This window comes from Cryptomeria japonica, chromosome 9 (genome assembly GCF_030272615.1).
Source record: "Cryptomeria japonica chromosome 9, Sugi_1.0, whole genome shotgun sequence".
In the NCBI taxonomy this organism is placed as follows: domain Eukaryota; kingdom Viridiplantae; phylum Streptophyta; class Pinopsida; order Cupressales; family Cupressaceae; genus Cryptomeria; species Cryptomeria japonica.
In genome coordinates this window covers 132747269-133035626 of record NC_081413.1, presented here as the reverse complement: position 1 = coordinate 133035626, position 288358 = coordinate 132747269, and the positions used below count along the sequence as shown (strand labels likewise).

The window sequence follows — 288358 nt, the reverse complement described above, 5'->3', positions numbered from 1 at the left end:
AGTTTTAAGGACTTCATTCATGAATTTTTGGAGGTATATTTGGATGATTGGTCTATCTATGGGCTTGCTAAGAATCATATTTAGGCACTCTAGACAATGTTGGAGAAGTGTAGAAGTATGCAAATATCCCTAAACCTAAAGAAGTGCATTGTTGCGGTCCCCTTTGGCACATTACTAGGACATATTATTTGCAAATAAGGTTTGATGTAGGACCCAATGAAGATTGCTTTATTCATGAATTTTCCTTCTCCAAAAACAGCTCTGAAAGTAAAGGCATTTCTCGAATACACTGGATATAATAGGAAGTTCATGAAAGGATATGCTCCCATAGTTTCACCCCTAGAAGAGTTACAAAAAAACTAAAAAACTAATAAATCCATCAACTGGATAGAGCAATGTCAGCACTCCTTTGATACCCTAAAGTAGAAAATAGCAGAAGTACTCATTCTCATCTTTCTAGATTTGTCGGTGCAGTTTCATGTTCATGTATATGCATCTAAAATAGCCATAAGTATTAGCCCGACCTAAAGGAAATAAGGACCACCTGTAGCATTCAATAGTAGAAAACTATCCCAAGAAAAAAGAAAATATATTGTGCTACTAAATGGGAAGCCTTAGCTATGGTCTATGCTTTACAAAAACTTTGATACTACCTCTTGTCCTCTCCCTTCACATTTTACACTGATCATGAGCACTTGAAGTTCCTCTTAAACAAACTGGTGATACGTATGTAAATGTAGAGATATCTTATTGTTACAAGAGTTTAATTTTACTGTAATGATCAAACCTACGAGAAATAATCAAGAACCAAACTACTAATCTAGGATTGATACAGGGGAGGAGCTCGAAGAAGCTACCTACCTTAAACATATATTTTCTGGATCATAGCAATATCTGAGGAATTACAAAATGTTGTTGAGCTACTTTCTTCCGTAACGTACCCTTCAAATATGAATGCCTATGACAAACACTTGTTGTGGAGAAAACCATTACCATTTACTTTGGTTGAAGGAGCTCTGTGGAAGAAAGGAAGGGATGTTGTACTTCACATAGTCATCTATGAGCATGAAAGGGAGAAAATTCAAAGAGAATAATAGGACATAATTGCATAAATGCCACAAGTGGCCTAGAACACACAAATACAGTGAGTAGTTTACCAAGAAATGTGATATTTATTAGAGAACCAGACTCTCTACAACCCGTGGTGAAATGTCATTACAACAAGTCCTAGAATAGATCCCCTTTGAAAAGTGGGTGATTGATTTCCTTGGCCCTATTGACCCTCCAACAAAGCTATCCAAACAAATATTCATTATTACCCATGTTGACTACTTAGCCAAATTGGTAGAAAATAAACCAGCCAAAGATTATATTGCATATACTGCTACTAAATTCTTGTACAATAATATCATTACCAAATTTGAGTGCTCCTTAAGTATTACAAGTCATGAGGGAAAGCATTTTGTCAATAAAATTATAAAGGAGTCACTCCCAAGAAGTTGGTAGAACTAAAAAGGTGAATTTCAATAATGTTTTCTTTGATTATATTTGGCATCTAAACTCATTGGTAAGTTCTTATGTAGCAATGTTTTGATTTGTTTTAGTTTGTCTATCCATTTGGAATGCACCAAAGCAGTTATAAAAAGATCTTTGAAAGATGTATAAAAGTATACAGTTTCATAGAGTTCACAATATTTATTATTCCATTATTTTTGAAACGTGATAATGAGCATGTGAATTACTTGAAATATATAATTATTGAATAAAGTTGAAACCCTAATTTCAAATTTAATGAAGCTATTGATACAAAAGGCATAAAATTATTTATTATGGTTATTTTTTTGATAGTTTATGAAAAATTTCATTTCAAAAACTAAAGTAAATATAGTAGTTAATGACATATGCCTAGAGGCCCCACTGTCCGCATACCAAGCATTCATAGGAATGTGCTAGTATAAAGACAATATACCATTGAGGAATCTTTATCAAACTTACAATTGGGGTGACTAGTGTCTGTACAATAATGATTTTTGTTTTATTTCCAAGTTAAATAACCCAACAATGGGTGGAAAATCTTGTGTACATATGTGCTTTAATACCTTATGCTTTGTATGGTTCCATGATGCAATCTACACGTGCAAAGTGTGTTGGAGAGACTAGTTTTTGTGTCTCAGTCTGATAAGACAATGAGATGATGAGTTTTGGGTGGTGTGAATGAAAGAATCGGGCTTTGGAAGAGTTAGTGGAAGTCTATAAGGGTGTGTGAAGACATCACAAATATGTCCCAAGGGTTGACAATGCCAAATACCCAAGCCAAAGAAGGAAGATGATGACTGGCCTAATGACAGTGCTTTAGATTGCAACAATGGAGCAATGGGTTGAAATAATCCAAATGGAAAGGGGTGTAAGCAAGGGGTTTGTGTGTGTTTGGTGTCAAGAAAGAGATTAGAGGGGGTTCACAATTTTTGTGATAAAAAATTGGAGTATTGGGAAGGGGGTTTGTCCCTTGAAAGTGTGACTGTCCCAAGCATACATGATTGTCTTAATAGGACAGTGTTGCAACAGTAAGATACTTTGTGACCTTTAGGGTGGTTGGGAGGGTAAAGCAGGGTGTTTGTCTATGAAAAAGAGTTCCCTTGAAGTTGTCATGTAGTACCTTGGAGTGGTATGCACCCATTTGGCATTGGGAGTTGTGTCTAAGAGCCATTAGAAGTCCTAATTAGAGTTGGACTTGTGTGAGTAAGGTTTGAGAGTTTTGGTGTGATTTAGGGGTTGTAAGGGCTTAAGTTGGCCTTAGGAAAATTTAATAATCCTATACTAATGTATTCTACTGGTTGGATGTAGATTGAGAAGCATGAGTCTTTTGTTGGGGTGTTCAAGCCATGTGAGCACTCAGTAACCTTGTGAGGCTCTTGTAGCTCTATGAAGAGTAATCACCTATTTGAGTAGGTGAGTTGGGAGAAATATCTCCACTAGTTGGTTGTGTGTGTGGATGCTCTGCATCATAATCATATTCTTGGGATCAAGGAAAGGATCTCATAAGGCAATGAACAATATAAATCTTAAAAATACCAAGGGTCATGATCCTATACACACCTACATTATTTAGAAGAATGAAAAAAACTAACAAGAATCCATGGTGTTTTCAAGAATCCATGGTGCATGGGAATGGATAGTTACTTTTCTTTTAGACTAACTTGGGTCTATGAATCTCAATGGTGTTCATCCCAAAAGTATATGTAATATCATTCACTTGCACCCAAGGTGTGACTAAGAATTTTGTCTTACTTGTCACTGATTTGGACAGTATTGAGAAGATCCTATAAGGATGACTATCACCATACTCTCGATGACTTCACAACATTGATAATGAATTCACATTAGAAACTCATGGATTACCCCAACTAGACATTAGTCAACTTAAGATATGATACAAGGATTGCATTCTAAAAAGCCATTAGCATATCACCTGCTCTAAATCACCAGAAAGCCATTAGATATGTTTTGAGATGAAAAAGAAGAGTTAAATGGTTCTGGTTCAATTTGCATAATTTCTATGTTCAAGTAATTTAATTTGGTATATTATACTGAAACGTGATTTAATAACTAACATTTCAACTTCTATATAACTAGTTCTCTAGCCCGATTTTTTTGCCTGTGAAGAAAGATCATGTCAGACAATATCAGCAAACAACAAAATAAGGAGACCATTGCTAGATTGTGGTCTAACTTGAAAAGAAAAGGTGATGGAAAATGTTATTGTCCCTGCAAAATTTGTAAGGGGTTAAAGACTAGAAGACTTCTAATCAAAACAACTAAGAAACAATGTAGGCTGCATGGTCACATTGAAGGGGGACACGATTATCATCCATTGGTAAGTTTTTCATTATATCGTTTTAACAATTTATATACATAATAAATCACTTGATGATGAGATCATGATCGTGGTTTATTTATGTTTATCAATTTTATATAGGTCGAGCACCCCGGAGCACATGATATGGATCAACACAACCTAGAGAATATGGTTTTCAAAGTGGAGGAACATGGACGTGTGAATATCAAAGCTGAAGATAATGATCCCATGGAAGATGACGATAATGAGCCACAAAACACAATTGAAGATGACGGCACAAATACATTGATCCATGACACATTTAGTACTGGTATAGCTAATCATGATGATGAAGTTGACCTTGATGTTGTTCATGATGTCCCTCTACTAGAGAAGGCATCTGAGGCCCTTTACGAAGGCTCCCAAACAACTCTTCTCTCTGCTATATTGTTGTTGGTGAGCTTGAAGGTTATCAATGGTTTATCCAACATAACAATCTCACATATCTTAAGGTATGTCATATATGTCATTATAATTAATAAATGGTGAATCATGTACCATTAATATTCTTTATATTAACCAAAAAAAAAAAAAAATTTGTAGATTGATAAGTGAGTTTTTGTTACCACCATCAAATATTCTACCTTGCTCATATCAAGAATTATCTACCATTGTGAAAGATATTGGAATGGAGTATCAAGCAATAGATGCTTGTCCCAATGATCATATTATATATCACAAACAACATGAATTTCAAACTGAATGCCCTAAATGCCATATCAGTAGATATCGAACAGATCAAATAACAAAAAGGGTGCCTCGAAAGGTTCTTTGTTATATTCCCATTATTCCATGTATGCAATAATTATTCAAGTGCACTAGCCTCGCACAATTTATGGATTACCATGCATGCAATAGAAGTCGAGATGACATTATTCGAATGCCTGCGGATGGTTCAACATTTATGGACATGGAGGAAAAGTGGCCATACTTTAAAGAAGAACCTCATAATCTTAGGATTTCATTGGCAGCGGATGGTGTCAATCCATTTGGAGAGCTGAGATCCGTTTACTCAGTGTGGCCTGTTTTTGTTATGAACAATAACATTCCTCCATGGATGTCAATAAAGAGGGAGCACATAATGTTGGCAATGATTGTTCCTGATATTTTATCAATTAATAGTTGTCTACATTTAATTATAAATGTTGGCAATATAGCATTATAATAGACAATGAAAGATTGTTGGCATTTCAATAAGGATATTGAGAAGGTTGTTGATGATTATGGATATAACTGATTAAAGATGTTTACAGTCTTGATATTATTATTTTGTCATTGATGTCAAGAAATTGATTTTCTAATTCAGTATGATGTTGCCATATCTTGAGAAGTATGATTTAAAGAGTATAAAGATGTCAGTAAAAGACACAGGAAAGAATATGATGAATAAGAGGATGAATAAGGTATTCAATGGGCAACTATTACTGAGTCAGACAATGATGAGATCATGATGTTTAGATTGTTTTAACATCATACATATGTTGTAAATTGTAAAGGTTAATACTATACTATGTTATCAAGCAAGGAACCTAGTCAGTAAACCCTAAGGTTATCGCTATCAGTTAATGAAGGCGGAATGTCTACCGAGTGAAGTTTAGTATTCACCGAGTTGTTACCGAGTTGTAACCGAGCTATAACAGAATGCATTAAATATTTACATGCGATATTTAATGAAGGAAGCTAATGAGCTGGAACTGATTAAATGATTGGTGAGTCATGCATGAAGTTTGTTAATGAATCTAAGGCAAAGGAAAGTCGGCATGAAGATCTACAGCTCAGATTGAACCGCAATACCCTGGCACAAGTTCCAAGAAATGTATGCAAGTTCCTAGGTGGGGTAAAACATTTTTAGATCAAAAGATATATTGAACCTAGACAAGATTGAAGATTTGATGGCTATGATTGATCATGGGAAATGTGATCAAGGAGATTAAGCGGTTATCTAATTGTTTATAAATAGGAAACTATTGATAAACAATGCATGCGGGCAAGTGTATGCACAGGGATGCTACATAGTGATTACCCAGCACAAAAGCTTGAAAACCTGTTTGAATAACAGAGTATAGAAGCCCAGCAGATGGACAAGATTAGTTCTATGTCTAGATTGTATTGAACAAATAGGAATTTTCTTTAGCATTTTAGATGTGAAGTTGCAGATAGATTTTTATTACTGTTATTTTATGAAAGTGACAGAAAATCTCTTAACCGAGTGGACTTAACAGTCTTATTTGTAAAACCCTCTAGCAAGGTGACATTCTGATTGAGTATTTGAAATCCTTTAACAAGGTCACTTCTAACAAGGTGAAGATCCTAACAGGTCTGAGGGAAATCCCTTAACCGGGTCACATCTAGCAATGTGTTTGTAATCTTTAATAGGATTTTCTTTTAACCGAGCATACTCTAGAAGAGTATATTTCTTAGTAGGTCTGAAATCCCACGGTGGTTTTTTCATATTTGGGTTTCCATGTTAAATCTGGTGTTATGAGGTTTATGATGTTTATATGCTTTTGAGTTTGCATGTTAACAGTTTTGGTTTTATTACTGAAGTATATGTTACCAAGGTTGAATCTGATGTTTTTATGGATGATTAAGTTTGTATGATTCACCCCCCCCCCCCCTCATCTTGTTGGCTATTGGATTTGTACTTACTTTACATATCAGAACTATCAATTGGTATCAGAGCTTTGGACTCCGAAAGAAAAGTTTAAAGGCACTTGAGTTAAAGATCCAAAGATGTATAAGAGGGATGCATCGAAGCTGAACAAGTCAAGTTTCTCTACATGGCAAAAAAGGATGAAGCTACATCTATTAGGAGTTGGAGAATATGATGTATACTATCTGGAGAATGATTTTGTTACACCGAGCACCTATCCATTGACTATGGAAGAGATAAAGGCAAAGCAAGAACATATTCAAGCAATGATTGAAATAACATCTACATTGACCGATTCAGAGTTTAATGATCTAGAAGGTTGTAATGATGCAAAGGCAATGTGGGATAAGCTCATATCAGTGTATGGAGGAGATGAACATGTTCAAAGAGAAAAAGTAGATAGTCTAAGAGGACAACTTGAATCTATGAGGATGAATAAAGGTGAGAACATAACTCAGTATAGTACAAGACTAAAGGAGATTGTCAATCAAATCAAAGGAGCAGGTGGAACTATTGAAGAAAAGGATATAACAAGTAAGTTGTTAAGAGCCCTACTACCAGCTTATGCAATCCGAGTCTCTGCAATCAATGAATTGAGGTCTATACCTAATATGTCAGTTTCTTTAGATGCTACTATTGGTAAGCTACATGCATTTGAGTTAAGTAATTTTGATAATAGTGGATCTTCGGTAAATAAAGTTGAATCTGCATTTAGTTCTTTTCATCTTGATAAATCTAATGATTACAATGAAAGAAAGTATAAGTACTCTTAAGGAGACCACAGTGGAGCAAGTGAAAGATTTCGTAAGAACATGGAAGAGCTACACAAACTGTATGAGGAAATCAGAAAGCAAGAAGAGTTTGAAGCACTATTAGCCAAAAGGTTACCGAGAGGCAAAGGTAAGTATAAAGGAAAACTACCTTTGAAATGTTTCAATTGTGATAAGATAGGACATATGGCCTCTAACTATCTTGACAAAGATTTTACTGAAATGAGAGATTACCAAGATGACAGATAGAAAGATAATCATTACAGAGGACACCGAGACTTCAGAACAAGAGATAGAAAGACATGCTTAATAAATGATGAAGAATCCAATGATGATAAATCAGATGATACTGATACAGAGGAAGTAGTTTATGTGGCTATCAAAGATGGATCAGATAAAGAAAGGTATGAAGAAAAAGCCCTAATATCTCACATAAACACTAATGATTCTTGGATCATAGATAGTGGATGCTCACATCATATGACAGGAGATAAACACAAGTTTGTTATATTAGAAGATTATGATGGAGGCTATGTTAGATTTGGTAATGATGCACCATGTCTGGTGAGAGGTAAAGGATCTATAACACCTCTTGATAATGCAAGATGCAATGATGTTTATTGGGTTGAAGGTTTGAAATATAATTTGTTGAGTGTAGCACAGCTAAACAACACAGGTTACCGAATAGAATTTCAGAAGGGAATTGTCAAAGTTCATGACAAGAATGGAAAGTTAGCTGCTACCGGGACACAAACAAAAGGTAATACATTTCACCTTGACTCAACTCATAATAAGTGTTTGTATGCAAAGCTAGATGATACCTGGTTATGGCATAAAAGGTTTTGTCATGTAAATTTTGATAATCTGATCAAAATAAGCAAGAAGCACCGAGTAAGAGGTCTACCAAGTCTTGAAAAACCTGAAATGCTATGTGTCGAGGATGCCAGATGGGTAAGATGACAAGATCAAGCTTTACAAGTAAGTCTTACACTTCTAAGGGAATTTTAGATCTAATGCACACTGATCTTTGTGGTCCTATGAAAGTTCAAAGTTATAATGGTGATAAATATTTCATATTATTTGTGGATGACTATTCAAGGATGATGTCAGTAATGTTTCTAAAAGAAAAATCAAAAGCTTTTCAAATGTTTAAATGGTACAAGGCAAGAGTTGAAAATGAAACAGGAAGACAACTGAAATGTCTTAGATTAGATAGAGGAGGAGAGTTCACATCTGATGAGTTCAACTTATTCTGCAATGATCATGGTATTAAAAGACAAGTCTCTGCATCGAGAACTCCACAGCAGAATGGAATAGCTGAGAGAAGAAATAGATCTATTGTGGATTGTGCTAGAACACTGATGATTGAAAAGAAGGTGCCACAAACATTTTGGAGAGAAGCAATAAGCACAGCAGTTTACACCTTGAACCGAGTTCAATTGAAGAAAGGTACTTTTAAGACACCATATGAAATCTGGTATGATAAGAAACCTAATGTAAGTTATTTTAAATTCTTTGGAAGTAGATGCTATGTTCACAAAGATGATAGAAATGGCAAGTTTGATCAGAAAAGTGAAGAAGGAACATTTCTAGGTTACTCTTCTAGAAGCAAAGCATTTAAATGTCTGATCAAATCATCTAACAAAATAGTAGAAAGTGCAAATGTGAAAATTGATGAATTTACAGAAAGAAATGATGAAGGAAATTCCAAGGAACCAGAAGACTATGATGAATTTGTCTATGTTCAACCGAGAAGTCTTGCCGAGAAGACTGTTGAAGAAAATGAAGAGAATATCCAATTACCGAGTGATGAAGAAGATCATACAGAGCCTACCGAGCCTATATTAGCCAAGTATGTCAGAAGACATCATGCACCAAGTCAGATTATAGGAGATAAGGATGATCCAGTAATGAAAAGGAACAAATTGAGACAGAACACATGTTTGATATCTGAATTTGAACCGAGAATAGTGAAAGAGGCATTTAACAGTGAAGATTGGATAAATACTATGACAGAAGAGATTGATCAAATCAAGAAGAATGACACATGGACACTAATCCCAAGACCAAAGGATAAGAATGTAATCGGTACAAAGTAGATTTTCAGAAACAAGCTAAATGAAAAAGGAGAGGTCATTTGAAACAAAGCAAGACTAGTTTGCAAAGGTTATGCTCAAGAAGAAGGAATTGACTATGGTTAAACTTTTGCACCTGTTGCTAGACTTGAAGGAGTAAGAACATTGTTGGCATATGCTGCTTTCAAAAACTTCAAGGTATATCAAATGGATGTCAAATCTGCATTTCTTAATGGAATATTAGAAGAAGAAGTTTTTATTGAACAACCTGAAGGATTTGTTGAAGACAATAATAAAGCTTAGGTATGTAAATTGAACAAAGATTTATATGGTTTGAAACAAGCACCTAGAGCATGGTATGAAAGATTGCACTCTTATTTGATTAAGATTGGTTTTATAAGGACAAGTGAGAACTACAACATGTATATGAAGAATGATGAAAATGGAATACTGATCTCAGCCATATTTGTTGATGATATCATATTTTGTGGCAATGACTCTCTATGCAAGAACTTTGGAAAGGAATTGAGCAAAGAATTTGAGATGTCTTTAATTGGTGAGATAAAGTATTTTATAGGTTTACAAATACTGCAAATGAAAAATGAGATTTTCATTACTCAATCCAAGTACATAAAGGAAATCTTGAAGAAATTTGGAATGGAGGATTCAAAACCAGTAAGTACTCCTATGACTACCAACTATAAATTATCAAAGAATGATGAATCTGCATCTGTTGATGAGACACTTTACCGATCCATGATTGGAAAGCTACAATATGTTGTTCATAGCAGACCAGACATAGCACATGCAGTAGGTATAGTTGCAAGATTCTCTACAGATCCTAAGGAAACACACATGACAGCAATCAAAAGAATTTTTAGATACATGAAAGGCACTGAGGATTATGGCTTAGTATATCAAAAAGGAAATGATTTTGATTTAAAAGTTTATACTGATGTTGATTGGGCAGGCAACATTGATGACAGAAAAAGCACAAGTGGAGGAGCTTTCTTTTTAGGAGAAAGACTTGTAAGTTGGCTTAGCAAGAAACAAGGATGTGTTTCACAGTCAACAGCAGAAGTTGAATACGTTGTTGCAGCACTAAATTGTACCAACATTGCATGGATCAAACAACTGTTGGAAGGTATAAATGAGAAAGTTACCGAGCCAATAACTATATTCTGTGACAATACTAGTGCCATTAATATTTCAAAAAATCCTGTTATGCACTCTAAGACAAAGCACATCTCTATCAAATATCATTATCTTAGAGAAGAAGCTCAAGAGAAGAAAGTGGTGTTGGAGTATGTTAGCACAAAGGAACAAATAGCAGACATCTTCACCAAGCCAATACCAAGGGAAACTTTTGAATATCTCAAAAGTAAGTTAGGGGTCCTACCCCTATCTTCTACTCACTGATCGAGTTTGGTGAAAGCATCAATCCGATGACTCTATCGAATATCTTTTAGGAGTTGATGCTGATTTATACACTTTAGGATGTTTTCTAAAGGTGTACAGGAATTATTACAGGAAATATTACAGAGAAAAGGAATTAAAGACAGAATGCTCTGACCGAAACTTAGTTGATACACAACAGTAGGAAATCACTTCATACAGAAAGTAATTATGTTTTAGTTCTTTACTTTTTGGCATTGTTGTCAAAGGGGGAGAAGACTAATATCAGGGGAGAAGACTAAAAGAAAACTGAGACATTGGAAAGAAGACTGAAGAAAATAGGAGAAGTCTAATGTATGGGGGAGAGCATTTCAGCATTTCAGAATCACAGCAATCCGAATCTTTTAAGGTCAAATCAATTGGTTTTGCCATCAATGCCAAAGGGGGAGATTGTTGGCAATATAGCATTATAACAGACAATGAAATATTGTTGGCATTTCAATAAGGATATTGAGAAGGTTGTTGATGATTATGAATATAACTGATTAAAGATGTTTACTGTCTTGATATTATTATTTTGTCATTGATGTCAAGAAATTGATTTTCTAATTCAGTATGATGTTGCCATATCTTGAGAAGTATGATTTAAAGAGTATAAAGATGTCGGTAAAAGACACAAGAAAGAATATGATGAATAAGAGGATGAATAAGGTATTCAATGGGCAACTATTACCGAGTCAGACAATGATGAGATCATGATGTTTAGATTGTTTTAACATCATACATATGTTGCAAATTGTAAAGGTTAATACTATACTATGTTATCAAGCAAGGAACCTAGTTGGTAAACCCTAAGGAACCTAGTCGGTAAACCCTAAGGTTATCGCTATCGGTTAATGAAGGCAGAATGTCTATCGAGTGAAGTTTAGTATTCACCGAGTTGTAACCGAGCTATAACAGAATGCATTAAATGTTTACATGCGATATTTAATGAAGGAAGCTGATGAGCTGGAACTGATTAAATGATTGGTGAGTCGTGCATGAAGTTTGTTAATGAATCTAAGGCAAAGGAAAGTCGGCATGAAGATCTACAGCTCAGATTGAACCGCAATACCCTAGCACAAGTTCCAAGAAATGTATGCAAGTTCCTAGGTGGGGTAAAACATTTTCAGATCGAAAGATACATTGAACCTGGACAAGATTGAAGATCTGACGGCTATGATTGATCATGGGAAATGTGATCAAGGAGATTAAGCTGTTAGCTAATTGTTTATAAATAGGAAACTGTTGATAAACAATGCATGCGGCAAGTGTATGCACAGGGATGCTACATAGTGATTACCGAGCACAAAAGCTTGAAGACCTGTTTGAATAACAGAGTATAAAAGCCAGCAGATGGACAAGATTAGTTCTATGTCTAGATTGTATTGAACAAATAGGAATCTGCTTTAGCATTTTAGATGTGAAGTTGCAGATAGATTTTTATTACTGTTATTTTATGAAAGTGACAGAAAATCTCTTAACTAAGTGGACTTAACAGTCTTATTTGTAAAACCCTCTAGCAAGGTGACATTCTGATTGAGTGTTTGAAATCCTTTAACAAGGTCACTTCTAACAAGGTGAAGATCCTAACAGATCTGAGGGAAATCCCTTAACTGAGTCACATCTAGCAATGTGTTTGTAATCTTTAATAGGATTTGTTTTTAACCGAGCATACTCTAGAAGAGTATATTTATTAGTGGGTCCGAAATCCCACAGTGGTTTTTCCCTATTTGGGTTTCCATGTTAAATCTGGTGTTATGAGGTTTATGATGTTTATATGCTTTTGAGTTTGCATGTTTAACAGTTTTGGTTTTATTACTGAAGTATATGTTACCGAGGTTGAATCTAATGTTTTTATGGATGATTAAGTTTGTATGATTCACCCCCCCCCCTCTCATCTTGTTGGCTATTGGATATGTACTTACATTAAGTATCAGAACTATCAATAAATATTGCAGTAAAATGGTCATAATAATTATGTAATGTTTTTGTTCATTCGATTAGGTAAGTACCAAGTTAAAGATATGAATGTATATATTGAGCCTCTTATCGACGAGTTGCTGGAGTTATGGTGGTGTCACTATGTATGATGTCTCTAGACCAATAGGACAAAGACAATTTCAATTCCATGCGATGTGATGCTTGTATGGACAATACACGATGCCCCAAGGCTAACACATTTTTGTGGTATGTTATAGTGTTAAAGTTGTGCATGATAATTATAATTAAAAAAAATTAAAATATTTAATCCAATTATACATTATCTTGTAGGTCTTCAAACAAAGGGAAAAATTGCATGTCCCATTTGTGGTCCAAAGATGAAATCTCGTCACTCAAAAAGTTTAGGAAAGCAAGTGTTTGATGAGTAGGCACTTTCTCCACAAAAATCATAAGTATCGAAATACTGAAAAACATCTTTTCAATGGGAAAGAAGAGACTACATCAAAGCCACGAAGAATAATACCTCACCTGTGGAAGTTGGAATATAATAGAATTAATTGTCAAGGTAATGTCATTCCATCTAATGGTTTATGTCATAAAAAATCTTTTCTATTGTGTTTTGTTTACTGATGATGTGATTGATGATCGTGAAGTACGTCAAGGCATTAATGACCACCTTCCCAAGGGACTAAAAAGTTATCCCCGACAATTTAGTAGGTTGCCCTACTACGAGAAGTTACAAATTGTGCATTTGTTTGATACTATACATATTGGAAAGAATATAACAGAGACATTATCGAAAATATTGGATGGAAGGTGTGACAAGAAAAATTTGTCAAAATTTGTAGTGACATTCAGGAATCCAATCATGCAATGAAAAATGGCATTCAATCAAATAGCCATGGAGACCAGATTAATATAAGTGACCTTCCTTGGTTATTAACGGACCAGCAAAGCAATGATATAAAAGAAGTCATAAGAAAAATTCAATTTCCCATAGGTTTTGCTATGAACATGAACAATCTCATATCAAAGAAAAGTGAATTTGGGCCAGGGATGAAAACGCATGATTGGCATAACTTCATTAAGGCAATTCATGTTCTTGTGTTTTTACTATATATTTGTATACTGTGCATGTACTTTCATTGTATTATGTTAGAAAAAAATGAAAACATAATTTTATAATTGTTGCAGTACGTTCTACCTCTATCTCTCCCAGATGACTTCAACAATAATGTCAAGCAAGTCATATATGATCTTGGAAAATACATGAGGTAAGTAGTGATATTTGTTCATTTCGTTGTATAGATATTATATTTGCGATTTGTTTACTTGTTATGTAATATATTTTTTTGCGTCTTGAATATCTTGTAGGTGGTTGTCATGTAAAGAAATCCATAAAGAAGATATAAAATATTGGAAGAGAAAAATTCCTCATCTAATGTGTGAAATGCAAAAGTGTCTACCTTCAGCTTTTTTCAATGCACAAGAACACTACCTCATACACCAAGTTGAGGAGATTGACTTGTGTGGACCTGTACACACTAGGTCAATGTGGATGGTTGAGAGGCACTTGAAATTTTTCAAGGCTTTCGTTCGACAAAGAGAACATCCTGAGGGTTCTATGGTGGAGGGATATATGGTATACCAGACTATGGTGTACATTTTTGCATATCTTCCTAAGTTTGCAGCAAAGATCCACGTGGATCGCATTTGGGATCTCAACCCCATTAACAAATTCAAAGGGGAGTACTTGACGAGGAAAGGTAGATTGAGGAAAGTGAGAGGTAATTATAAGATGTTATTGTAGTTAATTAACTCTTAATCTTCAAAATAAATCAGTTGTAAGACGTCTATTTATTTTTTGTATAGTTGGTCGAGAGGGATGCACTACATTTGTATATTGCAAACAATCTTGATTGGATGACGGTATGGATTGAACGTTGTGAACATTTTGGTCGCACATTAACATGGGAAGGTGTGGCTTCATTGGTTAAAGAAGCTCATCGTAATGGAGATTCCAATGTTACGCAAAGGGAAATTAATTTAGCATATGGTTTAATAGATAAACAAGTACGTATAAATTTATTAATCACACATATGTTTATCAACTCACAATGCAATAATTTTAATATGTTTGACATATCGAAGATTAAACACCACAATGCTATGTGCTGCAATGGTCATAAATTTCACATAAAAAAGTTGGATGACACGAAGAAAACTTGTGATTCTAGGATAACTGCAGTCTTTGAGGTGACAAATATTTCATCGAGAAATGACATACATCCTCAAGAGTCTCAAAATCGATACTATGGCATTTTGGATGATATACTTGAGTGTGACTTTAATTCCTTCAAATTAGTTTTGTTCGTTGTCAAATGGTACAGGCTGCGATTGAATAAAAATGATCCTGATAGAACTGTTATTGAACATGATAATGGTTTTACAATGGTTAATACAAGGTCGTTTGAACCAGTTGGGGATGAGCCCTATGTTCTTCCAAGCCAATGTGAGTAGGTATTTTACTCAAAGGTTCCACATAAATTGGGTTGGTCATTTGTTGTTAGCCATGATTCAAGAGGAAGGTCGATAAAGTATAATGTGATGGAAGAAGAATATATCAAAGAAGTAGAAGATGATGTAGATAATGATCACGATCGACAATTACTCGATGATGATGAAGAAAAAGAAGTTGGTGATGATGGTGATGGTGATGGTGATGGTGATGGTGATGGTGAAGACGATGACGAAGACGAAGATGATTATGGTGGTGGTGGTGGTGGTGGTGGTGGTGGTGGTGGTGATGATGATGATGATCATGATGGTCATGATGATGAATGAAATGTATGAGGTATGTGATTAGTATATTATCTATTTAATATTGATTTCTTGATAGAAATTTATTTGACTTATATGGTTAAACATAATTAATTCATTATGTTTTGAATTCTAATGCCATCACATAATTAATTCATGATGCACCTTTTAATGTTTTTAATTCATGTTCCACCTCTAGCAGGTCCTAATAGTAGAACTATGCCACCTCAAGGAGATGGAGATGGGGAGAGTGACTATTTATGTGACATTTTTTAAACTTTGTGTTTATTTATGGAGTTTGGATTTTTTATTAGCTATGTGATGGATGTTGATTTAAAATACATATGTGATGGATTACATGTTTATGATGATACATGTGACATTTTTTGAACTTTGTGTTTATTTATAGAATGTCGATTGTTTATTACCTATTTGTTGGATGGTGATTTATGATACACATGTGATGGATTACATGTTTATCATGACACATATGTGATGTTTATGATGCTTAATTACATATATGATGATACATATGTGATGCTTATGATGCTTATGATACATATGTATTTATTGTTTATCAACTTACAAATGTAATGCTTATGATGCTCAATTGATGGTGTTGATTTAATGTATATATTTTGTGTGATATTGTCACCCTTGGTGGGAATGGGTCATTGACTACAGATATCGTCAACCCTTTAGTTGAGGATCCTGCATAGTCTACATAAAGTAAAGGTAAGGAATTAAAAAATTTACAATTATTATGATGATAGCATCTTTTTTTTATTTAATACTCTTTTTGTCTACAAAGTTCATGTTGTTCATGTTGTGTACTATGTAATTTTTAGCTAACATAAGATAATTGAATTACATGTGTAGGAACCTGAACCCCTTTGACAAGGATCCTGCACAGTCTCATGGATCGACAGGTATAAGTCAATACACCCTATAGAAACAATTTATTTTTTTTAAATTACTTGGAAAACAAACTTCCTTAGTTTTTCAAACCTCGACATTAGCAACAAATCTAATACAATTATCAACACTTGAGGCCCCAGTTGGACTTATTCAAATTTTAATCTCAACATCAACTTTAGGGCCGACTTCTTCATCAACATTACCGTCATTTTCAAAATATATCTCATTACCAACTAACTCTCTCATTTGATGGAGTGTAGGTACCACCAATTAGGTATTTGTCAGATGTGTCTTCCTCGAGTGAGGGAAATGCAGGAATAGAAAATGAAAGTGAGACATGTAGTAGGTCTACAATAGGGAGATCAACTAGAGGTCAAAATATTAGAAGAAAATTCAATAAACGCACGAAATTTTTCCTTGCTCAAGGGGGGTCATGTTCTTATGATGATGAGACCAAAGGCGACATTGAGGTGCCCTCGAGGTACAAACATCTATAGAAAAAATGGGTACCCAAGGAACTTCCTCCAATAAATACCGATTTTTGTGTTAACGATAGGATATATCGCATAGCACCTTCATTGTTACATGGTTTGGACCTATTTTCCATGGATGGCATAAAGGTCTGTTACAACAAAGTTGTTGAATTGATGGATTTTGTCGGACCTTGTTACAATTACAATAATTGGATGCAGATTGTTTGATATAAAAAAAGTATGTGCAGGTATGCACTATCAGCAAATTATATACAACAGAAAGATAATGATCAAAGTAAATGAGTGGCTATATACATTGATGGAAGGCCAAAAGCAACAGGGAATATTGCAGGTTTTATAAATAGTACGTGACCTTGGTCAACTAATAAACAACCTAATTGCATATTTGAGGCGCGTGAGGGAAATCATGTATTCGTATGTGCGATAAAATCAATAAGTGTGGGGGAAGAGTTGTTAATCGATTACAATTTGAATCGTATAGATACAAACAAAGTTAGTATCATGGGGGTGGTACGTACTATTTACCATTTAAATTAACCAACCTCCAATTAATGACTCCAATATACCATTTTATGATGAAGTTTTTTTGCTAAGTCTATTGGTTTCATTTCGCTAACGTTTTTATATTTTTTCTTTGTCACAGAGCGACATGGATCCATCACATAGCACAAACACGGATGTAGGTTGCGACACTTCTACCGACCAAGTAAACCTCATTGTAATTGTACAAATTAGATAGAAGCAAACTATTACATTATTATGTTCTTTTTTTGAGTGTTTTAGAGTAATTTTGTAATGGTTAATGATATTCTTGTCATAGACAGATGTTCGGGGAAAGGGAAAGGGAGTTGTAGTACCTGAGCACCTCTCTAGGGATGTGGACTCAACAGGATTAAGTGATGATGACCCTACAAATTCTACAACCCTATGGAAATGATAAAAAAAATCTATTAGAAAAATTAGTAGAGAGATTGTTGCTTTGGCATCCGTGGAGCCTAAGACTAATGAGATACGAGATAGGGTGCAAAAATTGATTTGGACAACAGAAAACTTGCAAGTAGTAATGAAAGATTTAATTATAACAAAAATTCAATAATGGTTTATATTTTATACTCTTTTATGTCATTAACTAAAATATGTATGTGTTGTTTTTACAACAATTTATGCGTCCTCATCAACTTGGTGGCCATAATCAGGGTATTGCAGGTAGTTCAGAAAAATGACAATTTTCTTGGCTTATCACTTGCTTGGCTTATAACTTTGAGTACCCAAAATACATCATACTTGATACTCTCAATGTTCATAATAAAGGTTCATCCTTGTTTACAATTCTTGCACTTCTCATATATTTAATGTATTATTCTTCAAGTGATGTCAATGTTCCTGTGCAAATGTCATCGACACCTCATCAGAGGTTAGCCCCACCTGTATTGCCGACTGTAATGTTGGCAACACGCAGCATGCAAACATCCTCTACTGCACGTCATATTGGCCCATCCATTGTTGGTAGATCCTTCTTTTTCTCTATCTTATGTTATGTGTTTATTTCCCTTCAAGCGTTCTTTCTTGGGGGCATTTCATAGTGGATTCATTTTCTACAGCAGAAGATGTGAGAGTTGATAAATACAACATGACAGGAGCCCAAATAATCTCTGAAAGCTAAATAAACTTGTTACAAGGAGAATCAAGGAAGCAACAGAGAAAAACATAAACACAGGAAATGCTCAAGAATGTGAGAGCTCTGTATTCACAAAAAAGTGTAATAGAATAATGATACAAAAGAAAAGAATTCAACCTCTAATAGGTCAAAAAACCCTAAAAGGGAAAACCCTAGGCTTGCACATAATAATTAATAAAAGAATTAATTATTATGCACCTAATGTTAGCTTGAGTGTAAAAGAGATAAAGGGGAACTTAATTAATTAAACAAATGTCGTTTAATTAATCAAGTAAAGACCTGATTACTCTAACACCCCCCCTTAAGTTAGACTTAGGGAGAAGCTAAAACCTAGAACAGCTACTGAAAGTAGGAAAGATGGGTCCCGACAACAAGGCCTGATCAGGTACCCAAATACAAGGAAATCTCTATGAAACGGAGAAAAAGGAGAAAACCCAGTGGGAAAAAACTCCTCTCCAAAAAGAGATAAAAGAACATGTTGAACAAATATGAAAGAAGAAAGGCCTCATAAAGACCCCCTAAGGACAACTTCCTTCACCCCAAGCATAGAGCGCAATTGAAGATAGCGCGGCAATGCAAAATGTTTCTTGAAGATGTCTGCAACCAGCTCGGCAATGGGAATGTACTCCAAAATGAGAGAACCATCCTGAATCAACTGGCGGATGAAATGCATGTGAAGCTCAATGTGCTTCATCTGCTGATGCTCCACCGGGTTGCAAGAAATGAGAATAGCACTATGATTGTCACGCCAAAGAATAGTGGGACTATTAGGAGGAAAACCAAACTCAATCATCAACTGTTGAAGCCATAAGATCTCCTAACTTGTGAGCACAGCAGCTCGGTACTCAGCCTTTGTAGATGATAATGCATGAGCAGTCTGCTTCTTGCAAGACCATGTGATAGGACCGGAGCCAAGATAGAAAACAAAGCTAGAAGTAGACTTTCGATCATTGACATCACCAACCCAATTAGTGTCAGTGTAGCCAACAATGTGAGGTTCCCCTGATGTGTAGTGAATGCCATGAGAAATAGAGCCCTGAATGTACCGCAAAATACGTTTGGCAGCTTGCCAATGACTCTCATGAGGATCATGGGATAATCGAGAGACAAGGCCAACCGCAAAGGAAAGGTCAGGATGAGTGTGTGTCAGGTACAACAAACTGCCAACCAACTACCTGTAAAGTGTAGAATCTACTGAAGGAGTGGGGCAAGTAGTAATCAAAACAACCCCTGACTGAAAAGGAGTGGGAGCAGGATTGCAATCAAGCATGCCAAAGCGCTGAAGCATGTCAAGAGCATACTTTTGCTGGTAAATGGAGATCCCATCAGAAGACTGAATCACCTGAAGACCAAGAAAATAGTGCAGAAGACCGAGATCTGTCATCTCAAACTAGTCCATCAAAGCTCATTGAACATGCTAAATCATAGAGGATGAGCTACCTGTGATGAGGAGATCATCAACATATAGCACAAGAATCAAGATCTCACCCTCAAGAAGTTGAATGTACACTGTGTGATCAGAATGACAACGTGTGAAACCAGTGGAGAGCAAGAAAGAGTCCATCTTCTCATACCAAGCCTGAGGGACCTATTTGAGACCATACAATGAACGTCGAAGTCTGCAAACCAAAGAACTATCCTGCACAAATCCTTAAGGTTGCTCCATATAGATTTCCTCCTGTAGGTCTCCATGCAAGAAAGCACTCTTCACATCCATTTGAAAAATGGGCCATCCCCTGAAGTTGCAAGGGATAGTACAAAGTGATTAGAGTTCATCTTGGTGACAGGGGCAAATGTCTTGGAGTAATCAATACCCTCAACCTGCGAGAAACCCTTCGCAACAAGACGTGGTTTGTACTTATCAATCAAACCATCAACAACATACTTAGTGTGATACAACCAGCGGCACTAAACCATCTTTCTGCCCTTAGGAAGAGGACACAGATCCCAAGTATTATTCCTCATCAAATAAGAATACTCCTCATCCATAGCACAATCCCACTCAGGGTGTCCTGTTGCCTCTAAAAAATTTTGAGGATCATCTAAAATGGCATGACTCAAAAGACTAGAACCCATAGTATGAGAATGAGTGTGACGAGCATCTGAAGGATCATCGGCCATAGATCATGTCGCCTCAATAGTAAAGTGAGCCCACTTGGGCATCTGAGGTGGAGTAGGTGGAGGTGGGGATGGTGGATCAGTAGTAGCATCATCAGAATCATCCTCAAAATAATCCTAAAGAGATGCAGTGGGAGGAGTAGGTAGAGGGGTAGACATTGGAGATAGGGTATCCACTGTGGGAAGGCGCTCATCAAACTGAACATCCCGTCGAAACAGGACCTCTCTAGAATCAGGATCAAACAACCTGTATGCCTCAACATCCTCACAGTAGCCAACAAAAAGGAGGGGTCAACTCTTCTGCTCCAGTGCTTTCCTCTGAGCATCAGGAATAAATGCCCATTCCTCACTACCAAATACTCGAAAAACATAAACATCAGGCTTGTCATGAGACCAAGCCTCCTTGGGAGTCATATGTCGAATCGCCTTGTGAGGCATCCAATTCTGAATGTAGTTGGCACAATTGACTGCCTCAGCCCAAAAAGATGAATCCATGGACCTGGACTGAATCATACAATTCCCCATCTCCCGTAAAGTCTTGTTATTTCTCTCAGCGACACCATTTTGCTGAGGGGTGTAGGGAACAGTAAACTGATGTTGTAAACCATGCTAAGTGCAAAAATCTCTGAAAGCCTTATTCACATACTCCCCCCCATTATCTATACGTATTTGTCGAATAGAACAACTAGACTGCTTCTCTACAAATGTCTTGAAGATTTGAAAGTACACCCATGTGTGTCTGGAGAAGTCATCAATAAATGTGAGTACATACTTGGCCCCAGAAAAAGGAGTAGTGAATGACATGAGGTCACTGTGAATCAACTCCAAAGGTGCCAAAGCACGAAGGGCTCTTCCCTTCGGGAAGGGATCCATGTGATGCTTGCCAAGCACACAACCATGACAAACACCATCAGTGCAGGAAATATTTGGGAGCCCAAGAACAAGTGCCTGTGTACTCATCTGCTGAAGATATTTGTAATTGACATGGCCCAAGTGCTCATGCCAAAGCTTACTCACTGAATCTGCATGTGCTATAAGAGATGAACTTGTACCTGTAGAGGGCTCAAATCCATCAAATCTATAAAGATGAGATGCAATATCAACACTCATAGTAGCCACAACCAAATCAGAGTCATGGAGGTCCCGAATAACCACATCATGTGGTGAGAACTCAACTGACTTACCAGAGCCAGAATGGCAAATCTAATAAATGGACAGGAGGTTCATCGAGATGTTAGGTACAACCAGAACATCCCACAGAGTACCCCCATCCAAAGAGACAAAACCTGAACCCAAGACTGAAAGATGAACAGAGTCACCCACTGCAATCTGTGAAGTACCACAAGAGGCAAGAGAAGTAACCAACTGCTAAGTGTGAGTCATATGGTGAGAAGTACCAGAATCTAAAATCCAAGTGGACCCATAGGTCAAAACTTGAGCAGTGAGAGCATGACCTTTCCCTGTGGAAGGAGAAGATGCCTGAGGTGAGAAGATGTGATGCTACTGCATGGCTTCCTCTAAAGCCTCTAATCGTTTCCAACACTTGGAAACTAGATGTCCTTCCTTGCCACAAAAACTGCAAGTATCTCTTGATTTCTTCTTAGTCTTGGAGGAAGACTCACCAGACTGCGAATATTTCCCTTGTTTCAGATTAAATGGTGGTTTAGAGTCAAACTTAGGAGGTGGCTTGGAGGAATGCTCACTGCCTGTAGAATTCTTCTTTGGCTTCGGTTTTTTCTTTTGCTTCTCCTTAGATGACTGAGCAACCAATGCTTTGTTCTTGGACCCTGAGAGCATGTCCAGCTGAGAAAGGTGAGATTGCTCATGAGACAAACGCTCACAAAACACGTCAAAGGTAGGCATGGTAAAACGAGCACCCAAGCCATCCATGATGGAGTAGAAAGCAATGGCAAAAAATTGAAAAGGACCCCAAAGCTTCGAAAGGATCAAGTGAATGCACTCTGGGTCTGTCTTGGTCTTTCCACACACCTGGAGAACATATCTGGTAGTCTTGAATTTGTTCAAAAAATCCTCAATGGTGGGAAAGGAATCAGGTAACAAGGAAACCAACTCTACCTCAATTTGTAATGCCTGGATCTCATTAACTCTTCCAAAGAAAGTCTCAAACTTCAACCACATATCTCGATGAGTGAGAAAAGCATCAAGGTAAAACAGAATATTGTCGGAAACATGTAATGAGAGCAAACCCATGGCCTCATCCATCTTGTTTCTGTGTTGAAGAATCTCAAAAGGATGCTACAACAGAGGTTGAACCTCATCCAAACAAGACCAAAACCCTCGTGCCTTGAGAAGCCTCATGATGCGAGGCTTCCAAGTGTGATAGTTGTGTGATGTCAACAACTCAACTGAAGAGTCTTCCATGAAACTCTACACCTATACCTGCTTGTGTTTTTTATTATTATATGATCTTTCAGAATAGACATAAGATGCAGAAGGGTTTGTTTGTTTTAAGAGTTTTGGTGTTCTAGATTTCTGATATAAATGACAGAAAGCAAGAAAAAAAACACCCCCCTACAATATATAAACCCAAACCCTAGTACATACCGGTGAGAATGAAGCAGTGCATAAGCAAAAAAACTTCAAACTAAAATCTCATGTACCTGATGAAATATCTAAGAAACAAGATCACATATCTGAATAGAGAATGTTGAGAGCTTTCCAACTCCTATTCGTTTTCAAAAAACGGAGTGCGTTTGCACATTCTACAGCCGCGGAAGTGCAAAAAAGTGACCCCACTTTGACTGGAAAAAAGTATAGTCAAACAGAAAAATTGAAAAAAAATTCCAACACCATGAGGTCTAGCTCGGAACTAGCTTTCCGACGCCTATTTGTTTTCGAAAAAGAGACTATGTATGCTCAGATAGGAAGAAAAAACCAACCTCTTCTACAAAGGCAAAGAGAGGGGCAACAGAGGTTGTCGTGTGGTAGGGTCGGGCGAAGGTGGCCCATGGGCAGCGCTCCGGTGGCGGTCGGGAAGCGGTCGGTGGGCGGGTGGGAGGTCGGCGACAATCGGCGGGTGGGTGGAGGCCGACGACTAGCGGGGGCCCGACCTGTTAGGGCCGGCGGTGCAGGTACAGCCTGCTGTAGGACCAAGGGGCCCACTGTACCCTGCGTATAGTGGGTTGAACCCAAAAAAAAAAAAAAATTAACTTTTACCAAAAAAATTTAAAAGATGTTTTTAAAAAAAAAAAAAAATTAGGCCTGCATGTCGTAAAAAGGCAAATATTGATTTTTTTGAAAAAAAAAATAAAAAATTTCTTGAACTGCATGCCAAGGTCGTACGACCTAATACAGAACAAAAAAAAACCCAGAGGCTCAGGTGTTTAAAGTGATCAAGTTTTATATGACCATAAGGGTTTTTGGGCCTTCTGAGCACAATGGTGAGGTCTGTTTAGGCCCAAAGTGCTCTAGAAAAAAAGGTCTATCCCTAGGTGCACAAAAAAATTTCTGAAACCCCAGATCTGCTTCCAATGTAAAAAAAACTCAAAACAAGAACAAGTAGCTGCAGATCTGAAGCTCTGATAGCATGTGAGAGTTGATAAATACAACACCACAGGAGCCCAAATGATCTCTGCAAGCTGAATAAACCTGTTACAAGGAGAAGCAAGGAAGCAACAAAGAAAAACATAAACACAGGAAATGCTCAAGAATGTGAGAGCTCTATATTCACAAAAAAGTGTAATACAATAATGATACAAAAGAAAAGAATTCAACCTTTAATAGGTCAAAAAACCCTAAAAGGGAAAACCCTAGGCTTGCACATAATAATTAATAAAAGAATTAATTATTATGCACCTAATGTTAGCTTAAGTGTAAAAGAGATAAAGGTGAACTTAATTAATTAAACAAATGTCATTTAATTAATCAAGTAAAGACCCGATTACTCTAACGGGAGATGCACATGAGGATGCGCCAGAGGTGACTACTATTGATAACATACCATCATTTCCTGGATCTTCTCGTATTGCTAGTACAGGAACGTTGCAGGCCACATTGGTGGTGAGCGACGAAGAAATGATTCCCTTAAAGATACAGAAGGTTCCAGGTACTTTAAAATTATTATTATATATAATCTAATTGTAATTTACTTTCTGATCACTCGTTTTGGACTAATGATCCCATGAATTTTTTGCAGGAAATGGTATTTTTTATAAAAATCTTAATGACATTGCATTCCAGATATTTGGGCCCACCATACATAAAAGGTGGAACATCGTATGTGAACTAACCCTAATCCACTATTTTGATTTCATATCATTGCTAGAATAGTTTTCCTTTGATCCATTTCTTGAACTATAATAAATGTAGCTTCAGTTCATTTCTGAATCTAATAGGTTTGTTTTTGCTTTAAAAGGTGGAATGACCAAGAAAAAGGTTAAAAGATGAATTGACAAATTGTATGGTTGAGTGGTTTGGAAATGACACATTCGACAAAACCAAGCTCCTTGAAAAAGTTGGCACATATCTAAAGTATGTGAGGGACCAATACATGACCCATTTAGAGAAGAACGTAAAGTACGAGCGTCACCCCATGATTCTAGAGATGGAGTGGAAGGACCTGATTTTGGATGCCAAGGAGAGAATTGAAAGGAAAAAAGGAAATACACCACCAGACGCCAAAAGAAGGTATGTGATACTATTAAGAATGTAATTATTTACTAATTAATTACTCTTTATATTTATATAATCTAACATATTTCAAACTTTTCATAGACTGAGTGACACGTCAAAAGCAACCAAGGCAAGACAAGAAAAGCACGAGCAACACAAAATCAGCTCTGGTGGTTGTATGAAACTTGCCGCACGAATTGTAAGTATCTGTAAATGAAATATCGCATCAAAATATTTATAAATTGCAAAGGATTTTTTTTTATCAAACAATGCAAGCAAAATTCACGATACCAAGCAAAAATGCAGGGCTCTGAATTCAATAGAGCGCCCACAAAAGATGACAAGAGAATTGCCTACCAGCAAGGCTATATAGTCGTGGCTGATCAGCTATGAGAATTGAGTGGCCAAACACAAGATTCTGGTGCATCCGTCACACAGGTAAATAAGCTAAATGAAAATTGTTTCAAATTGAATACTTTACCTGCAATAATATAATTGATGTTCAGTTCCAACATAAAGTGACTATATTTGTTTTAAATAAGAAAGCAATGATAACAATGTGCATGACATTGGAATGTAGCCTGCTCATCGTGAAACACCACTTGCACATGAAGGTCCGGATGTGCATCCCAGTAGTGGAGGTATTCATTTACTATTCAAATTTATTTATGTAATTATTAGTACAATTAAACATCTTAATTTTTAATTAGAGTAGTAATTAATGTAACCTTTTTTGTTAATATTTTAGAGCATGTAGTCGGTGGTGACCAAGTGGAGCATGAACCGGGTACACAACATTAGGAACATGATGTTCCCCGATCAGGTAAAGAGGACCATTGTTATTCCTTTAAACAAATTTAATTGCAATTGGTGTTCAATATTAATGTAACCTTTAGTATTTCAACTCCAAAGGATCTAGAGGGTGTTCAACATGTTGAGGTTGAGGCTAGACAAAATGATGTGGCCCCACCAGGTAAAGAGCGCAATAGTTATGTTCTCTAAATTAATGAAATACTTGTAACAATAATAAAAAATGTTTTGAATTTAACCCATTTCTTTGTTATTGCAGAGGACCCCCCTTCGCTTTAGTGTCCTCGTCCTCAGTATAGGACTAGGCATACATCGAGATCACGAGCAAAGGGCAGAACAACTGAAGAGGGGGGAAATGATGAAGAAAACAATGTTCCACTTAGTCTTTTCATAGCTTCAAAGAAAAAACAAAAAAAATAAATGATTTTAATGTACCTTATTTGATAATGACTTATTTTTATGTGTTAATGAATGTAATTATGTGCTAATTAATGGTTATGAATGATATGTGTTAATTAATATGTTGTGTGTTAATTAATGTTAATCAATGTTATGTGTTAATGAACGTTATGTGATAGTAATGAATGAATGTTATATTTTATTAATGGTAGAAAGAATGAATGAATGTTAGATGTTAACGGGGAATTTAGAGTGATGTTAGGGGGGAGGGGCCAAATGAGCTTCCACCTTCACGTGGTTGGCCCTGTTAAGTAGAGAATATTAAACTATTCTCGAAACCAAGCAAAGCTCAATAAGATAACACACTTTTCAATATTTCATTATGTTGCACAGTTAATCTTATTGAATAATGTATATTGAATCTTAATTGCAGGGTCCAACAGAGCCAACACGAACAACAACACCACAAGTTGTTGGGTATAATGAACTCCCATATTGTCTTGTATGTACACTAACAATATGAGTTGTTTCTAGTGTTGATATCCATGGCGGGACTGCAAAAGTTATGAATATGCCTTGTCCTTGTAAGTTTTTTTATTACTTGACATTTTCTTTAGCATTTTTAAATTTTCCTTATCATTTTAAGTCTAACCACTTTTATATGGAATTTATTGTTCTAGTTTTTATTACTTGACTCCATGGTTGCTCTGTGTGAGGATTATTATGACTATATGCTGCTATTACTTGGTGATTCATATGGACTATTATTTAGGCATTCTCCTTATCACTGTTGTATGATCTGCATGGTTGTTATCTTATATGATAAAAAAATATTTAACTAATACTAACAAATTTAAACACAATTTTTGGTACGTAATACATATAAAATTAAATATAAATAAAAATAAAAATACATACTTGCATCATGATATCTTTGCCTTCTTTGTTCTCGATACCTTTGTTCCGTTTCGGGAAAATAATTCCTTGAAGTCTTATTTTGCCTTCTCTTCTTGTTCCCCATGCTTTTAAAAAAACCTTCAAATTATTGCCCTCAAACTAATTTTAAAATGTCTTCTTTCATCCAAAAATGCAAACTTTTTTAATCATTTGTTTGTTAAAAAATGAAAAAAATTATGTATATTTATACGACTCTACTAAAATGTTAAAAAAATAAAAAAATTGAGTCGGCCAGGGTTCGAATGAACGTCTATAGTTAGAAAAGGTTGGGTTTGTTCGAACCCGGCCATTACATAAATGTGTGTGTCATAATTTTTCCTGTGGGTTCGAGCGAAGGGGGATTCGATCGAACCCCCTTCGCTCAAACCAGTGTTCATTCAAACCCTCTTGTTAGAGGTCTCTCCCAAAAAAATTCAGAGTTCTGAGGAATTTTTGCCTTCGGACCTCTGGTTCAAGGCACAAATGAAATAATCTTGATAGCCCAAAAATATTAGATGGTAGTACTTGGAGCAAGCTTTCCAACGAATATAATTTTATTACATTGTAAATTTATTATGTTCTTGTTTTTATAATTTTATGGAATATTGGTTTTTCACCGAACATGAACTTCTCTGTTCAACGCATTGGGAAAAATAGGAAACTAATTCAAAAAAAATCTGAAAAAATATCTCTACCCCAGGTATTGATGTCTTCTTTCTAACAAAAAATAAAAAAGAATTTCGATATATATAGAACAAGTTATGTGTTCAAACTTAAACCTATGTCTGAATTATGACTAGTCGGACTTCAAAACTTAATAAAATGAAAAATATTCAATATATCACTATCAAACCAACTGCAAGCCCTGTATATTGATGTTACAAACCAAAATTCGAAAGAATTGAGTTTTTATCATTTATAGAAAAAAAGATATGCGTTTCGGGAGGCACATGACTCTTAAAAAATGTACTTTGTTGTAAAAAACTACTTTTCGAGGGAGTTGGAAAAATTAAAAAAAAAAATCCTTCAAAAAAATTTGAAAAAGATATATATAATCTACAGACAAAATGCTACAAATCATTAATTTACATCATATTCAAATTTTTAATAGTTTAAAAGTTGTAGTTCTCGGAAGTTGAAGATTATTTTAAAAATGTTCATCTCAGTGTCAAAAGTGGCAAAAAAGTGGAAACCATTATTGTGAGTTCACTCATATTTGTCAACCAATCTTAGATTTTCCCTCGATGATCATGTATTTTCTTGCTATTTGTACTCCCCATAATTTGAGTCTTTCTCATACTATTTTTTATACGCTTTCTCATCGCCTAGACTAATGCATAAAGTTCTATCATAAGCTAGATAGTCCCTCATTGTTGAAAAGAAAACCTTTGAATAGTAGCATACTATTTTACCATCTTATAACAAGATGGCTCCCATGACATCCTCAGTAGCATTTGTGTAAGCTTCAATGACCAACAAATAATTAGGTAAGGTCAACATTGGAGCATTGTGATGTAGAGCATGAAAATTATATTGTCAAACGTAATTGATAATATTCAGAGCATGATTTTGCTAGCCTGTTGGACGAACCTGCTTTAACAACTACTCAGTTAGAACTAATGATTCAGCCCTCTTCTTAAATAAATCAAAAATTGAATTGATCTGGCCAGCATTGCATTCTTATGAGTATGTCTTTAACTGCTAAGTGTCTAATATGTTTTGAGCATGCCTACTCCATGGGTGTTTTATATGTACACTTCCCTCATGTATACCTTGTGCTTGCACCATGTCTATCATGTGTCTAGCATATGTGTTTTATATCATATGTGTATTTGTGTTACTTCATGAATGAGATGTTTCCAGATGTCTATTCCATGAATACCTCTCTATTGTATGCTTCATGGTCGATGTGTCTTCAGCATGTCTACTCCATGAGAAGCTTTCTCATATATGCTTGTACCTTATGTGTATTTATGTATTACTTCATGGTTTACATGTATGATTCATGCCTTGCATGTATTCATATGTATGGTTTGTGCTTTACATAGCTCCTTCATGCCTTATGTGCATTACTTCATGCCTTGCATATATTCATGTATGTTGACTCTTTGCTTACATGTATCCATTAACTTATGCCTTATGTGTACACTTCACATCTTATGGTATTTATGTATACTTTATGCTACATGTATGCACATCTTATGGTATTTATGTATACTTCATGCTATGTGTATGTTGCATGCCTTAAGTGAATTCATGTGTACACTTCATGCTTTGCATATATTTGTGCCTTATGTGTACACTCTATGTTTTGCATGAATGCTTGTTGCCCCAAGTATATTCATGTGTATGCTCTATATGTAATCTTTATGTTTTATGTGCATACTTCATGCTTTAAGTGCATCCATGTGCCCAATGTATATTTCTCTTAAATGCATGTTTTATGTATATATACCTAATAAATTGTGGATATTAATGTGTCTGTTGTGTCTTCAACATGATTTCCTCATTGTATGATTTATATGTGTACTTTTTCATATATGCATTGTACCTTAGGGGGTATTTGTGTCTATTACTTCATGTCTTGCGTGGATGCTTCATGCTTCTGCCTTGTGTGTAACAATATGTATGTTTCATGACTTAAGAGAATTCATGCTCTACATATATTCAAGTGTATGCTTTATGATCTTCAGTGGATTCATCTGGATGCCTCATGCTTTATGTATGCTTCCTTCTTTATGTGTTAAGTATATTCACAAGTATGCTTCATGATTTAAGTATTCATTGTATGCTTCGTAATTCAAGTGTATTTGTTTGTATGCTTCACGCTTTAAGTGCTCATTGTATGCTTCATTCTTCAAGGTATTCATTTGTATGCCTTATGACTCATGTGTATTCATTTGTATTCCTCATGTTTTGAGTGTATTCTTCATGCTCCATGTACAACATGTGTGCTTAAGTGAATTCATGGACACTCTACGTGTTACAATGAACATCCCATGCTTTATAAGATACATATATTCACATGTATGATCCTTATTCAAATCATACCTTAAATATATTCATGTATTTATATGTACTTCTTTATTACTATGATCCAAGACATACATTTGATCAATATCTTATGTGCATTCATGTGTCTTGCGCACTATATGTGTCAAAGGTATATTTCATACTTTATGTAAATACTTCATACTTTACGGGGTTGACTCATGTCATTGTGCTTTCAGCATGATTACTTCATGGATGTATGGTCCTCCCTAATGCATACTCATGTTGTTGTGCAATTATTTGAGTTTGCATGGGTATTCTAGGTATCATGTCACCTTGATTTTTTCAAGATCAACTTGAATGGCAGAGTGGTTGATAATGTAACTAAATTTTCATGGTGCCAAAATTTTATTTGTTGAGGTTGGTTAGCAACTTGTGTTGGCATAGCTCTCCAACTTACTTAAAATATTGAATCCTTTAATTAGACAACAACATGTATAGTTGACTATCTGCACTTTTGGAAGCTAGAGGGTCTTATTCAACTTTGTAATGCAATAAATTCTAATATTGGAGCTTGTGTAAAGTAATGTCTTATTCAATTCTGTAATCCAATCAACTCTGATGTTCAACTTTTAGAGTAACATCCCATACAACTGCAACACTTCAGCATTAGATGAGCTGTCAATTACAATACTACTGGCTGGAGTACTGGAATGGCTTGCAGTGAAACTATATTTTTTGAGTTTGGTTTTCGTTGCCTTTCATTCTTAATTGGTTTGATTACTTGTTATATGACTGTAGAATGTTGTGCTAACAAATTTGATTGATAAAGAGGGAGAAGTCAGCCCAATGGAAAGTCAAAGAAATGAGTCTGAAATTGTTGGACTTGAGCAGCTCTTGAAAATTAAAACACTCTCGAGGTGGGCAATTATTTTTAATACAATGTTTACTGTTTTAAGTTTGTTTTATTCTAGTAGATCTTCATACGGTTCATTCTTTTCTATCATCCATTATCATGCTTATTTGTCATATTGTTTCTTTTCACTCATTGTTTTTTCTTCTTGCAACTTTTATCAATGTAGTTATAATGGAAAGCAGGCGAATCACTTTAATACAATCTCAGTGTCAATTTTATGTCTAAATAAGTTTAAATATAAAATGCAAAATAAACATTCTATCTATGATACACTTCTCTTGTCTATGTTAACTTCATAGTGATTCATAGTGTTGCATTTCCATGGAAAGTAACATTACACTGTACGATGGTTTTTGGATCCAACTACATAATAAATTTTTCCCAATGTTTTGAGCGTCACTAATACACTCATCATTAGGTAAGAACTAAGAATTTATTGGCATTCATGTTGCATGGGATTAGTTCTAAATTTCTAATCATTCTACAAATGTTGTATTTCTTACAAGTCTTACGAATGGTGTCTAAATGACTGGATATCAACCTTTTTGTTTGTTGATAATACCTTTAAGATTCTCGTGTGAGACTAAAACTGATTAAAATTTGGATGAAATCAACTTAGTCTCTTCAAAATCCACCTTCACCTTCTTCCAAGCTTTAATTCAACATTCTTTCATGGTATTGATAATGGTTTGGAGTCACTTTCTCAAGCAATATTTTTCCATTCCTCAATCACAATTTGGAGAACTTTGATCAAAACCAGCCGTCAATTAGATTATTGGTTAAGTTTCTAGGTCTACAAAGATTTAAGATTGTTTGCCCATTTGAGTCCTGAAACTCCTCTCCTCATCCAGCAAGCCAAGGATTAGTCTTCACTAATTTATCAAAAAAAAAATAATTAATGCCTTAAGAGGGAGGTTGTTGAACTACTTTAGGCTTATCGAGCGTAACAAATGTTGGCTCATCATTGGAGGAGGCATAATGCATATATTAACAACTAGGCTTTTTTTTGTTATGTTCCATGGATGTTTTTGAAAATGTTATTGACAAGGACTTGATTTTGTAATATTTAGGGAGAAGTTCAATCGCTTGATAGGTTTATTATAGTCACGAGTTGTAGATAATTCTCCCGGCATGGAAAACTATGATGTAAAAATGAGTAAAGACCTTAATGGTAGAAATGAACCAAATAGAGTGCAAGTTGCAGAGACTCAGAGATGGCAAGATGAGAGGAAGAAGGCAAGGGAAGAGAAAGATAACCTTTCTTGTGGCAATGGCTTGTTTTCTTATGCATTGTCTCCCTTTGTTACCGGAAATGTAAGTCGACACATTTTGCTTGTGCTATCTATTGTATAGCTTAATGTGTATTTCATTTTCTTCTGACCCCCATTCAAGAATGATAAATCATCCTATTGATAGTACTTCTTTATTCATTTTTTGGTATATTGGATATAATGGCACATGTTGCAAGTTTGTGATGATGCTCGTTCGACTCCAGTAGATATAGAAAAAGCTTCTATGGGTATGCGGTCTCATAGGGCACCAACATCCACTTCACATTTGTAGCATAGACCTTTTGGAGATTATTTAGAGATGCATACATGCCAGATAGACCCAATGCTTATCAACTTGTACCAAGAACAACAGAAGGTGAGTTGTTTGGGAATAGGCAGGTTGAAGACCCCATCCAATAGGCTTAATAGCCTCCAATACTCGAGGTGTCAAAACCAAGGTCAAGGCCTAAATCATACCCCACATGATAAAAGTGAACCAACAAGCACCATTGTAATTGGCATGTGTATTCTTCTTCTTTTTTAAATAAATCACCATCGGAATTCCGACATCAACCCAACTTTGCACCGACGGCCAAACCATCGGACCAACAATATCCTCATCGGTGCATAATTCCTGGCAGGCATCGGAATTTTGATGCCAATTGAAGAAACATTCGATGAGGATGTTGTATGTCTGACGACACTTTATTATCAGAGGCTCATCTTAGTTGTTGTCAATGCAAATTCTAGGTAAGCGTCGGAATTCCGACCTCCATCCGACGACATTCTTTGGCCGGATGAGCGATCATGGCTGCCGTCAGAAGAGTTCAGGATGTCATCAGAATTACGACGTTAGAAGGCATAGTCGGAATGCCTGACGATGAGTTTTCAATGGCTTCATTTGTCGGCAGTCCAATGAAAAGTAGTCGAAATTCCGACGATAGACCGTCGAAAATCAGCCCCAAATGTACTAGTGAATGCTGATAATATTGTGTTAGTCCCAATATAGAAAGCTAATGTACTGAGAGGGGAGGGGTGAATCAGTACTCCAAAACCTTTCTCTAATAATAACCTTACTGTTATGCATAGACATAATAGTGCAGTAACATAAAATAAAACTATAATCAACAGATAACAATCATACATGATTCACTCCATAACACATATATTTTGGTCACGCAGAAACTCTTGGTTACAGAGAAAAACTGTGGTGGGGATGGCACCCACAACTTCACTACTGCAATAATAAAGAATGCTCGGTTAGAGCTACATTTAGCTATTTCTGATAGCTTACCCTGTTAGGAGTATCAAGATCAGATAGATCTACCTTACTAAAGGATTTTTACAACACTATATAAGTGTAGCACCTGGTTAAAGGATTTACAATTTATAGACTTGGTTAGAGTCTTTTACCATGTTAAAGGTTTCTCTTACAACTTAAAAATATTACAATAAAATCATTACAAATATCTGCAACTTTACATCTGAAATGCTAAAGCAGATTCTATGTGCTCTGAATAAGATTACCTAGCTTGTAGCATACCTCGGTAACCCATAATGAAAGTCGGAAAACCCTTCTGTTTACTCTGTTCGTCGACTGTTCACTGATAACCTTCTCGGTGACCTCTCTGTGTCTTTGTAACAGTCTTCCTTCATGCATACACTCTGTTATTTCTTATTGCATGTCTTGTTGCATATCATATTTCTAACCCTAGAGTCATGTTGTATAAATAGATCTCTTACAGCGGTGATCTGATTCATTGCTTCGATCTTACAAAAGATTCTTCGAATGAATAACTAAACAAAATATTTCATTGGTTAGATTGACCTTGTAATCATACACAATCTCCTAGTGCAATTTCCAATGCAAAAACGGTTAGATGTGCCTCGATATTGTAACATGTTTCCATGTGCATGTCCAGGTTCAATGTATCTGGTAAAACGTTTCACTCGGTGAATATCAACTCGGTGAGTTAACTTTATCACTCGGTAGCCATGAAACTTTACTCGGTAAACAACTCGGTGAATACTGTGTTCTGTGACTGCTTTCTTCAGTAACCGACTAGACTATTCATACCGACTTCTTTGAGTGTACCAACTGCATGATTCAGTAATACTAACTGACTAGAATATAGTATGACTTTGGATACGAAACTAATGGCAATTTGATAAGTAGTAACATATTGTTGATAATATAGATATACTTGATGTTGATGTTCAAATGTTTGAACAACATGCGCAACAAGTGGAGAAGCAAATTGAAGAAAAGAGCTCTGATGAGCCACCGATGAACGGACAGCCTACTGATAGTCAAATTCCATCGGTAAGTGTAAATGTCGATGACAGACAAAAGGAAAAGATTGATGAAAAGACTAATGAGGAAGTATCAGTGAATGAACAAAATGTGGAGACACAACCAGTCAAGGACACCACTGAGGAAGAGAAGATAGAAGAAGATAAGACCGAGAAGGAGAAAACAGAGAAAGACAAGTTAGAGAAAAAGGAGTCGAAGGAGAAAAAAACAATTGATGATGATGATGATGATGACTCGGTGAGTATTAAAGGGCCTATTGATATGGATAATCTGAGTTCTTCTCAATTGATGGAGATTGCAACATCAATGCAATCTAGAGATCAAAAGAAAAGAATGAAGGAACAACAGAGAGAGCCAGAGACAATCAAGATAGCAGTTGATATTTTGTCTAGTCTCCTACCAGAGACTAATACTGAAAATTTTGTCATTCCCATTGACAAACTTGGACAATTGGTTACCGATGTCAGAGATCAACTCAAGACTTTTGAAGATGCAGCATATATATCAGTTGAAAAGAATTACAAGAAGAAAAGGACAAAAATCCTGATGTCTAAGATAGATAAAGGTAAGGTAGCACTCACAGTTAATGAAGACCTGTTGAAGAATGCACTAGAAACCGGAGGAAAGATTTTGGCTACTATTTCAAAGTTTTCAATGTTTTGTGCTGACTTGAAGGAGAAAAGGGAAGATGTCAAGAAAGAACTTGAAATCTTGAGTGAAACATTTAGGCCACTAAATGACTCAGCTATTCTTTTTGGAAGATCGGTTGTAGACATACATCACAAACTTGAGATGTATGAACATGAGCAAGTAAAATAGGTTAGATCATTGAAGGAGCTCCAGACTCAACTGATCCCTAAAGTTGAAATTTTATAGCGAGCATACAAGGAGTTAGAGGCTATTTTGGCTACACCTGAGATGAGCACAGTTGTTGTAATGTAGGAATTAGTTGGGCAGATAAAGACACATGTTGAGATTACCGGCACACTATTAGAGACATGGGATAATGACTTAAAACAATTGAAGTTTCATTTCAGTGATGCTTTTTATAAAATTGGTTTGTAAAAACTTTATGACTTATATTTATATATGCTTTGATGCAAATTTTGTTCTAAAATGTATATATCTTTCATGTATTTTACTTCTTTATTTGGCATTGTTGTCAAAGGGGGAGTAATAGTTAAGAGAGAGTCAAAATTTTGCATGTAATGTAAAGAGGGAGTAATAGGAGTAATTTCTAAGGGGGAGTACATGTTATATAGTCAATTTTTGTATTGCACACTTAGTTGTCAATTTATTTTTCTAAGTGTTGCCATCAATGCCAAAGGGGGAGATTGTTGGCATTTGATCATTTGATCTTAACTGGTAATTGTTTGCTTGCTTGATGCAACCGGTACATGTTTGATTAGATTGTTGTATGGTGACTATGTTGTATGTTGTCATTGATGGCAACTATATTTTTACAATCATCTAAGTCCTATAAGTCAACCAGCAAGGCTGAACCGGTAAGTAGAGACAATTTTATCAGAACCGGTAATTAGGTCTTTAACTGGTAAAAGACAGACAGTATTATATTCCGACAACCAGTACAGGAATTCTATGAGGAATGAGATGATGTGGTTTTGTAGCAGCAATGAAGATTGGTAGATGAAGTTATGGTCATGACCGTATGTGTAGATTCGATCGGATGAACGAGATCTTATTGACAGAGAAGGTATTCTAACTGAGACTTAACCGGTAATGATGAAAATCACTCAAATCGATAAAACGACACAAAATTGGATTTGTTATGTCGGTGGCCGACATAACAAAAGCGTGCAATGTAAGATTGTCTAGATGCATTGAACCTAGGGAATTGTAACAAGGTTCTAGCTGACCTAATGATGATTTTAAATGTGTGATTAGGTATAAAAGGATATATGTGTATGAGCTTGAAAGTGTGAAAGATCATTAGCAAATTTTATATTTCTGATAGTGTGGTGATCAGAGGAGTTGCAAGATGAAGTATATGTGATGTTGTAATGTTCTAAAGCGGATCTTATCAGACACTGAAGGTGTTATATTGAGATCATTTGTACTTGTTATCTCCCTAATAGTTGCAGCAAGATAATCCTCTTACAAGGTCACTCCTAACAGGGTGCAGTCGGATCCTAACAAGTCTGATCATTAAATCCTCTAACCAGGTGAAACAGTAATTTGTGTTTGCAAATCCCAGTAACTTGGGTAGCTTCTAATAGGGCTAGTCCTCATAGGCCTTTTGTAAAGCTCTTAACCAGGCTTAGACACTTCTAATAGGGTGTGCCCCTAACCGGGTGTTGTAGATCTTAATTGATCAGATCTCTATACTACAGATAGTGGATCTTTGTGGGTACCTACTCCCACCATGGTTTTTCCCATTTGGGTTTTCCACGTATAAACTCTTGTGTCATGTGGTTTATGTTTTATGTGGTGATTGCATACTTGGTGTTATTTCTTATATGCCTATTGAGTTTTAAGTTGGTGAAATTGATAATCAAATTTGTATTATTTTTACTTGCACTGATTCACCCCCCCCCCCCGCCCCCCCCTCCCCCTTTAGTGCCTTATAAGTTCATCAGTGTATGCTTTTAATTTCAGCCACAAGTGAAATATTATGGGTTGAGTGTTCTTTACAACTAGAGACCCAAACAATAATGAAATAGTCAGTTATGTGTGAGCATTTATGTGAATGATATATAGAGAATGGGTAAAATATTTTGAGGATAGAATGTTGATATTGTTGTAAAAGGAGAAATTGTAAAGGTTGAAAAGATTTAAAATATGATACATTGAGGAGGGAACTTACATAACAAACGGGAAATAGATAAAAAGTGAGAATGTGAAATCACGTTTTTGAGCTTTATGCAGATTTTTAGGGCTGCTCTTGAGTTACAAACGAAGGTTTATACCTTCTGAATGGTGCCCAAACCTTTTCTTATGTTTTGGGGGTAATTTTATTGCTGTAATGAATGACTTTGGAGTGCCTGCAAGCCCAAAAATGCACCAATATTTCAAAAAACGACCCAACAATGTTGATAAAACTTCTTCTCAGCTATAGATTGTTTAGGAGGGTTTGTATAAAGGGAAAATCAGAGTACATGTGTGCAACAAATAAGAAGAATTTTTTTAAGGGTAAAATGTTTCGAGGAAAAGGTATATTGAAGATTAAAGAGCCTTTCAATCTCAAATGCTCAATTGAAGGCAAATGAGTAAAGTGTTGAAGTTAATATCTTCACCCACGTCAAAATTATTTTCACATTATTGGTGAAACAGAAATGTTTAATAAAGTGTTGAAAACAAAATATTTCTCCCAAATGTGAAAATGTTTTTTATCGGAGGAACAAGTTAAATGTTTGATGTTTTTTCAAAGACAAGGAGTTTAATATGTGTGTAGATTTTTATTTGTAAAGGCATAATGTGCTCCAACAGAATAATTATTTTCATCTTGGTGAAAATTATTAATAGGAATGTATGAAGCTCATGATAGTATAATATAAAGTTGGTATATGCAGGTGAACCAAGGGAAAATCCACAAGAGGATTAATGGTTAGATTTAATCAAAATAAACATAAAAAACATAAAAAATAACATTATACCTTCATGAAGACAATCACTTGTTCCTCGGATTAGACATTCGGTGAAGTGAAGAATGTGCCCCTTCCTCACTTGATTGGATTGGTCCTATGGAAGGATTGTGGATTGCTCTCCACTACACAGCAAGATTGGATAATGCTTGATAGAGGGGTTTGATTGGATGATAATGGCTAAGTGTGGGATGATTTCAACATTATGATGGCATGATGGATGATTTTGGATCTCAAATGGACAGCATGAGATTAGATGAAAAGTGGATGTGAAAATGAGGGGAGGAGACCCCAATTTATAGATTGAAGGGGGCCAAAATGGAGGGCCAAGATTGATTTCAAAATGAAGGGTTGAGATTGACTTGAAATGGAGGAGAAGATTGAGAGGGCAAGGTGTGGGATTCAAGAGATATGCCATAAAGGCATTTCTTGTCTCCACACCTCTCAAGGTTCATGGGAAGAGCTCCCAAGGACATTGGGAAGAGAAAAAGGAATATAAAATTCCTTGGGGGAAGATAGGAGGAATTCAAAATTCTAAAATAAGAGATGTGTGGGAAGACTAAATGAGAAAAAGAATTAAAAATTCCTTGGGAAGAGGATGCATAGGGAGATTCAAATAATTTGAATTCTCTTTGAAAGGATCAAAGTTGAATCATCCCTAATCAAGGTGATTAGGGATGTGAAAATGATTAAGGGGATTGATTAGGTGGCTTAATGAGTGATTAGAGTGCAAGTCATAAAGTTAGGAGAATGTGACATGAGGAGAGAGAATGAGTGGAGGAATTTAAAAAATAAGGGAATAATGATAATCATGCTTCTAGAAAAATTAATTAAGTTAAGTGAGGATTAGAAGAAATAATTTGTAGGAATCACATTAGAATTAATTAACTAAAAGGAATTTAGAAGAATTAATGATTGAGATGACTTTTAGAAGAATGAGAAATAATGAATTTATTGGCAAATTAATTATCAAACTATAGTGATAAAATTAATTACATTTAATTTAATTAATTTTAAGATTAAAGGGACCAACACAATTAAATTTTTTTTTTTTTATCGGTGACATGGATTTTTATCCTGGTCCAATCGCTAGGTGAGGCCACAAATCAGGGACCTCAATCTCGCATTACATATGTGAGGTATTAACACCTCCAAGCATTAGTTCTATTATCAACAACCATCTCCTCCTTATCTCTCCAACAATGGCCATCTCCATATTGTTGCCCATGAGCCAAGACCCCTTATCACTCCTTCAATCGTGGTAACACCTTATCTCTGTACTGGCAAAGCTAGGGCCACCACCTTATCTCTCCAAGTCAGGCCTCCTTATCTCTCCAATTGTTGCCACCACCGTACTAGTCCAACCGTCTGACGGGAAGCCTTGTCCGCACACCTGAGAACGCAAACAATGGGGCATTAACACCCCCGCAAATTGCCAATCGCCTTGGTCAATGGGCTACATCCACAACATCTGTCAGAGTCTCCATGCCACAGTCAATACCTGGTGGGGTTCAAATAGCAAGCGAGTCTGAAGACTCGACCACAAGACCTTTGTATTAACATGGAGTGTGCAACACCGTTGCACCGCGGGGTCATCTTCAAACACAATTAAATTAATTAATTATATGGACATTCTTAAATTAATTAAGTATTAATTTAATTAATTTTAGGTGTCTATATTTTTCCCCTCTTTAATATAGCGTCATGAAGTGACGTTATATCAAAGAAGAATAAAACATAGTGGATGGAAAGGATAAGGACTAGTAGCATGATGCCCCAGTCATAACTGAGATGAGGAAGGATGACGAGGAGGTAGTGGTATGCCCCCTCGAGAGGACATGTGGGTTCTAAGAACATAGGTGTGCTCTCAAAATGGATAGGAGGACTAGATAATGAAAAGATGAAAATGATGATGGGGGAGTAAATGAATAAATTGGAGTCTCCAAGATAAATGGGTGAAATGGGATGAATGAATGAAATGGAGTGGATGATATTTCTTTTTGTGTAGATGTGGAGAGTAAACATAGTTTTGATATTGCCACAGATTGTCCACACCACTGATTATAGGAATCGAGATGTTGTGAATATCTGAGGAGTGGACTAGACTCCCAAACAATAGGTATCTCTATGCACACAGGTTCGCAAACATCAATGATGATGTAAATGTGATACGGTAGGATCGTACAAGAGAAACTATCAAACACGCCATACCACAAACACTATGCCCCATTATACACCAACCAAGACATATCGATATATAGGATGATCAAGGCAACCCTGAATAGGTATAGTCCTAGGACACAAGATGAAAATCAAAATGAAAATCTCAATCATGCAAGCAATATGCACATGACCAATTGATATCTCTTTCCAAGAGTAGGACATGGATCTGGATAGACTGTCGAACATGGGAAGGATACATCCCGATGGGCAGGTGATGGATTTCGATAAATTGTCAAACATGGGAATATTGCATCCCGATGGGTAGGGTGTGGATATATTGATTGATGAAAAAAGATGAGCTAGTTGTGCAGGGTCTACAGATGGGAGAATTGCCGCTAAGATTTGATTAGCGCAGTATGGATGGGTGTTTGGATTATGAACAAGTCAATATAAGCTTAGATAGATGGGAAGAGCTCAGTTTTGATGGGGGTCATAAATGGATTGGATAAAATGGGAGGGGGATAAATGATTGAATAGAATTGGATGGGATAGGGAATATGATATGATTGGATTGGATTGGTTTGTAGATATATGATAAATGGAGGGGTATAGGATAGTCAAGACCAAATATAGGAAAGGAAGATGGACTTAGATAGGATGTGGATATAGGATAATGGATATGGATAATGCAGATGGTAGGATAGCATGGAAGAAGCTTGCCCCCAAGTGTAGAGTGCAAGAAGTAGGGGATTGACTTGGTAAATGGGCTAGGATGGGAGACATGGATAGGTAGAAATTGGATAATTTTGAGGCATGTATGAGCTAGATGTGGATGGTTGATAGGGTGATCCATGAAATTCCATGAGCATTTTCTCATACCAAGATTTGAAGTTTGGATGTGGGTTCTGGGTGGCCATGTAACCTCAAAATGTTGAGAATGGGGGGATAGGTTGGGATTGGATAGACTTGATAAAAAAAAGTAATGAGATGAAGTTAGATGAAGACGAGGACTAGGAATTAGCAACTTTAGATTGGATTGACAAATTGATTTTATTTTATTTCATTTCATTTGCTTGGATCGGGTTGAATTTGATTAGATTGGATTGGTCCTTGGGTTAGGACAAGTTTGATTTGGATTAAAATGAAACCTTAGCCCTTGGATTAGTAATTAAGTGAGGCGTGAAATTGATGGTGCGGACCACAAAGCAAGGTGACAACCAAGATAGGTAAAATTCAGACTTTTGGATTAAGCCTTCTTCTACTTAGGGTGGACTTGCGTGCCTAAGCAAAATAGGGCAAAAGGATCCAAATGATTAAGTGTTCTTCTACTTAGGGTGGACTTACATGCCTAAGCAAAATAGGGCAAAAGGATCCAAATGATTAAGCCTTCTTCTACTTAGGGTGGACTTGCGCACCTAAGCAAAATAGGACAAAAGGATCCAAATGATTAAGCCTTCTTCTACTTAGGGCGGACTTGTGTTCCTAAGAAAAATAGGGCAAAAGGATCCAAATGATTAAGCCTTCTTCTACTTAGGGCGGACTTGTGTACCTAAGCAAAATAGGGCAAAGGATCCAAATGATTATGCCTTCTTCTACTTAGGGCAGACTTACGTGCCTAAGCAAAATAGGGCAAAAGGATTCAAATGATCAAGCCTTCTTCTACTTAGGGTGGACTTTCATGCCTAAGCAAAATAGGGAAAAAGGATCCAAATGATTAATAATTCTTCTACTTAGGGTGGACTTATGTGCCTAAGCAAAATAGGGAAAAATATTTAGCATTTTGATCAACCCAAATGATTAAGCAAAGGTACTTGGGGGAGATTCTTTCCCAAGCACAAAAAGCCATTTGATGATTGATTAAAGATAAAGGTTAAATAAAACTTTCAAAAAGTGTTGAATTTGGATTAGGATTGATGATTCATGATTGGATTAGAGGAATATTGATTGATTGATTGGGATTTTTGGAGATTCGAAGGTGGAAGGAAAATGATTATGGAAGAATGAATTGATGATAAGAAGAAGGGGAAGGTTACCCAAGATTGGATTGATGATTGGATAGATATATTAGTTGGGGATAGATGATTGTTTGGATGGATGAAAATTGGTTGGGGATTTGACTTAGGCGGAGACGTTGAAGCAGGACGAAGATGGCGGAATAGGGGTTTGATATTGACAACATGAAAATTGAAGGGTTTGGTCAAATATGGGAATGTTTTGGATGTTATCTACTCTTGGAAAAACAAATCAAACAATGACAAGCACATTGGCCAAGGTAACGCTTTATGACAAGTGTGAAAGTGAAGGGGGCCTAAATTAGCCCAAAAAAAATTTCACTGGTTTTGCACAAAATGAAGACACTCATTAGACATACAACTTAGGCTGGAATATGAAAACCATTCAATAGGTCTCTTGCACAAGCGATACCTCAAACAAGCAGACAAATAGAGATTTTGGTAGTACTGGCTCCACCTTAAAGTGCACTCACTTCTCGGGCATACCGAATTCTCTTACCCCAAAGATCCAAGGATCTAATGTATGGGGAATTCTTATCTCATCTTGAGTGGGTACATGAGAGGTAACTTCGGGGTATGATCCACATCCCCTGCACTATGAATGTGGGATTTTGGATACTACAACAAGGTTCTTAGTGTAATTCCAAGGGATCACCAATCCAATGATAGATTCTTGAAGCAAGCCACTTAAGGCTTTAACTAAGCTTATCGGTGCAGAGGGGGACTCCACATATGTCGAATTCACTTATCACTTCAGCCACCTGACCGACATATTTATATAACGGCTCAGAAAACCCGCTCAAGATCACGTCGGGAGAGTCAATATCCCCAACGTGTCCCAATTCGAGATACTCTTGTGGGTGATGAAATCCCCTATCAAGAAATACCCCTCAACTACTAAATAAAAAGAGTGTTGTTGATCACTTGTTCTCTTACACCCAAGATCTGCAAAGGCAAGGGGAGAGGATACTAGAGTGCAACGGTGGGTCCACTCAACATGAAGTGTGCAAGCACATGAGACACAAAAGATAGTTGTTCATTTTAGTCCCACATGAATAAGGTTTTCTATCTAGAAATGTAACAAAACAATCTACTTTAGTTGAAACAGATGTCTTGGACAAGCGTGCTATAGGAAACAGATTAGTAGGTTTTTAAAAATATGTCTTGGACACACGAAACTACCTACAACCACTCAAAATTTGATCAACAACTGAAAAATACCTAAGGATACAACGCAGACGTTGATCCACGGGCGTCGACACTGCAGCGTCTGCACGGACATTGATGTGTATGCGCAAATGTTGAGGTAACCGCGCACACCTAAAGAGCAGTAAAGCGGGAATTATAAATTTAAATTCAAATTTAAATATTTGGTTGAGATTTTACCTCTTGCGCAAGCGTTGATGCCTTGCACAGACGTCAAAACAAAGAGTTAAACGTCGACAGAGAGTTATTTGATTAATCAGGACTTGAATTTTGATATTCAAAAATTCAGGTGGGATGTCTGATCCATCGCAAGTGCCGAACCAGAGCACAAATGTTGATGCATCTACGTAGGCGTTGATTAGCCTAAAACCCGATAAACTAAACTAAAATGCCAAAAAGATAAGTAAAAACAAAAATAAATGCTAAGTATTTGTTTGTTTTTGTTATTTTAGACTCATTTTTAATTTTAATTTTAAATTATTATTTTTTAACTTTTAGAAGCAAAAACAAATGCTAAACTAGAGCTCTAGATAAAAGTGTTTAAAGACACTACGGAAAACATTGATTCACAATGCCTACGTTGATCAGTGAAACTTACAAAAAAAAGCGGGTCAAAATTTAAATTTTAAAATGCAAACGATACTCCATAGTGGAAACGTCGAAGCAGCCAGGCGGAGACGTTGAAGCACAAGTGGAGACGTTGAAACGTCAACTTGCATACTAAAAACACAAAAACTCACACAAATGATTAGTTTCAAGGGACGTGAGTCTTACCAGGCATGCCAAAATGAACCAAGGGAAAATCCACAAGAGGATTGATGATTAGATTTAATCAAAATAAACATAAAACACATAAAAAAGACCATTATACCTTAATGAAGACAATCTCTTGTTCCTCGGATTAGACCTTCAGTGAAGTGAAGAATGCACCCCTTCCTCACTTTATTGGGTCAGTCCTATGGAAGGATTGTGGATTTCTCTCCACTACACAAAAAGATTGGATAATACTTGATAGAGGGATTGGTGTAGAGCCAGGCAACAAACAAGGTGAAAACCTTCTCTCACCTACAACTGCTATGTCCAAAACAAGTTCTTTTGTTTTTTCAAGGTGTGAAAAACACACCTACCAAATACTCAACTCGCACAATAATTTGTGTGACCAGATCCATATCAGTTTAGTCTCTTCCGGTACCGGTATGATGAAAACACTCTACCCTTGTGTGAACCGGTTTAGTATCTTCTGGTACCGGTGGGATGGAAAACTATTGGATTTTGTCTATTGTTGGTCCAACCAACACAAAACACCCATAAAATCTAGCTATCAGATGTGTTAGGGAATACTTGTCTCACAACTGTCCTATTGTCTAATAGCCCTACCGGTAGCCTAGTAGCCCTACCAGTTGAGTTTTCCAAATACAACTTAACAAAATTCCAAAGGATAAGATAAAATAAAGGTAGACTCAGATACCCTTTATCTATTTACACAATTCACCAAAGGTTTAGACTCTAACCACAACTTGAAAGGTATGTACCCTTACTGTCCTTCTAGACCTAATTAAGCCAATTAGGCCTAATTTACAAAGCAAGTACCCCTTGTATTATTCCGCCAACTAAACCAACACTTGTGAAAGGTGGGGTAAGGTTTCAAAACACCAAATCCAAGGTTTCAATACTTGATCCCATCTTCTTTATCTTCTGCATGTGATTTCCACTTCTACAGTTCAGGCGGTCACATAGAGATGCTCGCCTAGGGTCAATTCAATCTCTTCGGAATTGGAGTCTCCATGCAAAACAACACAAAAATATTATGTTACAATGACCCTTCTAACATTTTCCCCACAGGTTGTTTGGTCCTTCGGTGAAAATGTCAAATTAAGGGCATCTTTACAGTGAAACCCTAGGTACCGACAAGGTTTGTGACCAGTCTGGTTAGATTTGGATGGATCCCTGCAACCCGATTGTTACAAAACCTCAAACTTGATTCAAATGATAGGTAAGAGACTTCCTTAACTCATCCAATTGGTTTTATACATCCATCAATCCGTTCTAATCCGAAATGAACAACAAAAACACAAAATTTTAGAAAACTCCAAGTATATTGTATTGCACCAAACTCCAAAATATCATCAAATTTCATCAACTTCAACAACCACACAAACAACAACCTGGAATAGATCCAAGTGGGCATAATATAGTCTCCCTGATGGTTTCCAACCACTTTTCAAATTTTGGAACCGTTAGAGGATTAGTTATCCCTTTTTACAACATTTTGCAATGACAACAAATGTTGTCAACTTGCACTTTTCAACTTTGGTGACTCCAAGGTGTATTCGACCTATTCTAAGGATTGGTCTGATGTTTCTAAGACCAATATTTATTTTCCTGACTCATTCCTAGACTTCTACTGACCCACATGGTCATTTATCCATGGTGGCTTATAAAATGCAACCATGGCAATGCCTTACATCAATTGGGTCTTATTGACTCACAAAACTATAAACCTATTGCAGATGATCATTTTCACCTCTTGGGTGATATTAGGCTCTTGTAGACTTCATTTGTGTCTTCATTTGTGCCTTTGGGTCCTCCTGCACCAGGGATGGATTGGATGATAATGGCTAAATGTGGGATGATTTTGGCATTATGATGGCATGATGGATGATTTTGGATCTTAAATGGAAAACATAAGATTAGATGAAAAGTGGATGTGGAAATGAGGGGAGGAGACCCAAATTTATAGATTGGAGGAGGCCAAAATGGAGGGCCAAGGTTGATTTCAAAATGAAGGGTTGAGATTGATTTGAAATGGAGGAGAGGATTGAGAGGGAAAGGTGTGGGATTCAAGAGATATGCCATAAAGGCATTTCTTGTCTCCACGCCTCTCAAGGTTCATGGGGAAGATCCACGCCTCTCAAGGTTCATGGGGAAGAGCTCCCAAGGACATTGGGAAGAGAAAAATGAATATAAAATTCCTTGGGGGAAGATAGGAGGAATTAAAATTTTCAAAATAAGAGATGTGTGGGAAGACTAAATGAGAAAAGGAATTAAAAATTCCTTCGGAAGAGGATGCATGGGGAGATTCAAAGATTTTAAATTTCCTTGAAAGGATCAAAGTTGACCCTTAGGGATGTGCAAATTATTAAGGGGATTGATTAGGTGGCTTAATGAGTGATTAGAGTGCAAGTGGGAAAGTTAGGATGATGTGACATGAGGAGAGAGAATGAGTGGAGGAGTTTAAAAATAAGGGAACAATGATAATCATGTTTCTAGAAGAATTAATTAAGTTAAGTGAAGATTAGAAGAAATGATTTGTAGGAATCACAAGATTAGCTTAATTAATTAGAATTAATTAACTAAAAGGAATTTAGAAGAATTAATGATTGAGATGACTTTTAAAAGAATGGGAAATAATTAATTTATTGGCAAAGTAATTATCAGACTATAGTGATAAAATTAATTAAATATGATTTAATTAATTTAAGAAGAAAGAGACCAACACAATTAAATTAATTAATTATGTGGACAAACTTAAATTAATTAAGTATTAATTTAATTAATTTTAGGTGTCTGCAACAGGCATCTTTTCTTGGGTCTTGAAAACAAGGCTTCTTGGCATATGGTTTGCATGGTTTCTTATTTGGTAAAACTTTTGAGTGCAGATTGGTGTTATTACAGATAGTGGAAAGAAGAAAAGTTTGTGTTGCTTAGTAAAATAATTTCCCTCTAGATAAAACGATTCACATAAAGTATGAATGGTAAAGACAAGACATTCAAAATGCATTTGTAATTGTATTTGGCAAAAAGGGAATATTATTGCAGCTACAAGGTAAAAATGCATCTATAAAATATTTACTTCCACCTTGGTGAAAATACTTCAGTAAATGGTGTGATGAAATTAAATGGGTAATGTTACCAAATATATGTAACATTGCAACTAAAATATTTGTCACCAACTGATAACAACTTCACAAATATTTTTATACATATACAGTTTTCTATTTTCACTTAGAGGAAAAGGGGGTGAAATTTTTTTACTAGGAAATACTATGTGAGCAGGCAAAGGTGAAAGGCTTGAGCACATATGAAAAAGGACAAGATTATTTGTTAGAGATAAAGAAAGATAATGTGCAGAAAATGATAGGTTAGCCACAATTTTAGAGAGGGAATTTCTAAATTTGGTCAAAAATAAAATCCAAGCCACAGGTAGAGATAAAGGGGATAACATGAAAGAGGAAAATTTATTTAGAAGGCAAAGAGCATGATTCAAAAACAAATAAATCTATTTGTCATAGCAAATGTGTGAGCTTAATAATACAATTTTTTTTGCATGCAAGCATGGGAGAGGAAAAGTAGGAAAGTGCTGGAGTTTTTTTGAGATCGCCAAGTGTCATAAGCAAGTTCAAGAATGTAGATGAAAGATGCAGATCAAGAGGAAAGAAAAAGACACATTTAAAATTTAGATTTGAAGATCAACAAGGAGGAGGAGGCCATGTGTCATTCATAGGTTTATTCTAGGGTTTCTTCCTTTGTCTATTTAGTCTTCTCTTCTCCTCATTTTGAGGGATTCTGATGTAAAATTTTTGAACAATCTTCTGGAAGCAAGGCTTCCATGTATAGTCCACAGAGAGTAGTTTAAGATGGTATTTCCAGCATGTAGTCATTTTACTATATTAAATAGTTCTTAGCTAGATTGCAAGCAAGTCTGTAGTGTTTTTTGTAGTTGTCTCCTTTATGTATTGTAGCTATTTTATAAAATGAATGATCAAGGATCCTTTATTTTGTCTCAAAAAGTTTTGGTGTTTGTCTTGTTTTTTTCTTCTCTTCAAGGAAGAGATTAAATTACTTTTAACATGACAAATAAATAGTGTTGTGTGCATGTAGGATTATAAATAATGGCTGCAATAAAACCAGAATGGAGGATATTATTGTCAGGCATTAATATTGTGAACTCATTGATTAAGTTTAATCTATTTGGGTAGAATTTCTACATGTAGTAGGTTCACTATGTTTCCCTAAGGAAGGCATTGGTCATGGAGTCGCATCTAGTTTTTATAATCACAAATATTCTCAGATGTCATTTTTTTTGTTGTTGTAGGAGTTAGTGGCAAGAGTTCGTGTTAGATTGGAACCATTCCCAAGTGTTGATTGAATGTTAGCATACCAAAATTATAACTAAATTGAGGGTGTGTAGACCTTCCTTGGTATATTTTCATTGGGAAATATTTGCTATAGTGTGCAGTGTCCATGTATGCAGTGAGATAGTTCATTTAGATATTGTTAAGGTATAACTGCCTTGGTGTTGCAGAGCCAGAAGTGCAGGAGATTTAAGTCTTGTGACTAAATCTCATTTGTTAGCCAAATCCTACCTTCAACCTACTAATAAGAAAGTGGCTAATCCTTTAGGGTTTGGGGATTTGTTGATTTGGGAACCAACACATTGAACTCTCCATACTGTATTGATATCACCAATTCCCAATACATAAAAATCATTCGTTGATATATAGTTACCCAATGTTATGTTCAAATGTGAGACTTTATTAGTGTAATTCATGGTGAATCCATCTACAACCATCACATTGAAACCCTTCGAGTCCTATATTTGAAGAACCCTCTTGACCAACAAGTTCTCATCTATTAAGTTGTGGGTCACCACACTATCAATAAGAAGTATAACCTCTTGTCCCTGTAAAATTGCTCTTACCCTAAATGAATTATACCTAGAGTACTAGAAAGGGTAGCAATGGCTCCTACCTTTTCTTCCTCTAATGGATGTGCCTCCATATCTGTTGGTTCCCCATCTAAGTCATCTTTTTAACTACTAATGGATCCTTCTATTTTCTCCTCTTCACCATTTGAAACTAACTTTATGCAATGGACCTTCCATTTACCAAATACCTATGACTAGGCTCCCAAGGTTCTTTGCAAGAGAAGCACAACTTTTTCCTACGTAGTTCATTTCTAACCCCATCATTCATGTTGTTCCTCTTTGGTCACTCCTTTAGGAAATGTTTCTAATATTTATTTAGTGGAAATAATCTGGGCTAGAATTTATTTTTAGGAGTTAAACTCTCCATGTTTCTAGCCCTCTTAATGACATCATTCAAGGCATTTAGATCAAACACTTTTACTCAGCCATGTAGTGGTTCTTATAACCCCTCAATAAATAGAATAATAAACCTTTTTCTTAAAAAATCTATGACCGCGACTAAGAGTTTTTGGAACTCAAATATGTGAGAGTCAACATAAACCAACTATCTCAACCATGCTAACTCTAAAAAATGTAGACCAGGGTCCTTTTTTATCAAATCTATCAATCAACCTTTATGTAAAATCACCATATAAAGTGATATTATCATACCCCAAGGTTACTAATTTGTGGTACCAACACTCATGAGCTTCTCCATCCAAATGAAGTATGATATATTTAATGGCCTCTATTTATATCATGGAGTTAATTTGGAGGTATGTATATAATTTATGTACCCGTGAATGTGTAGTGCACCTACTAGAACTATCAAATTTGGGAATGGTAAATTAACCCATTCTTTGTTGATATTTTCTATCTCCTTTGGGTCTATTTTTGTACTTTACTTGACATTTTTATTCTAAGGATGTGGCTAAATGGAATTCATCACCCATGTTAGTGTAGGTTTTTATTTTCCTAGTTGGGTTTATTATTTTCCCTTTTCCTAGGGTTTTCCTACACTTTAATTAAGCTTGCTTAGGTTAATAAAGCATGTTTACTTAAGACAAGTGGGTATTGAGGTGTCGACATGCTATGAGGAGGTGCATTTACTATGTTTAGACCATCATGGTGGTCTCTCCTCATTGGTCTGTATTGCCACCTCCACCCCTCTCTTGAGTCTATATAAACATGCTACCTTGTTTGTATTTTCATATAGTTGGAGATAGTAATCTGATGTTATTTTGCCTTGGATAACTTCACATCATTTTTCTATCGGTGTCACTGTTATTCTATTTATTTCATTTGTATTTACAGTTTATTTGATCTATCTCTTTCAATTCAATTTTGGGTTGTAATCTATTTCTCAGATTTTAACAACCCAAAGATTGATACTCCCTTAAATAATCTACCCAACCTTCACCACCTTCTTGTTGTCCTACTTGTTCTCTTGATGATGCATCTAAGAATTAAATCATTAAAGGTCTAAGATATGTTCTACTGGTTGCCCAAGAGTTATTGATCGAAATATTAGTATTTCTTCCCTCTCCAAGTTTGCAATTGTTTCCATTGTTCTCATGATCATCCCAATTTATATTATTTGTGTTTTTTAGATCATTGGAGTCATTAATTGAACCAAAAAATTAATTTCCTCTAGCCAAACCACTTAGAATATCTATAATTCCAAGGTTCTACTATTCATTTCTAACACCCATACCTCCTTCATAATTTGAACTTAAAGATGTTGTTTTATCTTGTACATTATATATTTTATATACTTTGGATTTATGAATTAATTTTAGTCATTAAATTTATCACTTAACCCTCTAGGCTACCAAGATCACTTGCTTTGTTACCTTTATAAAGCCCTGTGCCATTTGATATGCTAAATTTTGAACTTTTTCCAATGTTTAATAAATAGGGATTTTAACAAATAGTTTGTTTATACAAGTTTATGAAGATTTCTCAGCTTGTGATGATTTGGAACAAGCTTCCAATATATTATTCATTCATTATTTACATCTTAGAATAATCCATTAACCAATGAGTATCTATTACCATAAATATCACTAATCATGAAGAGGCTATATAGCATTGTTCGTATTAAAATATTACAGTGATACGAATTTGACTTGATTAACCAACCCATTATTTATTTAAAGTCACAATCCTTTTTCCGCATTCTAATGCCAAACTCAAACAAATAGTTGATACACCGAGCTATCACTCAATGTATTGTTCAATTGCTATGTGTCCACATCTTTATCTTGGTTGTATTTCCCACAACAAATAACTTCTAATTTTAGTCCCATGTCCAACCAAAACCCCAAACTAGACCTCATGCTAACCTGAAGGAATGAAGTCTACCAATAGTTTGGATGTCTAATTGCCTTGGATTAGTCACAACACCCATGCCCAACATCAGTTCTCCTCCAAACCACATTGTTGCCTCTCCCACGTAGTGACTAGTCTATCACAAAGAAGTTGTCCCAAATCTGTCCCAAAAAGGGGCACCTATCCTCACAAATCTTAAATAGCTAGTACCATTCATTAAATTTCCCCGCATACTATGACCATAATGCCCAACACTGGACAATATTGGTGATCATAATTGAAGACAAACCACATAATATGATACAAGAATGTGTGGTAGATAGCACAAATAATATCATTTGCCCAAAACACTACCTTTTGGAAATCACTCTGTAGCAATAATTTTTCTTTAATAATGACATCCAAACATTTTCTAATAATTTTTTTCGTACTTCCAATTATTTAGGTAATCCGTCTTACTTGCAAGACTTCACAAGTTAATTTTTCAATCATTGATCCCTATGTGAAACCCTTTTGATTCCACCCACAATCAAATAAGGTAGATATGTCACTATCGAAACCAACTCCCTTAGGGGTTTCATCATAGGATTAGCTCCAAACTCCACATTAGAAAATAATAAGCTAGCATGAGCAAATGAGCTCCCAAATCCTCTTTTTATATTCTTCCATGGAACTTTCCTAGAGGGACTTTTTGAGTTTTTACTTAAGATTTCATTAAAGCACTTTTATAAAGTGACTTTTGAGTCACTCTAATCACTTTCTGAAATTAATTGAAGTCATCTATAAATTTTTCTATGACATTGTTAAGCAATATAATTAGTTTAATCTTTCAAATTCTAATAAGATTTATTCATGGGAACCTTTTGTTCATGTAGGTTTCGAGATGGAATAATTTTTACTGAGAGATTATGTAAAACATATTTATCCATTTTCATCTACTTTTCATAGGTCTAAATATTTACAATTAAGTTGATTGTCTATTTTTGTTTGTAATAAATCTTCATAATAGCTCACACACAAGTCAATTTGGGGGTAAAATGTAATGACAAAAATTGTAGTCCTTATTTTTTGTATTTATTTTGGGCCCATTTTGACCAATTTATCTTTTTATATAGTTACTAGTGTCGCATGTATAAATTCATCTAATGTAAAGTAAACTAGGAATGCCAGGATAAATCATGAATCCCTATCCTAATCGGAATTCAAACAAACAACACCATGAAATAACACAGAAGCAAGAAACAAGAATATAATTAAAATCAATCTATCCCCCCTATTCCAAGACTGCATATAACTTTCATTTCTCTTCTCCTCTTTGTGGTATGGTGGCTCTCAGATATTGCGCTGGCAACCTGTAAATGACACAAAGATTCAAAGTTCATGATTCAGAGAAATTGTGAGGAATTGAATGCTCAATTTATAGATAATTGGATGATAATTGAATGAGAGGTGGAACAAATTGATCAAGAGGTGGAACTCATGTGAGCTCACATGATGATTGATAGTTGAACTGCTGAACTGGAGGTGAAACATAATAGATTGAATAGATTAATTGAGTCAACTGATTGAGAAAAAGCTAACTGAAGGATGAAAAAGAATGATTGAAGGAAATAAAGAGGAGGAGATAGTTAACTGATTGAAAGTTGATTGGGAGCTTTATTTAGAAAAAGATAACTAAAATATGGAAATATGAATTGAAGAGATAATTGAATTAATTAATTAATTAATTTAGCATGTGCTTGAACTTTAACTTAGATTTTCAATTTGATCTTTGCATGAGATTTAATTCAAATAATTGAATTTATTTTTTAATTCAACTTGTTATTTGAATATATTTAGAACTTGACTTTGATTTTCAATTTAATTTTTTAAATCATGCACATGTATTTGAAATAAGAAGAAATTAGAAGAATTAATTAGTTGATTAAATAAAATAAGAATTTGGGAATTAATTAGTTAATAAAATAATTTAAAGAAACTATTTAATTATTTAGAAATTGAATTTAATTAAATAATAAAGATTATTTAAATTAAAGGAATTAAATCACAATTAATTAAATAATAAATATTTAATTAATATTTAGAAAAGGGTTTCTTTATCCTCTCTTATCATCTTCCATCGATAAAGTCGCATCGGTGAAACCATGCGTATTAGAGGCATGCCCTTTAGCTTCCTCGAAACCTATTTCCTCATCGATATCTTTTATCGATGTAGCTTCCTTTTGTCTTATCGACATTATTCTTTCGATGAGATCATTCCTTTCGGTGAGTCCTTTTTATGTTGCACCGATGGTATTATCTCCTCGAAGACCTTTTCCCGTCAATGAAAACCATCTCCGCTTTCCTCGATATCTTTTGTCGATGGAATTACTGTCTTCGTTGAGTCTTTTCTGAAGTTCATCAGCACTTCCTTTCTTCGATGGCCCTTCTATATCGATGAGACATCGTTGGGTCTCATCGATATTATTTGAACCCGGATATCTTAATAGGATGCTATTACACCCGCTTGTTGACTTGTGGGCTACCATGGTATTAATGAAAATGATGATTTCTTTTAACAATAGGGGGCTTTTATAACTTAACTCCTTAGATAATCATTCAAATTTGATGCTCAACAGGTGGCATCACTTGTCTTCCTTTAAACTCCTAAATTTAGCTTTTTTAGTCTTGTCGCTCTGCTAGGACAAGCTTTAAGACTAGAAGGAGGCGATACCTTACATTAATGAGCATAGGTATATAAACGTGTTGGCATATCTCACTCCCAGATATATGTGATCATGGATATATAGGTATTATTATTTATGTGGATATTGCCTTCTTTTAGGACTAACACTTACCCAGCTATCCTCATCTCTATTTTACCTTTTCGGTCCCCTATATTCTTGATGTTTTGTCTCTTGTTTTGTTCTTAAGAAGCTTCCAAGCTTTAATGTCTCTAGGTTGCTTTAACTTAACTTCGTAATTTCGTTAAGCTATGTATATGTTGTGCGTCATCCTCTTCCCTGTGTATGATCGGCCCCAGCCACCTTCAGGCTTTCTAGGCCCCCCATGGTCGCAATATACGTGTGTGCGTGTGTGTGTGTGCGTGTGTGTGTGTGTGTGTGTGTGTGTGTGTGTGTGTGTGTGTGTGTGTGTGTGTGTGTGTGTGTGTGTGTGTGTGTCTATATATGTATATATATACATATATATACACACACATATATATATACACATACATATATATGTGTGTGTGTGCGTGTGTGTGTGTTTGTATATATATATATATATTCTCATATATATATATATTTATATTTGTATTTATATTTCTATATATATTTATCATCATTCACATTATATATTAGAATTTTGTTCAGACTGACATCTATATATTCATATTCATATATAGTTTCCTATTTTCTTGCCTGCTCTCTCAGTTTTAAGTTAAATCAGTCTCTAAAGCATATGTCAATTTTCCTCTTTCTTCCCAATAATCTCCAACATCATATTATTAGATTTAGGGTCGACCTAATAAAATTGTATCTCACTTAAAGCTTTCCCATGACACTCAATTAGGGCCTGGAAGGCTCTCGAACCATATTCTTTAAGATGGTAGCTCCCCTCGATCTCTTTGCAGGAATATTTATGGAATTTGCCTCGTTAATATTTATTGATTTTATGCTCTTCGATGGGTAACCACTCTCGCATTATGTTTCTGGAGATTTTTTTAGACTAATATTTTGAGCTGTGTATCCTAACAAGGTGACCATCCAGGCAGGTATGATATATTGTATAAGTTGACCTGTTCGGTTTTCCTTTTCCTAACATTCTGGTGAGAGATTTTCTCAAGATTTTGTGAAGCATAAGGAGAAGAGCAAGCTTAACCATGTGTTTCAGGAATAGCAAGAACTATTGCCCACAAATGGCAACATCACCCCAAGAGATGGGCAATCTGTTGCTCAACTTTACACAGAGGATTTCTACATACAATCTTCATTATTTTGGACATGTTTCCTTTCTGATCTTGTATCTCCATTTTGTATCGCATTCTTAAATTTTTTCTGATCCTTGAGGGATCTGGGCTAGACCGGAGGTTTTCTTCCCTCCATTCTTTCCTACCGGTACCCACACCGAATGGAGGTGTAAATGTAAATCTATCTATTTTTAAATTAATAATTCTTTGGCCTCAGCCTTTTATCGATAAAAAAAAAAATTGGAAAAGGAGTTTAAATGATTAAATGATTAGAGATAGAAATTAAAAAAGAATTTATTTAAATAATAAAGATTATTTAAATTGAGGATTAAAAATCACAATTAATTAAAAATATTTAATTAACATTGGAAAATGGTTTAAATAATTAAGTGAAGATAGAATTGAAATTGGAATAATTAGTAAGATGATGAAGAAATATGAAACTTAGAAGAATAAGATTAATTAACTTTATTAAATAATTAAAAAATTATTTAACCAATTAGAGGAATAATTAGTACATGATTAATGAGACATTTTTAGGTGTCTACATTTGCTCCTCTTTGAGACAATGTCGGAACGATATTGTTTCAAAGAAAATGAAAATTTTCTACCCCAGTGACACTTAGGGTGTACTGCCACCTCGAGAGATTGTTTGTTCTTTAAAGACATGAATGATCTCTCGAAAAAAGAAGAATGTGAGATGAAAGATAGAAGAATGGTTAGTTGATTAGAGATAGAGATAGGCGATGTGAAGATGATATTGAGATAGAATATGAGAAAATGAACCTTAGAATGAAATAGAATAATATTAGATGATAGAAAATTATTTAGAAAGAGATGATGAGCAAAGAATCAACAAACTAGCAATAAGCAAATGAGATGAAATGAGAATGATTGATTCACGAGCCCATGTCATTATTTATTGCACAATATATATTCATCACTGAGCCTTATTATGTAACAATGGAGCTTTGCACATCAAGGTAAGGAACCAAGATGTAAAGATATCTCATTGAAGAAACAAACACGTAGCAGACAAGGAGTGAAACCCTCTATTCTAGGAATAATGCCAGGGGTCGAGGTATGTGGGATAGTCACAAGCATAACTATCCTTGACTTTTGCATAGGATATTTGTCGAATTCATACCAACACAGACACCCATTGGAACTATTACCCCAGAACTTCATTGGTTCACACCACAAATAGCAAACAAAGAAAAAGATAATGCCCATCCTGACTCCTCTAGTCACTTGTGGACATCCTTGAGTAGCATAAGAACATAATCTGTTGCCAAATGATAAAAGATAAAGACTGGTCTGGACAAAATTCAACAGCTAAACTAATCTTATGCCTTCGTTTTCAGTTGCTTGATGTGATGGTTGATAATGTTTGATCTCGAAAAGTTGCGGACCATGTTTAAGACTGACCTATCTGATTTCGAGTGTATCCTCTTCAGTTTAAAACAAGATAAAGATCACTTGATATGGATATGATACGATTGATAAGACAGTTTGATCAGTTGATTGCAGATGTTTGACTGGATAGTTGTATCCTTTGTTAACTTCATGCGAAGTGTTTGCTGGATATCTGCTAGGGTATTTGATTCTTGCGAGACATTATATTGCAAGTTTTTTGATTGATTTTGATTGTTTTATTGTTTTGGGATTTTGTGGATTGATATTTGAATGTTTTTGGATTCTTTTGTGTTTTCTCAATGTTTTTGGTTGATTTTTATGTTTTGCTTTTCAATATTTTTGGATTTTTTTGTTATCTCAATGTTTTTGAACTTTTTCATGATCATATATGCTTTTTACGACTTTTTAGGATTTTTTTCAGGACTTTTCAAGATTTTTAGGAGTTTTTTTAGGAGTTTTTAATGATTTTTTCAAGAATTTTTACGATTTTTAGGATTTTTTCAGTTATATGTCATTGCTCTTTTGCCTTGAGATGGATATTTGGCATAACACTTTTTCTTTTATATTTTATTGCTTTGACTTGTAAGTAATGAAACCTACTTGGGTGTGATAATTACAACGACGCTGAAGTAGAATATTAGATTTTTCACTAGTCATATGATCAATTGGTGTCTAGAATGAATTAGAGATGTTGTTAATGTGTTTGAGATATAGAAATTGATAGATTTTGGGTTAACAAGTCTCAAATAGTGAATTCACTACCCAACCATAAGTAAAGCATCGTCAAAGGGTAATGTTAAAAATGAATGACCTTAGGACCTCAAAGACTTCATGTCTGAATATCTAAGAAAGGAGACGACCCTTGTTTCTCTTGAATGCAAATGAATGGTAAACTTGGACAGTTACCTTATTTTATTGATGCTGCTATATGCCAATGCAATTTTTTTGAATGCGATGCATTTGAAAAAGAAACTATATGCGATGCAGTGCTTTGAATAAAAATGATATACATTGTGGAAAGTAAAACCTAAACTAACCCAACCCTTAGATATAATATCGTTTAAGGTGCATGTTGTTTATAGGGTCAAGGAGTGGATCTCCCTCCATGGTAGCCAAATTGTATGCTCCATTTCCTATAACCCTTGTTATGATAAAAGGACCTAGCCAGTTAGGTTCAAACTTCCCTGGCTTTTCTCGTTCCGCTAGGTTCCTTTGGTTCTCCTTGAGAACTAGATCTCCCACTTCAAAAATTTCTTGGGCATACTCGTTTATTGTAACTCCTTCTCAATTTGTTCTGGTAACCTTGCAAATAATTGAAAGCAGTTTGTCTCTTTTCATCGAATGTTTCAAGCTCTTGTAATCTTGCAACCCGATAGTCTTCCTCTGATATGATGTTTTTTTAAGGAGACTCTTAAAGATGGTAGTTCTATTTCAATAGGTAGTATCGCTTCTGTACCATAGACCAAGGAATATGGTGCTGCTCCTATAGGGGTGCTTACTCTTGTTCTGTAAACCCAAAGAGCGAGATTTAACTAGAGATGCCAATCCCGTCCTGTGTCAGTGACAACTTTCTTTAGGATCTTCAATATTGTCTTGTTTATTGCCTCTGCTTGTCCATTGCTTTGCGGATAATATGGTGTTTCAAATCTCTATTGTATTTGAATTTTTTCACACAATTATCTCATTTATTGATTTTTGAATGGATGTCCATTGTCTATCACTATGCACATTGGAATCCTGTACTAGCAGATAATGTAATTAAGCATGAACTTTTCTATTTGCTTACCAATGGTGTATGTAAGGGGAATTGCCTCAACCCATTTAGTAAAATACTCAGTAGTTGTTAAAACGAATTTGTGCCCATTGGAAGAAGTAGGATTGACTTTACCAACTAGATCTAACCCCCATTGTGAAAATGGTTGTGGTGATGTAATAGGTTGAAGATCCTGTGTTGGTGCATGAATGAGGTCTCTATGCATTTGACATTGTTTACATTCTTGTACATATTTATTGGCATCCTTTTCCATAGTTGGCCAATAGTATCGTGTTCTTAACAATTTCTTTGATAGTGGTGGGCCACTTTGATGCACCCCACAAATTCCATCGTGTACCTCCTTTAGGGCAAGTTGTGCTTCTCTTTCATCAAGACATCGGAGAAGGGTTTCATTAAAGCCCTTTCTATACAATGTGTCAACAATAATAGTATGTATGCATGCTCGTTGAATAAGAGTTTTCTTTTGATTTCTAGACAAATTAGGAGACATACACTGAGTATGTAAGTATGTGTATATCTCACTATACCACGGAGATTCAGGACCCACAATTGCACATACATATTTTGATGAGGGAATCTCATATGTCGGTATCATTAATTGTTCTACAATAAACTCAAACTGAGTTTTATTATTAGGCATATTTAGCAGAGATCCTACTATAGCCATGGCATTGGCTGTTTTGTTCTGCATCCTTGGAATTTGTTCAAAAGTGATGTTACTAAAATGTTCTTTGTAATCTTCTACTATTTGTTTATAAGGTACCAGTTTATCATCTTTTGTGTTGTAGTCATCATTGACTTGATTTACAATCAGTTGTGAGTCACCATAGACTTGCAATTCTTTTATCCTCCACTGTACAATAGTACGAAGTCCTATGATGAGAGCTTCATATTCAGCTATATTGTTCGTACAAGGGAAATTTATTCTGAATGACCTAGGGATAGAATCACCTTGAGGGGTGATGAAAATAATACCAGCTCCAGCTCCGTGATTTGTATAGGACCCATAAAACTATAATTTCCACACAGTAGATGTTGTCAATGTAAACACAGATTCATCAGGAAAGTCTATTAGTAGCGGGTGATTGTCTTGCAAAGGAGCCTCTACTAATTGATCTGTTATAATCTGGCCTCTGATTGCCTTTTTGTCCATATATTCTATATCAAACTCACTTAAAATCATGACCCACTTAGCCAATCTTCCAGTCAATGTTGCTTTGCTTAACAAATATTTGAGTGGATCAAAGCGTGCAATGAGTTGTACTTTGTGACTCAACATATAATGTCTAAGTTTCTGAGATGTGAAAATCGCTGCTAGACATGCTCGTTCTATAGGAGTTTAATTGAGCTCATATCCAATTAAGGTTCTACTTATATAGTAGATTTCTCTTTCTATTCCTTTGTCATCATGTTGTGCCAACAAGGCTCCTAAAGATGAGTTTGTTGTTGATATATATAGTAATAGTGGTTTTCCTAGAGTAGGTGGAACTAACACTGGAGTATTCAGAAGATAATCTTTTAAAGCTTGAAAAGCTTCTTGGCACTATTTTGTCCATTTGAAGGTAACTCCTTTTTTGAGTAAATACTGGAATGGATGACATTTATCTACTAGCTATGCTATGAACCTCCTTATGGACTGTAGTCTTCCTTGTAACCTTCTTAACTGCTTAAGTGTTGATGGAGGTTGCATATCCATGATTGCTTTGACCTTTGCAGGATCTACTTCAATTCCTTTGCTAGACACAATAAACCCTAAAAGTTTGCCTGTTGTTACACCTATTTAAGGTGAAAATGGAAACAACAATATTGAAATACTAAATGAATTCAACCACAAAACCCTAGCCTAACAACAACAAAGATCCACCATAACATATGAAGATTACCTAAGACAATGCAAATCAAATAAAATCACAAAGATTATACCATCACATGTCCAATAGGGTTTGGATCTCCATTGATCTTGCTTGATATATTTGCTCTCGAATTTTATGTGTGCATAAGAGCTCAACAAAGAATGGAAATATGATTGCAAGTAGGCTTGATCGCATATGAAAGTTCGAATGCTAGAGTAGTCGGGGTTGAATATGAAGGAAGCATATCCTTATATAGAAGACACTATAAGAAATGGACGGATAAGATTGAGAGGTGTAAAAGATAAATGGTCGGCTATGATTGGAGGGTAGCTAGAGAAAATAAGAAAATAATAATAGGGTAGGTAGTGTAGGAATTAAGAGATGAATGACACGTGTCATGGGTAGAAAAGGCTAATGAATTAATTAAATAAATAAAGATTTAATTAATTAATAGAGGAAGTGGGATCAATTAAATAAATAAGAGTATTTATTTAATTTAGGAAAAGGATAATTTAAATAAATAAATGTATTTATTTAAATGAGAAATAAGGCTAGAAGAGGATAAATGAATTAATTAAATAAATTTAAAGATTTACTCAATTAATAGAAGAATTAGGCTAAAATAATTAAATAAATAAAGATATTTATTTAATTAGATAAGACAATTTTAGGTGTCTACATTTTGCCCCTCTTTGAGACAATGTAGCTTGTCGTGTTGTTTAAAAGAAGATAAGATGAACTGATACAAAGTTGCCCCAAGATGGGAATGATATGCCCCCTCGAGAGATTGGATGAAAATGTCTGAAAAGATCACAAACAATCTCTTGATAAGAAAATAAGGGTAGAAAGGACTGACAAGTTAGGATAGAGTGACAGAGCCACAGAATAAAGAAGACTGACTCGGGAGACTAGGGCTAGGGTATTCTATAAGATAGACTATGAGGGAAAACATCCTCATTGTCATCCACACATCTAAGAGATCAGAGTGCAGAGACAGCAAAGAGCAGTCAGCAGCGATGGCATTGGTGCATAGATTTGATTGCGCTCGCTGATTTCAGAGGCTGATAGATTCAGGAGAGTCGGTAAGTACCACAAAAACTTCTTGTACTTTCGTGCATTAATTATTGTCATAAATGCATGCTAGGTAGTGCAATAAATGGGCTTTAGTTATGTCAGGCGGGGGGAAAGATGCTAAGGTGCGTCTGTGTTGGCTAGGCACATTTGTATTTGTGTCAGGCGCATCCATGATTGCAGTAGCGTTTGTGTTCAATACGAGCCCGTCTGTGTATTTCAAGTGCGTTTATGCAGGACAAGCACGTTTGTGAAGTATGCAAGCATGTTTGCATCATGAATGCATGTTTATGTCTTCAAGGTCAAATTGGCAGTTCTGTGATAAACATACGCTATCAATTGGATAAGCTACTGAGAGGATACACTCAAGCAGGTCCTCTAGGGAAGACTAGGATAGCGGATAGGGCTAGGATTGACAATTCTATGATAGAACATACGTTGCCAATCAGGAAACTACTCAAGAGGATACACTCAAGCAGAGGTCCTAGAATAGGATAGATCGAGGCACTTTGTGATGAACAGGGAGTGCCAAAGAAATTGACAATTATGTGATAGAACATACGTTGCCAATTAGGTTAGGCTGAAATTGATAATTCCATGATAGAACATACGTTGCCAATTGGATAAGCTACTCAAGAGGATATACTCAAGCAAGTGCCCTAAATATAGGATCAAAGCAACACTTTGTGATGAACAGGGAATGCCACTAGGATAGAAAGCAACACTTTATGATGAACAGGGAATGCCACTATGATAGGAAGTAGTACTTTGTGATGAACTGGGAGTACCACTAGGATAGAGTGTCATATGATATATATATAAGCACTAGGGTAAACATAGTAGCACTTTGTGATGAACAGGGAATGCCACTAGGATTAACACAGTTGATTTGCTTGACTACAAGAGGACCTACCTATGCTGGAGTCACAGGAGAGATTCCATTTGACTCAGAGTTTACGAACAGAGCCGACATTCGAGGATAGAGCAGCAATTCAGGCTATGGGATTGCAATATATTCTGTATGTGCCTGAGTTTTGGGCAAACATGGGATTACTAACTGCATTAGCTAAGAGATGGCACTCAAAGACATGCACGTTTCATTTGTCGATGGGTGAGATGACAATCACCTTGGAGGATGTGTATAGGATACTGAGGATATCGATCGATGGGGAGTTGGTTCCTTACGATCGAGAGGGAGACAGGGATGCACTGAGATGAGTGTTTCAGGATCCAGGACTGGAGATGAGGGCGGGACATGTGGCTTGGGACACCATGATAGCGACAAGATTGGCACTATCGGCGGTGCTGGCAGGAGTGATCAATGGGTTCCTCTGTCCGAATAGGGCGACACGAGGGTTGGATGTGGGATTGGGGAGGAGGATGAGCTACTATCCTTGAGGGAGATTTGTCAGGGACAGGCAGATGAGATCTAGGATCTGGAGAGGGATGTAGCTAGACTCAGGAGATAGCTGAGGGATACTGAGCGGGAGAGGGATCAAGCTATTCAGCACTATACAGAGGCTGAGACAGTACTGAGGGCAGGGAGACAGGCAGCAGAGGACACAGGGGCCGGATACGCCTATGTTTTGCGGGCAGGGGAGGAGATAGCCTACTAGAGAGACCTATATTATGGAGTGGTGCCACCATATCAACGGGTTAGGAGCTTCCGGAGACCATCACGGACTGCGACGACCTTTGGAGGGAGAGACAGGAGACAGACGTCTAGTGGTGGGGTCATGGGTCCTCCACCACCACCAGATATAGGGGGACAAGAGAGATGATCCTGGGGTGGGTCCTTCCAGGGCCCAAATTTCGTCGAGGCCAGCTAGCTCCGAGGGAGGGAGTTCATCATAGCCTTACAGGGCTCCCTATGTATCAGTTTTTGTATGCATTTTGTACGATGATGTAGACACCTTCGGGTGATTTTGTAGCCATGTGTATTTTGACATCATTGTATCATGACACTTATGATTTTTAAGATATATATATATGAGATGATTCATCCTTGCGACAACTATATGCATGTGTAGCTATGTGATGTTTCTATGTGATGCATGTATCTATGTGATGCTTGTGATATGGATGCAAATATGTACATGATGGAATGCAATATTTTTGTTCTTTTATGTTTTTAATATGTTATGTCAATGTGAATGTATGAAATGCAGATGAATATGATAATGCAAATAACTATTTACATGATGAAAATGTAAAATGTGCTAACATGTGTTGTGTGCAGGATGTGATGCAATTGTAATATCTATATGTATGTATGAAATGCTAATATGTGGTAATGCAGGTGCAACTACATGAAATGCAGATATTTTTGGTGTGTCATTATACTTAGTCATGTGATAGCAGGCTACATGGACTAGGGAAGGGCGATGGAGGTCAACCAAGAAAGGGGGATGGAAGATAGAAGATATGAAAGTGAAAGAGCTTCTTGTGCGTTATCATCATTGAACTTTATTATGGCAAATAGGTTATGACAATCTAGGCATATGTTTGATCCAGAAAGTCATTGTACTTGTTTGCATGGAGATAAAATAGTCGCAAACAAGGAATGCCCTAGTTCATACTAGACTCACAGTGTCCTCATATCCTTGGACAAGTCATAGCACTACTAAGAGACAATCCACAGACAACAAAGAAAAATAGGTGACGATACCCCATCCTCGCCTTTCTAGTCAAAGACATCCTAGCAATAGAATCTCTAGTAAGAGACATCCTGGAAAAGCTAAAAGACATGTCACCAAAAGATAAAATCAAAAGAAAACCAAGACTCGACACCAACATCCATTGTAGTCCTCAAGTTTAGTGTCTCTTGTCACTTGTATAAGTCTATTTAATTGTGGTCACAATGTTTACTTTCACAAAAGGATAGATAGCACTGAACCATAATGTTGTATGAGTCTATTGAAAGATTTGATTTGTTGAAGCCCATTGTTGGTGTTGTGTCTCATCTGAAACCGACTGAACCCATGAAACTGATACTTTATTGTGGAGAAGATAGAACTTTATTGCGGATTGGCGATGCAAGTGTTGCTTTATTATGGATTGTGCGTGGATAGACTGAAGAAAATTGGAAGAAATTGTACTCCTCAAAACATGTGATGCTCTCAGTTCCACACCCATTACTAGACTTAGGATTTTCCTTAGCCACAGATAGGGGCTGATTTATTATGGATGGAAAGGTTGTGAGTGTGTGCAAAGTGACGCGATGAAATGGAATCCTGAAGGAGGGAGGAGCGATGTCTCTACGCATGGCGCTGGTGACCCAGTTTTCACCATGGTACTTGCCCAGGGCGCCATCGAAGTGGTTTTCACCTTTGGACGAAATGTTTTTCTTTACTTTTTTTATTTTTCAAATTTTTTGTGTCACAAGGCGCTTGTTTGCCAGGTTTTCACCAAGTAACGATTTTTTATTTTTATGATTTTTATTTTTTTTGTATTTTTGAATTTATTTATTTTTTTGAATTTTTTGATATTCTGACAAGCTATGTGTAAAACTTGCAAAGGTGCATGTTGTTGATAGGATCCTCCAAAGGTTCACCCTCTGTGTTTGAGAGCGGATATGCACCGGATCCATAGGTTGTTGTAATGATGTAAGGACCAAGCCAATTTGGTTTGAACTTTCCCTTCTTCTCTCTGTCTTGCTGATTTTTAGGATTTTCTCTGAGAACTAAGTCACCTACCTCAAATGTGTGAGGCTTTACCTTATGATTGTAGTTGTGTCATTCCTTGATTGAATGATGTGTAGCTCAAGTGACTGTCTTCCTTGATAAAGGAACTGAGATAGAATTACTAGTGTGTGGACTATGTTTTCCCATATGCGTGTCACCTGAAGAAGTTTGGGCACCCCTGATAACAAAGTCCTTCGAGGAAGCTCTATTAAAGGTCCATGATGTATCGCCAGAAGGGAAAGAATGTGTGGAACAAGTGGATGAGTTATATAGGCTTATGATTGTGAAAATAAGTGAGAGTAGGATAGCATGATGGAGAATTAGGATCAACAAGTATTCTTTTTTACTTAAAATTTTAGAACTTTTGACCCCCAGTTATTTTGATATTAGGGGAGATCAACTCTTGTTATTTTTCTTTCATAGGATTTTTATCCTTGACTTTGATTTTTGCAGAGTCCAATAGCTTTTGATTTTGATTTGGCCTAAAGGACTTTTCTTTAGTTTTGACTTTTAGTTTTTTCTTTTCAAGGCTTAATTTTTCATCCCCAATTAGTAAGGGCTTTTGTAATTCTTGTTGATCCAAGTCTAGGAGAGGACTGGGAATGGAATGAATGGATGATATGGTAAAGCTATGCGAGTTATCAAGAGGGTTGGCGATGCGCTCAATAGATTCTTTACTGGAAACACTCTTAGGACTATTTATATCAAGAGTTGCTTGCACCACTAGAGGAGATTTGCATTCAGACTTAGTAGCCACAACGCTAGGTGGTTCACACCCAATTCCTTGGCATTGCAAATTGTTTGTAGGATGTTCTTGTCGACAAAATGTGTTAGGAGATAGTGGAATTTGATCAACATGAAATATATACTCACCACATCCTAGGTCTTTAACCTTGAACTTTTCTTTGATCTCTATTTTCTTTGATGTAGAAGTTTTCAAGGATTTTGGATCCACATATGTTGATGAAGGAACAACTTCTCTGTTGACTGGGATTGTTATTTTTGATCTTGATCGTAGGTTGTTGCAATATATGAATGGATTTGGATCATCTTTTACGATTACTTCAACTCCATTATGAGGAAACTTGATACATCGATGATATGTTGAGGGAACAACTCTCATTTCATGAATCCATGGGCGTCCCAAGAGTATGATGTATGTGAGATCTAGATCAAGGACTTGACAAACCACGTCCTTCGTAACTGGCCCTAATCTGAGAGGTAAGGTGACTATGCCCTTGGACGAGCGTTCTTCATCATCATATGCCTTAATGGTGATTGCATGTGTAGAATTCACAACCCTTTCAGAATATCCCAATTACTTAAGAGTATTCAATGTACAAATGTTGAGACCTGCTCCTCCATCTATTAGGACTTGTTTTATTCCATGTTTGTGTAGGAAGGATTCAATGTGTAAAGGTGCATTATGTGGTTGGCTCACGAAGGCGTCGTCAGCTTTTGTGAATGTAAGGGAGTGTGGAACGGAAAGGTATCCCACCATGGCTTGAAACTAGTCCACGTTCAGATCAGTGGGGATGAAAGTGTCTCTCAAAGTTTTGTCAAGAATAGCTTTATGTGGAGGGGATATGCGTACAAGTTCAAGGATGGAGGTAAGTGTGGGTGTCTTCCCTAACTGTTCTACAAGGTCATACTCAGGTTTGGTTGACGAGGAAGCGGTGTTTTTAGCTGGAGCACCTTGCAAAGTGAATTTACCTCGACGAGTTGTAACATTACATTCAGAGGTAGGTTCGAAAGAAGATCCAATGCCTTTTAGGACAACCTTGGGTCTTTGGGTAGAATTTTTAGGTGTTTTGTCTTTGATGATAATGGTAGAGACATAATTGTCCATTGAAATGTGATTGACAATTGAATCATGGTTATAGGATGTTCTGGTATAGTTGGTCTGCCCATCTGTGGCTTTGGTTTTTCCCTTGTCATGTTTCGAGAATGGTTCTTTAAACATTTCATATTCTTGGTTGGATGAGTGTCCCTCGATCGCAATGTCGCCTCTATCAATAAGGTCTTGTATTATGTTCTTCAGGCGATGATAGTTTCCTATTTTATGACCCTTGCTCTTATGAAATTCACAATATTCATCGTCACTTTGCCAATTTGGTTTGACCTTTGGATCATATGGAGGCAAATCTGGAATTGTTATTATTTTGTTTGCCACTAGCTTCTTGAAAGATGACTCAAGTGGTTCTCCCAATGGGGTGTATTTCCTTCGTGGTTTTGAAGTTGTTTGAGTATTCACTTGATTGTTTGTAGAGCTTGATCCAGAAAAAATGATTTTGGGTCGTACTGTATTGGCATCAACACCACCATCATTGACTGTGTTCTTGTTTTTATTCCAAAATATTGGCTTGTCTTTTTCTTTAAAGTCCTCTTTTTTTTCTTTGAATATCTTAATTACTCCTTGTTCAATTAGGACCTTCTTTGTTGCTAAGCCTTTTTCAATGACGTCCTTGAAGGTGGACAAACAAGCTTTTCTTATATCATAACCAATTTCTCTATGGACATTCTGGGTGAACATCTCTACCATTTGTTTTTGTGGAATTTCACAAGAGCATCTGCTGGCTAGATTTCTCCATCTTTGTAAAAATGATGAAAAATATTCTCCATCCTTTTGTTTGGTATTGCACAAAGTAGTGGCTGATATGTCTGTCTCTATGTTGTATGAGAAATGTTGGATAAATGCCTCTGCTAAGTCACCCCATGACTTAATTCCAGGTTGGAGTTGGGAGAACCATTCTATGGCTTGATCACCTAAGCTCTATGGGAATAATCTCATCAAATATGTCTCTTCTGTTGCTACCTCAATGCAAGTTGTGAAAAATTGTCTTATATGTGCTTTAGGATCCCCTTTTCCTATGTACTTATCAAAATTAGGTGTCACGAAATGTGTAGGAAAAGGAGGCATTGGAATGCTTTTGTCAAACGGATAAGGACATATGTCTCTCATTGTGTAAGTTGGCTTCGGTGTATTTATGTCCTCCATTTTCTTTTGTAAGTCCTTAATTTGTTGTTCCAAATTGTTCTTAGGTTGAGACCGACTTCTTGGACCATATCCCATGCCTGAGGCACCGAGTGGAGGAGGAGCATGTTGCATATATGGATGATACTGATCATACACATGTTCACATGGAGGAGGTCTATAATGATGCTGCGTATATGGACCACTTGGCATAGAGTCATGATGAATAATGGAATATTTGTTTTGTCCATGTATACCATACTCTATAGGCATGTCATGAGTTTTTTCTAATGTGTTGCCCCCAAATTTGACGCGGGGTTTCCTTGTGTCCAAATTTTGAACATGCCTTTGGATATCCAATTGCTTCGGTGGTTAGTCCTTAGCATTGGCATGTGATTGAGTATATATTTCTGCATAAGACTTCCATAATGATCTGCGAAGGTGAGTATCATATGCTCGACCATGTGTATGTGGGACCTTAGGTTTTTGAAACAAAGATGACGGTGATTCAGGAACAATATGTGGTCCTTTATTGCCTCCACTATTAGGCCTCCTTTGATCCATGTTGAGGTGAGGTTGTTGCAAAGGTTGATTTCCCATTATTTGAGACATGTCAAAATCACGAGGGATCTTGGCTCCACTTTGTGCCATCACTTGTAGAAAATATTGTCTATCTCTCCTCATTATTTCCTCAACCAATCGATTAAAACAGGGATCCATAATGGAGTCTTCCACTTTTGCTGAATGTACGAAAAAGTTGTCCATATTGTCATTGTGTGTATCATTGTTGTTTGTGTTATCCATGTTCTCAACATTTTGATTGTTTCTATAAGCATCCATGTCAGGTAATGTGGTATGATCAGAATTGAAAAAGACATCATTATCATACTCATAGGCACTCATGTTTGCTGACTCTTGAGCCTCTTTAGCTTCTCTCCTAGATTTTTGGGAACGGGTTTCAACCATGAACTAGGTATTGACCAAGATGTGTTAGACTAGATGAAAATGGAAAGAGTATGGAAGACCAAGAATTGGATAGAATGTAAATGAATCTGAAGTTTACTTGCAATGTCCAAAGTGTAAGACCAAGTATGTATGTAGTAGAGTAGGTGTGACTTCCAAAGAGATGGTAGATTCTCTTGATGAGGTAAGTTGACCTTGACTCTAAGTAAGACCAAATGAGACCCAAAGGTGATAGACCTTGATGAGGGACCACTTAGAAAAATGTTGTTGTATGTAGTGTGTTGACAAAGCAAGATGAGGACAAGCAAGTGACCTTTTGACTCAAGTTTAGGCAAATGTGAATGTAATGCAAGGTGTAAAGCAATGACGAACTTTGTGAGACCCAAAGATAAGTTGAATGCTAGATGAAAATATAGAGAAATAACTTAGAAAGCTCAAGAATTCTGAAACTGATTGCTATTGTTTGCTGGATTGTAAGTTTTTTTCAATACTGAACACAGACGTATATGTATAATTCACAGACACGGTTTTAAAATATGAGTGCAATTTTTTCCATTTTGTGAAGTTGTTTGTTGTGACCAAATAATATTTTTTTTGACTATTTTTCGTGACAAGAGGACACAATGTTAATGAGTACTCAATGTTTGCAAATGTGTAGACTCAAAAATGACTCCAAAGAAAGTGTGTTGTTTGATGTGAAAATGTTTTGCATACACTTGAAGACACAAAAGACATAATGTTTTGATGTTTGATCTTGAATGTTCGAATGTTCAAAAGAAGACAAGCACAATTCTTATGGCTGGCCAGGATAATAGTTGTTGATCCCACATGGGGTTCCCCCGAGGCTACGCTATTCAGATCGGATACTTAGATGTTTGACCCCATTGGCTCCACCCTTGACACTCACTTCTTCGGGGCAACCAAGCATCAGTCCCCACGAAAACTCCCTGTGGCGAACTTTGTATCTCTACTAAGAACCGTATGTGTGTGGGCCGCTCCAGAGGTCCAACCTCCTACCCCAACAACTAGAAGGATTTTGGCTTTCTAAAACAAAAAGGTGCTAGTAAGGGCATCCGCTCGTGTGGTCATACATGCGACACTTTCAACTTTGTAAATATAGAAGGCTCCCAGCCGGTAGGGGTTACGCCCTACAACTGATCAAATAAATTTGATCAAACGGGTTTATGGGGAGACATAGTGTCAGTATGAACTAATCAACACACATTACCCATGGCTTTCACCATGGATACAGTTGTTTATAGTGGTTCAGAAGAGGTGGGTTTTCCTCGCTACCGCTTAGGTCGTTCTCTCCTCACTAGTAGTCCTAATGACTACACGGGGAGACATGCCCTCTAAAGATTAAACAAAAAGAGCCTATTGCTCAAGACACAAAAGACACTGGTTCAATTTTAGTGCACCAATTGAAGTGTTTGCTAGTCTATGAAAACAAGGCACACAAATGAAGATCAAAAAACCCTTGCCAAGGTCCTGCAACAAAGATTTTTTATTAGTTTGGGTTGTTTCAAATGATTACCCCTTCCTGCAAGCATGCAAGTTAGGCAAATTTTAGATCCAAAAAGACTTTGTGAAATAGGGGCCTTCGACAAGACGTTTTTTTGATAGATTCAAAGATCTGATTTTCCATGCATTATTTTGCATCATAAAAAATATACCACCAGTAAAATTTCAAGACATTTCCAGAAATGTAAGAAAATCCAAAATTTTTGCTAATTTGCTCCAAAAATTAATTTTTTATGAAAACTCATAAAAAAATCATATAAAATGCACAATTGATCCAAAAAATCTGAAATTTTTACTGGACACTCTTGATAGCCTTCCAAACTTGCATAAAAAAATTCCTGCAAACATTCAAAGCAGTTTGTGAGATATGAGCAAAATAATGTAAAACCCTAATTTTCAAAGATCCGATTTTCTTGGAATGATTTTGCATCAAATTTAAAATCACAAAGAATAGATCCTATGTATAATTCTGAGAGATTTCAAAAAATGTAATAAAATCCGAAAAAAATCACTCATTTGCTCTCAATTTTTTTTTTTTATGAAAATACATAAAAAAATTCATAGAAAATTCAAATATGCTCCAAAAACTTAGATTGTTTTACTGAGCATTTGGAATACTATTCTTGACCTGCAAAAAAATGATGTCAAAATTCAAAGTCGTTTGTAAGATATGATCAAAATAATGTAAAACCTTAATTTTTAAAGATCCAATTTTTTAGGAAATATTTTGCATCAAAATTAAAATCACAAAGAACTGATCCTGTGTATAAATCAGAGAGCTTTCCAAAAATGTAAGAAAATCCAAAAAATTCTCTCATTTGCTCTCAAAATTAATTTTTTTATGAAAATTCATAAAATATTCGTGGAAAATGCAAATGTACTCCAAAAATTCTGAATTTTGGATTAAGAGCTCTTAATATTGTCTTCAACCTGCCAACAAAATTTGGGGCAAACATTCCAAGCCATTTGTGAGATCAGGTCAAATCTCTCCAAGATCTTAATTTTGTGTCCAAAACCCTAGCTGCACAAGGTTATTCTCCAAATTGTTTTACAAAACAACAATATAGGGTTAGAAAAATCTGCAAAAAACATAGACGTAACAAAAATCCATGTCCCACCGGGCATGCCAAAATGTTTATGGTGAACGTGGAAACAACAATATTGAAAGACTAAATGAATTCGACCACAAAACCCTAGCCTAACAACAACAAAGATCCACCATAACATATAAAGATTACCTAAGGCAATGCAAATAAAATAAAATCACAAAGATTATACCATCACATGTTCAATAGGGTTTGGATATCCATTGATCTTGCTTGATATATTTGCTCTCAAATTTTATGTGTGCACAAGAGCTCAACAAAGAATAGAAATGTGGTTTCAAGTAGGCTTGATCGCATATGAAAGTTCGAATGCTAGAGTAGTCGGGGTTGAATATGAAAGAAGCATCTCCTTATATAGAAGACACTATAAGAAATGGAGGGATAAGATTGAGAGGTGTAAAAGATAAATGGTCGGCTATGATTAGAGGGTAGCCAGATAAAATAAGAAAATAATAATAGGGTAGGTAGTGTAGGAATTAAGAGATGAATGACACGTGTCATGGGTAGAAAAGGCTAATGAATTAATTAAATAAATAAAGATTTAATTAATTAATATAGGAAGTGGGATCAATTAAATAAATAAGAGTATTTATTTAATTTAGGAAAAGGATAATTTAAATAAATAAATGTATTTGTTTAAATGAGAAATAAGGCTAGAAGAGGATAAATGAATTAATTAAATAAATAAAGATTTACTCTTCTTAAACCTTCATCTGATTCATTGGGTAGAGCTTGAGTTGTTTCCATTGGTAGAAGTATTGACAACAACCAAGGATTAGGCTCATTTACTGGTGCTAAGGCTGTGTCCGTTACCATATTTGCTTGTGCGGATGTGGCAGATATTGTATTGTTGGGTGATTCTGTGCTAGGTTCTTGTAAATGTTGTCTCATATCTTCACCATTTGATTTTGTACTAGGCGATGTTGGTACTTTCTTGCTTGTCTAAGATGAAGAGGGAAACACTCGTGTTGACAACTGACTTTGAGATATGTGCTCTGACGGTAGCCTTGGTCTATTCAGTATATCTAGTGTACGTTGTCTTGCTTCCGTTATATTTGGTACGTGTTTATATCCTAACCCTTGATTCTTTTGATTGTTGTTTGGTACAATGGGTTCTAATCTTCCTTGCTTTTGTAATCCCAAGCCCGCAGTACCATCATACTCATGTTTTTGTAGCATCTTGAATCCATTGCCATACTGATCTAAAGGTAACCTTGGTATTGTCATGTGATATTTGTGCTAGAGTTTTCTTGAGTTGCTCAACAACATTATAATTCCCTACTATTGGTGGTGGGTTTGATGTTACTCCTTGTAAAGTTACTTTAGATTTGTGAGTAACTGCTGCACAGTCTCTATCTCTGGGAGTTATCGTGATTGTATCCACCATATCATCTCTTGTGAAGGAACTATCTGTAACATATGTTGTGTTATCAAGGTTTATGTCATATCCCTTCCTATAGTCATCATGTGCAAGTCTGGCATCCATGATATGTGCTATAAGTTCATCTTCAAACCATCCCAAATGAAATGGTTCTTCATGCCCCCACTCCATAAGACAAAGATTCTTGTCTTCATCATATTTCGGTGCTTCTTACAACATGTAAATTTGGTTATCATCATTATGAGTCTCTTGATATTGCTCATCATTATCAAGTGCTTCTTGTGAATCATCATTTACTACATCTCCTGAGCTAATGGCATGAATAGTGTAGTCGCATGAGACTTTTGTGTAGTTAGGTGTATTATCTTGTGTTCCTGATGTAGATGTCTTCCCTTTGTCATGTTTGACAAATGGATCCTTATAGATGGTGTGATTCATGTTTGCTGAGGTTTTGTTGGTGTCAATCATAATGTCACCTTGATCGATCATCTCTTGCATTAAGTTTTTCAATTTATAGCAACTTACAGTTTTGTGACCTTTAGTACGATGATAGTCACATAAATCACTATCATTCCACCATGTAGATTTGAAAGGACCTAGTTCATATACTCTTACTTCTGGCAAAGTGATCATGTTTGTCTGTATCAACTTTTTTAACGCTGATTCAATAGGTTCCCCTAGAGGTGTGTAATTCCTTCTTGGTGCATTTACCCTTGGAAATTTTGTGTTCATAGTTTGCGCAATGTTTACATTTTTCGAGACAATTTTATTCTCTGTGTGCGGACTAAATGATTGACTTGGACCTTGTAAATACAAAATCGGTTGAGTTTTGTTCACTTGTTGGGCGTCTACAACACCATCGCTGGTCACATTTTTGTTTTTCGACCAAAATTTGGATTTATCATTGCTGTTGTTATTACCATATTTTATGAGACCTTGTTCTACTAGTCCTTTCTCACACTTTAGGGCTTTTTCAATTATTTGTTTAAATATGGTCAAACATTGCATTTGTATCGGGTACTTGATCTTAGGGATTAAGTTTTCTGTGAACATGTCAACTTGCTCTGTTTCTGGAATAATTGTCTTGCATCTCCTTTAGAGAGCTCTCCATCGTTGTATGAAGGACGCGAATGTTTCATTCTCATATTGTTTTGCGACACATAAGTCCATCAAAGTGACAAGTGTTTCAATGTTATGTGAGAAGTTAGCAATGAAGTGTTCAACTAATTCACCCCATGATGTGATAGTTGGTGGTAAATGTGAAAATCACTCCAAGGTTGAGCCTCCCAGACTTTTAGGAAACAGTCTCATTAGATAAGTGTCTTTAGTTGCAACCTCTATACATGCCATAAAAAACTCTTTGATTTGATCTCTAGGATCACCTTTCCCTCGATATCTATCAAATTTTGGTGTTTCAAAATGTGGTGGGAAAGGCGCCATGTATAATGTGTGATCAGAAGGATAAGGACGTAAGTCCTGCATTGTGTAGCTCTTTTTATCGTTACCGGTTTGCATAGTTGTCATCTTTTGTTGTAGATTATATACTTGTTGAGACAGAATATCCGTTTGAGTCAAAGGTACACTTTGCGCATGTATATTTCCCACAAAAGGGTTCGTGGTAGTATAACTAGGAGGTTGTTGAAAGGTACCATAATTATAATTCTGTGTGTTATGAGTTCCACTAGGTACTATGAAGTAAGCGATGTGTGAATCCATGTTTAACTGAGTTGTACTCGTTGTATTAGCAGAACCTTGGTTTGCATTCTGATGACTATATGTAGATCCTATAGAATAGGAAACCAAAGGTTGGGTTGCACTTATTGTATGAGGAACTTGTGTTTGAATGGGTGCTGAGACACTTGACATCATCGGTATAGCCTGTGTTGGTGCGCCGACATTTATTGTTGAGGATGATGCACTTGATTGAGAATTCGTGTTTGAAATGTCATTTGTTTGTGTATATGATGCTGATGTATTTTGAGGAAAACTTGAGGTCGTTGCTTGCATTTGTGTCATATGTGGTATTTGACTGCTATTTTGACCTAGAGTATTTCCTAGTGGTAAGATTGTTGTGATATCAAAATCTTCAGGTAATTTGGCCCAATTTTGTAATAACAACGAGAGATACTTGTCCCTATCATTATGTATAAGAGCGTCTAAGATCATAAGGACATGTGGGTCTTGTTGAGTTGATTCAATCTCTTCGCGTGTTAAACTTTGTTGTAGTTCATGTATTGTGGGCATTGCCTAAGAATTTGACTGTTGACTAGTTCATATGTCTATGTTCCAAGTTGGATTTACTGACAAGTCGTTGTTTGGGTCCATTTTACTTTTTGCCTTTTGTGACCTTGTGACGGGCATTTAAGACTTCTATATGAGGATGGTTTAGAACCTAATGCAAGACCACACTAATGAAAGACTCTAGACCTGAATATGGAATATGCAACACTAGACCAAACTCTCTATTGAGGATTTTGACGTGAGACTTCTTGAGTATTTTGAGATTTTTTCAACGCAATTTTTTCAAGTTCTTCTCTCAGACGTTCTGTAGTAATTTCTCTATCAATTCTATGGGCAATTTTATACTCTATATTTAGTTCGTACTCGACTCCTATATAATGGGGTGCATTTCTCTTTAATTGCCAGGCCGAGTTACCTAAACCATCAATGATTTCTCATTGACCGTCATTTGGCACTAGATTAGGTTGCTCGAAGGGGAGCAAACCATCACCTAGGAGACCCATTAAGATGCATGCTATGACTTTTTAGGATGCTTATGCAAATGATGACAGACTAAGACAAATGTATATGAGGTCTAGGCAAGGACTTAAATCTAAGGACATATATGAGGACGTAAATATAAACTATGCAACTTCTAAGGACGATAATAAGGACGTAAATGAAGACTATGCAAGGACTAAGGATGATAATAAGGACGTAAATGAGGACTATGCAAGGACTAAGGACGATAATAAGGACGTAAATGAGGACTATGCAAGGACTACCTATGGTCACAAGTATAATTTTTTTGAGTTTGTAGGATTGTTTGACGTTTCGAAGTGGACTTTGTTTCCAGTAATTCTGTGTGTAGGAAAAGTTTGTTGTTTTCCAAATATGAGAACAATTATTTGAAGACAAGTATAGCTAACTGAACTATGTTCTGACCAATTTTGAAAATTCAGAGATACGTAAGATAGGGCATGAAATAGCCCAAAAAACTGACTCAATACTGGTCTGGTACAATGATACATAAAAAAACACAAAATACAATCTTAGGCTGGAAAGTGGACACCATTCAATGAGGCCCCCATAACAAAATACTAAAACAAGATGAACAGATAGAGAGTCTGGTAGCACTGGCTCCACTCCACGACACACACTTCTCGGGCATGCCAGTCTCTCTTACCTCAAAGATCTGAAGATCTTATCACCGAGGGATTTATATCTCATAATGCAAGGTACATGAGGGGTATGATCCGCACTCCCGGAATCACTGAATGTAGGATTTGGGTTAGTAAGTTGGTTCTTATTGTAAAATTTTGAGGGGTCCCAATCCAACAATAGATTCTCAGAGCAAACCACTTAAGACTTTAGTTGAGCTTATCGATGCAAGGAAGACCCCCACATACGTCGAATTCACTCGACACTCTAGCCGCCTGACTAGTATATTTATATAGAGGCTCGAAAAACCCGCTCAAGAGTACACTAGGAGAGATGATATCCCCAACGCATCCCAATTCAAAGTACCTTTGTGGGGTGATGAAATCCCCAGTCAAAGATACCCCTCACTACTAAAATAAAAAAAAATTGGGCATTGTTATCACCTTCTCCCTTTCTCCCAAGACCCCGAAGGCAGGTGGAAAGGTAGTTGATGCAACCGTAGGTCCACCCCAAACAAAATAAAAAGTTATTTCCCTTAATAAAATGAAATGTGAGTTAATCTATTGAGCATCCTAATTCACATTCGTTTTAAAACCCAAATTTAGGTGTGAGATACGCATGTGCACGTCAATTTTAAAACACCAAACTAAAATGTGAATGCATGCATGTCAATTTTAACCATTGTTTATTTTAAGCCCAAAGCTAAAGTGTGAGAGCATGAGTGTTTATGATTAAGTAAAAATATGATCCTCTTTGTAAATTCGCCACATGCTGCAAACAGATAATCAGTAGCCCAATAAAACCCACAGAAAACAGAGAAATAAACTATGACAAATACGAATGCGTGATGATACCTGAGCAATTGCGTGATCTTGTATGATTGATTATGTAATTCTGATAGAGCGATTGTGTAATTCTGATAGAGTGATTATGTGATCCTAACAGAGCGATTACGTGATACTAACGGAGCGATTGCGTGATCCACAGACAGACAAAACAAAAAATAAATAAAAATAAAGAAGAAAGCTAATTCTGATCTGGAACCTGCAAAATGAATTTTGATGCCCTAGCAAGATCTCTCATCATCCATTCTATGTTAAGCAAATCATATTTCACTCTATAAGAGAGAACTAGGTTATTGTATCTGTCGATGGTTGGTTGATCCTCTAGATCTTGTATCTTCTTTTCTGCCTTGAGGATTTGCTGATAGCGTCTGGCTTGTCTTCTTTGTTCCTTCGTCCTCCTAGCACCTGAAATTCTGAATTGTACCTTATGTGCCATAAAATGTCATAATTAAGCATGCAATAAAAGTAAACCATATTCAGATTTACCTAATTTCATACAAAATTTGACAGAACAAAGAGCAGAAAATAAAAAAACATAAAATAAACATAACAACAATATTCCTGACGAACGCGTGATCCTGACAAAGCGATTGCGTGATCTTGTAAGGGCTTTTGTGTGATGATGTAAGTGTGATTGCGTGATTCAGAATTTATTTTGCAAATCCGTACAAACCTGCAATTTTTTTTTATTTTAAATGTACGATCTGCAAAATCACAGAGAAGAAAAACAAGGTTAAATTGTTGTTAGTTCACGTTGGGTTCACCAAAATGTCGCATGTATAAATTCATCTAATGTAATGTAAACTAGGAATGCCAGGGAAAATCACGAATCCCTATCCTAATCGAAATTCAAACAAACAAAACAATGAAATAACACAGAAGCAAGAAACAAAAATATAATTAAAATCAATCCATCCCCCCTATTCCAAGATTGCGTATAACTTTCATTGCTCTTCTCCTCTTTGTGGTATGATGGCTCTCAGATATTGCGCTCGCAACCTGTAAATGACACAAAGATTCAAAGTTCGTGATTTAGAGAAATTGTGAGGAATTGAATGCTCAATTTATAGATAACTAGATGGGAATTGAATGAGAGGTGGAACAAATTGATCACGAGGTGGAACTCAGGTGAGCTCACATGCTGATTGATAGTTGAGTTGTTGAATTGGAGGTGAAACATGATAGATTGAATAGATTAATTGAGTCAACTAATTGAGAAAAAGTTGACTGAAGGATGAAAAAGAATGATTGGAGGAAATAAAGAGGAGGAGATAGTTAACTGATTGAAAGTTGATTGAGAGCTAAATATTTAGAAAAAGCTAACTAAAAGATGGAAATAGGAATTGAAGAGATAATTGAATTAATTAATTTAGCACGTGCTTGAACTTTAACTTATATTTTCAATTTGATCTTTGCATGAGATTTAATTCAAATAATTGAATTTATTTTTTAATTCAACTTGTTATTTGAATATATTTAGAACTTGACTTTGATTTTCAATTTGATTTTTTAAATCATGCACATGTATTTGAAATAAGAAGAAATTAGAAGAATTAATTAGTTAATTAAATGAAATTAGAATTTGGGAATTAATTAGTTAATTAAATAATTTAAAGAAACTATTTAATTATTTAAAAATTGAATTTAATTAAATAACGAAGATTATTTAAATTAAAGGAATTAAATCATAATGAATTAAATAATAGATATTTAATTAATATTTAGAAAAGGTGTTTAAATGATTAAATGATTAGAGATAGAAATTAAAAAGTAATTTATTTAAATAATAAAGATTATTTAAATTGAGGATTAAATATCACAATTAATTAAATAATAAATATATAATTAACATTAGAAATGGTTTAAATAATTAAATGAAGATAGAATTGAAATTGGAATAATTAGTAAGATGGTGAAGAAATATGAAACTTAGAAGAATAAGATTAATTAACTTAATTAAATAATTAAATAATTATTTAACCAATTAGAGGAATAATTAGTACATGATCAATGAGACATTTTTAGGTGTCTACAACTAGTATAAAAGTGGTATTTTTGTAAAAAAGTTGGCAAACTACTCGAAACTCACACATCCCTAGTGATTAGTTTTGTTCCTCATTTTACCCATTCCTATCTTCGGTTGATTTGGTGGGCACAAAAAATGAGCCTAATTTAATTCCACATGCATGAATGAAAATTATTCTAGAGCTTTTGAGTTCAAATTTATTCATGGGCTTGATTTGACCCCTCCCTAATTAACCATTATCTATCGACTTAAGTGCAACATATTTCAGATGCATTATAAGGCGATGCATAAAATGATATATCATGATTCACTTGTATTACCTAATCCATCCACTTGAGTATCACAACATTAGCATTGGAGTATAGAGATTTCATTACATCATCAACTTACATTGGCATATGCACTTACCAAATTGGGAGATATTATATAGCTGCTTAAGGTCTTTAATCATTATGTGAACATTATTAAATCAAATTTTAGAGGTTTGACCAAAGGAGAATATCTTTGCCTAGCAAACTCCTCAATAGTGTTTGTTAACATTACCTAGTTTACATATTTAGATTTGAGAAAGTGAGGCAAATAAATTTTAGGTGACTAGCATGAATCACTTTCATGGATGTGAAGACTATTTCTACATATACAAATTCAATGCTAAATAAAACATAGGTCAATTCATAGTTTGTTAGAGGGCCATTTAGTCATATGTAATATTAGAGCGTAGTTTGGACCACTAAGTGATAGGCTTTAGCCACACGTCATCAAGGTGTAAGGTGTTGGAATTAGGGCTTCACCACTCAGATTGACAAGGCCACTAACTTCACTTGGAATCAACCTTACATTAAAGAGGGAATTGAATTTGATTGATCCAATCCTAAAAGAATTCAATGTAAATCAAATTATTCCTCCTTGTTTGAGTTGAGACTAAATTTGAATTAGGGTTTAATTGTTTTGCTAGATCTAGAACAAACAATGCGAAATTGGCATAAAATAACGGTGACTGAATGTTCCAAATATCATGCAGAGTTGTAAACCTAGATTTGAGGATGGAAAATGGATTAGAACCTATGACAAAAAGCGTAGGCAAAATTGTTAAGACCAATGGGAGTAGGTCGTCCTCGTCCTTCGAATGTCGAGGGTAGATAGACTAGATGTTTTTCAAATCAGGATGACATGAAATCCATAGTTAGAAGATCATAAAAAATTCCTAGGACACAGGGGAGCCAATTCTCTTAGTCCTTTGCTTTTCACGCCTACAAATGTTGAGTTTGATTATTGTCGTCTACTGTCCTGGATTCCTTGCTCGTAGCTCTACAGAAAGAAGGAAATAGGGTCGTTGATGGGGGTTTGCTATAGGTCAAACCTTGGTTTAGGAATTAACCTTAAATTGAATTGAAGTAGGAAATGTAAATGCTAAAGTAGATGTTGAATGATATACCTCATATTTGTAATTGTTGATTGAAGTTGATGATGCAATGCTCTTTAGATGTGATCACAAGTATTGATGCAATAACATGACAACACACAAAAGATTCAAACGACATATGCTTGCATGAAAGTTGATGTGATTTGCTCCATGATGCTTGAAGAATATGGTGGGGTGAAATTCTGCCTTCAATGCTAGATAATGCTTGATGTGGATGTGTGAATGCTGTGATATTAAAGTGATAAATGCTTCTCTAGGTAAAAATGAACTAATATGATGTCTTTATATAAGGTTCCCTAGGTAAATTACTGAATAGGCTGACCTCCAATAGTCACATTGAGGCATGAGGAGCAAAACTCATTGGAGAGGGAAAGTATCCCACCCTATTTAAAATAGGACCAAGGTGCCCAAAGCATCTTGGTCTGGATAGGGGCGCCCCATGCACCCTTGTCCTCCCAAAATAGGGCAAACAAGTAGGCAACCAAGAAGGCACAGTCCCAGGATGGGGTCCACTGAGCCATGTAGTCAAGTGACATTAGATTTGGGGTAATAAGGACAAAAAACAGACCTAGGGGAGAAGTAGGATGGAACATGCTAAAGTAGGGGCACAAGAACGAGGTGTAAATTGTGCAGGGTTACAATTTACAATGCTAGACAAGGTATATACAAAGTCAAGTCCTAATAATTCATTTTTATACCAACTCTTTTAATCTAAGATTGATTGCTTACTTGTATTGAGTTTTTTACTTAATCTTAGATTTTTTTTTATTTGCTCCGGTATCCCTGCAACTCATCCCAACGTCTACTAGACACTACCTCAGACTTATTTATTGGCAAGTTAGGGAACCAATGGGGCGAGATGAGGCAAGAGTAGTACCCTAGGGATGGGCGCAATAGCCCGCAAGGCACATCCATTGGACAAATCCAACCAACAAGAGTTGAAACTTGGACCTATATGAGAAGAACCCAAAGCCTTAAGACAACCTTACCAACCATTCGAACTAGGAGCGAACCCCCTACTTTATCTTAATTTTATTTATATATATATATATTTATATTTATGTAACAAATTTAACGTAGACACACATTAAATCTATAAAGATATTATATCAAACACATACAAATACAAAATCAATTAATATAAATAGTCTCCAACCAAAATAAACTATAATTCATACCAACGAGTGAATATGGCTGTATTTAATTATTTTAACTATAAAATATAATTATAATTTTAGGAAGACCATATCACCCTAAAAAAATAAAGTCAAACTTTCAAAATTTCTATATAGTTGTATTCATATATGAATTCTTTATATTTTTTTCCCAAAATAAGGTAAGCACTTAAAGACAACAAATAGATATGAAAATATTTCTTGAGGCACCGCCGACCGTCAAATTTAGGGCCTATAATTACCAACCTACGAATCGTGGCGGGAAAGAATTAGAAGACCGAAATTGAAGGAGAAATGACTCGCTGATAAACACATGATTATACACATTTGCAGCAGCAGCTTCTCCTGGGACAAGGAAAGAAAAAATATTTCAGAGCTTAACATATATAGAATGCATTGACAGAGAAATGGCACCTAAGAGACAATCGAAAGATTCAAAGAAACATAAGGATCCTGGTCCCTCAAGAAGAGGAGCCGCCGCTTCCAAAAAACCCAATCAGAATACGAATTCTCAGCCTGCCAAATTCGGTATACAACATTTTTGGGGCCGCTTAACGCAAAATGGTTCTCAAAACACTGATTCTCAAACCACAGAACAATCTTCTAGGATCTCAGAAATCGCTATTCCTGACAAGCCTTCGGAAGCTCCATATGACCAGGTCCCAGACGAGCCTAAGCTCACGGAAGAGGTCCCATGTGATCAGCTGCTTAAGGATCCTCAGCGGACCCCGGTGCTTGACAAGTACTCAGTAGATGCAAACAATGGGCGATCTTGCGAGACTGAGATAATTGATGAGCAAGAGTGTACTCCAGAAGCTCATATTCGTGTGGGTTTCGGATCGAGATTGGGTACGGTATCTGGCAGCGGCTCTGCAGAGCAACGCAAATGCGTCAAGCGCTCACCTGCGTTGGTGGGTTTACTTTATCCATCTGGGATTCTGATTTTTGTAAAAGCAATCTATATAAGGATTTCACACACTATAGGTTTGTTTAAAAAGCTCCTCGAAATATCCGTTTAGAAATTTCCTTTTATCTAACATTTCAAATCACCATCATTAGGAAAGATAGTTTTGAAAGGTTCCTCTTATTATTACAGTTTTTGTGTTCCCACATCTCTTAATTCTGTAAAATATGTTCTGATCTAAAAGCTTTCTACACTTTTACCTTTTTAGTTTTGTATAGTGACGTCAGCATTTATAAAACAAGTTGTTTTCTATAAATCAGATAAAACTCAAGTTTACGACCTCACATTTAGCTCATGTTCTATCACTGAGCTACGCGTATCTTTACCATCAGAACTCTAGCTTATTCTTGTTAATTAAAAACGAGCATAAAAATGAAATAAATGGACAAGAACACACAAAGACAAGAATACAGAAATTTTATAGTGGTTAGTCAAATGACTACATCCACTTTAACTGCAGGGAATAACTTCATTAATCAATCTGCAATACATGGGCTGCACACAGCCATTATATAATCATATTCAGCTATGAAATGAACAGTTGGGAGAAGGCAAAAGGTCATGTGACTGTTGGGCTTCCCCAATAATCTCCCCTGTGAAGGCCAACCGGCACAGCCATGCATGGTAACATTCCCTGCATCTCCATTTTCTATCTTACATTCGAAACATGCCTTGAGAAGATTTTAATTTCGCTAAATTCTGCTCACGAAAACTTCGAATGAGCCTTCTCCAACTCAAACTAGAGTCAAAAATATCTTCTCCTACAACAAACGCATCTACAAACTCACCATCTTCAGAATGTTCTAGCTCCTGCAAAAGGAAGCCACCACATGATTCAACATCAACTTGACCACCATATTCAGGGCATTTGTCCCCCAGTAGTACCACCAATTCGACGAAATACTCTGCCACCTGAAATATTTGTAACTGCAGATGATCATTTGATCTCCAAAAAACCTTGTCATTAATTGCAAATGCTGTCAGAAATTTCAAACCTTCACATAGACCTCCCAAAAAATGTATGGCCACATCAACAATGGGTTCTGGCACCTGGACAGGCTGGAATCTCCTCTCAAGATTGCGCAATACCAAGTTTCTAACTTGTTCAGTTACTCTGGCATCCAAGAGCATGCTCACAAACGATGTTTCTATTGGCATCAACTCAAACTTATAATGTACCTCAATCAGCCATTCAATCAGTATTTCTCTCATCTTCTCATTAATTTCCAATTGAGAAGGCATGTAATATGGCACATAGCTCATTCCCTCAATTTTATGATAGAACTTGTAGATATCCTCCACATATTCAACCACCAGGCTCATGGAAAACTTCTCATCCTTGTCCTCGTCAAGGTACAACAACGCTGTTTTCAACACCCTCTCTATTTCCACCATTGATTTCCATTTCACATCTCTCGCTCCTAATCTGGGGTCCACCATGTTCTCTGTCCATCTTCTTTCTCTAACACTGTCAAAAGCCTCTTCCAAAATGGAATCCGCTCCCGCCTCTGCAGTCATACTGTTCCAGGAGACCACGTCAAGCTGCAGTGTTTTGCCAAACACATTGTGTTTGTTTTGTACACTCCCACATACTGCATACATGTCTATAATATGATTTCCCAAACCTGATTGAATTCTCGCAACTAGTCCTCCGTTTGCAGCATGTGTCTCGACTTGGTTTTTAGCAGCATCTCCGATAAAAACACTCTCTGTCTGTGAAGGCGACATAGGAGGGTGTCAACTTGTTGCCCTGATCGTTGGCAATTATCTCCACTCGATCATGCTGCCATACTGCAGAGCAATTGTATGCAGGCCTGGGGGCGATGCCCACGGCCTTTCCTCTGCCCTTTGCCATAGTCACTATTTCACGCAAATGGGTGTCTTCAGCAGTGGTCTTGACTTCATAAAAACCTTCTTCGATTGTCAAAAGAGAAGTATTTAGAACAGATTGACTCTTGCTCTGCCCTGCCCCAGCCAACATTTCTGCTGCGTGCTCACTGTAAGCAATAATCTTGAAAGGCATTCGACCAAGCCCTCTGTGTGGGAGTCTAAACAGATATATATATATATATATATATATATATATATATATATATATATATATTGGCCAAAGGATCAAACAGGTTACGAAGTTCTGCACTATCATCCAACTCCATGACACTACTTTGGCTACTGCTTTGTGTTGCCGGGGAAGAAGAATAGGCGAAATTAGTCTTAGTAAAGTTGAGATAAAAGCTAACTTGCACCATGGCTGCCACAAAACCTCCTCTGCCTCTGCCTGTTGTTCGTCTCTCCCCAATTGCTGCTCCTGTTTCTCTTTGCACCTGCCAGAGGGGGTCCTCTATTCCATTCTGAAAATAGTCCACCAACTTTACTTTATTAATGTCTTCCATTCTGTATTCCAAAGACGAGATCTAGAACTGTACGACACCAAATTTGGCATTTCCAATCCGAGTTAATTCACCTCGCAGAGCTCTATCTTGTGAACCAAAATTGTCGAGGGGGGATGAGCCAACGGGATTTGTAGAGGTTAGCTCTACAACCGCAATATCCTGCGCAATGAGCAAGATGCTCTCATCGCCCTCCTCAAGCTCTGTAACCCCTACTCTCCTGGGATCTCCTGTCACCAGGCACCCTGAATCCTCCTCAGTCAGCTCCGCAATTTGGTTGGTGATTGGAGCCTCAATACGTTGTCTTCGCCGTGGCCTGAAGTCAACATCATCATCTGTGTCTTGATCATGATCACGAAGCCTTCTGTTTACAGAAATAGCTCCCCCTGCATCAATCATAATTTGATTAAAACTTCTTCCATCCTGCACTTCGTCATCCAATTCCATAGGCTCATATTCTTCTATGAAATTGTCTGCGCAAAGGTCATCCCCCTCTTCAGCCACAACCTCTACTTGGGCATTCAATAATTTTTCCTCAACATCCTTTAGCTTGGCCTGAAGCTTCTCTCAAAGAAGCGTTTTGCAAATCTTCTTGAAGAGCAAATAACTTGGCTTGTGTATTGCTATGATGATTTTCTAGAGCTATTATGAGATTCTCTAGCTCAAGATGCCTATCAATCGGTATATCTTCAAGCTTGCTGGTACTATTTACTCTTGGTCCATTTAAGCTTTCCATCAATTCTTTTTCCCATATAATTCTCGAAGTCTCAACCTCCAAAATTCTTGCCAAGGAATCCTCCATAAAATACAATAAATCGCTGAGTAAGAAATTCTCCTCCTTTAGTTTCATAATTTTTTCCTCTTGATATTTTTCGACATCATATGTTTCATCTTCTTCAAGCTCCTCTTCACTCGCCTCAATGTCCTCTTCTTCAGCCAAATCCTCCTCATCTTTCCAGCCATCTCACCAATGTACACAACGTTTCATTTCAGCTTCCATTTGCATAACATTACTCTCTGCTCAAACCAACTTCAACTTTGATACCAATTGTTAATTAAAAACAAGCAGAAAAATGAAATAAATGGACAAGAACACATAAATTTTATAGTGGTTCGTCAAATGACTACATCCACTTTAACAACAGGGAATAACTTCATTAATCAATTTGCAATACATGGGCTGCACACAACCATTATATAATCATATTCAGCTATGAAATGAATAGTTGGGAGAAGGTGAAAGGTCATGTGACCGTTGGGCTTCATATTGTTAAAACTTGAACCAGAATATAGAAAATCTGAGAACAGAAAATAGAGAAAGAAACACAAATGAACTAGTCCTTTTATCTTGGGAAAACCCTCCACCCGAGGGTGAAAAACCCAGCCCACTCAAAACTAACTTTATTATATCTCGGAAAAGAATACAATTGATGATAGTCTCAGAATACTATCAATCATAATAATGTGAGTTCAATTCTCTATGAATCAATAAAAAATGAACTCAGTTGATACAACTTGAATACAAACCAAAACCTTCCTATATCTGAAATTCAGTATGCAGAAAGAAATACACACTATTCCTGATCTGACAAACACGGTCATAAGGAAGAAGAAGCCGATCAAGAAAGTTGTAGGAGAGGAAGACGTGACAAGGAAGAATGACAAATATAACATATCGGAATATCAATGAAGAGTCACACGAAGAGAGAGGTAGAGATATGGACAATTACTTCTGCACGGACAACCTCATCACCTCCACTGACAACCACATCACCTCCACCTATAGCCACATCACCTTCATCGACAACCGTTGCAACATGAAGAGTCACCGACAGTAAACAAGGCAAGGAAGGAACGAAAGCTAAGAAGCTGATGCTAGACAAGATAAATAAAGAGCCGATAATCTCTATCGAAGCTATATCTTCAACACTTCCTCTTAGCAAGAGAGAGATCTTCATTATATCAACATATAACAAGTACACATACCTGCAACTCAGAAAATGTCAACAAAAAACATCATAGTTTTTATTTCAATAAAGTTGTTATCTTAGTATAACAATATTCATCATAGCTAATCCTAGAGGATGAATAAAACCCAAAAAATAAAAATCATAAAATCATACACATGACTTCCACCATAGCTACTCCTAGAGGGTGGATCAAGGGATTTCACCTTGAACTTCTCTCACAGAGAAGAACTCATTAACGAAGGGATTTCACCTCAAACTTCTCTCACAGAGAAGAACTCATTAAACAAGGGATTTCACCTCGAACTTCTCTCACAAAGAAGAACTCATTAAACACATGCAAAGTATCATTGAAGTTGAGACTCTCTCTTAGCAAGTGCATCATTCTCCATCATACCAAGCTTTTCTCAGAAGTAACAAAACTTCACTCTCGGAAGTGGCTTGGTGAGAATGTCTGCAGTCTGCTCCTCTGTAGAAATGTATTTGAGTTCAACTGCTTTTCGCTGAACCATGTCTCTCAAGTAATGATATTTAATTTCCACATGTTTGCTTCTATTATGAAATACTGAATTAACGGAAAGTTTCACACAACTTTGATTATCACACATAATCACAGTAGGTTCCAAAGGCTGTCCAAACAAGCCTGCAAGTAATTTCCGAAGCCACACAGCTTGTCTTGCAGCCACACATGCTGCAACATATTCTGCTTCAGCTGTACTTTGTGCAACACAAGATTGTTTCCTGCTGCACCAGGAAATCATAGCTGAACCTAGACTAAAACAACAACCTGAAGTGCTTTTTCTATCATGTACACAACCTGCCCAGTTTGAATCAGAAAACCCTTGCAAGTTCAGCTCTACACATGAAGAAAATTTTAAGCCAAATTCAATTGTACCATGTACATATCTCAATATTTGTTTGGCTGCCACAAGGTGAATATGTCTTGGTTCACACACGAACTGACTCAAGGTATTAACTGCATAGCATATATCAGGTCTTGTGTTAACCAAGTACATTAAGGAGCCAATTAATTGTCTATACATAGTAGGCTCAACTAAATCTGAAGTAGCTGCATCCTCATGAAATTTCTTCAGATTTACTTCCATAGAAGTCACCATAGACTTACACTCTAACATGTCAAATCTTTTCAAAATATCAACTACATATTTACCTTGACTCTATATGATTTCATTTGGTTTTTGCCATACCTCAAGTCCAAGGAAATAATGTAACAAACCAAGATCCTTCATTTCAAATTTTGAAGCTAAATCCTTCTTACATTTGTCAATGAGATCATCATTACCAGTGAGGAATAAATCATCAACATATAGTACTAAAATCAGCATCTTATCATCATATACCTTGAAGTATAAGTTTGGATCAGCATCATTCTTTAGAAAACCCAATCTCAAAAGATAGTGGTCTATCCTTTCATACCAAGCACGAGGAGCTTGTTTAAGACCATATAAGGCCTTTTTCAGTCTGCATACATGAGAGTTTCTATTGTGAATAATAAATCCCTCTGTCTGCTCAATGTAAACCTCCTCTTCAATTGTACCATTCAAGAAGGCTGTTTTCACATCCATTTGATGAAGTTTCCAACCCTTAACAGCTGTAACAGCTATGATAGTCCTGATAGAAGTGTAACGTGCTACAAGTGCAAAGGTTTCTTCGAAATCTATACCTTCCTTTTGGGAAAAACCTCTGGCTACAAATCTGGCCTTGTACTTTTCTATACTCCCATCAGTTGCATGTTTGATTTTGAACAGCCACTTAGAAGAAACCACTGATTTGTTTTTAGGCCTTGAAACAATGTCCCATACATCATTTTTCATAATAGATTGATATTCCTCTATCATGGCATCCTTCCACACTTGCTGATTTAAAGCCTCCTCAACATCTGAAGGTTCGGATGCTAAGATATGACTCATCAAAGATACATAACCTGCATACTTGTGAGGTCTTTTGCTTTCTCTGAAAGTACCACGAGGAGCTGCATATTTTTCAGCATCTTCCATAGTATGTCTAGCCCACAAAGGTCTTTTCTTGTTAGCTGAACTAATATTGAGACTTGCTGATGTAACTATAGAGTCAACTGGATCAATTGGATCAGCCGAATCAACAGGATCTTCTAAATTTGTAAATTCCCTTTGAATGTCTGAAGATGGATTCGGATCAGTTGTATCTAACTCTTGAGGGTGCTCAAAATCTTCTTTATCAGCTTCTATGCTAGATTCTTTGAATTTCATGCAAGCTATATCTTCATCAAAAGAAACATCCTTGCTGATCTCAATCTGTTTTTGTCCATGAATGTAGATTCTATATGCTTTTGAAGAATCACTATAACCAACAAAGACGCCTTTCTTCCCTAAAGTTTCTAATTTAGATCTTTTCTCTTTAGGAACATGAACATAAACAGGGCATCCAAAAATTCTGAAATAACTTACATCTGGTTTGACACCTGTAAAGGCTTCTTCTGGAGTCAAGCTGTTTAGAATCTGATGAGGACTATGATTCTGAATGTGAAGTGCTGTCCTACAAGCCTTGGCCCAAAGAAATGTTTGAAGACTTTGGTCATGAATCATGGCCTTTGTTGCTTCAACAATTTTCCTATTCTTCCTTTCAGCCACACCGTTTTGTTGAGGATTATAAGGAACACAAAAGTCCCTCTTAATCCCAACTTCAATACAAAAGTTATGAAAAACACCAGAAACATATTCTCCTCCATTATCAGATCTAAGAATTTTTATTTTCTTGCTAGATAGATTTTCAACTAGAGCTTTGAACTCTTTAAATCTGGACAACACTTCATCAGACTCTTTAGACTTAAGAAAGTAAATCCAGAACTTACGAGAAAAATCATCAATAAAGGTGACATAATACCAAAAGCCACTAAGAGAAGCAATTGACATAGGTCCACATAAATCAGAATGAATTAATTCTAGAGCATTCTTTGCCCTACTATGAAAGGTGCTCTTAATGTTCTTACCTAGAACACACCCTTTGCAAACACCTTCATGGTTTTGATTCAGCTTAGGAAGACCAACGACAACCTTTTCCATTGAAGACAAAGTTTTGAAATTTAAATGACCAAATCTTTTGTGCCACAACTCACTTGAACTTGAAGAATCATGAGCTAAGACTTGAATAGGATGAGCTGAAAGCTTGTTAAGACTATCATGACGAACACCAATAACATGAGCTGATTGAATACTAGAGTTCTTCTTCCATGCAAGTACTTTACCATTAGCAAAAGCAACATGATAACCTTTGTCTTCTAATGCAGAAATAGAAATCAAATTCCTCTTAATACCAGGAACAAATAGGACATCACTTAAATGAAGAGGAATACCAGAGTCCAACTGAAAAGAAGTATAACCAACACCCTTTACAGAATAGCAAGCATCATCACCAATGATAACTCGAAGATGAGAGTCTTTTTCTTTCAAGTTTGAAAGGTGCTCACGAAAACCAGTGATATGACGAGATGCTCCACTATCTATCAACCATGTATCACAGTTAGTAGGAACATTACTAGAAAGTGCAGAAATAAATAAGAATCCTTCAGAATTTTCACTTGACTCTCTTTGAGGAGAAGGATTCTCAACATTTGCAGTAGTTGCTTGAGTCTTAGATTTTGAAACACAATCATGGGCAAAGTGACCAAATTTGTCACACCTAAAACACTGATTCTAGAAAGGTCCTTCCACTTTTTCTTGGCAACATGGGCTGACTCATCGTTCTTGTCTCTGAATCTTTTGAAGTTACCTTTCTTTCCTTTCCCCTTAGATGCATGGGCAGCAACCTCTTGCTTCTTGTCTGCATTCTTCCTGAATGCAATCTGCCCTCAACCTATCAAATTTAGGAAGATCATCTCTTCCACTAATGCCTTGAATGAAGGATTCCTAGGAGATGGGAAGTCCATTCATAGCTAACATAACCAAGTCTTTATCAGCAAAAGTATCTCCAATTGCACTGAGCTGATCTTTTAACTCAGAAATTTTCATGAAATAAGAAGTAACAGATTCTCCTCTAGACATTTTCACATGCAGCAGTTGACGCCTAAGGGCTAAAGCTCTGTTGGTATTGTTGAATTCATAAAGATCCTTTAGAGTTTGAAACATTTCCTTAGCTGAATCCAACTTAGAGATGATAGGCACCAGATGATCTTTAACAGAATCAATCAGAATTTTCTTAGCCATGGTCTTGTTCTTTCTCCATTGAATTTTCTCTGCATCAGCAGAAGGTTCTTCTACATCTTCCTAGACATAGTCAAGGAGATCATTCTCTTCTAGAGTGATCAGAATTCTAAATTTCCAAGAAGAGAAATTTGACGAACCATCTAGTCTATCTTCTACTTTCAATCTGTTCACCATAATGAATGACCTAGGCAAACAACTGAAAGAAATAAAGAACTTAAAATTCTGGTTCTGGATCGATCTTCTAGACCCGCTCTGATATCATGTTAAAACTTGAACCAGAATATAGAAAATCCGAGAACAGAAAATAGAGAAAGAAACACAAATGAACTAGTCCTCTTATCCTGGGAAAACCCTCTACCTGAGGGTGAAAAAACCGGCCCACTCAAAATTAACTTTATTATATCTCAGAAAAGAATACAATTGATGATAGTCTCAGAATACTATTGAGTTCGATTCTCTATGAATCAATCAAAAATGAACTCAGCTAATACAACTTGAATACAAACCAAAACCTTCCTATATCTGAAACTCAGTATACAGAAAGAAATACACACTATTTCTGATCTGACAGACACAATCATAAGGAAGAAGAAGCCGATCAAAAGCTGCAGGAGAGGAAGACGTGACAAGGAAGAATGACAAATATAACATATCGGAATATCAATGAAGAGTCACATGAAGGGAGAGGTAGAGGCATGGACAGTTACTTCTGCACGGACAGCCTCTTCACCTTCACCGACAGCCTCATCACCTCCACTGACAGCCGTTGCAACATGAAGAGTCATTGACAGTAAACAAGGCAAGGAAGGAATGGAAGCTAAGAAGCCAATGCTAGACAAGATAAATAAAGAGCCGATAATCTCTATTGAAGCTATATCTTCAACACATATTCCCAACAATTCTTTCAACAATATATAGTTGACGATTGGTTACAATCTGCATTGCTAACTAAACTGATTATTTGACAGGGAATCAATTGTTTTATCTTCTCAAGATATATTATCTAAAGTCTTAGAAAAATACCCAGCGCTACACATGGTTTGTAAGCAGAGTTGACAGGGATAATTAAAATGAATATGATGAATTAATCTCATGAGATGAAGCATAAGGTATTGAAAACTTTAGTTGTTCAGGGGCATTGTAAAAATTCACATTGGTTGAGTGTTTGTGTAGGGAACTCACTTTTTGAATGATCTTCATCAAGTAGATATTCCAGTGATTGCTATACTTTTTATAATGTTGAAGAACTAGGTTCAAATTGCCACAGCAAGCGAGACATAAATACGATCCTTGAATGCCATGGAGATCCCTTGATAAGTTGCTTTGGCTTGAGCAATATTGTCAAGGAATGTGCCAAAGCCCCATCTAATCTTGAATCTTGTTGATCCTATGGTTCCCAATAAGAAAATTTAAATTTAATTTTTGTACAATAAGAAGATCTTTTTGAAGTATTATATTGATTTATCTGATTATATTTTATTTATTTGTGAGAGTGTGAGTATGAGAAATGGTGATATTTTATATATTTTAGAACTAAATTTTAAGATACTTGTATTTCAAAGGCTATTTGTTCAATGTATCTTAGTACACTATATGAAAATAAAAATTCTTTATTCTAGAGGATTTATTATTTTATCAATGTTCTAATAAAGCAGACCCAAGATGATGGAGTGGATGACGTCAAATACAAAAAGACTCCAGTCATGGTTCGCCTCGAATCTATTACAAAAAGAAGATGCACAAGAAATCCGATTCAGCTAAATGCTCATCAGCTCAATTGCACTCCAATCCGTGCATGCATGGAGAAAAAGGATATGAGCACAATTTTGAATGATGCTTCAAAACTTAATTGCACTCCTGTTTCAGAGGATAAGGTATGAAACTCCTGTCATTATTTTTTCCTTTTTAATCTTGCTTGTAATTTTTTTTTTTGGTTTTAAGCAACTGCAACTCTATCGAAAAGCCCACATAATCTTTGACAAGAAAGTGAAGAGGGGTGAAGTCAGTATTCATATTGTATAATTTGATTTGCAAGTTATATAGTACCAACAACTTTAATAATGAACTTCTACAAGACATAACATTATTGACAGGTTTGTGGTAGTTAATAAGTTAAAATTTACCACAGATTTTTGTATCAACTCACGAGAGATATGAGGTTGAATTTGGATAACAACAAAGATATTCTGTCAAAGAGAAACATTGCTAGTAGATGTAATGAAACTTAAATGCATTAATTTTTAAATATGCTACAAGAAGATGATAAGGGAAAAAAAGAATTGCGCTTAACAAATTTTTACATTGTAGAATATGTTGAAACTGGTTGGATTGTGCAAACGAAGGTAATGTAAAGGAAGAATATTAAAAAAGTCAAATGTTACTAAGCATTATGCCTAGGAGTTAGGACATTATACCCTTTGACTCTTTACACAAAATATTACAGTAAATTGAATTCCTGCTGGCAATATTGTTAGGATATTGCTTGCAAAATATTATCAAACAGAAACATAACATGTGTAAAGAATACAATACAAATTAGTTGCAAATATGCTTATATTGGTTACAAGTATCACAATCTTTTTCATGGGGATAACCACCTTTAGAGCTTTCTCTATTACAAAATATGATTTCAAGATGATATTTGTTCTATTACAACAACAATATATAGGTTCTCACATAGATTGACACGAACTATAACCAATGTGGGATAAATCATAAATCCACACAATGTAATAGTAAGAAAACAATTATACTAAGACTTTTACAAAGGCCAAAATAGTATAGGGTTAGGATGTAAGGGTCCTATAAAATCATATGTACATAGTCTAATCAGTTGGTTGCAATATCTTAGTTTCAACATTTAACATTTAAATCCTCTTTGATATGTTGTTTTACATCAACTTACTTGTAATATTTAGCTGGGCTGTTTTCTAGGTTTTAATTACAAGTGTTGTCTGTTTAAGGTGATTTTGCAAGTGATTCCTGGCAACTCCTAACAAAATTCAGTGTTTTGCATTCAAGAAAATCAATTTTTAGAGAGTCAAGATCTTTTTATAAATATATATTTTCTTACAGTGAAATTTGGGGTTCGTAGAGTCAACTTGTATTTTTGAGTAAAAACACTCTGCATATTGCAGTAATCCCAAAACAATGGATAGTTGGGCACAGATAACAGCAAGATAAATTTGAGCAAAGGGCAGTGGTTCTCTGCAGGAGCTCTGTTTATCAGATAAAATACATTTGATTCTCTTTTATGTTTTTGCAAAATGTATGGATTAAAAGAAAGCAAGAGCAGCAATTCCAAAATAGTGAGGAATTGGGAGAGGAATCTTCAATGTAGATGTATCATGTAATCTTGCATGAGTCTTAATCCTGTTTGGTCTGTGATTAATAATCAGGATAACATATCTTTGGAAGCTTTGAATCTCAAATATAGGGCTTATATTGAGCATATGGGCGAAGGATATGAAGCTAGGGGATTGTCTTTTATCACCATTATTATTGAGTCTAAATGCTTATGGCAGGGATTTGAGACTTCGTTCTTTTTTCAGTCAATGCTAATGATGTGGAGTTGCCTGATGTGCTGTTGAAGTTTCTTGGTTGAAGTCTACTTTAGTCTTTTTCAACAGAGCTCTATCCCAACATGACCAGAGAAGTCATAACAACTCTGCTCACATATATGGCCAAATGGAGCTTGCCAGGAGTAACTGTGTTCAATAGCTTGTCTAACTTGAGGTGCTTGAGCAATGTGGATATGAGGTTGTTTCTAAACCTGGGGTTGTATGTTCATTTAATTCTCTTCTTGTTGCTACAAGATGATTGGTTTTTCTATATAGTTTGGAGTAATGTCTGGTGACTTGGGATGATTCTTAGAGTTGAACATTTGTAAAATGCTGTTCCTGATTAGCTTGAAGAGAGAAGTAATGAAATGGGTCTCAGTACCTTGGATCTTTGCATCTCTGGAAATAATGTTTAGTTATCAGTGACCATCTATTTGGTTAACAATGTTGGGAACCACCAAGACACCTCCAAAGATGATTTATAAACAGATTTGGACACCCCACATTTCAAAATAGTTGGAAGGTGGTAAGAACTGCAAATTTCTGGACATTCCTCCCTCATTACCACCCACAGATTTTCCAAACACAGAACCAAGTCTTGACTGGAAAGAGCCAAATCAGCGGTTTTCTTCAACAGGGTCTGCAAAAAAAATTCAGTTGCTCCACTTCTTGCTAGAGGTCAGCCATAACAATAAAACCAATAATGACTCTGTCCTTGAGGTTACCACCTAGAGATTTTCGAAACACAGAACCAAGTCTGGACTGAAAAGAGCCAAATCAGCATTTTTCTTTTATAGGGTCTGCAAAAGAACATGCAGTTTCTCCACTTCTTGCTAGCAGCAAGCCATTGGAAAAAAACAAATGCTGACATCATCCCCGAGGTTATCAATCACCATCATCTAAGAGATTCTATTGAGAACCCATTCTCTAGCCATCAAGTCATATACCCGAGCTTCCAATTTATGGACAAAATCCTCTGTGAGAGAAATCCTTGTTCGAATAGCCTCTCTTCATGACTGCACAAAATTATAGTTGAAACTGCTCCAAATCTGCATAGAGATCTGAGAAACCAAAGACACCAACACAGAGAAATCCAGTGAAAAGAACAAAATACAATATAATGATGAATAGTCGGAATGGAGGCAGGGATAGTAACAAAAAGGAATGTGAGTGAGTGAATGGTCATGTGTGTACGCCAGCTCCAAAACTCGGGGGGAAAGTCTTGATCAATTCAAGGCTTACATGCCATCCCTCACTCCATCATGAAACAAAAATATTTTGTTCATGGTAATATTTTGGGGGAGATTGGAAGCCAGGAGAATTGATTTCTTTCTCATGATTGGAATCATTTGCCAAAACCTGCATTAAACTTCATTAATTTGGATCAATAATAAACCTGGCCTTAAAGGGAGACTGGTCTATCCCAGAGTTAGCCAACTTATCAGTGACCGTTTTGCATTTCTGAAAGCAATGATTAAAAGCAACCAAATAAAAAATGTCCACACAAGAGTTGGGCGTCATCTAAGATGCTTTTCAATCTCCAGTCCTGTAATTGGTTCTTCAAAAAGCATTGATCCCTTCCAAAGCAGCCAAGACTTCTGCGTCATTGTTACATTGGAACCTAAAAAGGAAAGAAGTCCTTGTAATAAACAAACCTAAAGATGAGTGAAATGCTACACCTGCTCCTGCCAACTCTGGGTTACCTCAAGCTGTACCATCACAATTAATTTTAAAACAATCGCTTTTAGGGGCATCTGAGAGGATAATTTCCACTTATGAATTGTATCATTACTCCATTGATGGGGGAAGATCTTGTAACTGTCATTACTGCCAGTAGTTCTACCATGTTTTTTTATTTTTATGAAATTTTATTGAATATTTCAAAGAGGTTCATAATGTAGGTGATCATTCTATATATTGCATTATTTAAGAATGCACTATAAGTTTTTTCTTTACTCAAACATTAAATGCAATTGGAAAATGTTGTCAATATGTAAACGATTTTTTCTTTCCACATTTTAAATAAGGAAGTTGAACATTCAGTATATCTACTTTTTTCAGAGCAGAAACACCTTGCAAGAACATTGGATTATTAGAAGACTAATGTCTGCAAGTCACTTGCTTGGCCAAGCTAGTGAACAATATTCTTTTTGTTCTTGTAGTTAAAGTGAAGCACATACACATGCATTTGAGTATACAGTTTGTTATTGAGCTGTACATTTACACGAGGCTGATTAAGTTTCACTGGAATATACAGAGCTCTTCAAGTCTTGCTGGAAAAGTTCAGCAGTGGCTTTCCAGCCCTGGAGTGAGAGCATTTGAGACATCCAAATTACTGTCAAAAGAGTGCTCCTCAGATTTAAGTAATAAAAATAAAGAGAACATTTTGACACATATCAATGTAGATTTGCAGGTAATTGTCTAACTAAAATGACATAGCTTTTGAATTTGTTTCAAACTTTCACTTATTTCATGCTTTTTAATTGATTATAACTTTATGCTGTTTCAAACAGCTAAAACTTATATGATGCTTACAGAGTAGATGAAGCAAATGCCATTGACAAGAGCAAAAATATTCTACAGTTTGTTGTGTACTAGCTTATGGTTCTGGCTTTAATTCTTAGAGTTCCTTTTGCAGGCTTCTCAGACTCCAATTAAAAAAAATAAATACAAACAGAAAGTTGCAAGGCACAACAGAAAGGTCTGGTTAGGATTTTGTCTATTTTCTGTTTGTTGCTGGTACAAAAATTTAGATTTTGTCTACTTTCTGTTTGTTGCTGGTACAAAAATTCATCTTAAATTTTATATACTGGATCTAAATAAGAAATCAATGTTCAACCACAGTGCTGAGTGAAGCTATTAAATGAATGACAATCATGCTTAGGAGATTATTAACTCTTGTCAAAAAGGCTTTTTGCTTCTGTTGAAGAGGGTTTTTGTTCTAAAGATTTTAATTTTTCTTTGAAATATCACAGGCACTGATTGAACTAATTGATGAAGTTGAAAATGTTCTGAGTGATTCTTCATTAGTGACTAAGGATGAAAATATTGCTGAGAAACAGCCTATGGAAGAAGGTGCATCTGGTAGTTCAACTGTTATAGGTGTTTCAGGATTTTCAAGAGAGGAAATTAACCTAGACTTTGGATGCCAGAATATCTCTGTGGAGCCTTCCATATCTTCAACATTTATTGAGAAACCTTTCAGCACTAGTGAGAATGGGGTTTCTTTCCTTGAAGAACATGATAGTTCCATATTTCAAAATAGTCTTGTCAACTCTTCAGTATCCCAGGAGAGATTTGATGCCATGGACCAAGATATTTGTTTACTAAAACCATCAAGCAATACGAATGGTGTTCATCAAAATATGCATTTTCTTGTACTGGAAGTAGGTCTTTGTCTTTTGATCCTATTAAACATCCTGTAGCATTCTTTAATATATTTAGTAGTGGAGCAAGCTTACTTTTTCATTTGTTTCATTCTTCGAGTTTTGCTTTGAAATCTTTAAAAGTTTATCATTTTCTTTCATGCTTAGGTTGCAGATATGGAATCAAATGCAAATGAATCTGTTACAAGGTCTTCAGTTAAGGTATTCCTTATTTTTTTCCCAGTCAGATATTTTATTGCTTCCCTTCATTCAGTTGTAAAAAATGGTGTTTCTATATTTTGTTTAATTAACATTACCTTTGCTGTCAAATTTGTTTTCAATTCATTTATTTCCTGTATTCAGGTTTTACGCTTATTAAATGAACAAAGTGGGCTTGAGCGAATTTTACATCTGTGTGATGAATGGTAAGTTGCTAATCTGATTTGTATTCCCTACTTCATCAATTATCTTTGCAATTTATTTATTTTGTAATGAAATAACTTGCACAAAAGAGGATGATAATATGAAATATGCTGCAAATATTTTATAATAGCTGAGAATAACAAGCCACTTCGAGGGGACAAACCTCCAAATATATCAATTAGAAGACAATTCACAATCTGATCATCAAATAAGATTAGCTACCTCCTATATATACCCTACTGATGCGTAGGATATCATCCATGCCGACTTAGATAACCATATATAAGCCCTAGGCCGACCTAAATAACTACTTAACAATACAATAATGACTATATAACTTAATTAAGAGTAAAGGTAACCACAAGTCGACTACTCATAACCATATCTATACTCTAGGATTTAGGGCATAGCATATTTATGTCTGTAAATCACCTAACAATTATAATTTGATCAAGCTCTCTCTCTCTCTTGCCCTTTCCCTCTCTGTCCTTTTACTAGTTTATACATCATGATTTCAAGTCACCCTTCTAATGTGGCAAAATTACATAGTACATTCATGAGTACATGCAAGCAAAGAAACAAGGAGATTGGTCTCCTACCCTGAAGGCTGTGTCTGTGGTATGGTAGATGGATGTGGAGAAGTTTCTCATGCCTAGAGATGCTTCTAAACTCCATCTGGAGTATCAAGGAATCCCTAATCCTGTACCCTTTTTGTCAATTGTATCCCCAGTTTGAAAACAGAAAAACAAAAAACAGAAAAGACAAATTTTGTGGCCCTGACTAGTCACTAACCCCACTATTCAAAACAATAGTTAAATCCTTCAACCATAGTTGAAAAAAAACAGAGTACTTGGAAACTCATGAGTTAGTTTTGCAGATGTGGAAGTTGCCCATTTATTCATCTAGCTGAGTTTTACTGAGTAAGCGAATTAAAGCATTTTTTTTTTTAATTTATCGTTTTTGCTGAGTTTTTGCCTGGTTGCCGAGTTTGAGTCAAAATTGGGTCTGCTGAGTTTTTACAACTGGCAAGTTTTTAAACTATACCCTTAAACAATCTACCAAGAGCTATCAATAGAAACACACAATTTATTTGATGGTTTTGAGTTAGTTCATTCTATTCAGGAGAAAAGAAGCAGATTGATTTTATGTGTTTCCATTTATGGCTTAATGTAGTAAAATAGGAAAACAATGCCAAAATGTCCAAGGGATCAATGTTTAAACTTTTGAAGTTTTAAGTACCTAGGGTTTTTTATATTTATATTTATACTTAATACACTCTAATTAAATATGAACTGGTCTTTTCAGTTTGTTTATGTTACTTGTTTTAAAAAAAAAGGGGTGAACACTTTTTACCCTGAGCTACGAACCGGTGAGTTCACAAAAGGGGTTGACTTGTTTGTTAGTTTTTTTTTAGCTCCTTGTGTTTGCAAATGAAATGAGTTTATTTTTAAAGTCCTAGAGGTCATGTTTAGGCATTAGGTTTTACCTTTATTTTTTATTTTTTGTTTTATTTTTGCTTTTTACTTGCATCTATTGTGGCCAAGTCTTCCCATCAAAGTTCATTGGGTTTGGTGAGTCTCATACACTTAGTGATTTTGACTCAATTCGTTGGGTACTTGGCTCATGAGTCCTTGGGCCTCATTTTCATCTACTCACCTTGAGACTCTTCAAGTCTTAGTGAGCCCTTGTGAATCTTGTATCTATGGTTTTGAAAAATTGAGTTGCAAAATGTAGGTGTGATGCCCCAAGATAATGCTTAAGACATTAGTAGGAAAAGCTAGATGAACAAATTTTTCATGTTACAAAGGTGACACGTAATGTGCCACTTCATAGTCATATGCACATGTGGCTTATTATGTGTTGTAATACAAAATGATGACACATTTGACATGCACATTGATGCATTATGCAAGATGATCCTAGTGGAAGACAGTATATTAAGACTTACCAACCATGGGTGTGAATCATCGTGATTAATTCTAAAATGGGGTTTGGAGGAAGGTTGGGGTTCCCATGTCAAACTTCAAACTTTTGCACCTTACTCAATGAGCTACTCTTCATGTGCTTCAGATTAAGAGCCTAGATTCCAATTCAAACATTTTGGGATTGAAACCAAGAGAGCACAAGCTTGAATGTTGGAATCCAAGTGCAATTTTGTACTAGCTCAAGCTCTAAAGCCCTTTTCCAAGCAAACTTAGGAGCTAGAGCCCAATTTGTAGGACCATGAACTTCGAAGTTTGAGTCACATTGGCTTGGACTTTGAAGTTTGATTTACAAATTTCAAGAATGCAATTGGCCTCCACGTTGAACTCAAAATTTTGACTTTCTAAAAAAATTGCCTTTAGGGTTCTCTCTCACATGTGTGGCTTGCAATAGCTAGTGGTAAGGCCAAGCCCGATATGATTGGACCTTGGACTTCAAACTTCAAACTTCAACTATTAATTCACAATTCTTGAAATAATAAGTGATAGATCCGAACTTTGACAAACACCAAATTTGACCTTTGGAGGCAACTTTTGATATGCATTTTGGACTTTGCAATTTGAATTGCAATTGGCACAAGCAAAACTCAGGCACTAGTCCAAACTTCGTTAGGGTCGCAATTCAAATTTCAGAGTCATTTGCAATACACATTTAATCATAGTTACAAGACTCAGACTCGGCTTGGACTTGGCAAGCTAATTTTTGACTTGGACTTGGATTCGGACTTAGCAAAAACTTGGCCAAGACTCGACTAATTGAAGAACCCAAGAAATTCAAAGATTTTTAAGGATTTAAAACCTGTTTCATGCATCCTTTAATAAATAAACCTTAAAGACAGAATAATCTCATCAAATAGAAGCTACTTGGAACACATACACAAGTTTACATTGATCACATAAGTATAAACGCAAATTTTAGGCTTGAGTTGAAGGAAATAAGCTAAACTAAATAACACATTAGAAATAGAAATAGTGTCAAATGTCTACAAAATTCATGGAATATGAAATCCATGGCATCAAAAGTTCAAAACATATATCGACATAAAAGCTAGAGCCTAGAAGTCTAAGGTTCAGAGGAGCCAGTATCAATGATCACTCGACCTCTCAACCGTCCTACGTGTGCGCCTAAGATAGGTCTTGGAACATTCTGTAACCATGATATCTGCCTGTGTCTCAGGCTTAGGTTCAGCCTCAGTGACATCAACATCCTCATCCACATCATCCTCGGACTCATGGTCCTCCAATGGGTCTCCTCGTGCTCTAGCCTCCTCCTCTGCCATCGCTATTGTCTCTACCTCTCGATCCACCTGATCAACCCATTCCAAGTCTCATCGTTGAAGACAAGATCATCAACCTCAGTGTTCCACTCTGCTTGTGGTTCAACCTCCTCTAAATTGATAGTAGATGTGTCAGTGCTCAAGATCTCTTTGTGGGGGAGATGAAGGTTGTAATTAATATACACAAGATCATTCAACCTTTGCACCAACAACCTATTGCGCTTTTTGGAGTGACTATGCTCGAACATGCTCCAATTGCGCTCACATCCTGAAGCACCACATGGCTCGATCAAGATACGAACTGCAATCTTTTGTAGATTTGGCACCTTATTGCCAAACATCTCCCACCATGCATTTGAAAAGAAAAATAATAAAAATAATTTCTATTCTATAACTTTGAGTTTACGATAATGGTAATAGAATCATAGATAGAAAAGTTTAAGATTGAAATTTTAAACTGTGCCTTGAATAGATTTTTACTTGACATCATTTGTGTCCGGTTATGTTTGCATGTTTCCTGAGAAGTAGTCTCTTTGTGCATTCCTAAGCATCTCTATCTCACGGACTATGTGTGCTCCATCTGATGAGTTAGGTGACATTCGCTCTACAACTTTGTAGAGCCCACTCCACACCTCGTCATCGACCCTGAAATCTTGGCGAAATTGGAATGTCGGATTAAGGTAGTAGGCAGTTGCATGTATAGGACTATGAAGCAGATTGTGCCATCGTTGATCAATGACATCCCATATGGGACCATACTTAGTCTGATTCCTTGAATAAATGGCTCTAATGGCCTTCTTCACCTTGTCCATGCCCTCATAAATGTAGCCCATTGGGGGCTTCTCTCCATCAACAACTCATAGGAGAACAACAAGAGGCTCTATGAATTGTGATCACAAGTTGAAAGTTGAGACATTAAGCTTTGAGTTTTAAGTTTAACATAAACAAGTGTGAATAAAAATAAGGAAATGAAATGGAAATGAGAACAAAAATATAATAGATAATTACTCGCACAATCTCCTTAGTTGGTTGCCAAAAGCTATGCTCATCAAAAACCTAATCAACCGTCTCAATCCCTATAGTGGTTTTTGCATTTGATGATGCCGCCCACTCCTCACTTACAAACATGCGTTTCAATCCGGCCTTGGACTGAAGCAAGGATTGCAATCTGATAAAATTTGTTGCAAATCGAGTAATTCCTAGATGAGCCAACTCTTTCTTATTTGTGGAATCTCATAAGGTTGAGGACCCAAGCATGACTATATATGTATTTACAAATATTCCTTCCAATCTCTACACATGTTTTAATCCATGGAATTTTACCAAGATCCTCCAATATGAGGTCAATGCAATGAGCAGCACAAGGGGTCCAAAACAAGGTGGAGTGCCTCTTCATTAGAAGTTTACCTGCAACAACATAATTTGCTGCATTATCTGTCACTATTTGCACCACATTCTCCTCACCCATATCCTCCAACACTTCCTCCAACACCCCACAAAGATACTCAACATTTTTTATATTCCTTGAAGCATCAATTGATTTAAAGAACACCATGCTACCTAAGAAAGAAAAAAAAACAATTTAGTAAATAAAAATTAAAAAACTTAATCACTAAATCAATAATAAATATACTTTACAAAATACAAAGTACAATTACCTGATTAAGAGACAAGAAAATTCAATGGTGTTCTATTTCTTTTGTCGGTCCAACCATCAGTCATGATGGTGCAACCCTTCCTCCATATCTCACGCTGCTCGGCAATTTTGACTTTAACATCAGCCACCTTTTGACTCAAAATAGGGCCTTTTATATCCTCATCATTGGGGGCTTTGAACCCTTGACCACAAACAGTAATGGCATCTACCATAATTTGCCAATATGGAGACCTAAAACAAATTAAATAAACGAAATAAGTATTTACTATTTACTATTAAGTTTTACTCGTAACTTTAAAAATTAAAATAATGAATGTGGCATACTCTTAAATTCTCAATTTCTTAAAAGCAAAAAAATGAAGACATAGAAATCAAAACACCAATGAATACCTTGCGGCATGAAATGGAACGTTGTTGTAGAACCAAAAGTCTACAATTGCAATTTTCGCAGCATCATGCTTCTCCTTATTCCAACCCATTCTCTCAAGCAATGGTTGGGCACTCGGAGTCGTGCGTGGAACAAAAAGTGAATCTAATGTGGATTTATTTTTACAAATCCGAGGCCTAATGCTCACACTCGCACTACCACTACTTGTAGATGTAGGAAATGGAGGCTGAGGATTTGAAGAAGCCTCTCCACCAATGGCTGCCATTTCTTCCATTTGCTTTCTTTTTAATTCTTTTTTCTCTTCAAATTCCTCTATTTGAGCTTGCACTTCACGTATAGCCTCAAGGGGTGCTAGTTTGCATGGTTTGGCATCATGGCATTTTATTTGCGTAATGTGATATTTTAGTCGGTGAATACCTCTCCCGTTATAGTTTGTTTTGCAATGAATACATGTTACTTCTTCCTTTTTTAATCCGGGGATGCCATGTTTCCAAGCCTTATCCTTTCTAGCCAGGGCTACCTTTGGGGCACCACTTCTACTATCGGAAGGATGAGACATTATGCTGCAATATATTATAAATGAAAAAAATCAGTATAATGTCTCTTATTCTAATTAAGTTAAAACTTAAAAAAATAATAGAATGATAAATAAAACTAGGGTTTCAACTTTCATATTTTTTCCATCAATTTAAAATAAAACAAGAACAAAACAAATGTACAAAAAAATGAAAATATGAAAGTAAGAAAATAAAAAACAACAAAAAAATGTAACTTACCTCTTTAAATTTGCTCCAAAATTGAAGAAATTCACCTTCAAATTTGTAGAGACCTCTTCCAAATCCTTCTTGAATTCCTTTAAATGCTTGAATGCCAGTTACTAACTTGCACAAACAATCAACAATTGCAATCTCTTCTTCAATCTATCAGTTGGTCTTCTCTTCAGTGCCTCTAGTTTTTTGCTCAAATCTCTCTTTTTCTCTCCTCCTTGTGTTTGCAAACAACAAAAATGACTTTTTAGGTTAAGAGAAAAAACACATTCACCTTTCATTCCACTTAAAACAAAGACTTTTTAAATTTTTTTTTGCTTTTTAAATGTTGCTGGCGCAACAGAGTCCTGGGCTCGAAACTCAGCAAGTTTGCCGAGTTTGACAGACTCGGCTAGACTCGGTCGAGTCTAAGTCCAGGGTCCTCTGGACTCAAAAGAGGTGATCCGCTTGGGGACTCGCTGAGTTTGGGCCAGACTTTGCATTTAATACTTTGGGGTCCAAAATGCACTTGGCAATGTAAAAACTCTAAGCCAGTTTCAAATTTAAACAAGCTTGCAACTTGGACTTTGAGGTCCAGAGTGCAACTCGCAATTGTGCAGAAGAGAGACAAGTCAAAGATAACAAGCTTAACTTTTTGATCATGCGGCATAACATCCTTGTTATGTGTGTCATATGAAAATAGTTCGAGCGAAGCACTTGGGCACACGTGGGCCCTAGATTGGTCAAGCAAGGTTTGTTGAGGGCCTCAAAATCTTTATGAGTCCCAAGGTCACACTCTCACATCCGCAAGGATGTACTTAGGCAAGGAAGAAATGGTACATGCTAAAGGGAAGCATTTATAAACATTGTAGCATGGTACAGTTTTTGTGAGTATAAGTTCTTGACCAAGCTAAGACAAGATTGCCATCAATTGGTAAAGAAATCACACTTACTAATCATATTTTTCAAGTTAGACTATCATGAAAAACCATTATACAACAATACACATTTGTTTTCAAGGTTAGCTATATTACAATCAATGTTGAGTTTACACCACTTCCGGGAGTGGATTACAATACAAAAGCTACTATTGTTCATGATTAAATATACAAGTTACATCAAAGACATCAATGGTCCCAACATTATCCATTTGCCTACAAGGACACAAAGTGACAAATTATTAACATCACAAGGTGAAGGATCCCTTGCATGCTCTTCTAGTTGCACCAAGAGATCCATGTTCCCCAAAGGTTAATCAATGACACCCAACCATATGGAACCCTTAGGCCCAACCCAATACACTAGGAGGCAATAGATAGGATAGTCCAACACAAATACACCAACATAGTGATTGAACAATCGCATATTACCATGAAATATGCATAGAGATCCCAAGCAAGCATACACGAGAGCTATACATTCTCCAATCATTGCATACAAAAGTGAATGTGCATGAGGGTACAATTACCATCAATGGACACACTTGAAATGTCAACACATCAGACAAGATGCAATTATAACACAAGGTTGGGGAGATTCTCATCACACATGTATCACAAAATCATGTGCATTGATCAAATATCCAATCAACATACAAGAGGGAAGAGAGGTTGTCCTAGGAACTAGCAATGGAGTGTCATGACATGAATCTTCATGTGGAGGTCGAGGAGCATGCCCCCATCCCATGGAGGTCGTCAACAACAATTGTATTGGTATGCAAGTCTATCCGAAGATCCATGGTCTTGGAAATGTTAGAGATTCCTACTTTCTTTTGCTGTCCTTTCCACACATCCTCATGGACATATGAAAGTGTCTCACTATTATCTTTCATTAAGGTGTAAATGTGTAATCCCAATTCATTTTAATTATATCCTGTCTTAACCTCGCCTTTCCTCAACCTTGCTTAACATACAAACAAATGGGCATGAGAGTACACTCCATTCTAGCTTAGTGTCCTCACCTCCTATGGCTTCATATAAAAAGCACATAATTACATAACATGGAAAATAAGGTTTGAACAAGGCACACCCATGACCACTTGTTTTTCCAGTCCATTTGCATGATAATCCCTCTATTCCCACATGCAAGCCTTTTTCACAGACATCAAGATTTCAATGCCAAAATTCCAAACAGTAAAACTCAAAAATTCAAACATACCTCTTTGAAGCCAAGGGCATGGAGTACACTTTTATTCAATCAAATAGGAATTTTAGGGAAATATCACCATGGTCTTGGTGTAACGCTCAAAATCTTTCCAAATAAATAAATGGAAATTGTTGAATTGATTCCCAGCAATCCAAAAATTCACCCATACAATCTTTTCCTTCTAAAATGAAATGTCCAATACATCCACTTAACTTGGGCATGATAATGCACAAGAACATCCATACAAAAGGGTTGAAGGTAGAACCTAACACTTCAACCAAATACACCACAGAGGAGAGGAGGGAGTATGTTGTGGATGTGAACCACCCTCCAAACAACTTCTCCCACCACGTCCAAGCCACAAAAATAACCCAACAAAACCCTCATGTCGACAGAAAGGAGAGAGGATGAAATGAAGGTAAAGCACGATGAAGGGGAGACTGCAGTCATTCAAATCCTCACACCCCAACCGGCCAAACCAGAAAATACTATTCCAATGCTCAACAAGATGGAGAGACAAGAAAAAGAGGCAAAATATGCAGCCGAAACTCCCACACCCAAAAATGTAGTTCTCCAAAACTTCAATATCCAAATGGGCTCTTTTTCTTTCTTTTTCCCAAATTAAATAATGTAATTTAATTTTATTAAAAGAATAAACATTTACAATAAAAGGCTATTTCAATGAAGATAATGTTAAATTTAAGTTATCAGACTATAGCAGAAACAAAATTCACCACAATGAATAGTATGATCACCAAGATACCCTGGGAAAACCTTCATTATGAAGGTGAAAAACCCAGTCACAAAATTCTCAGTTATATTTAATCAGGTCTGAATATAATTTACAAAGAATAGCTTCACTACTTGAAGCTTTATGCACACAACAATATACCACACAAGGTGATATAATAATTGAAGTGTAGAATTCAGTTATGAACTCGATCTGCTGAATGTATGTTGGATCCAATTCTTCTTGCTGTAGAATGAATGCTCTTTAACCTGCTAGATTCAATGAACACGATCTACTTATATATTTGTACAATCTGTTGGAGGAATGAATCGGACTGCTGTAGAAGATAACTCGATCTGCTAGGGAATACACGAAGTGCTAAGTGTAATGTGGATGAATATTATCGATGCCTTTGAGAGACAAAAGCAACTCATACATATACCCGAACACAGGTTCCTCCAACCATCATGACTCCTCAAGAAAGTTGGCTTTTCCTTTTAGCAACATACCTTTTCATAAGTGGCGATTTATATATTAATCAACACGTCTTATGTTAGAGTGTTTAATATGCTTCCAGTTTTATTATCAAGGATGGTGGGATTAACACATAATAAATAAAGGCAAATCGATATAGCTAAATTGTCTAAGGCCGATAGGCCACTTAGACAATTTAGTTGACTATGTCGGCCATGAAGGAGACGGCCGACGCTATAACATTAACAGATAACACATAGAACATGCTTATTTTGATTTTTTACAAAATGACATTGAACATCCAACAAGGCACACAAAGTTGTAATTTAAATTTGAGGTCAATCACTAGTGTAAATTTCATTTTTTCAGAAAATCACAATTTATTGAAAAAATACTAAAATAAATTTAATCACGAGTCCAACAGTTTATGGAAAAAGCATTAAATAAAGTAATTTACAAGAGTTGAACATTAATGGCAAAAATGCAAATGTGTGTTAATGGGATTTTGCACTCGATTCAACTGATATGGATTTAGGCTGACAGGATCACAAAAGACACATTTTGTTCTTGAACTCAAGCAAGATGAGAATTAACACAACATTTTTACCCAATTGGAGAAACTTGTGCTTGCACAATCAAGGAAACATTAGGCATACTTGTCCAATACAAAATAGCTGAAGCATAATGCCTAAATATAGCCACCAACAAGATACTATCATATCTACATCTACTTGGAAATCATCTATTCTAGCATGATTACTCTTATATATATATATACACACACACACACACACACACACACAATGCTGCCTTCAATGAGCATAGTCAAAACCACATATCATTGTAAAGAGTAGCCGTTGAATTCGAACATAACAAGATCACACAAGCATGTAAATCTAGGCACATAATACATACTCCTCAATGGCAATTCACAAGAACATCATTGATAAGTATGATAACAGTACCAAAACACAACAGATCTCGAACATATATAAATCCATACAATACATATAAATTCAAAATACATGCTCCATACACCTTGATGGCAATGTCTCGAACATATACAAATCCATACAATACGTATAAACTCAAAATACATGATCCATACACTTCGATGGTAATATAGAAATAACATTATTGGCCAGTATAATATAGTATCAACAGCCAAATGTAAAATGGGCAATTGGGGAGGGTAGATAGGCTTGGGACATTATAGAAGGCCTCAGTGGCAAGCCTTCCAAGCACACAAAGAGGCAACTTACTAAGTGTGATTTGTGAAAAAACTGGTATGTTTTAACAATTTTGAAGGTCTAGAAGAGTGTGCTTTTGAAAATTGACTTTGATTACGAAGAATCAGTTGCCAATGGGTCGACATACAAATTGTCTTTGGGAAACTCAACGGTCTCAGAAATCTTTTACAATTTTAGTCATAGCATTCAACTCCAGACCTAAGCACTTAACGTGCGATAGATTTTTGAGATTATTTTCATAGGTTTTCATTTTCAAAACATGTATTGGAATGCGACTGTTTTAAATGTACCAATGTTTGGATCTAACATCTAAATCCCTCTCCACGGATAGATTGGATCTTGTGGTATAATGAAGGGGAAAGGAGGGTTGAGAATTGTACTCAGCCAGAAAGTCCAAGAAACAGATACAAGTGGAGGAGATCAATTTGTATTTGCCACAAGGATCTGTGTGCTGATGTTGATGGAAAGGCAACAGGAAACATACTCTGAGAGGTGCATTCTGATTCATCGAAGCACAAGTTCAACATACCTTGGTGATGCACATCTTCAATAGGGTTGTAACAAAACATTACTTGTGAATCTATTTATGAGTTTCACTTGAGGATAGAGGCATTGGTGATTGGTCTAAAGAATAAGGAAGCATTGTGAGTTCTTTGCAATTATGACCAGGATTTCTCTCTCTGGATTCTCTGGCATTATTATTGAGGAAACAAGAATGGATATGAAGTCAGAAGTATCATTGGATCTGTAAGGCCTGTGATTGCATTCAACTATAACATCTCAAGATCCAGCCGTGTAGCATTGATTTTTCTTCTTATACAATTGCAATTTACCTTTCACTTTCTATTTATATCTGAACAACTGATGAAGAACATATTTTGCTACAAGACCATAATGTTGAAGGTCCAAAAAGGATTAAAAAATTTGATGTCACCTTGGTAACCTAGAAACACTATAAGTAGATTTTCTCCTCAATTCATTTAAAGCTTTTAACATTTCCTTCATTGGTAATCCTTTTGCCTGAAACCTCAATTGTGATTTACTTGAAAATGATTTGATTTTCAGATACTTCCCCACTTGCTTGGTATTGATCTCCTCACAGTCTGCCATTTTTGGTAAAACAAAAACATACAAACTTAATTATTGCTGCTTTCCTGTATATATTTTATCAAGTTTATGTAATGCAATTTATCTGTTTCCATTCAATAAAGAGGAACATTTTTGCAGGTCATACAGTGTGATTAGACCAGGTGATACAGTGAATGTGATTGGCGAGTTTGATTCTCAAGGAAAATGTGTCATCGATCATGAAAATAATATTCTCATTGTCCATCCAGATTTATTGATATCAGGATCTAGGGTATGGATTACGCTCTCATTGGGTTATGTAAATATTTCTTGCCAAATGGAAAGCATACGGAGTAGGAATATAATTGTTATCAGAACTTTTCATTTAGGATGGAACACCATTTTTATTTGGTCTTTTCCTCAGTTTGAAGTGTCATTTTGGGTAACTATTTACAGGTAGGAACTAGTTTCAGTTGTCCAAGGCGAGCAGTTTTAGATGAAAGGATCAAGTCCTTTGATCTTTCAGCTGCCGCACTGATGGGAACCATGCTGCACCAGATTTTTCAGGTATGTATCTGTCTCATAGGCTTCTTAGCATCCACCCTCTTTCTGATTCTCAGATAGAACCAGGAAAAACACATGGAAGGAAACTGGAAATAGAAGCTAATCAAGAATTTGACAAATTATGCAGGTGGGATTAGTTCATGAAACTCCAAGCAAAAAATTATTAGAACAGCAAGCAAGAACTATACTACAAACATATATTGATAGCATATATGCTACGGGAGGTATGCATTGCATTCTGCTGATTAATGCATCAATGGTCATTAGTTTTGAAACTAGAAATAAAAGGGGCACATGTTCATATGTTAGCTTTCTGGCTTTCGATAGAGACTTTCTTTTATAACTGTTTGTTAGAGTGATGTAACATATGATGCATACTATGACAAAGAGAAGAAAAGAAATGGATACCTTATTATACATCACATTATCACATGTTATGTCACACGTGCTAAAGATGGATCTTTTTTTCTCATTAAAAAAATAATTAGAAATGAGGGTGCAAATTTAGAATTTTGCCAACATTTGGAGAGTTACAAAAACAGTTGTGTTTGAGTTTGTGCTTTATACTTTGTCGGCTGATTTTACAAAAATTCTAGAGATTGAACAGCTAACTATTACAAAACAGCTGTTGAGAAGCACTGAGACCACCATAGAGGTTAAACATTGACTATTTAGAACAAAAACTAAAAGATAGAAATGCCCTGTTGATAACATAAAAAGGCTGAATAAACCTTTTTCTTCCATGGAGGTGGCCAACCTTGTGCACTGCTTAACAAAAATTGATGGTTATGGATGGCTGGACTAGAGCTGCTTGGTAGGTATAATTCATGCTAGTGTTGTTAGAGCTCTCCTCTCAATAACTTTGGCTCTTAGGAAGAGCTGAGAGTTCAGCTTGTTCTTAGATGATTTCCATAATATGGCGTCAAGTATTTTTTGAGTGAGTGCAATAGGAAATTGATAGCGTCAAGATTATGTTCATAATTTTGTATAATTACATTGGATCTATAGTCCCTTGTTAAATAACATCGAGAAGATGAACCGAGTATGTGTCCATGATGGTGTTGAGTGTGTGCTTCCCTCATGTATTTGCTTTTCTTTTAAATTCAGTTCAATATCGCTTCGCAAAGTGTTCTTTGGCTTAAATGCCACAACCGAGGGATATATTTTCTATCAGATCACGTAGGACTTGTACCTAGCCTTGTCCCTTGAGATATGCCACAGCCAAATTTGTATTTGGCAGTTTGCCTAATTTAACATTCAAAATTTGTACATTTGAGCATGTCACATGTTTCTTGGATATTTGAACATTGATTGTTACTACGAAAGTCGCAATGGTTCTTCAACTTCTTTTACTTGAGCTCACTTCATTTGATGCCCCCTTTGTTTACTTTGGTGTTGAATGGCTTTAGTCATGGTTGCAAAGAACTGCAATTACTCACAATTGGCGGGCAGGTGAAAGGTCAATTTCAAGATGAATTTTTAATGTTTTAAGTGTTTATTTGAACATGTTTTTGGTCAACAACGTGCAGTAGATTCTCAATGAAATTTCATGGGTATTTTTTTGGTTGACGCATTGAATGCTGGCTTTGGGCGACAGTTAGCTTTGTTTAACATTAATTTAATCATCATTTGCAGGTCTTTTTTTGATTGCCATTTGTGGGCCTGTTTTTGCTTGCGTTCTATAGATATGTGGGTCTAGAGTATCATGAGTTTAACAGTTAAACTTTGCTTGCATCACTTCTTTGGGCTCAGATTTAGTTTAATTTGATTCACGTTACATTTCCCAAAGATTCTTGTATTGTAATAATATAACCATTATTGTAAATTTTTTATCTAATCTATAAAGGAACGGAAGCCATATTGAAACTCAATTTTTTCACAGCATTACATCTAATTCGTCCAATTTGAACTCATTTTTTTGTCAGTTACGTTTACCGAATTCTAATTTTGATCTATATATGAAGGAAATCAATAAGATGTTCTGTAAATTCAATAATATATATGTTTTTGAAGAATATTTTTAAAAATTTACGTACTTTTTAATGTTTGATAAATTTGTGAAGTTATTGTTGATATTTTTCTAGTTTTTGTGTAGTCTTGAGTTTTTAATTTTTTTGGATCAGCCAAGTTAGTGTTGAGTTCAAATTTTTCAACTATGGCTTCAGTGATTTCATTTAGGGTTGAGAAGAAATTTGGGTTGGCCTTGTTTGTATTTTTTGCTTTGGAAAATTCAGATTTTTGAGAGCAAGCATACTTGGGTGGGGTGAGTACTAGAGAAAATGCATGGGATGGATACCAAGGAGTAAAACTAGAATTTGGAGAGGGAACAACTTTAGTTAAGGCACTATATAGACTAAATTAATCGTAGACCATAGAGGGAAGTCTTGAGTGTGGTTGTAACAATGGAAGTAATAAGGGCAAAAATTGTAATGGAGAATGAGGAATGGTGTCGAAATCAGATTGTGCCTTAGCTTCCTTTTAAAGATCCTTTTTCACAAAGGCTGATTTACTAACTAACACTATAGAGAACTGTGGATGGAGCTTTTACTTTTCAGCAGGGATTTGTTCTTTCTCCACCAATATAGGTTGTGTTCCCTCTTATAGAGGACTTTTAATTTCTTATGACTCTTCTCTTGTAACCCTAAAGCTTTGAGGGCTTGTATGGCTTCCCTTTGAGTCTGGTTCTATTTTGAGATCGATTTATAAGCTGGTCAATTTTCTGGTGCCCCTTTATTTTATGGCAATAGTGAATTTGAAATTTACTTATTAAGTAGGTTTTGGAATGAGTGATAGATTCTTAGTAACCTCACACAGATGTTAGAAACAAGGAATCTGGAGTAATAAGAAACAGATTTGTTTATGGATCTAGTTCATAAGCAAAGGGTTTAAGTTTAGTGACTGTTTGGAGTGGATGGGCATGTTTTAGGCCTCATAGATACTATTTTTGGCAGGACCAAAAAAGTACTTAGGTGTCAGCCAAGGTTGAATATTTTCACATATATTGTTTTCCCTCAATAACTTATGCACTTTGGAAAAACTGGCATCTGCTTTCAAGTTTGTCTACAAAAGTAATGGATTTCAGAAATAGGTGACAAAAATAACATTGAAGTTGCAGTTTTTGTTTTTGGCATATGGGTGGTTTTAAGACTGCTGATTCCTTAAGGGGGGGTAATCACACAATTGCTTGACTACTAAAGGGTAGGTTTTGTCCTGACGGTAGAAAGAAGAATACAAAGCACACAATTTGATGTTTAGTCCTGAAATTCTCTTTTTGGAGTATTCCTATGCACAGGACAACCATACAACATGTATTCAAGGACAATGGGAGATTGCATTGCAGTGTCAAAGGTATGCATATTTGATAGATGCATAAAAGAGTGAGAGACTGGTTTAGAGAAGGATGAAGTTACAGGCAGATTACACAGCTCATGTGGCTGAAGTTATTCAACAGTAGAGAGCATGAGGAAGAAAGGAATCACATGGAGCAAATCTCAAACTTGTAATCATTCCAATATTCCAAGGAAGCTTAGAATACATGCATTTGTGTCTCTTTGGTCTCATTTATTTCTGATATGTTGGTTGAAATTTTTGTATACCTGGGAAGCCACAGTGTGTGAGTTAATAACTCTCCTAATTTTGAGGGAAGGCTCCCCCTTTTTGTTCTATTACAAACTAACTATAACATATTGAAATATCCCCCTAGGGATATTAATACCAGAAACTTGAACAATGAACTTCATAAATTCAACATTCTATTTGCATGTAATTGATTTCGATCTATTCACCAAATTACACTAAAATCATTAATTTCCAGATTGAAATAGAATTTCTGAAAATTAGATATGAATATAGCCTCAAATCTTAATAGATAAACAACAGAAAAATCCAATGGTAGCCACAAAACTTACAGTCAGATTGGGTAACCGGTAAATAAAACTGAAGCACAAAGTGAGCCACCTGAACGATAACTCCAACTGACAATGGGTTTCCATCCACTGGCTCCAACCTCGACGGTTTGCGTCCTCAAACCTGCTGTCAACAAGAGCTTCCCAGAAACTCCCTAAAGAAACAATCTCCAAATATAAAACCAAGCATGCCCAAAATGAGCCTCCTCAAGATAATAAATAGCTCAACTTTATGACTCTTCATTTGTCCATTGCCTGTCTCTTGGAATTCCCTTTTATGAATAAAGTGACTTTATCTTATAATTTGATGTTGATGACAACTTTAACTTAATTATTTAATGGGTTTTCCTAATGTCCCCAAAAGGGAACATTACAGTCCTCCCTCCTTAAAGATTGTTTGTCCTCGAGCAATCATGAATATACATACCAATACCAGGATCCCAAACCATCCTCAGGAACACTGTTCTACAAATCTGCTGTGCCACCTTGATTGAACTCTCTGTATACCTATGGTGAATTAGCATATCCAGGTCCACAAGAATCAATGCACCGAATATGTCACTGCCTAGATCCCATATCAATCTGTAGAATCTGCTATAAGTAATGAAGGAGTTTGTCAACCAATCACCCTGAAGTAACCGTCCATGCTGGTAGAACAACCCAACCAGATGAAGATGAACTCCCTCATGCCAATATACCAATAGGAAAGAATACCACATCTCATTGCTATAATTCTGATCGGCAACAAAAGTGTTTTCAAACATGTCATCAAACTCATGCCAATTAATGAAAAACCTCTCATACTCCATCTCTATCCAAAAGAAACACCCCTCAACACTCCTGGACCACTGAATCACTGATGTATTTAATGTAAATTCAGGAAGTGCTCTATGATTCCAATTAGGACAGCCACCATGCCATAATAAATCAAAGTGTATGAAGTTACCGAACAATAAATATACCGCTGCCCTTTCAAGAGGAAAAGATGACAGTCTCAAGATTGAGGTGTGTATGCCTTCACTGCCCAACACTGGTAACTCTTGAAGGTCTGATTCACTGCAAGTGTTATTAATAAAATCAACTTCTTCACCCCTGGTTTGATTACCATTAAGTGAATTTTCAGAGCTGGTAAAGTCCTGTTTATCATCATCCCGAAGCATGACTTCTTCCAAATTTGAAAGCTCATAAGTAACCGCTGTCCCATGAATGAAACTACCCTGAAATCTGCTTGTATACCCTGTTATCACAGCCTTTTCATTGCTGCAAATTGTTTTTTCATCATCAAAATTAACGAGTTTGTCCCCCTGCTGATCCTTTTGCTCCCTATTGTTATCTTTTGACTGATAAAGGGTAGGTACATTGTGCATTGTTTCATCCCTACCAATAGTATTGATCCCTTCAATGATTTGCGTCATCTCCATGCTCATAGAATTGGCTTCTTCTTCCTCGGGAGTCGCTGTAGTAGTAGTCTGATTTGCTGATTTGGATAGTTTATAATGCATCATACTCAGCTGTAAACAAAGCTCATCCAACTCCTTCTCCTTATCTTCTTCAAACTTAATAGCAAGATCCTTGTCCATTAATAGCTGCAAGTAATCTGATTTCATCCTTTCAAAAGCTTCTTTGATTGTGCCCAACTGAGTACTAGTGACTCCACTTGTAACTCCCTTGTGACTCTCCTCAATTTGAGTTTTCCACATAAGATCTTCAATATATTTGTGAGAATCATCTGCCCTTGTTAATACTTGCATAACTTTCTCCTCTGTAACTAAAAATCTGTCCTTCACATCTTGCAATGATAAAGGCTTAAGTTCAAAATCATCTAAGGGACATGGGCTGTCACACAGTAAATTTTCTGATTTGTTCTCAATTGTAGAAGCATTATCACTATCATACTTAATAGATTCTCTAGATGATACCATGCACCCTTCATGAAGTAGTAATGGAACAACATTGTGTTTATGTATGTATTCACCAAAGGAGTTCTTCTCTTCACTAGTTTTATCAATAGGGATCTTCAAATCACCAATAAAGAGTTCGGAATACTCCTCACCTATAGCAATTGATTCTTCCTCCATATCATGAACCTTAGCTGATTGGAAACTATTATCCTTTTTACTTTCACCATCCACATTAACTAGTGCATTCAAGGCTGTAGTTTCAGTTTGCTCAACATGAGTCATGGCGTCTCTTCCCTCTACATCCTTTTCCTCATCACCACTTGGCTGCAAAAAAGTTTTCCCTTCAGTAATTTCACAAATATGATCAGGTGACCAAGCCTTCTGACATCTGAAACAAATCTGCTCTCTTCTCATTTGGTTCCTACTCTTTTTTGGAAATCCTGAAACCTGTAAACCCATGGAGATTAGTTCGCTTTCAGTCATCTGTTCTCTGAACCTTTCAATTTTCTGCTCAATCAACCCTTTGGAGAACTTATAAGCACAAGGTGAGACTACCAACTCCTCTCTCCAAATAGCTAACAAATTTGATTGCAATTGCCTACAGACATCATCATCCTCATCTAAGATCAAGGACAATATGACGAACATATTTGTCTTCACCTTATCTGAATGGCGTTTCCTGATTTCAGCAATGAAACAATTGAACATTTGAAGAATCAACTCTTCACATTGGAGATCCAACATAATGACAAATGATCTTGTCCTTGCAATAATCTCTAAAATTTTAGCCCTCTTACCAAAAGTAGGGTCTTTGATATTATACAACCCATGTAGACTCTCCACGACCAGTTGTAAAACCTCTTTCATTGTATCATCATTGTAAGGTTCTTGGGGTGTTATAATCCTCATGATCTCATCATTTGGATGCCTTAACCACCTGTGTTGTTTCAAAGTAGTCATTACAGGAAACATAGCTAATTGCAACATATCACAAGGTGACTGCTCAACAAGGATCAAACAGTCTTCCACCCTTTTTAGCATGTTCATGACATCATCCTTAGATCGTAATTGATCACTGAGCTGAGTACTTGCTTCATAGAGTGATCTTGACAAATGTTTAATATCTTCAGTTGCCATGGTTCAAACTGAAAATCAGAACTTTGATTCTACCTCCAAAAGGCCAACAAATTTTGTCCCAGATTAGCACTGAAATAAGAAGCACTCTAATGTCCAACTCTGTTTGCTCTTAAATTCTACACCACTCTGTCTTACTTCAATTCACAGACATTCGATAAATAGTTGGCATAAAGGTGAATATGAAAGTTTTCTGCAATTGTTTTGAATGTTGTGTAATAGGCTGCCCTATTCGCTGTAATTTTTCTTGACACCCTGCTGTAGGTTGTTTTTCAAACAGTTTGCTATCATTCAATTTGAGTGATGGTTTTTGGATGTCACTGATGTTTGGTTGAACCTGGTGCGTTTGGTTTTAGCATTGCTTGCCATTCATGTACAAATAATAATGATACCAATTATTGAAAAACAACTTCAGATATTACACAGTCTCAACCCAATGACGATTTGCCTTATAATTTGAAGACAACAACAAGAACTTACAAATTAAACCAAATAAAGACTGCCAACTATTTAATGTTCAAACATTACATCAAAATTCAGAATATCATTCGAGTAAAACAATAACTTTAGCAAACGTCACACTTTCATCACCCACAACAATTGCTAATGACCTAGTACAAGTGTGCAGCAATGGAACCTGGTTTGTTTAAGCTGTTGTAGTTTCTATCCAACTCGTTGAACACACGAGTTTGGTAATGCAGACATGGCTTCCTAACTCTCCACGTCTAACAACAATGCTGGCCACTTATTCTATAGTCGGCATATCCCTTGTTCTGTCGGCATTCACATTTCGGTTTTGTACCTCCTGTCCCATTCCATGTTAAATCGAACTGTTGTTTGATGACTAGCGGGCTGAGTTGCTAAAATGCGGTAGAAGATATAGGGCCGACTGGGCGTTAACAACAATGGCAACTTCACTGTTATTTCCACCAATCGTCCCTGCCACTAGTTTAACCTTCTTAGGCATTGTTCACTGTGTCCTCAACTCATGCCAAGGATAAATCAAGTTGTTCCTGTGGCTTGCAGACTGTATCGTTGGACAGCAAGAAGAGAAGTTGGCGGGTTTTACTAACAATTACCCAAACCAGAAAACACTTCCAGGTGTTGCCCAATATATCTGCCCAGCACAAAATCGACCCCTGTTGCAGCTGGCTCATAGACCCTTAGAAAAAGGCAATACCAGCTTCAACGATCAACAAAGTCTCCAGCAAGCAAATCGTGGATATGGTTGGGGAACGATTTGAAACACCCCTATACAGTACGTGCAACCTGCCCAGAATACAACGCTGAATGAGGAAACTTCATTCTTGAACTCCATTTGCAGGTAGGCTACGATTTCTCCCTGACAATCTTCACACTCGATCTGAAACAATTGCATTCCTTCCAACTTATTCATTGCCAATTTGTTTTTAAATCCAAAATACTCGGTTTGTGATTACCTAGCTGAGAGAAGGAATTCGACTAGCTAAAAAATGAAACTCGAACCTTCTTCCTACTGTTAATGATCACGATATTTCCAGTAACTGCTCCCGATTCTCCAATATTGAATTGTCCACCCACAAAGGAGAGTCCTCGTTCTCATAACTGACGTTCTTTCAAACACCACGTCTGAGCGGCTCTTGCTGTGGACAAAATAGAAACAGATACCTCACGTAGCACTATGATTGGTTTAGAGTCCAAACTGCCCACCAATTAAATCCCATGCAGTGGAGAAGTTGAATCGGCTTCCACCAAATGCTCATGCCATGGATGCGAGAATTATCCCGATATGCTTTTATCCAGACGTTACAGACTTCAAAGTGCAAGGTGTCAAAGAATACACCCACAGAAAATGCCACGCCATCAACCAGTTATAATTTGTGAACGCATATAACACCTGTTGCTAGAAGGTGAAGGACCACATAGAATAATTACGCCAAGAATTAAAGATACGTCCTTATTGCAACAACTGTGATATGAAAAGGATGCCATACAGACCATTCATCTTGAATTATCGAGGCCAGAACAATTTTCTTTCCCGGAAACAGCTGAGTAGATACAACAATAGATATGGTTTGTCGTTGAAATTTGCCAAACTCAGACTGTCCACGCCATAGGTACATTGACTCCAGCTGTATCGCGATATGGAAATATCTCTACCACGAACTACTCTTGACAAATTAATAAGAAGAATGTAAAATTCCCACGACATAAGAAGAATTGATCAGAGAGCTCTCAAACTGCTTATAGCCAATGTCGGGTCAGAAATAATGTGAATTGAGTCTCCACATCCTTTTTAGAATGCATACACAAGTAGTATATATTAGCTACGATTTCACAGAGTAGCCTATGAAAAATGAATCCCTGGTTGCAAGTCTGCCACAATGAATTGCAATCCGTTCTCCTTCCTACCCCACAATAGTAACAGATTTGCCTTGGAAGATGCTTGGCACTGTAAGAATGAACTCCAACATGACATGAGATTCTAGATTTTAATGTCTTCGCTTGCGCATCCGACACAACTTGCAATGTTCACAATTTTTATCAAAGCTCTTCAAAAAATTAAATCACCAACATAAGGATTAGGCAGAAATAATCCATGCTACTAAAAATTTATATTGGTGCATTTGACAGAATAGAAATGTAATATGGATCGGCCTCCTTTAGGAAATATAACTCCCATCGAACATTCACCACAACTTTAATAATAATAAATGCCTGACTTGAGGAAAGAATAAGCCTGATAGATATCTCTTATTTTTGTGGCTTAATATGAATTCGCCGAGGTCGTATAACAAAGATGATCCTTGCTACTACCAATTAAAAGGCACCCATATTAATATTTGGCTCTTAATGCTTTTGCTCTTTTAATTAATCCGCAGACAATAAGATTTTCTCCACAATGCTTACACCAAAGGTATATATCAGATATACACACTGAATAGTATATTAGTTTTCCAATCAGATATAAATTACCTCTGATCTGCCAATTTTCTCAATACTGTAAATTTGTCTTCAAAAAGCATTAAACATTTATGCACTTCTCTGTCACTCAAAAACTTCACAGGCTGGCAAGAAAACCTGCTTTGATACCACTGAAATATCCCTCTAGGGATATTAATACCAGAAATTTGAACAATGAACCATAGAAATTCAACATTCCATTTGCATGTAATTGAGTTTGATTTATTCACCAAATTACACTAAAATTATTAATTTCCAGATTGAAACGGAATTTCTGAAAAGTAGATATGAATATAGCCTCAAATCTTAATAGATAAAAAATAAAAAAATCCAATCGTAGCCACAAAACTTATAGTCAGATTGGATAACCAGTAAATAAAACTGAAGCACAAAGTGAACCACCTGAATGATAACTCCAACTGACAATGGGTTTCCGTCCATTGCCTCCAAGTTTGAGGGTTTGCGTCCTCAAACCTGCTGTCAACAAGAGCCTCCCAGAAACTCCCTAAAGAAACAATCTCCAAATATAAAACCAAGCATGCCCAAAATGAGCCTCCTCAAGATAATAAATAGCTCAACTTTATGACTCTTCATTTGCCCACTACCTGTCTCTTGGAATTCCCTTTTATGAATAAAGTGACTTTATCTTATAATTTGATGTTGATGTTAAAGTCACTTAAATCTGCTTTAATAAATAATTAAATTAAGTTGTCTTTTAAATTATTATGTTTGGACAACTTTAACTTAATCATTTAATGGGTTTTCCTAATGTCCCAAAAAGGGAACATTACACATATATAGAAGCAAAGCTCAAAGTCTTCATTTGTTTATTGTCCTATCTACCTTCCAGAATGATTAGTATGATAACAATGTACAACTTATAACAGCTCAAAGTTTGTTCATATGGTGCACCTCTAGATTGCTATAAATAGGAGCAATTACAAGCACAAAGTCTTATAATCTCTCTCAATGATGAACACTTAGTTACGATTATTTAATCCTCAATATTTGTAGCACAAAGTCTACAAGAAATTAGATTAAAGTTCTTTTCAACAACTTCACTTAAGTTTCAAATATATGCAAAAAAATATATCACTGTGACATAAGAACACAATGAATATATGAATAAAGCCTCAACACAAAGTTTGAAACTCAAATCTCCACTTTATATTTTTTAAGAATCCAATTTACAAGTATAAAACACAAAGTCTTTATCAAAGAGCACCCTCCAATATATATAGGAGAGAGGTTGAGAGCAAAAAGTGGGAGAAGTCCAACTAACTAAGACTTTTTCCACAACCAATTATAACTATGGCTTATTCCAAATTACAGTCCTATTGTCTTATAACTTGTAATTTGTTTACATGAAATTACAATTAATGAGACTACCTGTAATTACAAGTTTGATACTACATGTAATTTGTCAAAAGGAAAATACATAAAACAAAAACATGATTTAAGTGTCAGGAGACACTTCTTGATCTTCTCTATTCTTGGCCATGAAAGCTTGAAACTTGTTAATTGATTCCTGCAATTCATCAGGATTTGGAGCTGCTGTATTCTTTGCAACAACAGTTTTGATGATGACATCGAAGTATCTCATTGTTGCTACTCTATGCTCTTCAAGAACAATCTGCATCTTATCAAGGAAAACTTGGCAATTCACAAGTCTATTGATTGAAGTCATTGTGAATTGCTTGGATTCAAGTTCCTGATGAAGCTTTGATACCAACTCAGAAAGTATCACATTCATCTTATCAAGGAAAACTTGGCAATTTACAAGTCTATTGATCGAAGTCACTGTAAATTGTTCGGATTCAAGCTCTTGATGAAGCTTTGATACCAACTCAGAAAGTATCACATTCTCAAGAAGCAACTCTTCATTTTGACTTACCATCTTGCAAGACATTTTCTCAAAATTGGAGATAATATCCTACTCCACTTCAGAACTCATTTCAAGAGCAGTTTCAATATCTTTAATCAAGTCCTTGATAACTAATGACCTATCGATCATAAGTTCCTCAAACTCAATATACCTTTCTCTGTTTGGTATCATAGTGGTGTTGCACAGGTTTTCCAACTTCCCTTGATCCATTTCATGCCAAATTTTCAAATCTCTTTCTATAGATTCTAGACTTTGCTTAAAAGCTTCTAAAGTCTGGTTCAGTTTTATATTTGCTACCCTTACATTGCCCAATACCAACAAGGCTTTCTTCACCACTTGAGTACTTCGATCTGCTAGTTGATCTACCCAAAAATCAACAGCTTTGGCCTTTGAGCAGCTCTTTCAACTTGTTTGATGGACTCTTCGGAAGTGGAGGAAGTCAAGGGATCAACCTTCTCTGAAGAATTAGTGATCTTTTGGATCATTGAGATGAGTTTTGAGTTTCCCTCCTCGAGCTTATCTTTCTTCACTAGGAGCTCATCATAACTCTGAAGCAATGAGGCCACCAAGTCCCAAGCATCATGCATTATCCTAGCATGTGTTTGCTTTCCTAGTTCCACCCTCGTGAACCTGTAATCAAAAGCTTCATTTCCCCTTGTGGGTTATCAGTAAGAGGTTCTGCCACTTTTGCATACTTCATCTTATTACTGTCCACAACCATTCGTGAAACTGTTTTGGCTTTCTTGGCAGTCTTAAGCTCTGATTTTCTAAGTTGCTGAAAGTCTAACACATCAAGAGAAATCTCTTGCTTTTTCCTTTGAGGAGTGATCGAGCTCAACCATGGGGGTAAATCTAATGAGCTTACCTCAATAACAAAAACTGCAGTTTGTGTAGAAACAGGCTCTGCCTGTACTACGGTTGTCATTCTAGGGGAAGCTTCGGTCTGGAGAGCGACAAGTGTTTGCTCAGATGGAAAATCATGGCCAGCTTCAGTCATTAACCTATCAAAGCTTACAGTAGAGGCAAAAACACCCACCAACAAATAGACACAAACAAATACGAGTTTTTAACCTCATAAAACATGCCTTAGAAATGAAAACTACGAATTTTGATAAAAAATTTGTAGGGGTTGTCTTAATTTTTGAAAAATCAAATATTAAGACAACATGATCATACTTGTTAAATCATCCTTCACTTTGAAAGCACACTTTAACACTAATTCAAAAGGAATTCCACTATTATGTGGATGGAAATTCAAGTAGCATAACATGGGTAAATATTAATTTTGATTTTTTATTTACACAAGCATCAGGTTGTAGAAAATATGGATTAGAAACCATCATAATTTGCGTAAGGTTTTTACTTGTTTTAAAATTTAATGCTTTACAAATGGATAGAAAGGGGTGTAAATTGCCTTTTCTTCTCATAATAGAAGCAAATATCTTTCTCGGAATATCTTGGCAAACCAGAAGAGAGATATTTTCAAGTTCTCAGGGTAATATCATGAAAATGTTGGAAATCCCAAAAATGCAGAAAAAAATACAAAAAGGAGAAATACTAGACATTTTTCATATTTTAAGGCATTCTAATTGTATAGTGAGTGAGAGAAAATAAATGAGAGTTAAAGTGTGGATTTTTCTCATTTTTGAAATTGCCATTTATACTTTATAGTGCACACTCCATAGTGTGTGTTGCCATGGTTTTTCACCCTACTTTCAAAACCTTATATTGTTCATTTAAGTTGGCCAAAATAATACCTAGAATTTTTAATTGTCTCAAGTAATGTATCTTTGTCTTAAAAGTCCTCGTAAAATCTCAACACTTAGCCATTTTTATGTTTTGTTGGACTTTGCTTGTGGTTTCAAAACCACCATTAGATTCCAACGGGGTTATCATAATCCGTCCGGAGCCTGATAAAGCCTTCTTGCCTTAGTCTTATTTGTTTGAAGTTTTCAAGTCTTCATTGGTCTTGCTCCTTGGTTTTGAAATCACTGTTGGAACTCGATAGGGTTCTCATAACTCGTCTTGGGTGTGACAAACCTTTTATTTCCTCAAAAGAAAATTATCCAAAGGCAATCTAGTTCTTGACTTTTTTAAGGTGGCAGAGGCAAGACAAGTTTTGAGAAATTTAACAGAGGCCATTGAGGTTTTCACAACCCGGGTTTCTCCAAAGGCTTTTTCTATTATAAAGTTTGTAGAGCAGAATGAAAAAGTCTCTTTAAAGGCGACAAAGATTGAGAGTTTTAAAATTGATGTTGAGAGTCAACAAGATTTCCATAATCTTGTCGGATTCTAACAAGAGACTCAAAACTAAGGATGAAGGAAAAGATGCAAAGGAGAAATAAATAACAAGGAAAAAGAGAGTAAGGTGAATCTTCAACGCGAGAAAATCAGAGGTTGTCATAACCTCATTGGCCATCTACGAAGTTTTTATAACCTAACTGACAACCAACTCATAATAAAAAAGAGGCAGAAAAAGAGAATATCAAAGCGGAAATAGAAGGTGGTTTTGGAACCTTTGTTGGTCATCGAGAGGGTTTCCAAAACCCAATTTGAAGTCTAATATCTGTTTTGGAAGTCAAAAATTCAAAAATGGCACCTAAAATGCTAGCATAAATTATGTCATAGCTGAGTTGGTGAAATTAGTGCTTAGACATAAAAGAGGTTATATGCCCTAAATCCCTTATCCCAAAGGTAATTGTTGGCGGTTAAGAAAGATTGTAGAGCTCTCGTAACGAGATTGTTGTAGAGAATAATACGCAACTCAAAAGGTGGAATTCTTGCATTCTTAGTGGCAATTGAAGTAAGTATCCTCTCCCAACTGCCAAAAACTAGTCTTGCATTGGTATTAAGGTCTCTTTCTCAAATTTCTCAATACAAAAACCGGCCTAGACAAGGGGAGGTTTTGCTAGTTTTTTTCGAGAATTTGTAACCGCTGCTATAAAGCCAAAATTTGAGAACATGAGGTATAAATATCTAGGTTATGAACATCTGTCGGGTCTAGATAGTACATTGTCTGAAATTGGAGACACATGTCTAGGGCATATCAATTCGCAAGAATTTTGGGAAAGAATGGGTTTTGGAGAGAGGCTTGCTTGAAGTTGCTGCATTGCTAGTTGTCGTGCAGTGTATTGACCTGGTGCTTGAGTGTATAAATAGATACAATCTTGAAACTAGGGAAATAAAGATGATGATGATAGAATTTTAATTACCCTAGACTGAGCTACAATTCGTAGTTGTTTCAGGCTCCTAGAAAGGGCAATGTATATAGGTTGGGACTTTGCAATCTTGCAATCACATTTTAGTGAAAAGCAAGGATATTACAAGAATATTATAGCGAGGGAATGGTTCACAATGCCCATTAAAGGACACGCCCAATTACTTAGGACTATCCTCAAGTCTCCACTTAAAGGGGAAATTGCTGACATTGTAATTCTATTGCATAGATTGTGTGGTAATATGAATGCACATGATTTCAAATATTGGATGTTCTTCATGCAAATTATATGTTCTAGAGAGTAACACTTGGATTGGGCCAACTTAATAAGCGACAAGCTTTATTCAATGATCATAGGTTTTGCTCTCAACAAATTATTTTACATGTCATCCTATTTGTTTTATGCCTTAACATGTATAAGGCCATGGCCTGGGCTAAGACATGTAGAGCAATTTGATGACAAGATTCAAATTTATAGCTATTACATTGACCTACAATTGAAGAAGAGCTATTCCAAATTCAAAAGGTTGAATAATGTGTTTGCAATGAGATTAGTCAAGGAATTGCAAGGTGATTTGGGGCAAAGAATTTTAATTGAAGCCATCTAGTTGGTCAACCAATATGGGAGCCATTTCTTGCAGTTTCAATGCTTCACCTAAATAAGAATAGGGGGCTTTGATGGATTCCCACATAAATTGCCCGAGTATTCAGAGGATAATTTTTTCCTAATAGAGATTTGTAGGCAAGATTGTGAAGTAAATAAAAGATGTGCAAAAAGGAAGAAAGCTGAAATCCAGTTTCCTATTGGGCTTGGCCACTATATTTGTAAGACCCAGTTTGGTGCTTTTAATATTGAAAGTGATTTAGTCAATATACTATCTCTACATATGATCATTATAGATTTCCTTTTGATAGCAAGAATTTTGTCAAAAAGTATCTATAGTTAGGCAGTACGTTTCACCATGTGTTGGATATGGAAGATTACTAGGTAGATTTTTCAGATGTTTCCGGAGTCATGAAGAAGAGTTGGATGAGGATGAGTTTGAAAGAAATTGTTGAGTATCATTTGGGATGGAATGTAGATGGAGTAGAAGACAAGGAATCTGACTTAGTCGATCCCATATATACTTCTAACATCCAAATGCAACCCTTAATTCTTATTGATTGGAGCTTACAGGAGTCCAAAGACCTCTGGATTAGGGCTGTTGTAGTCCTTAGAAGAACTCAGATCTGGTTTGCCGAAAAGAAAGCATAAACATCAAAGGTCAATTCTAAAGGAGGATAGATGGAAGGAGAGCAAACTAATCCTAGCTTAGCAGGTACTTCCTCAACAACACCTACCCCTTCCAAGCAAATGGTTACTCCAGGTGGGAGTGGGCTTGGGGAGAAACCTCCTGACAAGAAGAAACTTTGAGAGAAAACATGTGGAGATGGCCCTCTAGCAGACACCGTAGCAGGTGAAAAGGCAAAAGAAGACACAAACAAAGGAAAAGAGAAAGAAGATGATGCAGAGAAAGGGGACGAGAACACAAGAGAGCAAGAGCAAGAAGTGGAGATAATAGAAATAGATCAAGAAAAGACTCTCTAGAAAGATAACGTTATTACCTCTTTCCTTTTTGGCTTGCAAAATGTTGCAAAGATCCCTCCACTTAAGAGGGCTCTCCAATTCACCCTTGATTCTTTGAAGAGTTCTTTAGGTTCTCTTTCTTCTCTATCATGGTTGGAGAACACATTGTCAAAGAAGAGAAAAGTGGAGCCTGCAAAAATGCCAATCGATAACATTGTTGGATAATTGTCACGAGCATCTTCAAAGGCCACTTCCAGGTTGATAGAAGATGAAAGTTCAGAACATCTATTTGTAGAGATCGCCCATTCTTTAGTGCAGAAAGAGCCCAACCAAGCCATTGTTGCCAATTTCAATATATCTAGGATAGATTTGGGACCCCCGAGTAGGGATGGTGATGTGCACAATTTTCAAGTAACTGCTACCAAATTGATGAAGAGAACATAAAAGGATAAGTATGACAAAGAAGAATTGAAGACGACAATAAAAGTTTTTATTGATTGCTCAAAGTCATTGATGGACTCATCCAATCAGCCGGCTAGCACATCCAAAGCTCCTTTTGATCCGTTTTGATGCAGGAAAAGAAATGATGAGCAAGGTACATAATGACAGTTTCTTTGGTAGGACTACACATGAGTAGATTAAAAAGGTAGAGACCAACAAAATTTCTTTCATTGAGAACCTGAGAAAGTATATGGTGACCTAGTTGTAACACAGAATAGCATTAACATTGAAATTGAAAACACCAAACAAGACGAAGTTGTGTCGTTATAGATAGGGGAAGAACTTATGGAAATTGTTTCGATGGGAATGGATAAAGTTGCGGTGGAGAACATTGTTCCAGATGCCTAGGATACTCAATGTATAATTTGGAAGGAGCGTCAAATGGAAGGATGGCTTCTTCAAACAGATAATCAAAGATCAAAGTAAAGTGCTCAAGGATTGTAATTGTATGATAAATGACAGCTCAGGAATTCACGGATGTTGGGTTCCATATTAAAAGGAAAGACAATTCAGGAGATGCAATTGTAAATGAGTTGAAGAACGAGTTTCAAAATACAATCAATACTCTTTGAAACCTGGAGGCATTTAGTGAAGAAAACTTGGGCAAACTAGCAAGGATCAATTCTTCATTGTCTTGGTATGTAAACCACACAAACACCTTATCACCCAGAAATAAGACTGTTCAGAACAATAGGGCCTTGTGGAAACTCAGGTTCAAAACGTCCTCATCCCTAACCAAGAAGGGAACCTAACAATAGTGCAATTGTTGAAGGATTAGTATTACAAAGCTCGAGTGGCGGCTAAACATAAAAATCAGCAAGATGGTGCCAAAATGGACCAACAACAAGCGCAGCCTCAGCCTTAGCGCTTTTCTCTTCAAGTTATAAAGTTTATGTTTTTATTATTGCAAATGTATTCAAAAGACATTTATTTAAAATGATTTTTTAAAAGAATTAGTTTGAAGAGCTTTGGGCAGTTATAAAGTTGGACATTATAAATATATGGTTAATATACTATTGAAGGGTCCAAAGCTTTGATTCCTATTGTATTGTAGTGCAAGAGTGAGAAACAATCAAATTGGAAGATCAATAAAATTTTGTTGTGCTTCTCAAAGTTCCCTTGTCTTTGTGCATAGAAATCAAAAGTATGCTCCTATTTTTGTTTTGAGTTTGTGAACTTAAGCATTTGAATCCTTTGAGAATATTGATATTCACATGAGTAGCTTTTATTATCTTGGAACCTCGACAAAGTTTTAATTTAAAGATTTTCTATTCTTGTATTGGCATTCCAATCTATGCGTTGATGTCAATGGTGATTCATTTTTCAGAAAGTTGAATGGTCTGTGAGCCTTGAAGTTGATATTTTGAATTTGTTACTTTACTTCAATCTTATTTATTGCATTTGTTGCATGGTGATGTGCAAAGGTTAGATACCTTCTACTTTTTGGTTAAAAGTATACCCTGTTTAAATGTTCACCGAAAAATTAAAATATTTGATTTTACAAAGGAAGCTGTACCTTTATTCAAATTTCAGAGGGAAACTAGTGTAGTTTATTAAACTGTTTGTTAGCAAGTTGTCTTCACTTCTGGGTAATAAAGGGTCAATTTATTTGTTATTTTCAAAAGACAAATTTGTTAACCAATAGTGTGTTACTACATAGTTCCGCTTCAAAGTTTGACCCCTCAAAAATCAATCTCAAACTTAAAAAGTGCAAATGTCAAGCTACAAAGTGACAAGCTACACGAAAACACAAGGCGGGTATAGTCAGTACCGCTAGCTACTATGAAGAATAGTCCACTAGGTGGTTGTAGTTTTTGACAATAAAGCTTCAACATTATGCACCCTCCTAGGTTGATTGAATCACTCTCCATCAAATACATTGGCCTCTCTCAATATCCCAAGTCTTTCTCATCAAGTGGCTCTCCTTAATCTAAGTAGGATCGATCTCATAAAGGTCGATTGGTTGATCATTCTTGACACTCATGTAATCAATTTGAATGCATTAGTTTGCAAACTTATACAAAATAAGAATAATAATTGCTAACTAAAGTAAATAATAATTACAATTTTTAACTAGATATGCAAATATACTTATGAAATTTTTTCATACAAATGTTATGGTGCACAAGAAACAAATCATTCATTCGCTTTTGAGTTGAATGATTGCATTTCTTTGAGTGTATTTTTGTCACAAGTAGACAAACTACATGGTTGATGTTGTCAGAAAAGTTTGCACCCTTGCTGAGCTATCACCTCAACAACCTTGTAAAACATGGAAACAACCCCGAAGTGTGGGACCTTGTGCAAGGGGGTTGAATCTCCAGAGAAGGCTGGCTGCATTTTGAATCCAAGTGCAGGTTTTGAACCAACTCAACACTCCAAATTCTACTTCTAAACCTATCCTAACAACTTGCAGAGGAAAAGGGAAGAAAAAAATGCTAAAATGAAAGGAGGTGATGTACCAAGATAGAGATATTTCTCTCCCCACCCAAATTTTTACACAAAGAACCTATTGAAATACCCAGGAGATGCACAACTTCAGTTACATAAATGACCCCAAACGTATGTATGGAGGTTAGAATTTGCTGGATGTCAAAGGGGAGAAGTTTTCCCACAAGTCACACTCAGAAACAAGTTAAGACAGTATTTACATGAGAGAAAGCCACAAAACATACACTTACAATGAAGGTAAGACACATACACAACATGGCCTAGTTGAAGGAAGGCAAGGATGATAATTTCAATTAATTCTAAGGCCAATGACCAAACTTACAGTTGCAAAAATGCAAGAAATATTCAAGTCTTCAAGATAACTGAAAGAGCATTAGGACCTGAGATTCCGGGTTTTTGGGTTCATGAAGGGAAGAACTGGGAATCCTGGGATTTCGGGTTCATGAAGGGAAGAATTGGGAAACCTGGGATTCTGGGGTCATGAAAACTTGCCTCCTGACAAGACAACACTTTAACACTTCATGATCATTGGCCTCATCCCTGATCAACTGGGGCAGTGTTGGTCCATGGAACATCTCTCTGATCAGTTCTCATTGATGGACCGAGGATGTCATAAAAATGACAACATTTTGGCGACTTCTGCGTGATGCTTGCCTGCTAAGCATGAAATCGAAAAGCCTTAAGCATCCATTGGGCATTGAGTCATTGGAAGGGCCTAAAACATGTGCATGCCAACACTTGGAGGGAAACTAGAAAATAGAGCATTCATTCTCTTAAGGAGAATGCAGGAGCTGCAAAAGCACTTATAAAAGTAAAACAACCTCTAATCTAATATTTACATTTTCATCAAGACCCTCTTTAGAAGCAAGGCTTGAGATGAATCCCAATCATTGGGGTTGGGAGAACTTCACCATCCAGCCTAGAGAGATGAAAGGCTTTGGCCTCCTTGCAACTGGTAATGACATACGAACCACTCCAGATAACATCAAATTTGGAGTGTCGCTCGACTTTGGCTTTGTCTGCATCCCACTTGAGGACTAGATCTCCCTCTTTGAAAACCTTATTAGTAGCCTTTTTGGCAAAACTTCTTTTGACTTGTTCTTGATGAGCCTCAAGCGTATGCATAGCTTGGCCTTTAACCTTTTCTAGCTCTATTAGCTCAGCTAGCCTTATTGTTATGACATCATTCTCTGTCAATTCTAGCTGATTTGCTAGTTCAAGAGAGGGTAGCTCTAGGGAAGATGGGAGTCTTGCTTCTTTCCCATACACCAGCATGAAAGGGGAGTTATTGATCGCCTTCTTGGGTGTGATCGTGTCGGCCCATAAGGCTGTCCTCAACTTAGTATGCCAAGACCTCCGGTTGTCTTCAATCGTCCTTTTGATTATTTTGATGAGGTTCTTGTTGGAAGATTCAACTAAGTCATTACACCGAGGGTAATAATTGGATGACATCTTTAAGTATATACCATGCTTAACTGCCCAAGAACTGATTTGGGTTCCAACAAATGCCTTGGCATTATCTGATATGATGGTGGAGGGGACACCAAATCTTGTCACAATTCCATCAAAGAATTCCAATACTTAGGCCTTAGTGGTATCCCTCAATGCAACTACCTCTATCCACCTAGTGAAGTAGTCTGTTGCGGCCAAGATCCACTTGTGGCCAGCACTAGAAGGTGGGTTTATCATGCCAATGAAGACTAAACCCATTGTGCGAATGGCTGATTTGCTTGAATACGGTGGAGAGGTAGGGCAGCTAGCCTTTGCTTTCCAGAGAAGAAAGCATATTTCTTGCAATTCTTCACCCATCTATGTTGAGGAGGCTATGAATAGCAAAAAGATGATTATAAAAGAAGGAAAGAAGCTTGAGGAAACCTCTTTCTTATAGGTAGAGTACTTGGTATTCATCTTTGGGCTAGAGGATGAAAAACCTCTTGGTATTGAAACTGGAGGACAACTTTGTTACAATTGAACTCCTATCATGGAAGCATTGGTCATAAGAAGCTACGTTCTTCTCTTTAACAATATTTGGTATGATGTTATCTTTCCTTCCCCTTAATAAATTTTTATGTAAAATCTCTCCAATAAAATCTCAGTGTGATCTTCCAAGCCAATGGTGAGCATCCTTAAAGTCTTGCATGCCCCTCGGACCCTTTCTTTTGCATCATCTGCCAGGTATATTTTATTTTGTAGGAATTATGATGGACCAATTGCCTTCTCTGTCAGGTCTGCAAACCAACATGCTAGCCTCAAAAGCTTTCTTTTCAAGAGACTTAACTCTGTTAACAAGATTCTTCTTCTCTAGCTGGATCTAAAGTTTTTTCCCTTTCCCCTTAACCTGCTATCCCCATTCTTCTCTTCTCCTTCTTACTACATAACCATTCTTTTTCCTTCTATCCCCATTGATCTCTCCCCCTTTGTAAGACCATTTAGACCTATATGTAGGTGGTGTTTGGCTTATTTTCACATGTGGTTCAAATCACCAAAGGAAGAGCTGTGAAACTTCAAGTTCTTAAGTTCCCTAACAAATGCCAAATGATCATTCTTTACTTTAGTCTCCCCCTTATGCACATTTTTCCTCCCTGTGTAACTGCAATCCCCACAACCCAAGGCTTTTCCTTTACCAACCAATAAGGTCAACATCCTCGATGGGAAGAAAGCCATTTATTTGTGTCTTTGAAAATGCCTTAATTCCTATAGCTTCCATGTCATCCCACCCTATTCCCATGTGTCCTTAATAAACTGTTGTAGATGCATTTCTGTTTCTGCTGCTCAAGACCTTACTGCTTCCCTCTTATCACAACTATACTTTGTCATCTTGTGCTTTTCGTCGGAGAAAGCATCTCACCACCTTAGCTCTTTAATGCACAACAATAACATATAACTTTGTTTGAGTAGCAAAATGATAAATTAGGGCCAAACATAAAAATTATCCTCAACACACATAAACACAGGACTTATCCAAAGCTGCACCCTTCTGCGTTGAAGATACCTTGTCAACATCAAATACCCTCTCTGGCAATGGACTTTCCCTCTTGAATGCCAAATTATAACAATGGCAATCTTGGTTTTCGACTTTCCTTTATCAAGGTCAAAACTATTACAACAGAGGAGGAAGGAATACTTAATCAGTACACAGCTAATGCATAAAACACTGCAAGTGACTTGTAACCAGGCAACTGTGGTGAATAAAGATTTAAATGATAAAATCTGGGCTACAAATGAGACACAGTCAGCAATGTTGCAATTTTCCCTATTCTGATGACTGCTGTGTATTTATGCTGAGGTGAGCAGGATTTCTTACAAGTTCTTTATAAGTTTTTAAGATCAAAAGGAATCTAAACCGTAACTCCAAATGAAAGGATATAGTTCCTACAATCCATAGGCATCACCCATAAATCAAACCACCATTAGGACAAGATTGAAGCATAATTCACTCTCAGCCAGCATCTTACCAATGATTTAAAACAAGATATGTAACTACTAAAAATTGCCATTCCGTTAAACATGGCCACTAATACTTTGCAGTAGTATAAATCTACAATAGACAGAGATAACACACAAAATAGGTACTTGACAATCAAAATCTGAACCAGGAAAGAATTTGACCAAGAACCAAAAAACCAATAGTCCTGTCACAACTCCTTCCAAATGCAAAGTAAAACCTGTGTTTATTTTTCAGTTATACAATCCCTTACTTTATAGGGAGCTGGAAGCTCTTTGTCCCACTCTAGTAGCTGTATGGGAGGTGTTAGAATTTAAGATTCCTAGTTTTTAATGTTAAATACCTGATAATTAACCCATCACCTCCCTCAGTTCCTTTCTTTATTCCAAGCAACCAAAATACTAGGTCATTTATGCATTCAACACAAACCACTTGGTTCTTGTTTTTTGCATTATTAGATCCTAAACACTTGTGGCCAAAGAGAAAAATAGATAAATCTAATTGATTCAATGTGTGGGTCTCTGATAAGTACCGCCCTTCCACCAGTTGTGGTCATATCCAAAATCTTATGCAAGCCCTAGTTTATTTACCTGCTCAAATTTCCATGGATCCATACCAATTGAAATTCCAATCATTCCTTTAGATAATCTTTTAGCATATCATTCAAATCAATAAAAATAAACATGTTTTTTTTTTCTCCATCCTAATGCAATCACTTATATATTTAGATTTTGTATATAATCATATCTGTACATGATGGATATTTTAAGAAGTTATTTGGATTATTAAAGCCAAATATTGTTGCTAGGTTCTGTTCCCATGGGATATTTCACAAAAAACCTTTTTGTTACTCATTATACTTTGTGGAAAAATGTCTTATATATAGTGGCGCTCTTTGCAGGCAATGAGGTGGAAATATACACAAAGTTAATTGGTGCTATTCCCACAATCTTAAATTGGATTGACACATTCAAGTGTAAATCAGTAAGTACCAAGAAATTATTTAATGCATCTAACAATTATGCTTACATATTTTGTTGTGTTTGCTCAATTGTTAGATATATAAAACTGGAAATTAATTTTGACTCAATTGGAGTGGCCCAGCACATTAGATCACAAACTACACCTCAATTAGCCATAATTTAAGAACACTCTTTTCTTTTATTTGTCTTTAAAAAATGAGATGTATATTGTATTGCCATGTGGCCATTGATTGCATCCACAAATCACTAAGCATATCAAGATCATGAAGTAACAATCACAACAACACAATGATGAACATCATTTCCATTGTGATGTCCACAATAATTGCATTCAAAATTCATATATAAACCAAATCAATTCTTTATAGGGCGTGAGTTTTTGCTTATTAACCCCTAATAACATTTTCAGTTTTTATGAGTATTTTCCTATGTTCTAATTTATTGTGTTTTTCTCATGTTAAACTTGTGTAATCAAACTCCTTTTACACTTTTGGTTTGTCAGGCCATTGTCATGCAAGTATAATGTGACTATCCACCTATGTTGATCTAGTTACTCATACCCTTGACCTTTGTGGACTAGGATAAGGATTTGTCATGTCCCAGTTTTGAGTTATCAAATTTATTTAATATTTTAATACTTAGTTGCCCAAATAACTTTATTTTTATTAGTAAAGTGCAACTAATATTTAATTATTAAATTAAATCATTGTTCAAGATGATATTTTATTTTTTAAATTGACAACTAAAGTGCAAAAAGAAATGAAAAGGGGCCAATTTTAGGGTTTGTGTGGAAATAAAAGAAAAAACAAAATAAATTAAATATTTTCCCTCAAAAAAATGTTTATAAAAGGAGCTTGAAAGGAAACATTCATTATTTGGATATTTGATATTTTCTAAAAAAAACCTTTAGTTGTGGAGATTGAGTAGGTTTGTTTAACAACATCCCTAGGATGAAAACCCTGCGGCGAAGGTTGGTTTCGGGAGTGAAAGATCTTCCCTAACTGATACAATGTGTTTCACTCAAGATCATAGTTTGTGTTGAATATTTGTAGAGCAAGAGGATTGATTGTGTCAAATTTGTTACAATACTAGGATCACAAGAAGATGACCATGCACAGTGATCATAGGGTGTGCTCGATTAACCACGGGCAATGATTCTCATCCTTGTTGCCCTCCCAACCATAAACGATATACTGTTATCGTCTCCCTCGAGCACGGAAATCATATCTCTGATATATGTATATCAAATCTGGATATGACTTTATAGTATTGCTTCACTTCTTGAAGCTATATGAACAAGTTAATTTGCCATACAAAAATACGATCTGTACGTAATAAGTTTGCTCTTCTAATGAATTCGCTGTGGCTGAAGAATGAAGTCAATCTGCTATGTAAGACGATCAGCAGTAGACCAAACACGATCTGTAGATGATAATGCACAGGCTGAAGGTGAAGGCGGATCTGCTTGCTCTTCTAATCGATCTGCTTGTATGTCTTGTATAATTCAAACTGCCTTCAGTATGTTCAATCTGCTGTACACAGTGATCTGCCTTTATAATTATTATCAAGTTGATCTGATCTTATAATATCGATCTGCCTTTCTTATCGATAATCATCCTCCTCAATAGGATCGTTCCTTTCAAATATATATATGCGTGGCACCCTTTCATCAAGAGTCGGCCCTTAAACATTATGTCTCTTTATAAGTCGGCCCTTTCAAAACTTAACAAATATTTAATCAAGGCCCAATCGGTTATACACATGCCGATTTAAATAATATTAGTTTGCTTAGTAATCATGCATATAAGAATTAACCGAATAGTGTATAAAGCATGGTGACAGTAAATAATCGGTTTACCAAATATGTAAGGCCGATAGGTCATTCACATATTTGGTCTCAGTTAGTCGGCCTGTAGGATTACTACTGACGCTATATATATTATCAACAGATTGAATATTTCTTGCAATTCTTCACCCATCTTTATTGAGGAGGCTATAAATAGCAAAAAGATGATTATAGACTCAAAATCACATGAACAACAGAGCACTGGGCCTACACAAGCCTTTGGAACTGACCGGAAACAAAACATAATCAAATAACTCAGTCAAAACCTAAAAATAGTGATTCTGCGCATCCATTCAATCTTGTTGCGCATATGTTACATCCTGTTGCGCATTTACAACATATCGTTGCACATTTACAACTTCTTATTGCTCATTTACTCTCTGTTCCTGCGCATACATAGCAGAGACTGTTCTTTGGAACAAGAAGACTTGACAATCAAAAATGAAAAACAAAAAGACCAAAGAAATAATCTAATCAAAACCCATTTAAGAAGGGTCTGATAACTTTCCAAAAAACACAAAGATTCATATAGGGATTTCAATCAAACATAAAGCAAAACTGATCAACATAAACACTCAATCCCCATACCCGATTTAAGCAAAATGCAATTTTTACAAACACGAATTAAGAACCAATTTCAAATAGTAGATACAATCACATCAACATTCCCAAATCCCCCTAATAATCCATTGTAATCAAAATTGCAAAATTAACTGAAATCAAAATTGGGAAATAGGAACCTACTTGGAAACCTGTGAAGAAAGATAGAGAAAGAGAGAGAATTTGCAGACGAATTCTAAAACACGAATCCTCTTCCAATCAGCAACAAAAATTCTAGCAAGCTCAAGAAATTGAATCCATGCTTCAAGCAAACTCAAAAAACAATCTTCAACCAATGCTAAAAAAATGCAAACACTACTCCAATTTCACCATCCAAATTCTCCATCAAAATTCTCCACAAAAATTACAACAATAATTCTTCTCTCCAAAACACTTATGAAAAGAATCGTAAAATAAACTCAAATAAAGAATAATAATAAATCAATTAAAACTAAATAATGTTCACAAAAACATGCACAAAAACCCTAATTTGAAAATCATAAAAATAACATTAAATTAATAATATTCAATTAATTTCTAAACAAAAAATTCCCATAAAACAATTAAACAATAATAACTAAATATTAAATCACCAATTAAAAATCGGCTTAAAATAGTTAACTCCCACTTGAAAACCAAGCAAAGAATAAATAATTAATTCCAATTAAAAGTATAATTATCCATAAAAATAGGACAATTAGTTCCACCAAAATAAAATAAACATATAACAATTAGTTCCATAATAAAATATAGTTTCCACAATAAAATAATTCCCACAAAAAATATTAACATGCACAATAATAAATCACTTAATAAATAATATCCAATAATAAAAATATATTTATTATTTTGAAAATACAATTAAAACAACAATAAACAGTAATTATTTATTAATTAATAAATAACACTCAAGTTATAATTAATATCAATAATCAAAATAACATAAAATCTCACACACCCAAGTATGGAGTCGATGTCTAGTACTTGTATCCTGCATAACACAAATTGCATACAAACATATATATATATATATATATATATATATATATATATATATATATATATATATATATATATATATATATATATATATATATATATATATATATATATATATATATATATATATATGTATGTATGTTCCCATTCTAGTGAAAGGAAATCGTGACGTTGTATGGAGCTCACGAATGAGTAATATGAAATCATTCCTTTCACCCTACTCCCCAAGCAAACAATATGGTATAGATCTATTCTACACATAAAATAGCATTTACAGTCAACGTTCAAATGTTGCTAAAAATAAAAAGTTCATCCAAACACAAAATTAGGCCAATTGAAGATACAATGAAATTTGCTAAAAATAGACTTACTCAAAATAGATACTGCTAAAAATAGATATTGCTAAAAATAGTAAGTTAATGAAAAATGCCCAAATTTCACTGGTAGGCTCTTTGAAAGATTTCTTTTTCTACGCTTGATCATAGATTAACATCTTGTAAAACATCATCATAAACCACCAATATATAATCCAAATCATAAGTATACCATCACTAACATCAATATGTTTATCACAGTAACCATTAGATCTACAACATATATCTTTATCTACGTTGATTATCATTTCAATACTTTATTTGTATCTAAGTGTAGGTTCAATATCATAATACCTCCTTCGCTATGCTATGGTTAGAGAGGTGTTACACTATGCAAGAGAGGGATTTGTATTGGTTGTAGGAAGAGAGGATAGAAGGTGAGAAAAGAGATAAGATTGCATAGGGTTGTATAGAGGAAGCTGCGTAGAGTGGAAAGAGAATTTGTTAAAATTTTGATTAGAATTAATTATTTATTCTTTGCTTGGCTGAAAAAGTAAAAATTTGTTATATTGATTCACTCGCCCCCTCTTAGTATAACCATGTTCTCAACACTAGCCACTGCAAAATGTGATCCTTTATTATGTTAAAACCAATAATTTAGGCATCTAAAGCCAATGATGGTTGTTGGATGACTTATTTTAAGAAGTCGATGGGTATTTGACTTCCACGTGCCAGTCACTACACTATCTAGAATGACTAGAATATTGTAAAACATTAAATGCTTGCAATAATGCCATTACTATTTGTTTCGTTCTCCTACTATCCTATTATTATAATAATACCTATATTACCCCATTGAATAAAAAAATTCACTTAATTTGAACTCTGTATAATTAGGAAAATCAAACACGTTAGTTTACTTTATAAAATTGCCCATAATATTAATACTTCTTACTACTATTAAATTTGCTACTTAATGCATAATATAAATAACACTCTAACCCTATAAAGGAATGATGGTAAATGGACTAAATAATCAATGCAATTATAATAATTAAGATGTTATTAAGAGGAGGTTACACTAATGTGCATGGTTCAAAGGAGATGCTTTGAATTAAAAAAGTTAAGAAATGGTAGGATGAAGGGGAACCTTTGCTTAGATCCCCAGTTTGTAATGTTCCAAATCTTATGTATGAGAGTGTCAAAGTCATTTTTCAGCTCTAAGCAAGGTTCCAAGTTTCCTTGTGTTTTCATACCTTCCTTTCAACCCCTATTTCTCCGTTTCTTTGATCCTCTACTTCTTGCAAGTTTCTAATGCTTCCTCTCCCATGGTACCATTTCCTCTAGTACTTTGTTACTCGAACTCTTGCCTTGTTGACTTAGTGGGAATTTTGGACTTTCTAATGTCGACATCCCTTGTCCATTTCCTTCAAGTGCTTCCAGCCTTTACTAGTATTCTTTTCTTTCATTCCCTATGCCCTCATGACCTTTCTTTCTTATATTTTGTAGGCTTTCAAAGTTTTGTTTCCTGCTTTGTGGATGGGCTTGAAGAAATAAGGAAAATGGCTCAATGTTCTAAGGAATGGTAGAAGACATCTTCACTACAACTTACAAATTCATTGAGGACTTGTCTCATTTCTACTAGAGGATCTTGGCTATCCTAGGCAGGTTGGAAAGCGTGGACAATTCATGGGAGGATGCACACTTTTATCAAGACTTTTCAATTCCATGCTTCGAAGCATTAACGAAAACTTCCAGGCAGGCACGCCTTAAAGCATTAATGGAAACTTCCAGGCAGGCATTGATAGATGGAAAGGTCATCAGGGTAAATGAGGCATATGATTTCCTTCGATGGTTCTATGTAGTAAGCACTAGAAAGATATTCTTTGAAAGATCCAATAGGGAGTCAAAATTATTCAGGACATTAGTCAAAAAAGTTTAGGAGGAAATCCTTAATGCTATTGAGGCTTTGTTTGCAAGAAGATTATCTGATGAATTCTTCTTTGTGGAATCCTTATTGAAGGAACATTTGGAAAATGTTTCCTTGTTGTCAAGCACAATGCGCAAGACTTAGGAGGTTGTGCCAAGATGGGAGAAGTTTTTCTCCAAGCATAAAAAGGATACTGCCATGCTGGAATTCAAATTAGAGACTGTGCCAAGTGTCTCTGTAGGAGAGCTTGAGGGCGTTGTGATAAGATTCATTGCATTTGCCATCAACGAAAAGGATAATGGCCGTCTTATTTTGGACGAGAATTTGTTAAATGCATGACGGCATGATGGGTCATTTATTGCATGGTGGACACCTTGACCAAGTGATGGTTTTTTCGTTGCATGGTGGACGCCATATTTAGGAGTTAGTGGGCATTTAATGCTAAGTGGGAGAGATTTTTCATTTATCAACATGCCCACTACTTTGCACTATATTTGGTCTTTTTTGGTCAAACCCTAATTAGGGTTTTGCATGAGCAAATCTTAGCCGTTTAGTGTAGTTTGGGCAGTCCATTTTCATTTTGGGGCCTATAAAAAGGGTTCACCCCTTCATTTGTAAAAAGGGGGGAGAATTTGTAAGAAATTGTTGCTTACGCTGTCAAGATAATGAGAGTGATTCATTGATTTTGGTGATTACTTGAGTTGTTTTGAAGTTGCATGGTTTCTCTTCCTTACTTAGAAATTGTCTTATGGTGAAATCATACGCTCATACCTTTTTTAAGTAGATGATTTCTACTTGTAGTGCAAGGTTGGATTGAGCCTTTTGAATGTGTATGTTCAACTTCAATCATCGAATGAATATTGTTCATCTTGATGGTATTCATTGGCAATATGAAAATCTTATGCACAACCTTTGAAGATTGCACCTCTCTTTGTGTAGTTGTCTAATGTTGGTGAAACAAAGTGTGGTCGATTTCACTTGAACCTTTGTTATCTCTTGAGTTCCTTAGATTAGATTAGAACCTCTCTAAAACCCTTCCCATTTACTTTCCGCATATCTTATTGAGAAAAGTTCCAAAAAAGAGCTATTTATGGCGAAATCATTCGCCAAATTCCCTTGAAATACAAATTTGTTCAAGTCCTTTTTACCGCACACAAGTCCCCCATGGATTACTAGCAAAACATCAAGCCAAACAAGCTCATATCCACATAAATTCGTAAGTATGCAATCGGAACCTTGGAGTTGCCTGTATGATCTTCGCAATCTGAGCATAGAGTGACAGTTGAAAGCTTTATTCTGTGTTGGTGTGGTCATAAAACACCCGTCAACAGTTCTCTTTGAAAAAATGATTGTTTTGTTGGAATCCTCCATTCCATGATCCTATGAAGTTTGGAAAAGAACAAGGGATGACAAGATACACTGAATAAGATGAGTCTTGAAGGCTTTACACTTGAGACAACTTGAAATTTGACACAATACAAATTTTTGTATGGATAGAGCAAAGAAACCATTGCCAATTGAAAGTCACACCTAAGAATCTATAGACCTAATTTGATCAAGATGGATGAACCATGACTAATAAATTGACATGATTGTAAACATGAGAAATTAAGCAATTAGGCAATCATAGTCACCAAAGAGACTTGAAAAACGGAAGCACAAGAAGAATAAAAAATTAAAAGAAAATAGAAAGGGGATTCTTGATTTTAGTAAAGAGGAATCAAGGTTTGAATGCTACAAACAAAACACTCAACATGAAAGTCAAAACTGTTAACACAGCAAACTGAAAAATGGGAATCCATCTACTCTACCAAAACTGCCTCACAATCGGTATACCAAATCTTTGAATAATAAGTTACCTGTACATGTGGCATCTTTGAAGGTATTCCACGAAATATTGCTTGCAATATTTTTTTTGTTTTGTAATCATTTTCTCTTTATGATCAAGATTCATACTTTGATATTGAGCTCATTAATTTACTTCCTAAGTTTTACTTAGCATACTTATTCTGTGTGGTAATTTATATTGGTTTTGATTTCAGATATCAACAATGCCCACAATTGATTTTGGTCGCAAGGGTGGGGAAAAACAATTGTCAGTTTCTGAGGTATTTTAACTTTGTTCTTTTTTTCGGTGCAGTCTAATTCCAAGCATAAAAAACTGGAAGAGAAACTGTATCTCATTTATATCTGTACACTGGTAGAATATGTTATTGTTGATTTTTGTAAGTGTTTTGTAAATGAATGCTCTTTAGGGCCAACAAAAATCATTTTACTCATTAAAAATTTAGCTTGTAGGTTGTTGATATTGAGGAGATGGTTTGGTCCCCTAAGTATGGATTGAAAGGCATGATTGATGCTTCATTACGAGTAAAGTTTGATTCCCATGGTTCTTTACCAGAGCAAGTTATAATGCCATTGGAGTTCAAGACAGGCAGGGGAACAACTGGACAAGTAAGATGAGATTTCAATTGTTCTTGGTACTTTTTTGATATGCATAGTTGGTTGTAGATTAAAGCTTTGACAAAGTTCTTGGTAAACTATATAGATCATTTATGCATATAATTCTTGTTTTTATAATGTAAGAACTAAGAAGATATCCTTATTTTACCTGTATGAATGTTAGTTGTCTTATTCTTTTATAATTATACAAGCAACAATTGTCCTCTATCATAAGAGAACTATTGCCAACTCGATACCCTCATTTCAATCACAATGGAAATTTTGAACTATTATTGCTGAAGCTTTAAATCATTCCTTGGCGCATTGTTGCATTTTTTTCCCCAATCAGTGATCTAATGTGGTTATGATCTCAATATATGTAGCTTAAATTAAAGGAATTACAGGACAAATTATGTCCCAACAATCATAACCACCCTTCTATGCTGCTTATACTGAGTCATATTGATGCTTATGATCAGAGAATGAGGGCATTTGTGGGATCAAAACCTGGATATTTTGTTTTGGCTATCTTATTAATTTACCAAAATTCACAAACTTATTAATTTAATCTTCACCTGTTTAGCTAGATCCACAATATGCTCATCCATCCTTAAGAACACAATATAGTTGATGAACATAGGGAGGAGCTTGCCCAAGTTGAACCAATGGAGGTTGAAGGAGAGGGGTCAGGCTCCTTACCTCCTACCACCAGTATGGATGAGCATATTGTGGATCTAGCTAAACAGGTGAAGAGAAAATCTTCCTTCTGCAATATATTGATCATCTTTAGCAATGACACTTGATATTTTACTGTCAAAATCAATGGATTGAGGGTTGTAAGCATCTATATGCTCCTTTGGCTAACCAATACCTTCATCTCCATAACACTACTGAACACATTTATTTGTACTCAAGGTTGTACCAAGGGCAAGGTCCAGGCAGTGTACCCCAAATTTTGGACATAGGGGAATATCATGGTATGAAGATGTGTTTTGGGTGCATATGGGTAGACCCCTAAGATCGTGGGACATTGGAGTATGTGCCATAGGGATCCTTACCATGAATAGATAGAAATATAGGGGATTTACTGATTCAGTAAGTTAAAAAGAATCAAGTCAAAATGAGTTGGTAGTTGTATATCTTGTTACTTGATCAAGCACGATATAATAATTATTGATCATTTAAACATTAAGATTCACTGGTCTTCTGGGCTGTCAATGCATCCTAGCTATTGTTTGTTGCTGCTCCAAACAACATTTTTTCTTGTTTCAATACCAAGTTTGGGTTTGGTCTGTTCTTAAATGTATCAATGCATCACGGGTCCCAGTAGAACCATCTTGAATTTTGTTGTAGGTTTTATATGGCTTCAGGATCTATTCTGTGAAGTGATTCAGTAAGATTTTTTAATAGATCATGTGCTTGGAAGCATCAGTAGTGGTGTTAGAAATGCATATTTGAAACATTTCAAATCACATCAACAGCTATTTTGATCTATTAACCACTTTTAACACTATCTAGAGCTTCCATTTCAATTTTCAATCAATAGAGATACGAAGATAGTACCTATTGCTATTTCAGTCTTCTATACGCCAAGCTGAAATATGACAGGGTTATTACATCACAAAAAATTGAAGGTTGAAAGGATTTTTAATCTTTAAATCCTGCCAGTTGTAATTTAATTCTGAAGATGTGTCTTTTTCCAATGTAATTGAGCCAACTAATGAATATCTATTGCCAAAGGCAATTGAAACTATTTCTTTAAATTTACTTCCTTGTTCAGTGGCATTTTCTTTTAATTGCTGGCCACTAAATACGGTTTTTCTATTTTGAACAAAACCTTTGGATGCCTGATGTGTTCTTTTGATTTCTTGGCCATTAAAATCAATTAGCAGTCTGTGTGGGAAAACAACTGGTTTTTGACAGGGTTAAGAAAAGGGTTTTGGCTGTTGTTGATTGCATGGTACATTCCTAGAGGATAAGTGACAAGGAGAGAGAGTATGTGAAGAGTTGTACGCTGAAAAATGAGACAATAATTTACAAGAAGATAGAAAGAGAGAATAGAGAGAGTAGTGAACAGATGAATAGAAGGTAGCAAATAAAAAGAATGAATGGATGTAGGATTGACTGAGAAGGGATATGACAGATAAGTTGAAGAAGGATATATGGTAAAAATAAAATCATTGTTTGTGACTGTTGGTTGCATGAATTTCTCATGAAGGAGAATTAAGACATTTAAGAAGGAAGTTTGTAGATTATATTGATAAATCAATAAAAAATTAGGAAAGTTGTATATTTGTCTATACTGAATTTTACTCTTTTTGAATGCATTGTAAAAGTGAATTTGTGACCACTACGGTAAATTTTATTCCTCAAGATATTTTTGTTGAATGTGTGAAGCTACAAAAAATTTGAATAAAAGTTATCAATTCAGTTTTTGTCTCTAAATTGGTTCAAGTGTTGATTTGCATTTTACAGCTGATAGATTTGGTTGTTTGAAATAAGATCCCTAGTCTAGACCTATATCACTAGGTAACAATGTGTTTTGGTTGAGCATTACTATTGTAAGGGCCAATATATCAATATTGTTTTTATTTTGTAGGTTAGAGATTATTATAGGATTGGAGTTGTGGTTTGGAAATGAATTTAGCTATAGTTTTCTCATATTGATCATTTGGTTATGTAGACGAAGGACAACCTTTCAAACCATTTGGACTAACATCAAGCTCACAAATTTAATAAGATTGCTAAAAGCACTAGGCCTTCCAAACGACCCTATTAGTCATTTTATTATGTTTTCTTACTTTAATAGTGAAGTTAGCCTCTCAAATGTACTAGTTAGATGCTTTCCAATCCATTTTCTTGCCTAAGACGTCCATAGATTAATGGCTTGTTCAATCGACAACAATGCTATGTTGAAGGATTTCACTAAGTGTTATATCAAATCCTAACTTGATAGGTAACCTTTGATAACCATTCTTATCTCCATTTTTATATTCATCTTCATCCCTTAGCCAAATTTTAAAGGAGTCTTACCTTTGCATAGCATAGACAGAAATAATGCCACAACAAGACAACTAACACACGGGTATCCAGGTGGCCTTTTATCAATGCTAGTGTTCCATCTCATCAAAATCCAAAATGTAGTTCAAACTTGGCCACCTATCCCTTTTGTCGGTAACAATGATACCCTCTAGTAGGTCGACATCACAATTTGCTAGGAAATCTATAGCTTTGTTAGATTTGCAAAAGATACAGTGGATTGAAAAGTTATACAAACTACAAAGAAGGGTTTTGATCCTCTCTATCCACTTTTTAAATTTCCAATTATGTGCATTGTGGGTTATGATTTCATTGATTCATATTTTGAAATCTTTAACCCCTCCATCAGAGCACCAAACTCAACATCATTGTTCTTGTCAAGTAGGAGCTTCTTTGCCAATGCCCAAACATTACCTTTTTGGTCTTAGAGGATACATCCCACTCCATATTCCCCCATGTTCTCTTTGGAGGCCCCATCAAAGTTCAATTTGACTTCTCCTCTAGGAGGGGCCATCCATTTTTGGCCTTTTCCCCTTTTTCTAGGGTGCATGACAAAGAGGTTTTGTGGAAATGATTGGAGGCAAATTTTAATAAGTTCCATGATTTCATAATTTAATTATCTCATTGGTTGAATTCCCTGGGCCTTGATTTCGTAATTTTTGGCATTGGGAGACACAAATTTTGACTTCAAAATTTTTATCAACATAAAAAACAATGTAATGCATATCGCTGAAAATAATTTGTTTCCCTTTCCTTCCAAATTTGGCAGATGATCGTTGATGAGCTTATTGACCATCTCCTTGCCCATTTTGAAGTCTTTCCATGGTCATTTTGCTGCATTCTCTCCTTTTTGGATGACATAGGTTGCACCTTTATCTCCTCATTGATCTTCCAGATTTTCCTTGCATGCAATTAGCTTAGGTAATTTTGTTAACAACATAAACCCATTGCATAGAGAGAACTATAAATTAGCTGACTTGTCCTTGTGAATCACTCATGATAATTGGTCCATTATTATGTATCTATGATTCATCATAAATTTCCAAATGTGTGTCTCATTTGGTGGATTGGCTATAGTGAGATATTTCTTTTGCAATAACAGAGCCAAAGGAGAATTGAACGTTCTCCACACAAAGGACACTAATTGCAAAATTGTGTTTTGAAGAAAAGTCATTGCTAGTCCTTCCATTATATTTGCTTTTCCTCACGACATACTAGCAAACTAAAGGAATCTTCTTAGCATCATTGGATCCTTCCCATAAGATTCTTTTCAAAATTCCATCGACATCTTTAGTAACTTTCTTAGTAAGTTATACACAAGATATCATATATATTAATATAGGAATAGCTACAATGATTGCTTTGATCATCATGATTCACCTAGCATCGATAACCATCTCTCTTTCCACACCTCAGACTTGATGGTATCATTCCACATGCTATTTCTAACATCCTTTGAACATCAGAGCCCTTTAGTATTTACTTAGAATGGGGTCTATGTTGAACTTGAGAATATTTGCCATTCTTTTTTTGTGATGCTTTTTTGGTGTTGAAGATTTTTTTTTTTTGATTCTACTTTGTTAATGATTTGACCGAACCAAGAAACATAGTACTATCCAAAACTGGTATAATAGTGTCTGCCTTCTCCATATGAGCAACCCCATATAAGATGGTGTCATCTGCGAAATGTTCGTGCGTGATGGGATCTATATGATTGGCTATTTGAATTCCTTTCCAGAAGCCTATTTAAGCCTTAGAATTGTCCTTCCAAGAGCATTTGGCATCAACACAATAAGGAATGGGGTTTAAGAATCTCCTTGCCTAAGGCCTCTCATGGCTTCAAAGAATTTGCAAGGATGTTTAGTAGAATGGAAAATCTTGGAGTGGAGATACAATTGAAGATCTCCTCAAGTTATTTTTGGTGAATTCCAATTTTTTTAGATCCTTCATTAAGGAAAGCTAGTTGACTTTGTGATATGCCTAGCTAAGATTTACTTTGACCACCATACACTTCTAATTGGTGCTTACTATTGAATGGTTAGCCTCATTAGCTACAATCATCCTCTCAACAATGTTCTTGCTAGGAATGAAATCACTGTATTCAGGGAGAAATTGAGGAAGGATCTCTTTATGCCTATTGGTTGCCACCTTGGATATGATCTTGTAAATTGTGTTGCACAGTGAAATAAGGTGAAAGGTTGCAAAGGTGGTGCATTCCATCTTCTTGGGAATGAGATTGATATATGTATTGTTTATATCCTTTAGAATCTTCTTGGATCTTTTTGAATCTTACACCAACTCCCATACGTCCTTGCCAATAATATCCCAACCTTCTTGGTAGAAACATGCAAGAAAACCATCCAAAAAAGGGTCTCACCTTCACCTCAATTTTAGTGAGTTTTTTGTTGTCTTTATCCTTGATCAAACAAGGACTGTTGTCCATCAAATAGTCAACATTCCATGGATCTGAAGCTCGTTCACTAGCTAGCAGATTTTGGAAGAAAACAATAGCCTCCCTTTGGAAGAACTTAAAGTTTAGAATCTAGATCACCCTTGGCCAGCCAAGTCCCTAGATTTAGACTTCTAGTAGATTTAATCCTTTGCTAACATCTTTAAGAGCTGCCACATCAACTCTTTGATAAAGTTTGCTTGAATTATACCATTACAAATGATCTTCAGATTTAGATCTTTCAACTCTTTCTCAATTCTAGTTATTTCTTCAAAAATATTCTTGAAAGAGATTTTGTTCCATTTCTTGAGTTTTGCTTGGGGTAGATCAGTTTTTGTAGGACATGAACATCTTAGAGATAGTCTTGGTTGCTGCCTTAATCCACCATGGATGGATGAGCTGTGTGAAGTCTTCTCTTTTGAAGCACATTGATCAAATTTGAATTGGCACTCAAGAGGTGGCCTATCTTCTATGATCAAGGGTAGGACTGTAGAGTCATCAAAACTTGAAGAAGGGTGAATGGATGATTTTGATAGATATGGAGACATTAGCCAATTAATAGAGTACACTTATCTAGAAGTTCTGCAATACTTGCGATGCTTGCATTCCTATTGGTCTAGGGAGCCACATCTAGCAATTCCTCACCAACAATGTGTTTGATACTAGGTAGGGCAAGAATAAGGGGGGCAGATCTGTTTCCAAACTCTTGGTTTTTCCACATTTTTGTGGGATGATAAACATTTAACAAATATAAAGAGAGATTAGATAGCAAATTACTAACCTTAACATGCATCTAGTTGGAGGAGGAGAGTAAAACCATAGACACCCACTGGAGGCACCATAAACATGCATCTAGTTGGAGGAGGAGAGTAAAACCATAGACACCCACTGGAGGCACCATAAAACACCAAGTACACTTGCTGTTCCTTGCCCTTCCATCCATACTTCATTCCAACCCTTATAATGATTGAAAAAGTAATTATAATTTGTGGAATTTCACTTCTTTTCTTGCAACATAATGATATCAACCATTGTTGTGCCCTCATCCAAATTCAAATCTAGATTGCAGCATGTGAGCCACTAAGAAGTCAATGAAAAACGGCACTGATATCATTGATGAGATAATACTAATAAAAGTGGCGCTAGTTTCATATTAGTGATTTAAGATAAACATAGTCAAATTGAAATTAAACTATAATTTACCAAAGGGCAGCCGTTGTGTGAAAGGTCGTGATTCTTTAAAAAATAAGATATATATGGGAGACCATTTCATGAGAAGAAGAGATAAATCAATTGGAAGAAAATATTATGCGACTCCAAATAAATATTACAGCCAAAGAGGATCCAAACCCTCCATGGAAAAACTAAGAGATTAAGGATGAAAACCCTTAATTTCTCTTGTCAAGTTATTGGATGAAAAGCCATAACTTGTCTAGATATCAAGGACAAACATTTAAAGAAAAATAGCTGCAAATCGAAAGAAGAAACATAGCAGAAAATCAAGATAAGATTATTTTCATAATTATGTCATAGTGAAAAATCTGAATGTTATAATAAAATTCATGATTGTGATTTAAATTATATTTATAAATGTTAATGCAATTATCTTTTTAGAATTAGAATTTTTTTTTAAGTCAAAAACAAGAAATGTTTAAAAAGGGACATTACAAATGGTATTAGAGCTTTGATCTTGCTAGCTTGCGGGGTAAAGCTAAAATGTGGGATACATTCCAGTCAAATACTTGAAGGTCTACAAAAGGAAGAAAATGAGGATCTTTTGCAAGAATTATTGTACAAACTTGAGGCCCCTAAAATTATTAACTGATACCAAAGTTTGTCAGATCATACAAGAGCTTGTGTTCCCTTTGATGAGGACTTGGATGCACTTGGGTATCAGTTTCCCAACAAAAGAGGTCAATATGAATACAGAAGAAAAATTGCTAAGGAGGAGATCAAGGAGCAAGATAATTACAATAGAAGAGAAGTTAGAATCAAAATCACAAGAAGTCGTTAAAACCAAATAAGAAGAAGAGCCAATATTGTGTGTCAAAGAAGTGTCAATAATTGCAAATGGTGTCCAAGAAATATCCATCCAATTTTTAGTTATGTAAATTGATCCATGTAAAAATAATTTGCAAGGTATGGAAATAGTTGGACCACGTAATGATGTGCAAAATATTACTTATGCTATTGTGAGGAATTGCCCGTATGTGGAGGAATTGCATGTTTATCAAGAAAACTCCATGTTTATGCATACCGACTACTTGGAAGTTAATAAGGGGATATTTGAACTCCCTAGTTCCAGGACCGATGGGCTTGCTAATGGGTTAGTTTGTAGTCATGAGAAGGAGACTTTTGGTTTACCTCTTGGCAAGACCAACATGGACATTGAAAATCAATGGATGCATTCATCATGATTGACTTGTGCACCTTAAGTCTGTGGTGTCCAATTTGTCCTCTTGTTCATTTCCCAAATAAGGCCAATCATGTGGATCTCCCTCAGCCACATATGAGATTTCTTCCTTTGTCATATTTTAGTAAGGGAAGATTGCTAAGTTTACAAATCAACATGTTTCAATTTGTAGGTTCTAGATTCACCAAGGTATTTGTGGATAAGTTCCTAACAATCTGTTATTGTTGAACTCCACGATTCAATAGGCTTTAGGGATTCATCTTTGCCCTTTCAAGCTTTTTGGACAATTTGTATCTGTTATGTAACTTTTTCCCCAAACTGAAAATAAATATATTAAAGCATCAAAAAGGAGATAAGAAATAAAGGATAATGTGATGCTTTGGTTACAGCGGAGATCAATGAAAAACATTTATGAAGAAATCTTTTGAAAGGGTGGAATAAATGTACGTACTAAATAATCATTAAAGACAACCATTGTGAAAGGGTTTGATGTCTTGAAAACCATCCCTTGAGGCTTATATAAAGCATTTATGTGAGACTTGGAAAGACGCATGTAGAACTCTCAAGGAGGAAGAAAGTGGTTTGGTGGGGCTATGGGCATTGGAGAGGGGCACATAGAGTGTGTCCAATTCGAGGTACAAGGTACATCGGGAATTCTCTTGGCTAGGGCTTTGTGGGAGTAGGCAGAGTGTGAGTTGGCACATCTTTTTGTGCTAGTAGGCATATACTGTGTTTCTACACTAGCCTCCAAGTGTGCCATAGCAAGAGCCAATGCCACTACCATCTTCCTAGGGTCAGAGTGACCTTTCCAAGTTTCTGCTTTAGATAAGTACTAAACTTATTTAAAGATATTTATAATTATAAATGAGATGGAGTTGTTTTAATCAAATTCTTTAAAGATGTTATTTATTCCCTTTGATCATATTAATATTGTTGGATGCCAATTTATATATTAGTGATGTTGTTCTAACATGCTTAAGTCTTAAGCTAGTTAACATTGATTAATAAGCATTTTTGTGTTTTTGTATATAAATTGTAAACATACTTCATAATATTTAAACTTCAATAATAACACCAATAAATCTGCTGACATATAAAATTAATTATGATATAGTAACCTATCCAATTTTATAATTGGAGAAAACTAGCCTTACAACCTCCATTCGGATCTGGCTTTTGTGTTGTAAAAAATAAATATTTTTCTCAATTGACATTGTTTGAGACCATTCACTAGCAAGTGAGGACAATGTTATTGGTTTTGGGATCTCAATGTCTCATGAATGGAGACAATCCATGGTCTTGCATAGATGTAAGAATTTCCTTCCAAAATCTTCCAATCAATTGTCTGTGACTCCTATGCAATTTCTGATCTTCATGAATCTTTCAATTATTCAATACTCAAGCTGTAAATTGTATAGCTTGATCTAGATAGGTTTTTCACTTGGCGAGCAAGCGATTAGGTTGGAATCAGGGCACCCTTTTGGTAGGTAGATGTAATATCCCCTGTCCTATAATGACTGAGAACAAGGAATATTGGCTGCTCAAAACTGCGTGTTATGCGGTCTAAGAGGTTTGCGTGTTATGCTGTTAGCTGTCTCAGAAACTTTCAGATTGGTATAGAAGTAAACCATCACATATTTCTCATAAATGGACATCTACAAATGACTGCAAATGAGAGTATGATAGCCAAGAATGCATAGACAACAGATTTATAGTGTTCTTCACCCAACTAGACACATAGTCATGCACTTACAGGCAGCTGACATTATAACAAACAGTTGGCAAGTAACCTCAGATAATTCATGTAATATAAAAACAAACTTGTTCTCTTCCTTTCATTCAAAAGATAGTAATCCAATAGGTTCATACAATTAATGACCAAGGCTCTTGACATTCAGTACTCAGAATTTCTGAGAACAAAGGATAGCCATGGACATTCAACTGTCTGAAAGGTCATAAAATGATGAACAAATGAACCTGGTTTGGAGTCGCCCAGCTGGATAGGTGAAGAAGCAAGCAATATCTTGAATTATGAAGCCTCCAACTGCCAAATCGGACTTTACTCAGATTTGCCCCTGCTGCAATATGGATGGTCTGATAACTGATAATAATCAGCTGCTAACCATCAACCTCTTCTCCTCAAATGATCGCCTCCTTTCCCTCAATCATCTTGCCTTTGCTAAATGCCATAACCGATGCATGAATGAATGTTTATAAGCAAAATCGTGGGGACTTAACAGTCTGATTCAACTTATCTTCAGATCTGATATAGATACTGAATTCTTTTTATTACTCCCTTAAAACATTCTCAATAGGATCGCCTTGAAGTATGAATGTGGAAGCAAACAATTCCAAGTGTCTTGATACCTTCTTAATGCTAAAATGATTTATTTGTCCAAATCGCCCCTGTTGCTGGTCTACAGAATTGCCAATGAAGTTGAATCCTTTCATCCACCAAACATCATTGCTGGCCCTTCCCAAGAATAGCGCTTCAATCATATATTGATTTGGGTGCCGTAACAAGAAGATTTGAGCAAATCATGGGTATACCTAAGGCGTCCCTATGCAGGAAGGGTTCAGTCTGAAATGAATAATTGTTGTGCGAATCGCACACCCATCCTCGTCTTGGACAGGGACCCCCTGGTTTGTGCCTTTCTGTCTTTGTGGAAGAGGAAGGGGATATGAAGGGTCAAGTTGGTGAGTGATGGAGTCTAGAATGTCATCTTGATCTTCAAATGCCCTGAAATTTGGCTAAGTCTGGGATGTCCTGATCCTGAAATTTGGCTAAGTCTGAAATGTCCTGACCCTGAAATTTGGCTAAGTCTGGAATGTCCTGATCGTGAAATTTGACTAAGTCTGAAAACTGAGGAATCCTCCAAAACTAGAATTTGCAATATAACTCTTGGAGGTCCAAAACCACTCTCAAACATCCTGAAAGTATATATGGAATATAACTTATACTTAAATGTTATATTCCATAGCATGATCCTTTGGCGAGATCTTGACAAACTCGCCCAAGTGCCCAAGCTCGCACTTCTTGAGGAAAAAGCTTAAAATGCCCAATTTCGGACCTTGGGGCGAAAACTGAAAAACGTGAAAAGTTGCAAAAAGACCCCAGAGGTCCGAAATTCACTTTAGACCTCCAAATTCGGACCTTGGGGCCGAAATTTCAAGATATGACAAATTTGCAAAAGGTGTTAAGAGGTCCGAAATTTTTTTAAAAACTTGCAAAGAGTGGCTTTAGGTCCGAAGTTTTTAAGTTCGCAATTCATTTAAAACCTCAATTTCGGATCCTGGAGCCGAAATCGAAAAAGCGATAAAGTTGCAAGAAAGTTCAAACACTCCGAAATTTGCCATAGTGCCCAGAATCGCGACGCACAGGCCCAAATGTAGGGAATTCGAAATTGATAAACCCCCCCCCCCCCCCATTCTCCGAAATTCACCATAAAAGGCATGAGTGTTAGGATTTTAAAGTTTGCAGAAGCTCTTCAAACCTCCAGAATCGCGCTATAAGAAGTTTTCAAAACACCTAAGACTCCAAAGGTAAAATCACGTAGAAGTAAATCCCCCAAACACTATCAAGACCAAGGATCAGATTTCACATTCGAAGAGAAAGGAGAAGCATTTTCAAGATACATCTCACAAAGAGCTTCTCAAGCTAGACGTTGTAATTAAATTTAATGTTTGTTAAATTAAATTATTTAATTTTTCAAATTGATTTAATGAAATGAAATTGGTTGATTGATCGCAGGACGTCATTGAAGAATCAGGAGAAAGACCTGAAACGCAAATCGAAGAAGGATCGCAATCAAGGCCAGGCGCTGAAAATTGGAAAAGAAAAGATGCAAGAGTGCGAGAGCAACCAAACATTGGGAAGCGTGCCACCAGACCACAAAGCTGAAGTCCACCACTGGGACCAAAGACCAAAGAACACTCTGAATGCTGCAAGTTTATGCCTTCTCGAGAAAAAGCACACAACTGGATTTAATTCCAGGAATTCAATTCCTAAAAAGCTGAAACTGCTTTATTGTAAACTGCCTATGGGTCTTGTGCAAGATATTTTTGTGGATAACTATTCCCAACCACCAAGAAGATTGGATAGACCTAAATTAAAGCCAAAAGTGGCTTGTAGTTGAGATATTTGTTGGTTGGATAACTGAGAATTAATTTGGCATGGGTTAAAGCTGCCAGCTTCTGGAAGGCAGATCAGGACCCTTGGATGCAGTCCATCCTAGCCTTCGATTCAAAATTGTAATATCTATAAAAGGCAGAGGCCTTTCTTTTGTAAAGAGTTAGATGGTTAGATAGTTAAATGGTTAGATAGTTAGAGATGGTTAGATAGTTAGATGGTTAGATAGTTAGAGATGGTTAGATAGTTAGAGATTGTTAGAGAGTTAGATTTTAAGCAGTAGCATAGAGATGTTGCAGAAATTGTTGTAATAGGCAGTTGAAATCAATATATAGACATTGATTTGGTGTTTATTGTCTTGTTTTCATCTTGTTTGCATGGTTTCTCTCAGCACTTTAGATAGATCTTTCTATTTTGGGTGTGCAGGTATTTGATAGATTCAGGCTCATACCATTGAGGATATACTGATTGTGTATCCTTTTGTGTGGTTAACCTGAGCCTTTAATTGTGCTTAGTTCAATTGCAAGTGTCCGTTTGAGCTGCGCCAGAATTGGGTGCTTAGCCGTGCGTCTCCAGTCTGAAAATCTTCCAAGTCCCTTTGAAGATTGCACTGTTCCTACAAGGTTGTGAGCTATTCTGGCCAAGCAGGAATTGGTTATGTTGAATCTGTCTACCCGCATACCCGTGTTGTTAGTTTTAGATCTCCTAACCCTTTCCTTTTGCTCTTTATTGCGTAATTTGAGAATCACAGCAGACTAGTTTGTTGCAAATCGTAAGTCCCCCTTGTGTTTCCAGCAAAAACACATCAAACCATTGAGTAGTCCCACAATCAAGACCTGACAAAAGAAACCTTGAGGTTGTCCCCTTTGATCAAATATAAAAAATAGCATTAGGGACTTCCTTATCTCAAGAGAGGATAGGATACTCAGCTGGTTATTCTATTCTGCGTTGGCCGTATGGAGTTTGCAGCAATGTGATTTCAGACACGTCAACAATAATGAGCAGCCTTAACGGACTCCCTTGTGCACTGATATTGGTCGATTCCCTTTCCAAACGAGAGCGCTCCAATCAGTAAATAAAATTGCTGTCCAAAGATGCACAAACCAATGAATTCAAGGGCCCTCCCAGTCAAGTTCGTGGGTTTGCAAAGGTCTGAAAACTCAGAAATAAGAGAATGCTGTCTACTTCAATCAGCCAATGAAGAGCAGATTTGATGCTTAAAATGTCTTCAATTAAACCCCAACTTGAGCTGTAGTAAGAATTCGGCCTTTGGCCACAAATAAAGCTCAAGTGAAAGGACTGATTTGTCCTTCCCAACCACCATAAACTCGTTATGCACAATGTGGAAAACTGAGTATCTTCCACTCCTAAGAAGAAGAAACTAGGGTTTCGTCCAACCCTTCTATCAATCTGCTGAAGGTTTGCGTCCTCAAAGATTCAACTAATGCAACGCACCAGTCAGTTCATCAAATCCAAATACATTCTCCAATGATCACACAATGAGGCTCAACCTCTATTTATCTTTTTTCTCCATACGTCTCATAAACTTCTAGAGGATTCTAGAAATAATATTATTTCATTTTAGTGACTTTATAATTAATTATTTTATTTTAAGTCACTAATTAATTAATTAATTAAATATAAAGTCACCCTTTTTAATTTTTAATTTATTTATCATGGCTTAATAAGAAATTAATTAATTAATTTCTCCTTATTTCTCCACTTAGCCAAAAGGCTAAAACTTCATAAGAGGCTAGAAAAATGGGGACATTACAGTAGAGGGTTGCGTCATTAGTCCACCACTAGTCATTTTGAAGTACAAAATCTCGTTCTGTTGAGTCTAAACAAGCCGAAAGAATCTCTTCTTGATTTAATGCTTTCCCTACTGTTGCTTCAAAAACCTTGTACCTACTTTTTTCAATTGTGAGCTATTTTCAGTCAGGTGTGGCAAGCCTCCACAAGGATTTGTCATTTTGAGTTTGAGTTAGGCTTAGCATGTTTGCAACCTTGAATTGTAGACTTTGACAAGTCTAACAATGTCGAGCTTGCAACCTTGAATTCTAGACTTGGTGAATTTGACATCCAATATTTATGAGTTTCAATTGACTGGAAAGTCCTTGTAATGTCTCTGTTGACGTGTCTAAAATCGCAATGCTACGATTCCATTCGGCCAATGCAAAATAGAATGATCTCGCCGAGTATCCTATCCTCTCTTGAGATAAGGAAATCCCTAATGCTGTGTTAATTTGATCAATGGGGATGACCTCAATGTTTCGGTTGTTAGGTCTTGACTACGAGATTACTCAGTGATTGATGTGATTTGCTGGGAGCACAAGGTGTCTTACGATTTTGCAACTAGTTGGTCTGCTACGATTCTCAGACTGCGAAATAAAATCAAAAGGGAAGGGATAGGAGATCTAAAACTAACAAGACTGGTATGCAGGTAGACGGATTCAACATAACCAATCCCTGCTTGACCAGAATAGCTCACAACCTTGTAGGAGCGGTGCAATCTTCAAGGGGACTTGGAAGATTTTAAGACTGCAAACGCACGACTAAGCACCCAATTCTGGCGCAGCTCAGAGGGACACCTGCAATTGAACTAAGCACAATTCAAAAGCTCAGGTTAACCATACGAAAGGATACACAATTAGTATATCCTCAATGGTATGAGCCCGAATCTATCAAATACCTGCACACCCAAAACATAAAGATCTATCTAAAATGCTATAAGAAACCATGCAAACAGGATGAAAACAAGATGATAAACACCAAATCAATGTCTATATATTGATTTTAGTTGCCTATTACAACAATTTCTGCAACATCTCTATGCTATTGCTAAGATCTAACCTATTCTAACTTCTAAAATCTAACTCTCTAACAATCTAACCTTCTAACTGTCTAACCACCAAAAATTCTAACCCTTTACAAAAGAAAGGCCTCTGCCTTTTATAGAATTTACAATATGAATCAGAGGCTAGGATGGATTGCGTCCAAGGGTCCTGATCTGCCTTCCAGAAGCTAGCAACCTTAACCCATGCCAATTCAATTCTCAGTTATCCAACCAACCATAATTCCAACTACTTACAACTGTTTGGCATTAATTTGAGTCTATCCGGTAGTTGGATATAATTGTCCACAACTGACTTATTTCCCCTTTCTTTCAAAACATCTGAGTGGGGCCCACAGGCAGTTTTACAATAAAACAGTTTCGGTTTTCAAAAATTGAACTTCTGGAATTAAATCCAGCTATGTATTTTTCGAGAATGCATAGACTTGCCGCATTCAGAGTGTTCTTCGGTCTTTGGTCCCGGTGGTGGACTTCAGCTTTGTTCAGCGACACGCTTCCCAATGCTCGATTGCTCTCGCGTTCTTGCATCTTCTTCTTAAGCTCTTAGTGCTTGGCTTTGTCGTTTCAGGCTTTCTCCTGGTTCCTTCTGATGACGTCCTGCGAACAATCAATTGATTTCACTTTAATAAATCAATTTGAAAAATTAAATAATTAGTTTTAACAAATATTAAATTTTATTTACGACGCCCGGCTCGAGAAGCTCTTTGTGAGATGTATCTTTTGAATGTTTTTGCTTTCTCCTCTGGGAATTCAGGACCTTTAGGCAAGTTGAGAGATTTCGTTTCGAGTTAAGGCCACCTCTTTTACTTGGCAAAGTTCGGCCCTCTAAACCAAAATGAGAGTTTTTGGCTTTCATTTTAACGCCATCCTTGTGAAATTTCGTGTGATTTTACCTTTAATCACCTAAGTCTTGGAATTTTGGGAATACTGGAGGTTTTGCAAGATTTACCTTTTAAGTTTTAACCTCCCTTCTGGCAATTTCGGATTCAACAGGTGAAATTCAAGTTTTATTTAAAATCACGATGTTTGCCCACTTAATTTTCGTGCCGTAGGGGCCTTTTGCAAGATTTTGAATTCTCATTTTGGCCTTATAGGCCGATTTTGACTTGGAATGACTCTTCCTCTATTGTTTTCGGGTTATTTGACTATTCTGCAAGTTTGGAAACCTTAAGTTTTCGTGTAAATGAATGTTATCGGCCAATTTTACTTGCTTGGTTATTTGTTTTGATTTCATGAATCCTCGGCTTCCTTAAACGTTTTTGCGCGAACTTGGTGATTTGGTCATTTTTGGCCTGAAAAGCCTTTTGGCGAGTTGTGGGATTGTTATGATTTCCGGGCTCGTAGTATTTCGCGAGTTTTGAAACTTATTTAGAGTTTCTTCATTTTCGAGCTATGAGGCCATGATTTGAACTTCGCGAATTTAGCCTAGTGATTTTCGGCTTGAGGAGGGTTTTTGAAAAGTTTGAAGTTTTAAACGCTCTTTTCTTATTCTCCATTTTCGGGCTAAAAACCCCTTCTGCAAACTTTATAATGCCTTTCCTTACTTCGTGATTTTCAGGCCAAGAGGGGCATTTTTTTAGTTTCGGCTTTACCTTTTCCTCTGAAAGTTTCCCGATTTTCTATTTTCTATTTTCGGCTCTTTGAGCCATTTTGAAAGTCGTGGTTTTTCGGTATGAAAGGCCACTTCGTAAGATTTTGAAGCCTTTTCGGCTCCTTGAGTCGTTTTGTAAATTTCGGCTAGGAGGGCCATTTTGCCAATTTCCTCATTTCGGGCAATAAAAGGAAATGGCGCGATTTTGAATCATTTTCCTTTCATCGACCGCTTCGCATTATGGCCATGTAAGCCGATTTCGGTGTTTGGGCAACTCGGGGTAGATGAGGCTTCTGTATGATTTAGCTTGAACGCCTCCCTCTTACAAGAATGCTGAGTTCTAATTTTGGGCTTACTCTCACACCTCTCTTGGGATTCATCAAATGCGAAAGAAGGCAACTCTGCAGACCTCTCTCTTACGAACAGACCACAAAAAAAGCGGGGGTCCCCTGAAGCAGGGGGTGTGTGTGCTATACGCACAATAGTCTCCTTTTGGGGATAAACCTAATTTTGCCCAAAATAACAATTCCCACAATACAATCTATTTACAAATAGTATTCTATTACATAATTGCAATTCAATTTAGGAAAATTGTAATAAATTAATTCCTATTGAAAAACATAGTATCCTAAATGCATTGAATCCAATTCTTACATATTTCCAACAGCCAATCATAGTAGGAACTTAATGGGAAGGCCTGGTAGGATGCTCGAAGACTGTCCTCACAATTAAGACAGAGAGCTTGGAACGACCAACTAAGTCAATTTGACCCAAAGAAACAGGACTCGGACTCGGCAAGGCCGACTCGGACTCGGACTCAGGACTCGGCTCCAGACTCGGCTGGACTCGAGAAAGTGAAAAACTCAAGAAATTTAGAGATTTTTAAAGATTTAAAACTTGTTTCAGACACCCTTTATTGAATACACCTTAAAGACACAAAAACATAATCAAACTCGACTCATTTGATTACATACACAAGTATACATCAATCACATAAGCATAAACGCAAATTGTAGCTGAAGAAAATAACAAACATAGATATATAAATATTGTCAAATGTATACAATATTACAAAACTCATGGAATAAAAAATCCATGTCATCATATGATCATCATCAAATGTTTCATACAAATACCAAAGGTAAATAGTAAATACTAAATACAACTACAAGTTTACAAGTCTATGGCTCAGAGGGCCGTGCACCATCTCGCCCTGGCCCCCTGCGAAGGCGTTTAAAGTAGGTCCTGGATGATTCAACAGCCATAGTCGCTCCCCGTGACACCATGCCATGGTCACCAACATTAGGAACAATTGTGTCATGCTCACCAACATCAGGAACAACTGTGTCACTCTGAGTCTCAGTATTTCCTGTCTCTGCTCGTGCTCTCTGCTCCTCCTCTGCCATGGCTACAGCCTCAGCCTCTATATCTACCTGGTCAATCCAATCAATGTCATCATCACTAAATACAGTTGTAGGAGTCCCAGGAGCTGTCTGATTCTCATTGGCCCACTCTGCTTCAAGATCAACCTCATCTAGAATGATAGGAGACATGTCAACTACTGCATTCTTTCTCATTCTCAAGCGGAGGTTGTAGTGAACAAAGACGAGATCATTCATCTTCTCCACAGATAATCTATTGCTCCTCTTGGAGTGTATGTGCTCAAACACACTCCAATTGCGCTCACAACTTGATGCGCTGCATGGTTGGCTCAAGATGCGAATGGCCAACTTCTGAATATTTGGTGTCTCTGGGCCAAAAAAGTTCCACCAATGATCTGAGTTTGAAATGAGAAAAAAAAATAAAATCAGTCTCACTCATGAACTCATTTAACAAGTTACAATATAGTATTGAATAAAACTAAAATTAAGCCTTACAATTTATTTTTACCTGGCATCATAGTTGTCCTACCGTCTTTGGCGACAGGACAAGAGAAGGTCTCCCCTTGTGCATCTGAGAACATCTGTAGCTCTCGAAAAAGGTCTATCTGAGAAGTACCAGCAGGTCCCATCTTCTCCATGATTGCATATAGCCCTTGGGACTCGCCAGGCCTGACTCGGACTCGGACTCGCCGAGTCTGGGCGAGTCTGGGCGAGTCCCATTTCTTTGATTTGACCCTTTGGCCCACAAGCTAATCAACTTGGGGTGGGCTACTTAATTAAAGGATGCCCAGATACTAGTTCCTCACAATGAAGCCCAAGAGCGTGGAATGACCAACCAAGTCAATTCAACATCTTGGCCCACAAGCTAACCAGCTTGGGGTGGGCTACTTAATTGGATAAAAACCAGTACTGCTGCACCTCCCTACCACATTTCCTCGCTAATCCAGGTCTGATTGCAATCACTTTGCTAAATACAAATGGCTGCCTTTTTTGAATTCGGTTTAGATCTCAGAATTCTGATATTGATCCATTGCTCACTTATCTGTTTTATCATTTTATCTTGATCCCCCTTGGATGGATTCTCCAAATGAATGGATCTTCCTTTTATATCCTCAAGGTGTGGGGTCGCAACCTTTATTAGCATCACGCCTCCTTACAAGGAACGCCTCCTCTTAACTCAAGCACTTGCTTTATTAATGCTAATTGCTGCCAATTAATCATCCCTGTTTCGTTATTAATTCATGTTTTGGGAAATTGCTGCTTATTATCCTTTAGTTAATATTAACCAAACATATTAATGGATTGTTGCCTGGGAAGAATATTTAATCGATAATCTCTTTGCTTCAGGTCGACCCCTTCACTAGATTTAATTAGCCTTAGTTGGCCCCTTTTATAGTCACAGCAAATTTTATTTATTGTTATTCTGAGTCGGCCCTCCTTTCATTTATTTAATCGCTCATGCTTCATTATTCAATGCTGCTATTTGTGCTTATAAAGCCCTAATCTCAGGCGGGAGTATGACAGTCTTGACTGCTAGACTTGTCCAAGTCTGAAAAATCAGAAAATGAACTTGAAATTCTCACAAAACAATTAAAACAGTTTCCCATATATTACACATTATAATTTTTGTTTTTTGTTCAAAATTTTCCACCAAGTCTTGTTGAATTGAGGTATACAAATTCTGTGTATGTTATTTCTATCATCAATTACCTTAGAGAGGAATATTTATTCTTCCTTTATACCTATCGGTGGTGCCCCTTCATCAAGGGTCACCACTCTTCCAAGTTGGCACCCCAATTATATTATTAATAATAATATAATAATAATTATTATATTATCATATAATATAATAATTATACAATATAATTACAATATAATTATATTATCACATAATAATATAATTATATTATCTCATAATAATAATATAATAATTATATAATATAATTGTAATATAATTATATTATCACATAATAATATAATTATATTATCTCTCATTAATAATATTATCACAATAAATATAATATAATTATATTATCACAATATAATATAATATAATTATATTATCAATTTAATTACTATATTATCAATAATTATCAATATAATTATTATATCACAATAATTATATTAACAATACCTTTATGTTGTCCATGTCAGCTTGAAGGAATCCGACCATAGCATCAACACTCCCTCTTAGTCGATTAGGCTGATTAGGCCACTTACATATTTGTCTTCCTCAGGCTGGAAGTGATGACCGATGCTGCCAATCTTCAACACTCCCTCTCAGCTAGGGAGTATACTTCCAGTTGCACAAGACATATCACCTCATCAAGATGTCAACCATAATGGCTACTCTCATAGGGTGGATCCAACATGGACAAGAGAGGCATATATTAAATATGCAAAGTCGAAAGACTGCTTGCATATCTATGAGCTGGCCTTTTGAAGGATCCGACCTTAGATTAACAATGGCTTGCTTATCAATACCGATTCTAACATTGATTGGTAATATCATTAATTTGCTTAATAGATATGTATAACAAAAAATCGGCTAAGATAAGAAGTATGGTTAAATTTGAATGATCGAATTACCAAATATGTAAGGCCGATAGGCCATTCACATATTTGGTCTCAATTGGTCAGAAGGATTACTATTGATGCTACATCATTAACACTCCCTCTAGGGAGGAATCCTTCTTAACCTTTACAAGCTACATCACCTCATTGTGATGATTTGACCACAATGACTACATCCATATGTGGAAAGGAAAGATATCACCTCACCTGATATCAACCATTATGGCATATCCATAGATATCACCTCATGTGACATCCACCATTATGGTTTATTCATAGATATCACCTCACGTGATATTAACCATTTTGGCATATGCATAGATATCACCTCACGTGACATCCACCATTATGGCATATCCATAGATATCACCTCACGTGATATCAACCATAATGGCATATCCATATATATCACCTCACGTGACATCCACCATTATGGTTTATTCATAGATATCATCTCACGTGATATCAACCATTATTGTGAGATCATAACCTCACAATAATGGTGAGATGTACAAGTGTTCATCATTGTGAGATCGTCACCTCACAATGATATTGACCATGGCTCATCCAGAGGGTAAACACACAAGTACAAGGAAATCATCACAAACTCTTACGTGATGTTGTCATCGAATCACACACATGACATCCACCATGAACCATATCAGGGGGTGGAGATAAGGGCTTTCACCTTAAGTCTCTCTCAAAGAGAAATGCATTAACAAGAGTTTACACTTTAACCATCTTTTAAAAGTAAGAATACATATATAAAAAATATAAACAAATCAATGATGCCGAGACTCAATCTCAGCTAGGGCTTCATTCTCCACCGTATCAAGCTTACCTCGAAAGTACACAAACTTTATTCTGAAGAGAAGCTTGGTGAGAATGTTTGCCGTCCGCTCATCAGTACTAATGTATCTCAACTGAATAGCCTTTCTTTCCACCATGTCTCTAACATAGTGATACTTGATCTCCACATGTTTTGATTTATCATAAAATGCAAGATTGGAGTCTGCATCACTCCAAGCTCACAAAGTATCATGACACTCCATTCCATGAATATCATGTCTTAGATGTCAACATAAAGGCCTTTCAGCCTACATGCATGGAACTCCATCCCATGAATCATAGTCCTCTGACTGTTGATCATTAGAGAAACCATCTTGGCATGGTCCACTCCCTTTGAACCAATGTGACCAAGATCCTTGGAAATCAAATAAGACAGATCCTCTGGCTGCTCCCTCTGAAGCTCCAAGTACTAACATCAACCTCCTGTCCTTCTTGTCCAAGGTTGTCTCAGTTGGTTTGTCAGACTCCCTTTGAATGTTGATTCTTCCTCTTTGATGAAACTGATCGGCTTCTTCCTCAGGATTCATCTCCAATATCTCAACGATATTACCCAATTTTCTATCATCTCTGATTTCAAATCTGCCATGGTTCGCAGGGAATGAATGTAGTCAAAGTCTGAGACCATGATTTGAACCGGATGATGTCAAGCAGCAGAATTTGCGCAACAAGGATGAGAGCATTTCACAACATACGAATCAGGCTGTAAGATATTCCCCCTGGCAGCCTCTGGTAAATACGATGTTCCTCTTCCACTCTTGCATTCCCAAGTGCAAGCTATAACAGCTGAGAGGGTGGTAACGATTTATCCCTGCTATGGTATACACATATATATACTTATATTGTTTATGCCACATATGCACACAGCAGTCTTTTCTTTCTTATTATGATTATATCTTCAGCATTATTTTCTCACACACCACCAAAAACTGCATTATATATATATATATTTGAATCATGTCTTATATTCAGAAAAGACGTGATCATTTAATTCTCTTCCTACGTGACTAATAATTTAGTCAAATTGATTGCCATGTAATCCATCTCTATTAGAAATACAATCTTTTTATTTGCCTTTTGTCGATTGTAATTAATTGACCCCTTTTATATGTTCAGCACCACTGTAATAAGTAGGCGATTTGTTTTAATTCAGATTCTCATATCTGATGCCAACAGTTATACCGAACTGGCGTTGTGTATTACCTTCCTTAGGTACACCGATTTGATAATTACAATCTTTCTTCCTTCAAATCGATGCCTTCATAAAAATATTGCCTGTTGCATATCGTGTTACATGTATATTGAACATTATTGAAAATCACATTTTCAATTGTGTTTGACTGCCACCATTTATTTATTATTAATTCGGCTCATAATATCTGGGTATGAAGTCATTGATAAATTTATCTTCATTCACCATCACTTTGTATGCTGTTTCCTGATTGTTTACGAGCTGTGGATTTGCTGAGTGTTTACCGTCTCCTGTATGATCGTTATCATGTGTATGGGCCTCATAATATAATCACTACTGCAAATACAGACGCTGCCATATATTCCCTAATTCAATCTGCACCTTTAATTTCAACTTTCACAGCTGTGCTTGTCAAGGTCATATTATTCATTATCTTGTAATCTGAAACCTTCAATTACTGTTAGGAACTGGATATTTCTAGTAAACATTAATTTATTTACTGTAACAGTTGATAGCTGTTTGACATATTACTGCCGCATTGTCTCTGTTTTCAGATATACATCAGATTTGTATTGTTTGACTGCATCATTCGAATTACTCAATGTGAATCAATGAAGTCACTTTCCAGTATATGAATCATTATTCATATATATAATCATGATGGCACGGGATCATCTTTCTGTTATTAATTTCGGCCAGAATGATTCTCCCTTGAACAGTGATTTGCAAGTCAAACATGAAAAAATCTACAGGGCCTTTCCTGGTTTTTGGACCTGCTTTGATACCATGTTGAATTGAGGTATACAAATTCTGTGTATGTTATTTCTATCATCAATTGCCTTAGAGAGGAAGATTTATTCTTCCTTTACACCTATCGGTGGTGCCCCTTCACCAAGGGTCACCACTCTTCCAAGTTGGCCCCCAATTATATTATTAATAATAATATAATAATAATTATTATATTATCACATAATAATATAATTATATTATCTAATAATATAATTATATAATAATTATTATTATATTATCATATAATATAATAACTATACAATATAATTATAATATAATTATATTATCTCATAATAATAATATAATAATTATATAATATAATTGTAATATAATTATATTATCACATAATAATATAATTATATTATCTCTTAATAATAATATTATCACAATAAATATAATATAATTATATTATTACAAAATAATATAATATAATTATATTATCAATTTAATTACTATATTATCAATAATTATCAATATAATTATTATATCACAATAATTATATTAACAATACCTTTATGTTGTCTATGTTGGCCTGAAGGAATCCGACCATAGCATCAACACTCCCTCTTAGTCGATTAGGCCGATTAGGCCATTTACATATTTGTCTTCCTCAGGCTGGAAGTGATGACCGATGCTGCCAATCTTCAACGAGTCCAAGTTTGAAATTTTTTTTAGCTTGCCAAGTTCAAGTCTCAACACAATGTTTTCCATACCTAGAAATCTTATGGAATAACAATACTGCTATTTTCTATACAGACTAATGTTTATTTTGGCAAATCTTATTGGATGTATTAGTTGCTACTCATATATTTTGAATGAATGTCATGAAATGTATTCTTTGATATGTTTCTCATGTTAACAATCTTTTTGAGATTTTGTTTAGCATATAATACAATTTGATTTGCACTGATTGATTGCATCTTGCCTACTTTAATAAATATTGACTGCATTTTGTATATATGAGTATGTTAAACAATGTCATGTTGAGTCTCAGTTTTTAGTGGAATATCAAAATATCCTTGAACCATAGTTTTGAAAAATTCATATTTCGAGGACTTTGTGCATGTGCTATTCATTAATTGCATGTGTAATGAAGTATGCTCTTGCTAGTGCTCCTAAGGTGTGTGTGAAGTCAAGAAAAATAAAAAAACAAGAAAAATGAAAAAGGATAATAACATAAAGATTCAAAGGAAAATGAAACCTTTTACCTTGTTTGCTCCTTTCTTTTCAAATTGAACTAGAAGAAGAGTTGCACTCAATACTCTCTTGATTTGCTCCTTTGATGTATGGAATGTGGTTGCTTATGAAACTAGCAGCATGATAGTAGGATTGAAATGACGAGAGATTAAATGGATAGCATAAAGATAGGATGAAAATGGATAAAATAGAAAATACAGCAGCATAACCATAGGATTAGAGAAGATTCCTTAAATGGGATGAGAGGGGTGATGGAGGAAATGGATTTAAATTAGTTAATTTGGAAAATAGTATAATGTGTCACAAGTTGACATAAGGTGGTGTTAGGAGGATGAATGATTACGTGATGTGTCGAAAGGTGATGTCTAGGTGTTTTTAGAAGCATTGTAAGGGCATTGTCAATTTTAGGTGTCTGCAGTCTACAAAGGTTATTTTAAATTAAGTATAAGAATATAATTACATCATACTGGCCTGTCAAATGCTCCTTTATCCATCTTTTCCTTTTGAAAATTGAAAGCTTCATTCAGGCTATTTTATAACTAATGCAAATGGTATTTCACTCTGAAATTAATCAGGCTGCTATGGAACATCGTGCACAAGTGATCTTGTACACTCTTCTCATGTCTGACAGGTACAAGTGTTATTTCTTCAGTAAAGCTTACTAGTGAACACATGATATGAAAAAACTTAAGAAAGAGAAACATACGAAGTAGCGGAGTTATTTTCTATGTCATATATGACAAATTTGAAATGTGCTCTAGTCCTTTTGCAGGTATATGCAAGATATTGGTTCTGGCCTCCTTTACTATCTGCATACAAATCAAACACAGGTGGGCTTTGGTGCTTTGACATTTGAGGTGGTTATTGTCAATTCTATTGTGTTTCTAATAGAACAACAAAGTGGTTTTTGTCATGACAATCTAGAACTGTGATGCTATAATGCCAAATTTCAAACATTCTCTTCTCCTCACAACTCTTCCATTATCCTGGTGGTATCACTTACTATATGATGGGATCCTTTCATGTATATACAATAGGTGTGATATCTTTGTACAAGTTTAGAGACAACATCTCTTCATTGCATATTTGCACTTGAGTCCAATGTTGGAAAAGTGAGGCTGACTTGAGAGGGCTCCTTATTGTGATTGTTCTGGTGTTTCACATTAAAGGTTTTTCCTTAATAGTACTAGTATTCATATCATTTTCTTGTTTTGGCATGTCAGACTCTCATTATAATGATACTATTATGTTTTCCTGTAGGGAGTGGCCGTTCAGCATGCAGATCTCATTGGTCTTATGATGCGGAGGAATGACCATGCATCCAATCTATTAGCAGCATCATCAACACAGTTGTTGCCTCCAATGCTAAAGGTTCAACATTTTGGGCATTATGAATTATAAATGAGCAATTCTGAAAATGCCTTTTTTGAGGGCTTATTATGTAGTTGTGCTGATAGTATGGCAACTCTGGCTGTGCAGAGCTATAGCATGTGTCAAGGTTGTCGGCATCTTGATGCATGTACTGTTTATCATAAGGTAAACAAATTAATTAGTTGTGTTTTTGTCATTTTTATCGCTGAAATAGGACTGACAAGTGTACACACTGCAAAATACTTATGTATCTTTGTGCAACTTATTTAAATTATGTAAGTTCCTTGTCTTATTCAAAATATAGAGTTTTCACAAAGATGTATTGCCCCTAGCTGAAATTTTTATAATATATGCAATTTTTTAAAATTTGTGCAAGCAGAAATACATATAGAATACAAGACGTAGATGTCAAAATCCAATGGTTAAATGCTGATCAGCAATATTAATAGCAGCAATAAATTTAAGAAACCTTAATTTACCAAAATATCATGAATATTGCAGCATATCTGACAGTAAATAATATTGATATAAATATGGAAACCTTCATATTCGAAACATAATCAATGATTACAGCAGTTCTGAACTATAATGCCTTATATAATCATGACAAAAGTTGTAAATAGCAAACAAACTTGTGTAACAGTAGCAAATGATGCAACTTTTATATTTTCAAATCCTGTAATTGAATTAACAGCAATCTGGCACTTACAAATACTGACGTGAATAGCAAATACACCTTGTGACAGCAGCAACAAACCCTTACAAATATTATTCAGTGATACACAGATTATTATTGATCATAAATACTGAAATAAATACTTATCACAATAAATTGTAAACTTTTAGCACAAAATTGATCCTTGGATGGAATTCACTTGGATAAGAGGGTTTTCGTCCTCCAATCCCAAATGAAAACTAAGAGGGTTTTGTCCTCCAAATTCTCCTACACTAAGGCTTTTCATCCTTGGATAAGAAGACGAACACAAGGTTTTACAAAGACATGGATGATTACAAAGGCATGGATGATCCCGTTGATTGATTCACTTTCCCTTCATAAATTCCCTTTGGGTCTCATTAAATTTGGATTTCTTTTACCCTCCTAAAATTACCTCCAAAAGTGTTTAAAAATATATTTAAATTAAATATTACATGAAGCCTTATTATGCCTCATTTAGACAACCACTTTATTAAGAGGACAATATTTAAGTTGTCCTTATAAAATAAAGTTATAGGGTGGAACATAAATTATTATAATTAAATAATTCCCTTAATTACATTGCTTTGAAAAGGGGACATGACATGCCAGCTGAATTTTATTGTTAGGTAACCGTAATATAAATTGGAAATTGACGGGCCTAGTTTTTATGTTGTCTTTATACAAAAATATATCTTCAATGATTGCATATAACTAAGATTTTAGAGGTGAAAATAATGCACTTTAGCATTTGAGATATGCTTCTATTGAATATTTTTAGATCTTAATTATCAAATGTCCTAATATGCGTAGGACAAGAACACTCTAAAGACTTGGTTTTGATTTGGTGAATTAGTAATGAACAGTCTAGGGTACATGGATTTAATCCATGTCAATGGGTAATTTATCCAATATAGGATATACATTGGTTGTCAGAGGCTAATTGATTTGTTGTCTTAATTTTTGAATTTTCAAAAATTGACAACCCCTATAAATTTTTGCCCAAATTTAGTAGTTTTCGTCTCTAAGGTGCGTTTTACGAGGTTCAAAAGCTCATATTTGTTTGTGTCTAGTTGTTAGCAAGTGTTTTTGCCGTCTTAGTCTAGGTTTTGGTTGGTTTTTGTCTTCTTTTTTCCTCCTTTTTGTGCAAATTCGGGTTTCAAGATTGTCACTGCAAGTAGGAACTTTTGAATGTCTTTACAAGTAAATGCACTTTACTTGTAATCGGGTCTCTAGGACCCGATTACAAGCTAGTTCATTGTTTTAGAAAAAATACATACTTGCTATCGAATGTTTAAGACCCGATTACAAGTATATGCTTGCTAAAGAAAAATAAAGTGCATTTTCCCTCACTTGTAGTTGGTTTTTTGTAATCCGATTACAAGTTCATTTTATAAAAGCAAAGTGAAATGTTATTTTTGTTCACTTGCATCGAACCTTATGAAACCTGATTTGCTCTCCGTTTTTGCTCTTTCATTTTAGCGTCTTCCAAGGGAGCCTCATTAAGGCGTTTTTGATTTGCAATACGAGTCTTCTTCGTTGCTTGTTTATTAAGCCCGTCTGTGAAGATTTACAATTGTTTCATCTTCCTCTTTGGCATTGTGTAAGGTTTTAGGTGAGTTTTTCTTCATCTCTTTGGGGTCTCGTTTGAGGTAAGTCTTTTGGTTTCCTTGTTTTCTTCTTTTCTTTGTTTTTCCTTTTCATGATGTTGTAGAGATGCGTGTCTTTCTCTTGTGCTCTCCCATTTGTCTCCCGCTTTATTTTCGCTTGCATTTGAGCTCGCATTTTCCAGTTGCCAAGTGCATTTTGTCTGAGCTTTTCCCTTGGCGGTCTTATTGCAAATATCTTTTCCTTTCCAGGTTCGTTCTTTGCACTATTCGAATGCAAGCTGCCATTTTAAGTGAGCATTTCATTATGTGCACACTTGCAATCGGGTCTCAAAAGCTCGATTGCAAGTTTGTGCTTTTCTTGCAATTTTTGTCAGCTTGCAATCAGGCCTTTGAGAGTCGATTGCAAGTATATCATTCACTTTCTTTATTGCAAGTTTATCCTTGTTACTCTTTTGCACTTGTAATCAAGGATGACGGTGGTAAAACTCGATTATACCCAAACGACTTTGCATTTGCTTTTACTTGTGTTGTCCTCATTTTTGTTTCCAAAAATGAAGGACCACTACGGTGAAATTTTTATGAAAAAATGAAAAAATTTACTCTATGGCACGCTTCCCGAGGCATAATTTCGACTAATCCTTGGACTGGCTTAATCCTCAGTTCATTCTCGAACTACGTTTCGAATTTCGTCCAATTTTGGGTTCGTTTGCTATGCCTTTCCTTCAATTTCGGGTTTTAAAACTCAGACTACAGGTGGAGAATTTTCTTCAAACTGCAAGTTTTAATGACATTCATTGTTTTGGTCTTTGTAGGGGAATTTTTGACCAATTACATGTGCACTTTTATTTCAAATATGTTACTTGTAATTTGTTTTAAATTTCCCCTTTGTTGTTTTTATATTTTTTATTGTTTTTTGGTCATTTTTAGTTAAAATAGGGATTTTTTGGCTCAACTGCAATAAACTTGCAGTTTGTTCAAAAAACCCCTACTTTAATGGTTTTCACATGTAATAGGGATTTTAAATCCCCATTACATATGTGCAAGTGTTTCTAACTTGTTGTAGGGATTTTATTTCCCTTTTACAAGTATTTTAAACTTGCAGTTTGCTTCAAAAAACCCGATTTTGGCATGTAAATGAAAAAAGTAAAAAAAATAAAACTTGTCATTTGGTTCAAAAAACCCGAATTTGCCTTGTAAGTGAAAAAGTGAAAAATAAAACTTGTCATTTGGTTCAAAAAACCCGATTTTGGCCTAGTGAGTGAAAAAGTGCATTTTAGAACTTGTTATTTGTTCTAAAAAACCCGATTTTCATTCCCTTATGCATTTCGAACTTGTCTTTTGCTCCAAAAAACCCGAAATGCAAGGAAAAAACGATTTTTGACCATTTCAAGGCAAATTTTGTGGAGAAATTGTTGGAGGAAGGAGGCGTTTTGGTTTGCATCCTATTTTCATGCATTCTTGGACATCTTTCACGCCATTTGGAGGATACATTTGCTGGTTTTTTGTCCTAAATCAGCAACCACGTTTTTCTTTAATGCCACATTTTGAGGGATTAAATCTTCAACAAACTGCAAACTCCTAAATCGTTTTGCCCTTTCTCACCTAGGCGTGGAGTTTGGGAGGAGTTTTAAGCCATTTAATGATGCCCTCCAATATGCAACAAGTGCCACGTTTTTTTCCTCCACGTGAATCATTATGGCTGCATTTTAGAAGTGTTGAATGGCACGCATCTTCAAGGACATGGATCGTTTTAGCTTGAAGTACCAAGGCGTTGAGGTTTAAGAAGCATTCAAGCATTTTCCATGACATTTTGCTCTTGCTTGGTGCCACGTTTTTCCATATAAGACATTTTTGCAAAAAAAACGTGATAAGGGTTTGACATTCCGGATTGCTCCTTTTCACCGGTTTTGCTTCTTCATTTCAAGAATTGTTGCATTATTGGAGAAGCATTTTGCATTTTTAAGAAAGGTATGTTCTCCTTCCTTTCTTCTCTTCATTTTATTATTTTCTTGTTTTCTTTATTTTTCGTTATTAGTTACATTTTTGGCATGTGATGTTCTTCCCCCAAAAAAATTTGGTTTTTGTGAAAGAAATCTTCCCCTTGATATGCAATTGTTGAATTGCATTGTTCTTCTCAAAATTCCCTCTTAACTTGTATTCGGGATTTTTTAATCTCGATTACAAGTTTGCTGGAAATTCTTGTTCTTCCCCTACGGTTAAGGAACTTAATCATTTTTGGTTAAAATTCCAAGCTTGAAAAGTGTGAAATACCCCTCCCTTTCAAATTCGGGTTTTAAAAACCGGATTACATGTTGAAAAGTTCTTCCCATTTTCATGAAAATGGCTTTCCCGAATATTCCCATTTCTATCCATTCATGTTCCCCATATCCGTACTTTCCATTTCCATCATTTCCCGCAAGTCAAAATCTCATTTTTCGTCCATTTCTCCATTTTCGAATTTACAAGTGTACTTGTATTCGGGTTTTAAAACCCCGATTGCATATATGTCCTTTCCAACTTGTATACTTGCGAAAATTTTCCCAAGATCCGAAATTGGTCAAAAGTCAAGATTTTCCCATTTCTCCATATCTCCCCTCTTCCTCTCACAAAACCGTAAAATTCAGAGATCAAAGTTTTACCCATTTAAAGAAGGAAGAATGATATTTGCAGCTGATTATGATGTTGCCTTAACTCTTTTAAGTCTTCATCACAGCATTCCAGGTTCACAATCAATGTCAGATTTGCCGGCATCGCCAACTCCAAAGAAAATGAAATACAAATATGACAAATACCAGAATGAGGTTGCACCTTCCCAGGTTTCTTCTCCTTTGGATCGCATCAGGGACATAGAAATAGGGCACGTTGATATGGCAGAATTCATCAATAGGGTAGAAGATCCACAGGATAACAACTTGCAGCAGCTGTTGGACAGCCATAGCCATCATGCATCTTCTTTCCCAGTGGCTGCCCTAGAACTTGAGTTTGTTCTTGCATGCGCCCATCATTTTGACAAAGAGTCAAGAGTCATCAAAAATGATGATGGTGAAGCTATAATTCGTCTTGATGCGGATACAGTCGAGAAGGTCTTCAAAATACCTCCTGCACCTGTTTATATGGAAATCACCAAAGAAAGTGCAGCAGAGTATTATGTGAAAAGGGAAAAAGATTGCAAGCGACACATCAATAGGTGGATCCAAGAGCCACGTCCTTCCTTCTCAAGATGGGCAAAGTTGTACCGTTGTGATTTCAAGTGGGAGATAGGAGACACCATCACTCTTCTCAGCAGAATGTTGGGCCTTGAGCACTCCAATGTCTTTGAGCCATGGATGTATCAATTCATTATGTTCACACGGCAGTCGCATCACATTTCATGGGGTGAAATCATCAGCGATGCTTTGTGCGAACAACTTGCAGCAGTTCCTTCCACTATGACCTTCTTCATGAATTCTTATCTGGTATATTTAGCAGCGTCACTTAGACACTTTCCGGGTCTTTCTACCAAGGGTGATCGCTCGCTTATACCAGTTTGGGAATATTATGACCAGTTGCCATTGAAACCTAGCAGACTGCATTTCAGAAGAGTCCAAGATGCATTCTTTGGATATTTCATGTGTCAGTTTGACGTGGATCTCAGAAACAAAAGAGTATCAGATGAGGCATGGGTCAAGGTGTCTGAGTATGGGTGTTTATTCCTACAATTTCCCACCTTCACTTATATGAGGATTGGATGCTATGATGGACAGCCATACATGCTTCCAAGATACCCAACCGATAAGATAATTCTTATGGAGTTGGGAAGACAGATCATGGCTGTTTATACTTTTCAGTCTGCTAGACACAAGGTTGGAATGGGGATCTCTACCACAAACCCATTGAAAATTGGTCGATACTCCCTTGTCACATCTGTGAAGGCTAAGGCCATGGAGGCTGAATTGCAGGAAATCAAGCTTAAGAGGTTCAAACCTAGAGCTGATTTTGATTATAGAGGTATGAAGGAGAAGATCAAGAAATCCTTTGTGCATGTTCATCGCATTGAAGACATCTGGGTAGATCTCCGCACGGAAGCCGAAGTTCTGAAGATGGATTACTGCAGGCTCACTGTTGAGCAAATTGTTGACTTGAACTTGGCGGATATCCCACAAGGGATGATCGATGACGGGCATATACTTGATCCTGAATACATTTCATGAAGGGTTGAGGAAGCTCCACTTCCTTTGATCCAATGGTCACACAGGGAGTGCGTCTCCATCCTTGACAGATTTCAGCCTATCTTGGCCAACACTAACGCATGGCTGAAAAGTAATGCTGTTAGACTTATCAAAATCAAGGTTGGTAAAGAAGATGATTCTACAGGGCCTCTTGGACGGAAGTCTGAGATTCAGATTGATAACAAAGAGGGTGCTTCATCTTCAGGCACAAGGATCAAGTTACGAGTTAGTCGTGCAGTAGTGCTTCCTCCTGAGGAGATGACTACTCGTGGGAAGGAGAAATCACGGTTCCATGTTCGGGTGATCGATCTGGATAATCCAGAAGAGGGGCAGCAATCTGACGATGCACCTAAGTCTCCAGTTTCAGACTCGCCTCACGAAGTCATTCCTCCAATTTCCATTGAGACGCCTCTTTCTCCTCCTGATTTGCTCATAGATGAGTCTCCTCAGAATGCAGTTCCCATTTCAGCATATGAGCCTTCTCCTGATCGACAACGAGAAAGTGTGTTGAAAGTTCCTGAAGATAATCCCACTTGCATTCAGTTATCAGAAATTGATACTTCCACTTCTGGTTTTGAAGAATTCATGAGGCAATCTTCATGTCCATTGGTAACTGAGTGAACCGTGGTCGCTATTCAAACAGATATTCCTCCCAGGGTGACCACGGTAATTCAAACAGAAACTGCTTCTCCTTTGCCTACGGCTACTACTGGAAGTGAGTTGATGACTTTGCCTCCATGGCTTAGTTCTTTCACCCCGAAAAGAAAGAAGCAAGAGATCTCACCTGATGCCTTTGACTACCAGCAACTCAAACAGTCCAGATCCAAAGTTGCTAAGAAGGCAAAGACTATCTCTAGGGTAACTGTTGATAGCTGAAATTGTGGAACCTATTGCAGATAAACCACTTGATGAAATGTCAGCTGCTGATTATAAGGTTACAAGGGTAGAATTGGGCAAGCAAACACATGAGGTCATTAAACATGATGCTTAGTTTTCTGTTGCTTCACTAGTGCAAAGGTGTGACGATCTTCTTGCAAAGAAAGACAAGCTAGAAGAAGAAAACCGACAGCTCATGGCAGCCATTCATAAAATCACAAAACCTGTTGTTGAAGGGAGTAACTCCATAGGTTCTTCTGGTTCCCAAGAATCGATTCGTGGAGTGGAAAGGGCTGCTCAGAAAGTACAAGCATTGGATTCCTGGGTTGATCAGCTTCATGATCAATGTATACAAGTGGTAAAAGACATTTTTCAAATAATGTCTAAGTTGGAAACCATTAAGGAGAAACTGGATCAGACTTCTAACACTTTCAAAAAGAATTTGGAAAGTGTTGAGAAAAGTCTGGCAATCTGGCGTACCATGCCCCAACAACAGCTGAGTATTTTGCAGGAGCACGCCATCATCTCTTCCAGGGTTATGTACTTGGAATTTGAGGAACTCATGGAAAACAAGACCCTTGTTCTTAAATCCCTCATTGAGGAGATCAGTGATGCAAGGAGATTCCAGGATGAAGTCTATCAAGGTATTGCCTCACATTGTGAAAGGGCCTCTTGCAATATAGTAAGTCAGGATGGAGAGCTGATTCCAGAAGAAGAGGTTCTTGCTGATTTACAGATGAGGATTCATAATAAATGGAGGAGCGAACAATTCTCGGCAGCTTCAATTCAAGCATTGATGAAACACCAAGCCTTTTTGCACGAGATCCAGTCTATCCTGGATAAAGACAATTCTGCGCTCCTCCGCTGTCACGACACTATTGTGAAGACTATGGTTGTTGCTAAGAACACCCATGAACCGAATCCCGAGGAACTACAAGCAAGCATCCGGAAATTTCAAAGATTCGTGTCTTCACAAAATGCAACTTAAGTGTTTTTCAACACTTAGTTGAATTTTCCCTCTTTTGTAATCTTTAGTTGGAATTTTGTTTTGACAAGTTACATGTAAAAGTAATTTTTGTAAAATGCAAGTTACACATTACTTGCACTTTTGTAATTACATGTAAGGCAACTACAAGTTGTGTCCGATTAGGACTGTAGTTGGAATAAGTCTTAGTTAGTTAGAGTAACTCTTAGTTAATTAATGAAGTCTCAGTTATTTATTAAATGAGTCTTGGTGGTTGAGAGAATCTCTCAAGTTAGTTAGGATCCTCCCACCTTTTTCTCAAGGCTCCTCTTCTATAAATACTTGAGAGGTCCATTGTAATTATATCTTTTGGAAAGCAAGCAAAAACTCTGCCAAATTTACAGCAAGAAATCTTTGAGCTTATGTATGTGGATTGAAAGTTTTTTGAAGAATAAGAAAGAAGGATTACTCAAGTTTTGAGTCTTTGACCTACATGTTTGAGTTTGAATCTTTTTATATCTTCTATGCAAAGTGTTTCTAAAGGAGCTTAGTCCAATCTGATTTGAAGTCTTTGAGCTGCAAGTAGAGAAGATTAATTAAAATAGGAAAATCTCTAGAAGGAGCAGCAAGTCTTTGAGCTTGCGTCTATTCTTGAGGAAAATTACTATTTGATAAGAAATAGCAGCAAGTCTTTGAGCTTGCATTAGTTCTTGTCTTTGTGTTAAAAGAATAAATTATTCCAGTCTTTGAGCTGTTGTCTTTTATTCGTTGTAAAATTTAGTATAGCAAAGGGTAGATAGGACTTCCAATAGTCAAGTCTTTGAGCTTAATATTGCTGTCCCGTCCCGAAGGAAGTGACGGAAGTCTTTGCGCTTTCAGGAAACTTCATTTCCTTTCTCTCATTTCACTTGAAAGTAGTTACTGTTGTTCATATTCAATCGCTATCCTTTTTTGTGAAGAGAAAAGGATATTGTCTTTCTTGAAGAAAGAAGAAAGATTGCTGTCCCATCCCATTTTATTTTCCAAGTTGTAGTTAGATAGGGGGAGCCTTCCCTTAATTAGGAGAGTTTTTACTCGTGTGCTGTGGTTGAAACCACAATTTTGTATATTTCCCCAAGTGTACAAAATTTTCAACCAACAACTTGCAATCGGGCCGTGAAGACTCAACTGCAAGTTTGCATCTATCATTCAAAACACACTTGCATTCGGGTCTCCAACACCCGATTGCAAGTGTAAATATCGGGTTTTTTCCTTTTATGCCCCACCGTTTTCTTATTGCAAGCTCATCCTTGCTACTCATTTGCTATCACTTTCACTTGCATTCAGGTCTCCAAGACCTGATTGCAAGCTTACGCCTATCATGAAAGACTTGCTTACTTGCTAAACAAAGAGAGCAGAGTAAACAGACATGCTGACTCAGATTATATCTTGTGGAAAATCGTTTCGGGTAAAAAACCACGGTATAAAAAAATTTCATTAATAACTATGGGCAACAACCCATTTACAAAACAAGAGCTCCAACTCCATTTAGCAGAGGCACCAACCTCAACCAGCAAAGGCACCAACCTGGAATAACAGAGGCACCAACCTCCAAACTTTAGAGTTTGAAAACCAAAGAGACTTGGAGAATACAAAACTTAATCTACTCTTCATCAGTTTCTCTTATCAGATTACTTTGGATTGAGAAATAACTTTATGACAACATCATAAAACTGCATGTGATGAAGATCGCCAATTTGTTTCACATTGAATTCGTATGGTCACTCTGAAATTACATTCTCCAAGAGACATTCAAGACTCATTCAGTGTATATATATATATAACTGAAAAAGAATAATCTTCTATATCCACAGTGACATAAATAGCCTGATTAGCTGCATACCTCATTTCAATGACATATACACACTAAAGTTATGCAGCCTTTGTACACCTCATATTCACCGGAATCAAAATGCTACATACACCATATCAACCCTCACATTTTTAATTAATTCACACCAATCTTAGTAGAGCATAGTTATCTTCACAACCAGTATCCCCAAAATAAAAAACGGCTCAGATTTTTTTTTAATCCGATGCACAGAAGACTGCCGTATATATTTTTTTTAAATTACGCACACTTCTCTTTTTCTGAGCACAACCACCTTAGAAAAAAAAAACTTTACACCCATAAAATATACGTTTTATGAAAACTGCGATAATCTGTATTGAGTCCTCTTCTAATGATAACAGATGTCAATCTTTTGTTTGGCAACCTGGAGGAATAACAATTGATGGTTTTAGTAAAGAACAAAAAAAGGCTCAGAAACATTACAAAACCACCCGAAAATCTGAAGCCGTCAGGATATTTTAAATCTGTATCTTCAAAGCTAAAAAAAAAGGACAGCACCAGTTTTAAAGCGAACTCTTAGAACCAACTCATAAAAACTTTGAACCGATACCAACTTCAAAATCCCTTATCGAATACGCAACACATACAGGTTTATTTTTTACTACACAAACAACACTTCATGATTTCGCACTCTCCAATTAAATCACATCTTTTTTATAAAAAAACGATATCCTCTCTTATTGATGCATCAAACTATCCAAAAAACAATACGACATGGGATAGACATTGCCAGACTACCAAAAAAAACGTATCATCTTCACACCTTCAAAAAATATATTCGACCAGATATCCTCTCTTATTGATGCATCAAACAATCCACAAAACAATACGACATTGGATAGACATTGCCAGACTACCAAAAAAAACGTATCATCTTCACACCTTCAAAAAATATATTCGACCAGAGAACTGCTACAACTACAGGCAAACAGGCTTTGATTTGAGCTGACAAGCTTGGCCTTCCAACTAAAAAATCAGAACGTTGATAACCTGAAGCAAAATGAAAACTCTAGCAGCCATGTTTTTAATACTGTCGAAATCACCCTGAACATATATAAAAAACGGCTCCTCATCACAAAACAACTTTATCGAATATCCTTCAGACAAATACAAAAACAACTCCAAAAAAATGTTAGTATGCTTTAGACGTGATTCAATTGCATAGCTCAGAAAAAAAACAAAAGATATAATCACTAGGCAGAGAATTAAGTCTTCAGAAAAGACACTTTCAGCAATAAAAACACAGAACATTCCTCTCAATCCGAGAAAATTAAAAACACCTGGCAAATTAGTAACACCTTAAATCCATTAAAGGAGACCAACGTTGACATCAATGACAAAAACAATTAACAGTTGTCCAATCTCGCATTCATCATTTCCTTTTTTTTTTAAGTTAGCTACTATCCACTTGCATTCCATCCCTTGAGATCCGAAATTCTCTCCTTGTCACTATCAATGTATTGTCCATAATGCACATAGTTCAAGTTTGTCCACTCGTTTTCCCTTTGTCCATGATAAATATCATGATAAGGTCAGATATTAGGCATTATTTTCCAAGTTCTTTCTTTCAAGAAGGTGTCATGGATTCTCCAATAGCCTATGATGATGTCTTAACTCTTTGGTGTTTTCATCCTAGTCTTACAGATTCTTGCTCGATGATAGAAGAACCAATATTTGCTTCCAACAAGAAGATGAAGTACAAATACAATAAGTACCAGAATGAGATTTCTCCTTCTCAAGTGAGCTCTCTTGTTGATGAAATCAAAGACACGGAGATTGGGCATGTTGATATGTCCAAGTTCCTTGGGAGCGCAGAAGGGTCACCAAGTCATAGCATGCAATTGCTCTTGAATAGTCATATTCACTTGGTTTCCACTTTCCCAGTGGCTGCCTTGGAACCAGAATTTGTCCTCGCTTGTGCTGCTGATTTTGACAAGAGATCTAGAACGATCAAAGATGATGATGGCAATATTATTATCAGATTGGATGTGTAAACCATAATTAAAATCTTCAAGGTTCCTGCTGCCCCAGTATATGCAGACATTACCATGAAGGGTGCTCTTGATCACTACAACCAGAAAAGATCAGATTGCTTAAGGCATATCAATTCCAAGTTGCTTAAGACTCCTAGGACCTGTTTCTCTCGATGGCCCAAATTGTACCGTTCTGATTTCATTGAAGAAATCAGTGACATGATCACACTTCTGAGCAGGATAATGGGGTTGAAACAATCTAATGAATTTGAGATTTGGATGTATATATACATTGTGGTCATGAGAAAAGCCCAGTCTCATATCTTTAGTGGTGAAGTGATCAGTGACAACCTATGTGAACAGCTCTAACAAGTTCCAACCACTCTCACTTTCTACATGAATTTCTACTTGGTGTACATAGCAGCATCACTAAGACAATTTCCAGGTCTTTCTACCAAAGGTGACAGGTTGTTGGTACCAGTATGGAAATACTATGATCAACTCACTTTGAGACCTAGTAGGATTCACTACAGGAGAGTGCAGGATGCCTTCTTTGGCCATTTCATGTGTTTGTTCGATAAGACACTTAAGAACAAAAGAGTGTCGGAGGCAGCCTGCAAGAAAGTGAATGAGTATGGATGCCTGTTCCTTCAGTGCCCAACTTTCACTTACATGAGAGAGTTGGATGCTTTGAAGGTCATCCATATATGCTTCCTAGATATCCTATTGATAGGATCATCCTCATGGAGTTGGGTAGGCAGTTGATGACACTTCATGCAGTCCAGTTAGCTCAACATAAGTTAGGGATTAATATATCCTTGTATAATCCATTGCTTATTGGCCAATATTCTTTGACAACTTTAGCAAGAGCCAAGGCAATGGAGACAAAACTTCAGGAAGTCAAAGTGAAGAAGTTCAACGCGAGAAAAGATTTTGAGTATCGAGGAATGAAAGATAAAATCAAGAGAGCCTTCACGCATGTTTATCGCCTTGAGGATATCTAGGTTGATCTTCGTATAGAGGAAGACATAAGGTTGATGGATTACAATAGGTTTACCTTGGAGAAAATTGTAGCTCTGGATCTAACTAAGATTCCAGAAGGTATGGTAGATGTTGGGTAAACACTTGACCAGAGTATATTGAACAAAGGGTCACTGAGCCTCCTCTTCCATTTGTCCAATGGTCATAGAAGAAATATACCTCAATCTTTGATAGATTTCAGCCCATCCTTTCCAACACCAATGCTTGGCTGGAAAGCAATAATGTTAAAACCATAAAGATTAAGGTTGGGGTAGAAAATGATTCAACATGACCAGTTGGGTGTAAGTCTGAGGTGAGAGTCAAGTCCAAAGAGGGTGCTTCCTCCTTCGATACTAGAATCAAGCTAAGAGTTAGTAGGGCTCTGCTTATTCCTCTAGAAGAGGTATCGCTGAAAGGAAAAGAGAAGCCTCAAGTTCAAATTCAGGTCATAGACCCTGAGGATGAACCACAAGGGGAGAATGCTCCAGAATCTCCTACTACTTTAATTGAAGATTCTCCTCATATGGCCATTCCTCAATTGTCTTTGGATGTCCCTATGTCTCCAATAGACACAAATGTGGATTCTTTTTCTACGATTCACATTGATCTTGTTGTGCCAAGTGTATCTACATGTACCATTGTGTCATCATCAACAGTATATATATCTGCAAATGCTCCACATGATAACTTGGAGAATGTTTTTGATGCAAATCCTTCATATCCTGTTCTATCCAGCATGTCACTTCCTAAGATTGATACCTCTGCTGTAAGCTTTGATAGGTTCATGACTCAAGCTGGCTATAATTTGCTATCTGGGCAAACACTTGTCGCTGTCTAGACCGAGGCTTCCCCTAGAATAACAATTGTGGCACAGGCAAAGCCTGTTTCTACACAAAATGCAGTCGCTGTTACTGAGGTAAGCTCATCAGATTTACCCCCATGGTTGAGCTCAATCACTCCTAAGAGGAAGAAGCATGGGATTTCTCCTGATGTGTTTTCAACAGCTTAGAAAATCCAAGCCAAAGGCTGCTAACAAAGCCAAAACAGTTTCACGAGCGGTTGTGGACAGTAATAAGATGAAGTATGTAGAAGTGGCAGAACCTCTTTTTGATGAGCCATAAGGGGAAATGCAACTTTCTGATTACAGGTTCACGAGAGTGGAACTTGGAAAGCAGATACATGATGGAATAATGCATGATGCTCATGACTCAGTAGCATCATTAGTTCAAAGTTATGATGAGCTCCTAGCAAAGAAGGATAAGCTCAAGGAGGACCACACACAACTCATTTCAGTGATCTAAAAGATCACTAAATCTTTAGAAAAGGTTGATCCCTTGAGTTCTCTACTTCCGAGGAATCAATCAAAGAAGTTGGAAAAGCTTCTCAAAAGGCCAAACTTATTGATTCTTAGGTAAATCAATTGGTGGTTTGGAGTATTCAAGTGGTGAAGAAAGCCTTGCTGGTGTTGGGCAATGTAAGGGCAGCGAAGATAAAAATAAACCAGACTATAGAAGCTTTTAAGCAAAGTTTGGAATCTACAGAATGAAATTTGAAAATTTGGCATAAAATGGATCAAGTGAAGTTGGAAATCCTGTGCAACAACACTGTGATACCAAACATAGAAAGGTATATTGAGTTTGAAGAGCTTATGATCAATAGGTCATTAGTTGTCAAGTACTTAATTAAAGATATTGAAGTTGCTGTTGAAATGAGTACTGAAGTAGAGCAGGATATTATCTCCAATTTTGAGAAAATGTCTTACAAGATGGTAAGTCAAGATGAAGAGTTGCTTCCTGAGAATGTGATACTTTCTGAGTTGGTATCAAATCTTCATCAGGAGCTTGAATTTGAGCAATTTACTGTGACTTCAATCAATAGACTTGTGAATTGCCAAGTTTTCCTTAATAAGATGCAGATTGTTCTTGAAGAGCATAGAGTAGTAACAGTGAGATACTTCGATGTCATCGTCAAAATTGTTGCTGTTGCAAGGAATACAATAGGTCCAAATCCCGATGAATTGCAAGAATCAATTAGCAAGTTTCAACTTTCATGCTTTCATTGCCAGGAATAGAGAAGATCAGGAAGTGTCTCCTGACACTTAAATCTTGTTTTTGTTTTATGCATTTTGCTTTTGACAAATTACATGTAGTATCAAAACTTGTAATTATAGGTAGTCTCATTATTTGTAATCTTGTAACTTGTAATTACATGGAAACAAATTACAAGCTGTAAGACAATAAGACTGTAAGTTGGAATAAGTCATAGTTAGTTATAGTTGGTTGTGGAAAAAGTCTTAGTTAGTTGGACTTCTCCCACTTTTTGGTCTAAGCCCCTCTCCTATATATATTGGAGGGTGCTCTTTATAATTTTTTTTTTTGACAAGCAAGAAAACTTTGTAGAAATTTACAGCGATAAATTTTATGTGTTTTACACTTGTAAATTGAATTCTCAAGCAATACAAAGAAGGCATTTGAGTTTCAGACTTTGTGTTGAGGTCTTGTTAATATATCTATTGTTTTCTTATGTCGTAGTGATATACTTGTTTTCATGTATTTGAGATTTTGGTGAAGTTTTTGAAATTAACTTTAATCTAATTTCTTGTAGACTTTGTGCTGCAAATATTGAATATTAAATTATCATAGCTAAGTGTTCATAATAGAGAGAGATTATAAGACTTTGTGCTTGTAGTTGCTCCTAGTTATAGCATTCTAGAGGTGCATCATATCAACAGACTTTGAGCTGTTGTAAGTTGTACATTGTTATCATATTAATCATTCTGGAAGGTAGATAGGACAATAGACAATTGAAGACTTTGAGCTTTACTTCTATATTCCCGTCCCGGGGAAGTGAGGAAAGACTTTGCGCTTTCATGGGTACTTTACTTCCTTTCATATAAAGCATCTTTTTTGTTCTAAAGTTCTTAAATTTCTGCATTTGTTACTTTAGTTGCAATTTCTTTTCTGAAAATAGAAAATAATATCATCTTTTCTGAAAAAAGAGAAAAGAATGTTGTCCCACTCAAGTTAGATTAGTGTTTATATGTTATAATTAGTTTGTAATAGTAGGAAAGGGGGAGCCTTCCCTTAAAATTAGGAGAGTTTTTTAATTCACACGCTGTGGTTGAAACCATAATTTTGCATGCCTTCCCAGGTGTACAAAATTTTCACCCTACATGATTCTCATGGAATATGGGTTACTCCTAAAATATGTTACACAAAGTTCTAATAAGGGGGTATGGTAGTGTTGTGACGTAATCACACATCGCCCCATTTGGTTTTGATTTTGTGAAGTTAGTAATGAACAATATTAGGGTACATGGATTTAATCCATCTTAATGGGTAATTTATCCAATACAGGATATATATTGGTTGTCGGAGGTTAATTGATTCTCATGGAATGTGGGTTACACTTAAAATATGTCACACAGAGTTCTAATAAGGGGTATGGTAGTGTTGTGACGTAATCACACATTGCCTTATTGCAAATGGGGACCCCCTCTTTGTTACAAGCTAGGGTTGCCGTTGCACCAAAAGATCGACCTATCAATGCTATTAAACCATGTCACGAATCCCCACAAGGGACGCTGGCCCACTGCCAACAATCCCCCTCCCAACGTCACTCGCCGCGGTCTGCGTGATTCGAACCTGTGACCAAGCTCTGATACCACTTGTTACAAGCTAGGGTTGCCGTTGCACCAAAAGATCGACCTGTCAATGCCCGATACAACCACTAGACTTATAAAATCAACAGGAGGCTGTTAAACCATGTCACGAATCCCCGTGAGGGACGCTGGCCCACTGCCAACACTTTTTTTGCTTTTTAGGTTAAGGTTTTTCGTCTTAGCATGTTGAATCCGGTCTCTAGCCTCAGAATTGAGTCAAGTTTCTTGAAATTTGGAGGAGTCACCAGAATCAGTGAAGTGAAGGAATGGTCGAAAGAATGTCTTGATGTTTTTGGCATTTTGGGGCCAATTTGGGAACCTGCTTTTTCAGTTTCGTTTTTTCTAAAAATAGAAAGTTTGCTTTTTTTTGCTTTTTTTGGGATCAAGGATGGTTTCAAGGTCAGGGAGAGCGTCTAATCAGAAAGATTATCAAGGACAAACCAAGTATGAAATAGCTTTCGAATCTAGAGGAAATTTTTTAAAAAGCTATGTTGAAGACCACGAGGAAATGGCTAAGTCTGGAGTCGACATTGTTCAAATCACCAAGATCGCTTCTTCATGGTGAAAATTTCTAATCAAGTGTGAAGTTGCCTTGGGGAAGCATCAGAATTTACAAGGGCATGTGAAGTCCGCCCTCTAGATGAGAAAAATTCCTTGGCAACAAGCAAACTCCGCCCAAGCATGATGAAATGTTCCTTGGCAACAAGCAAACCCTGCCCAAGCATGATGAAATGTTCCTTGGCATTAAGCAAAGTCTGCCCTACCATGTGGAATCAATTTCTAATCAAGTGTGAAGTCCGCTTAAGGAATGGGTTGGAAAATTGGTTAGGTGTTGGTACTTCGAAGGAGGAAAAATCTGAAATTTCTGATTCTCGAACCTGTGCATGGATTTTCCTTAACAAATATTTCGAATTTCATCAGAAAACCATATTTCTTTTTGTGCTTTTCAATGTTGAAGTCAGAAATTTCATAAATCAGACTTGATCTTGTAATTTCAAGAATTTTATCAAGTCTGATTTCAATTTTCAGAATGTTTCCGAGCCTGATTTCAATTTTCAGAATGTTTCCGAGCCTGATTTCAATTTTCAGAATGTTTCCGAGTCTGATTTCCACTTTTAAGTTCATAAGCAGACATTAATTTCATAATTTTCAACTCTGAGTTTCATTTTTCAGACTTAGTCTAATTTTGGGTCTAATTTCAAGAATTTAATCAGAAAATCTGAGTTATTTTTCGAAATTTGTCATGTAGACATCAAGTTTATTTTCTAACTTAATGAATTTTCCATATTTTCTGATAGTTGATGTCAACTGAAGGAGGAATTTCTCGGAGAGTGCAAATGAAGTTCAACAACAAGGGATCAAATCTCAAATCCAAGATTCAAACAAATTGGAAGAAAGTCAGCGACACTAACCTTGGCCATGTTGACCTCGAAGATTTCAAAAAGAGAATATACGGGTCAGATGATTGCCCACCTTCACCATTTGCACGCAAGATGATGCGAAACAGAATTGTCCAAGCACCTGGATTTCCTCCAGCAATGTAGTGTTATGAGCTGATGGTAGAATGTGCGAAACATACAACATTTAGGAAAGACAAATTGAGGCACTTGATGGAAGAATGCTGGCCTACTTGGGAGAGGATGCCATCAAAGAAGCATTTGTCATTCCCAACTACCACTCTACCATGTACAAAACCAAGGAGGAAGCCTTAGCCGTCTTTGAAGCTGACCCTATCACCTACACTAAGAAATTTAACAAGCAATGGCTGCTTAAACCAAGACCCCATTACACCAAAGTTCCTAAGAGGCTTTTCCGGACTGATTTCATTCAAGAATATGGTGACCTCGTTCTTTTGCTCAACAGGGTCATCGGAAGCCCTCGAGCTTCTTCATACGAGCCTTGGATGTATCACTTCATCAATGAAATCACTATTGGTGTCAAAATGATAAATGGGAAAGAATAATCAGTAACAATATTCATGAGCAACTAAGGAACTTAGAACAAACAATTTCTTTTTACATGAGCTCCTATGTCATCTATGTACTTGCATGGTGTTACAGATATAAGAGATTGATTTGCAAGGGCATTGTGGGAAACAAAGATGGACAATTCAGGGCATATGACTGTTATCCGCAATTGCATATACAAGAGAAATCTCACTTCAAAAGAGTTAAGGATGCATTCCTTATGTGTATCACCAGGAGACTTCAAGGAGGCACCCACCAGAGATTGACAGGAGAAGCAAAAGATTTGATAAGTAGACTTGAGTTTTGGTACATTCAATTCCCAAGATTCACATACCTGGATGCCCATATAAGCTTCCAAAATTGGTGTAGGGGCATCCTAGGTCCTATTGTGACCTATTTAACACATTGACCCATCGCAGATGGGGACCCCCCCATTGTCGCTTTTTAGAGTTTTGTCTTGAGCTCTGCATTTTCATAAATCTTCATTTTGAGAGAGTTTTAGAGTTTTGAGGTCATCCTGAGTCAAATTAAGAAATCTTGCTCCGAATTGCATTTGAGTGTTGCCAAAGTGCTTAGAAGGTCTAAAGGATGAGGATCGCAATTGCTTTGGGTCATTTCTGACAACAAGTTTTTTTTAGAAATTTCTGCTTTTTTTTTGCTTTTTTCAAAGTGGCATATGGGTTTTATTCCTCAAGTGATTTTATTACTACCCATTTTGTCTAAATTTGAAAATCTTGTCTCTAAGTATAAAAAGCAAGGCTTTGAAATTTTTGCTTTTTTTTGAGCTTAGGGTTTTGTTCTTTAGGTCATTTTAGTCTTGCCCATGTCTTCGGAATTTGAAAGTTTTGCTTCTAAGTATAAAAAGAAAGGGTTTGAAATTTTTGCCTTTTTTTTGAGATTAGGGTTTTGATCCCCATGACAAATTATTACTACCCATGTTCTCAGATTTCAAAAATGAGGTCTCCAAGTGCAAAAAGCAAAATGGAAATCCAAATTAGGGTTTTGTTCCAGATGAACGAGCAAGATATGAACATGGCATGAATATTGTTGATCAAGTATAAAGGAAGGGATTGGAAATGGCACACTGAAAATTTCGCCTAAGTTGAAGAAGTAAAAATGGCAGATGCTTAGACAAGTTCGACAAGGCTCAAGGTTAGGCAATTGGAATGGCAGATGATCAGTCAAATTCGTCCAAGGATGTCAAGCATGGAGGACGTTTAAGCAGGATAAGTGTCTACCAAGGCATAATAGAGTTATCCAAGTAAAATTGTCCGACAAATGTTAAATTCCTATCAAGGGTCAACTAACTCATGGTGAAAGTCAAGCAAACTCCTACATGTGGTCAAGCTCAAGCTAGAAAGACATGCCTCTCACTCTACGAAGTCCGTCTGAAAGTGTGCATATGTCAAAGAACGTCCAAGTCTGCCTTGATAAAGCATGGCACAAGGAATATAAAGTTCGCCTAGAAGACATGTCAAGGAATTTAAAGTTCGCCTTCATCAAGTTGGCATCAAGCATTCTTTAAAGTATGCCTAGTCCTAAGGTTGACAAAGTCCGCCAAGAGGGAATGACTAAGGCGATGTAGGGCCCACTTAGGCAAAATTGAAGATGGCATAAAATAAAGATGATATGAATTGCCAAGTTGGCAATAAAATGGCGACATGGCACTCCAAAGAGAGAAAGATGGCAAGCATGATGACTTGGCATTTGAAAACAATGAAGTCAATAAAACATGTGACATGTCAAGAACCTTCCTCAAGTTCGCATTCTAGAAGGAGAATAAAGCAAATGAAACTTTCTAAAACATGATGGAAGCTTCCAAGGATGAAGTTCAAACTTCTTAGAGATAGAATAAAACAAGAGAACTTTATAACTTTGCAAATATGAAAGAGAATCTTCTAAACTCCCTTCTAGAAGAAAGCAAAGGAGTTCGAACTGCTTAAAGGAGGAATAAAGCAATAAAACTTTCCTAAAATTACTTTCTTATGTGCCAAGCAAGAGGTTTGAACTTCTAGAAGATAGAATAAAGTTTCTAGAAGCCGTCTAAGAATCTATAAAAGAATGTTTTATCTCATTGACACTTCTTTCTTCCAAGCAAAGTTCGAATTCTTCCTAAAATTCGCCAAAGAAGCAGCTCCAAAGTCTGATCAGATTATCAAACTTTCAGAAAAATTCGCCATAGAGATAAGAGATAAAGCGAGTCCAAGGGTTTGAAAGAAGTAATCAAGAAGTTCAACATATTCTCCAAGTTCGCCATTGACATCAGATTGAAGGTTTGCTGATAAAACAATGGAGTATCTTTTTCATATTCTGAATTCACCATTGATCATCTTTAAATGTGCCTTGGGAGAGAGATTATTCAAATCTGCACATAGTCTCCTTAGTGATCTTTCAAATCTGCACTTCACCCTGTCCGAAAGGCTATCAAGTCCGCCCTTGATGAGAAGGCAAGATAAATTTGGACGAAGATACGTGTCCAAGACTCAGTCCAGGTTGAAGAAGGAGAATTAAAGCCAAGATTTCCAAGGAAAATACAAAGCATACAGCCTTCAATCATCCACAAACTCAGTTAGGAAGTGTAGAAGACATCACTTGTGGATCCCAAAAAATTAAAGGAAGCCCCAATAAATTCAACATGTCCAAGATTCATCCAAGATCATCATAGACAACGAATTAAGATATATCAGATTGGAAGATTGATAAGCATAAAGTAACATGTCATAAACATATTCCAATTTTGCCTTCTAAGTTCGCCTTGAAAAGAAGATACTATTTAAGTTTGTCATAAGAAATAAAGTTCCAACTGAAACTTGTCCGAGAAGGTGAAAACTCCACCTTGCCAAGAAGAAGGTATTCAAGCATGAAACCTCTCCCATAAAACATGACACAACCTCAGCTAAGTTCGCCTAAGGATGGACAATAAAACGCGACATAAGAAGAAATTTGCCAAATAAGCAAGATCAAATGGTCTGATCATATTCCTAAACCTGCTTAAGACAAGAAGACATATGACTGTCCAAGACATGAGGAATGATGTCCAAACCCTACTAAACTCCGATCTGCAGTTAATTAAGATGACACGAGGATGACATATTGAAAATTTACCTATAAAATATGAAGATCCACCAAAGATGATTGTCAAAGAATGTTCCAAGCCTAAGGAAAGCATGACATTTGCCAAGATGACACGACAAAGAACAAACATAAATCGATATGAAGCATGCCAAGGTATTAAGACTGAAACAAATTTGTTCTAAAATTCAAATCCTAAGGCATGAAGAAATTGTCCAAACCCTTGCAAGATTGATCAAACCCTCGACACAAATTGATTGTTTAGGGCATAAATGGAATATGTGAAGATGCCTAATCAGCCACCTAAATGTGATCCATTAAGCGGGAAAACAATCAAGCTGGCACGCCATAAGGAAAGACAATTTATTCACATGAAATCGAGCACACAAGTTGGAAAATAAATTTGTCACATGAAAAATTAAAATTATTTTCCAAAATAAAAAGTTATTTTCATGAAATTATTTTCAAGAAATCCAAGATTTCTAGAAAGTTCCAGAAGATTCTTTGATGAGAAAGAAATTTTGAGAGAAATAAAGTTTCCATTTTGGAAAGACTTAAAACAAAAAAACATACAAAAAAAAAACAAAAAAACAAAAAACAAAAATAAAAACTTCTAAAATTAAGAGCCCTGGACTCTATATATTTTCAACTAATTCACTACCACAATTCATTAATTAGGTTGAGAATTTTGGAGAGCATTGAAGAGAAGTTTTCTCTCAAGTCCTGTGAATTTTGGATTTTGAAGAAGAATTGCCCAGAAGAAGATTCTTTTAAGTGTTAAAGGTCTAGAAACTAAGCACTTTTCTCTGATTTTAAGATAGATTTTCAGAATCAGAGGTAAATTTTCAGTTATAAAGAGGATTCAAAAATTCAATTTGACTGAATTTCCTCACCTTTCTGTCTTAATTATATTAATTTTTATCAATTTCTTGACCAAACCCTTCACTTCAGTCTGCTTTTTCACAAAATTTTAATCTTTTGACAGATTGAAAGTGACATTTTCAGAAAAGAGAATTAAAATCAGAATTAAATTCTGAAAATAACGCTAAGTTTTCATGTGTTTTTGCAGATAGCAATGAAGTTCGCTAGCAAGGGAGCACAACTAAAGTCCAAAATCAAATCCAAATGGAAGAACATCACTGACACAAACATCGGGCATGCTGATTTAGAGGAATTCAAGAAAAGAATGTATGGACATGGTGGACACATTCCCACACCAATTGCTCGCAAGATGATGCAAAATGGAATTGTCCATGTGGTTGGATTTCCACCAGCCAAGGAGTGTACTGAGCTAATAGTCGAATGTGCTTTGCATTATAAAGCACAGTTGAGAGAAATTATTGCGCTAGATGGAAGAGTCCCGGCTAATCTTTCAGAATTGTCCATCCAGGAGACATTTGGTATACCAAAGCACAGTAAAACCACCTATAAGATTAAGGAGCAAGCCTAGAGAGTCTATGCCAATCAATCGGAACTTTGTGCTGCAAATGTAAACAAGTCTTCGCTAGAGAAGAGAAGACCTCAAGGAAAAGTGCCGAAGTATTTGCTGTGTCCATACTTCAAGGAAGAGTATGGTGATATCATCCTATTGCTGAATCGAATAATGGGCAGGCCTAAGGGTGCGCTATTCGAGACAATGGATGTATTATTTCATAGATGAGATCACCTCAGGAACCAAGTTGTTCAACTGGTTCTGCATAATCAACAACAACCTTCATGAGCAGCTGATGAACTTGGAGAGGACGAAGACATTCCACATGAGTTCTTACATAATCTATCTACTGGCTGCAACCTACAGATATTTAGGACTGATTTGTAAGGGCATGGTAGGAGGTGGTGAGAATGAGTTCCAGTCATATGATTGTTATCCTCAACTGCAACTTAAGGAGAAGAGTTACCGAGCCCATGATGCATTCTTGATGTACGTCACAAAAACATTGCAAAGAGGTACCCACAACAGACTTTCTCATGAATCGAAAAGTCTAATCAGCAAGTACGGATCTTGGTTTATCTAGTTTCCAAAGTTTACTTATATCAGAATCCAAGGTTTCACTGGTCGTCCTTACCGATTGCCAATCTACCCAACCAATAGGATGGCCTTGTTGGAAGTTCTCAGACTGTTGGAAACATATCAGAGCTTCAAAAGAACAAGGCAGAAGGTAGTTGTATCATTTCCATTCTTTATTGGAAATATGGAGGAATCTTGTTCAACGACACAGACAATTGAAAGTGCTAGGCTAGAATTGCAGTGGTACCCTTTCATGTTCTACCAATCTAGAACCAATTATGATCCTCACAACAACATCAGATCAACAAAGGAGGAAAGATTCAGGCATAGAGTGGATATAGAAGACTATTGGGCAAATGCTACTGATAGCTTTGACATCAGGAAAAGATTGTATTCCCGTCTGCTAGTAAGTTTCATTAGGATGATTGAATCTTTCCTCGTACCTGATCAACTGGAAGACAATGCTGAGTATACCCAGCCTGGCTTTGATGAGCACGCACCTCTTCCTCCTATCAAATGATCAGATCCAGAGCATGCAGACTTGACCGCTTTGATGCAGCTAGTCATGACATATACCAGGTGGTGGGTTGAACAATAGTACCTTAGACTAAAATGGAGAAATACAAACTTCACCTATGGTCTGATGGGAGAAGCAGAAGGATATTCCTCAAATGAAGAAGCAACACAAAATGTCAGACCAAGTGAAAGTGCTAAAAGAAAGGGAAAAGCAGTTGTGAATGAGGAACCTTCTCAGAAGAAGCAAAGGTTAGAACCATCTCGCTCTGCCACATCAAGGATTGAAAAATATATATTAACTGTTGATGAGTCATTGGCTGAAATAAAACTTCCTTCTCCAGTTCATGAGGAGAATGCAGAATCAGTCCACCAAGAATATGAACAACCACCATCTCCTACTAGTACAAAAATCCTAGAATCCGAGAATGATACGGATATTGAAGAAGAAGGAGAGTTTCAAGAAGGAATGATTTCCGCTCTTCGGGGAATTGCACTTGACCATGAAACAAAAGGTGACCAAGAGGAGGAAGGCATTGAGCAGCCCACTGTTCCTGATTGGCTGATGGAGAGTTTGAAAATGAAGACACAAGTAGTAGAAGAGTTAGAGGAGGACGACATGGCTGATTTCTTAGTCAAATTAGAACACACTGCTGTGAAGAAGTCGACCAAAAGATTTTCTACCATCCAGAGAGATGATGTAGGCAATCGTACAGTACGGATAGTCGTGCCAAAGGTAAACAAGGCAAAGGGAGACATTGCTCCTCATGAGTATGAGATTACTACCTTTGACTTGGGACCAAGCACAAAGACCCAAGTAAAGGAGGACTTAGACAATTCAGTTGTATCCATGAAGGCAAAGCTGGATGAAGAAACACAAAAGAAGATTGAACATAAGATAGAAGTTGAGCGCTTGAAGTAATATATTCGGTAGTTGACTACTAAGCCACTTGCCAAAACCAATCTAGAGGTTCTCCCACTTTTGGACTCACAACAGGTAGTCAAAAGTTTTGAGGAAGATGCAGTAACAACCAAAGAAACTAGAGATTGGATAGAAAGTATAAGAGAAGAAGCAACCAAGTTTATAGAAGGAATCTAATCAGCATATGATCAAACTTCTTCTTTGCTTTCCAGGATTGAGAACATGGTTGAAATGTGGGTTGACTTCCAGGATGTCCAGGATAGAATCATTCCATGCCTTAGAGAGCTGAAAGGAATCTCACCCCAAGATTTGGTTGATCAAAAGATAATTGAAGCAGGAGCTGCCTATGATTTCAACAGTTGGCATTGGATGCTAGTTACACAAAATGAAGTCTTTGAAAAAGTGAAAGTTGATGCCGATAGAATAGAAGGATAGATAAGGGCAATTCGGGACAAGATTTTCCTTGTATTAGAGAGATGCTTGGGAAGGAGACTATCCGGGAAAGTGATATGCAGTTGGAGAATTCGAAGGTCAGAGTTCAGGATATCTTCTTTGCCATCACAGGACTAGTTTTGAAGAATAATTTGGCTAAGGCGTCAAACCTCATATCCATCAGAGATGCCTTTCAGAAGCAGGAATTAGACTGGGAGATCACCTTTGCTTTGTGTGCAGATGACTTGGAAGGGTTAGAGTTTAGGATCAACATGCTGCCACATGTCACAATGGAGGAGGTTGACCGGATTGTGTCCAAGTTCATCGAATATCAGAAGAAGGGAGTGCAATCCTAAAAAATAGCATCTTGTAAGACTTGGCTCATTTGTAGTTGATCTTGTATCTTGTTTTAGGAAACTTTATCTAGGGTTAGGTTGTCTTAATCTTGACTGTTGATCTTAGATCAATCTCGACCTTTCATTCTGTTTTCAAAAATCTATATAAACCCTCTCTCTCATTTCACTATGTGTGGAGAGATTTATGAAATTGTTGCGTAGAGCTATTTGAGTAATAAAAAGTTCATTATTAGTATTGTTTTGAAGTCTTTTTTAATGCTAAATGGCTGCATGGCTGCATATTCCCTTCAACACTTAGATTAAATTTGCTTTCAGTAATTTGCTTTGAAGTTGTTAGATGAATGAAGGATTGATAGTTTAGATTGGTGAAATTTCGCTCATACTTTTGTTGGATGGATAATTTTCATTCAATGTGTAAAGTTAGCCTGATCTTTTAAATGTGGATGCTTAACTTTTGCTTTGAGTAATATTGTTCAATTGTTGGTATTATTCATGAGTGTGAAAATCTTAAGCAAAACCCTAGAAGATTGCACCCGCTTTGTGTAGTTGTCCGAGTGTGGCGAAACAAAGCGTTGTTACCAGTTTCACCCAGTCCTTACCGTCTCTCGCGTTCATAGGAATAGCTTAGAAGTAGTATAGAATTCCTAAACCCTCATCCTTTTTATCTTTTTTTTTGAAGTCCTAAACTAGAAAATCCAAAAACATAGAGCATAAATTGTTAAATCTGCCTAAGTTCAACTTGAATGATATCAGTTGATAAGCGTAAGTCCCCCTTGAGATTTTCAGCATACACTACTGTTGTGACGTTTTCACACATCGCCCCATTGCAAATGGGGACCCCTGCTTTTTGCTTTCCAGGGTTTTGTTTTCTAGGTCTTTTAGGGTTTTGTCAGTTAGCCTTTGCATTTTGAGTGTCGCCAAGGGGATCACTTGGATAGCAGGTCCTGCTGGAGTGATGGCCTTATCCTGAAATTTGGCTAAGTCTGGAATGTCCTGATCCTGAAATTTGACTAAGTCTGGAAAACTGAAAATCCTCCAAAAACTAGATTTTGCAATATCACTTATACTTAAATGTTATATTCCATAAAATTATCCTGACAGATAGTTCAAAAGGTCAAATTTCGCTCCTGACCCTCAGAGAGGGCCCACATCGAAAAATCGCTCCTGACCCTCAGAGAGGTTCCACAGCGAGATTTTGATTTCCTTCGTTTTGCAATGAAAAGAGACCAAGTTTTGATCATGAAGGGGAAATGAAGGACTTTCTCCACCTGCCTGAAGAAGTTTTGACTTGAAATGATGAAGGACCTTGTTGAAAACAGAAAAATTGCTCCTGACCCTCAGAGAGGGCCCACAGCGAGAAATCTCATAGGGGTCATTGCTAGCCTTATTTGGTCGATTTGAGATGTCAAAAGCATGGTGAAGGATAGAATGAGCATAATGAGGTATCTAGACTTGATCAAAGATGATAAATTGAAGGAGTTTTGCCCAGAAAAAGAAAAATCGCTCCTGACCCTCAGAGAGGGCCCACAGTGATTTTCTTTGTGTGCACATTTTTGGACCTTTCTTGGACATGAATTTTTATTCATAGCAAAGAACAAGATGATATCTTCCTTGGCAAAGTGATTTTTAGATGAAAAGTGAAACATTTTGGTCCAGGTAGCAAAAGTCGCTCCTGACCCTCAGAGAGGGTCCACAGCGAGATTTTCAAATATGCATTATTCTTGCAAGATCAAAGTGATTTTATGATTGGAAGGGATGAAGGAAAGCATGTTCTATCCGTTGAATATAATTTGGAGGATCAACACAAGAAGAAATCAACCCAAAATGAAAAAATCGCTCCTGACCCTCATTGAAGGCCCACAACGAAAAATCGCTCCGGACCCTCAGAGAGGGGCCACAGCAAGAAACCTAAAATGGGAACTTTTCATCCAAGTTTGAGGAAAGCTAAGGTTAGGCATGGGTTTGAAATGATGTTTGAAAAGCCTTGAAGTGAAAAGAAATCGTTGAGAATCAAAATTATGAAGGCAATTACGAAAATCGCTCCGGACCCTCAGAGAGGGCCCATAGCGATTTTCCAGTTTTCTCTCCTTTGTTTGAAGAATTGAGACAAAATCTTGCTTGGACAGGAGGAGAACGTGATGTGTTATGCCTTGGAGGTGATTTGAAGATTAAAAGATAAAGGAATTTGCCTAAAACCAAAAAGTCGCTCTTGATCGTCACTGAAGGTCCACAGCGAGATTTTCAAAAAATGCATGTTTTCTTCAAAATGGTGCTAAGGCAAGGCTAGGATAAGGAGAAGAGACCTCCAACAACATGATGAATATTGTTTTGCCTTTGAAACTTGAGGATTTTGGTCAAAAAATGAAAAATCGCTCCTGACCCTCAGAGAGGGCCCATAGCGATATTGTTGAAAATCCTCATTCTACCTTGCAACAACAAAGCGAATTTGGTTGGAGTGGATTAAGAAAAGACATTGCCAAATGATGAATGAAGTTTTAATGAAAAATGATGAAGAATCAAGCCTAAAATAAAAAAGTCGCTCCTGACCCTCAGAGAGCGCCCATAGCGATTTTTTAGGATCCTCTCCTTTGTTTGAGGAATTGAGACCAGATCTTGTGTGGATAGGAAGAAGAGATGATATTTTATGTCTTGGAAGCAATTTGGAATCCAAAAGATGAAGGATTAAGAGCAAGATTGAAAAATCGCTCCTAACCTTCACTGAAGGTCCAGGGCGAAATTGGTGATATCCTTCATTTTTACATTATTGAGCGTTGATATTCCTTAAAATTCACCAAGTTGCTAACTTTGAGGCCTTTGGAAGGGCTAAATCAAATTCGCATTAAATTAAAGGCATTTTAATTTAATAAATTAATTTTAGGCCTTGAAATAATCAAAAATCCACTTTGGAGGCATTAAAATTAATTTTCAAATTTTAAATGAAGGTGAGCGCTCAAATACATTTATTTGCTTTTACAAGCAAGTCAGCCTTCTTTTGAGGGGGATTTTATTTCATTTTCATTTCCCTTTGGGCAAGTCGGCGTTGGAGGGAATCAAGGTGAGCGCTCTATATACGGGTGATGCTTTATTCAAGTTTAATCATTCATTCATCCTTTCCTAAGTGCGAAATTGGAGAGCTATTTGAGGGGCGAAATCCAGAGGTTGAAGTGCAATTTGGAGGAGCGAAATCTAGCTAGAGTGGAGCGAATTTCTACTAAGTGTTGAAGATCAAAGAGGGTGGAGTCTATTCTTTTTGAAGCTAGAGGAGGCGCAATTCATCCAAGGGAGAATTTTGATTTAAATTTTGCCTAGCAAAATCCATTTTTTGCATCATTTCTTAGAGTTTAATACTCAAGAGGAGGTATGGCAAAATCATCTTAACACCCTTGTTCAAGGTTTGATTTTTAGACATGTTTTAGAAAAGTCTAAGTATTGCATGGTTAATTAGGAAATGATAACTCTAGATTTATCATGAAGTTTCCTAATTAAAATCTTAAATCTTCCTTTTAAGTCTAATTTCTACACTTCAAGATATATTACTAATTTTGAAATGTTGTGTAGGTGTCAAGATGGCGACTCCAAAGTCCAGAGGATCTACAAGTCGGCAGGTTCTCATCAAAGAAAATCAAGCAAGGATAAGGGCGACCTCCTCCAGTCTAGCATCGACAAGGACGGCCTTCTTCGGTCAAGCATCATCAGGAATGACTTCTTCCAATCCAACATTCTAAGGCGAGGTACATTATCATCCTGCACATCAAAGACAAAAGAAGTTAGAGCAAGGGTTCGTTGAAGAAGCAGATAGTTTTAGAAGAGTTAATTAAAACCAGCTTCTCAACAACATCAAATTGGCATCAACCAAGTGTCGGACGAGGTGGCATCCCAGTCATCACTTCTCCAGTCGGTGTGGTCCAGCTCAACATGTCCAGATTCAATGTACCTAACTCATGGGAGGTGGCACAAACTTCTATGTACCTACCCCAACTATCCATTGGTCGAATTTCCAGAGAAGACATGTGTCCTTAAAATGTAATTTTATCATTGGTCAAGCATTAAATGTTATGTAATGGTTGTAACAAACCCTAATTAAGGTTTTCATTGTTGAATCCTGGCCATTGATCTCAAATTGATCTTAGCCATCGAATTGTATTGTGGGCACTATATAAGCCCTGACTCTTCATTTTGTAAGGAAGTTAGAAAGGAGTTAGTGAATAGAGAGTAGTTAGAAGGTGATTAGTCAGTTGATAGAATAGCAATTAGAGTAGAATAGGAGGACAAGGCAAGAAATTGTTGCCATTGATTGTAAATAAACTCCATTTTCATTGAAGTAATGGTGAAGTGTGTCGTTTCTTGCAATATGCATGGTTTCTTGTTGAATCTTCAATTCTAGATGGTAGATGATTAGATCGAATGAAGGAAATTGTTGAATGCACCTGTGTGGAATCCGCCTAATCCAAACCACTAGCCTCTTGTTGATGGTAAGTGCGCCTTGCGTGGTCAACTGGAATGAAATGAGCTTAATCATAAGTCGTTACACGTCTATTGTTTCATGCATTTTCTTGAATGGTGATCATTGTCAGATGGTGTACGATTTAAACATATTGGAAGCATCCCTTAGAAGATCGCACTGAGTTGGTGTTGAATTGTTCAGCTTGATGGTGAGACCCAGCCCAGTAGGACTCCACCTAGTCATTCATCCATCTTCTCGCATTCTAGGTAGTAGAGTAGACTTCCTGAACCTTGCATCTTTTGCCATTTGTTTGTCTTCCAGGTAGCTAGTAAAATCCTGTGATTCCAGCAAATCAGACGTTTAGGTCATTGAGTGTAAGTCCCCTTGTGATTCCAGCAAATCACATCATACCATAGAGAGCTTATCCACATGTAGAGATCCTACAGAAAAGAACCTTGAAGTCATCCCGATTGATCCTTTTCACAACATCTTCAGCATTCGGAGACTTTACTCAAGAGAGGATAAGGTACCTTAGGTATTTTATTCTGTGTTCGCATGTGCGTAAAAAACACATCAACAACTACCCAAGAAGCAATCCCACTAAAGTCGCTTGTTCGCACATATAGACCTTGGAGTCGCCTTGTGGTCTTTCTCGCAATCTTGGCACAAGTAGTGATTTTGTTCAGGAGAGGATAGAGTATCCTTGTGGTATTTTATTCTAATGTTCAGTAGATGATAAAATGTACACCAACATAAATTGGCGCTAGAAGGAGGGTATGATCGCGATGAATGTCTAAACAATTGGACTTGAGATCATATCAATTTGTACATGCGAGGAATTGCCTAGAGCTTTTTAACCCTCCTCCCACGCACCAACATAAATTGGCGCTAGAAGGAGGGCTTGATTATTGTTTCCACACGCAACACAAATTGGTGTGAAGATTCCACAAGTAACTGTTATTCACAAGTTGAAATAGTAGGCATGAAGCAGTATGGTGTTGCCGCATGAGTTTCCTTTCACATACCTTTTGAGCAACTAGAACCAGGACTGCACCAGACAAACATTACCGATCAGTTGCATTCGTTGGCTTGGAAGTCAGCAACAAACCACGCTCAATTCAGACAAGCAAGTCGTGTTATTCCTGAAGAAGAGAAAAGTCAAAAAATTGAAGCAAAAATAAAAAAGGATTTGAAGAAACAAAGATTCTTAGCCTTACAACAACAAATTCATAGAGATATACGACGACTTTCTCTGAAATCAGTCACTCAATCTGAGAAATGATGAAAAATGGGATTACCAATCACTCCTCTTGAACTGGGTAGAGATCCTGAGCAAGTAGTACAACCACATTTGAGTCTCAACGACGAACAAGAAAACGCGATCATTGAGTTATACACTCTAGCGTGGAAGTAAAAAGAGGCTACGCCAATTGGCAACGAATGTGCGTTGTTCTTGAGGAAGAAGAAGAAATCACTGATCGTATTGACATTGAAATATGAAGAGATCAGAGTTTAGTATCGCCACAAATCGTTGAACAAGCTCCTCAACCCGCTCCCGCACCACCTCGACAAGATTAAGCAAAGTCATGCTGGATCGCACAAATTCCCCTTCGTCGGGCAAGTTCCAAAGAGTCCTAAGGTCAGCTTCGAGTTCATCCAAAAAGTTTGTAGTTAGAATCTTCTACTAGAATCAAGCAAAGGAAAAGAACAGTTGCGACAAGTGAAGAAGGTGGTTCATCAAGAGAAGAGATACCTGGCGAAGAAGATATTTCAAGCTTGTTCCATATTTTAGGTTTATTCCAAACACCCGCCTTGAGGGTTTCAATTCCTACAGATACCCAAGAAATCCCATTGCTGGAAATTCCGGTCCAAGAAGATCACACAACACCAGTTCAAGTCACACCAATTCAAGTAGTATCGCCACCAACATCCCCGCTACTAGTTGCTCAACAAATTCAAGCAGGAGTACATCAGGCAAACGTTCCAATGGCGTGCGTCCAACAAATGCATCACCTATGGTCTTTATTGTTTACCATAACATGCCCAAAAACCCGAAACAATTTTGTTCCAAGTTTCATAGTGGTGACCCGAGCCGCACTGCGGACGAGCATATTAAATTTTTTGAAGATCTCCTCCAAAACAGAGATATCCAAGAAGATCTTGCTTGTAGATTGTTCCCGTATACTTTTGATGAAGAAGCCTCGTATTGGTATATCCATCTGCCAGTCGATTCTATCCACAATTAGTAAGAAATGAAGGATGCTTTCTTAGAAAAATTCAGGGCAACAATTTCCCCAACAAATTTGTATAGAAAATTTGTGGAAGTGAAGAGACAGCCGCACAAACCGATTATCACGTTCAACAATAGCTTCCACAAGGCCTGCACAAGATTGCGAGATCCCTACAACTTGGATAAGGCTGCAACACTGAAAGTATATTATGCAGGCTTAGACCGCCTTACTGTTATGTTTGTAAAGTCAAAAAATCCAGTCCCAACAAATTTAAAAGAAGCATACGTTGCAGCGATTACAATTAGTAATGAGTTGGGAGTAGGTACTACTTCAGGGCCGCTCGATTATTTGGGAATTCTTGCTGCCCAAAACCAAATTCAAGTTATCAATCGAGCGTTGGCTGAACATACTCTTGTGATGAACCCGGTTCCTACTCCAAACAATCAATTAGTTCTTCATCCGGGAGGGCCTATTTCTCAAGCACCACCCTCACAACCAGTATATCTTCAAAGTACAATGACCTCAGTCCAAACTCAAGAAGAGAAGGATGAAATGAAATAATTGATTGACCAAGTTAGGAATTTATCAACTGAGGTCACATATTTGAGAAATCAAAACAATCAAATACAAAGTATGCAGAGGAATTATCAATCAACTCAAGTGAATTATCAGGGTCAAAGTTCTTCCAAATACCAAAGAGATAATCAAAATTACCAGAGAGAAAATCAAAATTATCAAGGGAATAATCAATGATTTTGGAATAGCAATCAAGGATTCCAAAAGAAAACATGGAATACTGGACCCAACAACGGTATTGTACCGTTTCCTTTAGATAATCAATCAGCCACAGACAATCATCCTACAAACAAATTATTCCTGGCCAAAGCAGCATTATCAGGATGGTGTAGACTACACAACACCGATCAACATTCTGAACTGAATTGTCACGAGTTCCAAATAGTAGCGGATATTTTTAAGAATGAGAAAAGAAATACAGAAGATCCTCCTGTGACAGGATATGAGTTGGTCCCCGCACCAATATATGACCAAGCCCTTGTTCTTGAGAATGTTTGAGAATATGTGCTTTATCAGCCTAATCAAAGATTCCCACTTGCATCTGCAAATGGCCCAGTGGAGACACCATAGTATCAAGCTAGGTTAGAAACCCAAGTTCCACCAGACCAACGAGCTATAATTAATGGCTATAGTTTTCCCCCATTGAATAATAGTGTATTGGTGGAAGGTACTAGAGAAGTCCAAGCATTTCAGCAGACGTCTGGAAACCCGCTCAAGGTGTACCAGAGGAATGTCTGCCAAAATGAACCTTTAACCACATCTATCCCTCCAAATAATTTTCAGGCTCCACCAAATCCAAATGCTACTAATGTGCCATCTCTTCCAAGAGATTTGCTTGAATATCGTCAGCAAAATGTCCAAGCAAATGGGACAAGACAAGCTACTACACCACCAGTTGAACAAAGGCAACAAACAATCCCTCATGTTGGACAGTCACAAGCTTAGTTACGAGATCGTCCTAGAGAAGAGTTGAAGAGACTAATTACATACGTACTAGAAGAATTTAAGAAGATGAAGGTCAACTTGCCCTTGCTCGAGCTAATGAAAATTCCAGAGATTCAAGAGACACTCCTAAACAGTCTGATCGAAGGTGTAGCCCTAAGGAATACTTCACAAAACATACCAAGCAAAAATGTATCCAATGCTCCGACAAACACAAGTGTTATTCAAGACATACAAGAAATGTCGATTGATGCTTCACAACAACAACCTCCTAATTTTGTAGGAATGGTCCAAATATCGTCAGGAAGCTCAAAACAAGAAGATACCATGGCAAAAGAAGTTCTCGAGGACACAAAGAAGAGGAAATTTTGACAAATGAGCTACTGATGGTTTCACAAAAGAAAGAAAAGAATCAAGATGTTAGCAACCAAGTAAAACATTCGGTAGTCCTTTACTAGGGAAAAGACGAACCTCCTCCGTTCTTATTGTCAGTCAGAATATTCAGAAAGCTTGTACATAATTGTATAGTAGACTTCGGTGCTTCTAGTAACGTGATGCCTCTTGTTATGTGCGAGAAACTAGGAGTGATACCTACATGAACCAATAAAAAGGTTACTCAGTTGGACAAAACCGAAGTTCCTGTGGTTGGAGAATTAAACAAAATCCATATGCAGCTAGCAACCGATCCAAGAGTGCAGAGTTCTATCGATATTTCAGTTGTCAATATTCTTGATGGCTATGGCATGCTTTTAAGCAGAGATTGGTCACGAAAGTTGAACGGATACATTTCCATCAACTTTTCTCATATGTGGCTGCCATGAAAAGGAGTCCCGAACCAAATAAAGATTGATAGTACGCCAAAGCTCAAATTAATGATCACTGAATATGGGGAAAACAATGAAATATTGTTTCTCGAGACAAACTTAGGTTCTTATAAACCTAAGGTGGAAGAAATCTTAACGTTACACGCATCCTCCAGGAAGAAGAAAGCCAAAAAGGGATCAAAACCTGCACTAGTAATCGCACTTGCTGATCAAAATAAAGACGAAAGACTATTTGAAAGCTTTAAGGACTTCATTTGGACAAGTGTAAGCCAAAAAGTAGGATTGAAGAGCAGAATTCACGAGTTGCTGATGACCAACTGGTGTCGCATCCATGACGCGTCACATTCAAAATTCACTTGCAAAATGTGCCAAAAGGCTATAAAAGAAGTTTGATAGAAGCTTCAACAGTTTGAAGATCTTGAAGAAAGTGAAGAAGAAAATAAAATTGAAAATAAAGAAAAGGACCAAAAACATGATCCTCAAAAACAAGATCCGGGGATACAAGAATCCAAGGAATGAGAAGTTGAAACTTGAAAGTACTGAAATAGATCAACTGCAAGATCGCCGTGATCACGCTACTGAAATACAAGCTTCAACATCCTATCAAATAATAGATCAGGAAGTTGAATATGTTGAAGTAAACCAATTACAAAGTGGATATGAATACGACACTATTAATGCATTAGCTCAATAACCTCCTCAGTCAGCAGAACAAATTTGGACCCTAAAGTTTGATGGGTCCAGATCGAAGAAAGGAGCTGGAGCTGGTTTTGAATTAATTAGTCCCCAAGGAGAAATATACCTCGAGGCTCACAGGCTGGAGTTTCATGGATTACTGTTATCCCTAAAGAAAGGAGCCAAGATTTTACGAGCTTTTGGAGATTCAGAAGTAGCTGTAAAGCAAGTAAGAAAACTATGTTTGCTATGATAAGAGATTAACCCGTTACCGTAACAGAGTGTGGTACCCCATCGAGAGCTTTGATGCTTTTAATATTCAATTTATGAACTGGTCAAACAATCAGATGCCAAATTCTTTAGCACAGGCAACCAGTTCTTTGGAGCCACTTGCCATGAACGGTATAAGCCAGTTATTAGTAGAGTTATCATTGATACCATCAATTCCTGACAATATTATGAATTTCCAAGTGTTCAATGATGATGACCAAATCCGCGAGTTCTTGACAAGCTCAGATGTCTTCGCGACATTGATCATTGACGGATATGAAGGAACATAAGAGGCTGAATTTGATGACGATGGTGTTTTGAATTTAAAGACAAACATCATTCCTAGAGGAATGATACAATTGGAAAGAATATTTGATCAAGATTAGATCAATGGAGTGACAAAAGATTGAAGGAGACCAATACGAAAAGATAAATTTTGGAACTGAAGATGAAGTCAAGAATGTATGCATAGGTAAAACTTTTACATCAGAAGAAAGAGATGGTATAATCCAGACCACGAGACAGTTCGCCGGTGTCATAGCCTGAAGTTATGAAGATTTGAAGACTTATGATACTTCCATTATTACGAATACAATTCCTCTCAAGCCAGGAAGTAAACCATTCAGACAACGCCAGAGGCCAGTGAATCAGATATTGGAACCTCTTATCCAACAAGAAGTAAAGAAATTATTTTCAGTAGGAATCATATTCCCAGTGCGCTACTCAATGTGGGTCGCCAACCTCGTCCCTGTCAGAAAGAAAAATGGAGAAATTAGATTATCTGAAATTTGAACCGAGCCTCAGATAAGGATAACTATCCTTTACCATCACTTGACGAGGTCTTACAAATCGTCAATGGATCCCAGATGATGTCCTTTTTGGATGGATATTCCGGATAAAACCAAGTGTTGGTTGAATATGAGGATAGAATAAAAACAACATTTACAACAAAATGGGGAACCTTTTCCTATAAAAGAATGCCCTTTGGGCTAATAAATGTAGGGGCCACATTTTAGAGAGCCATGGACATCGCCTTCAGGGAATTAATTGGAAAATGCATAATTATTTACATGGATGATCTAACAGTATTTTCAAAGAAGAGAGAAGACCATATAGAAGACTTGAGAAAGGTATTTCAGAGATGACTTTTAGAAGCAGGAATTAGACTGGGAGATCACCTTTGCTTTGTGTGCAGATGACCTGGAAGGGTTAGAGTTTAGGATCAACATGCTGCCACATGTCACAATGGAGGAGGTTGACCAGATTGTGTCCAGGTTCATCGAATATTAGAAGAAGGGGGTGCAATCCTAAAAAATAGCATCTTGTAACACTTAGCTCATTTGCAATTGATCTTGTATCTTGTTTTAGGAAACTTTATCTAGGGTTAGGTTGTCTCAATCTTGACCGTTGATCTTAGATCGATCTCGGCCTTTCATTCTATTTTCAAAACTCTATATAAACCCTCTCTCTCATTTCACTATGTGTGGAGAGATTTATGAAATTGTTGCATAGAGCTATTTGAGCAATAAAAAGTTCATTATCAGTATTGTTTTGAAGTCTTTTTTATTGCTAAATGGTTGCATGGTTGAATATTCCCTTCAACACTTAGATTAAATTTGCTTTCAATAATTTGCTTTGAAATTGTTAGATGAATGAAGGATTGATAGTTTAGATTGGTGAAATTTCGCTCATACTTTTGTTAGATGGATGAATTTCATTCAATTTGTAAAGTTAGCTTGAGCTTTTAAATGTGGATGCTTAACTTCTGCTTTGAGTAATATTGTTCAATTGTTGGTATTATTCATGAGTGTGAAAATCTTAAGCACAACCCTTCGATTGTACCCGCTTTGCGTAGTTGTCTGAGTGTGGCGAAACAAAGCGTCGTTACCAGTTTCACCCAGTCTTTATCGTCTCTCGAGTTCATAGGAATAGCTTAGAAGTAGTATAGAATTCCTAACCCTCATCCTTTTTTTTTTGTTTTGAAGTCCTAAACAAGAAAATCCAAAAACATAGAGCGTAAATTGTTAAATCTGCCTCAGTTCAACTTGAATGATATCAATTGATAAGCATAAGTCCTCCTTGAGATTTTCAGCATACATTACCCAAGAAGCTATCCCACTAAAGTCGCTTGTTCACACATATAGACCTTGAAGTCGCCTTGTGGTCTTTATCGCAATCTTGGCACAAGTAGTGGTTTTGTTCAGGAGAGGATAGAGTATCCTTGTGGTATTTTATTCTAATGTTAGGTAGATGATAAAACATACACCAACAGGTCCAATAGGCTAAAGTTGGTATTTTGTTTTGCCTTAATGTTCTCACATGTAATAAGGTCTTATTAGATCATGTTATGTTTGTTGATGTCTGGTTTGAGTCTTGGTGGTGTCAAAGTGCACATATTGTAAAAGTTGCATAATGTTGTATAGAGCAACTTTGTATTTTGTGTGTTAAAAGGTGGACAAACGGTTGATTTGTCAATCCTTAATTCAAATTCCAGTTGGTAACTGTTGGGGAAGGTTCAAGAACCTTCAAAAGGTCTCGTGACATCGACCCAAGGGGTTGCTTGATGAATTTTTGAAAGAGAGCAATACAAACATCTCAAATTTCTGCATTTTCTAACACTTTACTGCTGCTCTCTTGGTTTGTATGGGCTTGTACAGGTTTGTGTTTACCTGAGATTGATTGGAGATGATAAAACAGGTTTGTGTTTACTTTCTTTTGTTTCAAGTTTGATTCATTTTCATTAAGAATTAAGATCCATTTGTTTCTTTGTAAACTGCCTAAAACCCTAGTTAGGGTGAGCAGTGAGAAAGAAGAATGCTTTACTCCCCATTCCATCAGTGAAATACTTTGAAACTTGGTGGAATGGCTTGTAAGAATGTACTCTTTGATATAACAAGCTTGCAGAGGTTGGGGTGTACAACTGCACGTGTGGAAGAACACTGAAGGTCTGATATCTCAATGTATGAGACCTAGAACCCTAGTGTCGTGGAGCAATTGGCTTTAGGTTGTTGGAAGGGGATCCTTGGTGGCAAGAATGGTTGTAGGAGACCATATAGAATATTTCTGTAGTGTTGGAACATGAGTTGATCCCTTTGAAGTCATGTACCCTACTTGGAGCATGTCTATAAGCCTAATTAGGCCTAATTCCAACTGTAGTAGTCAAAATTTGAGCTTGTCCGTACAAAGTAACCCTGTCTCGTTTTGAAGTATGTTTGTAAGTGCCAAATGGGTATCCAAATCTTTGTTTACAATTTGGTTATCATGTCTGTGCAAAAGTTATGAATGATCAGTCCTATTAGGAGGGCTACAAGGCCTAGTGAAGGTTTGTGAAGAAAGTGCCTAGTGTGATGCCCCAAATGCCTTTCCAAGTTGTTGATTGAGACTTTGATATCATTCCTGCCTCTGCTCTGCATCAAAAATTTCCAACAAACAAAATGGCCCTGTTGGAAGTCATCATGCAACTAGATACATTTGGGAAAATCCAGAGAGCCAAGCAAAAGGCAGGAGTTTCCTTTCCCCTTGTCACTAGAAAGATGTTGGTGTCATGTCCATCAGCACAGGCAACTGACGAGGCAGATGTGGAGATGCAGTGGTATCCTTTCTTCTTCTTCTACCGATCAAGGTCTAACTTTGATCCACATTGCCATATTAGAAAGATAAATGAAAGGAAATACAAGCACAAGGTTGATCTTGAAGATTTTTGGGCTAATGTTGATGATGAATATGAAGTAAGGAAGAGAATGTTGTCGAGACTATCAGTCAACATGATTAGAACACTTGAACTTTTCCCCATATCAGATCAATTAGAAGACGATGGAATTTTCACCCAGCCACCCCATGAGGAAGAGAATAATAAACCTCTTCCTGCAATAGTTTGGTTCGGACTTGAGCTTTCAGATTTGGATACATTGATGAGACCAGTCATGAAATTCACAAGGTGGTGGGTAGATCAGCAAGTTCACAAGCTAAAGGAAAAGAACACCCCTTTCACTTATGATTTGATGAGAAACTTGGATTCCTGTTCTTCTAAGGAGGATGAGGTAACACATAATACTGAGAAGTTAACAAGTGGATGTTCCAGGAGAAAGAAAGATGCAACAGGAAGTTCAAGAAAGAAGTAGAAAACAAATAAGGCATCTTCCTCTACCAACACTTCCTTGGTTGAAGAAGTTGGTTCTTCCACGAACAAGGGCAAAGCTCTAGTTGCAGATAGTCAGCAAGTCGAAGTAGAAATGCTTCCTCCAGTTCGTGAAGAGTCGAATGTAGAGCTTGTTCAACAACAAACTATTTCTGATGATCCAGTACCAACAATCGACGTGGACTTGGAAAATATCGAAGTTGACATTTTGGAAGAAGGTTTCAAGAAGGAATGATTTCCGCACTCAAGGGGATTGAGGGAAGTGAAGAAAATGATGAAAATAAAGAAGAGGATAATGACATTGAACAACCAATGGTGCTGTTGGTGCCCAAAATCATTGGTTTACCGAGCTCTAAGGGTGAGCCATATCCTACGATCAAGTTTGGTAATGGACCTTGGCCAACTGATAAGATTTATTAAGATTCCCCTACACTTTAGGCTTTGCTTGGCCTAGGCGGATGTACTTGGAAACTAATCAAGGCAAATTATGGTTTGATAAACTCAGTGTGGGACATATTAATATACAACTGTGGGCTCTTCTAATCTTAATCTAGGGCTTGAAAGAAAAGGAAAAAAATGTTTTATATATGTGTTTAATAGACCAGTGCCTTCCTTCTATTTGGGCATTCAAGTCAAATTGGTTCCTTATGACAATCCTTATGTTTCCCTATTTGACAATTTTTAACCTCACACTTGATATGAGTCTGTCAACTGTTTAGTTTCTTATTCTTAGTGATTTATCTTTATTACAATGACCATTCCGCATGTATTTAATCTCTCCTTGAGAGGACTAGGTATAATAATCATTCAAAGACAAAGAATTCTTTGATCAATCTAAAACATCCTTGATATTATAGACTGAAATAATAAGATAATCACAATGTAGAGAAAATATTTGAGCAATCCTTGGTTACTGTAACCAAAATAATAAGTGAAATTGAATATCAAGGGAACTCAATAACATTTGTTTGCACAATATAAAGAGAAGATAAGATTATTTTTTAGATCACTTGTATTCTAAGAGCAACCCCGTTCGTGATTTTGCCTAAAATGTGAGCAACTCCAATTTGGCTCTGCAGCATTCAGAACGGCCCTGGAAAATTGATCAAATCTTGTCATACAATCCTACAAATTGGACCATCATGTAGATATTTGACCCAAGAATGTACAACAAAAAACGGTTTGGATAAATTCATCTCGAGGTGCAAAATATTCTCTGTCAAAGTTGGCCACCGAAGCTGTTTTGACATAACACTGTTTTGTAAACAGCTCAAAGCATTAAAAGATGGAGCTTTGAAAAAGTTTCAAATGGAGTCCGATGACCATGAAAATTTGCAGGTCTATACATGGAAGTGACATAAGTATGTGTGCAAAGTGGTTTGGCATGATGATCAATAGGTGTGGAGAAATTAATTTTCAAAGTTGGTCTTTTGCAGACTTAGGAACACTGTGTTCTGTAAAACTGAATAAATAATGTACTATTTTAATTTTGAAAAGCTATCAAATGAATTGTTAGGACTCCAAAACCTTGCATAGTTGTTCATTGAGATATAGACAACAACATGGACCAATTGGTTTGGCTTGAAAGTCATTTGGATGTAAAATATTCATCTCCACAGAAGGCTGCTTTACTAGGTATTATGAACATCAATTGCAAAATATTGAAAATTGCATTTGGTTTGGGTGTTGAAAAATTATGAAACGAGGTTTTGGGATTATGAAAATGGGCAGAGGTGTACCTTATGATAAAAACAATGGCATGGAACAGTTGTGTTATGTCCCTGTTGTCGACAGGGTCCTCCTTTCGGTGTTTTTTCGTCTTGTCCTCGCTTAGGTCTTGAGTAGGGAGTTTCGGTACTTTGCAGAGAAGATGCAGCAATTAGGAATTTGAAGTATTAAGGAGATGCAGGAAATTCGCCTTGGAGGTTGATCACAATTTCGTTTGCAAAGGGGAAGATAAATGAAGAGCCTAGTATTGTCAAATCGACGTTGCTCGTCAGTAAGCTTAAAGTCTAAAGCAAGAATGTCTGAGGCAAAACCAAAATGTACCTCTTGACAGAATTGCAAAGTGAGAATAGGGTGAGCAAGCATAACGTTTTTCAAATTCGGCTTGAAAGACTAAAACGTAAGACAAAATTGGTAAAATCAGCACGACGGCCGAAAATCACCTAAAATTTGAAAATCGGCCTATAAGGCTAGAACGTGAGAAAGTTCGTGAAACTCCCTTTGAAGCCGAAATAACAAAGGACTTGCAAAGTTGGTTTGGAAGCTGAAAAGGTAAAAAGGCTCACAAATTGCCTCCTAACCCAAAAATTGAATCGCGCAAAATGGCTTTTAGGCCGAAAAGTGAAAGGAGGTAAATCGCTTAAGTTTGCAAAATGGCCTTTTAGCCCGAAAACCTCACAAAGTGACCATTTACGCCGAAAACTTTGAAAATGTGAAGGAGTCTTTTTTTTTGCAAATTCGGCTTGCAAGTCGAAAAAGGAGAAACTACTTAAAATTCACAATATCATTACTTAGGCCGAAAACGAAGACTAAATCTCGCAAATGGTCTGTCTCTCCCGAAAATGACAAGTTCGCAGTGTTAAGAGAAATCGCGAATTCCCTCTTATAACCCGAAAGTCGTTGAGCTTCCAAAAATCGTCTTTTCAAGCCGAAAATCACAAAGCCGACTTCCAACTAGAAATTCGCTATTGGAGTTCAAATTCGCGCAAGGCGACTGAGGAGCCCGCAAGCCAGAAATAGGGCGAGAGGAGGTTTTTGTGAAATTGGCTTTTAGACCGAAGTTGCTAAGAGACGAAGGTTTGCACAGAGCATACTTCTAAGCCGAAAATCTGCGGGTTTGCATAGTCGCGTCAAAGAAAAATCGCGAGAAATTATTCAAGGAAAGAATCATATGAGAAGCCGAAAAGGGAGGTAAATTCTAAATCACCATTTAACCTTCATTCTGCTGTATTTTCAAGCACATTCATCATGCTCTAAGTTTTAAATCGCTCAAACCCTTTTCAAAGCCGAAAGTGATAAGTTTGCATTTTGGAGTAATATATTCAAGGTTTGCATTCTTGCTTTCAAGGCCGAAAATCGTAAAGGAGTTAAGTTCATTTGAGAGGAATCATGCAAAAGAAATAGGGCGTGGGTTAAAGAGTCAAGCCCGAGAGGTTCTCCCTTCATCACCGAATTTCAATTGTTTTTGGTCAACAACCTATCATATTGCTGCTAGGTAAGATAAATTCGTCCTTCACATGGTTGAAACGATCATATTTCTTTTACTTAAGATGGACTTGCAGAATAAATTGTGAAAATTTAAACTTAAACCTTTGGAATCAATCAATCATTCACCAAAACACTCTTTTCCAAATGCATTTTTGAAACAATCGGCTTTCAATTATCAAAACATTTAAACGCTGAGTCGCAAGCCAGAACGTTTGTAACTTTCCGCCATTAACAGTTAGGAGTAACATTTCGAAATCCGCTCCAAGAACAGTAGTTAACCAAACCAACTTGACTTTCAGCTTCAAATTGCATTTAGCTTCCAGACGATCAGATTTAAATTGTTTAAATGTCGTGTTTTAGCAATATTTTCAAATTTCGATTACCTCGTTGATCATCAATCTTAACGCTAATGCCATTTTTTGGTTTTGCTAACCCGTTTTTGTTACCTTAATCTCGTTTCGTAATCCGTGTCCGGCTGTGCAGGATAGATGCCTAAATCGGCGACTGAGTCCTCAAAGGCACCTTGCACAACTGGAACATCCCGGATTTTCAAAGCTGACATTCCTTGCAAGGTTGAAAAAATGAAGTACCAGTACCAAGGAGGAGGAGTTAGGGAGTCGAAGGTCCGGAGTGTGTGGGAAAACATAGAAGACACGGACCTATGCCATATTGATATTCAGGATTTCAGAAATAGAGTGTACTCTCCGAATGCCTACGGCAAGCATAGAAAGTGACTTGAGCTGCTAGATTTGTTTTGTTTTTGTTTGTAATGTCGATGTATAATTATAAACTGGGCGAAAGCTTTATACATAATGTATTTGTACAAAAACACATAACTTTGAATTTCCAGCTTTTGTGCATTAAGAGATTAAAAAACTCTCAAGATAATTTGTATCTTTTAATTGCCATTCCCTGCTGTACCCCAAAAAAGGCCTCTCATCCCTTGCCATCCCTAAAATGTATTCCCACATTTACTGCTGTCACAACCTCGAAACACTGTGGAACATAGGAAAATTCCTTTGATATGTGTCCCCTAAATGCTTATTATGCATTTTCAATTTCTTCAATAAATGCTTTCTTGCTGGTTTTTTGAATAGAAAGCTTTTTTTGTTTGCATGTGCTTTATTTGTTTTTCTTCTCTTTTTTCTTAAGGGTTTTAGTTTAGGGTCAAGGTGACTGAAAAGAGGTGGTGGGGCCTTGGTGTTGCACCTTTCCCTGTCCCCATCCCTGACCATCCTCCACTTACCTTTTTTATAAAGAAGCATATAGTATGCCATATGGGATGGTAGGATATCCACAAAACTATTGAGGGATGGCTTGCTGTCCCCAATGGCATCTCGTCCCTTAAAAAATTGGGAGTGGCTAGGGGTTTCCAAAACTCCTTTGAAATTTTGGTGATGTTTTAGAAATGTCCCCACTGCTTATTAGCTGTACTCAAAAGTTCAAAACTGTTTCTGGTCAAAACATTTCAGTCAGGGATGTTGAGGAAATGTTTCCTAGCCATTTCTGAGTAGTACAAATGGGGAAATAGAGGACAAAAGGTTTTTGAGTGGTAAACACAGTTCTAGGGAACATAACACCTAATCATAGGAGAAATCATCCCAAATTTTTAAACTATAAAAATTCAACAGTCTAACCCATAGTAGTCTTATTTGTTACAACAAATACAAGAGGTTAAATAAAAATTAGAAAAAACATTCAAACTAACAAATTCAGGAAAAATGATAAATATTACTTATAGATTGTTTTTTAAAGGAAATATAACAAAACATGTAACATTTCGTACAATTTTTTCAAGACAGGGTGATAAAAGGAAATAACTGAAGCCAGTTATAGCTCTCGAGAGTGGGTCAACTTTGATTCTCTCCAAAAAAATATGAGAGTTTCATTCATATAGCCTATTTTTTTTTCCAAATTGGAGGTGTTTTTCTACCATACTTGAAACTCTGCATACCTAGTTAGATTATTTGCCCTATCATATAAAAGGGGTTACCAGGTTGGTAATGAAGGATTTAGAGATGGGAAATATTAAATTATTTAAAGAGCATATAAATGGGATATGTCTATAGAACAGCCAGGAATTTTTTTTGAAGTGTTGGGATGTTGGGGACCTCCTCTTAATCAGTTTACTATTGGATTTTGTAGTTGCTGAAAAGGTAGTGTCCTTTCTGATATAAGCAATGCAATGGTATGTTTGCACTTTGGGGATATAATAAACAATTCAGACTTAAATTTTGAACCAGTTGCGTGTACGCTTTTTATAGTTTACATAATAATGAAATAGTATGCAAGGATGATTGTTTTTGCTGTCAGAATTGAATATCTTAGAGATTATGCAGGTTCAAGAGGGAGGCACTGTGGAAAGCAGTGGGCTAGGTGATATGTTCGATTCTCATGTTAGGCATCTTAGTAATGCTGATTGTGATTTCCTTCGTCACTGGAACCAACTGATTGACTTGGAAGCTCAGGATTCACAGGTTTTGTAGTTATTTTGACTTAACCTTTGTGTTATTAATCAGCACATCATTCATATTTTATGTTATTGAAGTTCTATAGGCGTGATATAAGTGACAGGTGGCTTGCAGTGAAATATGGAGAAAGCCTAGTTCACAGCGTGAGGAAGAAGGTGGTTGTCTTTCTTCCATGGTTCTTGATAGTTCATCTAACCGCATAGGAGAGACACATGGAAAAAGTGGCCAATACATTTACTGCTTCTGTCGGAAGGATTCATATGTTTGTAAGAAAACTTATTCAGTAATGCAGAAGAATGATGATGCTATGCCCTGTGCTCGTCCTGCGAGTTTTCTTGAGCGAGCATTTAAATGTGCTGATCATGTGGTGCGCACATTTTTGTGTTTTCTCTAATTTGCCTTGTCTAGTTTAACATGGTTCATTGTTATAACTTATAATACATTATGTTCATAATATTTTCTTAAAAGACTAATCTATTTAATTATGCCGAGAGGCATATACAATGACATACAAATATCCATAAACAAAAAATTGATTTAGAATAAATTTGACATGTAGATGACAGGTAAATGCATGCATGTTTCAGTTTCTCTATAAGTATTATTTTATTATTCTGAATAAAATGGAATCACTGCCACTTGTCTCTAAGTATATGAAACTATTACATCTTTAATGAGAGTGAAAGAGTGCAGCATTATTTAGCTCCATGTCCTTCTTGACAACTAATAAACATGCAAGACAATTATGTGATATCTCTCGGCATTATTTTACATATATGTTTTTTAGAATATAGGTATACTAGTCTTTAGGGTTCAGTGATATCAGTAAGCTGGGTATTTGGCTCTTTACAGACACATCTCTAACTATACTTTTGTCATGTCACTTTTGAAATTGTGGATGATAATTGAATGTCTAACTGAAGTACTTGAAAATCTCCTTTTTCATAATGCAGTTAAGACCTTTATAGCCAATCCTTGTAACTAAGGATTATGTATTTTGTGTGTAGATATCTGACATAGCATTCATTTTAATCCTGTCATGCACTGCCTGTAAAGTTTTGGACCTTTCTATTGCATTGAAATACATGTGTACTGAATTCTATTGCTGTCATTTTCGTCATGACTCTGAAATATGCAAGATATTACAACATTATATTTGTTAACAATATTATCTAAATGAGGCATCCTCCTTGCAATGCTAACTGTATCTGGTTTCTCAGCTGATTTTGATCATACAAATCTTAAGTTGAATTTTTTTTTCTAGCATTATAAATTATTAAGTTTAATTAAATATTTGAAATTCCTTTATTGAGCCAACTTGGTGTCTTTGGCGCCCAAGGACAAACAGGTATAAGAAGGAGGAATTAACCTGTAGGTAGGCATGCAATTTTGATGTTCTGCAATTATTGTCTCGAATTTTCAAGAGACCTGCCTACAATGATGAAATCCCTTAAAGGTAGCCTGAGAGGAGAGGACGAAACCCCTCTTCTTCTAATTACGGTAGCTCCACCCAGGTGCTGCAGTGGTGCTAATTTGATAATTTATCGTTTTCAGGATCAAATGATCAGCTGTGAGCAGGTCAAGGCACATTTGGATCAGTCACTGCTCATCATCATCATCACTGAAGTTGTTCTATGCTAAATGTGCAATAAGTCTGATTGCTTGGATTAGGATTTAAGGAGAAGTCGACCATACAGCAGCATCCAAAGGGCAGCTTTCATGATAGCAACCTTTCCTTGAAAGTTGGGAACACTCCATCACAAAAGAACGAAGGACAAGCCCTGTGCAAACCAGTATAGGAGGCGCCAAATACAGAGGAAGGATCGTGTGTGAACAACATATACTTCTACGATTTCTCTAGTAGCCAAGGAGGAGACAACAAATGAATTTGAAGACAGGTTACATCTGAAATAAGAAGTCCCCTAATTGTTTATGTCAGATCTAAACCTAGATCTGCTATGCCTTACACTCTGCTGCAATTACTATACTTGATTGGGGTGGTAAATGATGAAATGAGCGACCATATACCGTATGCTTAGGGTTGGATACAATTTATTATGAGAGATTATGGGTTGTCTAAATGTGGAACTTGTATTGTAACAGATAGATATTAGTTATGTATTTATGAAATTTCTGTACTCTGTGCCAAATCTGATGTGCCTGGACGTTTGTGCTCATTTGTTCATGTGATTGAAGTCTTGCATGAGAATAGTATGAGGTATGTGATTTAGCTGCTAATGCTTTGGACAACAAAGGATTGCTAAATGTATAGCTAGATTCAGTTTTCAGAATTGATCTACTTGAAAAGGAGCTAGTAGCGATAACTATTGATTGTTGGGAATAAACAGAAGTCTAATGAAACCTTAGATCAAGGATTGCAAGTGTACACAAGGATATTACATTGGTACTGGAGCCCCCTTTCTTGCCAGCTCGTGAGTGTATGGTGATGCAGGTTCATGAAAAGCAGTGATTGGGAAATTGAGTACTTATGGAGGGAAGCTATGGCTTCAATGCCATACCATTATTCATAGCCAAACTGCTACAAAGATGGGTCACAGAATTTCTAAAGGAAGAACGACAACCAAAAGAATCTGCTAAAAAAGTGACAAGATATCACACTAAATATGAACTTATGTCCAGCCATCCATTGAGACATGACCTTTATTGAATATTTTGAGTTTCAAATGAATGGATGGAGGAGAAGAAGATATGCAGAGCAGCCCTGTAGGGAGAATTCTGGAATGCAATGATGGGATCAAGAAATGTACCCATTTGAAGTCAACAAAATCTTTGATAAATATCAAGGGATGTCTGATGAAATCAAATCTGTATTTCCTTTTGATGATTATTTGAGATATCTTGAATGGATAAATCCAAATAAAAGGGGACTATATGATTGCATAAGATGAAGGAGAAAAGAAGAGAAAGATTCAAAGGCAACTAAGGACTATACCACAAAACATGAGCCAAATGAATCATTCTTGGAAGAGGGAGAGCTCAAGAAGGTGGAACCTAAAACAATACCAAAGCTAGAAGAACAAGAGTAGGTCAACAAGAAGTGGTGATTGTAATGCAAGAAGAGTGATCAAAGTCTCAAGATGTCAAACAAGAGGACTTCCTAATGACAGAAGATAACTAGGTCCAAGATGTGCACAACATTGCCCCTGATGAAGACCTTGTACTATGTGTTGAAGATTTATCAATAATTGCAAATGATGTCCAAGAAGCATCCCAATCTTTAGGTATGGACATAATTGCCCCATGTAATGATGACTTACGGTGTATGGGAATGATTGGACCACGTGATGATATACAAAATACTAGTTGTGTTGTTGTGAAGAATGATTTGCCTAAGATTGAGCCCCATGAGGAGGAACTGCAAGCTTGTCTAGAAAACCCCATGATTATACACATTGATGACATGGAGGTTGACCAAGAAACATTCAAACTCGTTTGTTCCAAGATTGATGATATCATTGATGGGTTAGTTTGTAGTCATGTGGACACTAAAGGACAATTGACACATTTTCCAAGTTTTCATTTAATCCCACTTGAAGACTAAATGGAGATAGTTACCTTTGGGTGTTTGATGTTTGATGATGATAAGGAAAACAAGGGTTATTTTGATATTCAAGATTTTATAACTAAGTGCGATGTGGTGTTTTTGGATCCAAGATACATACCGTGTAATGTCCCCTTCTCCTTAGTAGGTGGACATTCACGAGGTTGCCTATAATTTGACCCTCGTAGGCCAAGGAGTTGATTAGGGGGCCGACTTGGCGGAAATTAGTGGCTTCACATTCTATTTCTACTTGGTTTAATGGCGAAATAAGGAGATAACACGTATCATGAGACGTGTGCACTTTAATTATAATGAAATAATATTTTAAAAGTGCAATTAAAATAACATGAGTAATAAAATAATAATAAAGTGTACCTACCCGATAAGGAAGGAATCTTCTGATGGGATATGAAAAGAATAAATAGAGGAGGGTAATTCATGGTTGATCATTAGTTGTTTGTTATCTTCTCTTGTGTTGTGGTTGTGGAGCCAAGGGTTATCCGCAGATTTGGTCTTAGGGAATGATACCTCCCTTCGATCTGCATAACTGAGGAGGTGAGAGATCCTCCGAAGGGTTGCCTTGAGAGTGAGGCACATTCAGTCCTTCATACTGAGCTAATTGAGTTTGATATTATATCTGAGACGTTTTGCATCAGACCTTCAGCTACCACGATTTTGCTCATATGTCATTGTGAATGCATCCTTTCAAGGGTTTGAAGACAATGATATTATCTAGAAGGGCGGGCGATTCCCTTTGATGGATTTTGGAGGAGGAATGAGTGACGTTGCAGCTGATATACCAGTCTGGAGCAGATCGTACCATACCTCCTTTTCCCCACGATTTTACTCATATCTTTCCATTTGAGCATCGAACTTGGCAAAGGGAGATAGCGCCACACTTGGGAGACGACAGTGATCATTCCTAGGGGTGTAAAGGAGATCTTTGTGCTGATAATTAATTGTTATCAGTCCTCATTACCTGCAGCAGGGGCAATTTATAGAACCAGTGGATTTGGCATTAGGGGAGCTCCAAATTAAGGGGTTTTGCTTGCTTCTTCAACCACCAGCCTTGGTGATTATAATCAGGTTCATTTGGCATCATTAGTTCTTATTAATTTCCAGTTGTAAGCAGACTCCAATGGCTGTCATATGTCTTCAGACTTCTGAGTATTCCATGCTAGGCTGATAGGTCATTGGGCACATATCTGATCATTGTAATGAATCTATTGTCTCATAAATAAATGGAGTAATAAGGTTGCATCTCAGTTGCATCTCATTTGTATATTGTTCAAGGCTACATGCCAACTGTTTGTCTAAATTACAGTCAGCTGTAGGCGTAATATTCTTGCACTTAAACTCATTTAATTGCATTGGAAAAACAAAAAACGTATTGCATATCCATTCTAGGAGGCCATTAGACAATTTAGAAGTTGTTTGCAAGCATTAATATCATTGCCATTTGAAGTATGCAAATCTGAAGTTTTATATCAGTCATATGCAAAGTGTTTGTCATAATTCTTCAAGGTTCAGGAAGTCTGAAAATTTATAATCAGAAGTGGCAAGGGATATTACATACTGGGCATAATATACCATGATGGCTTTACTATTCTTTGCATCATGAAGATACCACCACTTACTATCACATCAAAAGGACACAAGAAGGTGTTGAGGATACCTCAGCAATTTTCATTCAGAAAAAGAAGATAAGCATATTGATTACAGTTCATGGTATGATGGTAGCATATTCTTGCGAACTCTTGGTCATGATGAAAGGGTTAAGGATACAACTTGCAATAAAGGGGACAGAGATACTCTTACCAAGTTCAGGTTTGTTTATACAAAATGGTATGGGACTTGGGTGACATTCTGAGGTACAAGGAGGAACATATAGAATATGTCATCAACAAATACATAGAAGTTCAATGGTTGCAACTCAAAGCATGCCATCTCCTATCTGCTTGTACCATCAAGGCAATTGTCAATAGAGCAGCTCGGCGACAAAGTTTCATGAATGCAGATCACCCAATAATATATGAGCAAGCACGTACATGTTTTAAAGACCCATTACAAAAGCGTGCTGCATATGTTGATAGTGGTAAGTTTGATGCATGGATCAATAAGGACATCTGTATATTTGCATCAATAATGTCTCATCTTTTGTTGTAGAAGCTCCAACTATTGCTGCTGCACATGGATTAGATATTTTACCAACAGACTTGGTTCTGCTTTGTCAAAAGATGGAGCTCACTGTAGAGTAATGGGCCAAATAACTCCAGCATGCGTGCAGCCAGGGAAAAGCAATGGAGTCCCAAGCACTTTTTTGTCTTTTGAAAGGCACAAAATGTGCAATTTCTATTTGAACTGGTGAAAGAAATACCAGAACCTGCAACAACTTTAAGCTGAAGTGGTCTATAATGGAATTCACTATTTACTTATCCAAAGAAAGAAACCGACTATTTTATTTAATATCTTTAAGTTTGTTGATGGAACAACAACCATTGAGCCAGTGGTTTCTTTGCAACAGATTACAACCTTCTATGAGGCTGTTGGGCAACTTGTTCCATTGGCACAGCAGTTGTACAGAGGAACTCGCTTTTTTCCAGCTCTAGAGTAAGAGGGTCTTTCTACCCATGGTGTATTGCAAGAAGCACTTATTCCCCTTCCTGCAACACATGAGGAGTCTGTAATTAAAATTCCATGGATTACATTGATTGCAAACATTATGCTGACCTCCAACGTCCAGTTTTATCAATGTGAAATCATTCAATGAGGAAAGCCAAACTCTTCATTAAATCTAATCTTCTGCAATAGATTCCAAACAAACCATTGAAATTTGTCTTTGCTAAAAAGACTTAACAAATTTCTTGAAAACTTCGATCATGTGAATCCACTGTGAGAAATCTGAATGAAATATCCAACAACTTTCTAGGGTAGATTAGTCTCACTACTGAAGCCAGTTCCCTTAAGGTTTTCAGCTCCGAGAAGTTCTCCAAATTCCAAAAGGAAGAAAAGTAATCCAAGCCTGTGAAAATAAGTCTCAAAATGTACTTTTATATTAACCTTCAAAAGCCTCTCGAAGAACTTTTCAAATTTCCACTCTTTTAATATTTCATTTGAATCTAGGAAATAAAGTGATTTTATCAATCCCCTTTAAATATTTCAGTCAAGTCACTTTTTAAAACTTTATTAAATTAATCTAAGTTGCCGGTTCGGGTTTGAAGAACCCGGTACGCCGGTACGGCAAAATTTTGAAAAGGGGTTTGGGTTCGTTAGTACAAAAACATGTAAATTTTATATATATATATATATATATATTTTGATATTTGTGAAGCCTATAAGCATGAATTAAAATATGCATGTCACATAGCATCATATGAACAACAAAACAAACATAAACTTGTAATCATAGCATCATGATCATACCATAATTGATAATAGCATCATATACATCAAGTTTAATATCAAAATGACAAAATATTCAAGTATCATTGTTTCAACTTTCAACAATATAAACTTAAAGTTTAATCATCAAATGGATCATCTAATTCTTCATCCTCCTCCTCCTCCTCCTCATTGACATTGACATTACATGAGCCAATGCCACTTGCACTTGCACTATAAGTTGGCTCAATTTCTGAGTCATCAAGTGTCAATGCAAGAAGCTGAGAAGCAGGAGCATCCAAATCAGTATGCTCTGGCTCTATATCCCACATCTTTGTTTCCCCTTGTGTGTAGTCATGTTGTTTGTGTGAAAGAAGACGTAGGTTGGAATGCACATATACTAAATTCTCCGCTCTTTTTGATAGCAGCCTATTGCGCTTTACTGAGTGGATGAAAGAGTATGTGCTCCAATTTCTTTCTGAAGCAGATGAACTAGCAACCTATGAAGACAAAGTAAACAATTAAAGTTATACATTAATAAAAATAAAATTACTAGCAACCTATGAAGACAAAGTAAACTATAAATAAACTAAAACTTGTAAATTTAAAATTTTAATTAATTAAACTTACTTGTGATAAAACTTTTATAGCGAGGGGTTGTAGGTGTTGGAAGCATGTGCCATGGAAGTACCACCAGCTATGAGCATCTTTCTTGGATCTATGACGAAGTGCATCAACACTTAGACCATTCCCATTTGTGAATTCTATGAACTCATTTGTAACAACATCTCGCAAATCATCATCGGGATATAGTCTAAGAAATGCTGCCTTATACCCATCAGATACTTCTAGATCTCTCCATGGTGGAATCCTTCCTGGTTTATCAAGAAACTGATTGCTATAGTACTTAGGTGTCAAGGCATAGGCAAGAAGGTGCAAAGGAGTGGTCATCTTATTCCAGTTCTTTGAAGAATTTCTCCTGAGGATCATTCTCTTTTTCATTTATAGTGACCTTTATTTTTTCAAGCATTGAATCAATGCCATCATAAATCTCACCTATGCAAGGCCTATCCATGTCTGTATAGCGAATCATGCTCATGATGGGCTCAGTGATACTTAGGAGATATGTAACAAGATCCCACCATTTCTCATTCAATATTCTATCCCTAATTTTTTCTGCCCTCTCAGTGCTACTTTGCTTCCATACAGTCCAATTGGTGCTGATCACCATATTGCATAGTGCCACTCTAACTTTCACAAGTTGTCTTAAGACGATTGTGTTTGATGCAAAACGGGTCTCAGCAACCTATAACACAAATTAATGCCAAATGATTAAAAAATAAAGCCAAACTTTAAAGAAGAATACACAATATAGCTTACACAATGATATTATTAACATTGAAAATTCAAAAAAATCAGAAAATGTAAAATTAAATTACTATTTCACTTACCTTCAATAGCTCCAAATTCGAATAGGTTCTAAAAATCCCTTGAGACATGTGGTGGTTTGTGATGAACATCTGGATGTCCTCAGCCTCTGCATACACATCTCTGATCCATTTTATTTTTTGCCCAATCCTTTGTAGCATAAGATTGAGTGAATGTACCGCACAAGGTGTCCAAAAGATGTGATCATAGCGTTGCTCAACCAACAAACCAGCAGCTCTACAATTTTTTGCATTGTCCGTTATGACTTGGACAACATTGCGAGGTCCCACAGACTCAATGGCAGAGATGAGAATTTCTGCAATAAATTGGACATCTTTTATTTGGCCCTCACAATCCACAGCTCTCAAAAACATTGCCCCTTTAGGGGACACCGCTATGACATTGATCAAGGGACGGTTTTTAGCATCTTTCCACCCATCTGAAACAATTGTTACACCTGTCTCAACCCATGAATCCCTTATGGGTTTCAATGCATCTTCAACCCTCTTCACCTCTTTCTCCAATAATGTTCCACGTACCTTCTCATAACTGGGGCCCTTATACCCTCTTGGTGCCTCATTAACACTTTTTATCATTTGCTTCCAATATGGGGAGCGAACAACATTGAATGACAACCCATTTGCATAAATGCACCTTACTATATCTTGATCAGCAGTGTCTCTACTCTCATTTTGGAATGCGGTTTCTAAAGGCCCCTTTGTTCTTTTACGTGTCAAGGGTGGTTCACTTTGAGGTTCATTTGTGGCAAAGAAGGGGTGGTCTTCTACTACAATACTGGGATTAGAAGGGCCTTGCATTCCCCTTGTTTTCTTTGATGTGGTTTGGTTCAATCTACGGGCTTCCCTCTCTTCTGCCGCCTCATGCTCCCTAATATATTTCATCACTATCTCATCTGGTATAGGTTTACCATTTTTTCCAGGGCATTTTTCGATGCCTCTTCCTTTTAATCCACACAAATGGCCTACCACCCGATAATATGAACTATTACGTTCAATATCACATCCATGGCATTTCCAACGGAATCCCCCACCTCCCGGAAGTTGTTTTATAATGTCCACATATTTCCATAAGGGAGAATTTGGATCATTTCTTTGTTTTGCAATTATTTGTTCATTGCCAATGGAGGAAGATGTAGATGCCATTCTAGTTCCTATGGCAAGAAATAAAATAAACATATTCAAAAACAAAAACTAAATAATGAAAAAAAATTCAAGTTTCATGTTTGACAATTTGTGAAACAAAAAAAGTTGGAAAAAAATGTTTAAAAACCTACCTCTTGCAGCCAATGGAAGCTTGAAAATGTATGGAAATGATGCTGCAACACTTGTTGAAGCTTCTAAAATCAGTCTTCAACTCCTCCTCTTTGATCTTGGAAGCCAAATTTTGTTCAACCTTTCTTCAACCTGCTCTCATAAAAAATTTGTTTGCAACACAAATGAGGTGAAATGTGTCAATAAAGTGTTTTAGAAGTGTTTTTTAGGTTATAATATTCACTTTTTAAAAGGCGGAACTGAAAAAAAATTAAAATTTACTTTGTTTTTTAGCTTTATGGGCCGCCCAGCTGCCCGGGTTCGACTGGGTTCGACCCTGGTCGAACCCACCCTGGGTTTTTCGAACCCTGGTCGAACCCAGGTCGAACCGGACCCGAACCACGGACCCGGTCGAACCCGGACCCGTACCAGGGGCGAACCCGGTAACTAAATAATAGTACCCATAAAATGTACTTTGTTGGATAATATTAAATAATTAAATTAAGTTACTCCCTTTTACTTGATTTAGCCTACATGAATAAAATAGGCTAACTAGTCGCTCTAGAGTACTCCTTGAAAAGGGACATTACATTCCAACTGCTTGCATAATGTTAGGTCTTGAAGCTGTTATATACAACAAACTCCCAATGATTGATCTATAAAGTGTTTAATTACCATCAGGAGATTCATCACCTGTACTCAACTTGCATCTTGTGACCATGGGTGTACTTACAAGATTACAATCCATCTTGAATTTCTTTAACATTTCCTTAATGTACGTGGTGTGTGAAACAAATATTCCTTTATCTGATTGAGATATTTGCAGCCCAAGGAAGAAGGACAACTCACCAAACATAGACATTTCAAATTCCTTTTGCATACTCATTACATGGTCTTGGCACATCTCATCATTGCTACCCCCAAAAATGATGTTGTCAACATAAACTATAACAACCAACTGATGATCACCTTCAATATTAACATATGGATTGCTATCAGCAATACCTCTTTTAAACCTTGTTCTTGTAGATACTTATCTAGTCTTGAGTACTAAGCCCTAGAGGCTTGTTTCAATCCCTAAAGTTATTTCTTAATCTGCATACATAGTCCTTATTCTCTGATAGAATGAACCCTTCAAGCTGCTCAATATAAACCTCTTTTTCTAAGTTTCCATTTAAAAATGCTAATTTGACGTCCATTTGGTGGTAGACTTTGAATTTCTTAAAACTAGCAAATGCTAAGAACATTCTTATAGCCTCTAGGGGCAAATGTTTTTTTGAAATCAATACCCTCAACTTGAGCATATTGCTTGCATGCTAATCTTGCTTTGTTTCTCACAACTTCACTATCCTCATTTAGTTTGTTCTTGAATACCCATTGAGTGCCAATCACATTTTTATCCTAGGTCTTGGGACAAACTCCCAAGTTTCATATTTTTTCAATTTGATTTAAGTCCTCTTCTAGAGCACTTACCCAATGTTTGTCTTCACTTGCTTCCATTGCATGTTCTAATGTGATGACCAATCTTCTCCTTGTTTGAATATCCGTGTCTTTGTCTCCAATAATTAAGTCTTTTGGATGATTCTTTTGAACAAATCTAGAAGGTGTCTTAGGTGCCTTTGCTGGTGTCTTTGAGTTTCTTTGATCACATTCCTCAGGTTCAATCTCTTCCACTTCTTTGCAACTTCCTTCTTCTTGATAATCAACTTCTCCAGCCATTTCTCCTAATTGATAAGAAGGAATTCCTCAAAGTAGCCATAAAGGAAATACATTTTTGATAGCGGAAACTTGAAGACTGGAAGAATGTCTCAAATTAATGAGATTATAGAAATAGAGGGCAATCCACGTAAAAGTTTAGCTACAGAAGGATATTTTGACTTTTTCTATTTTGGTAAGGAATATATGCTGTAGATTATTTTTTTATTGATACAAAAACTTCTTTCATTCTAAGAAGTGGAATGAAAATTCATTGTAAAATTGTATGAATCCAGTATTTCTAATATCTGTGGATATATGATTGGATGATAATTTGAATAAGATTTAGCCTTATCTGGAATTCCTTGTTAGTTTTTACTGCAATATTGTTTCCATTATGTTTTTAATCATAAATTTCTTGTCGCTATGGTATTGCATCTTGTCTGGTGTTCATGGCCATGATAACAGTCTACAAGAGATCTTAATAATGGCTCATGTTTCCTTTCTGTGTTTTTTGCAGATACTAAGCACCGAAAGTGGGCATGTAGCAGTTGCAAGTGGATTCATTATAGAAATTACACACTCCTCCATTACTGTAATGAATCAGATCTTCCTTAAAAGGCCATTCAAGTCCTACATTATATTTAATATGAAGTACTTTTCAGTTTTGAATGATCCAACATCCTCTTCTCTTGAATATTTAGAATTTTAGATTTGTAACTGTCGGTACTTTATTGTGCTGGTTTTTCAATATCTTGATTGAAACTATTCCTGAAATCTTCATGTGATGTCAGATCTTTGATATTAACACTTACATGGGAGTATTGCTTGTATTGTTTCCAGATTTCTCTATCACATCAGCTAAGGTTGGCAGGCTATAGAGAGGATGAATTGAGTAAACTGTTATGGCGGATTGACAAAGATGAAGCAGCATCTTCATATGCAATAATGAGGTATTTGCTAATTTCTGTATGTGTTCATCTCAAATGCTTATGATGGAAAGTATAATTCTGGTAAAAATTGTTCAGTTCTTCACAGATTATAATATATTGGTAGATAATAATGATGGTTTAAGAATACAGATGAAATTTACCCCTGTTAATGCTGTCCTTTTCTATTGTAATAAAATGTAAGTGCTCTGTGATTTCGATTGGGACATTCAAAGTGCTATTTGTAATACATGGGCTTATGCTAGTAGAAAATTGTAGTAGCTAAGTGGGAGAATGACAAAATATGTTTTGATCAGAAAATTTCATCTACATTCTGTTTGATAAATGAAAACAGTTACTGAAGCATAACATGCAATAGAATGTCATTAATGTGTTTTTTTTCTCTTAATCTTATTTGCATGCAAATACTGACATCAGTTGCTATTGTGGGATTCAAATTCACAAAGCATTGAGGTGAATCAAAGTGGATTATTGAAAAAATTGGGAATTTTTGAATTTGTTACATCACAAACTCTTATTTTTTGTGTAACAGAATTACTTAAATAAGTGTAATGTTGGAGGATTTGGTACCAACTATTCTGCACATGTGTCTAAATTGGGCTACAAATAATCTTCGCGTTCCTTTTTTGACATAACTTGATCATATGGTGTTGCTTTATTAGGTTCAATTTGCTGCAGCTGTTTGTAAAAAGCAATTGTGATGATCATCGTAGGAAACTCATAGTTGACTTGCAGGTGAATGTGCCAAATTTGCTCTCATTTTGAATTGTGCCAGTTTGAATTTTATGTCTAGCTATCTTGCAACTCAGCCTTTTCAAATATGAATTATCTGGGTATCTCACTCATTATAATGCTTATTATTCTGCAGCCACCTAGGTTTGATAGTGGAACGATCCTCAGTCAGGACCCAGCAGTTCTGTATGCCAGATCTGCAAAGGATCTGAATGGTGATCAATGTCGAGCAATACATAAGGTTCTCTTTCTATTCAAGTCACTGTTCCCAAATAGAGTAGTGCTAAAATAACAGGGTAACACCTACAATGCTAGACATACTAAACATTTTTAATATTCTGTACCCTGTGTTGTAAGTGTTAAAATGGAATTTTAGAAAAACATGAAAACATTAAAGTATACAATATTATTGTTACTTTTTTTTATCAAGTTATGTACAGGTGGTTGACTTTAAGCAAATCTTTCTTATATTTAAACAATTGCTATGACTTCAGATGCTTTCAGCAAAGGACTATGCACTTATTTTGGGAATGCCAGGGACGGGGAAGACTTCTACTATGGTGCATGCTGTGAAAGCACTTCTTGCACGTGGCTCTTCAATTTTGCTCACATCCTACACAAATTCAGCGGTTGATAATTTACTACTAAAATTGAAAGATCAGGTTATTTTTTCCCAATTTGAACACATAATAAAAATTCATGTTAAGATCGTAGAATAAACAATTGCATAGCATACGCACTAATTGATAGGGCACTGAGTAGCCATAATATTGCCAACTTCATAAATATTTCTTCATTTTTATAGTTCTCTATCAGGATATTTACTATCCCTTGAAAATACTAACACATTATTGGTAGTTGATGATGTCAAGGTGAAAGTTTTGGTTGCAACAAGGAAAGAGCTAAGAGAGAGCCCTTTGTAATAGCCATTTATATATTTTGGAGAAAACCCCTACGATTGCATCCAATTATAGTATTTCATTTGCATTGTCCTGAATTCTGCTATGGGGTCAGAACTATAACAGCTACTAGCCTGGTTATAATTATAGATAAGGCATTTTGGTTGGACAAAATTCGATCTCATATTGTGCTTGATTTCATAGAAACCAAATATTATATTGTAAAAGTATGTATCCTTTATATGCAACATTGTTTCTTGTAAGATCCAGAATAACAATGGAGAAACTTAATATGTTATTGTTGAATGAAAGCATATTGAAGAATATTGTTTATTTCAGTTGTTATCTCTCTGAATTATCATTTCTTCATTTTTTGATGGATAATACTGGTAATAAAAGTATAGCTTTTGGTGGGGTCTTGATACATTATTGATGTAAATGTTATTTAGTGCAGGGAATAGAATTTTTACGGCTTGGTAGAAATACAGCAATACATAAAGATATACATGAGTACACAATTTCAGGTATTGTAATGAACCTTTGCTTCTAATTTTGTATGTATATATTTGAGAGATTGACCTTGATTTTTGATTATATGTTATCATTAGCATTGAACCTTGTGTGGTTCTTTTGCTGTAGGAATGGGGATAAATTCTGTCAAGGAGCTAGAAGCACGAATCAACCAAGCTTGTGTTGTTGGAGTGACATGCCTTGGAATAGGGCATCCTTTACTTGCAAAGAAAAGGTTTGATGTTTGCATTGTGGATGAGGCTGGTCAGATCACTTTACCCGTAAGCTTACATTACCTTTAGATCCATATCAACTTCACTACATACTTGGAATCTTTAATAGAAGGAAAAGGAAATCTTGTAACAACTAATATTTAACATAGTATCTGATTAGCTTATGAATATTGGATTAACTTGTTTAATTGAAGTTACTCATCTTTTTGAAGGTAAGGTCACATTATTCATAAACTTGCATTAAACTGCAGCAATAGTAATATTAATTAAATAGCCGAACAATATGTGGTAAATAAGCGCAACACATGATCCACTGGTGCAGTAGCAGGATGAACTCCCTTAGTATTTGCATCTCTCTTTCTCCCAATTGAAGAGCTTAGTTTGATTTCATTGTTTAATTGAGTTTAAGCGTCCCTAGTAACCGTTTTGTCTTGAATACAATTTGGATTGGTGGAATTTTTTTGTTTGGTGAGTTTATTGAAATTTTTGGTGATTGCTTTACCTATTTTATACCAGAGTAAATAACAAAATTACGTCTACTTGTATGTATGTATGTATGTGAAATTTTAAAATAAGGGAACTTTTTGGCACTTTTGCCTCTAAATGCCTAACTTTCCCTAAAATGTTAAATTAAGTGAAGAAAAGAAGAGGGAAAAGCATTTTTGCAAATTGGCCTCCAATTGCCGAATTTCCCCTTAAGTGGTGAAATGTGAAATTTAAAATAAGGGAATTTTGTGGCACTTTTGTTCCAAATTGCTCAACTTTTCCCTTTAAAGTGGCGCAATTTTAAGTCAAAAATGAAATGAAGTAAAGGGGGTTGGAATTGTTTTAAAAGTGAATTCTTTCATTTTCCCCTCTTATTCGCCGAAACGAAACCCAACGTTGCCTTGATAACATCTAATATTTATCAAAATTACTTAAGTTTTTCGAGATGATTGATTCAAGTTGAAATTGATTGTTTGCGGATTGATGCTATTGGAAGGAGCTAAGGTGGCAACCAAAAGCGCAGATTGAAGACATGATTGCGATTGAAGCTAGGAAGTGAAGGTGGAATGCGTAGGATCAAAATGGTGATCATCGAGATTGAAGAGCTCACCATAAAGTCGGGACCAAAATGATGCTGTTGTAAATTTCTGAAAGGCATCAATAAAACCACTCAAAGTGCTACACGGAATATGCACAACAAGAAAGTCCAGAAAATCAGTTTGTAAAAACTGAATTGCCTCATTGTAAAACAACTACTTGTGGGCCCCATTTAATGTATTTAAAACAAGGGGGTACACAGGTCAGTTATTCCCAACTACTTGATCTACAAAACTGATGTCAAATAGTTGTCAGTAGTTGAGGAAGTGGTTGAAAGTGGCAGTTGGCAAGTTATTTTAAGTTGCTAGGCATGGGCTAAAGTTGTCAAGCTTCTAGAAGGCATATTCCAGCCATTGGATGGTTTCAATCTTGGCCTTTGATTCAAAATTGTAAAATCTATAAAAGGCAAGGCCCCTCTCATTGTAAAGGGTTAGAAAGATTAGACTTTAGATAGTTAGATTTTAGAGGTTAGAATAGTTAGATGTTTCAGAAGTTAGAAGATTAGGAGTAGAATAGAATAGGACCGTTGGAAGAAATTGTTGTAATGGCAACTAAAATCAATATACGAACATTGAAATATGGTGTTTGTTATCTTTGTTTTCTTTTGTTTGCATGATTTCCCTTCAGTTGGTTAATTAGAATTCAGTGATTTTAATGGCGAAGTGTGAGGGTATTTGATGAGGTTTCCAGTTCATACCATTGGGGCTTGCTGATTGTTGGTCACCGTGTATGGTTAGTCTGAACCTTACTATTGTGCTTAGTTCAACTATAGGTATTCATCTTAGGCTGTGCCAGGATTGGGTGCTTGGAAGAATGTCCATAGTTTGAAAACCTTTAATTCCCTAGGACCTTTCATTGTTCTTGTTGAGTTGTGAGGTTGTCTCTGACAAAACAAAGATTAGTTTATGGAAATCTGTCTACCCACTGCATTAACCATTACTACCATTGTACTTAGGATCCCTAATCCCTATCCTTTTGTTATTTATTTCCCCAGTCTGAGAACCAAAGTATCGTCAGATGCAGACCGACTTGTTGTAACCGTAAGCCTCCTTGTGTTACTAGCAAAACACATCAAACTGCCGAGTTATCTCGCAGTCAAGAATTGACATTTGGAACCTTGAGGTTATCCCATTTGATCATCTAGAACAACATTAGGGATTTCCTTATTCAAGAGAGGATAGGATACTGAACATTCTATTCTGTGTTGATCGGAGAGAGTTTGAGCATGACTTTCGCCACACCAACAATACCCAACCCCCAAATTTTTTTTTGCCGTATTGCCATTTCGTACCCACATACCCGTTCCTGTTCCTGTACCCGATTAGGCAACTTAGCTATGTAACTGTAGTTAATGAACACATCATATTAATAATTTAACATATGAATATCAAAATGCCCATCACATATGAATATCAAAATGCCCAAAGGCTGCAAGTTTCACATATTGATATCGATGTATCATAGTATCATATATCAAAATACTAAAAAGTCTCCAAAGAGTCAATGGACTTAAGACTCAAAAGTAAAGCAAATAAAATATGCTGCTGCCCCTAATCTTCATCAAAATCAGCATCACTACCACTGTCAGCCTCAACCTCAAAGGTTGCATCATCTAATAGAACCCCAACCAATCCCTGCTGTGCCTCATCCTCATCAACTTGTGCAGCATCTTTGGGATTAATATCCCATTGTAAAGTAGACTATATTGATACTGTGGAGTCTAACGATCCCTAACTCGTAGATCACTTTGCACAACCACTAACTTCTTCGCCCATCTAGAGGTAAGCCTATTCCTCTTGACAGAGTGGATAAAGCTATATGTAGACCAATTCCTCTTTGCAACAGAGGAACTAGTAACTAATGAAAGTAGGCGAATGGCAAGCATCCTCGAGTTTGGTGCATCTGCCCCATGCCATTGTCACCATCCAATAGGGGTTTTTTGTGCCATTATTGCTCTATCCATCCTAGCCTCTAGTGTGTTGAAGTTTGGACCATCAAGATTTGAGAAGTCAACCCATTATCTGCAAAATATATCGTCCTGCTCAGGTGTATACATTTTTTGAAGTGCTTGCATGAACCCACGTGTCACCTCAAGATCATCAAAAGGAGCGCACCTTATGGGCATGGGCTCATACCATTTTGGATTTAGTGCATAGGCTGCCATGTGAAGTTGAGTGTTCCACCTCCGCATGACAATGGGCTTAATATACTCCTCATATGAGTCCAAATTCTGATCCTTAGCCAAAATTACTTGCTTCATCTTTTGAATCATGCTGTCAAAAGTCTCCTATAATTCTCCACGATTAGGAGTGTCCGCATCAGCATATTTGATGACATCTACAATAGGCGAGATGATGGAGCAAACATAGTTGCAAAGTATAAAAAAAGATTAAGATTTCAAATAAGAATAAGATTAAAGAATAAGAGTAAGTTAATTGACAACTAGGAAACTTACAAACTTTGAAAGACTCAACAATAAAATAAAAATAAAAATATTAAAATCAGAATATTTTCAATAAAATCTGAAAATCAGCAATGTCTTACCTCACAGTGGACCACCAATCCTCATCAGGGAGGATTTTCCTTTGTTTGATGGCTCTTCCTTCAGTAGTGCTTGCATTAGGCCATCTATTCCACTCTATATTCACCACCATCGATTGTAGAGCATTATACACCTCAATCATCCTCTCTTACATAATGAAGTAACTGACATATCTTGTCTCCACAGGTTTGAGAGATTTCTTCTTTTGAAAAGTCCTGAAGAGGGCAAGTGAGGTGTGATGGTTGCAAATGAACATTTGAATATTTCTACCTTGTGCCACCACTTCCTTTACCCAATCTAATTTCCCTATGTCCTTCAATGCATGAACACAACAATGTGTCCAAAAGATGTGCTTGTAAGCACCCTGCACCATCAAGCCAACCAACTTGCACACAAGTGCTGAATCAATGATCACCTGAACAACATTTGAGGCCCCAACCTCCTCTATGGCCTCCCTCAAAATGCAAAATTGAAAGCCTACATCCTTGCATTTCCCTAAACATTCAATGGCTCTAAGAAAATAATAGCTAGTTGTGTATGTGACTATGATATTGATGAGTAGTCGATGTCTAATATCGGTCCACCCATCCATCACAATAGAACAACTTGTCCTCATCCAAGTACGCCTCATGTCCTCCATCACCAAACTCACCTTAGAATATGCTTTGTCAAGGATGGTAGTGCGTAGATTATGATCCCCAGGGAGTACAAAAGAGGGACCTGTTGTGATGTTTTCACACATCGCCCCATTGCAAATGGGGACCCCCTACTTTTTAGGCCCTTTTGGTCTTTTTTTTTTGGGGGGGGGGTCTGTTGGTAGCAGTCTCTCCTGTCTCTTTGCTTTGCAAGTGTTTGGGGGTTAATTTGATCAGGTTTGCTTTTCGTTTGAGCAATTTTGGCCAAGTCTAGGGCTTGTTTTGTCAGATTTAGGGTTTCATCTTTCAGTCCTAGATTTTAGGGTTTTTGAAAAACTGAACATTGCACTTGAATCAAAACCCTCTGAGGAACGTCCCAGTGAAATTTGAGCAAATTCTGAGTAACTTTCTATTTTAGAAAGTTCTTATTTTTTAGGGATTTCACTGCCTCCAGGAATGTCTTCATTTCACTGAAAATCAAACTTACTATTTTTAGCAGTTTCTATTTTTGGTAAGTTTCTATTTTTAGAAAGTGTCCCTATGTCTCGTTTTGCTCTAACATTGACTGTTTGAAAAAGTTTCTATTTTTGGAAAGTCTACTTGTGGCATGTCCTTGCAGGCTGACACTGAAGACCAGATATGCATGATCATTTATACATTAGCCATTTGGCATTTCTTCTTTAAAACATAGAAAAAAATTGAAAAGTAAAAAAAAAAAAAAGAGGGTTCACTCACCTGCTATTTCAAACCCCGCTGTTCTTGTCATTGTGTCACACTATCTTCAGCAAGAGAGGTTGGATGAAGTCTGAAGTCTTCTAGCACTAAAGCACACACCCACGTCTTATTATTCCAACTCAACTGCTCACAAAAATAGCTTCAAATTTTGAAGCTTCAATTGCAAATGTACCCATGTCCACTTCTAGCAATGACAACAAAGAGAAAATGTGAAAATGATATATGGAAAGAAACAAATTAAGGTTTTTTAACCCGTGTAGAGGTGTGGGGGCCACAAAAAAGCATTTTAAAATGTTGTTTTTTTGTTTGTTTTTGGTGTTTGACATGTGGGGACGTTCGACTGTCCTCGTGACGGTCAAGGGGCATCGGAGACGTCTTCAACTACCCCTAGGACAGACGAACACCCCTGTTGATGGTGAAAGCCTACACTTTTGGTTAACGCATAATAGAATGCTGAGTGTATCCTATCCTCTCTTGAATAAGGAAATCTCTAATGCTATTCGAATTGATCATAGGAGATAACCTCAAAGTTCCAAATGTGAGGTCTTGACTTGCTTAGGATAATTTAGTGATTGATTGATTTGCTAGTAATCACAAGGGGACTTATGCATCTGGCAAACTAGTTTGCATCCGGTATAGCAATCTGGTGATGCTTTACTTCTTTAACTGGATAAATGAATAGCAAAGGGACATGGTTTAGAGATCCTAGGGACAATGATAGTAACGATTAGTGCTGTAGGTAGATAGATTTCGAATAAAACTAGTTCCTCCTCAGCCAGAGATAAACTTACAACTCCATAGGAATACTGCAAGCCCCGAGAGGAAGTAAAAGATTTTCAGACCATGAACATTCATCTGGATACCTAATTCTAGCGCAATTCGAAACAAACACTCACAATTGAACTAAGAGAAACAATAGGCTCAGGCTAACCATGCATAGAGACCTACAATCAGAAAGCTATTGACGGGTGTTTTGACACACTCACCAACAGACAGGTATGACATGAATTCACACACCTCTGCCGAAAAGCAATCAATCTTGAAAGATTGACAACTCCAAGGTCTTTGTAGCTGGGTCACGACGGGGTTGGATCACCCAGTGGTTGATGCGATTGTACCTGTCAAGGGGCCTGCTGATCGTAACTACAAGCAGAGTTCTTTATCTCTTTTTTTTTTTGGGCTTAAGTATTTCGGAATTCTTGACTCTAATTCAAAGAAATGTCAAAAGATAGACCGGGGTAACAAGAGATTGTAACAAAATCAATACATAACAACCGAATGCACTACAAAGTCAATGGATCACAGCAAGGTATTATCAATAACACTTGATCAGCATTCAACATAACGTTCCAACAAATTAGTAATGCATGTTAATGGTATATGAGGAATGAAACGGTATAACAGTTATATGATCTTGTGATATTCATTTCCGTTTATATGTGAGTTGTCTGACTTTGCATATTTTGATTTATATGATAATTAAAATAAATCAGTATAGATATATAAGACAGTTAAACTTATGCCAACCCATAAATTAAAGTAATAAATTAAAGTTACATATTGATCTATTAATTACTTATAGAATAATCACATATTATAAGTCTGCAATAATAACTAATCTGGGTTTTGACTGATTAACATGATGAAGCAACCATACTTGTTTTAGATTATTCAAGACCTATACAATTGGCTAAAGTTGGAAGGACAAAGTGCTGATACAAATGGAAGAAGATATGAAACTATGAAGAACTGTAACCAAGAGAACACATACTGTAGGGCAGGCAATCCACAAGTTGCTTTGCCTTAAACTTTTGTAAAATGAATGACAACAATTCAAGAGTTTGTGAGAGAAAACTTCTTAAGTTTACTAACTAATTGGCCTTGAATCATCAATTCGTAGACCCCAAAAATGACCCAAATTCTACAATTTATAGTCTTACCCTACATTCTAGGGAGGCATCATGCTTGTAAACTAGGATTACAAAAAGGGAGGAGTCGCAGTCAACATGCAAGTCGCTGCCTATGAACTCCAATTAAGTGATACTAAACTGATACTCAAGGTTCACCTCCGAAACGGTGCTCCAGTAGCAAGAACTTCGAACCATGCAAAAAGAATGCCCTAAAAAGCAAGTATTAAATGCAGCATCGGTTGAAGGCTCAGTTGTGTTGACGTGTCTAAAGTCGCATTGCTGCAAACTCCATCCGGCCAACGCAGAATAGAATGTAGTCGCTGAGTATCCTATCCTCTCTTGAGATAAGGAAATCCCTAATGTTGTTTCTCACGTTTGATCAAAGGGGACGACCTCAAGGTTTCGATTGTCAGGTCTTGATTGCGGGATTACTCAGTGGTTTGATGTGTTTTTGTTGGAAACACAAGGGGACTTACGGTAAAATAAGCAATTGCTGGATGAGTTCCCTAAAACTTTAACAGTCTCGTTTATCGATTGGTTTCAATTGCATGATACTGTTTCAGCAAGACTACGGATTCTTCTTGGTAAAAAAGAAAAAGAAAAAGAGGGATAGGGAAAGAGAGGTACAGAAAGTCTAAATTATTTAACTAGGATAGCATATTCAGAAAACAGACAGACACCTCCAAATAACTAGACTAAGCATTACCAGCCATTTAAGCACAATACTTGCATCAATCTAGTGCGATCTTCAAGGGAAAATTGAGTTTTCATGCTACTAAATACAACATCAGAATTTTAACATTCATTCAGCGAGCATTCAATAACCGAACTAAGCATATGAAAGGTTTAGATTAACCATATAGAAGGAAAGACAATCAGTCATCCCCTAATGGTATGAACAATGAGGATTCTATCAGATGTTTACCTAGAAAATGCTATAGAGAAATGAAATAAACATAACTGAAAATTCTAAATTAATGAAGAAGGAGACCATGCACTCACAAGGAAACTTGAAACAGTCTTAACTTTGCATTAAATTTTGTAAATTTCGCCAAAGCTTCAGCAACAATCCATGAACTTCTCACAAAATGAGGGAAAACCAGTCCCCTTAAATAGGCTTCAAAAATGGATGAATGGCCAATATCTAATCTAAACAAGTGGCCCAGATTCATCCTTACAAAAGAGTACCCATACCCATAAATGGAGGGTAAATATCAGCAACTACCCCAAAGGGAGCAATAACTACCCAAAAGGTAATTAAAACTTATCCAAAATAATCCAAAAGGTGCACACACATAAAGTTTACATTTAGTTGACTTGGAAGTCAAATATGACCCTTTGGCCAAAAAGTGCACTTTTCAAAATTCAAAAGAAAAAAGCACTTTAGGAAAGCACTTTCTCTTTTCCAGCTTCACATCCTTTTTCCTGGAATTCATCCTCGTGATGCAAATATTCTTGCCAAAGGTCCCGACTTGCTGCACGTTCCTTACGAACATACTCTTGGAACCTGATGCACAATTGGAATAGCCAAACTGAATGGAGGCATAGGAGGATGACGAATTTTATACTGCATGCCTTCAAGGTATTGGTCTACGTGCTTCAACCATCTTTCCAGCTGGAACGATTACGCTCAAAGCACAACATATGTGAATGGAATTGACCAGCAAAACTCAGGTCCCTAGCGGAATAGGTGATCCTATCCGTCCCCAATCTTTCCTCCCAGTCCGGCTGTATCACATCATCGGACAGGTCATTTCGCATTCCCGAGACCATTGATCGAAGGATCGTCTTGCCGAGTTCTTGCATGCCTTTCAGAATTGCCTCGCATGCATCGTGTTCTTTATCAATGATTTCTCTTGTGTCATTCTTCATGGTGATAGTCCAGTACCATTCTTTGAAAACGCCGATATCATGGGGGCGCAGGATGTCGGAGAGTGTAGGGATCTGTGCTTGAGTCCAAAAGAGAGCTCTTACGAGGGGTAGAGTTGTGGCAGCCACTTCATGCATTCTGAGGGATTCCCTTTTTACCTCTAATAGCCTAACCAGGGTGGTCTCTCGATGGTGGGCCATTTCTTTTACTTCTTCAAGGATTCGTTCTCCCGTCCCTTTGATGCCTTGTATCCATTCCTTGACGACCCTTGCAGTATCTCGTACTCCTTCAAATTCTGTCGTGGTTCTTTGTGCCAATGCTGTCGGGGGAATGTGGGATTCGGAAGCATTATGCAATGGTCTCAGGAGTTGATCAATGTACCCTTCGGCCTGTTCAGCACGAGCTTGATACATGTTCTTTTCAGCTGTTATTTCTTCAAGTTGCCTGAACATGTTCTGTACTGAATCCTTGAATTCCTCCTTTTCCTGCTCCTTAGTGGCTCGTCCAATGGGAACAGTCGTGATGCTATAATTTGCCAGTGTAATCTGATTTGTTGGCTTGTCTACAGGCGGGGTGGCGATGTGAAGGGTACGGTTCCTTTGCTCATCCTTGGTTATTCTGGAATATGCCTTGGGCTTTGTCTTCCCCTTGGCTTTAGCTTGGTCTATGCATGAGAAGATATCCTCTAAATCGATGGGTGGCTTGGCGGCGGCCTTGCGCTGAGCTCGAGCAATTAACCATTCTTGAGGTACAGTCTGGGCTGATGCTATGGTCAAATTTGCACTCTGCTCTTTGATGTTTTCAGCCATCTCATCACAAATTTGCAGCTGTTCCGTTACAGGAGGAGTAGAGGAGGTGTCAAGTTATTTGCTCGTAGCCGAGTTTTCTCCCACTTCACTGAACAATTGCCTAGTATTTTCATGTGATGGTTGTTCTTCAGTCTTTTCAGGCTCGCGGGTATCATCTGTCCTTTACTCTCCTTCAACAGTGGAGTCATCCTTGGTAGTATTATGGAGCAGCGATTCATGGCGGCTCTGCTGGGTGGGTTCATGCAATTCAATCCCCTGAGTGGATGGAATCTCTCCTTCCTCAACTTGGTTATCACGTTCAAGTGATTCAATGGCTCTTAGCTTGACATCTAGCACGTCGGGTGCAGGAGGACCATCAGCTCCAAATGCGTCAATATCACTTTGGGAAGGCGGAGCAGGTATATAATCTAGTTCAACTACATCATTAGACGAACTGGGGTCCTTTGATGATGAAGTAACCTCTGGCCTCCTAATGGGGATCTTTTCCCTTCTTGTTCTTTTGGATGTCTGAGTTCCTTTGTTGGCCTTAGCCTTCTTTCTTTTCTCAGGCTTTTTGATCTCTTCCTTAGGTGCACTGAAAGTTCCCTCATCTTTGGAGGACTGAGAATCAAGGTTACCCATCAAGTGGTAAGTGAACTAGACTCCTTCATGAATTAGTCGCTCAATCTGCTGGTGCAACCATTGGTCAGTATATCTTCCTGGGGTTGTGTTGACGTGTATTTTATACACTATCAAACACAGAATAAAATACCCAAGGGTACCTTATCCTCTCTTGAGTAAAGCCTCTGAATGCTGAAGATATCGCGAAAAAGGATCAATCAGGGTGACTTCAAGGTTCTTCGTTGTAGGATCTCCACGTGTGGATAAGCACCAGTGGTCGTTGTAAATGCTGTTTCTTCAAGGGGCCTTACGTTTTCGATCTGCAGGAACAGGATTTTCCTAAAGCTAACAAGTTCTCAAAAAAAATCAAAAGATAGGGTTTGCAAGAGATGGATTCTAATCTAATCCTAAGAGTGACTCGATGTAGGCTAGACTTGGTAAGATTCTACCAATTTCAGTATTGCCAAGGAATTACAACTCTACTGGAATCGATGCGATCTTCTAAGGTGATTAGTGATTTTCAAATCATCAAGAATTATAGATACTACCATAAAGATACATATCAATAGTTCAGTAATGATTGAAGGTTCAAGCAATCTAAATATCTTCAGTTGACCACACAAGGCGTCCTTACAATCAATAAGAAGCTAGTGGTTTGGAACGTGAATCTCACCAAAGATCAAGCCCAACACTTAGTCCTTCAAACTTAAATACTACTTCGATCGAGAATGATTCAAGAAAGTAAACAACCATGAAGATAGCCACAAGAATTGCAATAAAACACCATAACTTCAATATTTTATTGATCTCAAAGCCAAAATAGACAACAATTGTTTGAAATTCTTTCTTCACTACTCAATCTTGCTACAAGATAACTTTCTTCTCTCCAAAGCTCTAACTATCTATCTCCTTAATATCTAATCTCTAATCATCTAATTTCTAATGACAAAATGAAAATGAGTGAGGGTATATATAGCATCCTCAATTACAATGAACGACCCAGATCAAAAGAAGATCAACGGCTGAGATTTTGACACCTAAACCCTAATTAGGGTTTGTTACAAAAAGTTCCCCTTTTAGATGAACATTATTAAATGCATAGCCAAATATTTAATTGGCACAAAAGTCGAGGAAACATAGACCAATGATAATTAAGATGCCACATCTTTCTATAACAACCTTTCTTCTAGAATCTTATTCCCTTTCCAATGTTCTTTCTTAGCATATGCAATGAATCTGGACACAATTCCTTCAACCTCAACAATGGGAATCTCAGGAAGATTCCCCATGCGTTCCTCCAAGTGGATAACCTGATCAAAGGCAGTGAGAAGAGAAGCTTTCCATCCAGGTTCGAGTTCCTTGATCTTCTCAATCATGAGCATAGTAGTGAACATTAGATCCCGTTGCTCGTCTGTGATGACATTCTCATCTTTGCAAAAGATGACCTTGACTCTTTCTTCCAACTCTTGAAGGTCCACATCCATCTCAACTTCGATCCTCTTGCCAAGAAGGGTACACAACACTTCAAACACCTTGTCCTGAATTGGATGGATGACACCTTCAACTTGATTGCATTTGGTGCTGATGTCCACGAAAAGAACCTCTTTCATTTGGAGTAGAGTTGACCACTGAAGTAGGTTATGAGCTCCTCCATCCATTATCTTCTTGTGCTAGGATCTTCCTTGGTGTTTGCCTGATTACTTGCAGAACAGGAATGATAACATCTCTAGTGTGAGCGAAAGCGGCTACAGTTATCATTAGGTTGTGGACGATCTCAAGGACCTGGATAGCTCGGTGGATTGTCTTCATCATTCTTGTTGTAAATTCAATGGCTATTGTGTGGGATTTGTCAATCCAAGAGCTCATAAGCTGAACCAAGCTCTCGACTCTTTCTGCCTCGCCAACTGATTCAAGGGGAAGTGCTTGCACAGGAGATACTGCTGGATCCTGACGTCCCAAGGGCTGACTGAGATGGCTAAAGTAACCTCTCCAAGCACCGACCTCTCTCTCAAGCTTTCTATTCTTTTCCATTTCTTCTTTAAGCTTGTCTTTAAGTGCTTCAAATGAATTGGTTGCCTCATCCAGTGCCTGTTCAGTAGTGAGGGGACCAAGCTCAAATGTTTCTACATCATACTCATCTACAAGGATTTCACCTTCATATTTGTCCACTACTGGTGTAGCTATCTGCAATTTCCTGGATCCTGCCTCATCCCTGATCACCTTGGACATCCTGGTGGCCTTCTTCTTCTCCGTTACTTCTTGAGGATTTCCTATAAGGCTCTCTAAGTCAATTACATCATCTTCATCTTCAACCACAATCACCCTCGTCAGTCTCTCCTTTAACCAATCCGGAATGGCAGATCTCGTCTCTCTTACTTGTATTTCTTTAGGCAATGGTTCATCTTCTCGAAGAGGAGATGTCGCTTCATCATCATTCTTCTCTTCATGTAGCTCATCAACTTGGGGAGATTGACTTGATGAATGCTGAGGTGCCTGCCCCTTTTCAGGTTTATCATTTTGTACCATGGACTCCATAGATTCATCAACCTCAGGCACCGTCTTCTCTTGTCCTTCAGCTTGACTTGCCCTCTTTCCATCTCGAGAAGATGTGCCTGATGAGCGATCTCGATTGGCCTCTTGCTTCTTCTTGGAGGGTTCTCTTTTCTCAGGTCTTTCTTTCCTCTTTGCGCCTCTAGGATGAGAATTATCTTCACTTACGCTCGCTCCTCCTTCTTCTGGTCTTTCCTCCAAAGTAAAAGTCATTGGTATGTTCTGCTCTCTTCGCTTTTGATGTTGTACATCCACCCATCTGCGAGTACATGACAAAACTGGAGCCATCAAAGCCCTCAAGTCCAAAACCTCAGGTTCATTCCAATCCATCTTCACTGCTTTGTCTTCTCTGTCATTCTTCAAAGTAATTGGATTGGGGAAGTTCCATAATCCTGCTGAGTAATGTGACCATGTCCCCATGCTCGTTGTGAAGGTCGCTTCTAGGGGTCTTTTTCCCGAACTTGACGCTTGGAGGTCTTCTCTCCTTGTACCACACTTCATTCATCAGTGCTCTGCATCTGGCAGGATTCATATCATACGCCCCCTGTGCTTCATCTATAGTCGTGGCTGTGGGGTTGTTCGGGAAGGGAATGTCGAATGCGTCGCCAATGGCTTCAGGAGTGAAGTTAGCGAGGACCATGTCCTCGAGGAGCACCAATTTGGAACCTGGTTGGTAATGTCGGGCAGCCTCTACTACTAACTCATAGTTTTGCACTGCCGGGGGAAATCCCGCCGCTTGGGCGATGCCACTTTCCATCATCTGCCTAGGCCTGCCATAGGCATTAGGGAAGAAGACTCGCTTTCTGAAATCTTGGATATCAATATGGCCCAGGTCAGTATCACCGACACTGTCCCAGACACTCTGAACTTTTGACTCCCTCGGTCCCCCTCTTTGATACTGATACTTCATCCTTTCGACTCTGCGAGGGATATCTGATTTGGATGCTCGCGATGTCTCGGCTGTAGTAGGCGTCTTTGATGATTCTATAGCCAATTTAGGCATTTATCTTGCACAGCCGGACGTGGATTACGAGGCGATTTATAAAGGAAGTAAAGTAGGTTAGATAAAGGATATGCCAGCATACAAGGATCAATTCAAAAACCGAATTGAAAGAACAACATGACATTTTTAGCTAAAAGCTTGATTGATTTAAACATGAATATTTATGAAGCTTTCGATTGCGGATTTATACTTAGGCACTTTAGGATCAATTTTCAAAATGGACAAAGCTTGAGAAATTTTCCTAAGTCTGAAAATGCATTTTCTAGCTGATTCTTAGGAGTAAATTCTGACTTCAATTGCTTTGCATGACGTCTTATAAACGGGAAAAGATGCTGTTCTTAAGACAATCATTTTAATTCATTTTGCGCACGCATCTATCCAATTTTCAAATATTTCAAACGATTTCAAGAGAGGTGAAGCACACTTACCTGGTGAAAATGAATGGTGCGAATCTGCACAACTTGCAAATTGGAATGCGAGAAATCTGCAATTTTGAATTTTTTCTACGGTTAACTCCCTATTCTAGATTTTTATGCCTAAAAATTTGGGAAGAGAAGTTCGAACTTAAACACCTTAGACACAACGATTCTTACCTTGGGCGAAATGGCAATTGAACTTGGATATTTAGATGGGCTTTGCTTTTTGACCAAACACCGAACATCCGTGGCTTCCTGTGGTGTTTTCCAGAATTCAAATCTCGCGGTTAAACCCTACGCGAAGTTCCGTATATGCGTGGGAGGGAATGTTAAACTTCAAACTCTGCGGTTTTCTCTTCCAGTCGCCGAACTTGGGCGTTTTCTACTGCTTCTTACAAACCATAAAAACCTTTTACCCTCGCCTTGGCTTACGATTTCGGGGTTTTGAGGGGGCGGAAAGCTTTAAGTTGCGATTTTCTCTTGAACTGCGAATTTCGGAGATGTGGAGCCTTTTGCCAACTCGTGAACCTTTTACATTTGCCTCCCAAATCGCGATTTTGCCCTAGATGGCGAATTTCAGCTCTTTGAGGGAGTTTGCGAGTTCTAAACTTTTCTCTCATGATGCCATTTTCGGGGTTTTGGGGCGTTTTGCCAACTTCGGCATTTTTGATGCACTTTTCAACCTTCTAAAATCCTTGCGATTTACCTACATTATGCGAAGTTCGACGATTGGGTGTGGTTTGTCAAACTTCGGACCTTTGGTGGCTTTTGCCAACTTTACTCTTTTCGCGTTTTTATTGGAAAGTGCGAACTTCGGCACTTTTAGCATTTTTGCCAACTTTTACCTTTTCACATTTCCACTTAAAGGTCCGAATTTAGGCCTTTTGGGGCATTTTGCCAACTTTGGACTTTTTCACATTTTCACTTAAAGGTCCGAATTTCGGCCTTTTGGGGCATTTTGCCAACTTTGGACTTTTTCACATTTTCACTTAATGGTTCGAATTTCGGCCTTTTGGGGCATCTTGCCAACTTTGGACTTTTTCACAATTTCACTTAAAGGTTCGAATTTCGGCCTTTTGGGGCATTTTAAGACTTTCGCCCCCCCTTTTTACCTTTCAGCTGGCGAAAATCGCCATTCTCACAAATCCTGCAAACTTCTAATACATCATGTAATCTGTCCCTTTTAGTGCAAATTTCAGGATACGGAGGAGGTTTTTTTTTTGAAAATTTACACCTCTGCATCCTCCTATCTCTCTTATATCCTTATGCGAAAATCGGCGTCTTTGGGTCCTCATGCGACCTTCAGACGCTTTATCCTTTACTTGGCGAACTTCACCAGTCTCTATCATCCCACGCCTATCTACAACGATTTTACAAGCTTGGACAATCTCTTGGAATTCGTGCCCGAGGGCTCAACTGACCTCATGGATTCACAGGCTCCTCCATTCAACATCATCATCTTACGGACTGATCGTGGGCTCGCTCAAAAGGACGCGACACTCTGCGCGGAACTCAACAAGGCGAAGAAGGAAAGGCCCAAAAAAGGAAAGGGGACCTTGTCGGCGACAGGGAGCGTGTGCAACGCACAAGTTGTAGCGGCGGTGATTGTGGTGGCGGTGCTCCAGTGCTTTTTACAACTACCAGCTCATCTTTCACTTCTTATAGTTCCGGTAATTGTTGATGAAGCGGTCTAGGGAAGCGGTAGGTGGGTTAGCAATGTAACTTATCTTGAATTTCGATACTCTAAGTATCTCCTTTATACTCTCCGACTTGCTGACCATTTGATCCATTATTGTCTTAGCTTCTTGACACTGGAAAATTGCATACATGTATCTATTCATTGTGTCCATAGTAACCTCCGCAGTGTTGACGTGTTTTTTATGACAGCGTCGAACACAGAATAAAGTTGCCTAACGGTCACTTCACTCTCTCTTGATCAAAGTACGATTGCATGCTAAGATTGCAAGAAGTTCAAACAATCGACTCCAAGGTTCCTTTATGCTACGGACGTGACTCAGTTGGCTGATGTGATTGCTGGTAATCCAAGGGACCTTATGTTTGCATCGTTCTTTCACTTCTTTGCTGTGGTTGGAAATCCATCATCGGATATGGCAATTCTGCGATGCTGCTGCTTCGAATGGACTAAAATGAACTGAAAGAAAAGGGAAAGGGTTGAGAAGGATCTAAATCTACTCCTAAGGGCAGTGATAACAATGAATAGTGCTCTGGTGGACAAATTCCAAATAAACCAAGCTTTGCTTCGCCAAGATCAACTACAACTCCGCAAGGACCGGTGCAATCTTCTGGGGATGGTAGGGGATTTTCAAATCGAGAAAGTACATTTGAATACCCAAAAACGACACAATCCAAATGACTATCCACAATCGAACTCAACGCAAATTTAGGGGGCTCAAACTAACTTTACACTGCAACTTACAATCAGCAAGATGCAAAAAGTATGAACCATGGAAATTCATCAAACACCATTACATTCTCTATTGAAATCAAAACACTTTACTATTTCTAATCTAAGTGAGGAAGGTGAAACCATGCAAGCTTTGAAAAAATAATTTAAGTGGACACCATCAGAGAACAATGTTTCACTGTTATTATCTCAAAACTTACCACAACAATTTCAGACAAAGCTCCCTCCTGTACAAATGAGGGGGGTCACCCTTTTATATAGGCTTCAAGCCCTGGCTACATGCAAAACCCTAATTAGGGTTTTCTCTAAAAGATTCTCCACTCAAGATGCAACAAGGTGGGAATCAACAATTAATAACCTATCATGCCCATATACAATTAATTACAATCCTTCCGAAAATGGCACCCATAAAGCATTAATTGACAATTACATTTAAAAAGTGCCCACTATGCAATGAATGTACCCTCATGCAAAAATCACCCATGATGCCATAAATGCACCATCATCTCCTGAGCGTGACGACTGCATGCATGCAGAAGGAATTTGCCATAAATTCAGCATGCAATGACCGGGTCGCCATTTGGTCAAATTTTTCGGTAATGACGTGTTCAATAGATCCTTGCCATGCAAGTGGACCTTGTCGTCGTATATTCGCTCTTGCACATCTCGAATTGCTGGAGAGAGAAAATTTGATTCAGGAAGAATTTTCTTGAAGTCTCTTCAACTTTCCTTGCTTGAAGAAGGGTTTCCATCACTTTTCACCATCTCCTATTTTTTAGGAATTTTCCACAAATTAGGGTTTCAAGTCCAGGAGGGAGAGAATTCTCGTACGAATCCAAATCTATGAAAATTTTGAAATTTGGATGTGATTTGATGCTCGAGAATGGATTTTTCAAAAAATTTCTCGAGGGGAAATTTCTTATTTAGTTCAACCTTGATTCCTTCCTTGACCCTTGAAATTCTCCTTTGCCTTGGAAATTTCCATCCCGGACTTTCAAACTTAGGCGTGGAATGTGGAATTCAGCTTAGTGAAGGAATTTCATTATTTCCATGCCTTGAAAATTTTCAACTTCCTAACTGGGCTTGGAATTTTGACTTTGATAGAGGAAATTCATCCTTCCCATGTCTTTCCTTGATACCTGGATTTTCGCGTGCCTCAGACAAATTTTCAGTTTTCCAACTTAGGCGTGGAATTCACCATGTCTTGGAATTTGATCATTTTCCATGATTCTCCTTGACTTAGCTACTTTGGTGCTTTCCATCAGGCTGGGGCAGAAGTTCCTCCTGAGGAAGGAATTCATTGTTTTGTGAATTGTCCATGGGCACACCATTTTAGCGCCTTCCCTCATGTTAGGGCACAAATTTGCCTCAGGGAAGGAATTCCTACTCTTTCATAAATTTCTTGTATCTCCCATTTTGGCGCTCCTTACCTCTCTTGGGCGCTATTCTTCATGAGGTGTGGAATTTTCATTTTTTTCATCCTCTCCGTGAATACCTCATTTTGGTGCCCTCCACACTGCTAGGGTGGAATTTTGCCTAGGTGATGGATTCTTGCAATTTGTCCATTTTTCCTTGCATTCCCCATTCTGACGCCCATCCTTGGTCTAGGGTGCAAATTTGACTAGAGATAGGATTCTTGCAATTTCTCCTTCCTTCCACCTCCATGTGAGTTTAGCGCTTTCCTTGGTGCAAGGGCGGAATTTTGACTATGTGGAGGAATTCACAACTTTTTTGTGAATCCTTGAGACCTTCCTTTTAGCGCCCAAGTCCACAGTTGGGCGGAATTTCACTATGTGGAGGAATTCACAACTTTTTTTGTGAATCCTTGAGACCTCCTTTTTAGCTCCCAAGTCCACAGTTGGGCGGAATTTCACCACTATGGAGGATTCATGAATTTCTAAACATTTCCTGACCTGCCTCATTTAGCGCCCAATCATTTCCTTGGGTGCAATTCTTCATGCATGGAGGATTTTGATGCTTTTCACAAGTTCCAGGCTCATCGTCAGGATATATATATGAAATATAACATTTAAGTTATATTTTAAGTTATATTTCATATATATTGTCAGGATGTTTGAGAGTGGTTTCAGGTCCATAGGAATCATAATGCAAATTCTGGATTTTGGAAGATCTTCCAAATTTTCAGACTTAGTCAAATTTCAGGCCATTTTTCGGATCAGGATGACATTGGTGGATTGATGTGAATTTCTGGACTTGGATGATTTTGCATGCTTTCCTCTTCTGGAAAAGGAGTTCCAAACTTAACCATTTTATTTGATCCAACTTGTCTGTCTTCTGACACTTCCGGATTTAGAAATGATCTTCAGGATCGTTCAGTCTTCACCATCTTCAGGGATGTTCAGTTTTTCAGTGTTTTCCTATGAAGAACATGCCAAAAATAGATTTTCCCAAATAGTAAGTGTTTCAAAATGTCAAGGTTTGGGCAAAATAGGTCTGAAAAGCACTTACTAAAAATAGAAACTTACTAAAAATTGAAATTACTAAAAATAGTAAGTTTGATTTTTGGCAAAATGAGGACATTCTGGGACTCAGTAAAATTCCTAAAAAATAGGAATTTTCTAAAAATAGAAAGTTGCTTTGTTCTAGCTCAAAATTTTATTGGGAGGTTCCTTGAGAGGTCCTGATTCTAGTCGTATGTTCAGTTTTTCCAAAACCCTAACAGAAACCCCTAAAATCTAGGACAAAAGGCAAAAACCCTAAAAAAGGACAAAACAAGCCCTAGACTTCACCAAACTCGCTCAAACGAAAAGCAAATTAAACCCAAATGACCCTCGAAGACCTGCACAGCAGAGAGACTGACGAGACTGCTGCGAAAAGACCCCAAAAATGCAAGCCAAAAGACCGGGAGGGCCTAAAAAGTAGGGGGTCCCCATTTGCAATGGGGCGATGTGTGAAAATGTCACAACACGCAGTCTCTGCAAAATGATCAGCAACATAAGAATCCCACTTGGTGAGCACCACTTCTTGCTGCAACACTCCGTCTTGCTTGAGGCTGTGACCATGCCTTCCTAACAAGTTGATAAAAAACTGCTGAAGTGTATCCAGGAGCGGAGGATGTTCCTTGAGAACCTTAATATGGCTTTGCTCCATTATTTCAATCTTCAGGTCTAGAATATCTATATGTGACTGCAAACTGCTGATGGTCTCACCTCCCAATTGGTCTTCCTTTATGATCACCTCTTCTTCCAACCCTTTGATCCTTCTCAAAATCTTATGCTGTTTGGAAAGCTGAAGAAGTTGTCGTTCTCATTGAGTGGAACAGTAAATAAGAGCATTTTCATTAAAATGAGCTTCTTCAACAATTCCCATTGTACTTTGCAAGAATAGTTTTACTTTATTCAACTAATCTTTCGCTCAAGTCTTAACTGTTGTGGCTACTTTTCTCATCTCATACAATGCTTTAATATCACCGCGCGGGAGCGACGAAGTAGATGGTAAGGCATCATCAGTTCTGGAATCAAGAGGCTTAGCTATTACCATAATCAATTGCTTATACTGCCTCAATTGTGCCTTAACCTCTGCCTTTGTCTTATATTTCTTCTCCATTCTTGATTGCACAGTTGAGGTTGCAGCAACTAAAGTAGCCATCTCCCCCCACTTGGTCTGTTTGCCTAAGTTAACCTTAGATACTTGGTATCTAGGGGTAGCTTGGGATGATCCTTCAACATCTTGAACTGGCGCTACTATGCTAGAAATTGCATCTCCTGAATTTGTCCTTGATAAATGATGAATTGTTCTTGCTTTCTTTGCTCTCCTCGAAGACTTGGTAATTGCATCCTGCAAAGTTATATTTGGGAGAATGACCTTTGACTTCTTCTTGAAAGTAAAATTTAACCATCGAGGCACAAAGTCGTCTTGCTCCCCCCTTTGCACTGTTACATCCGTAGTGATCCTGTGAGCTTCTATTCTCTGTTCCTACTCTTCCTCTTGGTGCTCTTCATCTTGTTGTTCTTCTTGCTGCTCCTGCTGATCTGGAGGAGTTGGTGGCCTTTGTTGGAATTGAGCAACCTGTTGAGCAAGATTAGCTTGCAGTACCTGCGCGGGTTGTTGGTGCTTTGCTATCCCTTCCAACTTTTCTGAAACTTCTTCAAATACCTTTTCTGTTTCATCTTCTTGTCTTTGCCCATCTCCTCCCAATTGCTGAAGTAACATTTCTTGGTCCTCCGGAGTAAGGACCATCCTTTCATCTTGCGCATCATGCTCATCATGTTCATCATGTTCCTCATCATGTCCTTCTTCTCCCATAACCTGTACATGAATTTCCATTGGTTGCACCTGTAATGCTGGCTCTTCTGTACCTTTCAATTGTTTTTTTAGTTGAGCTGTAGTAGGCTCCTCCTGTGGTTCCTTTTGTTTCTTTTCAACTTTCCTCTTCTTTGCTACAACTACAATTGGTTCATCATCTTCAGCAGAATCTGTCTCAATGTTATGGATGATAACCCGTTCTTGGGTTGACATTGGAGGAGGTGTAGCCTGTTGAGTTGAAGAAGTAGGAGGAGGTTGTGTTTCAGTAGCTTCTGCTTGAGAGGTACCCTCTCCTAGAGCAATACCTATAGTAGGAACAATGGGAGTTATGGAGGCTTGTGGGATTGCTTGTAATCCTGTAGTAATCCCATGTTCGGCGGTAGTTTTCAAGAATTGAGACTTTTTCATTTTGGCGTCCAACTGCCTCTTAAGCTCCAGATTACTTATTGGTACCGCTGCCTCCTTAGGATCAGTGGGTGTATTCTTCCTCGAGTCCGGCCTTGTTCTTCTTACATATTCTTTGTGGACTTTGGTTTGAGGGTTATCAGTAGCTTTGCCCTTTTTCTTCTCCTTGGCAGCACTTGGCTGGATCGTTAAACTTAGCCATTGCATAGTTCTCTCCAAAACGTTTGCAGTAACAGTACTAATATCTAGCTCTTCTTGGTTGGCCCATCTAATAGGAGTAAGGGGTCTTTTATCAATTCCCTTTTCTCCGAATATAGGATCAAGAAGCTCACCATCGTCCCTTAACTCCTTTGGGATATTTGTTTCAATTTCGAAATTTCTAATCTGGGGCACTGCCAACCTATAATATCCTCTCTCCCTTGCCTCAAAGTTGTTTTGCAAATTAGCCCAAAAATCCTCTAAAGCTAGCTTGTGACCCTTGTAAGAAATAGACATCATTTGTTTCAGCTTATCATATGGGTCATATTGATCCCTTGAATAATCAAACTCCTTTAAATTCAAATCTTGAAGTTCTTGCTCTGCCACCTTGGCTGCTTGTATATTAGGACATGTATAATGTTTTAGAGAAACGGGCAAAGTAATTCCAGTCTTATGTTTTAGTGTCAACAAGGCCTGTAGGCCCACCAATTGCCTAGCATATTCCAAAATAATTACTTTGTTGGTGCAAAATCTTGGTAAAAGAAGAGGATTTCCTGTGAATCCGCTAATCCGTAGATATGTTGATCGTTGGTTTTGTAAGAACCAACATCCCCATTCCTTAATCATTTGTATTGCTTTTGGGGTTAGTTTGTATCCTACATCTCCTGTCAATTTTATTATTATAGCATAAATAAATGCATCATTTAATCTCTTGAAATGTAGCTTGGCTTGAGAGATAGGCAATTGGGTGTAATATTCCCACTCTTCTTTGCCTAGGTTCCTCTCCCAATTTTCCCTCAGTCTTCAATCCTGGGAACCTACCAGCACGAGCCACTACCCATATGACATAAGAAGTCATGAAGAACTTCTTCGTTTGAAGGACTGTAATCATCTGATTATGAATTTTCGTTTGCTTGCAATATGTTTATGCTATGGAAATGCCCATAAATATTTAAAAAAAGTAGTTTTTGATTGTTTTTCTTCATTTTTTTATGGCTTTTTGTAAATCCGATTTTTTTCCGATTTTTTCCTGATTTTTTCCTGATTTTTTCAAAAAATCTTATACTTTTGATTTGCTGATTAATTCCCCAAACGATTAATTCTACTATGATTGAAACAATACTATATCAGCCTCTTTTTCATCCATCTTTTGAGATAATGCCTCTTTTTAGATTTTAAGTGAAATATGTAATTCACTACTATGTCAAAGAACTCCCTTAAAATATAAATTAAGTTTGGAGCTGCAAATAATATTCTTAGCAGGTCTACAAATTAATTTGATGTTTGGGGTAGTTTTGAAGAGTATCTTGGTTTTCTTTTTGTGATTGGACATGCTAGAGAAATGATATGGAATATTGAAACAATAATATATTAACTCCCTTTTCATCCATCTTTTAAGATAGTGTAACATCCCTTTTCAGATTTTAAGTCAAATATGCAATTTTTTGATGTTTAACACATGAACATAGGTTATAAAAAATATCAAATGGCAACAACATGAAGCAAAATGATGAAACCTCCAGAATTGATTTTTATTGGTTATATCAATTGGGAAAATGACAAAAATCTGACATATTGAATTGGAAAGCAATATTTATAATTTATAATTACAAAATACCCACTCATAGGCTGTTGCATTGGTTGTTGGAATAAAATCAGACTTGTTTCAATCTATATGATTGTTGTGATTGTGAATTTCTCATTGTGTGTAATATTGTTTTGAGTTGTATCACCGTTGGTAGGACTATACAATGGTTGACAAGGTTGGTATTGCTCCGGCAGCAGGTTGGTAGATGATTTGAAGGCTGGCACAAGTAAAAGGGGGTGATCAGGGTTATGGATAGGTGTGACAACCTCCCCAATGGATGACAAGCCTCTATTGAGTATGGCATCAACAAACCCAGCACTAAATGCCTTGATTTTTGGGGATTATCCTTTCAAAGAGATTTGCAACTTGTTGGCAATCTCCAACATAGATGAAATCCTTAAAAGTGCTCCTTAGTCAGTTTAAATTTGAAATTCCTTTTGAACAATTCCGCACCAATGTGTTTCTCAGATGGAATTACCATAATTTGATAGTAGAGTTTTTGTCCTCCAATTCCAAATGGAAACCAGGAGGGTTTTCATCCACCAAATTTCTGCACACTAAGGGTTTTCATTCTTTTATGGAAAGACGAATATAAGTGCTTAAGTTCTGTAAAAGAATTGGATTGCAATGACAAAAATGGATAATGCATTTAATCAATTCACTTTCCTTTTATAAGTTCTCTTTGTGCCCTCAATTTGAATTTCCCTTTCTGTCTAAAAACTCTCTCTAAAGTGTTTAAGAATACTTATAAAAATAAAACTTTAATAATTATTAAGTTGCTATTCATAAAATAAAGTGATTGGGCCCAACTTAAAAAAATATTATCAGTCATTTCCCTCATTTCATCCCTTAGTTTACAAGAAAAAAAAAATAGGGGTTTTTCCAATGAATTTAATTATGAAAAGGGGGCATGACAATCCACCCTTCTTAGAATTGCTTGCCCTCGAGCAATTGTAGATTTGGATGTTCAAGTTTCTTTGTGCCTTCTTACATAGCATCTTTGGCTAGGAGACTCTTTCAACGTACAAAATGTTCTGTCATGTTTTTTGTTTTCAAATTTCCTTTTTTTGGTGTCCATGATGGCCTCCAATACCAAAATCAACTTGCTTCCATCATTTGAAGGAGGAAGCTCTATTGAAGGAGTGATATGTTGTCAAAGTTTCTTTTTGAGGCATGAAACATGAAATACATTATGAATCTTGCTATGTTTTGGCAACTCAAGCTCATAAGCAACCTCTCCAATCTTTAGCATGATCTTATAAAGCCTATAGAAGCAAGGTTTGAGCTTCTCAACTTCACTTCTCATGAGAGAAGATTGCATGTAAACTTGCAATCTCAAGAAAACCATGTCTCCAATCTCAAAAGTCCTCTCAATGCAGCGCTGGTTTACATACATCTTGTATGGTTCCCTATACAACTAATAAGATGGAGTAGTGAGGTCATGGACATCTTGTTACTCATTTCTGTTAGGCAGGAAGAGGATTATTCTTTTAGAAGGACACAACTTAGACATTTAGAAATAAAATCGTAACGCAACTTTTCTTTTTCTTGAATAGAGAATTTGATCATAAAGGCATGCATGGACAAGTACTGAAATCATCCAACAAAAGGATGTTGACATTAATTGCAGTCCAAGAGTCGTTGCTTCAATAGCCATTTATTGGTAACGGAGGTCTAATGCAGGTACTCGACCTCCTTTGGAGGTGGCCACATAAGCTTTAATTGTTTAATGCTTGTTGCTGCAAACCTGCACTCTCTCGGCTATGGGTGCTCATTCTTCTCACGCATAATTTGTTATTTCCACAAAATACTCATCCATCACAATTTATTGTATCATTTCATCACATTTTAGTCAATAACCATATACACATGCAAATATTTATTTTCAAAACATTAGTAATTATGGTTAGTGCTTTATTGTTTAACATAAGTTTGGAAATTATCATAGAAATGTTTGATGTTTTTGGCAATTTATGGGAAATAACAAAACAAAAAGTAACAACTTAAAGGACAAATTGAGAGCCCATCACTCCCCCAAGCTTAATACTTGCTTGCCCTCAAGCAGGAGGTGACCTTTGGTTATGCATTAGAATTAGCAGCTTGAAGTTAGTTGGAGATATAATAATTGTATGCTGATTCTAATAAAAATCCTTTATTTTTCTCCACCCAGTCCTGTATGGAATCCTCTGATATTTCGTTGGAGATGTAATAATTGTATGTTGATTCTAATAAAAATCCTTTCTTTTTCTCCACCCCGTCCCTTATGGAATCCTTACTATTGACGTGGCTAAAGTCGTGTCGCTACAACTCTCTCCGGCCAACGCAAAATAGAATGTTCTCGCTGAGTATCCTATTCTCTCTTGTATAAGGAAGCCCTAATGCTGTTTTTAATCGATCAAAGGGGACAACCTCAAGGTTCCAAATGTCAGTTCATGACTGCGGATAGCTCAGTTGTTTGATGTGTTTTGCTGGGAGCACAAGGGGCCTTACGTTCACAACAAGCTGGTTTGCTGCGATTCTCGAACTGAAAAATAAAAGCAAAGGAGAAGGGTTTAGGAGACCTAAAATTAACAAGACTGGTGTGCGAGTAGATGGATCCAACATAACCAATCCCTGCTTGGCCAGGATAACTCACAACCTCACAAGAACGGTGCAATCTTCAAGGGGACTTAGAAGATTTTCAGACTGCAGGTGCATGCCTAAGCACCCAATTCTGGCATAGTTCAAACGAACACTTGCAATTGAACTAAACACAATTTTAAAGACTCAAACTAACCATACACAGGGATACACAACCAACATATCTCCAATGGTATGAACCCAAATCCATCAAATACTTGCACACCAAAAAGGATCTATCTAAACCTGCTGAAGGAAACCATGCAAACAAAAGAAAACCAAGATAACAAACACCATACTTCAATGTTCATATATTGATTTTGGCTGTCATTACAACAATTTCTGCAGCAGCTCTACTCTATTCCTAACTACTAAATTCTAACCCTCTACAAAAAATCTAACCTGTCCTAAATGTCTAACTCTAAAAATCTAACTAGAATCTAACAATCTAACTGTCTAAAAAAATCTAACCCTTTACAAGAGAAAGGCCTCTGCCTTTTATAGATTTTACAATTCAAACCAAGGGCCAATATTGACTACATCCAACAATCCTGATCTGCCTTCTAAAAGCTTGGCAGCCATAACCCATGCCCATTCAATCCTCAGTTATCCTCCCAACCGCATTCTCAACTACCTACCACTATTTGGCATCAATTCAGGTCCACCTGGTTGTTGGGAATAACTGACTTGTGTCCCCTCATTTTGAATTCATTAGATGGAGCCCACAAGTAGTCCTTTACAGTGTGTTTCTAAGAATGCATATTTATAGCATTTTGTGTTCTTTCTCTTCGGTTTGGCTGGTGGACTCCAACTTGTCGTCCGGTGGTGGCATGTTTCCCCATGCTTCATCGCTTCGACCTTGCGCTCCGTAGCACGTTCTTACATTTGTAGCGCCTGGGGTTGATCGCGATCATGTCTTCTCGACGTCATCCTGCAAACAATGAATTCTACTTTAAATAATCAGTTTGAAAAATTAAATAAATTAATTTAACAAACATTAAATTTTACGCGATGTCGGGCTTTGTCCTGACGAAGAATGAAGACAAAAGATGTTTGCTTTTAAAATCTCCCCTTGCGTAATTAGGGTTTTAAGTTCAAAACGCGAGATTTAAACCCCTAAGTTAAAATGCCCCCCTTGTGGCGAAAATCGGCCAATGTGTATGTTTTGAGAGTTTTAAATTTAAAACACCCCCCCTTTTTAACCATTTTCGGCTGTTAGACCCCTTTCGTGAGATTTCGCTTATTGAATTTTCGGCTTACCAAGCCGAATTGTACGACTAGAGCTCCTTTGTCATTATTGGTATAAAATGCGAACTTAGTTTCTCTTTCACCTTTTCGGCTCTTTAAGTGACTTTGCGAGACTTTAGATCTTTCACTGCATTTTCGACATTTTAAGTGACTTGGCGTGAGTTGTAGTCTTTTTTATGCTTTCGGCTTATGAGCCAATATTGCGAACTTGATTTCTCAGCTCAAATGAGGACTTTGCATGATTTGAACCTTTCTTTCATTTTTGGCCAATTAGGAGGAAATGTGAGAAAGTAAATTTTAAGCGCCCTTTCTCTACAAACTTCGGCATTTTAAATCAAATCGCGCGATTTTGTGGGATTCGACCATTTGGATAAAAATGTGCGATTTAGACTCGTCATTTTCGGCTTATAAGTCGATATTGCGTTATTTTGAAGCTTGCTTTCCATTTTCGGGTCAATGAGGTAGTTTGAAGATTTTACACTCATATGATGATATCATTTTCGGGCCTTAAGGAGATTTTGCGAACTTGAACTTTCTCGCCCATGAGGCCCTTTTGGGCTATTTGGTATGAATGCCTCCATCTGCTAGGTAAAATCTTGGGCTTCTAAGTCACATTGAATCGCGCGACTTTAATTCTGACTTTACGAAATTCATATTTCGCCCTTTACTGATGATTTTTGGGTTTCTTGATGAGAATGGGTGACTACGTCAAAATGCTGGTTTTGTAGAGGATATGGAAGGTGAACTTCGGGCTCCATGAAGAAAATGCACGATTTTTTGAGTCCTTTTCACCGAATGAAACTTCGGGGTTTTTTTTTTTGTCGGGCATTTGAGGGTTCGTGCGAAGTTCAGGATTTGGTTCGAACGCCCAACCTTAGGAATGAAACTTGGGCAGATTAGTTGCTTTGCGCGATTTGAAGTTTGCGAATTTTGGTTTGAGAAGGGTATTTCAGGCCGAAATGTGTGATTTCATCTATCTTGCCATGAGACGAGATGCTGAATGTCCATTTTGCAACACCCTTCTCAGGCGAGTTTGGCTTCAAAGACATTGTCTCGGCTTCACCTTTCTTGAGCAGATAAAGGGCGAAAACAAAGGGGGTCCCTGTCAGGGATGGGTGTGTGTGTGCGACACGCACAACTCTTACCTTTGATTTGAATTTCAGCTCTATGGTTAGATGATTTTGAGTAAATTCTCCAAGGGAATGAAATCATTGCACACCTAAGTTATCGGTTTGGGTTCAGGCAAAACCTTTTTTGCCCTTTGGGTTCATGGGGTGGGTTCGTCCATATATATATATGTGTGTGTGTGTGTGATGTCAAGTGTAACCTCTTAGTGCAAGGAATAACAAAACCATCTACTACTATGACATTGAATTCTTTAAAGTCCTTGGTTTACAAATCCTTTCTAACTATTAGTTCCTCATTTATGAAGTTGTGTGGTTCTCCACTATTAATCAACATTGTAATCTTCTCCCTTTCTAGAACTTCAGGAACTCTAAAAGGATGATGCCTAGGAGCACCAAAAAGTTTAGCAAGGGTACTGTTGTGATGTATTCACACATCGCCCCATTACAAATGGGGACCCCTACTTTTTGCTTTCTAGGGTTTGTTTTCTAGGCCTTTTAGGGTTTTGTCTATTGGCCTTTGCATGATGAGTGTTGTCAAGGGGATCGCTGGATAGCAGGCTCTGCTTGAGCTAGGTTGAGTCAGTAGATGCTACAGGTTAGGGTTTCTTTGAAAGTCTTCCTTGGGGCTTGGTTTTGCCCTTATTGCTAATTGTGTCTTGCTTGGTGAGTAAGTACCATTCTTGAAGGTCCGAGCTAGGTCAAGTTGGTGAATGATGAAGTCTGAAATGTCATCTTGATCTTCAAATGCCCTGAAATTTGGCTAAGTCTGGAATGCCTTGATCCTGAAATTTGGCTAAGTCGGGAATGTCCTGATCCTGAAATTTGACTAAGTCTGGAAAACTAAAGAATCCTCCAAAAACTAGATTTTGCAATATAACTCCTGGAGGTCTGAAACCACTCTCAAACATCTTGAAAGTATATATGGAATATAACTTAAAGTATAAGTGACATTTTCTTATACTTAAATGTTATATTCCATAAAATGATCCTTCCAAAATGTCAAATTTCGCTCCTGACCCTTCCAAAGGGTCCAAAGTGAATTTCGCTCCTCACCCTTCCAAAGGGTCCAGAGCGAAATTCTCCTTAAGACATTCTACTTTGACCAAAACCTAGAACTAACGCATTCCCAGGCTTGAATGAAGGTAAAAACGCTTGTTCGAATGAAGAAATGTGAAAATGAAGTCAAGGATCCAACCCAAAAAGTGATTTTCGCTCCTGACCCTTCCAAAGGGTCCAGAGCGAAAATCTTTGTAGCTCTCATTTCCTTTCAAATTTTGACTAAGTGTTGGTTTCTAGGGCATGTTGGGGAATGAATTGGTATGTTCTTGCCTTGAGATGGAGTTGGATGATTTTGAAGAGCAAGATTTTAGCCTAAAAGAGAATTTCGCTCCTGACCCTTCCAAAGGGTCCAGAGCGAAATTCACTATAAACCTCTTTTGCTACTTTGTTTGGGATCCAATCCTTGTTCCTTAGGTGGAGAATGATCTAAGTTTGCTTCTCGAGGTGGTTTGGAGTTGGAGAAATGGAGAATCAAGCTCAAATCATGATTTTCGCTCCTGACCCTTCCAAAGGGTCCAGAGCAAAAATCTTCATGGACCTCATTGTCTTCCTTGTTAGGCCAAGTTCTTAGTGTCCAAGGCATGTTGGAGGAAGGATAAACATATTCTTACCTTGAGGAATGATGGAAAGCAACAAAAGATGAAATTTCAAGCCTAGAGAGGGAATTTCGCTCCTAACCCTTCCAAAGGGTCCAGAGCGAAATTCCTTGTAAACCTAGTTTTTTGACCTTGCTTAGGCTTCAATCCTTGTTCCTTGGATGAAAAATGATGAAATGTATCTTGTAAGGAAGAGTGGGATTGAAAAAATGAAGAATTTTAGCCAAGAAGGTGAATTTCGCTCCTGACCCTTCCAAAGGGTCCAAAGCGAAATTCCTAAAATCCCTTATTTTCCTAGCAAAGTCAAGTCAAACTTGGGTTTTTGTAGCTTGGATGGGTGAGGAGAAGTGTTTTCTTGCCTTTTAAGGTGGATTCAAGTTGAAATGACGGAGGAATAAGCCTAAAACAAGATTTTCGCTCCTGACCCTTCCAAAGGGTCCAGAGCGAAAATCCTAAAACCCATCATTTTCTCCAAAATTTGTACCAAGCCATGCCTAGACCAAGGTGAGGGATGCCCTTGAGATTGTCCTTGAATGGATTGTTGTCTCAAAAAATTATGATTTTGGGCTAGAAAGGGAAATTCGCTCCTGACCCTTCCAGAGGGTCCAGGGCGAAATTGTGCAAAACCTATCTTTTCCCTTAGTTTTATGCCAGATCTAGTGTGGATCATGATTAAAGAAGGCCTTAGGAATGACTCCAAATTGCCAATTATTATCAAACTTGAAGGAATTGAGCCAAAAAGTGATTTTCGCTCCTGACCCTTCCAAAGGCTCCAGAGCGAAAATCTTGAAACCACCTATTTTCCTTGCAAGTCTAGTCAAACGTTAGGTTTTCATGGCTTGGATGGGTGTGAGGAGACATGTTCTTGCCTTTTGAAGTTAATTGGTGTTGAAAATGATGGAAATTAGCCCAAACCAAGAAATTCGCTCCTGACCCTTCCAAAGGGTCCAGAGCGAAATTCTCATTATCACCTAATTTGCCCATGTGAGAAGCTAAAAGGATGGATCCCTCGACTTTGTTGGACTAAAACAAGCATATGCTCACCTTCCGGAGGATTTTGGAGTGAAAAAATGGGGTAATTGAGGCCTAATCAAGAAAATCGCTCTTGACCCTTCCAAAGGGTCCAAGGCGAAATCCTTTGAAACTGCTATTTTTCACCTTGTTGGGGCCAGGCGAGGAGCTAATTGTGAGGTAACGTTGAAAGGAGGTCTAAATGAGCCAGGAATGCAAAATTCGCTCCTGACCCTTCCAGAGGGTCCAGGGCGAAATTCTTATAGGGCCTGTCCCTGGAAAGAGTCTTGAACTAACTTCATTTTAATATCTTTTGTTGATGATTTAAGGTGTGAAATATTATGTTGAAATGAATTTATTATGCGTCCTTAATCATCTTTTGATTTGTTTTGCAGATGAAAGAAGATCAAGCCAAGACAAGGACGACCTTCTCCAGCCCAGCATCAACAAGGACGACCTTCTCCAACCCAGCCTCATCAAGGACGACCTCTTCCAGTCCAACATTTGAAGGAAAGACAAGGTGGCATCCCAGTCATCACTCCTCCAGTCAGGTTGGTCCACTTCAGCATGTCCAGATTCAATGTACCTAACTCCTCAAAAATGGCACAAACTTCGATGTACCTACCTCAGTTATCCATTGGTCGAATATTCCAGAGAAGACATGTGTCCAAATAATGCAATTATTTCATTGGCCAGAATTGAGTTTGTTGTAACAAACCCTAATTAGGGTTTCCATTGTAAAATCTCGGCCATTAATCTCAAGTTGATCTGAGCCATCGAATTGTATTGAGGGCGCTATATAAGCCCTGGCTCCTCATTTGTAAAGGCTAATGATAGTTAGTCAGGAGTTAGAAGGTGAATAGTTAGAAATAGTGAATAAGTCAGTTAATAGTATAGCAATTAGAGTAGAATAGAAAGAGAAGGCAAAGATTGTTGCCAAGATGTTGTTGTAAAAGGCTTGTAAAACTTCATTGAAGAAATGGTGAAATCTATGGGTCAATTCAACAATTTGCATGGTCTCTATACTTCTCAGATTTGATTTCATGTTATTAGATGAGTGGAAGAAATGTGTTTGATTGATGGTGAAATTTGTATATCCATACTACTAGCAGTTTGTTGATTGCAGACTTGCCTTGTGTAGTCAACTGGAATCATTCAGCTTAAGCCTAACTTCAATTGTCGCTTCTTCACTGATATGCATCAACCTGATGGTGTCTATGCCTGTAGCGATGATCTAAACATCATAAAGCTTTCCTCCGAAGATCGCACTAACCTTGTGGAGATGGTCCTGGGATGTCAAAACAAGACTTAGTTAGAATTTCATCAAAGATCATTCATTGCTCCTACATTCTTAGTGTCAGAATTAGATCCTTTCCTTGCCCTCATCCTTTTTTCCTTTTTTCAAAATCTAGGCTAGTGAAATCCTGAGTTCCAGCAATATTCAAAGCAAATCAGACGTTCAGTCATCAAGTGTAAGTCCCCTTGTGATTCCAGCAAAATCACATCATACCACAGAGAGCTTATCCACGAGTAGAGAACCTACATACAAGAACCTTGGAGTTGCCTCGACTGATCCTTCGGCGAGATCTTCAGTAGTCGGGAAACCTTGCTCAAGAGAGGATAAGGTACCTTTAGGTATTTTATTCTGTGTTCGCATGTGCATGAAAAACACATCAACAGGTACCTCTATTTTTTTCCTCTTTTTTCTCATTTAGGTTTTGGTTCTTCCTCCACTTATTGGTTTAGGATCCTTTGCTTATGATTCCTCATTTGAAATCACCTCTATGTAACGTACATGTCCTTGGCCAAGGCATCTATGACCAAACTCTCATGACTCCTTCCAAGAGAAGCACACTTCTTCCTTCGTTCGTTCTTGGATTCTTCTTCCTTGCTTTTTGTGGCATATCTTTTTGATGAGGAATTCTCTTCTAGAATAGTTTCTTTTGTTGCCACAAATGTGGTTCCTTTGAGTAAATTTTGTTCTTGGATATTGGAGTTTCCAAATTCAAAGCTCTCTTGATAACTTTCTGCAATGATGAAGGATCGAAGGCCTTTACTAAACCTTTGAGAGATTAATTAATCCTTCCACAAATAGAACAATGAATCTTCTTTTTAATGTATCAAGTACTATGACTAGTAATATTTGAAATTCTACAGCATAATTGTCCACTATTCCATATTTCTTAAGCTGATTCAACTCTTTGAAGTGGATCGCTAGATCTTTCTTGTCAAACCTTTCTATTAGTATTTGGCAAAATTCTTCCAATGTGAAAATAGAGTTGTCCTTGGGTGATTAAACTATGATACCACCACTTGTGCTACTCCTGAGTGGATGATAGCAAACTTGATCGCCTCTTTTTCATACATATGATTTAATGAGAAGTAGGTGTCCAACTTCTACAAACATAAAACATTTGTTGGATCCACCATATGTACAATTAGTAATCTTACCCAAATAGTGCTGTATGTCTTTGTAGGGTTGATCTTGCTGAAATCTCTTTCCTCTCTTGGATCCATTTTTCATCCTTGGATCATGAAACTCTCGAAAGGTCATCTTATCACATATTGCTTGGCTTCATTCATTGTATTCACCATGATATGCTATAAAATCATCTTTAATATGATGATGGGGCTCTTCTTGTTGGCAACAATGCAACAAACTGAGAGGGGGGGAGGGTGAATCGGTTTGCTCAAAAACTTACTACAACTTAAACCACAAATCAGATCTGATAATTAATAGTTAAAGCAAGAAACAACACCATATCAATAACACACATAACACCAAGATTTTTGATGTGGAAAACCCGGTTAAGGGAAAAACCACGGTGGGAACCTACCCACAATGAGATAATACCTTGTTAGGAGTAAGTGAAATATTACAATGGGGAATGCACATGCATTGAGGCACACTACCTAGAGCTCACTGCTCAAACAAGAAACCCAGAAGGGTTACAACCTTTAGGGAAGGTTCATTGCCTTACAGGAAGACTCATTGACTTAAAAAAGCATTCGAACAACAATCCGGATTACATGAACTGTGAAAATAGCATCTCCATATGCCTGGGTACAGTTCCAGTTAAGCTCACTGTGAAATCTTCTCTGCAACACACTTCTTTGCATAACTTCGCACAACCTCCCTGCTACTGAATGATTGATACAATATTCACACATAGCATGATACCTCTCAATGATTATTACATTCATTTATACAAGTCATCAACCCATGCAATATAGGTCGGCTCAACACATGCTATATATTACAAAAATATAATCACACGCTATAACAATGCATGCGGACCAAAACAATGTCAGCTAAGACATAGTCTGGACTTGAACAACCACCGCAAATATGAAACACCTCCAAGAATTATGCCTCGATCATCCACAACATGCTATCACACCATGAATGTCACATAACACGAAGAACATCACCGGACAAAGAAAATCTTCAATAACGTGCACAATAATCAATGCAGACCACCGATACGCATAGAACACAATCTAGAAATATTCACAAGCAACGTGAATTGCACCACTACAACCACATCAACTCAGATTACTAGAATCATCATCATCTCTCTACCGGAGCTCAAGAACACCAACATACCTGAGTGTCAACTTGAAAGATTTGCTTGTGGATTTCCAAATCATGAACCAATCGAACTGAGGACACACATCAACATCCAGAATACATTCCACACATCCGCAACTAAAGATATTACAATTCTAGAGCAATACGGAGCATAAACCAGAATATTGAATAACACGAACAATTGAATAACATCCTCAATATCGAACCTCATAAACCGATCAAAACATCATGCGGACCTTTGCAAATGGGAATGAACCATCTACAAACAACATACTAGAAACCCTTTAATCTGCATTAGCTCATCTGCAATACACAGGCTAAACCAACTCATTCAACCTAACTGCAACACTGGAATACACAAGAGAATATGTTGACATCATTGACAACACATCATTCCAACAAACTTCTCAGCAACATCCAACACTTCTTTTTTTGGATATTCCTTATCTCTATGTAAAAGTATCACTCAAAGAGTCTTTAAGGGGTCTTGACTTAAGTCCAGCTGTTAGTCAGAGGGATTCCTTCTCCTTGGTTAGTCTTACTCGGATTCATATTTAGCAAGACTAGTGCTAACCTCGCCATGGACCTTCTCATTGTTGTTTGGATTGTTCTTGTCAATTCTTTTTGACCTTGATTGATGTTTTCTTGCAAAGAATTCAATCTATCTATAGAGATTTTCCTTTCTTTGCCCCCTCATGTCTCTTTCTACTTCTTCACCTGGATCTTACAACTTTCTTCATTCCCTTTAATAAATTTGATTTCCCTTTCATTGGGTTATAGTAAAAGTTATATCTAACCCTGCAAAGTGGTAAGATTAAAGTGGACAAGCGATGAAACATGGGTTGGGTGGGAGTGATAGAGCTGATTGTATTATGTATAGAATATAGAGTCTGGCATGGACTGCATTGCTGTCTATAGCAATCAAGACGACAAGCGATGAAACATCCCATCTCATCTCGTCACCAATCCAAATAGAGAGTTCAGGGGTGCTAGGGAAACACTAGGGACTGTGTCGCTACACTCCGGCCTGGCTTCGCCTCATGACTGCCTTCTTAAAGCTTTGGTACCACTATGAGATCCCTTTATAGATTTTCAATCTAGTATGTAATTTTTTGATGTTTCCAACTCTTGCAACATAGGGCATGAAGAAAATATCGAATAACAACAATATGAAATCAAATGATGGAACCTTTAGATATGTTTTTTTAAAATTATTATGAGTTGGAAAAATTACAAAAAATTGGTATATTGAACTGGAAAGCAATTTTCAAAATTTATAAAAACAAAATGCTCATTCACAGGTTGCCATATTAGTATACAAATTGCAAATCTTGCTGTTGGAGTTAAATCAGACTTGCTTCAGATTGTACGATCATTGCAATGATGAATTTTTGACTATTTGTAATGTTGTATTGAGTTGTATGGCTGTTGGCAGATTGGTACCACAGTGGCCATACATTGGTGGGTGGTTTGAAAGTTGGTGCACTAGGTAAATGGGGTTGGTAAGTGGTACGGATAGATGTGACAACCTCCCTAATGGATGACAACCCTCTAAATGAATATGAAAACCAACAAATTCAGCACTAAATTGTTTGAGTTTTGGCAATTTTTCTTTCAATCAGACTTGCAGCATGTTGGCAATCTTCAGCACAGATGAAATCTTAAAAAATGTTTCCTTGTCACCTCAAATTTGAAATTAATTTTTTACAATGCAATTCCAATGTGATTCTCATGTGGAATCACCACAAATGGACAAGAAAGTTTTCATCCTCCAAGTTTTTGCACACCAAGAGTTTTTGTCCTTGAATGGAAAGATCAACACAAGTTCTGCAAGATAATTGGATTGCAATGACAAAAATAGATGATGCATTCAATCAATTTGCCCTCTTTTATTATTTTTTTGGGGGGGCTTTCAATTTAATTTCCCTTTTGCTCCTCGAACTTCCTCCAAAGTTTTTAAAAACACTTTAAAAACTTGTGAATATGGAATCATGATTAACATGCCCTTCTGCTTTGGGTTAATGAACTTTACTATCAGCAATCTTCTTTAAGTAATCTCTCCCTTTCACAAGATAAAATAATAATATTCAAGTCACACTTTATAAAATGAAGTGATTGTCATTTCTCTCATTTTATACCTTTGTCTCTGACAAATAAAGAAATAGGCTAGGGGTTCTTCCAATGGATTTAATTTTAAAAATGGAAACATGACAAACAGCCCTTGAATGGTATCACTGATGTTTACAAGTGAGATTATCATGGGAGAGTTGGATGAGGAGTTTTTAGAAGTAGGACTTTGACTTTGGGCAAGGGGAGGGGGTTGTGCCGTATTATTAGATGACTGGACATTAACTAGGGCAAGAGGGCTGGTCATATGGGTGTGTTGAAGAGAGGCATGAGAAAACCTGCCATTGTGTTTTGTTTCTTTCCCTGTATTGTTGGAAACACCTCCTTTTCCTTCCCTCTCAGCCAATTAAGACACATAAATAATGTCAAAAGCCTTTCTTAATCATTTTCACTAAAGAATTTGTAATGTCCCAAAATCAGGATCTTAAACAATATGCAATTTATGTGATATTTTGTGGACATGCAAACTGAAAGTAAAGCTTGATTTTGGAAAACATACACTTCTTTTTGTATTTTCTGATTTATAAACTTGCAATTAAATACTAATCTATGAAATTCAAATTTTGAGCTAATGCTAAACAATAATGTGCAAATCTCCAGACTGAAAGTTAATACTGGTTATAAAACACTAAAATAATTCTGACAGAAAAAGTGCAAGTAATCCCTACTCTGATCAGTAAAATAGAATATTTCAGAATTATTGTCAGCTGAAACAGAATCGAAGGACTGATAATTAATGCTGATTAAACTCTATGCAGCACAGCCAAAGTAGATCTGAAACCCATCATAAAATATTCTGATGTAAATTTCGCTGTGCATAAATACTGAAGACCTTTATCATATAATATTCAGCAAACTCAGTATTGGGTTCTAAGACTGTTGCTCCACTTCCTAGAACCAAATCTCTTTTACAAGGCCAGGGTTGTCATGCAAGTAAAATCTCTTTGACCAAAACGCCAACTCCAAAACTTTTGCAAGTCCCAACACTCAGAATATGTTAATAATTACCAACTGTTATTAATTGGTACTTGAATACATAATAATTAAAACAGCCAATGATAAAAATAATATTAAAATCTTACAAATAACTGACATTATAATTACAACAGCCAATGATATTATATTCAACAAATTAAAATTTTACACAAATAATAAATCTTTCACAATAGCAATTGACAGCCGGCAAGATGTGAATATAATTTGCCAGGTAAGAAATTCAAACTCTCAATAATATCGTTCTCTAGCTGAAACACAATCGTGATCCTTGGGTAGAATTGCCCAATTGGAAATGAGATTTTGTTCTTAAATTCAAAGATGTTTCCAGAGCATCTTCTTCTCGGAACATTATTAACCAAGGGTTTCCGTTGTTAATTGCAAATTTGAAATTTGAATAAAAAATTGATGATGATACATAATGGATGATTTGAAGTAAGCCGTGATTTCTTTTATAAGTACTTTGGGTCCTATATTTTGTTTATTTTTTATTTATTTTGCTTTTTTTGTCAGTTATTTAAAAATATATTTAAATTATATCAAGGCCTCTTTTTGAAATACATTTTGAATAAAGTGTTAAAAACAATTATTTAAATATTACATTTGTCAATTTCAAAATAAAGTGATTGGCCCAACGTAAAATCGTGTTAATTCTTTTAGTGACATGACAAATTTTTTTATCAGAAAATGTCTATTCTATCCTTTTTTGTGCAATAGCACTCCACTAAATGATATTGGCTTCTGATTAAACAATATTGCCAAAACTAATAGCATATTTGCTGATTTCCATGCATTTTTTCAGTTGATTCAAGGAAAACTGATGTTTGAATTTAAAACTTTGGCGGAAGTGGAAGCAAATGTGTACTAGATGATCCTAATGTGGGTTTTTAACATATGATTCCTGCCTGCAGGTATGCTTGGGGCCTATAATGTATGCACGTACCTTTGTCCTTGTAGGTGATCATTACCAGCTTCCTCCATTGGTTCGGGTATGTTAGATATGTATTGCGAGTGTTTTTTTTTTTCTGAACTCATATCTCTAAAGCCTTGATTTGTTAGCTAATTGTTCACAATCCCATTAGAGTGCGGAAGCAAGAGAGAATGGTATGGGCATCAGTTTATTTCGCAGGCTTTCTGAAGCTCACCCCCAAGCTGTGTCTGCTTTGCAATGCCAGGTTTTATGCCCATTTTTGTAATCTTTAATATGTTTCTTTAATGGATTTAAAGTGCCCTGTTACATACCAAGCATAAGTCTGACTTTTTTTTTTTTTTTTTCATGTGGCAGTATCGAATGTGTGCTGGTGTGATGAAGCTGTCCAATGTGTTAATCTATGGTAACAGATTACGTTGTGGGTCGTCTGCAGTGGCAGACGCTCGACTTGAGATTAAAGGGGTATCTAAACAAAGTCTGTGGCTACGAGAGGTAAGATTCTTTTCTTACAAATTCTATACTCGTTTAATTTTCCAGTACATACAGAGAAAGCTATGTGCACAATCCTCGTTATCACCATCCTGTTTTATTGCTCATTAGGAGTCTGTGTTATTATGTCAAAAATTAGGAGAGTCAAGATGCTGTAGGAGCGTCATTTCGACTGACCAACTCTAGCAAGTTTTAACCTGTGTGTGCTATGGATTTAGTGTATACAAAAAATGGCTTTTCCTTTTCTTATCATGGCAGAAGGTGATTATTGTCGCGCAATCCAATAGATGATTAATACATGTTTTTTGTAGGTTTTGGATCCAAACAGATCAGTATTTTTTCTCAATACAGGTATCTTTGTTTTGTTCAATTGGTTATATCTTTTATAATGGATTAGAAATATGATAAGAATACAAGCTTTTTTTTGGATCTTTAAACAGATTTATTGTCAGCTCCAGAAACAAAAGTGCACAATGCTATAAATAATCCTACAGAGGCATCTTTTCTTTTGAAGGTACATTTCTCAAGCTCAAAAGTTGCAGCCACTGCTGGATCATATTCTTTCTTAAGTAGGCATTATCACAGTTTGATGAAACTGTCAGCAACATTGCATTGCTGACTTTTAAGTTTGAATGCCATATGTTTATTAGATTGTTGAAGCACTTGTGAATGGAGGTGTATGTGTGAATGATGTTGGTGTAATCAGTCCCTACAATTCACAAGTGAACCTCATTCGAAGATTTGCAGTTGAAGCGCAATTACCCTCATTAGAAGTGCACACTATTGATAAATATCAGGTTTGGTGATAACATCATCATCCAACACCATAACTATATTCTACCATGATGAACTTGGGCGAAGCTAATTTTCATGACATTTGTTTTTTTTTGTATGGGCATTGGTAATCAACCAGGGAAGGGACAAGGACTGCATATTGGTTTCATTTGTAAGATCAAACAACCATACCAAAAGCTCTGGCTTGTCATTGTTGGCTGATTGGCATCGAATCAACGTGGCAATAACTCGTGCAAAGGTAGAGTATCTTTGTGACCACAAAATATTTTGTAATTGCTAACTATAGGAAATGCTGATTGATTTATGTTTACTGCAGAAAAAGTTGATAATGATTGGATCGCAGAAAACCCTATCAGGAACACCATTATTGAGACTTCTAATTGAGCAAGTGGAGCAAGATAATGGTCTTTTGCATCTACCGCAGGAAACACTTTTATCTCCATGGTTAAAAAGATGTGGAACAAAGTCTTAGGATTGCTCTTCAAGAACCACCTTGTAATCTAATCATATACACCATTTGTGGATTCAAATGGATTTCATGAAGGGTTTCTTGTATCTATTCTTGGTCCAAGTGTTAATTCCTTTTCAGAATTTTAAATATAATTTTTAATTGTATCATTTTGACTGGAAGATTTCCATTGTATCATTTTGACTGGAAAATTCCAATTATATCATTTTGAGTGGAAGATTCCCCTTGCGGTATAACCTATGGTTTATACCACAACAGAGTTATCTCTTTCACATGAATTGGACCTGGCCTCATCTGTTGAAGAACAGTGTACAATTTGATGTAATATTTTATCTATTGAGGTTGACGCACCCAGGCTGAATGTGTTGCATTACTTAATTTAAACACCCTCGGAGATATAGGAAAGTGCTTTGAAAGTCCAGATGGTGTGCCACTTATACTAATCCCATTGCAATCTACGTAATTTTTAATTACTTGTAACTAATGCAATTAAATCTGACTCCACATTTATTTAGTCTCACATGTGAACTTGGCATGACACATTTTCTGATTTATTAGTAATTAATTCTTGGGCTAGCTTCCAGGTCCACTTTTGATGGAGATTGGGCCAAAACCTGCAATCAGACAAAATAGGGCCATAGCCGCGTACAAAGAAATTGGTTGGCTATACCTTGTGCATTTCCTATGAGAGATCTTAACAAGCATCATGACTTCAAGGGACTTGAATGTGTCATGACTTCAAGAGTGTCTTGCTTTTGAAAGACTTGACCACAAGTCTCGCTCGTAACAGCAGACCTACCGACCAATTGAAGTTTTGAATGAACATCATCCCAGAAGACATTTCTTTTTGAAAGTTGGAAATATATATATATATATATACATACAGAAAATTTTATCTAAGGATATGACATAACTATCTTTGTAAAGAATGTATGTAACATAGTTTTTTTGACATGCGAGTACTCGTAGTAAATGAATGAATGATTTTAATGACGTCCATTAGATCAAGCAGTCTTAGGGATCGAGAATAAGAGTACTATGTTATCTTCAAACTCCTTTCAATGTTACATCTTCTACTATGGATCTTAATTAGAGGCTAGTAATTTTTTTAATCCTCGATTTTTCAAATAACTCATATAGGGTGTCAACTTTCAAGCTGTTGTCACACTAGGTGAAGATATCTTCATAAGTTGTGCATTTAATGATACAATGCCATTTTGTCAACATTGCCACCTTAGTAGTTAGGTTATTGTTGATGCCTCCAACGGAAAAGTTCTTGCTTTAACCAAAAGTATCTCATAAGGGATTGTGGATTTGACTTTGAGACTACTTGTGATTATATGCTTTTGGACTTTTTATGATTGTTTCCAATTGCAATTTGACATGCTACGCCAAACTTCACAACCATAGGGCACAATTGGCATGACTAGCAAACCAAAAGGGTTTTCTTGGTTTTATAATCATAAAGTTTAGTTTTCTTTCACTTGTTTTGAAGTAGGTAAGTTCTCCTTCCTCCTTATATCCTTTTTTTTTTCTACAAGACTCCCAACTAAGCTTTTAGTGAAAATCAATCCTAAGATACTTTTTTTTCTTTCACTATTTCCAAAGAGCTACCTTCAAAGAGAAAATTTGTTCCTATTTACTAAATGAAAGGATCATGACTTTTGTCTTGGTAATGCGACTTGCATCCCAACCTCTTGGCAAAATTGTTCCAAGGCCTTCAAATTTTCCCTCAACCCCATTGTGATTGTGGGCGTTGTGTCCTCCAAACCTTCATTTAATTAGTGTACTCACAGGGTTTGTGCCCTTCTTGGGCTATTGGGCTCATGACTTTGGATTATCTGCATTAATGATGTGCATTATTGAGGCTTTGCATGTGTGGTTTCACCTGGCTCAAATAAGGTTGAATATTTGTGTTGTCAGTTCTTTCTATTTACATATATCATCGGATTAAATTGACTCAATTAATGCAAATTTGTTTGTTGATTAAAAATTAAATGGTTTAGATTGATTTGAATTAAGCTTTAATTGTCACAATTTTTTTAATATAGGGTAAAGAGTTAAATTGTATTATATTATTGTATTATGTTTAAATTTTTCGAATCTATTTACATTTTATATGATTTAAAAAATATATTTAAATTAGTATTTTTAACGTTGTTTTTATTAATATTCTAGGTTAATATAGAATCATAATGGCATTTGCTTTGGACTTAGCCAATTGAAGATGATATATTGGAATTTAATCCTTTGGAAGTCGTGACCTTTTGCTTGGAAATACATTGTTCTGCTATTGGTAGTGGGGTTCACAATTTGTACTTGGTGCTTAAAGAAGTTTAGTGGAGGCATAAATTATTTCAAATGCCATCATTCAAACATTCCTAATTACAATTCCAAGTCATGTTTGATACCCTAGAAGAGGTGAAATAGGAGATGATGGCATTTTCATTGAACAAAGAAATTTTAGAGAGTCAAGGAACAAGTAATCATTGCTCCTAAATTGTTAATAGAATATGATGTAGGCGTGGCAGTCATTGTAAACTCTAATTGTGGTTCACATATATGTGGCACATCTATTTTAGCTTAGTTGTAGGGGTTTTTTGTGCTTAGAAACATGCAAGGAGCCAACCTTCATTACAAACTATATGGTGAAACAAGGAGGTGCAAATAAGTAGGTAAGTCGTGTGCAAATTTTTGGTATTTCAAAAGTTTTTTTTCAATTTGACAAGAAGTCCATATTGGTAGCACTTGGTGACATGACAGTTGTAGGGAAAGGGTACAAGGTGCCATCTCCAAGAGAGTTAGGTGGTAGGTTGCTCCAACATGTTATTATAGTTGATTTTTTTTCTCCTTTAATTTTGTGAGAGCAAAAGTAGTGAAAGTTTGGATGTACAAATCTTTCATATGAGTGGATAGATAAAAGGAATTACACATTTGTAAAATATTTAGTGGTTTCAAATGGTAGTTGATTTTTTGAAGTCAATTGATGCCACCATCAAAATAAAGAGCATATAAACTTCTGAGTTTGAGGTTGGAGGAGGTTGTTTTAGAGGTGGACATACAAAATGTTGTGCAAGTTGTGACTAATAATATAGCGAAATGTGTGATAGTTGGAAGATTGCTTCAAGAGAGGCATCCAACACTCTTTTTAATCCCTTGTACACCACATTGCTTTGATGTTTTCGAAGGACAATTAAAATTGATTAGGCAAGATCGATAGTATTTGCAAAGATTTTGGTTGTCAATCTTCGCATATTTTGTCTATAGACCTCATATCTTGATGAGAAATCACACAAAGGGAAAGAACTTGCACAATTAGGTGCTACAATGTATTTTTAGGTTATCGACCCCCTTGAGACAAATGTTTGTGAGTCAAACATGATTAGACTCAACTTATTCAAACAATAAAGGAGAAAGAATAGCAATTTTTTTTTTGTCTTTGCAAATATAGTTTTATAGATTGTCTAGGTAATTTTAAACTTAATTTGATTTTTCAATTGAATCTTTTGTTTTTAAACTAATTTAAATGAATATTGTAGATGGAAGTGAAAGGTCTACAATAACTTCTGGTAGTTAGAGGGAGCACCATTATGAATATTGGTGGGTGGAGAAGGTGGAAGACACACATTCATCGAGCCTTCAAAATACATAAAAAATTATTTTACATGTTGTTAGGCTTATTCTTCCTTTGTTGGCACTTTCATCACTAGGAGGAACCATCAACACTTTAAGTGGTTTTGAGAAGCAATGAAAGGGTTGACACTTTATTTCTCCCTGTGCTCTAACATCTCTATACTTTGTTGTTAGTGCTATTGTTGGGGATGGGAATTGAAATCTATCAAGGGTTCTGTGAGAACTGAGATCAAATGGTTCTTGGTTTCTATGAAATATTTGTCTGCTTAGCCAATTTTTTGATTATTGAATTCGTGCAACTGATCAAGGACAAAATATGGGGGTTAGACAAACAAAACCAGAGGCACAACAAGAGCAATATGACCCATTTAACTTCTCTTAGATTGGTTATCCACAATGGGTCACACACTACAACACATAGAAGGGAAGGAGCTCAAACAAAAAGGACATTGCAAATTTGAGTCCCAACATGGACCACCTCAATTCTTCTATTAGCTTTGAATGTTCACCATGTGTATTATTCACCTCTTAACTTCTTTGACACACCTAGGAATGCATGTGCCAACCTTATAATGCTTTATGTTTCATCTTGAGTAGTATGAAATATTCTCTATATTGTCATAGTCCCATCAATTCAATTTGGATATAATGGCTATGAGGTCCATTACAAGGAAACATGATTTAATTTCTTAAGGTGAAAGAGCTTGTCAAAGATCCAAGACACCCAACTTCACCAATTTTATTCATTAATTTCAAATATGGGAAGATCCCATCCAAGTGGTCCAATTCCTTGCTAAGGATAAGCATGACAAAGAGATGGAATAAATTATGATTTTTTTTGTGCATAGAATTAATTTGCAAGCTATTATGTATTTTCTTTTCTTTTTTATATTAAAGAGAAAATTCACAAAATATGAGATACATGGAGCAACACAACTCCAAAGATCCAGTCTTAGAGATAAATCATCTATCCATTATCAACACTAACCAACTAGAGCACAAATTGGACAAAACAAATAAGTTGCAACATCACCATAATAGTATCAAGAAGGAAGTAGGAAGTACTTAATATATGCCAACTATAAAAAAAATCACATTATTCCTTGTAGCATTGTTGGTTGTATTTTTCTTTTTCATTTTTACCCCTTAAATATAGAAAAGTGAGGAACACTTTGACCACCAAATATCTCACAACATAAAATTGTTATCCTTTCTTTATTCTTTAGATATATGCATGATAAACTTTTCTCATTTCAATAACTCTCCTACCATATTCATATTTATTTTGTAGCCCATTAGACATGGCCCATAGGCAATAACATCATAATGTTATGAACTATTATAGTAAAATAAATCAATAATTAATGGATTCATGTTATTCCCCCTATATTTTTTAGATTTCTTTGCTAACTTTTCTACATTTTTTGAAGCATAACAATCGCCCACCCTTTTTATTTGATTAATGTCATTGATTCATTTATATTAATAATGTCAACTAATAAGCATGACTTTTAACCATTGTTTAAACAATTGACTTTACATACTAATTAATTGTATAGAGCATAATAATACGACACGTCATCAAAGTTTAGATCTTAAATTCATAAATTTAAAGTTTATTTTAGGCACAATCGAGTTCATGAGATTGAGGACTACATTAATTTTCCCCTATAATTAAAATTGTTAACTACAAGATATGTTTAAATGAAGAGTCTTAATAGCATATTGAAAACACATAGTTTACATGCGTGCTATATCTCCCTTTTGAACAACAATCAATGATTGGAGAAGCATGATACAACAATTATGTTGGATGAATTAGCCTATTAAAAAAATAAATGTTATTTCTACTGACAGTCATCAAAGTTCACAAGGATAAAAATATTCATCATAATGATTACAAATCAAAAGAGAACATTGTATTGCATTACAACTGCTACAATGAATTATAATAATGTTGAGTTGTCCAAATACAAACAATACTAGTTGAAAATGCACAATTTTTTGGGAAAATGAGTTACAACTTTGCATTCTTAATGTTCATTTAAATGTATTATATACCCATTCCACCTTTTTGTCTTCTAGTGGTTTTGTCAACTTGTGGGAGAGTTGGTGTCCCATTTGGAGGCTTATTAAATTGCCTTTTATTGAGTTTTGACATCACACGAGAAGGTTGACATACCATTTTGAGGTGGCATGGTTTGGCTATGTGTTGGCATCTTGTGGTGTGTAAGGTCATTATGATGAATTACATATGCTAGTTTCTTATGATGCATAAGAGCATGCAAGAGGGATGTTACCTTGGAATCTTGACTAGCATTATGACAAATATGGACACTTTCCATGGAGCATCTTTGAATAGCTTGGATGAGGATGAATTGGGGTGCCCAAGTTTGGGTGGTCAAATATGACAAGTATGATAGTTGTAAGGTGTTGGGAATATGCAAAAAATAGGTAGGAGGACCAAGGCCATGAAGGTGACATTAGAATTTGAATCCATGTTTGGTGACATACTTCTTATGGTTTTCCTAATCTGTTTATTGTTTCCAATTTGATTTTTTGCATATAAATTGGTGCATAGAGGTGTAGTTTGCATGGTTGATTTGTAGGTGTTGTTATGTTGTTGAAGTCACTTTATGTTGGTGATACTCTTGTAGGGGCTTGTTTTGCAAATTTATTGTAATCTATAGATTTACTAAAGCAATACATTGAGTTTCTTTGGAGTGTATGACATGTTAGTAACAAGAGGAGGAAGACTGAGAGGGGGGGGGAGGGGTGAACTAGTCTTCACCGGATCTACAAACTTAATCACAAATACAGATCTGATAAATTGCAACAATGATAAAGAGAAACAAATTAACAACACAACACACAACACCAAGATTTTGACATGGAAAACCCAGTTAAGGGAAAAAGCATGGTGGGAACCTATCCACAGTAAGATGATACTCTGCAAAAGTATGTGAAATATTACAATGGGGAATGCACATGCATTCAAGCACACTGCCTAAAGCTCACTGCTCAAAATATAATGGCCTAGAAGGCTAAAAACCTCAAGGAAGTCTCACTGAATTGCAACAAGATTCAAACTACAATCCAGATGAAATGAATTGAAGGAATAGCATCTCCAAATGCTTGATTACGATTTCGGTTAAGCACAGTTGTTTGCCCAGCAACACCAATCTCCACACAACACAACTCCAAAGGATAAATCATTTGATCACACTTACACCACTCTTTGATAATGTAGACACAACATCGATACCCAAATTACATGAATATATCGCCTACATATACAAATCATCAACCTCGACAACAAGGTCGGCTAAACCCTCAACAAAATTACATCACATGATACAAATATCGACCACCAGACCAATATATTGATTTACATGACATAACATGGACCTAAATCGAATTCCCAAATGCTCAACTCCACCGAAAATCTTGCCAAGATCAACCGCAACACGCTACACCACCAGAAATACCGCATAACACGAAAATCATCACTGGTTCATATAAACCACAAAAAATCCAACGATCAATGCGAATCACTAGAACAAATAGGACACAACTAGGAAACAACAACAAGCACGTTAGAATCATCAATAACAACTACACCAACACCACTTATCAAATCTTCATCAATCAACATCTGAAACTCAAGAATACAACTAATCAACAATTATCACGAAGAAAGATAATCTGCAAAGCACCAAATCATGAACTATCTGAAATGAAGATACACAAGACCATCCCAAGCAATATCCCAAAATCTTAGCACAAGATCTGATTACACCAGAATATGCCGGAGGAAAGACTGAACTCTGCAAAGCAGTGATCAACAAAACAACACTGCAAACTGGATCATAAGATCTTCCCAATCAACAATCACCAGAGCAAATCAAAGGAATATGTTGACATCAATGACAACAACATATCCTAGTAGCAACAATGCACAACAATATCCAACAATCTCCCCCTTTAGCATTGATGACAACATATGAATATGAAAAACAATCAATGTAAAGAAAGGAGATATCTCCAGCAAACTCCCCCTACGATCAAGGCATATAAAGAAGTTTTTCACATGATCTCTCTCCCCCTTTGACAACAATGCCAAAGATCTCAAACAGAAAACCAAAACCTCTCCCCAAAACAAAAACATGAATCTCAGGAATCTCTCTAAAACACAAACTACTCCACCAGAGGAGCAACACCAACTCACAAATCCAGATAAAGGATACAACTCTGAAGTCCACCAGATTGATGCAACTCAATGCATCTAGTTCTCATCAGGAGGGGTAGATACCCCTAACTTGTCTCTCAAATAGACAAATGTATCTGTAGGAAAAGGCTTAGTGAAAATATCAACTATTTGTTCCTTTGCATATACATACTCTAGCTTCACCTCTCAAGTAATGTTCTTCACAAATATTTGATTGATACATGCATAGTCTTTGAATGTTGCATCATATTATCTGACATGTTAATAGCACTGGAATTATCATAGTAAATGACAATAGGCTCATCATAAATAACTATGATATCCTTCAACATTTGCTTCATCCAGACTACCTGAGTGCAATTACTAGTAGCAACAATGTACTCAACTTCAACAGTAGATAAGGACACTGAATCTTGTTTCTTACTAGCCCATGAAACCAATTTCTTTCCCAAAAAGAATGCTCCATCGATAGTGCTCTTCCGGTCATCAAAATCACCAGCCCAATCTGCATATGTGTAGGCACATAGCATGAAAACATTATTCCTTGGATACCACATACCATAATCCACAGTCCCTTTCAGGTATCTGAATATCCTCTTAACAATAGTGACATGACTCTCGTTTGGATCAACTTGATATCTAGCAACCATCCACACAACATGCATAATGTCCGATGTAGTCTGAGTAAGATATAACAGTCCACCAACCATAGATCTGTACAGACTCTAATTAGCTTTCAGAGATTCATCATTCTTAGACAATTTACAACCAGTCACCATAGGAGTTCCAACTTGTTTGGAGTCATCTAAACCAAACTTCTTCAACTATTCTTTCACAAACTTAGTTTGAGATATAAATATACCTTTTCCAGTTTGTGAAATTTGCAAACATAAGAAAAATTTCATCTCACCAATCATAGACATCTCAAATTCTTTCTGCATATCACTGACAAACTTCATGCTCAAGTCATCATCACCTCCATAGATAATATCATCAACAAAGAATTCAACAATCAAGATATTATCATTCTCTATCTTAAAGTACATATTACTATTAGCAACACCTTTACTAAATCCCAATTTTAACAAATACTTATCTAGTCTAGCATACCAGGCTGTAAGAGCTTGTTTCAGTCCATAAAGCGCTTTCTTTAGTTTACATTCCATGTCTCCATCATCTAATAATAAAAATCCACTAGGATGCTCAATGTAGACTTCTTCCTCTAGCTCACCATTCAAAAAGACAGATTTGACATCCATTGAATATACCTTGAAATATTTATAAGCAACATATGCAAGCAAAAGTCTAACAACTTCAAGTCTAGCCACCAGAGGAAAAGTCTCCTCATAATCAATTCCTTCTTTTTGAGAATACCCTTTGCAAACCAGTCTAGCTTTATTTCTGACAAATTCACCGACTTCATTCAATTTGTTCCTGAATACCCATTTAGTACTAATAAAATTCTTATCCTTAGGTCTAGGAAAAAGTTACCAAGTGTTATTCTTTTCAATGTGATCTAGTTGTTCTTCCATAGATCTCATCCAATTTTTATCTTTACAAGCTTCAACAACATCTTTAGGTTCAAATTTAGAAATTAGAGACACTTCTTTAACAACTAACCTTCTTGTAGTCATTACACCTTTATTCTTATCACCAATAATCTAATTTCTAGAATGATTTAGTCTTACATACCTCAGAGTCTTCTAATTATTCTGATTATCAGGTTCCTACACCTCTTCACTGATAACAACATCATTCAGGTTAATTGTCTCTACCAGATCATTCTGCTTAGGCTCTTCAGTCTGAATAGGGGCTAGAACAATATGCTGTCCATCATCATAACCACATGTTCTGATCTCTTTCCCAAGGTTCTCATCCACATTCACATTTGTACTTTTCACTATCTTTCTCAGTCTCTTATTGTAGCACTGGTAGGCTTTGCTCTTTGTAGAATATCCCAAGAAAATTCCTTCATCACTTCTAGCATCAAACTTTCCTATATCCTCATTTCTTTTGATATAACATTTGCTACCAAACCATAACTCATAAGGGGTCTTACCGGTATCAACTTTGATGTGAACTCTGTTGAATGTGTAAATAACAATGCTAATAACTTCTCTCCAGTAGATATTCAGAACATTCCATTCAATTAGCATAGTCCTTGCAGTAACTAAGATAGTTATGTTCTTCCTGTCAACAACTCCATTCCACCGAGGGTTTCTAGGATCAGATAATTGTCTTCTAATCCCATGCTTCTCATAGAATGAATTAAATTTACCAAAACAAAATTATCCACCTCTATCAGATTTCAGACACTTTACCTTCAGACTAGACTCAGTCTCCACCTTAGCTTTGAATATCTTGAATTTGTCCAATGCTTCTGATTTCTCCTTAAAAAATACAACCCACATCATCCGGGAATAATCATCAATTAACAGCATAAAGTATCTATCACCCTGTACACTTCTAACATTTGTAGGTCCACATAGGTCAGTATGCACAAGATGTAGCAATCCATTGGATGTATACTGCTTGCTCTTGAAAGAAATTCTTGTTTGCTTACCCAACTGACAATCCTTACTTACCGGATTAGCAGACTTAACAATCTTAGGCAAATATCTTATAGCTTGTGTAGAACAAATCTTAATCATTGAATCAAAATTAACATGACACATTCTCCTATGACACAACCAACTTTCATCAATTTGAGCAATCACACAAATTTTCTCACAGGCATTCAAATGAAAAATGTTACCTTCAGTCTTAGTTCTAGATGCAATCTCTATACGAGAGGCATTTAGGATCTTGTATTTTCCATTTTTGAATTGTAGATCATAACCTTTATCAACCATTTGTCCAACACTCAAAAGATTATGCTTCAAACCTTCAACATACAAGATATCATCAGTGTTATGCTTACCATCAAAAGAAATAGAACCTCTTCCACGCATCACATAGGCTTTGTCATCCCCAAATCTAACTATTCCACCATCATACCTTTCCATACTCACAAATTTTCTTTTATCATCAGTCATATGATGTGAACAACCACTGTCAATCACCTATTCATCTTTCTCTTGAACTTTAGCAGCTAAAGCCTTCTCCTCAATAGAGCATCTTGTGGAACCAAAAGGTACAAGTCCATCTTCCTTAATGGCAAGGAATACAACTTCATCTCCTTCTGATTCTTCATCTATAATACCTTCATCAACAACATAATAACAATTCTTCTGATTTCTTTACTTACGATTAGGCTTGTAGGGCTTATCATACTTCTCATGCTTCTCATATCTATAATTCCTATCATGCTTATCAAACTTATCATGCCTATCATACTTAGCCATTCTCTCCGGGCATCTAGAAGCAAAATGTCCTATCTTATTACAAGAAAAACATTTCAGAGGCAATTTTCCATCATACTTACTGGCTCCTTTAGACAATCTTCGGGCATTCAATGCTTCAAGATCATCTAGCTCCTTTGCTTGCTCTTCCATCTCTCTTCTCTCTTTCATATCTAGATATTCTGCATTCATTAGGATCGTACTTCTTCTTATCGGATACAGATGCTAATGCTCTAAATGTCGTCTCAAACTTTACATGTGATTCTCCAAATTTGCTCAACTGAAATGAAACAATCTTTCCAACCAACATATCTCTTATCACTGCAGTCACACTCTGAATCTCATCAATAGCAACAACCTTATGTTTGTAGGTAGGAGGCAACGATCTCAACACCTTAGCAACAATTTCATCTTCTTCAATAGTTCCACCGACACATCTGATACCTAGGACAAGGTCATTCACCTTAGCCATGAAGGAGTGTATGTTCTCATCATCTTCCATCTTCAATGTCTCATACTTTCCTTTCAAACTTTGTAACTTAGCAACTTTCACCTGTTTATCACCTTCATACAGAATTTCAAGATTCTCCTAGATCTCATGTGCGGTCTGAAGTCCCATTACATTTGTCATTTCAGAATCAGTCAGGGTACTAAGTGTACTCATGTTTAAAATTATCAGAAATCTAAGGCTAATTAGATTAAAAGGACGAATCACAAGAATCCTTAACTAATTAAATTGATTCTAAACACAATTCAATGAAATAAATGAAGGAAATAAGAAGATTAAGCTAATTAAAACTCCCTATTCTCCACTTGTACTTCCATTGTTCTTCTCCAATTTGCATGGTTGAGGGCTCTCAGGTATTGCACCAATTTCCTGCATACAAATGCTTTGAAGACTGCGATTCTCAAAAAGCTAGATTGAAATGATGAAAAGAGGTTGAATTTATAGATTTTCAACACAAAGGAGGTGAGAATTTGAACTCAAGTGTTGATTGGGAGACAACTGAAATTGATTGATCAGTTAACAAAGTTGATTGATTTGTTAACTCATTTGATTGAGTAGTCAACTAAATTGATTGGAGAGTGAACTGAATAGATGGATTAGTAAACTCACTTGATTTATTAGTGAACTGAATAGATTGAGGAGATGACTAAATTGATGGTTTAGAAGACTGAATTGATTGATTAGAAGACTGAATTGATGGATAAGTCATAAAAAGCTGATTTTGACTCAAAAAGGATGATTGATGAGTTAACTGAGTTAACTGATTAGACAACTGATTTGATCAATCAGTTCTTATTTTAGCATGTGTTGTAGGAATTTGAAATTGAATTTGATTTTCATTTTCAATTTGGATTTGAATTTGGTCATTCGAATGCTGAAATGCACATGAAATTAATTGAAATTCATATTTGGGGAAAATGTGAATTTGATGATTTGGAATTAGATGAAATGAAGTGAAATTCAAATTTGGGAGAAATGAGATGAAATTAGATGGAATTAATTGGAATTATAATTTGGGGAAATGGAGGAATTTAATTAATTAATTTAAATAATTTAAATGAAATTATTTAAACTTAGGAAATAGAATTAATTAAATAATAAAGATTATTTAACTAAGGAAAAGGTTGTAGTTAATTAAATAATTGATATTTAATTCATAATTGAGATAGGATTAATTGAATAAATGATGAATTGATAGAAATATGAATAATTAGTAATGGTCAAGGGTGATGATTAGAAGAAATAATTAAATTAATCAAATAATTATAGAATTACTTAATTAAATAGATGAATAATTAGTGTAGAATCAATGAGACATTTTTAGGTGTCTACATTTGTCCCTCTTTGAGACAATGTTGAAATGACATTGTTTGAAAGAAAACAAAATTTTTTGCCCCAGTATGCCTCGGTAACACTAGGGTATAATGCCCCCTTGAGAGATTGTTTGTGCATTGAAGGCATGAATGATCTCTTGAAAGAAGAAGGATGTTAGATGAAGAATGATTAATTTATGACATGAATGAGTTTGATTGGAGAAAAGAAATGGTTAGAATGATTTGTAGATAAGATTGATAGGATTGATCTAATAAAGATAAAGTCTCATTTCAGGAAGGACACAACCTATATAAGGCAAAAAAGATCAAAACGTCTGGTTTCAGGAAGGATACATCCTGTATAAGACTGATCTGTTTGGTTTTAGGAAGGATACATCCTGTATAAGACGAAGATAGATAAAAATTGGATGAATGATAAAATATGATGAAGGTGAGGAATAATTGATCGATAGATAGAATAGTTGATATAAGAAAATGATAGAATTATAGATGAAAAGATTGAAATTAAGTGATGAGAGAGATCATGTTTGATGAAATAATGATTGGAAAGAATGATCAAGTAGAAAAATGCTTGATGAGAGAATGATATGAAGAGACAATCAACATGATGAAATTAGAAAAATGACATGATATGATTGAGGATGAATAGTCTTCTTGTCTTTATTCATAGTGCAATACATTTTCATCATTGAGCCTTATTATGTGACAATGAAGCTTTGTACACCAGGGTATAAGGAACCAAGATGCATAGATATCTCATTGCAAAGAAACAAACACATAGCAGACAAGGAATGAACCCTCCATTTTGGGAATAGTGCCAGGGGTCGAGGTATGTGTGGTATTCACAAGCTGAATGCTCCTATCACAGACACCCACTAGAGAAATTGCCCCAAAAATTAATTGGTTCAAACCACAAACAACAAACAAAGAAAATGATCATGCCCATCATGACTCCTCTAGTCACTTTTTGGACATCCTTAAGTAGCTAGAAATATGATCTTCACCAATTTGATAAAAGATAAAACCAACTAGAACAAAATGCAAACAACCATACCGATTGTTACTACTTATTAAGTTGCCATTAGTTTTATATCCAAAGTCATTCTATATACTCTAGTCGGTTACTACTACCGAAATATTCAGTCGGTATGCACAGTGCAGTCGGTTATAGAAGAAAGTAGTCACAGAGCCCAGTATACACCGAGCTGTCTACCGAGTAACACTGTATGTCTACCGAGCAGCAATAATGATACATCGAGTTGATATACACCGAGTGAAACGTGTTACCAGATTCATTGAACCTAGACACACATGTGGAAACGTGTTACAAGATCAAGGAACAAAGAACCGTTATCACATTGGAAATTGCACTTAAGGATTGTGTATGATTTTGAGGTATTCTATCCAATGAAATATTTTGTATGGTTATTCATTCGATAAATCATGTTTGTAAGATCGAAGCAATGAACTAGATCACCGACATAAGAGATCTATTTATACAACATGGATTGAGATTAGATAATATATAGATAAGAAGAGATATAGAGGTGTATGAAGAAAGCACTGAGTGTTATGACTGTTACAGAGACACAGAGGTCACCGAGAAGGATTTCAAAGAACAGTCAAAGAACAGAGTAAATAGAAGGGTTTACCAAGTTATTCTATGGGTTACCGAGGTATGCTATAAGCAAGGTAATCTCACTTTGAGCACATAGAATCTGCTATAACATTTCAGATGTAAAGTTGCAGATATTTGTAAAGATTTTATTGTAATATTTTGAAGTTGTAAGAGAAACCTTAAACAGGGTAAAAGAATCTAACAAAGTCTATAAATTGTAAAGCCTTTAACCAGGTACAACATTTAGAATAAGTGTTGTAAAATCCTTTAGCAAGGTAGATCTAAAGATCTTGATACTCCTAACAGGGTAAGCTATCAGAAATAGCTAAACATGTAGCTCTAACCGGGCACTCTTTATTATTGCAATAGTGAAGTTGTGGGTGCCATCCCCACCGCAGTTTTTCTCTCTAACCAAGAGTTTTTGCGTAACCAAAATATATGTGTTATGGAGTGAATCATGTATGATTGTTATCTATTTGTTTTAGCTTTATGTTATGTTGCAGCAGTTTTTGGTTTATGCATAACAATAAAGATATTGTTGATAAAAGTATTTGAAGTACTGATTCACCCCTCCCCTCTTAGTACATTAGCTTTCCATATTGGGCCTAACACCGATTTGTGTCTTCATGTGATTGCTTGATGTGATTTTGATAATGTCTGGTTTCAGAAGTTTTGGACCCCGTATAAGACCGATCTGTGTGGTTTCGATTGTACCGAGTCTATTTAAGACAAGATGTTGATCACGTTGATAGTTTGATAGTGGTTCGATAGATTAGACAGTTGATCACCTTGATTGCAGTTATCTTGACAAGATAGTTGTATCCTCTGTTTAACTTCGTGCGAAGTGTTTGCTGGATAGCTGCTAGGATATTTGATTCTTGCAAGACATGTTTATTGCAAGTTTTTGATGGTTTTGGCTTTTTAGTTTGTTTTTTTATTGATTTTTTTGATATTTGATATTTTTTGTGTTGATTTTTTCAGGACTTTTTCTGAATGTTTTTGATTGATTCATGATTTTCAAATGTTTTTGTTATTGATGAAACATGATGTGCCATTAATTGATAAAGATAAGACTAACTTCGACAAAATCCACTAGTCATACTAATCTATGTCATTGTTTTGATTTGTGTGATCATTGATAGGAATGTCTGGTTTCAAAGAGTGAGTACCTCGTATAAGACCGATCTGTTTGGTTTCGAGTGTGCCCTTCCTTGTATAAGACATGTTGATATTTGATAATGTTTGATCGATAGATTGATTAACAAGACATGTGATCAGTTTGATTGTAGACTTTGAGAGTTTTCTTGTTGTTGATTTGATTTGATGGATGGCCCATGCTTTCTTGCTTTGATTTTTTGATTTTTAAAATTTTTTTTATGACATTTTGTATTTTTTTTGATTGATTTTTTCATGACTTTATCTGATTTTTTTTTGATCGATTTTTTCAGGACTTTACCTGAATGTTTTTGATTGATTTTTGGAGGACTTTTTATGATTTTTAGAATTTTTTCAGTTATGCCCCCAAGTATACAGACCTATGATGATAACATGATAATGCATAATGCGGTGGAGACATTGAATTTTTGATATGAGTTATGCTAATGCAGGATGCATGAAAAAAATGCAGTTCCTATTCGAACAAGGATGAGTGTGTGTGTCTTTCATTCTAAAATGCACTAATTGGATTAAAGGTGCAAAACATTTCAGAGATAGGAGTTCAATCCATTCTCAAAAGACTTAGACCATCCAACTTAACACACTATGTAACCAAGATTTATGAATGGAGGTGCAGAAAACTTCTCCATCAATTCTTGAAATTTTGATCTTCTTTTGCCAGTGTGTGTGCAATTGAGTTTATTCCGACTCTTATAACCATCAAAGACCCTTGGAATCCTATGTGGCTAGCTACGTGAGTTATTCTGATTTTAAAAGCAACCTGGATAGAGCATCGCTGCCAGCAAGATTTTAGGGCTTTGACGAGGTTATGCACTATAATCTCTCAAACATTGTTCCATTTTCAGTAGGCGTCCATAGCCCTGATGGAGTTACTTGCATGTTCCCATAGTCAAGCTTTTTTATTTGTCACACTTGTATGCGTGATATTTCAGTAATATATCATTTTTTTTGTTTTGCCTTGAGATTGATATAACACTTTTTTCTTTTATTTTCTTGCATTGACTTGTAAGTAATGAAACCTACTTGGGTATGACAATTACAACGGAGCTAAAGCAGAATATTGGATTTTTCACTAACCACATGACCAACTAGGTATCTGTAATGACTTAGAGCTTTTGATTAATGTGTGAGATATAGAAATTGATAGATTTTGGGTAACAAGAATTGATAGTGAAACTTATACCCAACCAAGGATAAAGCTTAATCACAATGTGACGTTGAAGATGAATGACTAAAGGCCTCCTAAAGACTTCATGAACAAGTATCTAGGAAATGAGACAACCTTCGTTCCTTTCAGTGCAGGCAGGTGAATAACTCAGACAATCATCTTGACTTATTGATGCAACTATATGAGAAAGCAATAATGATATGCAGATATATGTTGTGTAATGGTGATATGCAAGCAACTATGATGCACTCTGAAATGGAAATATGCAATGCAGTAAAGAAATATGCAATTGCAATACTCAAAATTGAAACAAACCCACCCTTAGATGTAATATCTTTTTAGGTGCATGTTGTTATTGAGTTGGTATGAACTTTGTGTAGATATTCATTGGTTTTTGTTTAAAGAGTTGGATAAACCTGTCTTTTTCAATAGGATAGTTAGCTAGGAGTCTTTCATGTACAGTTTCTTCTATAGCCCCCTTATTTTAAAACCAATTCAGCTATGGTAGACCTTCTTGCCCCCAGTCTTTCAAGTGTGGGTGTATGAGGAAAATAAATTTTGGTTTCGAAGTTGTGACATGAATGGGTTCTATGCCCGTTTTTATTGATGCACTTGCAGAGTATGATGAAACAATTTGGGTTTTGATTTCATTAGTTGATGTTATGCTTGTTTTTGTCATGACATTGGCATTTGATGATGGTGCACATACCATTGTTGATAAGTTGTCTTGTGTAGTATGATCTGGATTGTTGATTTTATTGATAAGGGGTTCATGAGCAACTTGTGTATTGGAATCATGAGAGAGACTAGGAGAAATGATAATGGGATCTTATTGAAGAGGTGAATGTTGGATGGTACTTGAAAGAACATATTTCTCTTGAGAAACAAGGGTGTTATTATGAGTGGAATAGAGAAGAATGAGGGGACCATCATAGGATTATTGATAGGTGGAGTCTTCATCAAAAACTGGGTAGGATGAAAATGTTTGTTCTTGATCTT

General features: G+C 36.6%; 1 protein-coding gene across 1 annotated transcript; it reads left to right on the top strand.

Annotated features, from left to right (window-relative positions):
• Window positions 1-82871: 82871 nt before the first annotated feature.
• LOC131063256 (DNA replication ATP-dependent helicase/nuclease JHS1) lies at window positions 82872-270731 on the top strand. Its single transcript, XM_057997044.2, has 34 exons — window positions 82872-83520; window positions 93788-94006; window positions 97950-98105; window positions 98331-98393; window positions 98668-99078; window positions 99226-99279; window positions 99421-99482; window positions 111357-111489; window positions 111654-111764; window positions 111889-111985; window positions 135612-135694; window positions 143425-143490; window positions 143681-143836; window positions 168855-168910; window positions 169052-169109; window positions 169540-169650; window positions 169759-169815; window positions 215470-215607; window positions 215705-215968; window positions 227459-227533; window positions 227782-227891; window positions 228551-228623; window positions 228757-228861; window positions 229115-229282; window positions 229974-230043; window positions 230159-230310; window positions 268581-268658; window positions 268752-268844; window positions 268955-269092; window positions 269401-269440; window positions 269530-269603; window positions 269740-269886; window positions 270003-270122; window positions 270201-270731. The coding sequence occupies exons 1-34, from the start codon at window positions 83017-83019 to the stop codon at window positions 270354-270356; spliced, it is 4398 nt and encodes a 1465-aa protein (XP_057853027.2). The 5' UTR covers window positions 82872-83016; the 3' UTR covers window positions 270357-270731.
• The last annotated feature ends 17627 nt before the right edge of the window (window positions 270732-288358 follow it).

Excerpts from the sequence above, each read along its gene's own strand:
- LOC131063256 (XM_057997044.2), top strand. The coding sequence starts at position 83,017 with ATGGCACCTAAGAGACAATCGAAAGATTCAAAGAAACATAAGGATCCT. Across the intron at positions 94,007-97,949 it reads CTCCTGTTTCAGAGGATAAG|AGCTCTTCAAGTCTTGCTGG; the intron begins GTATGAAACTCC and ends TGGAATATACAG. Across the intron at positions 269,441-269,529 it reads AGTATTTTTTCTCAATACAG|ATTTATTGTCAGCTCCAGAA; the intron begins GTATCTTTGTTT and ends ATCTTTAAACAG.